At 32.2% G+C, this 288358-nt stretch overlaps 3 protein-coding genes and 2 long non-coding RNA genes across 47 annotated transcripts; 3 read left to right on the top strand and 2 right to left on the bottom strand.

Moving 5' to 3' along the window:
- Nucleotides 1-70563: 70563 nt before the first annotated feature.
- LOC148598484 (uncharacterized) lies at nt 70564-95366 on the bottom strand. 5 transcript variants are annotated; one of them, XM_088561650.1, is made up of 4 exons: nt 95305-95366; nt 75689-77026; nt 73316-73463; nt 70564-72595 (listed from the first exon to the last, which is right to left on the bottom strand). In XM_088561650.1, the coding sequence occupies exons 2-4, from the start codon at nt 76760-76762 to the stop codon at nt 72492-72494; spliced, it is 1326 nt and encodes a 441-aa protein (XP_088417776.1). In that variant the 5' UTR covers nt 76763-77026; nt 95305-95366; the 3' UTR covers nt 70564-72491. The 5 variants fall into 5 exon arrangements, with proteins under 5 accessions (XP_088417776.1, XP_088417774.1, XP_088417777.1 ...); XM_088561648.1 differs by having other exon boundaries at nt 95185-95339; XM_088561651.1 differs by lacking the exon at nt 95305-95366 and adding an exon at nt 77349-77410.
- Nucleotides 95367-98895: 3529 nt separating this feature from the next.
- Nucleotides 98896-228607, bottom strand: LOC148598482 (uncharacterized). 31 transcript variants are annotated; one of them, XM_088561858.1, is made up of 33 exons: nt 227994-228606; nt 207295-207383; nt 205324-205415; nt 191296-191607; nt 176586-177230; nt 147866-148058; nt 144009-144163; nt 136047-136125; nt 135332-135410; nt 134704-134887; nt 133631-133764; nt 133257-133445; nt 132550-132699; nt 131144-131289; nt 130273-130371; nt 128714-128862; nt 127385-127664; nt 126525-126696; nt 124303-124374; nt 121645-121668; nt 120995-121030; nt 120037-120204; nt 118871-119005; nt 118116-118175; nt 117737-117802; nt 116677-116697; nt 113524-113689; nt 111467-111493; nt 109833-109890; nt 108690-108836; nt 107444-107588; nt 103842-104082; nt 98896-101731 (listed from the first exon to the last, which is right to left on the bottom strand). In XM_088561858.1, the coding sequence occupies exons 4-33, from the start codon at nt 191528-191530 to the stop codon at nt 101682-101684; spliced, it is 4305 nt and encodes a 1434-aa protein (XP_088417984.1). In that variant the 5' UTR covers nt 191531-191607; nt 205324-205415; nt 207295-207383; nt 227994-228606; the 3' UTR covers nt 98896-101681. The 31 variants fall into 31 exon arrangements, with proteins under 31 accessions (XP_088417984.1, XP_088418001.1, XP_088417995.1 ...); XM_088561875.1 differs by lacking the exons at nt 103842-104082; nt 111467-111493; nt 113524-113689 and adding exons at nt 104593-104622; nt 106471-106523; nt 112958-113156; XM_088561869.1 differs by lacking the exon at nt 108690-108836.
- LOC148598483 (uncharacterized) lies at nt 186716-201123 on the top strand. The gene is made up of 3 exons (XR_015918664.1): nt 186716-186853; nt 187272-187479; nt 200759-201123. It is a non-coding gene; the product is annotated as an uncharacterized LOC148598483 (long non-coding RNA).
- A 15474-nt stretch (nt 228608-244081) lies between the features above and the next one.
- Nucleotides 244082-245768, top strand: LOC148598481 (uncharacterized). The gene is made up of 3 exons (XR_015918593.1): nt 244082-244215; nt 244799-244876; nt 245543-245768. It is a non-coding gene; the product is annotated as an uncharacterized LOC148598481 (long non-coding RNA).
- Nucleotides 245769-249288: 3520 nt separating this feature from the next.
- LOC148598480 (uncharacterized) lies at nt 249289-267077 on the top strand. 9 transcript variants are annotated; one of them, XM_088560531.1, is made up of 6 exons: nt 249294-249375; nt 252813-252833; nt 254820-255000; nt 257206-259196; nt 261402-262984; nt 265093-267077. In XM_088560531.1, the coding sequence occupies exon 6, from the start codon at nt 265123-265125 to the stop codon at nt 266977-266979; it is 1857 nt and encodes a 618-aa protein (XP_088416657.1). In that variant the 5' UTR covers nt 249294-249375; nt 252813-252833; nt 254820-255000; nt 257206-259196; nt 261402-262984; nt 265093-265122; the 3' UTR covers nt 266980-267077. The 9 variants fall into 9 exon arrangements, with proteins under 9 accessions (XP_088416662.1, XP_088416657.1, XP_088416656.1 ...); XM_088560530.1 differs by having other exon boundaries at nt 254820-259196; nt 262760-262984; XM_088560528.1 differs by having other exon boundaries at nt 254820-259196.
- The last annotated feature ends 21281 nt before the right edge of the window (nt 267078-288358 follow it).

The raw sequence follows: 288358 nt of genomic DNA, 5'->3' as shown, positions 1-288358 counted from the left end.
CCGGCACCTTCTCTCGTAGATAGGATCAGACACTTTTCAATTGTTCAAAACGTCTACTGATCCTACTGAAGAACCACTGCAAAGAACATCTTAAGAAACTAACTACAGAATTTAATCGATTGATAGTCTCATCGAAGAAAGAAGTCTCTAATCATGACTTCATTATTAAGCGTCTTGATGACATCACAAAAACTCAAAATCAGGCACTTCATGACAAACAGAAACGTAAATTCCAACGTGATGGCATGTCACCAATAACATTCTCGCCATGTGAAAAACAACGCAAAAGATGTAACAGACATTTTAAACGAAGAAATAAACCTGACAGTCAACCATCCAACACTGTCATTTATATTTCATCACACCCTAACTGAAGATGAAACATCAGTATTAGGTAAGGGTCTCAATTTCTGCCCAGTTCCAGGTCCTGTAAATGAAACCATTCTGATCCAGGAACTTGACAACTTTGACAAATTTTGAGGATCAAAGAGTACTTTAGATCAAAAAAGAGTGAGGGTCAAAATGAGAGTGATTCAAACGATGAAAACTACTTTATAAAGAAAAGTAAGTGGGTCCCTGAAAAGAGCAAAAATTTAACTTTGGAATCATTTATTGATAATGTAAAATCAGACTTAATAAGAAATGTAAGGGTCCGCATAGAGAGTCACGATAATTTAACAATAGGGGAACGTGCTGCACTTCAAGGTCTAAGGACCTATGACAATATCATAATAAAACCTGCAGACAAAGGCATGGACAAATCCGCCTACATTAATGAGGCCGAGCGTCAACTTAAAGACGACCGTTTTTATATCAAATTAACAACAGACAAAATAAAAACTGAGTTAAACAAAATGTACGAAAATAACCACATTGACATTAAAACTCTTGAATATCTCAAACCTGAAAATCCTAAACCTAGTCGATTCTACCTACTACCCAAAATTCACAAAGTTAACAACCCAGGTAGACATATAGTCTCTGCTAACGGCCATCCAACAGAGAAAATTTCGGAATTCGTGGACTTTCATCTACGCCCACATGTTCAACAACTTCCATCATTTATAAAAGATACGACTGATTACTTACAGAAGATGCAGGCACTGAATCCCCTTCCACCAAACACCACTCTGGTCACTATGGACGTTACATCTCTCTATACCAACATTCCTCATTCTGATGGTATTTTAGGTTGCAGAGAAGTATGGGACTCTCGGGAGGTCAAAGTTCCACCTACTGACTGCCTAGTCACTTTGCTCACAATGGTTTTAAAAAAGAACAATTTTACTTTTAATGGAGACCATTACTTACAAATAAAGGGTACCAAAATGGCGCCGTCTTATGCCAACATTTTCATGGGAAAATTTGAAAAAGAACTTATTGAATCCTCTATAGAAAAACCTCTGTCCTGGTATAGGTTTATTGACGACGTGGATATGAAGTGGACACATGACGAAGAAGAACTAAACAATTTTATCGCTCGTGCCAACAATCAACATCTTCCAATTAAGTTCACTCACGAATCATCTGCTACTAATATCTCATTCCTCGATACCTCCAGCACCTTATCGGGGGGGGGGAGGGTGAGGTCTCCACAGACCTATTTTCAAAACCAACTGACACACATCAATATCTTATGCCTAAGAGCTGTCATCCATCTCACCTGACTAAGAGTATACCATTTAGTCAAGCTCTTAGGCTAAGACACATTTGTTCAAATGACGAATCCTTAAAAAAAAACGTTTAGATCAACTGTCGAACAATTTAAGAAGAAGGGGATATAGATACAAGACCATCAATGAAGGGTTCCAAAAAATTCACAATATCCCAAGAAGTAGTCTGTTACAATACAAGGCAAAGAAAAAATGTTAAAGAACCTCTTGTGTATTGTACATCATTAAGCCTTCTCTTGGTACATTTTCACCTTCAATATATCCACCACAGCTCGAGATAAATAGACAAAAAATGTCATTTCAAAACTAAGATTTATGATGAAAGAGCCGACCTTGATTTATCGATTACGACACTATAGCATGCAACTGCTTTGTAATTACCCCGGTATATTCACGCCGTAATGGAAGGGGGAGAATTGACACCTAAATCTAAATAAATTTAACCAATCATTTCGTTTAAAATGCCTGTAAAAAGTTAGAGGACCACTGTAGTACTAACCACTCCAGTGGTGTAACATCTATTTTGTCAATTTAATTTGAACTTGACTTGATAATAGATCGGATTAGTGTTAGATAATTTTATTGTTACCTTTTTTGGTGGACTACAACATTTTACTCGACTGTCCATTCCTATAAGTGATGTACTCAGTTTATTTTGTTGGTTTGATTGCGGTTACCATTTTTGCATACCACCATTGCTTTTTTTTTTTAATATTTTTCTTTTAAGGATTATTTATTAAATTCAGTGAAATTTTAAAGTTTGTGCTTATTTTTTTCTAGTACAAAGTATTACAGTCAGCACAATTGCAATTTTAATTGCACAGTTTACGGTGTGTATGTCATATATGTCGTCATAAATCTGAGTACATGTATAAACTATGCTTCAAGGATTTGGAAAGGTTTTGATAATTATAATTGTGCATTTCATTTGCAGACATAAATATTGATTTAAATAATTTTCAATATATAGCTAAAATATATATCTAAAATATTTTAAAAATGCAATCTTAACTTAGATGTGATATATTTTTCGTGCACGTACCCTTGGCTAAAAATTAAAAAAAACAACAACTAGTCATCACTTTAAATATGTTTGTAAACACCCCAATACATTTATATTTGGATGGGATAAATTGGTTTTACAACAATGCCAATGAAACAATATCGATAGTGTTCTTGGTATAATCATTTATGTTATATTGATTGTAATATAGAATTTGAATAATAATTTGTATGGGGCAATTTGAAGTAAAAATATCATTGAACAAATAATGAGTGCTGTCATGTGGAATGTTTTAATACAGAATTATATATATTCGCTTATTTTTTATCAAACAATCAGAACAATTATACCCATGTAGAAACCATATATAGTGCATGCCTCTTAACGGGTTTATATAACTACATGCTTTAAACAAAAAGGGAAGTAAGAAAAATACGTTGAAATAATTTCCAGTACCAAATAGGCCCCAAGCATCAGATGAATTTACTTTTGCATTTATTGAAAAAGAAATTTAAAATTGGACAAAGAACGTTGTTTGGTAAAGACAATAACCCAAATAGACAAAAGAGATTAATTTAATGTTTTGTCTTCATGTTTTGGAATACCCTGAAGGTTTGTTTTATGGTTCATTTGATTGAATCATTTCTTGACTCTGTAACAAATTGTACGACGTCATTCCAAAGAATACTCTTGTCAACATTACACAACATTAGCAACACTTCAATCTTAATTGTTTACTAATCAAACCCATCCATTATAAAAATAACATCATTTCCAGCAGATTCAACACTTCCAAGAACGTCAGGCGATATGAATTGAAACATTTTAAGGGCACAAGATTTAGAATCTGCATTATACTCAACGACAGAACATTCGTTGTTTGCAACACTTGCTACAGCACACTCGTTCCTATTTCCTCTTATTTTTTTATATCAATGACGTCAGCATTATACGTTTTTCTGTTCAATGCACATCCATGCTGACTATGTAATCTTCCAGCCAAAGGAAATCCTAAACCTACAAATACAAATGTGTTTTGTTTTACTTCAGTTTAATGAACCTTTCAATATAACTCCTCGTTAGAAAGGCAATGCATACAAGTAAGAACAAACACAAACCCTGAAAATATTATCAAAACGCATTAATTTTTTTGGTCGTAATTCGGTTTTTTAAATGATTACGAAAAAATGACAAGTTTTTGAAAATTGAATAATCATTTACCTAGGGCAAATATGTGGTACTTCATTGAAAATGTTTAAAAACTATACTGTAGACTTTACATGAAATGTATTATAATTTTGCCAAGCTTAGTAGCGTTGTTTTTGTCCGAATGTCTAGTAAAAGAAAAATACATGTGTAGATAATAGCACTACGCACTATATGGTAGCAATGACATCTAATAAGGGTCCAATGCATGACGTGACATTCATTGGTTTATCTACGACATTTTTTATAACTATCGTATATGATATCAGTTTTCCTACACTACCTCACATTATTTCACAAAGGATAAAAGCACCAAGTGCTCCTTTTGTAATTTTAACACAGCGACCTCTACTTCCAATTCCAAGTCTGGTCTAATATAGTAGGAGCATTTCCGGTCATCTGGCTATAACGTATTGTTTCTTTTTTTTTTCTTTTTATCGTGCAGAAGTTGTACATTATCATCTCTACAATCAACTTTCTATAATTGTCAGGTAAGAAAAAATAACTTCTGTGACAAAAATGACATAATTGTTTTGTGTTATTCTAATCAATTGATCCCGTTGGTTTAGGGGTAATTTGTTATCATCTTTACATCGATTCACTATGGACAATCAGTCTTGATTGTTTATAGTTCCTCCCATAAAATACATAGAAAATGCATGGTTAATATCTATCATTTTTAAGAGCTTCTTTCAGTAAATTTTCGTTCAAATGGAAGAAAAAATAGAATTGAAGATGACCGACCAATACAAAAACGACAACTTGTACTAATTGGAAAAATAAACAAAAATTGTAATCAAAGATTGGTAACTTAGATAAGTCATTCATATTCATCGGATTTCGTAGGACATTATATTCGATCCTGTTTACATATTGAGAAAAAAATCAAATCAAATTGGCCTGTATTCGCTGCTGTTCAATAATAAAAAGATAAATACTGGATACACCACATTATATTTGTATGGTTTACCATGAAAATATGGATATCATGTCTTTGTATATATTAACGATATCTCATACTGACTATAAGACAAAAGGTTCAAGCTATAAATGTTTTGATTTGTTCTCAATTCTCTGTGTGACATAGTCCAGATTGAGAAAAACAGATGTTATGAACTTTCCTTTGCATTCAACAATGGTGAACAATAATATTGTATATTTGATAGAACTGCTTATCAACCTGTAACATTGGCATTGATTGTATCTCACTTTACATTATAGATCAATATCACACCAACTATTTTTAAAATTATTTGTGCTGTTACAAAGAAATGTCCTAAATAAAATCAAACAGTTCGCGTCTACTCATATATGTCATAGCATTATAGCTGTAGCCTGTCCAGTGGAGTGAGTGTTTCCTTGTCGTTCATTGGCGACTCGTAAGTTGCCTTGAGTTGACATCTTTCATATCATTGGGATTGTTGATTCTTTTGAAGTATTCATATCCATTTTCGTTATAAATTAATTTGAGATAAATACTGTAACCTGATTGGTAAAAATAATTTTGTTATATCTCAATGGGTGATACAATATTGCCACGCCCCTATTCAGTTAAAATGCACGGTATTTTCGTTATATAAAGTCAGTGAATGCTATAAAGGTACCATATACACAAAACATAATCACATATTCTTGAAAGAGAGCATTCTCCACTCTCCCTATATACATTAGCAGTTTGAATTGAATCCCTAAGCTCTTTTTCACTACACTACAATCTTTTTTTTTTATATTATTCAATATTCAAACTATTGTTCTAATAAACTGTAAAAATATGTTGATAATGGTTTTAATATCTAAAACAGTAATTTCCCTTATATTTTCCATTTAAAAACACTTGTTATTTCTTTTCCCAATCTTCCTACTCTCCGTTCCTAAATTAACTATGAAATTTTTAGCTAAATTTTACCTAGGAAAGGAAAGTGACAACATACCCGGTCAGTCATACACGCGTCATTAAAATATGATTCTGCCCTTAAATATTGTTCGGAAATACATAATGATGTACTTACAGCTGTGTAGTATTATTTTAATTCGTTTTACCAAAGACTTTTCGAAAAATATGTCATTGTTTGACTTAATGTGACATTCCCAAATAATTAGATTTTATTTAATACTTAATGATTATTTTATATGATATGATTTCTTAAGTTACTTTACTCACGACAACAACCATCATTTCTTCCAATTAATACAACTCGAGTAATATCATAAACGTGACCTAAATCGACGGAACGTCAATGGTCAGAATTCCCTGCCGAAGAGTGGGTACACAAGATGTTTTTAAGGATGCGGTTTATCCCATGGTTTATCAAAACATTTTCTATTAAATGTTTTATTGAGTTTCAAAATACTTTTCTTCTTTTTTAACTTTATGTAGTATTTAAAAAAATAATATTAAACACTTACCGACCGACGACCATGAAACGACCATCAACAGAAATAAAACCACACAAAGAGCCCTCATCTGTTTAAACATACAACTTGTAATATGAGGAAACGAGAAAAAAAATAAATTTCCCTCGGTAATCTATTAGGCCATTTCATAAAATTTTACACAATACAAAATGATGTTTAAAATTAAAGTATTTCCGTTTTGATTTGATTTAGCTCGTTCTAGTATTTATGATATAAGACATAGACAAAGAACGTTATTAGTGTTATACTCGAGTTGTTGTTTTTAATGTTAGTCTCGGTAAGAATCAGGCAAAATGGAAAAAAAATCAGAAATAAACATGTCAAAAAGCCATCGATCTAAGAATATCATTCCCTCAAGCGTGCTTTTTTCTATTTGAAAGGACCATTATTTGATCCCTGCATCACTGGATGTGCTCAGAATGTTTTTGATAGAATTTGGGAAAAAAAAGGTTTTCGACAGAATTTACTGCCGTTTAAATATATTCGTTTTCAGTGCATTTCAATGAAATTATAACTCAGTTTATTTAAGTGGTGATATCATTGTATTTCCCCCTGATTTTAATGGTGCAAATAATCAAATTTAACTTTTATAATGCTGAGTTTCACAAACTGCCTGATTATTACAAAGACTGACAGGGTTCACCTTTGTTGTTGCTCCTATCCATTTGATTATTAATGACGTTTCCCATGTTATTTACATTGTTTTCTTGTTATGTTGACAAAGCTTATTGTGATTAAAATTAGAATATATTGTAACTTCATTACTTTCATTTAAAATTAACTTTCTCCATCATTAGTAAGTAAGTTCCTATTCTATAGTGTACATATATATTTTGAAATAGACAAATAATATTTATAGCTTATTAAGTTAGGTGCTTGTTGTTTTGTTTTGTTTTGTTATGTATGTTTAGTTTTCTTTTGTTTGTTTGTAGGTTGTTACCTGTTGGAGACTACGAATCTAACAAAATAAGTTATGTAGCCAAATATAATCTGCTATCACCTGCGCAAATCGAACTTAAATGTAAGCAAAACTGAAAAACAAATATTTGCACGTAGAAACGGATAAATATATTTGTAACATTAGAGTACATTAGAATTACTTTACATTAATTAACAACGAAATGCAAACTTGTTCTCAATTTTGCAATATTGTCACATATGTTACGAAAGTTTGTCCAATACAAGAGCAGCCAAATAAGCACTAAAAGCGCTTGGGGGTGTTTTTTTTCGTTATGTTTTTTTGTTTATTTTTTGTTTGTTATTTCGACGTCTATACCTAAGTTTAGTACAACTTTACTGACGTTGAAGATGCACTAAATACCAAGAAATGTACGGAAATGGTCTAGGTTGATATCAATTTTTAAGGATGGGAAAAAACTTTCCTCTTTTTTTTTTGTCTTTATCTATGTTTTGTTTTTGCCTGTTCCTTGTTTCGCTGTGTTCTTTATTCTTTGTGTTGTTTTTGTTTTCGTTTTGTTTTTTGTTTTGTTTGTTTTGTTTTGTTTTGTTTTTGAGGGGTTGTATGTTTGTTTGGTTTGATTTGTCTTCTTTTGTTTTGATGTTATCTTTCGTTTTTATTTATTCTGATGAATACCAAATTGCTTCGCTTTCATTTTTGCAAAATGTGTTTTAGATTAATTGTGGATGTGTATCGTGATGGCTTCCAAGATATATGTTTATAACTTTTTTCGGAAAGATCTTTTCGGAAAAAAAAACTTAATGTGTATCATGATTAGCGGGTGCAAACTCCATGGAGCAGTCTACGGGGACTTGCATACAAATAAGTATATTAATGAAAGTAATTCATTAGTAACCAAAGGTTTTTTTTTTTTGTTTAGTTATGATTAAATAGTTTTGATCATTGGTTTCTAGGAGTTTGATGGAAGTAAATTCTTATTGCTAGGGTCATATGCTTTATTGTCAATAAATGTTAATGCCCTGTAAAATACAGTTATATTTGATACACAGTACAACATAAATAGTAGCATCTTGCAAATTAACCATGTGTGTGAATGTATATTTTAGTACATTTACCTACCATAGGAAAAATATAACATTTGAGCAAATTTAATTTACGGCTTCATCAATCTGCTTGCATAGCATAAACCAACTAGCTAAATATGTTGTTTGATTCGGGGTTTTTTTCTCCATATCCAAATGTAGCAAATTATAAGAAAAGGATAAATAATCTAATCAAACATATTAAATAGCAAAGCAACAACGTTAGAGCATATGCAAACAATAAGCGTAAAAATAGCAAAGCAAATATATATATGTAACACTTAGCTTACTTCACATATCGTGCAAGAGGCACATTTGTAAATGGTCGCAAGAGTTGTAATAGTCCCCAGTACCACTGTATTGTACCTGAAGAATCAAAAATCATTTATTGTATTTACAATTTAAAATAAATATTTTATGACCACAGTGTGATCGATTAAAAGACCTATACTTTTACTTTCAAGCGGTCCACTCGAATTGTTAATGGATCAATCATTAATCACTATTATTTAAGCATAGTAAAATATCATTACAGATTTATGTGTTTAGGCAAAAGTTTATGAAAGTTACACAATCAATCAATCATTCATACCGGACTTTCATACGAGGTAAAAATATTAATTTATAGACCATTAACATGCACAAATAATCTAGGAATGTTAAAGAAACTAACCTTAGTAATAGCTAAGATTAAATCAGTTGTGTATATAAGTTGAATTGAAGAGAATTCGGAAGAACACAAAAACCAACATGTTTGTTAAGATATTTAGGTAAGAGTGTTCAAATGAAAAAGGAATTAAACCGCGACAATTACCAACCAATAGATGACAAGAAAAGAAGTGCGTACTAATGAAGCATGAAAAAGAATATAGAATTTTACGACTAGATTGCAATACAATCACTAGTTCCCCAAGGCTCGTCTGTCAATCGGTCCAAGTCAAATTGTAAAACATAATACACATTCATACAAGTCAAATAATATTTTAATACACAATACACAAAATATACATATAAAACAACATTGCAGACTATTACATATGTATCTATATATCATGCAGAACACACCTGTTGAAACTATACTTATATTTTAGACAAGATAAAACTTGATAATAGCATTACAATTGTTGTTAATGAAGAGGGCATTTTCAACTGACTTGACAAGAGAAAATGGTTGATAGTGTCTCGGATATTAAGAGGATATTACAATGAAGGCGAAACCACTTCCTGAAAGTAGTCAATTTATCAATAATGCCTCCCTCTTCACAAGCAACTATTGAGTTTTATTTTTCACTGAAGAATCTGCATCCGCATTACAAAACATATGAAGTAAAATTCCCATTACCTGAAATATGGAGGAACGGGGAGAGTGTATAGGGAAGGGGATTTTGAATGGAAAAGATGGGCAAATCAACTTGTAAATTATTTTGTATGTAAAATATATATATATATATATATATATATATATATATATATATATATATATATATATATATATATATATTTAATTTGATTGAAAATAACAGAAAAAAAAACATAAAACACAAGAAAATTAAAATTTAGAGATATAAAAACCAATTTGAAAATATAAATATTTGATAAAAGAAAAATTCAAATTGGATTCAATGAGGGTGGGGATTTTTCTATCAGGTTTGTGGGAAGGGGATTGTTGCTATTGAGAATAGGGGTTAGCAGATGGTGAAAAATATACCATTCAAAGTCCGTATCACGTGGTATTGCTATCTTGACATTTTAACACACAAAATAATGAATACCACGTGGTCATCACGTTATTATTAATAAGATTAGCTAATGTTAATGAACAGAAGAAAATCATCAATTCGTCTGTGAAGACAAGAGAAGTCTTTGCCGCTGATGTGAAAGTATATACTTTAAGTCATCTGAAGAAGTTAGCTTGATTGATCTCCCTCTCTTGCAGAAAATACATTAACATTTCAATGATAAATCAGCCTATTTTGTATGATCCGACAGTTACTTCATAAAAAACAATTACTAAAACGAAAACATTAAAAGGAGTTTAAAGAAAAACCTTAAATAATGATAAAAATACTTCCAGTCGACTGAATCTACAACATTAAATTATGTAGTTTTTGTTTTAATGCTAAGTTACAGGTTTAACAATAAATACCGTTTTATTAAGGTTTTTTCTAATAGTGAGAAAACTGCTAAGCTATCAAAAAGCTATCTGACAAAGGAAACAAGGGAAACAAGATTCAGGCGGAAATGTAAAGTCTCCATGGATAGAGACGAGACAGGGAAAACACACACACACATGCACACAAAAACAAAGAACATGAAATAACCAAAATAACACGTACAAAAACAAGAGCAAATGAGTGACTTGGACTCAAACAAACACTTGGATCATGGACCAGGTGCACCGATAGGGTCAGCATCCTCTGCTTTTCTATAAACACCCGCCGAGTTGCTCATAAGATGTTCGAGATAGACGCAATGGGGATGGAAAATACGATGCGGTGAACAAATCATTTCTTGTGGTGCAGCTGGGTACATACACCGTACCGACCCACGAGTTTATGATGATGACCATAAACTTTTGTGATAACTTCAAACTCGTCATCGTTAACTCGTGGATCGTTATGGTGTATCAATCTGCACCATGAAAACTGAGTTATTCAACGGGTCATAGTTTTGCTTTCCTCGTATGTCGACCCCGGACTTGACTTTTCAGGAGCAACTCGGCAAGTGTTTCTAGAAAAGCTGATGACGCTTACCCTACCGATGCACCTCGTCCATGCTCCCAGTTTTTAGTGCAGTCGCTCATTTGCTTTTGTTACTTTGTTTATATGATTTTTGTTACTTTATGATCTTTGTTGTCTGTTTTCCATGTCTGGTCTTTGTCCCTGGATTCCATTCTTTTGATTACCACTATAACCTTGATTCTCTTGATTAATTTTTCAATTTTTAAACATAACCTTTTTCCAGAAGTGTACGGTATAAAAAATCTGCTTAGTACGACAAGTCTCTTCTACTTTTTATCATTCTTAATTTGATTAAATATTACTTACACAATTTTTATTTGTCTTTGCGGACATATTCGGTAAATATATTTATAAACCTGAACTGTTTTAATGTAAAGTCATAGTTTAATTATTTCCACTTGTTACAAACGTGATGACTTTTCATTCAGAATTGTCAACTTTCCTTTCATCTGTGGCAACATCCATTCAGCACCTGCGTATGGAGTGTTCATATCACAACTCATACGTTATGCCAAAGCTTGCCCAAACTACTCAGACTTTTTGTGTCGCTCTAGAACACTAACAAATAGGCTTCTGGAGCAGGGTAATGTTGCTACAAGATTGAAGTCATTCCTACAGAAGTTTTATGGTCGTCATCATGAACTCGTGGATCGTTATGGTGTATCCATCTGCACCATGAAAACTGATTTATTCAACGGGTCATAGTTTTCCTTTCCTCGTTTGCCTACCCAGGATTTGACTTTTTATGAGCATCTCGGTGGGTGTTTCTAGAAAAACAGAGGACGCTTACCCTACCGTTTCACCTGGTCCATGCTCCCAGTTTTTAAAACTAACTGTTTAACTGTTTAGTAATTTTTGAAGTTCTTTGTGCTTTGTGTTTACACTGTATTGTTGAAAATAATTTAAATTTACGCAAGTAACAAGGACACAAAAAGGAAAACAAAGCAATTTTCTTAGTACAAAAGTGTACCAAAAGTGTTGTATTGTGGTCTCCTTCCTGCGTACAAAGTTTCATGAAATTGCATTTCACACTTTCAGAGAAATGGTGGTTACAAAATGCTTCAAAAGCAAATTTCCTCCTAAGAAATATAAATCCCATGAAATAAAGAAAATGCGTTTTTACATAATGGTTTAGTATTTTATTTGCTTATCCTTATTTTTTTCACATTTAAATGAAAGTATTTGGATTTTGTATGGTCATATGTATAAACGTAACAACATGCAAAAACAGTACCACCATGAATTAAATTTTAAATCGATTTAAAGACATAAAATCAAGGTAAGGATAAATTCTGTGAAGCATTTATCTAAACATCACTAAGTAACCTTTAATGACCATACAGCAGAAAATCGTTGCGTCCGTAACACTGGGACTACATTGGCCATTTGATATCGAACTCATTTTAGGACAACAAAGTCGATCGTTCCTTCAGAATGGAACATAATATTTCTATGAAGTCAAATATATCGCATCAGGAATACCAAGGAATTAAAAGAAAAATATTAAAACACGCTTATCTTGTTCATGTTCGTCAGTTTTTACAAAAAAAATGAGACGACACACCAATTCGCGTTCTACGTCACGCTTTTTTGCGGAAAAACAAAAGTTATATAAGTGTATAGATTTAAAGCCTTTTCCATGTCCTTCGGATTTCTCTATTTGAGAATAACAGCGAGAGTCGCGTTTGTAACTCGATGACCACAATTTTGAACCACGAGAACAGTTCTCGATTTCACTTAAGTGATTTATCTTGGAATCAAGATAAGGTGTTATCTGGAAGATTGAAGTTTTTCAATGATGGATACAATGATGTTGCATAGCCATTTCTCGATGTTCACGGTCAAATTTCTAAAAAATATTCTATACCTCTTCAGGACACCACAAGTTATGTACAAAACATCTATCTTTCGGACACAACACTAATACCAGGTCTTTATCTATCTCACATTTCCATATGTTTTATTAGGATAATATTTATTAAGTCGATTGCACACATTTTTGTCAACCATAGTAATATAACTGCAGGAAAACAGTTTGATTTTCTTGACCAAACCCCAATTTGTCCCCATACTGAATTTTTTCCACAATTTTGCGCTCAACGTTTCCATTTTTACAGTTGCAAACATAATACTATGCAAACCCATCCATTACAAAGATAACATCATTTCCTTTAGCGTTAACAGATCCAAGGACGTCTGGGAAAACAAGTTGATATCTTTTCAGAGCACATGATTTTAATTCACCATTGTATTCGGCGATAGAACATTCATTGTTTTCCAACAGGCAACAACACAATGTTGTCTGCTTCGTCTTACTTTAGTTGTAATGATGTCACCATTATACGTTTTCCCCCGAAGTGAACCACCATGCTGAATACGTAATCTTCCGCTTAAAGATGCTGGTACAATTACAACCGTATGTCAGTGCGTTCTATGTCACCAGAAAGAAAGGCAACACACACAAGCAAAAACAAGCATAATACCACGAAAATAATATCAAGACGCCTGATGCGTTTTTGTTATTCTGTTTTTGCTTTCATTTTTTAATGGTTGATAATATGTGAAACTTTTTCTACCCTGACCATAAAAGGAAAATAAATAAACTGTAACCTATCACGAGGTTCAAATGATTAAAAACCAAGTTATCAATAAATCTTCAGCAAATATTTTACTCAAAACAAAAGGTCGAGTTCATTGGTACGAAATGCTTTATTAAGTACTTACAATACAATTTTGGATACTTCACACAGAGTAAATTATGCAACGTGTTTTAGCGTAATTGTAGCTGAAATATTGAAGTAGCTGTTTCCATGTAAACCGAGTCATGGATTTGTTTTAAGGTGACAAGTATTAATATTGCACAACATGGTACCTGTAAAATTTCCTAATATGAGCCCGTTGCATGAGAATAAATATAATTATGAATACCTTATATAATATTCTATTCTCCTACTTCTATTATCAACTCTATTTCCAAATACCATGATTTCACATAGTGTTAACGCACAAGATGCGGCTTTTGTAATTTTAACAAACCGGCCTCTACTTCCCGGTTGGCATGTCTTGTCTTATACAGTAGAAGCATTTCCGGTCATGTAGCTGTAACATTGTTTTTTGCATCGCGCAGGAGATGTACATTATCACCTCAACTGTCAACTGTCTATACCTTTCAGCTGTAAAAATATAACTTCTGTGAGAATAATGACTTTTGGTTGCTTTCATGCTTATTTATGTGTAATTTTAACCATTTGATCTCGTAGGTTTGGGGGAATATATGTCTTATCTTATATTGACCAAGAACACTCAGTCTTAATTGTGTATACTTCTTCCCACAAAATACTTTACTTTGTATTGTAATTATAGAGTTTCTTTCTGTAAATTTTCGTTCAAATGGAAGTGATAGCCTAAAAAATAACTTTTGTCTGTACATACGTTCTCAGGCTTACAATGTTTACTGTGCGAGACTTATACTGTCTAGTTTTCTGTAGAATTGAAGATGACGAACCAATTGAAACACACAATAGTATACTAAGTAGGAAAAAAAACGTTGTTGTAATCCAAGATTGATTATTTATATTAATCATTCATGGACACTCGTATTCCTGTTTTGTAGCTTCTTTCTGCCCTCGTGGACATTTTGATGTACCTTCTGATTTCTAACTTTGGAACAATAACAAAAAATTCACATGACAACTGTTAAACGATGTTTGAAGTTGTTTTTAAGAACGTACTATTTACAGAAACCAAGTCCCAGAAAGCCCAAATGTAGACAATATTCCCTACAACTTTAGACAATGTCTTTTAAAAAGTTATCATCACAAATGTAGTGAAATGTCGGCATATAGGACAACAATAGTGGATGGTGTCCAAACTAACAATAAACATAAAAGATATATTCTAAATAAAATGTATGACGATTTTATATATTCTTTAACAATAACTTTCATATCGTACGACCTAGAAAGTCTAGACCCATAACATTTCACAATAAAAAATGTTCAAATTTGTATTCGTGCGTTTTCAAGTGTAAGTCCAAATTTTACATCATACGAAAACATATGACGCCATGTTCAAATATAGCTCATAGCTCATTTTCACTTATTTTTTTTTCATACTATTTGATATTTTAAACTATTTTTTATAAAATATAAAAAAAGAAATGACAATGATAGATTTTCCTGATGTTCTCCTTTCAACAATACGAGATATCTCCCCAGTCCCAGTTCCTTGATTAACTATAGAATCGACAGTGTATCTGATACAATGTCCGTACCTACAAAATGGGACTGACGACAAGACGACGTTATAACATGATTTTTCCAACTATTCTATTGCTATTGTACGGAGATCTAAACATATGGGGCACACTTTTGTTGTGATACTATTCGTTTTACTACGACTTTCAAAATATGTCATGGTTTGACATGACGTTACATGCGCAATTACATGCGTTTGATTTTAATTCACGAATGATAGAACTTTAACTTTATATCTCTTGATGTATAATTTATATGATATGATTGTTATAAGTTACTTTACTTACGACAACAACCGTCATTTCTCCCAATCAATGCAACACGTGTAACATGACCTAAACGTGACCTAAATCGACGACAAGCCAAAATTCGACATCATCTGATAAAGAGTGAGCACATAGAAATGTTTTCCCTTGCCAAGTTCCATTGATTCCGTCAACTGCATTACTAGCTTTGCTATGTTCAGGACCGGCTCGTACCACAAACTTGACAGTTGAGTCGGAATGCCGAGAGCAATGTTTGTACTGCAAAAAAAACTGAAAAAAAAACAATGGTTGCGTTTCTTGTTTCGTTAATACCTATAAAAATATCAATTTGTTCCCTTGAAAACATGAAAGTAAAGTTAAATGATTCAGAATGCAAGAAATGATTGATTGCGAAGAAAGTAACAGATATGCAATGCATTTATTGCAGAGTAAAGAGTCAATTCAAAACATTTACAGTTACATATCAAGGAATATGTTGATAAGTCTCATGGAGGTAGTTCTTGAAATCATCTGTCGTTCAGATATATTACAATGACGTAAATACTGTCGTTTAGATCTGCTAACAAAGGCAAATTTTGTTTGCCAGACAAATTTACAACATTTGCCATTCCATTGTGTTTTAGATGCTCCGTTTAGGGTCTTAAATTCCTAACCTCATATTAAGAACCGTTATTAGAACCGAAATTAATTAATATATATATTATATAGATAGCAGTGATTTACCGAATGTCCCAATGTAAAATAAAATCGATCATTCACACTGTGAAATAAAATCGGTAATTTCACTCGCGCACTTTCTCCCGCCAAAACTTCAAAACACGAATATTAATACGCCGTTCACAAAATATAAAATTCATATTGAAAATAACAATGAATAATAGAGGAAATCTATATAATAAATAGGATAATCAATTGGTTATCGCGAATAACCAAAATACGATCACTCGTGCCAAGAACGTATAAAGATTTAACTAGTGCGCGGAAGAACTTCCGCTCACTCGTTAAATCTAGGCGTTCTTCGATATTGTTTTGGTTATTTACTCTTTCCAATTAATTATCCTACTAGCAAACACTTACCGACAGATAACCATGAAACAAAAAACAAAAATGTTAAAACATCCCTCATCTTTTTAAAGATTCAATTCATAATGCGAGAAAACGAAAGACTATATTTCAATAACTCCCCTTGGTAATCTTTCAGCGCATTTCATTACCTTTGATACATTACAAAATACCATGCTTTTCAATTAAACTAAAGTATTTCCCATTTGGTTAGATTTACCTTATTCTGTTATTTGTTAAGACAATGACCAAGAACCTTATAAATGTAATGATCGAGTTGTTGTTTTGAGTGTCACACTTTGTAAGAATCAGGCAAAATGGAGAAAATCAGAAACATGCATGTCAAAACCCCACCGAATGAAAATATAATTTCACTCTATTTTAAATACCAATATTTGATCCCTGCACCACTGGATTTGCTCAAAAATTTCCAAAAATGATAGAAAGGTTTTTGACAGAGTCATCTGACCTTAAAATATACGTTTTCAGTGTATTTCAATGAAATTATAAGCCAATTTACCACGTGGTGATAACCTTTGTTTTCCCATTGATTTTGATGGTGAAATAATCAAATTAAACTTTTAAAATGGTGGATTCATTTTGTTGTCGGTCCTATCCAATTGATTATTCATTGTCAGTCCCTGTAAGAATCAGGCAGTAGATGAAACATGGTTTGAAAAAAAAACATCATTTTGATAGTGTAATTCGACTATTTGCACCATCAAAATCAAGGAAACAGACAAAATTTTCAATATCATGCTGAACCATTGAGTTATAATTTTATTGAAATGCACTGAAAATGAACATTTCAAGGCAGTTAACTGTCAAAAACCCCATTTTTCTAAGATTCTGTTGAAACATTTCTAAGCGAAGCAAGTGATGCAGACATCAGATAATCGTCTTTTCAAATAGAGGAAGTATCCTCGAGTGATATCACATTGTCAGATTGGTGGGTTTTTGACATGCATGTTTCTGATTTTTTCCATTTTGCCTGATTCTTACAAATACATACATGTAATTAAATTTCCCATATTATTCATACTTTTGTAGTTATATTGACAAAGCTTATTGTGTTCAATATTAGATTATTTTGTAACTTCATTTTTTCGTTTACATTTAACTCTTCCCATTATTTATAAGCACGTTTCTGTTTTATCGTGTATACAGATATTTGGAAATAGACAATTAATATTTATAGCTAATTAAGTAAGGTGCTTGTTGTTCTGTTTTATTTTATTTGTTTGCTTAGTTTTCTTTTGTTTGTTGGCAGGAAGTAATGAAACGTGTTTGAGTTCTCATATCTTACCAAAATATAGATCTGTCCCAAATATATGGTGCTATCACCTACACAATTCGATCTTAAATTTATAAGCAAGGTCGAAAATTTTGAATACGTTATTTTTGTAACGTTTTCCAGATATTAACAACGAAAGTCAAACTCGTTCAAAGTTTGGCAATATTACTTAATCACATAAGCCAAGAAACTTTGTCGAGTACAAGAAACAGCAAAATAACACTTACGTTGGGAGGGGGGGTGATTCGTTTTGTGTTTTGTATATTTTTTGTTTGTTGTTCCTGCACCAATACATAAGTTCTATGAAACTTTACAGACGTTGGAGATACAAAAAATGCCCGAAAATTCAAGAATGTTTTTTTTGTTTTTTTTTACATGTTTAGACATTATATATTTTATCTTTGTGCTCTATTCACATTCTGAGACTTTGTATAATATTGATTTGTTGTGACATGCATTATTATTATTATAATCCTCTATCCTACATTATAACACCTAGATGAACTGTCCCGTACTACCATACATCGTGTACTAAGTTACAGCCCTAGATTAATGCTACGAGGAGGAATGACCCGGCCAGAGAAAGCTATATTTTCATATAGCCTAGCTGGCCAAGTGGTCTACGGCGCTGGACTTTGTGCAGGCGGTGTTGCCACGGATGTCACAGCGGTACAAGTTCGAATCCCGCGGAGGGAACGACCAAAAATTGCAAATTCGACAGTTCTAACATGGTTGGGAAATTTTCAGACCTTTATATACGTTTACTTTATCTTCCTTGTATCAATTTGATCCGATTGAGCAGCGTAGCAAATAGAATCGTCACATTCTGAGACGTTGAATATATATGTAATATATATCTTGAAACATCTTCTTGGTTTTCAAATGCTTGTCTATTTACTTTCTTTTCTTCAATTTTTTCAGTTTTGTTTTATTGTTTTTTTACTCCTGATTATATCTTCCTTCCGTTCTTCATTGTAACCTTGCCGTACTATTGTCGTCTTCATGATCAAGCGCATTTGGATTTCTCACGTTCTATTGAGCCATCTAAAGGTTAAAGGTTTGATTTAATTTGACATAATGCTGCCTAGTTTATTTGTATAAACATGTGATGATATTAAACCTAATTCTGGCCCTTTCTTCACTCTACCAGCTTTAAACGTTATCGTGTCAATTGTCCAATGTAACATCGGAAACCTCGGAAATCAAACTAGTTACATACCAGAAGTCAATTATCAAATCTAAATAGGGCTCTTTAATGAAACGGATCCAGACAGTAACGTCTTTGATGTTGATATTACTATTGAATTCTATTGAAGTTGTCTGGGGCGCTAGACTAGTGGATTAGTGCATTAGTCAGTCATGTGGATAAAACAAAGCAGATAACATTGTTTCAAGTCTTTAATCGGCTCTATCTTTTGTTTAAGCGATCGTAGTAATTTTGTTGATTGCATGTATGTACATGTAATTTACATCGTTGTAAAATCTGACATCACCGAGATCGTCAAAGGTTAACAACCAATCACAATGCACGTTAAAGATATATGCTCATTAGGTTAAAATGTTTCAAAGATAATATATCATTTACATAACAGACACTGAAATATAAGGACTGGGCTACCCCTTCCTTTTTTTTTTTTTTTTTTTTTTTTTTTTTTTTTTTTTTTTTTTTTTTTTTTTTTTTGTACAAAAAATATTGCGTCATGCTAATAAACGAAGGGATCGGCTCTAAGTGACCCACAATACGTTTTCATAGATTGTCTTTGGGATTATCTGTCCAGAAAATTGGACAAAAATGTCGACTAGAAAATCAAAAATTGTAATTACATCAGGATCAGAGTACTTTTATATCGGTTGCTATTTTTCTTTCTTTACATTATACTAGGTAAATATCTGTCCGGTTCCCTAATTTGTATATAATAATAGTAAATACGATAAAGATGGACAGACCTTAATTCCTAAAGAAATTGCTAAAGTAAATGTAAAAAAAACCTTTTTTTAATTATGATGACCGAAAACGTATGTCCTTATCTTACTTCAAAAGATGGAGGAAATTGGCCTCGAGCAGTTAATAAAGGCGATTTTTGCATTAAAGTTTATTTATTCTTGTTTACATGAGTATGATTTTTCCAAAGAGCCTAACTTACTGCAAAGGTGGTCTTTCCCTTTAAATTTACATTCAGCCAACATTTTGTATTGATCACATTACTTTTCGATGAAAATGACACCACAATAAAATATAATATTTCTTAATTTTTTTGTTCATATGCCAAACACTTGACGAACTGTTCCATTTACCCTGTATTGGGAAGTCACTCTGAATGATTATAATGAAGCTCTTTGTGGAAACGATAGTCGATTCCGATACACAGTTCCCTTCAGTTATTGGACAAAAAGAGATATTTCTAATACACTAAACATATTTGGGTATTGAAAACTCTAATATATGATGCAGCAATCCCGGAATATCGAAGCAGAAGTAAATGTGACAGTATCCTAAACACTAGGTTATTCAGTTGAATATTTTACTTCGTATAACAAAATGCTTTTAAATGCTAGTTTTGGATATCATATGTTTTTTGTTGTTCGTATTTTTTTGTTAAATAAAATGTTATGATAGATTATTTTCAGAGACGTCTCGACATTATTAATAACTTCACTTCATATTAAATTATAATGTTTTTGTTTTGAGTTTTCAATTAATAGATATTTTGCTGCTAGTTAAAAGCAATACTTTCTCACATTTAAACGGTCTATATACCGTGGTGGTATGATATGAACGTATTAGTAAATCAACTTGATGTATGTCGTTATTTTGCCTTTCAGCACTACAGCAAAAAGAAAAAAAACAATATTTAATAATTTAAAGCTTAAATGGTTTTTGTAGATTCAATGTTATAAGCACAATTCTACAGTACACTTTGAATTGTAACAAATAATTGTAAGAGAATATCTTTTAAGCTGCCTCTGGAAATTTTAAAATAAAATAGTATGATAATGATTTTCATATTTACGTTTAAAGTATATCTTTCATCGGAGTCATTTGCGGTATGTACATTAGTATTTCAATCGACGAAGGTTTGACTTTTTAAAATGACCATTTTGTTATTATATGTGCATCACTGGAGATGTTTTAGAAGTACTAAATGCGGTAAAAATACAAGAAAATCAATAATATCATCATACCTTCCTGATTCTTATGATATAGATATTTGAATTACAATATCAAAGCTGGCTAACTCTCATCCCATTTTTATTTAGTGTGTAGTCGAAATTACAAATGAACAAGCAAGAGCCGTTAATTATTTATCGAGAATGTATGGTCTATCTGCTGCATGAACACTGAAGTTGTTTCACAACGATATGAATAGCAGTCATTCTAAGATATTCTGACAAAAGGTTAATTCAGTTTATGGTTTTTGAAATTTTGGACCATTACAATACCTTCTAATTTCTATTTTCAAATTTTAACTGAACGTAGCATGCAATTAGAGTTTGTGAATGTGATTCATTTTGTTAAAATGTATTACTATAACGAGAACAGATATGGTGAATATGTTAAAGAGAAAACAAACCCACGGGGATGAACATGTCAGCTCAAAGTGTAGTGTTTTATTTATAGTGTTTTAATTTCAATGTAAATACCCTATTGGTATAAGCCAATTAATGCTTATACCAAAAAATACTAACAGTGACATAACTATATCCCTTCTGAATGAGCCTATTTAACGGTTTAATTATTGGATAAAGTATCGATTCTTTGTGTAGAATATTACAATAAAACAAAGGGTGAGAGATTACCACACGTATAAATCCTTTACAAGTACATCTGTGTTTGAAAATGAGTTCCTTGGATTTTCTTTTTAAAAAAATGGGAGTATTGTAACGAGCTTGCGATATCAAAAACCTTGATGTACGAGTAATCAAGGGAACCAAGGTTATAACGGTAATCAAAAGAATGTAATCCAGGGACAAAGACCAGATATGGAAAACAGACAATCACAACAAAGAACATAAAGTAACTAAAATCATACATACAAAGTAACACAAGTAAATGAGCAACTCGGACTCCACTATAAACTGGGAGCATGGACCAGGTGCACCGGTAGGGTAAACGTCCTCTGCTTTTCTAGAAACACCCGCCGAGTTGCTCATAAAAAGTCAAGTCCGGGGTTGACAAACGATGAAAGGAAACCTATGACCCGTTGAATACATCAGTTTTCATGGTGCTGATGGATACACCATAACGATCCACGAGTTCATTATGACATGTAGTATCTTCTCTATTATATAAAGATTCCTTTCGTAAAAATCCGAAACATTGATACAAAAAACGGGCAATTCGAATCCATTTAATATGTAAACACCATATGGTGGTGACAAGAGGACATAAACATCTTAAAACGGATAGTTTACAATACAGCCAAAATATCGCCCAAATATCTAAAGATGTTCTAAACTGTTTCAACGAAATATTGTTTGGAAGGGTTTTTATTTATTCTTAACATAAATTATTATTCGTAACTGTAAAAGAAGAGGTATGGAATAAGTGGTGCATAATTGGTCCCCAGATGAATTCCAATAACTTGACGATCAACGGTTTCGCCAAATCGTACGGACATGTTGTCCAGCAGGAATCAAGTACTGTAAGCATATCAAACGAAGTCCAATTGATGTAGTTTTTACGTTTTTTTTTTTTGTTATTAAAAAATCATCTTAAATAACTGAAACACATATTTTCACATCCCGATTTGTTAATTGAACATTTGATAATATTGTGAATTTTTTATTTTATGTGGAAGTGTAAGGTATATATTTGAAAATTAAAATTAAAACCTTGAAGAGATTAGAAAGATCCCTCATGTGTATGTTATTTATCAAGCACTTCAAGGTAGTTTTAAACACTTCAAAAATAGTTTATTTCACTTTTTTCATAAGCTTTGTTACACAAAATTATAATCAAATTTATATGGCATTAGCATACCAATAAGTGAAAAAAGTATATTTGTAGAGCAATGGCGTGAAGATGAAATAAATCTATATCTATTAGGTGATTTATAAAGTTTTGGAAGCCAGCTGATAGTAGGAGCTTCCATGCTACTAGGCTTAGTTTCTAAAGGGGTAGCGACGAGTTTGTGTTTGTTCACATGTTCGCTGTCTGAAAACATAGTCAGTTGGAATGCTGGTGAATTCTTATTTCTTTTTGCAGAATTGCAATATAAAGTTTACGTCAAATAAAAAGTAATATTATTTTCAGCTTTATCAGCAGGAAAAAAAACAAATTGCTTGCAGAGTTTTGTCCAGTTTGTGTTTGTAAACGTATTGTCGCTGGTATCAATTTTGACGAATTCAAAATGATTGGTGTTATAGAGTGTTAAATATTAGTTTCGTGTGTACTATTTTTTCGCGGTTTTCTCTCTACCGCGAAAATGGTGAAAATTATGTACACCACGATCATTAGTACGTTTTCCGTCACCACAAACAAAAAGCAAAATATGTACTTTTCTGTTAAAATTATTTTGTTGATGTTTTTTTATCAATTATTCATAACGGAAATTTCTTGCACAACAATTAATTGGTCCTACCAAAATTGCAAGCTACGATAACATTCATTAATATAGTAATATAGTAATAATCATATGTCCTGTATATAAGAGTAAATTGAAACAAAAAAATAACCTTAATATACTAACGACGTAATTTGTAATAGATTACTTTAAATTCATTTAGATGCACTACACGATAAGACATTTTAAATAAACCATTACTGTTGATCCCTGTCTCCTTAGGTTGAAATATTTTGCGTTGACATATAATTTGTGAAATACCTTTTCTTTATCTGAATACACCACGTTTGATTCAAAATTGTAATTCAATTAACTAAAATTGAATTACATAATATATTTACCACACCTTTTTTCGCGTTTTTGATGTGAATTTTCAATCTCTCAGATTTCAATAGAATTTTTTTTAAATTCTTGATTTGAATTGGAATCATTTAAATCAATGTCTCCATTTTCCCGATACAGTTTCTTTCCTCAGCAGCATTCGTCATTTCCGTATGAAATAAAATGGAAACTAATGTTAATCTAATACGAATGACAATTTTACCTCAAAATTTACATTTTTGCATCTTGCACCTAATTCACTAAATTATTTTGAACTGAATGAAAACAATAAATTGAATTTTAACATAGAAAGACAATATGCTTTTAAATAATATACCCACACGTCCAAGGAATAAATACCTAATTCGAATACATTATATTGTACCCCAGTTTCCTTTTCCATACATAACATAAGTTTGAAGTTTATATCACGTCATTCTTGTTTGTGTTGAAGTCATTGTGCTAATTAAAGTGTAGTAAACTACAAATAGAATAATTGACATTTCACTTACCTTGGGTTTCAGGACCTTGAAATATAAATATGATTGCTGAAATAATCCACAAACTAATCATAATGGTAAACTAAAGCATTCTTAAAAAGATTCTGAATAGGATTATAATTTGCGTAGGTATTTGTACTCAATATTAATTATGTCTAAACTATTATAAAATATCATGGGAAATTTTAATATAAATCAGGGTATAGTGTTACTTTTGTTATAGAATCAACAAGGCAGCTGCAATGTAGCAATTTATTTTTTTTATTTTTTTATTTTATTATTATTATTTTTTTTTTTGAATTATTTGGTTGCATTTATAGGTAATTACTCTCCACGAATAACCATCTGTGATTTTGTTGTCACGTAAAATGAATTTAAAAGAGGAATGGTTGTGGTCACGCAAAAGAACTTAACTCCGCCGCACTTTATGTGCCTGCCTGTCAAAATGGTAATTAAGGGAACCAAGATTCTAGCTGAAATCAAAAGTATGTGGAGACAAATACCAGATATTGAAAACGGCCAAATACAACAAAGAACATAAAGTAACTAAAATAATACATACAAAGTAACAAAAGTAAATGAGCAACTATGACTCCACTAAAAACTGGGAGCATGGACCAAGTGCCACGGCAGCTTTTCCAGACACACTGCGTAGTTGTTCATAAAAAGTCAAGTCCGGGATAGACGAAAGAGGAGAAAAAAACTATGACATGTTGAATAAATCAGTTTTACTCTGCAGATGGATACACCGCAACATTAAACGAGTTCATATCGCGATATAAAAAATTTGTGCGAGCTCCGGCATAACGTATGGGTTGTAATTCAAAAACTCCATACGCAGAAGCTGAAGGAATGTTGACACATATGACAGTTTCAGCTAATAGTAATTAGTTGCCTCTATATATTCCAGCAGCATAAAAGTAAAATGAAAGTGAGTGAAAACAAAACAAGACATACAGAGACCAGAAATTCTTGAATTTTAAGCAAGACAAGACATACAGAGGCCAGAAATTGTTGAATTTTAAGCGATACAAGACATTCAGAGGCCAGAAATTGTTAAATTTTAAGTGGTACACCTAGATACAGATATGTAGTCTTTGGTAAAGATTCCTTATACTTTGTAAAAAATAATTTCACATCATCTTCCAAATATACAGAAGAAGATGTTTTCAAACGCCTGGCATTTTTGATCGACAACAATTTTCTTCAGTTTGGTGGAGGCGTTTTTCAAAAAAAAAAAAAAAAAAAAAAAAAAAAAAAGGCCGGCTTTCTAATGAGAACTAGCTGTGTTCCTCTACTCACTGACATATTCCTTCACTCTTCTAAGGCTGACTTTATAGCTGATTTGATCCGAATGAAAGAACATCGGTTAGCTAGATCCTTTATTCTCAGTTCCCGCTATATAGATGACGTGTTTTATTTTCGGGGATTTGATTTGTGAAGTCAGCCTCATATCTTGACCTACACGTAGAGATTGATGGTAAAGGAAAACTATAAAACAAACTTTACGACAAACGTGATGACTTTCAAATTTGTCAATTTTCCTTGCATCTGTGGCAACATCTCTTCAGCAACTGCATATGGAGTTTTCATATCATGACGCATACGTTATGTCAGAACTTGTCGTAACTACGCAGACGTTTTGCGTCTTACAGTTAGGCTTCTGGAACAGGGTTATGTTGCTACAAGATTGAAGTCATCACTGCAGAAGTTTTATGGTCATCATGAGGATCGTACCTGTACACCCATCTGCACCATGAAAACTGATTTGTTCAAGATATCATAGTTTTCCTTTCCTCTTTCGTTTACCTTGAACTTGAATTTTTAGGAGCAATTCATGGAGTTACTTTTCAGGTATTATTTTACTTATTTTATGTTCGATCTTGTATGTGTCTAATTTCTATGTCCGTAGATTACATTCTTTTTATTTCCACCAGAATGTTGGTTTCTTTGATAACTCTTATAGAACAGAACCATTATATTAATGATTAGGGGTTAACAAAGTTTCCAAGGTTTACATGCTTAACACGTACACCTCTTGAATTGTAAAAACTTCCTAATGCACCATATACTATCCTTTTATTCCCATTTCCCTATTGTCCCCATCCATATTCCTTATTGAAATGTCCCATTCCCAATTCAAAATCCCCATAATAGAATTCTAATTGTACTTTTCTTGATCAATTATTCAAATTGTAAATTGAATTTTGTATTTTTATATTCCTCATCTTTTATGCTTTTATTTTTATCCAATGTAACTTCAATTGATACTTTAAAAGATTATTTCCCCTATCCCTATACACTACCATCATTCACAATCCTCATCTACCAATTCCACATTCCCTATAACCGACATTCCTAATACAAGTACTGCACATTCATCCAAATTGTTTTGACAATCCCATTGATAATATACACATCACTTTTATATAAAATTTGACTAAAGTTTTACGTTTAAAGATTTATTACGATCAGTTAGTCTCGCAGTGGGACCATTTTTAAAACCCTGTGTTTCTTTCACAGAAACAGGTATTCAAATTATTGTTAATATGCAACTGACATTCAATATATGTTTCAAAGAGATTTAAACATTCAAACGCCAAGAATGTTTAAGGAACGCTGTTAATGGTTTCAGTTTTAATGCTATATGTATTATTTCCTGGAGACAGTAATGATTCGTAATGGTGAAAAAGGTCTCTAAACGGCAATATAGTAACATTAATAATGCACAGGACCAACTAGCTGAACATTCTTGTTAATCGAATTGAAACAATGTGTCATCATGTCTACCAAACAAAGGGACAATTCATTTTTACGTAAGCGATTTCAGCTGATAGTTTTTTTACGATATGTACTAGGTTTACACCTGTTGCAAATTGTATAAAACATAATACCAAATGATTGATCGAAATCTAGTTTTGATTACTACGAAATTGTACACGAGATTATTGTGAAGGTTTTTAAGGCTGCTTACTGGACAATTTGAAATTATATGATATGAATAATTATATGCATATGTTTGCACGAAAAACACTAGTACATGCTAACAATAGTAGAGTCTTGGTTGATATTTTGTCTTTTTCGAAAGTTTTTTATTGATGCATATTTGAGTTTATTTTTATATTTAAGGTGTTGTTCTGACTGTTTCTGGGTCTAGTACTTGTCCCTGGGTCACAAATATCATGTATTGTCGTTCAATCCTGTGTATTTCAAGTTTTGTGCTCTGAGTACCCTTTAGAAATTGAAATTGTGTCTGTTGAGACTATATTGATGCTATTGTTCGTATGCGTTTAATTTAAGTAGAGTTATTTGGTAATTTGCGCTTAAAAAGCAATTGTTTAGTTTGTGATTTATACAACTCACTGGAATTCTTCCTACCGAAAAAAAACACGCACACGATACTCACTGAAAAGATTTTTTTTTTTTTGCATTTCTTTTGATAAAATGAAGAAGACGGTGTCAACGTTAATCAAAAATGATGATTAATTATAAAAATTATTGCATGTCAGAATGAAAAACATAAATTGTGAATACAAATATCAACAATTCGGGGAGAAAAACACATACACAAAAAATAAACAAAGCAAAACGAAACAAATCTAGCTAACAATCAATTACTAACTTTGTCTCAATTAAATGTTGTACCATTTTATAGATGTATGACCATTACATAACAAAAAATGTATTTGAATTGTCTAATTGGCTAGGAGCATACGATATCATGTTTAGTGGAACACTCAACAGAGCCGAAATCGATATCACTTAGTGTTCCATAAAACATGATATGACATGCACTGAACTGACATAATTGTCTATTTACATTTCTCTGTAGAAATTTCGAGAATACCAATTCAGTAAGAGAGTTTTTCTTTCTTTTGTACAAGTATTGAAAACAAATAAATATGTATTTTTTTTTTTTTTACATTTTCTACATTTTATTCACGAAAATAACACAAGGCATGCAATTTCAATTCTCGATACTGTTTTTTTTTTTCGAATGCTACCAAGTTATCAGTATTTGGCCAATCGGGAAACATAATACATAATTGTGATCAGGTGACATGTGTTTCCATAGAATAGCGTCTTTAAGGTCAAAGGGTGAAAAGCGAAACTATAACGACTGTGTCGGAATATATTTTTATTTTTTTATTTTTTCCTTTTGTTGGTGGGAGAAGGGATACAGCAAACAAATAAGCAATACTTATTAAATATTTGAACAATACTATTGACTCTGGTTATTTTACCCCAGTATACAATTTTATCGAAAATGTAAACAGCAGACGTCAGCCGCGCATTGCCACTTGTGATCTAAATGCCAACCGTGAAATATTACAAAATATTAGTGCTTTAGAAGTACACCGTTTGAAAAAAAGCTTATTATATACGAAATGTAATAACATAATTTTTTTACGTCAAATTACATACAAGCTAACACGCTGGAAGAAATAGATTAAATAAAAATGCAATTGTATTCATGTCGTTTATAATTAAACGGAAAGTTAAAAAAAAAGTCTGATCTAACGGCTTTTGCGATTTCATAAGGAAAGTCTTAACGACAACGTTTGTCATATCATACAGTTTACGTTTCTAACGTGTTCAGTGCCTTATGTGTAAAAAACAGAAAAAATGTATCAGTTGGGTTCTTATGTTATAACATGGTCAAATGTTTCTTTATTGATCTTGTAAAACGGTGATCGATTCAGTACATTGAAAATACAGGTACATTTCTTTGTAAATATCAGTTTATATTTAGTAATATCCACTCACTCTTATTTCCATAAAATGTTTTGATAACTTAATTATCCCACTTGCTGGTGAAAATGACAACTCATTTTGATTGGGAACTGCGCTATAAAAAACTTGACGAGTATATCATTTCAACAGATGAAACATTGTAACTTTTTCCATTTTTCTTTTTTGAGCAGACATATAACGCAAACGTTTTCATTCTTTCAGAATGATACTACAAACTCGTCTTAGGGAGAAAGAACGAGAACCCTGATTCACATTATCTTCTGCGGTTGTTTAGTTCATATAATTATTGATTCAGGAGGTTTATGTCAAATGATCCACACAACAATAATACACCTTCAATTTGATAAATCTCTCTCTGATTTTGTTTCTACTAATTACTGAAACAAAAGTTTGTGTGTGCTAGATGTAAGAATGATAACCCTTACAGAAAATACTACGATATTTTTATGCATGTATAGATGAATTTTACATTTGCGCGCAGACCACGAATAACGACAAGTGAACCTTTATTTAACTTTTATCGAAAGTAAGGTGCATCTAAAATAAAAATTAAAAGTTAACGCGCGTTCACGTGCTCGTTAGTTGCTGCGTTCACTTTTGTGTTTACTCTATCGTTTTAATCTCTGCACGTTAATGATCAATTTTATATCACGTTTTTTCCACCCGTTTGTTTTCATATTGAAATTAAAATGATTATTAATTTCAAGTATATGTGTACGATACATCTTTCGTCGACTTCAAAATAAATAAAATACAAGTATACATGCATTCCTTTATTTGGCATGTCCAAGTATATTATAACAATTGGTTTTATATTGAAGTTAATATACATTGTACGTAAAACTGACTGAATTTGTTGAAGCTAAAGTTTATTTCTTTTAATATCACTGTCAAACAATGAAGCAATATATATTATATGCTTCCATTATAATTAAGAAGACTGTCAATTACATTCTGGTAACAGTCTATAGTACCATAATAGTTCGTACATGAACCTCATCTCATAGAATAGGTAAAACAATAACCAAATAAAAATACTAATATTTTCCATATACCCCCCAAAAATACCACACTTTGATGTGCTACCGATTTTTAGTGTAGTACGAGTTGCTCATATGCTTTTGTTACTTTGTATGTATGATTTTAGTTACTTTATGGTCTTTGTTGTGTATTTCTGTTTTCCATGTCTGATTTTGTCCCGGGATTACATTCTTTTGACTACCGCTATAACATTGATTCCCTTGAATACACTTTGAAAAGACACCCAAAGAAATTCCACATTTTAAAATTATACTCCAAGAAAATACCAGATTTAATAACACCCCATAAAAATACTAGGTCGTATCCCCCCAAAAATATGAATAATCATGTTTATGCTTAATATCATGTCACTGTCAGAGGAAAACTTCTGGGCTATTTTGATAATCTAATTGCAATTAATATTTGTGATGATGCTACGTGTTCTCCTTTTTATAGAACACATATACTTAATGTCTCTGAAAACATGTACTTATATTTGACATAAGCATTTTACAAATGTTTCACACACAACGAAAATGTATGATATAATTTTAACCCCCCTCAAAAAACCCTTAGTCCCCTCGTCCCCCAAAAAAATCCTGAATATTCCCAACTCCCAAATCTACATGAAATCAACATGACCCCAACAAAATAGTCCTGGTTTTTTTAACAACAATCTCTGAGTACCCTTTCCCCATCCGATCACCACATACGGTTCACAAACATACATAAATAGAGATATACACATGTACATGTATGGTCAGAAAGAATAAAGAAATTGATCTGTACTGGTACATGTAATCATTAATAGGAAAGAAAAATATTTATGCTTTACGGTATCGTATGTCCCACAAAACCTTTTTGTAATTGTTTTAAATGTGCCAGTGTACCTGTGCAGGTACTTTGCATAATACTTTGCACTATGAATGTATAAAACTTGCATAAAAAGAAATACAGAAACGCCTGTAGTCAGAACAGGTATAACTCGGCTATAGAGAACTTTTCTGTTAAAAAATGAAACAACTACATGCGCACGGTGAGAAGACGTATTACAGCACTTTATTTGAACAATTCATATTTGTGACTATGTTGTTTTGCTTTGTCTGTATATAATTTTACTTTATATATTTTACTGTTTGTTCAATCAGAAATAATAACATGCTTTGTACTGCGAAGCTTGATACGACCGTAGTGGTCGGGTATATACACTGTTATTAGACTTATTCAAAGAGTAATCAAGGAACCCATGGTTATAGCGGTAATCAAAGGAATGTAATCCAGAAACAAAGACCAAACATGGAAAACAGACATACACAACAAAGAACATGAAGTAACTAAAATTATACATACACAGTAACAAAAGCAAATGAACAACTCGGACTCCACTAAAATCTAGGAGCATGGACCAGGTGCACCGCTAAGGTAAGCGTCCTCTGCTTTTCTAGAAACACACGCCGATTTGCTCATAAAAATTCAAGTCCGGGTTAGACAAACGATGAAAGGAAAACTATGACACGTTGAACAAATCAGTTTTCATGGCGCAGATGGATACACCATAACAATCCACGAGTTCATGATGATGACCATAAAACCTTGGTAGTGATGACATCAATTTTGTAGCAACATAACCCTGTTCCAGTAACCAATTTGTAAGAATTCTAGCGCGATTCAAAAATCCGCGTAATTTCGGCAAGCTCTGGCATAACGTATGATTTGTGATATGAACACTCCATACGCAGGTGCTGGAGGAAGCACAGATGAAAGGACAGTTGACAATGCTGAATAAAAAGTCATCACGATTGTCGTAAAATTTGGTCAAAGTTTTCCTTAACCATCGATTTCTAAGTGTAGATAAAGATGAGATTGACTTCACAGTGTATATAGTATCCTTTATCTCAAGTTCTTTTGGGTAGATGTGATGTATCAAATCCCCAAATTAGGATTGTTTAAATACGTCATCTATATAATGGAAACTGAGTTTAAAGGATCTAGCTAAACAATTTTTTTTTTCTTTCGGATCAGCTCAGCTATAAATTCAGCCTCATTACAGTGAAGGAATACGTCAGCAAGTAAAGGAGCACAATTTGTTCCCATTGGAATGCCGACCGTTTGTTGAAAAAGGCGTCCACCACACTGGACAAATATGTTGTCGATTAAAAATTCCAGCATTTTGTAAACATCTTCCTCTGTATATTTGGAAGATGATTTGTAATTATTTCTTACAAAGTATAAGAAAAAAATAACTATACATTTGTATCTAGGTGTACCATCTTTTTGGAAAAACAACGATGTATAATGTTTTTAAGTCTGGATTTAAATGAGTAAAGGAAATAGAAGTATACGGTATTGACAAATTATAGGTTTTAATGCTATTATATTCAGATAATAGTCCTGAACTGATTGTCTCCAAAAGATCTTTCGAATTTTTCAGGATCCACATTGAATTAATACCACTACGGGAGTAACACGTGTTGTGGTAGAACTGCAGAGTCTCTTTGACAGCTGTGAGTATAGAAGTTAAAAGTTTTGAAAGAGGTCTGGAGGTACATTTTGCAGATCCAGCTATGTAACGTTGTTTGTATGGATTCTTATAGAAGTACGGTAAATCACAATCATCGTCCTTGGTAGAAACCAAAAGAGGATAGCACAGATTTATGGTTTTCTTCAATCTCCTCTTTGGTGAGTGTGGTAGCAGTATAGGTCTTATCACTGCTATTATTTTCTACGTCTACTTCTGATAATAAACATTGGATGTAAACGTTTTGCAGACAAAAACAATGTTGTTTTGGGCTTTGTCTGCTGGTACGACAACACATTTGTATTTTATAGTAGACAATGTTTTTGCTGCATTGGGGTCTTTGAAAACTGATGTAGCATTGGCACTCATTGACCAAACTTAAAATTTCCTTCGTATCAAAATTAAAAACTTCACGGCCTTTAACCATTCTGACAGAGAATCAATGTCTTCTTGTTCTCGTTTTATCGATTTACTTGCGTAGTCCCCCACGGCATTTACAAGAACTTTAAAGTTATAATTCCAATTTATGGAGCCTGATTCACGGTACTTAGGACCTTAAGAAAGGATATTACGCAGATATTCGTTTTCGATGATGGACAAATCCCCCGTAACCGGTAGGAAGATGTTTTAATGGAGAGTTCATGCAAGAACAGTCAGGTGATTTAGCCTTGAAGTCCTCAATCTGGAGGTTCTGCAATAGCCTTTCATAATTAAAAATTTTGGATACAATTGGTGAAGTGTAGGAATATGAAATAATTGGTATGTATTTGTCTTTGATATATCTGTGGGAATTTTCTTGATAACGTTTGTGTGATGGAGGATATTAGCCAAATTAATTGCATCTATACCTTTGTTGACAAAAGGTAGTTGACGAAGTGATCGTTTTTCTTCATCTTGACTTTTCACGCAAACTGGTTTAAATCAACTGTGGAAACCAATATCCAAAATTAATTCAAACCCACCGCGACTTCTTCGTAGGGTAGACGACATTTGTGGAAAGAACGGGATATTGTTTGACTTGTCGTATGCACTTGGAAGTTTAATTCTTAATATGGCATAGGTGACTGGAAACCTTTGTGCCGAAGAGTTGAAAAATGAACGCATTTCACTTCACACTGCAGGTTAATTGACAAGTTTTCACTTGCATTAAAAAGGTGCAAATGTAAGAAAACGTCCATAAACAAAACTTGTATTAAATGTAGAAAGTCAAATGTCTCATGCAGTAGAAAATGTCACTCCACCCGTTCTTCTGAAAACATGATTGATGAAATCAATTAATACACGTACGTCCAAATACGCATATGGTTTAGAACATTTACTCGTATTTAACCTTTCTAACCAATAAATCATTATTGCTAATGAAAATTATAAAATTGTTGAAGTGAAATGCATAGATTGGCGCACGGGAAAGAGTGGAAATTCATTTAATCGGTGCAAACGTCAAGTCTGGTTTCGTCCGCTTGAATGAAATAAAAAAGAAAAAAACAATGTACTGATAATATAACGTTGTTCAAAGACATTACATATCAGTCGGTCATATTTATTTTTCATTTATATGTGAATTATATCCCCGGTTTATTTACAGTATTATACATGGATTCTAACGCAAAGAAAATAACGGTAAATTCTGATTATACGGAACAAAAGTTCGAAACCCTAATAGCGGATCCGGAAAAGTAAGGTCGCGGGTTGGACTGAAACAGATGTTTAAAACTATGTGTAAAATGTCTACTTACTCGGGCATTAACGAGCTTAAGATTATCTGATAAACGACAAGCATAGGGAAAGTCCTGGTCGATAAAACTTTAATTCATTAACGCTATACAACTTATTCCACAAAATGTATTGTCCATATTGACATATTGATACAAGTGCTGCACATGTATCCGTTTGTACAAAATGTATTATTTTTCGCAAAAAATCATCAAGACTACGTAAGATAGTAATATTGATTTCAGTTCGAAATCTTAAGACCGTTTAAATATAAAAGATTGTGTTTTTTTCGTTCGGCTCATGTATGAGGTGTTCATTCTTGTTCAAATAACCACCATCGTTTTTTGTTTTCTGTTCAGACTTCGTTGAATCATTTGAGACTGTTTAAAAAATTTTGTGTTAAGATTTTGTAAGATTTCGTCTAGACTTGTAAAGTAATAAGTTGTGAACTTGAATTATCTCTCTTAGATAATAATAAACTGATTTTAGAATTCTTTAAAATAGTATCAAGTGTGGACACAGACTAGTGATGCCTAAGGTAAAGTATGGATCCTGACAAGTATTGCCCGAGAGGTAAGCGTGAATCAGACTGGTATTGTCAGAGGATGATATTAAACTTAAAGTAACTGGTTTGTCTTGAAAACAGCCATCAAAGATTCAATTACTTATAGTCAAGTTAATGTCCCACTTGTTTCTGATCCCTAAATAACCCCCCCCCCCTAGTCAATCTAAGCCTTCCATTTGTGTGAAGGTTGGCAGGATTCTTTATACCTCTTCTCTGCCTTATGTTCACTTGGGACAAGTGTGGACACAACTTTTAGTTCTTGATTGGACAGTGAAAGACATATGAATGGCATCTAGTATCAATCTAAATGTTATCTTCAGTAGTTTAACACCATGCAAAATTAAAATATATATGGTCGTCAGTACATATACATATACCGATAAAGAAAACAAATGTGGTCACCATGTTTAGAGTAATCAAAGCTCATAAAAAGCCCCGGGTAGACGAAAAAGGAAAAAAAAATATAATATAAATTATGATAATAAATCAGTTTTCATGTTGCAGATGGATACGCCGTAACGATCCACGAGATCATGACGATGACCAAAAAACTTCTGTAGTGACGACTTCAATCTTGTACCAACATAACCCTGTTCCAGAAGCCTAACTGTAAGAGGTCTAGCGCGATACAAAAGTCTGTGTAGTTACGGCAAGTTCTGGCATAACGAATGAGTTGTGATATGAAAACTCCATACGCAGGTGCTGAAGGGATGTTGCCACAGATGATGACAATTCTGAATGAAAAGTCATCACGTTTGTCGTAAATATTGGTCAATAGTTTTCCTTTACCATCGATTTCTAAGTGTAGATCAATATATGAGGCTGACTTCATAGTGTTTGTATTATCCTTTATCTCAAGTTCATTTGGGTAGATGCGATGTATCAAATCCCCGAAACTAGCATTGTTCAACGAAAATATATCATCTATGTAGCGAAACTGCGATTAAAAGATCTAGCTAAACGATTTTCTAGATCTGCAATTTAAAACACCAAACACTTACTAACGACCAGTATGATCAGTGATGAAACCAAGAGACAGATTCAATTTGTTTACGGAGTAGATCTACCATTCTAGAATAGTTCTTCGTTCTTGTCATTGATATCCCATCATATAAAAAAAACATGAATAACGAACACTTTTCATGAGAATGAAACCTTCTGTTATTAAATGAACGCAGAGTGATCGCCGTTGTATTTAGGCGAAATTTCTTCAGTTTTAACCATGCATTGCTTTGTTTATTATTTTTCCATTGGATTTCATCCACGATTATAATGGTCATTCTGTATAATGGTACAGAAGCCTTAAGGATTTTGATTGTGGATGTTGTTTTCTCGTTATAGGGTGAGTTTTGTGCTTCTTGTGAATGTGATTGGTACCGTGTACGTGTATTTCAAGTCATAGATGGAACGGTATCGAAATGTACAAAGTTAACCAAACGAAAGTAACAATTAACGGGATATAGCAACGTGAACCAGTTTTGACATCGGAAAATCATATAACAGATAAAACACTTTTTAATGAAAACCAAGGGATCAAGCAAAGTTTCAGAGTTCGGTATAATTCTCTAGTGGTCAATCGCCAAGTAAATATATTTCAATATTTTTACTCATATAAAACTGAATTTTACTTCCAGATGTTGATGTGTATGCGATGTTTGTAATGTGATTCATTCTGTTTTATTCAATTCGTTCTTAGTCCTTATAATTTATAGCCAAATGTTATAGTGTTTGGAATTTTAAGTGAGTGAGTACTGAAAAAAAAAAAACTTCAACACAGATAGTCATTTATTTCATTTATTACAAAATAGTGAAAACATGAAAACAATAATCATACAGCACTCACTTCCTATCCTCAAATTATGTACAAAGTACGTCTAGTATCATTAGTTAGTAGCAGAATCATGTTGATATTGTAATATGTTATACGTCCCAAAAAGGACAACACAATTTAGCTCTATATAATGCAATATATAACTATTCATTTCACTATGACGCGTCTGGTGGATAATTATTCACATTGAAAATCCAAAAGTGAATATTGTATTTCAGTTTTATTTTCAGAGTTATTGGTCTTAATTTTGAATTCTATAGTAAATAGTAATGTGTATGTGTACACATATTTTCTACTTTATTACACAACTTCATTACAATTTGATAAATGTCACAGAACATAATATGAACATTGTGAAAGAAAATGTTTGGAGTGACACGTCATAAATACATACCACAAAGTGAGCTTTGGATAGCAATGTTGAAGATGAATTTAATTCATTTCATCTCACATTTTCAGAAGCTCCATAATTTTTGTTGTTTTTTTTTTTCGGCCATTATGTCCATAAAAAAATTCATAAAAACACGAACTGGTGTCAACAACAACCGCTGCGTGTTCGTGAAAAATGGTTTATTTGACCTTCAGCACAACGAAGTCCAATCATTTGACACTCCAGAATGAAGGTAAATTTCAATAATACATTGTATTTCTTGTCTTCTGTTTTACTACTATATGTAAAGCATGCTTCTATGTAACAGTATTTGATTTTAAAACGATAGAAATATAAGAAACATGTAGGAACACATTTCGGGTGAATTGGAGCCTTCTTCAGTATGCTTTGATACGCACGGATAATGATGGAACGTTTTGTTTTAACGGATATGTATGTTATGTGAACCAATACAATGTTTGACCTCTGCATCAGTGGGTTTTGCTAAAAAGTGTTTCAATATATTGTTAGAAAACCGATGTTTTAGCAGTTATATATCCTTTATCATTTTCAGTGCATTGTAATGAAATTATAACTCAATGATGGTGTAATTAGTCAAATTAAACTGATTCGTACAGAGACGGACACTTAAGGGTAAGCTAAACCTATCCAAGTAGTAGGCAAAAACAATTTATAAGTAATGGAAAAAGGTTTGAGAATATAGTAGCAGTTATTATAAAACTACTTCATAAGTTTCTTTATTTTCTTTTTACCCTTTTCAAAGACCCCGATGTAGCAAAAACATTGTCTACTATACATGACAAGTATGTTGTCGTACCAGTAGACAAAGCCTAAAACAACATTGTTTTTGTCTGCAAAACGTTTTATAGCCAATGTTTATTATCAGAGGTAGACGTAGAACATAATAGCAGTGATAGGACCTACACTGCTACCACTCTCTCCAAAGAAGAGATTGTGGAAAACCATAAATCTGTGCTATCGTATTTTGGTCTTTTTGCCAAGGACGATGATTGTGATTTACCGTCTATGTACTGGATTCCTAAACTTCGCAAGAATCCTTACAAACAACGTTTCATAGCTGGATCTGCAAAATGTACCACCAAACCTCTTTCAATACTTTTAACTTCTATACTCACAACTGTCAAAGAGGGTCTACAGTCCTACCACAACACTTGTTACTCCCGTAGTGGTATTAACTCAATGTAGATCCTGAAAAATTCGAAAGATCTTTTGGAGACAATCAGTTCAAGACTATTATCTGAATATAATACCATAAAACCTATGATTCTTCAACACTGTATACTTATATTCCCCATACTCAGTTAAAATAAATCCCGACTTAAAAACATTATACATCGTTGCTTTTTTCCAAAAAAGATGGTACACCTAGATACAAATATATAGTTCTTGGTAGAGATTCCTCATATTTTGTAAGAAATAATTCCAAATCATTTTTCAAATATACAGAGGAAGATGTTTACAAAATGCTGGAATTTTTAATCGACAACATATTTGTCCAACGTGGTGGACGTGTTTTTCAACAAACGGTCGGCATTCTAATGGGAACAAATTGTGCTCCTTTACTTGCTGACCTATTCCTTCACTCTTATGAGGCTGACTTTACAGCTGATCTGATCAGAAAGAAAGAATATCGTTTGGCTAGATCCTTCAATCTCAGTTTCCGCTATATTGATGACGTATTATCTTTAAACAATCCTAATTTCGGGGATTTGATACATCGCATCTACCCAAAAGAACTTGAGATAAAGGATACTACAGACACTGTGACGTCAGCCTCATATCATGACCTACACTTAGAAATCGATGGTAAAGGAAAACTATTGACCAAACTTTACGACAAACGTGATGACCTTTCATTCAGAATTGTCAACTTTCCTTTCATCTGTGGCAACATCCCTTCGGCTCCTGCGTATGGAGTGTTCATATCACAACTCATACGTTATGCCAGAGCTTGCCGAAACTACGCAGACTTGTTGTATCGCGCTAGAACTCTAACAAATAGGCTTCTGGAACAGGGTTATGTTGCTACAAGATTGAAGTCATCACTACAGAAGTTTTATGGTCGTCATCATGAACTCGTGGATCGTTATGGTGTATCCATCAGCACCATGAAAACTATGTATTCAAGTGACAAAAACCAGACATGGAAAACAGACAACAACAAAGAACACAAAATAACTAAAATATTACATACAAAGTAACAAAAGTAAATGACCAACTCTGACTCCACTAAAATCTGGGAGCATGGACCATGTATTCAGGTATAGTAAGCGTCATCTGCTTTTTGGGAAACAAGATAAATTGAAGAAATATAAGGTGCTTAAACCAGACAGCACGTGCACAGTTCATTCAAACAAAACTTTTTTTAATCAAGCAAACCGATTTGCACTTGCTCACAGAGACAACAGTTCGCAGAAAAGATTTCAACCTAACTCTGACGCATGGTTCTGGACTTGTTCTCACACTCTATGCGTCGTGCCATCCGATAGCACATTATTGAAGTAAATAAATCAATGCAAGCTCTTGAATACTATCAACTACTTTAAATGAAATAAAGATTTGCCACGTGTTAAACATCATACCGTTTTTCAGCTGTTTAGGAACCGTTTATGATTTAAATTGAGGCACATGAAAATAACTCAGACTAGAAAAATTTTGTCTCAGCCAGAGTAATAGTTGGTCCAAACAAAAGTTTGTTGCCGCAGAAAGGATGATTTAGAAATTATAACAAAATAAAAACATGATAATGTAAAATTAGCATTTTCAATTACCACAACTCAGTGAAACACAATCTGATTATTCTGCAATGTTCACTGATACAGGTTTTTTTTTCTCCTGTCTTAGCTTAAACATTTAACCTTTAAAAGATTATAACTACATTTTCAAATGAATAACCAATTATCTGCAAAATAAACGGTAAAAATGTCATAAAAAAAGACAATTGCTCTAATATCAATCACTAGATTAGATAAGACAAGACAGATCTATTCAATTATTCAATATAAAAAGCCTAACTACAACTCTAGTTTCCTTCTTTCTGCTACGATTATTGAAATATAGCCGTAAAATCTCCATTTTCCTTATTTTTTTTTATTTATAACAACGGTCATTTTTCATCCAAATATAGACTGTATATATGACGCAATAAAATCGACAATCCTGCCTTAATAGTCATTGGATAATGTCCAGCAGATTCAGGTGAAAAGTGTGTCCCTATATAGGACAATATGATGTCGTAAAATGAACCAAATCAAGCACTGTATATTTGTTTCATGTGTGTTTTATTTTATTTTTCCTAATAGCTTTGACTAGTTCATACTACTGCCTTTGAAATACACTTAACCACGCAGCTGATGACACCTTTACAGCAAAGCAGTCATCAATATCACAACATTCTGTTGCATGTCTTTGTAAGAATCATGCAAAATCTGAAAAATGTGATACATCCCAAAAAAGGCTACATATTTTTATTTTTGTAATTAAGTTGTTTTATGGGTCTATATTAAGAAATGTGTAATTATTCATTCAAATTTGCCTGCTCTTAGGAGATAATCAACATTGTAAATCCAATAGATTCTATTGTATTTGAGTGTCATTTACAGAGTTATCTCCCTTAATTTTGAAATCTACAGTGCATTATTTATATTTATTTTATCTCCCAAGAACACGGGTTATATGAAAAACTGAATGTTAGTTTCTGTTTACTATGGCAAATCGAACAAAATATCAAAAATAAAAATATGCAGGCTTTTTACCCATGAATCATATTTTGCATCATTCTTAGCTGTAGTTCGACTTAATTACATTACCCATTTTGGCTATGTATTTCTAACTCACCCACATTTTGTAATGTTGCACGTTTGGCGTTTTGATTACAAGTGATATTGCAAGGCTGACATCGACTGTGTCTATTCACTGAAAATAAAATGTCTGTGACAGAATCATCAGAATCAGAGCCAAAACTATTTGTTAAATATATGTTTGAAGATATTTTCCTAAATTTGTTTACATTTAAGAAGACACGTAAAATAAATACATTTTTTAAAAGTACTGGCTAGACTTACTAGACTCGATCACATTAAATCATTTGTGTAAAAATCAAGGTAAAGAGTTACTTACAAACTGAGTGGATGTTATTGCAGCAATTGATCTTCACTACAAATTTAAGGATGATATTCAGGTAACACACTGTACTAAAATGTTTTTATTTTCAAATGTAACTAAATCGTCTATACATAATAACTTTAAGGATTTCACATTGCAAAAACAGTTTGGTACAATGTGCGGTTTTGTAATCCTAAATAATATGATTCTGTGCATGTGGCCAAATTAAACTACACATTGGAAACACCATCAAACACAAAAAAAAACACAAACAAAAAATCAAAAAAGGCACAAATTTATGCCACATTTACATATATACCCTAGCAATCACGGTCTATTGACTTAAAAAATTTAATGTTAAGTTTTCTGATAAATTCATGTCAACATGAACCGCTTATGCTAAGTCAATGTTCTTTGGTGTACAGATGTCTTACCATCATTGCATCACAAATTCATGCCAAATTAACGCATATACCCCGCAATCACGGTCTATTGACTTAGAATATTCAATGTTAAACTTTAATGTTGAGTTTTCTGAAAAGTACATTTATACATTATCCCCTTATGCTAGGTCAATGATATTTGGTGTACATATATGCATTTCTATCGTTGCATGACGAATTCACACCAATTTTACGCGTATACTCCATTATATTGACACCATCGAACAGGCGAGACTTATCTCTGTGATAACAATTTAAATTCACAATTTTGCATTTCATGAGATCATTATTGTAAATGAATTTGGAAAGAAATGCAAGCTTGAAATATTTCAGATAATTCATCATGGATGTATCCATTGTGTATATACATATTTTTTTCAATATTTTAAACAAGAATATATCTCCATCAGCCAGTGAATGCATTGCTCCGACTATTCAAAATGATTAAAATGATTATGCAACATCCTAAAATAAAAATATAACTTCGTTGTTGCCAGTGATGATATTGTCCAACAGATCTATAGACACGAATTTAAGAGTTTTCAGTTCACACCAACCGGTCTTTCTATTATATTCAGTGACAGCGCAATCATTGTTTTCGGCACATGCCAAAGCACATTGTAAAATGCTTTTGCGCATCTTAGTTTCCAATACTGTACTATTGTAAGAGCACTCTTTCAATATACACCCAGAGTGAATATTTTGACCTCTTCCATTCAATGTAGCGCCAGTGTCTAAAAGATATGAAATGACGAACAAATGAGCAGAAACAGGTACATGTTTTATGTGTTTTTTTTAAACATTACCATTCCTGATTACATTTCATGGCAGTTTTAAATAGCCTGATATTTTAGACAACCTTTTATTTTTGACAGAATATTTTGGGAATGTACTCAAAAGTTGTTAAGAGACTGCAGTGCCCTATCTAAAGAGTACTATATAACATTTTTTTTCAAAATAAACCGAAAAAGGTAAATAAAGACAAAAAGACGCATTAATGACTAACATCTCCCAACTATAGACATCGTAGGTGCATGAAATAAAAAAAACAATCGTCTATAATGAGTATATTTTGAGTATGTATGCTTATTAAATAAAGGAAGGCATCATTATTTTTATTTTTTTTTATTTTTTTTTTTTTTTTATTTTTTTTTTTATTTATTTATTTATTTTTTTTTTTGTTAAAATAATGTTTATTATAAGAAATTGCAATCAAATTGGGAAGATGTTCTGATAAGCATTGTTCAATTTATGTTGACAATTTTAATTTAATACAAGGTATAGTGACGTCAACGGTTTTAGCCGGACGTGTGACGTGCTTTACTATATATCGTTTGTAAACAACTCCTATACAGTTAGTCTAATCATGGTCTCATCTTCTCAAATCCTAATGTGTATCAATATGCGTTTAATGATATTGTTCGAAGTGATAGAACTTGTTCACATTACCTGTCTTTTTCTTTTCCTTCTTTGCAATTTGCATATGTCAAAATGTAAACGACTTTGATTTTAACTTTCAGTTGTTCTAAAAACGTAGCAGGGTGTGTATGCTGAAAAACCCTGACAATCTTGTTAAAATATTTTCATTTAAAACATTTAACAAGCCATAATAATTTACATTACGAAATCGTAGTTTTCGGATAGAAAATAATTATAAAATATAGAGTTATTTTATTACCAGAATATATACCTTTGCTATCAAACCTGACTCCAAATACCCTTACTTCGCAAAGTACAAATGGATCAGGACCTCCTTTGGTAATTTTTAAATAGCGACCTCTACTTCCGGGTGCGCAGCTTTGATTTAGAACAGTAGGAGGGTATCCGTCCATGTGCGTATAACAAATTGATGACTTTTTATAGCATGATTGATACAATATTACTTCAACGGTCAATTGTTTAAAGTTGTTAGCTGAAATAAACATTCGAAAAGTCTTGCAGAAAAGGTAAAATTGCATATACATTTATATCTCAATGAGGGCTAAGTACTTTTTTTAATAAGAACATCAAAATAGAGGGCGTACGGAATCTTGATCTTATCGTGCTTTGTGTGCCATCCGATAAAGAATTTCCTAAAATGTTCGACAACATCAAATATCGTGTGTTGTGAATTACGATAAAGCTGATAACGAAAGCTCATTTAAAAAAATCTAAAACACTTGTTGAATAATTACACACAGACATTTATTAAATATCATTTTGGAAAAAAAACAAACAAACAATATCAAAATGTTTGTTACTCACGGCAACAACTGTCATGTCTTCCAGTCAATTCTACGCTAGTGACGTCATATACGTGACCTAAGTCTACAGCAAACCAATGTGGCATGGAAACATTGGAAGTGTGAGAACACAGGAATTCCGTTCCACTCCACATCTGGGTGTTTCCGTCAACTGCATTACTTGCTTTCCCGTATGAAGGATCATTTTTATATCTTAGGCTAGACAGTAGACTGGGCTTTCCCAATGCTAGATTCATAGAAGCTTAAATGCAAACAAGTATATTTTTAAAGCATTGTATGCTTTACAGTTTTCATAGTAATGACATTATCAAATACAAAAACACTTTCTTATTACGTGTGTAGCATTTCTTTACAATAGACGAGATATTGCTTTTGAGAAGAATTTTAAAATAAACAGGCTTTTGAGATAGTAATCTATATTATTATCCAAAGAATAAGACTAGAATGCTTCGTTAATTCTTTGTTGGCTTGGTATTTTCTTGATGCCTATCTATTTGGCAACCATACCAAATCTCCTTTTGCTTATATTCAGGAAAGTCGTTGAAATACTGTTTTCATGTTTACCGAATGCAAGCTATTTTAGATTTTTTTTTCAAAGGGACATACAGGTAACAGCAGAACCACAACAACCTTGTTTGTGGTCTCATTGGGGAAAGGAAATTAGTGAACATCTTTTTACTTGAAATTTAAACTATTAACGCTTCGTTAAGTAGCTAAATGATTTAAAATTAATTTTTTGAAAGTATCCAATTAACTAGAATGGTTATGGTAAATATTTCAAAAAGACAACAACTGCACTGTGATAAAAATACCAGCTCAAGGCAACCCATTGGTCTTCAATAAGTTACGAGGAAACGAACCGTCGCACCACATGGCAGGCTGGTGTTCGGGTTCAAAACATCATTAAATACAGACACAGCGAAAATGTTGCCCTATATACTCAAGTAACAATAACATAAACTAAAAGAGAAAACGAAATAACTTACTGCAAGTGCATTAAGTCAAAAAAATTAAATTTGAAGTCTACCGTTGTCAATTGCTCCAATCGAGGAGACATCCATTATGTCGAGTTAGAGATTACTACTCTTTGCTCAAAATTAAAAATTAAATTTCAAAGCCAAAGACAGGAATATAATAAAGGTATATTGTCCTGAGTGTATATATATAAGACTTTGAATACACCGAATACAAATGAAAACAAAATATCAAGATAAATAAATCGTGCATTATTTATTTGACTTTTGAGAAAAATGTAGTTTTAAACAAAGTTTGTTGTTTTGAAAATGATTCAACCCTGAAAGACAAAGATTTAGCAAAAGTATCAACACGTCTTAAGTAGCAACTCTGTTTTCCTCGTTCCTAAAATAAAACATGAAAACCAGAAATAGAACAACGAACATTATATCAAAAATCTAGGGACAAAGACTAGACCACGATTATAGACCCAAAAAATATAAACTAAAAGTATACACAGAGAGACTAGTGAATATAAAATGAATCCACTAAAATCTAAACATATGAGTCCGATGCCCTAGCGTCGAAGCTTTCTTTCGTTTTTGTAATACAAACTCGTCGAGGTAAAATCAGATTCAAAACCTCGGCACTTCTTATAAATCAGTTTACTGTCAAAGTGGAAATGACCACAGCATAACAACGAGCGATGTTTGAAGTTTTAACTATAGTATTGACAAATGTCACATGATGTTATCATATTTATTATTAGACTATTAGCAAATATTAAAATTTGTCTTTGTCAATAATATTATGACAAGGTACTGACAATAGAATTTCCCGTCTTTGGATTCCTAACTGCAGAGACTGGCCAAAAATATTATAAGAATACACAAATTACCTCTACATTGTGGGAAATGAACAATAATTGTCACGACCACTAACAAAAGTGTGCGCATCTGTACTTTCCTGTTTTCTTTTTTTACCATACTTCTAAGAAAAAAAAGTGATGAAAAGAGATGAAATGTATTCTGATATAGATATAACTAAAATCTATTAAAATTGATTTCTAATCATTATTAAGCTTGAATAAGCTTATAATTTGATACTAGGGTAAAATTGATTCGTACGTAGCTAATATTGTAAACATTGATATTGATTTTACAACAGAAAAACAGCCCTAATGGCGTAAATTTCAAACTTACACCCTATACTTTCTTCATGTTCCATTCCAAATTGTTCCAATACCCATTTTCTATTTTCCCCATCTATGTTCCCTATTAATTCCTTACCAATGATCCTATTGTTTTATTCATATTCCTAAACCTTTCATAGTATTCTTTACCTCGTTCTATTATTGCTTTCATCCAATCCTTTTCACAGAAATAGCTCCATTTCCAGTAAATACCCAACTCACAAATGCATTCGTCTTTATCATATTAATGTATATTAACTTTAATTTTACAATTTCAAAAATGTGCAACGCATAAAGTTTGCTTTTAATTTAACACAACAGAATTTTCGATATCAAATAACTATATTGATACTGATTTTTTGTTCATTTCCCAATTTTAAAATCCCTACACCCCGTATGAAATCAGTCCCAATCGTCCATGCATCGCAGATTGAGTAGTTCCTTAAAAGTATCTTAATGCTTATGGAAACTTACTTTGTTTTATTATTATTATTATTATTATTATTATTATTATTATTCTAGTTATTTCAATATTTTCATACAATATTCCCCTCTTTAATTCAAATCGTTCAAATCTGGTGTTGTTCACATATTCAACATCGATAGATACGTTAAGACATTGCTTAAATTGTGTACATGTATTATTTTGTATTTAGTGATTTTTTCAGGACCTGACTATCCTGACAAAATCTAGTTGGCAATAATTGTCTATTATCCTTTATGTTTCATGTAACCATTCATACGATTGGCATCGAGTAAAGGGATTTTTAAATGCTCTGATTAAATGGCGAAACTTTCTCGTCAGGGAAATAACTTTCATTGTGGTTACATGATTCAATCACCAAAATTGGTCGCTACTTTGAAATACTAAAACCAAGCAAATGGCCCAAAGCGAACAAACATACGACTAACTAAGATGATATTTTGGCTTAGATGCTGGTTTTTATCAGCGTAAACCTAGTTTTTAATCCAAAGTTAATTATCATTTTCACAACGAAGAAAAGTTGAATATCTGAATATCTTAAGTTAAATGATTTGATTTTAACTTCATATCAAACGAACCGCGGCCAATTTCTTATGATGCTGAATTGAATAAAGAGAGTTGATATTTTGTCATACTCCAATTTAACCAGTAAAACAGTGTTTTCAATTATTTCTCTGAAATATTTAGCCGGTTGACGTTTGGCATCTACCACGATGGCAATTTCAGTGACAGTCCAACTATAATGTCAGTTGATGTGAACAATATTAGTAAAGTCACATCGACGCTTCCGACCAATCAGATTTTGTCGACTACGCGTCACAGTCACCCAACAACCAATCACAACGACAAATTACAGTTATCACTACATTATACGCTGTCCAAAAAATAGTTTAAATGACCGAATAATAGGGAATGTACACTATAAGCAAAATTGGTATGTATAAGCTATACTATTACTAATCATTTTAACCTGTGTTCATCAGTAGGCTATTTGTTATTTGTGGTTGACTAGGCGCATTGATTGTAATTCCATATCACTAGATATATATGAAGAATTCTTACTTTACGCAAAATTGAAAAATATTCTTTTATGGAATTTTTGTCGTATGATCGCTGTAGTTTATAACTTCTAATTATGACCATCTGAATTTGGTTTTTGGGTTTGTACCATTATGATTGATTTGCTTTCTCAGTTTGAACATAGTTACTTGCAGGTTAGAAACACTATACAACAACAAATGTTACAATATTGAACTTTAAACTCTCCGATAAAACGATGGAATTGGTTCTTGATTTTTTCACTTTAAGGTGGAAACTGGTATTGTTAAGAAATGAGTATTATAATAGTGATGAAGTTATTCACACACACACACACACACACACACACACATTCAGTTATTTCATTCTCGGACTTTTTTCTGCCAAAACGTCACGCAACGTCAAAACACGAATATCTACCAACCGTTTACAAAATTTAAATATATGTTTACAAATGCATCCAATTTGGTTAATCTAAGCGTTCTGCGGGACTCGTGGTCATATTTTGATTATTCACTCCAACTAATTGTCCTATTATTTTTGTAGCCTTGTCCCTTCATTGTCATCAATTTTGTTGGCTTAAAAAGGGCAATTTCATGCTGTTGAACAGGCTTTTATAAAATTCAACTTTTCTAAGTATCGCTTACGTACAGTACATATTTTTGTGGATTAACCAATCTGTCCTTCGAAAAACGACATATTTGTTCTAGCAAAAATAAGATAAAATATTTTATCCCAAGGGTGTGTATTTTAATTGTTTAATAATTTAATGTGTAAAGAATCTTTTTGTTTCTTCCGAACAAAATTATTTAATTCATCCGCATATACTTTTATCTTACAGAGTTGAACAAGTAAGTTTTTAATCAAACAGCATTGTCCTATGTTAAAATCTTACCTGTAAAAAATTTGTTTTACCTGTTTTGAACTCAAAAAAAACTTTGTTAAAAAAAATAATTTTGCGGATATCTCAAACCTAATTCACCAGGGTAAACTCCTTGAGGAATATAGTGTTTTCATGATTAATAAAGCTGCCAATTTATCCTTGTTTAACGATAAATGTAATACCCAATAGTTCTAGTAGATATGTTTTCATAGTTTTTCTGAAAGTTTGTATAAAATGAACATATTTTAGAATTTTAATGTAAAAACATTGGTCACCCGACTTCAATATGAGATAATTAAGCCTTGATAAAGTCAATTTGTGTATGATTATTTAGAAAATTTGGGTATTTCGCAAAGCTATCAGAAGACTGGTGGGCAACATTTCTTCTACATTGATATAAAGAATACATAACGGACATTCTTTCATATTTAAAAAAAAAATGGGTTCACCGAGCTTTTTTTTCTTCTAATTTAAAAAAAAATAAAATTTAAAATTATAATTCTACAGAAGATTTTTCTACCAATTATCACCCCTTAAAAAGGCTTTATAAATTAATGTTTGTAATTTTACTATACATTTTTATGTCTAAAATCTTTTACAATAATTTAAACATACTTTTTACAGCATTTTAAACATTATCAGTTCATTTAAAATATACATGTCTATTTGGTATTTTAAGATGACAGAAATAGTTGATCAACCTACCTGAACGTAGGCATCTTGTATTTGATAGATTAACCAAGGTAACCAAGGTTCGAGCCGAAATCGAAAGAATATAATCAAAGGATTAAGACCAGACAGTGAAAACAGATACATACAGCAAAGACTGTACGATAACAAAAACACAACGTACAATGAAACAAAAGCAAATGAGCAACTCGAACTCAAATCTGAAGCATGGTCCAGGTGCACCGGAAAGATAAGCATCCTCTGCTTTTCTAGAAAAACCCGTCAAGTTGCTCATAAAATTCAAGTCCGGGGTTGACGGAAAAGGGAATGAAAATAATGACTCTGTGAACAAATCAGCTCTCATGGTCCAGACGTGTTCATGATGACTTCAGTAATACTATGACACGTTGAACGAATCCGTTCTCATGGCGCAGATTGATACTCCGTAACGATCCACGAGTTTGTAATGACGACCATAAAACTTCTGTAGTGATGACTCCTATCTTGTAGCTGCATAGCCCTGTTTCATAAGCATAATTGCAAGAAGTCTGGCGAGGGTAAAAAAATTACTGTGAAAACAATGGTTGAGTTTTTGTTTCGTTATCACCTTGAATATAGAACAAATTTACACAATTTCCATATCAAGGTATACTTTTGGAGGAATTTCTTGAAATCATTTATCGATCAGATATGTTTATGTAAATACCGTTGTTAAGATCAGTTATCAAAGGTGTAACTCGTGCTCATGACAAAGGTACAACACTTGTCATTTCATTGTGTTTTAGATGATCTGAGTAGGGTTTTGCATTTCTTACCTTTACTGTAAAGTGCAGTTAGAATTAAACGTGCTTTGAAATAATTTGTTGTTCTTCAGGACTTTGTAAATATTCTTCACACTAGTTTCTGTGCGAAGCGAATCCCGTATTCCTTTTTAATGAAGAATTAATCCTAATGGTTTATCGAAACATTTTTAATAAATGTTTTATTGAGCTTTAAAAAGACTATTCTATTTTTTTTTAAATTCTGTATCATTTTTGTTTAAGTATATAATAAACACTTACCGACCTGATGACCACGAAACGGTCGTCAGCAAAAAAAAAACCATATAAAGAGCCCTCATCTTTTTAAATATTCAAATCGTTATTTGAAGAAACGAAAAAAACTCCCCTCGGTAATCTTTTAGCCTATTTCATAAAATTTTATACTATACAAAATACGATGTTTCAAATTAAAGTATTTCCCTAGTGATTTGATTTATTAATGATGTAAGACAAAGCCAAAGAACATTACTAGTGTTATGCTCGACTTGTTGTTCTTAGTGTTAGTCTATGTAAGAATCAGGCAAAATTGGAAAGTCATCAGACCCATGCATGTAAATAATCCATCGATCTAAGAATATAATTCCATTAAGGGTGATTGCTCTATGTGAAAAGACCATTATTTGATCCCTGCATCACTGGATTTGCTCAGAAATATTTTGAATAAGTTTTTGACAGATTTATCTGCCGTTGGAATGTTATTGATTTGATATAGCTTATATTATTAATGATATAAGACAAAGGCAAAAAAACTTTACTTCTTAATCACTTTGCATAACTTGAGTATGTACTAATTTATGCCCGAGTTGTTTTAAGTATCAGCCTCTGGTAGAATTGGGATAATGGGAAAAATCAAAAACATGCATGTCAAAAAAATCCCATTGACCTGACAGCATAATTTCACTCAGTGCTTTCTTTTTTCTATTTAATTATTTGATACCTGCATCACTGGATTAGCACAGATATTGTTCATAGAATGTTAGAAAAATGATGTTTATATAGAGTTATGTTATTTGCCCTTGATAAGTTCGTTTTCAGGGATTTCAATGAAAGTATAACTCAATTTACCAACGTGACATGGAAAGTCCTGTCCTTTTTCCTTGATTGTGATAGTGCAAATAGTCAAGTTTAACTCTTAAAATAGTGTGTGTTGTTTTATTAAAGTATGTTTCACCAACTGCCTGGTTCGTAACCTCTCGGTGATGGATTTGGCTTCCTCTTTCGATGTTTTTTCTTTTTGTATTTAAGATCCACTGGGTCGATTTCGCTGCTGTTGGACCTGAGTATTCACCAACCCAGTAGTCCACCCTATTATAACATTTCGCAGTATTCCAAAATTAAAAAATACGCATAATACTGAGGCTTCATTCCATGTATTGCATATGGTAGACCCTCTCGGTGATGGTGATGGCATCCTCTTTCGATGGTTTTGGTTTTGAGTACTTCTTGTATACAACTAATATTTTGATTATGATCTTCCTACATATTTGATTTTAATGCTGCTGATGAGACGTTACTCCTTGAAACACGTGTACAGCAAACAGGTATTTATGTATTTACAGAGACTGACAGTAAATGGTTCACCTTTGTTATCGCTCCTATCCATTTGATTATTAATGACGTGTCCCATGTTATTTACATTGTTTGCTGTTATGTTGACAAAGCTTATTGTGATTAAAATTAGAATATGTTGTAACTTCATTACTTTCATTTAAAATTAATTCTCTCCATCATTAGTAAGTAAGTTATTATTCTATTGTGTATACAAATAGACAATTGGCACTTATAGCTATTTCTGTAAGGTGTTTATGTTTATCGAACTTAAATTTAAGCAAGGCTGAAAAAATATAAATCCATGTACACAAAAATGGAAACATATATTTGTCACGTTTGGGTATATTGGGATTAATTTACAATTATTAACAACGAAATGACAATTTGTTCAAAATTTCGCAATATTTCATAGTCACATATAGAACCATAGTTTGTTGAGTTCAAGAAACATCTAAAATAAGCACTAAAACGTTGGGAGGGGTTGTTTTGTTTTCGTTTTGTTTGTTGTTTCTACACCTATACATAAGTTTAAAGAACTTTACTGACGTTGAAGACACAAAAAAATCCGGGATATATGTTGATATCGATTTAAAATGATGACCCTTTCTTATGCGTTACTTTAATTTGTTTTGTTGTTATTTTTCGTTTCTATTTATTCTCATAAATACCCAATAATGTCGCTTTCATTTTTGACAGGTTTTGTTATTAAGATGGAGTGTGATATTGTCATGATTAGGTGTAAGGAATTAATGTTGTATTTTTGTAATGTTTTCAATCAGTCAAACAGTCTTTACTCTCATTTTTACCCTTCATTCCTGTTTATAACAACGGGACGTCTTTTATAGAAGCATTGCATTAAGTGAGCACAGTGACAACTCAATATGCCAGGATGTCGTTGTGTATTAAATTGGGTGTTATATGAATTTGTTATTGATATTTTAGGAAAGTAGAAAGTTTACAGAGTTCGCCCCTCCGTGTTTGACTCGAGGGTACGTGGTCCTATCCCGCTCTAGTTCTCCGGGGTTTCAACATATGTTCCCATTTTATCGTCATACCTTGTTAGTAGTAGATTGATTTATTATGTCAGTGTTTATATTATGTGAAGATTATGTTAAATTCGGTCCTCGTAGCCACATATTTTGTTCTGCAAAGCATCATTGTATATTCTCTCTGTACCCCTTTTTTACGTTTATTGTACATGTATCGCAGGAAACATATAAATGACTCTGGAACCAAAGGGTGTGTCAATCAATAACCGTATTTGGGGCTCACAATTTCCACAGTATTTGGGTCGTGGGACACCGTATATAAACAACTGCGTCGTCTGCAGACGTAAATAAGACAAAGTAGAGAAATACTGATATACTGGAAAAAATGAATAGAAAGACATTGATCCGTCAAACTGTTTAAGCCACCTGGCCTCGGTTTCACAAAAAGTCGTAAGTGTGAAATAGATCGTAAATCATGACGTCACAATGCTATTTTAGTTTATGACGTCATTACTTCCGATCAATTTTACACTTACGACTTTTTGTGAAACTGACGCCTGAAACCAGGTCTAGCAAAATACACTACCTATAGGTGTGCCCCTTTGTATTTGTTAATGAATTCTTAATAAAGACGTTTTTCCTACGCCTTTGCATAATCTCCCCCAGATGGGTCCAGTAATATTTTAGAGGATTATAACTTTTTGTCACACAGTATCTACATTGATCTAAATAAAGATTATAATTGTATCTATACTTAGTCATGACTCTCATTGTGGAACTTTTCACAATTGATGCATATTCAAACCAGTACCTAGAGCTCAGTTTACACTACCACAGAACACACCTAATATACCAAGGTGTGACAATATCTATCGTGTTGGCTTGCATGATTAAGGTTCATAACTTTTGATCTAGTATCAAAGACATAATAGGAAAAATTAATGATTAATTATTTAGAGACTTGTAAAAAGTAAGCAAATTGATAAAAAGTAAAATATCACGAACTAAAAGTTAATAAAATGTGATAGACATTTGATTTTTTAGATGTGTAAAAAAATTGTTACGTTTGATGACTTTGTTTAACCTTATTTAAAGCTTATTTTCTCATGAAAGCTATTATAACCTAATAAAAGGTATAAATGGTTAAGATTACACTTGAATTTAATTTTATATAATATAATTGCATCATAATAGGCTTTAAATTATGGCTACTCTTACGATTAATGTTCAATGTAAACTGGAAGGATGGGTTTTACCAGAAACTGTATATTCCTAGACGTGATCCGAGTGTATCTGATTGATCTGGTAAACGACCATATCTCAGTTCAGTCGATCTAACATCATTACATTATTGATGTAAAACATTGAAAGTTTATAATTATGTATATATTCACAGATCATTAATTAATCCTCACAAGTACTTACAATATTGCAATTAAAATATTCCACTTAGAAATATTAAACATCGTTTAACTTACTTTAGTTAAAGTTGTTCTTTGGCAAGATAGGTGATACATGTAGCCAATTTAGGGCAGTTTACGTTTATTTAACTAAGAAGCATTTTAGATGTTTCTTTTAAAGTTCATGGTGGAGCGTTTGATGTGAATGACGTCACAGTGCCAAAAAGGCTAACATGTAATAACAATGTATTTCATAAGCAAAACAAATGAGAAATATCGAATACAAATAAGAGGAATCAACACTGCTAGACAAAATTATAACAGTTATAATAATCCAAAGCCATTTTGTGGCTAATACAGACAACACTATTGTCACAATCAATAATTGTGTGTCTTACTCAACACTGTATTTACTTACTTACTTTAAGTAGACATTATTTGTTCGCTTCAGTTATATTTTGACTGTGAATGGTCATCACAGTCATTATTTTAGCCAGCAGTACAAGGGAATCAATATTCTAGCGGAAATCAAAAGTATGCAATCCAGGGACAAAGACCACACATGGAAAACAGACATACACAACAAAGAGCATACAAAGTAACAAAAGTAAATGAGCAACTCGGACTCCACTAAAAACTGGGAGCATGGACCAGGTGCACCGGTAGGGTAAGCGTCCTCTGCGTTTCTAGAAACACCCGCCGAGTTGCTCATAAAAAGTCAAGTCCGGGGTAGACGAACGAGGAAAGGAAAACTATGACGCGTTAAATAAATCAGTTTTCATGGTGCTGATGGATACACCATAACAATCCTCGAGTTCATGATGACGACCATAAAACTTCTGTAGTGATGACTTCAATCTTGTAACAACATAACCCTGTTCCAGAAGCCTATTTGTTAGAGTTCTAGCGCAATACAAAAAGTCTGCGTAGTTTCGGCAAGCTCTTTAAGATGACACTTTTTCAAAACAATACGTAAAACTTTTTTTCTTTCAACTTAGTAAGTTAAATAACAGTACAAAGAATTATTGTTAATTAACACACATCACCTGACTATAGTCATGCATAGTGGCATGAAATTTAAAAAAAAACCATTCGTACATACTACGAATTTCATAAATATTCCTACCTAATAAATAATAGAAGAGTAATCAAGGGAACTAAAGCTATAGAAAACATTAATTACTTCGATTGAAATATTTGTTTTCATACCATAAAAAATTGCAATCCAATAGGGGGATGTTCTGATTTCTGTTGACGATTTTGTATACAAAGTAGATTTTGACGTCGGCGGTTTCAACTTGACGTGTGACGTCAGCTTGCGCTTTATTGTCTATCGTAGCATGGTTTGTAACAAATTGCAATTTCCATTGAACATATCGGCATACTATGTAATAATTGTAAAGAAAAATAAACACAAAGTAATGTTTTATTTATACATCTTAGCAGAATATATTGACAACATTGGTTCAAAAACACGGTTTTATTATCCTGAACTCGAAAACGATTTCCCGAACTTTACAAAGCATTTTTCGTTAACATGGAAGTCCGTAGACTCAAATCTTAATGTGTATCAATATGCGTTTTATTATATTGTTTAAAGTGTGTTTTTTTTTTCCACTAGAATTCTGGTTCCCTTGATTACTCTTGGAAATGGTCTAGAAATGGTCTTTATGGAAAGATAAAGTTGCACATATGTCTCAATGAGGTGAGGGCTAAGCATTTCAAGCATTTTTTCTGATGAAATCTGGAACATCAAAACAAGGGGCGTATGGAATCTTGATCCTATCGATCTTGGTATGTCATAGCTCTGAATATTTTAAAATCCAACAAAGATTTCGCTAAAATGTTCGACAACATTCAATGTTGTATGTTGTAAATTACGATAAGGCTAACATAGGAATTCCACTTAAAATAACCTCATTGGTGGATAATTACACAATGACATTTACTAAATATCATTTAAAAAAAACATTTGTTACTCACGGCAACAACTGTCAAGTCTTCCAGTCAATTCTACACTAGTTGACGTAACATACGTGACATAAGTCTACAGCAAACCAATGTGACATGGAAACATTGGAAGTGTGAGAACACAGGAATTCCGTTCCATCCCACATCTGAGTGTTTCCGTCAACTGCATTACTTTGCTTTCTCGTATGAAGTATCATTTTTATATCTTAGGCTAGACATTTGACATGGCTTACCCAATGTTATATTCGTAGAAGCTTAAATGCAAAATCAATAAATGCAAAAGAATGATTTTTTAGCAATTAAGTCTTTACAGTATTTAAGTAGCTGTTTTTGTAAGAATCATGCAAAATCTGAAAAATGTGATACACCCCAAAAAAGGCTACATATTTTTATTTTTGTAATTAAGTTGTTTTATGGGTCTATACTATGAAGTGTGTAATTATTCATTCAAATCTGCCTGCTCTTAGGAGATAATCAATATTGAAAATCCAGTAGATTATATTGTATTTGAGCGTCATTTACAGAGCAATCTCTGTTTACTATGACATTTCAAACAAAATATCAAAAATAAAAAATATGTAGGCTTTCTACCCATGAATCGCATTTTGCAAGATTCTTAGTTAGAGTGCTACTTAAAATATAGACATCCCCAAATACATTAGCAATACGTTTGTAGCATATTCTCAACACTAGAACAGTTGTTGTATGAGTATTGGGAACTATTGTCCGGAATAGAATTTCATACGAAACGGGATTTTGCGATAATAATCTATATAAATCTCCTAGGAATAAGACTCAAATACTTAAATTAATTGTTCGTTATTTGGCATTAGGTGAATGACTATATCATTGGCATTCATACCACACCTCCTATTGCTAATATTTAGGTTAAAGATATATCGCAGAGATATTCGTTTTCCCATATTAACGAATTGCAAGCCATTTAAGCAAGTTTTTTTAAGGGACGTAAACCACCAACACACGACAACCTGGTTGGTGGTTTCATTGGGGAAAAGAAGAACAGTAAACATTGTCTTTCTTTGAAACCTAACCTATTTAAACTTCCATAAGTAGCTTATTGGTTTGAAATACATTATTTAAAATCACCCAATATAACAAATATGGGTGTTTGTCAAAGAGACAACAACCATTGGTCTTCAATGAACGATGACCCTCACACCACAGGGGCGGTTGCAACTGGGCCCAATACATTATTAAACACAGGTATAGCGAAAAAGTTGACACTGGAAACTAGAGTAACAAAAGGATACACTGAAGTTTAAAACGAAACTACAATAGGTCAAACATTTTCAATTGCTCCAATCGGAGAGTAAATCAGTAATTCGCGATCGGTTGGAGCTCCAGAGTTATTTCCCTTTGCTCATAATTTAAAAAATAAAACGTCGAAGTCAAAGTCAGGAATAAGAAATGGGTCTGCTGTCCTTGGTGTATAACACGAACTTTGAATACACCGAAGAAAAAAATGAGGTGGAATATTTTATTTAATATACAATACATATGCAAAAACATATAATCAAAATATAAATATATCATGCATTTTTTTATTAGAATTTTCAGACAAAATGTATTTTTAAACATAGCTTGTTGTTTTGAAAATAATTCAACCCTGAGAGACAACGATTTAGCAAAAGTTTCAACACGTCTTATGTAGCAACTCTTTTTTTTTATCGTTCATTAAATAAAACATAGAAACCAGAAATAGAACAACGAACATAATATCCACAATCTTGGGACAACGACAAGACCACAAAAACAGACCCATAAAAATAAAATAAAGATATATACACAGAAACTAATGAATAAATAAATGAATCAAGGCGATTAAGCTTCTTTCTTTCAAAACGATACTGTCACAGTGGAGATGACCACATTATAATGACGAACGAGTTCATGGTGAAGATGTTTTGACTAAAGTATTAACGACATATGATACGATGTTATCATATGTATTACTAGACTAAAAGTGTTTAATAACGAAATTAAATTTTGTCTTCGTAAATAATATTATGACGAGGTATTGACAATTCAAATTCCCGTTTTTTGAATTCCTAACTGCAGAGACTGGTTACAAATATGATAAGATTACATAACCTACCTTTACTTTGTGGTAAATACACAATAGTTGTCATGATCACTAACACAAGTGTACACATCTGTACTTATCTTTTTTCCTGTTATTCCTGAACTTGTTTATAAAAGTGATCAAAAGAGATGAATTGTTTTCTGCATAGATATAACTAAAACCTGACTATATTACTTGTTAATTATTATTAAGCTTGAATAAGCTTATAATTTGATACGATGGTGAAAATTGATTCGTAAAAATTGATTGTAAACATTGACATTCATTTATCAACAGAATAATAGCTCAAACTTCAGATTTACAACCTATGCTTTATCCAAGTTTCATTCCAAATTGTTCCAATAACCATTCTTTTATTTTTCTGTGTTCCTCCTATTGATACCATACCCATAATCCTATTGTTACATGACTGACTATTTCCTAATCTTTCCATTATTCGTAGACCCATTCTCTTATTACTCTCATCGCTATTATCCAAATGTTTCTATACCCATTCTTTATTATGCCCAATCCCATTCCACATAGAAATATCTCCATTTCTAAATGAACACCCAAATCTCTAATGCATTTTTCTTTATCATATAAATATAGAATTAACTTTAATTTTCCAATTTCAAAACTATACAATGTTTAAATCTTTGCTTTTAATTGCACATAACAAAATTTTGTATTCAACTATTATGAGACCGATTTTATCATTTCCAAAAAGAAATTCCGTATGAAATAACCGCTCCACAATCCCCATCGTCCATATACCATAAATTTGATAATTTATCCCTTAAAAGTAATAATGTTTACAGTAACTTGCTTTGTTTTCTTTTATTCTACATATTTGAATATTTTCATATAATATTCCCTCTCTTTAATTCACGTCGTTGAAATCTGGTGTAGTCAAAATAAACTACAACGATAGTAAAGTAACGAAATTGCTTACATTTTGTAACGAAAGGCAATGATTATTTCCTGATTTGAGCACGACCTGATTATCCTGATAAATCTTAAAATATGCATTTTATACTGGGAATATTTATCTATTATTGTTTATGTTTCATGTAACCATTAAAAACAATTGGCATCGTGTAAGAGATTTTAAATGCTTTGATTAAATTCGGAACTTTCTCGTCAGGAAAATAACATTCATTATGGTTACATGACTAAGGTACCAAAGTTGGACGCTCCTTTGAAATAGTCAACACCAAGCAAATGGCAGCAAAGCGAACAAACATACGACTGAATAAGATGATAATTTGGCATAGATGCTGGTTGTTATCAATGTAAATCTAGCTTTAAATTCAAATTCAATTATTATTTTCATAAAGAAGGATAGTTGAATGTCGAAATATTTCAACTCAAGTTATTTGATTTCAATATCATATCAAACGAGCAACGGCGAATTTCTTATGTTGCTGAACTTGATTAAACCGAGTTAATATTTTGCAATACCCTAATTTAACCAGTAAAACAGTGTTCTCAATTATTTCCTTGAACTATTTAGCCATTGATATTCACTATACAACAACAATTGTTACAAGATTGAAACTTCAACTTTTCGATAAAGCTAATAGTGTTATAAAGACGCAACTATTTGGCATTTTAATTAACTGTAAGAATAAGTATTTGCTTCCTGTCTACTTCATTTCAAGATAGAAACTGGTATTATAATAGTGATGAAGTTATGCACACACACACACACGCGCGCGCGTGCGCGCGCACACCCCCGCCAACACACATACATTCAGTAATTTCACTAATTCATATTGAAAAATGCAACCAACTTATGGAGAAAATGTATATAGTAAATGGGATAATCACCTGGTTATCGTGCCAAGAATACAAAAAGATTTAATTTGTGCGCAGAACAAATTCATCGCACTTGTTAAATCTAAGCGTTCATCGGCGTTCATGATTATATGTTGGTTGTTCACTCTTTCCAATAAATTATCCTATTATTTTTATAGCCTTGCCATCCTATTTAGAAAGAACAATTTCGTGTTGTTAAGCAATTTTTCAGGCTTTTATGAAATTCAACTCTTCTATGTATCGCTGACGTACTGTACATATTTTTATTAATTAACCAATCTGTCTTTCGAAAAACGTCATATTTGTTCTAAGAAAAATAATCATTATATGTGTAAAGAATCTTTTTTTTTCTTCCGAACAAACTAAGTACTTTATTCATCCGAATATACTTTTATCCTACAGAGTTGAACAAGTAAGTTTTTAATCAAACATCATTGTCCTATGCTCAAATCTTATCTTAATAAAACACTTTCCGGATATCTCAAATAACTTGTTTTTTATGAATAAATTAGACCATACCTAATTCACCAGGGTAAACATCTTGAGGAATATAGTGTTTTCATGATAACAAGGCTGTCAATTATGAAAATTTTACCGTTTAATTATATAATCAATAAATGTAAAGTATGACATTTTGACGTGGTTTTATATGGGCTACGTTTGTGGTAAGACATTTGATTATCGTGTATATTTTCTTTTGGAAACTACATCATGCGATTAAGGAAGATAATACCTAATAGTCCTGGTAGATAATTAAAGTTTGTAATTATACTATACATTTGTTATGTTCAAAATTCTTTGAAAATAATTTAAACATGCTCTTTTTCATTTTTCTCATTCTACGCGAAAACCAGGCAATACAGAAAAATACTGATTTCTTCAGTATTCACATACCCCAAATTGTGATCGATGTTAAAAGAATATGTGCTTTAAAGGATAAAAAACAGTAATTGACATGACGTCATATCGGTTATGGTTCAATTAGCATCAACTTAACCAATTATAAAAGCTTAGACTGGACGCATTATTTTGATTTTTTTTATTTATTTTTTTTTTTTGAAACTTCATAATTTAGGTAAACAAATTTTTCCCCTCTATTTGTGCCAATTGGCATATTTGGGTCGACTGTTGAAATAGCCCTGAATTCACGCTGCAATAAACATGTAGCAAATTATTTTTAATCGAATTACTTGTTTGTAAGGGTCATCTCCGGCCATGAATCTTGGATCTTAAATTGTCCATCTGTTTCACGTGTTAGAGAGAAAAACTAATTTCTACATGCTGGGCAGACACTCTAAAACACCAAAGATGTTGGTTTTTAGATCAGCCGTAAACAAAAACTACTTAAAAGGACAATGTACTATTACCCTTTAAGATGTTTCCCTAGAAATAAGACTAGGGAAGAACTTGTTCAACAACTGGCACATTTTACGAGTTGATTCTGCTAATGTAAATTACAAATACATGTATAATATGAGGCAGATGTAAACTTTAAGAACACGAAGAAGAGTATATTCACATTTTTAAAAATACATGCCTTTTTGCAGTTTTAAATCATCTTCAATTTATTTTTCTTCAAAATTTGATAAGTTTCTAGAACAGCAGAGGATGCTTACATCACCGGTGTACCTGATCCATGCTTCCAGTTGTTAGTGGAGTCCGAGTTGCTCAATTGTTTTTGTTACTTCGTATGTATTATTCTAGTTACTTTGTGTTCTTTGTTGTGTATGTCTGTTTTCCATGTTTCGTGTTTGTCCCTGGATTGCATTCTTTTGATTACCGCTATAATCTTGGTTCCCTTGATTACTCTTACACACAACAAAGAACATGCATTAAAAAAACTCAACGTACAAAGAAACAAAAGCAAATGTGCAACTCGTATTCAAATCTGGGAGCATGGACCGGATGTACCGATAGGTTTAGCGTCCTCAGCTTTTCTAGAACACCCATCGAGACGCTCATAAAATGTCAAGTCCGGGTTGACTAAACAGGAAAGTAAACTATGACTGTGAACGGATTGGGTGTCATGGTACAGACGTGTTCATGATGATGACAAGACATTCAGCACGGTACAAAAAATTACAAGCTCTGGTCGAGTTATTATTTGAAAAATCCATACATAAGTGCTGATGGAATGTTAAAACATATGTAAGGAAAGTTTACAATACTGAATGAGAAGTCATCGCGTCTGACGTATCATGACTTTTCCTTTACTATCGATCTCTCGTCTGGAGTAACAACGATGTATAATGTATTTGAGTGGGGATTTTATCTGGGTTTGGAGAATATTAGTGTACTAGGTAGAAAATCATAGGTTTTGATGCAGTGGGATGTTTGGAATCCAGTTTTGAACGGAAGATCACAATAATCGTATTTAACATAGAGACAAAAAAATGATGGCAGAGATTTATGGTTTGGTTGTACATTTTGCAATTTGGATTCTGTAGATCCAGCTATGTAGCGTTGTTTGTATGAATTCTTGAAGAGTTTAGGAATCCAATGCATAGATCACAATCATCGTCTTTGGTAGAGATACCGAAAAAGGAAAGTTCAGATGTATGGTTTCACAAAATCTCTTCTTTGGAGAGTGTGGTAGCAGTATCGGTCTTATTACTGCTATTATAAACTACATCTTCTTTCCGTTAATAATCGTAGAGTATAATGTGTCTTGCGGACAAAAACTGTTGTTCTGAGTCATTGATCTACTTAAAATTTTCACACGTCACAAAATTAAATACCTCAGAGCTTTTACCCATTCGTTTCCTTGCATAGTTCTCCAAAGCATCCGTGCGAGCGTATTTCACTCTACTTGAGACCTTTAGGAAGGACCTTACGGAGAGAGTCGTTTTATATGATGTTTAAATACCTCATAATGCATGACCAGAAGGACCATATCTGAATGGAGAGTTTTTACAATAAAAGGCATGAGGTCCTCAATCTCTAGGGCCCCGTGCAGGTCCGGGTGTTAAAAGAATAGGCCTGTAGCAGCGCTAAGCTTGTCGTAAAAGGCGACTAAATAGTACTCAGAAACCTAGCCGAGCTAGGCGCTCTGCCCACAGAGAAACTTGGATGTGTGGCCCAGGTGGTGGAATGGGGTACCCCTGGCATGTTACACGCTGGGGTTGTCAGGCTATAATACGGAAAACCTGACCGCAAACCATACTGGTGCCCCGTGTTGGGAAAGATGCCACGTTCTTCGCACGTTGAAGAACCCTGCTGTGGTACTCGATAGGAGTAGGAACCTTTGCGCTCCGCCACAGGAGGCTAAATTGCCCGACCTTATCCATCCCCCTTTTTCCAGTGGCAATCAAAATTTGTCGACCCTATTATCCTTGTGTCCCATCCTTTTTTTTCATTTCATTATCATTTCATGTTCATTTTTAACATCCATTTCATGTTCATCGTCTGAATATAGCTATAATATTACTGCTCGGACGTTAAACCCCATCAATCAATCAATCAATCAATATCTAGGTCCTGTAAGAGTAATCAAGGGAACTAAGGTTATAGCGGTAATCAAAAGAATATAATCCTGGGACAAAGACCAGACATGGAAAACAGACACATACAACAAAGAACATACAGTAACTAAAATCATACATACAAAGTAACAAAAGTAAATGAGCAACTCGGACTCTGGGAGCATGGACCAGGTGCACCGGTAGGGTAAGCGTTGCTCATAAAAAGTCAAGTCTGGGGTAGACAAACGAGGAAAGGAAAACTATGACCCGTTGAATAAATCAGTTTTCATGGTGCTGATGGATACATCATAACGATCCACGAGTTCATGATGACGACCATAAAACTTCTGTAGTGATGACTTCAATCTTGTAGCAACATAACCCTGTTCCAGAAGCCTATTTGTTAGAGTTCTAGCGCGATACAAGCGGCAAGCTCTGGCATAACGTATGAGTTGTGATATGAACACTCCATACGCAGGAGCCGAAGGGATGTTGCTACAGATGAAAGGAAAGTTAACAATTCTGAATGAAAAGTCATCACGTTTGTAATACATGAAAAAAGCATGACTTAGCCGCTAGAGGCTGGTTATGATTATCATTTTAATTGTGATATCTGAACATCTTGGTAAATTTAAAATTGCTAAATATTATCAATGTGGAAAAAAATAATGTTTTCATGTATTAATACTTCATACAAATTATTATTATAATGGTGAAAACAATGAACTGTTTTAGTACACTGACTTTTGTATCCCATTTCCCAATTCATTAGAAGCAAGAATGAGTTTCTGATAACTCTTTTTTCCTTTCCTCGTTTGTCTACCCCAAACTTGACTTTTTATGAGCAACTCGGCGGGTGTTTCTAGAAAAGCATAGGACGCTTACCCTACCGGTGCACCTGGTCCATGCTCCTAGTTTTTAGTGGAGTCCGAGTTGCTCATTTGCTTTTGTTACTTTGTATGTATGATTTTAGTCACTTTATGTTCTTTGTTGTGTGTGTCTGTTTTCCATGTCTGGTCTTTGTCCCTGGATTACATTCTTTTGATTACCGCTATAACCTTGGTTCTCTTGTTTACTCTTTAACCAATTTGAAAATTTCTAATTTTTCTATTTATCAGTATTTATATTTGTTTGTTTGTTTAAGTTTTTTTTATTATTATCACAGGATATTTTATTGAATGAATATGGTTTTGTTATCAAAAAGACAGTAAAGACGTCAATAACATGCACCATGACTAACCTACAATTGCTCAAATATTTCTTCGCCTTTTTCGATTTCGTGTACATTTAGTCCAATCTTTTAAATTACTGTTTTCTGTAAAAATCTTTTACAAATGGCCTCTTTGGTATGCATTCGAAAATGTAAGATGCACTGAATTGTGTTCAATGTCACTACATTTTTTTTTCAAATCTTTATTCATATCCCCTTTTGATAAGGAAGCGTTTTATCTTTTAATTTCCTTAATATCCGTTTTATATTGAATTATCCAAAACAAACAAATTGACACATTTTGCATTTTAACTGCGTTTGGGTCTCGCACGGATAGTCTTTTTTTTTTATTTTTGATTACCTATTGCGCCAGATTATTGCAACTTGATAACGCACAACGGGAGATAACTAGAATATTGAAAAGTATATCTTAATTAAGTGTTGTTTTGAATCAAATTCTAAATATGGTCATAATGCTTGTGGTGCAGACTTTTAATTTAATGTATTGATTTCATTTCAACTATGGCATTGGGGGTTTCATTGAACTTATATTTTTGTATGGCATTGGGAGGTTTTTTTCTTTGCTTCCTATTGTGGTAAGGCAAAATTTTAAATCTAGATATGGCAATAAATAAGTCGATGATTTTTATTGTTTCTGTTTTAACTAGAGACTCAGATACTTTTTCAACTAATCTTTGTTTTGTTTATATTTTTTCCACAGTGATCAGATTTAAAAGACGGATGGTGTGTTCACGCCAAAGTACTTTAACCCAAACGTATTTTTGGCGACTGTCCTAATTTAGGAATATCTGTCATCTGTATGTATTGTTTCGTTTTCACTTTCAGTTTACATTTATGTTGCTGGAGTAGGGGCAATTCTTTCCCTCTGTCGGTACAATGATGGTTGGGGGCCAGCTATAGCCTGTCCTGTTGTATGAGCGTTTCCTCGCGTTCATTGAAGACCCACGGGTGGCCTTGAGCTGACATTATTATCCCTTTGGAGTTGTTTTCTCTCTGACATATTCACCATATCCATTCTCGTAATATTGTAAAAACGTTAAGATCCAGTTACTCGTTCTACTTATTGGGTCCATTGTTTTACTGTTGCTGATGAGATACTATGGATCAGAGAGAGAATATGTGGAACTGTTTACAAAAAAAAAAATATTTAATTCCCCACGAAAAAAGCTTGCACATTGATATGAATATTAGTGTATTTTTTTACTTGGCAACATTTATTCTCTTACAAAAAATGTCAATGGAAATATTGATTTTTATAACCATGATATCAAATTTGATTACATTTCTCCTTTTCGTTCCTCTAATGACAAACTTTACGGTAATTGGTCATTAGATTTATGTTAAAATATGAAAGTTTTTTGTTTGTAATTGGTCGATATAATTCTGATCATGGTGTAGGTCACCTATAACATGAACAGTTTCTGGGGTTGAATGTGGTATCATTTTACCAAGTCTGTTTAAATCTGCTTTCAGTTATTCCAGTGTATTACCAGGTGTTTCATCTTATTCTCAGTGACGCTCAAAATCATGTATTAAGTTAAGATATTGTGTCATTTACTGAATATTACATATCAAAACCTGTATCACATGTCGTTTCAATCCGATATCCCTATATCACCCCCGAGGACATGCCATTTTTATTATATGATAAATCTCAACTATATTTCAAATGTGTTCCTTCCCGGTAGACCTGGAGGTACGATGAAGGGTTTGCTATATAGGGTAAAATATCCCTTTTTATACAAAATAAAATACTTTTTTATGATGTTAGGCCTTAAAGTGTTAGTAATCATAAAAGAAGTCAATTGTTTGATATCCCATGTCAAAGAAAATTTCATATACAAATCATGCCGAGACCAGGTTGTAGCTTTAGGGACTATTGATGTATGTATCTGATAACTAAATTAATGAATCTTCAAAAAGACATAGAAATATTAAACCCCAAAACCTTTATACTGTAACTATTAACTAATTCAAAGGTGTAACAATACAACCAGGGGATGCCGCTGAACAATGAATAGTAAAGTTAACAAGAAAGAGTAATCAAGGGAAGAGTCACGCAGAATTAAAAAAACATAACCATGCAACAACGAAACATAAAATAACCAAATTAATACGTACAAAACAATGGAAGTGAATGAGAAATTTGGGCTCCAATAAAAACTGCGAGCATGGATCAGGTAGGATAAGCGTCCTCTGTATTTATAGAAACACCGAACCGCTCATATAATGTCAAGTCCAAGGTACACGAAAGAGGAAAGGAAAACTATGACACGTTGAAAATGCAACAAAATATAAAATGGTGAAGGTTTGAACGATGAACATTGAGCAAATCGACAGATATATCGCAGGTCAATAAAGGAATTTTTTAAATTAAAATAGATGTGCTGTGCAAAAGGTAGGAATACAAGAATATAATACTGTGAATTTCATATAAAAATACATTTATAATTTAACTAATATTTTACCTTCCACTTATTAGTTTTTTAGAGATGTGATGACGGTAAAGCTATTCGGTGAAAATTAGTAATTAGTACTTAAATAGAGTGATGTCGATATTGTTCCGCCAGAAAAAAAATGATACTAAATACAATAATGTCCTTAATGATACTTTATGAAAAAAGTGGTTGTTAAGTCACCGAAAATTTACCGGGATTGTTGTAACGAATATATGGTTAATCATTTTCTAAGCATGCAGTAGATCAGCTGTTGCATTTTTTAAAAAATGGAAAGACTTATTTGTATTGTACCAGGAAATTAGTCTAATGGTAACGTTTGAACAATACAAAGACTCGTTAAGGAGTTAGACATAGGGTAAGGAATATTACACTTGAAATCAGTGATATGTTTGTATCATATTCAATTTCACCTAAGCCTTTCAAGCTTTCCTTTGAATCAGCATGAAATCAGTCCATGTTACTTTGATGCTTACATGAGATTGATGTAAAAAGATGAATACAAACGTTCCAGTGATTTGTAAGAGTTGTGTCCCTTACCCTAGGTCTACCTCCTTAAATGCGGCCAAATGATGACAGAATACCATATGACGGGTTATATTGGCGAGTGTAAAATTTAGTTTGGCAAATTTTAGACAAAACGTATACAATAAATTTTGGCGTCTCTTATTTTGGTCGATGCTTATAGGTGCACGAAATACTTAAGCCCAGAGTAAATTTTCGCGGAATATGTTATGGCGTTTTCAGAAAGACTAAAGTACGCCAAAATTAGCACCCAGCGAAAATTACTCAATGTACGGTAGTAATGAAGTCAACATACTTATAAGTTATTAAGTACAGATGTGACAATCAAAAACTGCCAATTAAAGCAGTAGAATTTCCAGTAACAATAAAGATGAAAAATATAGTATTTGTGTGGCAAGGAATAACTAAGTGAATTTATTTCATAAATATTTAACTGTATTTTTCTGTCCAAAAAGACATACAGAATGATAACAGAAATATTGTTAGTCTAGAAAAAATATGTAAAAAATTTGGTAAAATTGTTCCGTATTTAATTATTTCTATTTCGAATGTTAAACTTGATGCTTTTTCGTGCATCAATTTGCTTTTGTAATATTTGATGTCCATTTCAGAGCTTACTTAAATTGTTATTACAATTGTTGAAAACCCTTTTGGTGATCTCTGAAAGTTTTTTACTATTTTGGATTTTTAATAAGAATATACTATGGTGTTTATTGCGTTTCACCATATCCGTTCTTCTTTCCATCATGTGAGACCATTAGTGACAAAGAAAGTGTCTAAATGTTTCAACTTTCAGGTTACAGCATGAAACAGGAAATGACTGTCCATGATCTAAATGCGACTCTTTAATTGACACATTTACAAAAAGGTATCACTTGAACTTCTAATGATCCACAACTTCTTATGATCTCAATATGTATATATATACGCACGGCAAAAATTTTAAATCGTTCTAGAACGAAAATCAGTCGCTCTTTTAACATATCTTGCAAAAGAGAAAGAATCCTTATCACGTGACTCTGTTGTTTTTACGAGAATGGGGCCTAGCCTTTCCTTCAAATTCATGTAGATATGCAATTTACATAGTGTAGAGTTCAGCATTAAAAGCCAAACATCTTATTGCCTGAAATTACCGACAAACAAAATTCACACATATCTAGTTTTACAAGATACAAATGTTAAGGAAATCAAAAGAATGTAATCCAGGGACAAAGACCACGCAGTGAAAACACAACAAAGATCTTGAAATAACCAAAATACTATGGACAATGCAACAAAAGAAAATGAGCCATTCAGATTCCACTAAAAACTGGCAGCATGGACCAGGTACACCGGTAGGATAAGCGTCTTCTGTTTTTTTTTTCTAAAAACACTTGCCGAGCTGCTCATAAAAAGTCAAATCCCAGGTAGACGAAAGAGGAAAGAAAAACTTTGACTCGTTGAACAAATCGATTCACATGGTGCAGATGGATACACCGTAACGATCCACAAGTTCATGATGACGACAATAAAACTTCTGTAGTGACGACTTTTAATCTTGTAGCAACATAACCATGTTTCAGAAAAGTAATTGTAAGAAGTCTAGCGAGGTACAAAACGTCTGTGTAGTTACGGCAAGCTCTGGCATAACGCATGCGTTGTGATATGAAAGCTCATTACGCAGGTGCCGACGGGATGTTGTCACAGATGAAAGGAAAGCTGACAATACGGAATGAAAAGTCATCGCGTTTATCGTATAGACTGGTCAAAAGTTTTCTTTTACCATCGACCTCTAAGTGTAGGTCATGATATGAGACTTCACTGTGCTTGTAGTATCCTTTATCTCTTTGGGCTAGATTCGACGTATAAAATCCCCGAAATTAGGATAGTTAAACAATGATGTGTCTTCTATATAGCGCGAACTGAGATCAAAGGATCTGGCTAAACGATATTCCTTCCTTAAAGGCCTCACAGCCTTTATCCAATCTGACAGTGAGTCAATGTCTTCTTGCTCTCGTTTGATACATTTCTTGCAGTCCTCCATGGAATCCATTAGAATTTTATAATATAATATAATATAAATTTTATATTAAGTTATAATTCTACTATGTGGAGCGTGGTGCACGGTACTTTGGACCTTACGGAGAGATTCGTTTTCGATTATGTTTAATTTCCCGTAATGACGTGACCGGAAAGATCATATTTGAATGGAAGGTTTTTGCAAGAACAGGCATGTGGTTTATCCTTGGGGTCCTCAATCTCTAGGTCCTGCAATGGCCTTTTTTATAACAGAAAATTATAGATGCAATATGTGAAGAATAGAAACATGAAATAATCAGTATTAATTTGTCTTTCAAATACGGGGACGGTTTTTTTTTTGTGTTTTTTTTTTTATTTTATTTTATTTTATTTTGTTTTTTTTTTGTGATGGAGGATGTTAGTCAAATCAATTGCATCTATACTTGTTGATAAACGATAGTGGAATAAATAAACAATCAGATGCAGATCGATCTCAGAATTTCAAAACGTTCTACATCGGCAATTTCGGTAAGAAAACTGGAACTCGAACGAGACTTGAAAGCCATGTGCCGTTATCGGGCTAATCAAGTGTACCAGTTAAGAGTGGGATATGGTCTCTCAGTCTTGGATTCATTCCAGGGCTAAACAGTTGTGATTTCGTTTTTAATAATTACGTTGTCTTCTGGGACATGTGGCACGACAAATCGATTACGTTGTACAGTACACAATATTATGGATGGTGGTACATGTTTGACCGCTAAAATTGACATCATATAATATGTTTCTGCATTTTTCTCTTTTTAGATGATATTGTTAGAGATTTATTTTTTACAATTCAAAGCGTACGTATGTACGTGAATGAAGACTATCGTCGCATAATTCCGTAATATCTTATGCAACTATTTGTCAAGCAAACCTTCGTCAAATGGATGAAATAAAGACAATCATTCTATCAATCTATACTGATGTTGCTTTACAAATGTAAAAGAAAATATCACAACTTAACGGGGGAAATATGACCGGTGCCCATCTTCTTTCATTTCAGTATCTTTTTCAAACATTGAATGCACACATGGCAAGGCGTCTTTGAGAACATGTAGCTATATAATCAGAAAGATCATAACAAACAATGGTAATTCGAGCATTTAATAATTTAAGCATTTTGAAAAATAACAATCTTCTGAAAAACTTCTAACAAGCATTCACGATTCACAGTTTTCATGTAGCAAATTGTATGGTAATTTAAATTTCAATTTTCAATCAAAGGAGATATTGAAGCAAGTTGATCTCAATAAAACTGACGAAAATAGAATGACAATAGTTTTAAATCTGGTGTAACTTTATATGCTTATAGCACCACCAGCTTACAATTTTCAGTAAAATATACAGAAGCACTGTTAGGGATGGTTGCAGAAATGTTTCAACGGGAGTGTGCAGTTGGTGTAATCTAAGAACATCTTGTTTCACTCTGAATTTCGACATTTTCTTCTAACATAGAAGGGACTGTCTGATGAAATACGAGGTCCAGGCAACGGCAGATCTTCGTTTCCTCTCTAACTAACCGCTGCACACTAGTCTTTAAAAAAATCGGATATTATTTAAATGAAACGTCGTTTGACAACTTCGGATAACGCCGTGTAAAATTATTCACTTTCTTTCTGTCATTGCAAGATTCTTGTAATTTTTGAGAGGAGAGGGCTGTATTTAGCGTTTAGAATAAGTTTTAAAAGTCAGACGCGGTTCGGGGGCAATGTGCATAAATTAAATCAATGAACTTAAAATAAGAGTCGAAATATTTGATCGGGAAGATATTCCCATTACCCAAAACAATGTTGATTGTATAATTGTGTGAAAACAACAGAAAAAGACGAAAATTCAAAATAATGTTTAGAATGACCATATAGCTCCATAGCAATCCTATGAAATACAAATACATCTTTATATAATGTTACTAATTTTTGATTGTTCATACTTTTATTTTTGGCACTTTTTGGAACTTTTTTACACTTTTTGGAACTCTTTTCTGGAGAATTACTGTTACAAATTACATATGACATAGCTACATCATTAATGATATATAACAGCCTCCACTTATATGGTGTACATTCAATGGAAAGGCCTCGCGCATAAAAGAACGTATTTTATACGCTTGTTTTTAAAGGGATTAATAAATGAACAATACAAATATTCCACAAATTACAGCATCTTCAAAAGCTTAAAATACCATCTCAATTTCACACCTTATATATTATAAAACCTCACAAAAAAATCTTCACAAGCAGCCATGCACACAATGCAGTATTGCACTTCAATATAGGATACCTGAAAAAATTGGCACCTTTTTGCCAATCAACTAAAAATATCAATCTAACCCGAACGATTCAGTCATCATATAACTTTCTCCTGGACTGAATATAATTAAACTGTCAATCAGAACTACTTGACCATTTCCGTTGTAATGAAAAAAAAAACTCTTGATGTAGAAAAAAGAAATGCTTTGTAATAGTATATTGATTGGTGGAAAATGAACGCTCGGCAAAAGGTGGTGCGAAAACTGTGGTTACATAGTACAACTTATTAAAAAGAAAAAAATGCAAAATGTTTTTTGAACCAATGGAGGCACAAAGAAAAGGTCATAATGGTAATGAATTCAAGCAGTCAAGTTGTAACATCAGAACCAGATAAGACAGAAAAAATGCCCAAAGATTCTTCGGTCTACTGCATCAGAGATTTTTATTTCATGCATCTAGAAAGGTTAAGTAGTTTCGACTGTCGAAAATATCAGAATCAGAATAATGTACATGTACCAAGTCAATGGTTTATTACAGGAACCTTGACAAATGAGGCACATCTTTCCAATGGTGAAACTTCAATGTACTCAATATATGGCTTATACAGTTAAGCCTTTAAACATTGCAAGAATAGGGCACACCTTCACAAGAGTACACACATTCACCGATATCCATCACGTGGTCATCAATAAATCTCGATCGTCATTTGACCCAGTTTCAAAATCAGGAAATTGTGTTTTGAAAGGCATGCGTAAATGAAGCTGAATTTATAGTGCCGCCTCAACGTCCTGCTTTGGTTGCGACTTTTTTGCCTTCTTATTGAATAGATCTTCAGCAAGTTCAGGGTTCTCAGCGTAACGCTTCTCGAATTCTGAAAAAATACAATATTTACATTATTTATGGTTTGTCTTTACTTCCTCCATTTTTGAATATCGATACACATATAAACACAAATTCGAGTTTAACAAACCACAAATTATGGTCAGAAGACAAGGAGACACATACTGCATACTTTAGGCAAATTATTGGGTATGTTTCATTATACAGTCTTCTGAACATTATAGATACCAAACTGATCAAAAAGAACGATTTTGTTCTGCAACATGCGTCATGTGACATTCCATAACCGTGGATATATCATTGAGCACATCTGGGTTTGGTACATCCATGTAGATCTCGTTTGTAGTAAAATGTGATAAAAGGTTCTATTCGATGGCGGGCATGACACCTGATGTCACTACCAGATTTTGGTGAACGTTCCTATATTGAAAGTTCTTTATTTTTTTTTTTTTTTTGGTTGTTTGTTTGTTTGTTTGTTTTCTTTTTCTTTTTGGTATGCCGTCTTGTTTTCCTTGACTTAAGTTTTATATATGAAATTGTATTTCATTAGGAAGTCTTCATATACATACATCGTTTCTGTTTCCTGTTTTCACCCTTCAAAAAAATGGGCTTGGGCCGTGTACTTAGATCTGGTGTCATTAAATTATCTAATGTTTACTGATGCTTCGCAAATCGGTACTTTTTTGTTAATATTTAGATTTGTGGAAGAATATCCTAAATAATATATCAAACAGATATTCTATTATTGTACCGGCTATTTCCCAATCCTCCCAGTGACCTTCTTCGTCGTCTTCATCACTTTGAGATTTCTCTGATCTCTGTTTCTTCAAATCTTCTATGGTGTCATGACATTGTTTTAGCTGAGACAGTAACACCTTGTCCTGAGCACGGAGGCCAACCTACAAATGTCAGGGAATATTATAATATGCGGTAAGTAAATGATTGATGGAGAAAAACTTAACATGATGGATGGAAAATTGTTCCATGACCGATACCGAAGAGTCGACCGATTTAAGTGTCTAATCCATCAGTCTCTGACCGCACGGGCTTATAGCAATGAACTTAAAATACTTGTTCTGTTTGAAGGGTATATGGCATTTAAGCCATTATAACGTGACGTGAGATGAAATGTTGAAAGGAAATCCGTTATTGCGTCTAAGTATCTTTCTCCATTAGAGTACATAGTACATGAATTAAACCTTGAATTGGCTTATTAAGTAACTAGTACACTGGTGAACTATACAGTTCTCAACCTATTTTGATGCAGAACAAATTTTACCGAAGGCAGGCGCGGATCCAAGGACGGGCGTTCCGGGCGTAAGCCCCCTAGAATTGAAAACAAACTTTTTTTTTGCATAAAATCTTGATTTTTTCACAAATTTTACCCCAAAAATTTTCTTTAATTCTATTTACACCCCCCCCCCCACACACACACCCTGAAATCCTGTATCCGCCCCTGGAATGTATAACAAATCAAAACAATTTCTGCACCATCTGCATTCTGTATCCATCTGCACCATGAAAACTGATTTATTCAATGGGTCATAGCTTTCTTTTCCCCGTTTGTCTACCCCGGACTTGACTTTTTATGGGCAACTCGGCGGGTGTTTCTAGAAAAGCAGAGGACGCTTACCCTACCGGTGCACCTGGTCCATGCTCCCAGTTTTTAGTGGAGTCCGAGATGCTCATTTGCTTTTGTTACTTTGTATGTATGATTTTAGTTACTTTATGTTCTTTGTTGTGTATGTCCATGTCTGGTCTTTGTCCCTGGATTACATTCCTTTGATTACCGCTATAACCATGGTTCCCTTAATTACTATTTTAAAAGATGCTCGTATTTAAGCAGACAACTTATCAATGAACATGCATTTTAATTTTTAACCAGGCTAGAAAAATCATGATTTGTGTTTATATTGGTAAGTCCTATATCAAGTACACGCCAACCGTATTAAAACCACCGTAAGTCTACTTATGAGAAGCTTATGCCTTAACGACAGATACATGCATTTAAATTCCGAAACAATCGTCTTTTTCACATTATCAGTCTGATCTTTAATTACGACTGATGGCAACGTCGCGCTAATGATCTGAACGTCATCCTATTAATTATGTACTATCCGTAGAGAGCCAGAGTTTCTATCAATCTATGTCAGAAACAGTAAATAATACTTTAGTACGGGTCGTTTTGATGTTACTGAATACAAAATTTGACTACACTGCGGTACAAAGTTTTCTGAAGTCAAAGAAATTGTAATTGTTTACCTAAATTGAAAACCACAGGAGACTATGGGAAAGTTCGAAGTTCCGTCTTTTTTTCTCGGGTAAACCAGTTCGGTTGAAATAGCCAGAAAACACGAGTGAGACCAGGGTGAACCCAAGTCCGTCAGTCAGTATACAAAGAGATCCCGTACATAGATTTTTCTTGAGGTACAGTGACTGCTTGCACAGCGGCGATACCGCAAATGATAATCGAAAGTACTTTACAGTAGCAGGGTTCTTATAATCTTGATGCAAATGATTTACATTGTGGCAATCGTGAAACTTTCGTGTAAATGCACCATCAGTACATATATACATACAAACACATGCTGTTCAATAGTTATCGCACAATCAGACAGATATCTTTAAGAAGCGACTATGTACTGTCTTTGTTTGAGAAACACTTAATTATATAAACTACTGTTCTATCTGTTAAAGTGTTATCTGATAGTTTTCTTTACAGAGGGCATCTGATATGGGCTCTCAAGAGCACTATATAGGCAAAATATCTTTCGTGACACGATCACCGAAGATAATGCGTCCGTGAGTTCACAAAAGTACAATGTATATTATGTTGTTACAAGAACTAGGCGTGTCTTTTTTTTCATTGTACGCGTAGGATATTCTTGTGTTTTTATAATAAATAATCATGAATTTAAATGTACACATGCCTGAAAGCAGTTTTATTAGGTTCTTGAAGACATTCAATTGAACAGCCATTTTTTTTTAATTTACCACAGCAAAAAGCCGCAGAGAATATCGGCTTATATAACCACATATACAGTTTTCAAACTGACATTTATTTAGAAGTTTGTTTTCTCTGATTTTATAAGAGAATACAGGATGTATATAAAACTTTTCTTACCAGTTCTGTTCGAAGCCATTTCAGAGCATCCTCTATTCTCCCTTGTCGCTCCGACCATGTTCCAGGACCTTTGTCCGGCATTGCAATTGGAATCTGTCGAATTTTAGGTCCATTCGGATCACCTTTCAACACATCGGGTAAATTGTTAGTGTCTGTCTTAGAGTCTCTTTCGGAATTCGAATAACTATAATTGCTAGGGTTGGTGCATGTAGATTTGGGACTAGAGGTACGACCATCTTGAAAAATGGAAGACGACCGAGAGGAACCGGATGAAAAACTAGATAGTCTAGACATGAAGCGGTCTAAAGGTTCAGAACACAGGGAGTCTCTCGAACTATTCATACTGGCACCAGGAAAAAATCTCATACTGTCGTCATCACTAAATTCACTGTCATTATTTTTGGCACTATTTACAGGAACGGAATGCGGACGTTCTTCCTGATCACTCGGCGTGAACTGACGCTCAGAGTAAATTTCATGAGGCATAGAATGTCTTTCATTTTTCATGAATTTGTTTTCGAACTTCTTAGATAAGTCTGAATCGTGTCTGGAATTTGAATAAGTCCTAGCCCGTGATGGTGGTTTGCTGAAGTTTCTTAACGGCGTAGAAGCTGACGAACTAGGTGAGTATTTACTTTTTGACGGCGTAGAACAACGACTAGAAAATATCGAGTTAGAAGGCGTATTAGAACGTTCTGAGTCACGGCGTCTGCTATTTATTCCTTCAGATATTGTCTCATTTGAACTAGAAGTTTCATATCCTGATGTAGTAGAATACGATGATTCAGAGCGGCGAAATCTATTCTTGGTGAACGAGAAAACGTCATTTTCGACGTCATCCTCTGCATCTAAAGCCGTCTTGATGGTCGAAGCAAGCGACGGTTCCAACGATGAAAGTAATTTCTCTGTCCTGCTTTTGGATTTTTTCCTACTGAAGAAATTTTCTATGTACTCATCTGCCGGTTGTGAAAATATTCTCATGTCACGCCAATTAAATCCATCCTCGTTAAAATCATCTAACAGACGAAATGTGTCGTTTAAAGTTTCTCTGTCAAGATTTTCAAAATCTACCATGACGAAAAAAAGATCACTTTTGTCAAAATGCGAAGAATACGAAGAAAGAATTCTGATTAATAATTTTTTATCTCGTAGCGAAGCACAACTTGTTAATTATACTCTTTGCACTACACTAAACAAATCCTCAAAGAACAAATGCCAATTATTTCTCCAAAGTCTTAAGTGCGTTTGAAGTTTATCCATTTGCTTCAGCAGACGTTCTTTTCAATAAGCAGTCGATAGCGCGTGTATTACGTCATAGCTGCAACTAATTCGATGAACCTAAAAATGATCGAAAAGAAAATGGCATTAGCATAAGACCCTGTGATAAATGTCATGTAAGATGAAATACAAGACAAAAATGATGGATACATCCCAACCAAGACAATGTAAAAATATATGTGGTTCCGACACCCTTATCCTAATTGGCACATACATCGTATAAACTTTCCAGTTATATTATAGGTACCACCATCTGATGTTAGTAGGTTTTCTTTGAGAATCGAAAACTTCTCAAAATAATTTACTTTTATATCTACTGAACACGACCCACATATATATTACATTTAGCATTCCAAATTAACTACTAGACTTAAAATCATACCACATACATCTAGAACAATACAATGATAATGCTGCTACATGTTTAGCGCCACAAAGAGAAATAATAGCACTATCAGATTTTTGGTACAGTTCCATAGGACAAACATAAAAGCTACATTCGCTATATCTCATTGTCGATCAATGACAAGGCAAATTATAATCTGCCAGAATCCCCCCTTTGTGATTGTGAACAGATAATGTTCATAGAGAACAAAACGGATATCGAGGAAGAAATTTATCATTAAACATATAAAGTTAATATGAGGCACGGAGTTGAATAAATTGACTTTTTTAGAAATGATGTTTAAATTATCAATTAAAAATTCGAAACTAAAAAAAAAGATCCTTGCTTTGTGTTACCCTTGGTATTGCATATTCACTTCCTGTCAACCTGAAATCATGTAGGCTCTCTCTCTCTCTCTCTCTCTCTCTCTCTCTCTTGATGAAATCCTCGACTACATATAATTTGGTATACAAAGTACATGTATACATGAAATTAATGTACAGATACAAGGTGCAAGTAGTGAGATGTACATGTACATATGAGCAATGTACAAGAACGAAATACATGTACAATACACAAGTGATACGAATAGAACGTACAGTAAGTACTGCTATGTACATGTATACATGTACTGTACAGGTAAAATATACATGTATATGTACTGGCACAGTGACTATAAGTGCAGTAATGATTTATAACATGGTTGTTTCTTAATCACTTTCAGATATATGGGATGGATAACAAAGCGAAAGAATGCGTTCTTGGCAAACACAAATCGTAAAAACTAAAATATTATAGACAAGTTTGAAATTCAAGAACATTTATAAGAAGAGCCGATCCTTTGCAAAGTACTGTTACTGTTGATCACTATACAAATAATCTGCAAGCATAAATACGTGGTTAAGTCTATGGAAACATCAACCAATGCAGTCTATGGGGAAAAAATCGTGATTTATTTTAAAAAAAAAACGGAGTAAATAAATCTACAAATTCTTTAAAAATTATGCAAAATTTTGGTCATGAATGTTTTATCACAAATACCGCGATGATTGCATGTGATGACTCAGTAGACAAGTTCGTGATCGGTGCCCGGAAAAAAGGGAAAAAAATAATAGTTAATTTATAATATAAATGATGAAATCAATTACTTCAGAACAATGTCATTGAAAATTAAACCTACATATTAGCTTGCTTGAGCTGAAATGAAACATCTCCAATCAATAACAGCGATAAAAGTAAATTGAAACATTTCCGCTGACAAAAATGACAAGATTCAATTTGTAAGGTCAACGAAAGTCCAATGGTACTATTTTGTTTTAGTCAGTTATTCGGTTAACAATGTTTACCAATTTCGTACTTCTCAATAAAGTGGCTATTATTCTTGTCTAAGATAACATGATTTAACCATCTCGGTGGTCTCGTGCGTTGAGTATGCTTGGCTCGAGTGCATGAGCTCGTGGTTTCGATCCCCGACTTAGGCACACCAAAAATCTTTAAAGCACTGCTTCTCTGCGTTGCACGTGGTATATAGTGGATAGAGTAACGATTGGTTGTAGGTTGTTGATAATATGAGCTAACACAATAAAGATCCGGTTTAGCGTGTCGGACTTACACAAATCAAGGTCTGTTCGATTGGTCAATCGTTCTCGTCATGAAATGCATAAAATATATGTGCCACAGAATGTTAAACTAGAAGTTTTTGTAGCACAAGAAACAGACTATTGCAAGTCGGACAGAAATAGTTCGTTAGGTGAATTGAAGGTCATAAAGACCTATGACATAACATTTGAGAAGTTTACATAATATAAAGCTATACACATGTACATGGAGAGGATCTAATACTGTTGGCAACGTTTCTTCTCTGTGCACGTACAAATGCACATGTTTATGATAGACGAAAACATCTGACATAATCATACAAGTGACACAATTCATTAGAAAACAATTCTCTTTACAGATGATGATGAAGAGATGCACGTGGATGCACGTGCATAGACTTCGTTTGCATATACAAACGAAAGTGTCTATTTAAAGAATCTGTTTCATTAATTGGGTTTGAAATCGATATTGTTTTTAAATATTTATGTTGAAGCGTAAATTGAAGTGTTTATTTTGTTTTTGATAATGTTTGCCAATTATGATTTTTTTGCAACTTAACTCTCTATTGAATTCAGGTCTAGAATTCTGGCAAAAATTGAGGCTAATTAAATATTCAGTGGCATATTTGTATGTTAATCAATGAGAATGGCAAAGGGCAAAACAAACAAAAAATATAATAAATAAAGCAAAATACATCAAAATTAGATCAACCGTGAACAATACTCACTAACTTGATACCCCCACACTCCCCATTTGATAATATACATCTTCTGACCTCAACATTGATTTTGGTCAAAATCTAAGATAGAAAGTGCACAATGTTAATGTAATAAATATGTGAAATTTTCATTAAATCCCAGTCTGTGGTGTACATGTAGAAGTAACAGATAAAAGGTGGGTAACCCTCTGTGTAACGGAAGGAGGGAAGTACATACGGACGGGAGGAAGTGAGGAAGGACAGACAAACACTCATACATTCCATTCAAAGTGTCGTACATACAAATAAAAGCAGATGAAACTTAGAACTTATACAATTATTTCATGCCGTAGCCCACTATTACGACAAAGGGGTTCTGTTAAAAAAATCTAGAAATTCTTAAAAAACAGTGCGCAAATCAATGGCGTTAAAAATCACCTAATTAAAAAACATGATTGCAAATTACTGACGCAACATTGCAACGTACAAAAAAGCCACCATCGTACCAGCTAATTAATCACACTAGTGCACCCTCTTATTAAATTCAACTCATGCGCATCATCACATATTGCAGTAAGTGCACTCTATTATCTTTCAAGACATAAAACACTCAATAAAAATTAATTATGTATACAAGCAAAACATTTTTTTCATGAAATTGCCAGAAAAACGTCAGTGATCGACAGAACAATTTATTAGATCAGGTGGTACAAGCGTTTGTTATGTCAAAGGAATGTTATTTTTTATAGCTTGATATAAGTCATATGTTATAGTTAAACGATGTTAAACAGTCTTATACCTCCGCTCAGTTGGGGTTTATAGTGAACATTGCGTCCTTTCGTCCGTCCACAACTTTTTCGCTACATTTTTCTCTGCAATAATTTATCACAGCCATAAGGTATGCCATATAGCTGAATTTGATTTCAAACTGAAGCAACGCCAACTACCTATTTGTCACTGTTTATATTTAGTCATACGGTTTTAGACGTGCATGGAAGCGGGGCGTCGAACTGCTTTAATCCCACCCCAGAACAAAATGTAGTCAATCACATTCATATACATATAAGTACTGGTCCATGTTAGAATCGGTTAAGATTCTAATGTGATTGTGGTTAGTCAAAACAATATTACGGATGTTGTATTGCTGAAATACATTCAATACAACTCGGAAACAATTTTTGTTTACTTGAATATTAAATATCAAAAGCCAGAGCGATGTATTATTATTATTCCTTTATATTCTAGTAAACAATTTGAAAGAACATGACAGATATCTTTTATTTCATAGAGTGCAATTTGAACAACATATATACAGACAGACAGACAAACGAACATTCCAATTACCGTTAATTTAATTATTAATGGTACTGCTATATACAATAAAACCTGTATAAACCGAATACCTTTTACACTTTTATTTTGGTTCAGTTAAAATGGATTTCCTGTTAACAAGGATAAAAAAATACAGTTGAACTGATATAGAAGGACTTTAAAAAATGTGTGGTTAATACAGGGTTTCGGATTTCACAGAATTCGGTTACGGCAAATTTCACTGTAACTAATAATTCATTTCGATGCTACCTTTGTCGAGTAAGAAACTATGCAGCTACGCCATAAGATATAAGACAAATTAATTAAACTCTTGTTATTTTCATAATCTAATTTTGTTGATGTACAACACTACATAACACATTAGAAACAGCTTATTATCTTAACATCAAACAAGCTACAAAATACGAGCTTGACTTTTTATGTGTTGCCAGAAAAATGTCCCTAATAGACAAAAAAAAGATGTAAAACATATGTACGGTTTCTTTATAACCATTTGTTACAAGACGGATAAAAAATCTGAATTATTGACAGTGCCAAAAGATGCAAACTATTTAAAGCAGTTAGTTGCAGATTTGTATATAGAAAAATAACATGTCACGACTACCATCTGGTTAAGAGTGGTTTATTGATTTAATACAGTAAAACCGAGCTTAACCGTACACCTTATTGACATTTAAATATGTCCGGTTTCAAGAGGTGTAAAGTTTACCAAGGTTAAAATACATTTAGATTGATGTATAGAGATAGTAAGACAGGTCTTCCGTTTATTTCATAGTTCGAATTAGAAATATATTCTTGATCAAAATATAAGACAAGACGGTATCCGGAAACAAACTTCTAAGACTCCATGATATCATGTTCTCAATAATGTCACAGACTAAAATGAACACAGCTGGGACTTAGTACCTCGATGTTTGTTTGAGTGAAACTTTAAGGTTTACAAAAACACTTGTGAATAGATATTTTAACTATCGTTATATCTCTATCGTGTTAAAATGCTAGATGGCACGAGATGGATGGCGAGAGTGTTTATAAGAATGGGTGCGTTCAAAAAATCAGTTACTATCATTGCATTCATGCAAATACCTTTGACAAAACATGATAAAAAATGTCTTTCAAACAAAAGTATCGCCCTTGTAATTCTAGAAAAAAACGTCGTTAATAGCAGCATATGTTACAATCATTAGTTATAAAAAGTGGAGTGAAACTGAAAGATTGATGATACTAAACGATGCATTATATTTGAAGCAAGATAAAATGTTTGTAGATCTAAGGGATAGTTTTTTGTCTATACAAATGGCTTTCTTTGCTCCTCATGTCATGCACACACAGAACGTTAAAGTCGGTGATATAAACAAGTGGAAACACAGAACCGGTAAATCTAACGAATGCATAACTATGGTGATTATTTCAACAGGATGGGTCGTTCTCGGCCATGTAAATGAACAGCATTGGTATGGCGTGAATGCATGTTACATGTACTTTGACAGTACGTCTTAAATATCTGAAACATTCTTTACAATTACATGTACTTGATAAAAATATTGGCGAGGTTTCAAGCAAACTTACAGTGGGGTGCATGTGATATTGTTACGTTTGCACCCAAACCACTTTCAAATTGTATGAATAAAATAAAACTACATCATTTTTCAGATACAGTAAAACCTGCCTAGCCCAAACTTCTTTTGGATTAAGGAGGTAGACCTAGGGTAAAGAACATAATTTTTGAAATCAATGATATATTTGTATAATATTCAATTTCTCCAAAGCCTATCAAGCTTTCATTTGAAACAGAATGAAATCAGTCCAAGTTACTTAGATGCTTACATGAGATTGATGCAAAATGCTGAACACAAACGTTGCAATAATATGCAAGAGTTGTGTCCCTTACCCTAGGTCGACCTCCTTAAGTACTTGGTTCATAGTGGCGGGTCCAGAGGGGGTGTACAGTTGACAAAAAATGGCAAATAATGTCCTAGCACCCCTTTTTTCAGAGGAATCACGGCTGGCACTCCTCATTTTCAAAGTGTCCGGCTCCGGCCCTGAAACAGGTTCACAACATATTGAAACGTATATGTGTGGACTTTGGAAGATGTATGGTTTACACAGGGTGTGGTCGAAATAGGTTTCACAGTAGAAGTATCCCCATAACACCGGCCAAATTGCAACATATGTGTTTCATAATTGAAAACGCCTGGAAACAATATTATTCTATTTTTTTTCATACATTTATATGTTAAGGACTAACATGAAAACGTTTCAAAATGATATGTTGAGGTCTAATTGTCAGTCCCTGTAATAATCAGGCAATGGGAATATATGGTATGAAAAAAATCATTTTGATAGTTTAATTTGACTATTTGTACCATCAAAATCAAGGAAAAAAGACAAGATTTTCCATATCATGCTGCACCATTGAGTTACAATTTCATTGAAATGCACTAAATAAGAACATTTCAAGGGCAGAGACCTCTATCAAAAATACTCATTTTTCTAAGATTCTATTGAAAACTTTTTGAGCAAATTCAATAATTCAGAGATCAAATAATGGTCTTTTCAAAGAGAAAGCATTCTTGAGTGATATTTCATTGCCAGAGGGTTTTGACATGCATGTTTCTGATTTTTCCCATTCTGCCTGATTCTTAAAAACACTCATACTTAATAATAAACTATATTAATAAAATACATGTAAGCAAAATCATTGGCAGTATCATGCTTTTAGTATTACGTCATATATGGAAGGAGTATGGCTTTTCAAGGATTTAAAGATTTTTAAAAATTATACTTGCTTTCATTATTACATTCATAAAAAATGTAATTATTGTTTTTAAACCTATGAAAACAGTTTTTGCAATTTTTCAAGTCAACTACATATATGTATACCTGTGTGGTTAAAAGTATATATATATATATATTATATGTATACAGCTATTATTCATATTTAATTTTTTCCTGAATATAAATGATTTACATATGTAAACACTATTTAAGAATATTTTGTCAAGTCTAAATGAATGCTTCTTCGTGTCGTATTGTAATATTTCTACAGAAAACAAATGTATCGCTTCAAAAATGACGAATCAAATTACACGAAACATTTCATTGATGACAATAAAGTTATAGATTTACATACGTTACATTGTCTTCCTGCAACGTCCATGTTATAAAGGTCCGGGCAGTTACACAATGTACACTGGAGGATATGTATGTGTTTAAAATAACTGTAATCGCCTTTAAGATTGGTTTTTACATATAGGTTAATATCTTAATGTTTAAAACGATCGAATATGTTTACTATACTTTAATCGCATCGTTTGTTTTGTTATACACTACAATGTACCTATATATAGAGTTACTGTACTTCATGTAAGTGATGGATTCAGAAAGGGGTGGTTTCTCGGGGTTTTTGAACACCTCTTCCTTTTTCTGAATTTTTTTTTTGTTAATTTTGTGCACAAAAAAAATGAACAAATCATAACTTCAATCCTCATTTATAAATTCCTGTGTCGGAACTGACAACCCATTCTTCCTAAAAAAATATGGATAATTCTATGTTAAAAGACTTTCGATAGGATTTTGTTAGTTTCATGCAAAATACCGAACGCACCCGACTGGAGACAAACACCTTTGACGTTCTTGTAACCCATGCCTTACATCACAGTCCAAACCAAATCGTGTAATTCGTATACGGAATATCGTAACCGCTGTCCATGTGCGGTTGCATACCAAGCTCTAATACCACAATAAGATATCATTTTACAGATTTTTATTCTTTTCAATTATATAAGGTGCAGAACTGAAATGATTGATGGTATGTTTGTTTAATCTTTAAAACTACTGTATTTGTATAGTGTAATGGGATGTGATGTGGGCGTTAACATCCTTGTTTAACAACGAAGAATTGGAGATTTATGGAAAGATATCAATAAATACTACAATGACCTAGTGAGATGACACTGCAGAATGTATCGGTACAAGAAATTTAATATTGTAGTTTAAAAGAAAAATGGTAATTTCATATCCAATCCACCGTGCAATGTATCACTGGTGTTTTGAGTAACTGGTATTGTCTGTACAGAAAATCTCAACTTTAATTAATGAGTTCACCCTTGTTATAACCTTCGGTTTAACGTAACCTTACAAGTCCGTTCAACACACTGGTTTATCCATTTTCACACAGGTTGGACCCAATGATTTCGGGGGGGGGGGCATAATCCATCGTCCAGCAAAGTCATGGGGATAAACATTGTGACAAATAATAACATTCAGGAAAAGTACATATTTTTTTCCAATTATTGGATGGACAATCCTCCCCTCTGAATCCGTCTCTGTTCTCTGCTTACCACTTGTCAGTTCGTTTAAACGTCGATTTGATTGAATGCTTGACTACAGGAAGAATAAAAGGAAGATTTCACATGGGTGCTAATATGCTTTATAGAACAGGGTTCTCGAAACAATAAGATTCGATTACAGCACGATTTATTCTGTAGTAATACAAAAACAGGGCTAACAACACAGTCCACGAAAGGCGGGAATTTGAGTGCACTATATCTACGATTTCGAATTCCGGTCTAAACTTGGGAAAATGCAAGCATATAATGCGTATATGAATTACAGTCTATTCACATCCCTTTGTTTGCTGTTCAGGTGGAGCTTTGGTAATACTTCATCAGACGAAATAAAACCTTAAATATTTATTATTACATGCAAATTTATTGTGTATATATGAAGATTGTCATAATTAATGTTATAAATATGACACGAAGCCCTCAATAAAGATGAAAATATTTATGACTTTGCGTGATACATGCCATTCTCTAAACACGATGATATCTATAGACTGCAGTTTAAATGCATTAAATGTGACATGTTTATACATAAAATTGCAAAATTTGAGAAAGATGCATACATTATCTGTGCTTCTTTAATCATGCAAGATTCATCAAATTTCCTGTTCATACCGTTTGTACGAAGGTAGAAATATTTTAGAAATGTAATTGGGATCCAAACTGCTAATCTCGCTTAGTGTATCATTTCAAAATCTAACACGGTGTTTCATTCGTCTTGAACGTCTCCCAAAAAGACGGAATATTAAGTAGCACTCTAGCTAACAATCATGCAAAATCTGATTCATGGGTGAATAAACATTTTTATTTTTGATATTTTGTTTGAATTGCCATAGTGAGCATAAATTAACATTCAGTTTTTCATATAACCCGTGTTCTTAGGAGATAAAAATAATACAGAATGCACTGTAGATTTCAAAAATAAGGGAGATCACTCTGTAAATGACCCTCAAATACAATATATTATAATCTATTGGATTTCAATGTTAATGATCTCCTAAGAGCAGGCAGATTTGAATGAATAATTACACATTTCATAACATAGACCCATAAAACAACTTAATTACAAAAATAAAAAATATGAAGCCATTTTTGGGGGTGCATCCCATTTTTTTCGATTTTGTAGTTGCTCAATTCCTTTTGTTACTTTGTATGTATGATTTTAGTTACTTCATGTTCTTTGTTGTATATGTCTGTTTTCCATGTCTGGTCTTTGTCCATGGAATACATTCTTTTGATTACCACTATAACCTTGTTTCCCTTGATTACTCTTACGAAGACAGCTACTTAAAATGTGGACAGCCAATACAGGTGAAATCGTCTTTTTGCGTTTTGTCTAAACATTACAATTTTCCTATAGTGATGCATGAAGAAGAAGTACTAGTATTTGAATTATTCATCGACAAACGTGTCCCTGTTGACTCTGCATAAAATATATAATGTTAAATATTGCTGACCTCTTAAGAACTAGTACATATCCAGTTCGTATTTATAAGTAACGTAGTAAGGTAATCTCATATTGCTAATCTATATATATATAGATATATATATTTATCCCACATGTACATGCATGAATTACTTCATCGTACTGACGCATCCATCATTTTTTTTCTAAAATTTGGGATGGACTTCGAACCGGAATGCGACAAAATGTTTTGATAAATAAAAATGTTTATAATCTTGTATAAATAAATTTTTGAACAGGATTGCAAAAATATGTCTTTAAAAAAATATTTTTTATAAATGTTTCTTTTAATTGTCCCTTTTGAAAATGGTACATTGGAAACTGAAATGTACACCATAGTGGTAAAAGGTACCCCCAGAATACCACAAAACATTACAGGATAGTCATGGTAATTATCGGTGAGACGTGATACTATTTGAATGGAATTTTTTTTTAAAGAAAACTATGAAAAACCGGTGAAATTTTGTCGAATATTTCATCTTTATTTAATCTTCAGTCCTGCGTTTATTTTACAGTAGAAATGTCTCTATTTGTGAGTAAATCATCTGAACTATTATATAAACAAAATTTTCGATTTTTTAAATGCCACAACCGCTTGCCATAATAATCATACAAAACTGGATATCTTGATGAAGTCCGGTGTTTTGGCAAAAAATATCACAAAAAGCGGAATAAAAACATAATCTCACATCAAATAAATTCATATTTTAGTGAATATGAAGGTTTAATGTATATTTTGAGGTATTCTTTGGTATTCTGGGCTATTTTTTTTGTCCGTGTACCATTGGCCGCAAAAACATACAAACGAACAAACACATAAACAAATAATCATACAGCGTACACGCATTGTCATGCAAGGAATTTACTCTAAGTGGTAACCAGATAACATGAGAAATTATATATTCGCACGCGGTAAATTGGAATCTGATCTATATAAACAAGAAATACACAAATATCAAACATACCGTCTTTTAAGAAATATAGGTCCCCATACATGAAATGTTTCACAGTTCACGTAAACTTCAGTTTATATGGAAATGAAATATGAACCACTAAACTATGACCATCTATAACTAACACATTTCTTAGTTTTTATACTTCATTATAAAAAAAGTTATTTATTGAAGTGTAAACTTAAGTCATAAAAGTTATATTTTACAAATCGCTGAACTTGTAAACGGCGTGTGATTTGTAGCTACAAATGATCCACCTTGTTTTAAAATAAGCAGACCATAAAATAAAACAAAATTCTTAAGAAAATTGTCATTTTTGTGTATTTCGGTCATAAAGTGGCTTTCTAAGCAGGTTCATTTGCCATGAAAAGACTGTAGGTACATGGCTCATATATATTTGTCAAGCTTATTTTTGTTGGGTTATTAGAGCCGATACAATGGCGGTTCCATGCTGCAGATGGTCCTAGGAGTTGAACCCCACCTTTTAAAAAAGAAATTGTTAATTTTGTGTAAAAATAGCCTGTAACCCCCTTTTTTCTAAGTCCTTTTCAAAATCTCTAGTTCCCTCCTAGATCATAGTTATGCGACTCTATTCATATTCATCGGACGTGTAGTTTCAACATTAACCTAAATTCTTATACAAACTTAAAGCAGATTCGTGAGACGAAAGAAAATAAATTTGCTCGCTCTTTATAAATGTGAACTTGAGCTCGAACGGACGTTACATTATAAAGTATGAAAACACCGAGTTCCTCTTTGTTCGCAATGCTGGAAGCATTGTAAAATGCTTCACCATTTTTTCGTTGGTTGTAATTACAGACAACTCAATTGAGGAACTTGTTCGGATCTGATAAAGACAAGAAAAAAAATATTGAAAGGTGGAGAGTAATTGCAAGTCCCAGTGCCTCACACTGAGGAAGTAAATTAATGGCTGTTCTTACCCCCAAATAGGTGGTCCTGTTTATGAAATGAAATACGCTCCTCGAATAATAAGCCATCAATATATATACATGCTAAATCTTTTATCTCCAATATTGTTTGTTTTCTCCAATGGTCAAGTCTAATTCCATTCCAGAGCTTATTTAAAATTCATGAAAATCTTGAAACTCGGATCATGTCAACAAGTATTTACTAATATCCTTGGTAAAATAGGTCCATGAAATAAAATTTGTTTGATTAAACGTCTCAGTAAACAAGCACAATTCATTTAAACATATTTTCTATTTTATTACTGACAATTCCTCCTAAGAATGAGGAAGGAGAATCAGTTAAAACGGTAATTTGTATAGCCGGGTCCAAAAGGCACCTGAACATTATGAATGTAAATACTAAGAATGCAATTTAATTTAGTCAAAGAAGTAATTAAGCAGATTCGTTATGAACATTGTATTAAATAATACAAATTAATAAAATGCACACTTTTCCACATTTTTTTTGTGAAAATAGGGGCCGGTGTTTGTTCCCCTCTTTTTTCTGGAATTTCCAGACATATTTGTGATAAGATCATCATTATGTGTCCCAATCCATCTTCGTGGAATATAGTTATAATTCAACCTCAACATGCACATTCAGTTAAAACAGGCTGACAGACACATAGTAAAGAAAAAAAATCTGTTACTGACGTTTTTTTAAACTATGAACTTAAGCGGGGCGGACGAACATAATGGACACACATATACGAGGAAAAATATACACAACACATCTATATGTTAAATTGTCATTTTTTTCTAACTGAGGAATCAAAGAATGGTTGTCCCTACATACAGGACACAACTTTATTGAACTTTAAAAAAAACAAAAAACAAAAAAAAAAAACAAACCAAAAAAAACAAACACATTGTGTGCATGAAATAATCATAGAGTCCATTAAAATTGTGTAAGTACAACGACTACTTGTGAATGACCTTTGTTATAGGACAGGACTAAAGACCAAAGCATGATAGTCCCAACAATACATTATCTTTCGTTGACAATGCATTTTAAAAACTTTAAAATTTCAATAGAAATATTAGTTAGCTAGTATCTTTATCAAGTACAGTTATTACTAAATAAATTCTGAACAAAAAAAAAACAAAAAACAAAAAAAAACATTTCTACTGCCGTCCCTGCACAAATGACATTATTGGTGCTTCAAAACTTTACAAGTAAAATTTCAATTCTTATTCGTTAAAAATGTTAGGAAATCCTTAAAAGAGTATTGCGTATGCATAATACAATCTCCTGTGAAACGTTTAAATTCTTACAGGTCTTAGTGCACATGTTTCTTAAGTGGAGTGATAATTGAAACCGAAATAAATATCACTTCGTATTTTATTTGTAAATTAATTGGTTCACTATTTTTCAATAAAACTGATTTGAATACGGCTTATTATCCTCTCACACTCTACAAAAGATCTACTTTATTTCCTAATAAAAACTTTATCAACACAACGTTTCCCTCTCACAAACGGATTGTATTGAAAGAAAATATTGATAATTGGCGAGAAATCTGATTTGGATATGACTCGACGTTATTTAACTCCATGAAAGTTTTTTTTCCTATATAATTGTAGTTTTTTTTATGCACGGGTGTTAAGATTTTACACATAATGTAGGGTATCTAAATTTTTAGTCGATTTGAGTATATGAAATGTAAAAAAAATATTGTTTCTACTAGTTCACAACGCAAATGTTATCAACTCGCCGGAACATATCTACCTCGGTACCACGTGAAGTCTGTTGACTCTCTACTGTAATCCAAAGAAGCTTCACGAAAGGTATACCTCTTTTGGCTCTCAAAACCCTCAAGTTCCTAGAAACGGATGTCCCTCGCGATACCCCGAGCTCTAGATACGACACATGCATAAACACATGAGAGAACTGTCAACTACCAATATCAAAAATTTAACTGAACAAATAGCAATAAATCCATGATGATACCACCTTGTTCCAACTTCAACGCATATTATATATGGATTATCTGGAATATAAATCTCTAATCGTCTTGCATTTGCTCTGCATCTATCACATCTACATGTACTATGTGTAAGACCTTTCAAATGTTACAAAGGCGGTCCATTTGATTAGTACTCCGGATTCGTACATGTACTATCTAAGAGCAACGTCACTGGTAACTACAGAACCCTGTAGTTCCATGTATACTCGGAACTGAATCATATATTTAGCCACTCCTCGTATTTCATGTGCGTTGGGATACTATCCGTAAAAGTGCAAGGTTTTGTTGACTCGACTAAATTTGATAACATCGCGTTTAGATCTCGCGAGAGTCCAGATGACAAGATAAACGCTATCAAATTACGGCCATTTTTGAAGGTCTAGACAAAAATCTTTAAATCTGCAAATTAGATAAAGGCGGTGAATTGAAAAACAAGACTTCTCAATACACAAATATGGCTAATTTTGTTCCTTTACTGCAATTAAGGTGCTTGTCAATTGTAAAGCTATGAATGCAGCATGTACATTACACGAAACGCACTTTTGTATTAAAATTAAGGCACCACCCTTTATTATGGCGCAGATGAATGCAAGTTAAGTTCATTAAAAATATATTTTCTTTTGATCTTGCTTGAATGCAAGGTATCATGTATTTGATTTGTCTATCATCTTATCCCAATCCCAAGAGAAAGAATGATGTCGTTTACATGTATGGAACGTGTATGTAAGTCAATAGATCCTTTGAGTTTTATGGGGTCTTAAGATAATAGCCTAAAATAAACAGATTAGCGTTAATACTAAAGATGTACCTTAAGTCAATAGATCCTTTGAGTCTGAAATTCGCAAATAATCGCTAAATTGTTTTAATTGGATTTTACACCAATTATTCACAAATTCGATCTTTCATGGAATTGGGTTAATACTGATCCCGCTGAGGTATTTTAATTACTAAACTGAAGATGTAATCTTACATCACAACAGGACATTATATTAGATAATGATCTTCTCTGTCGATAACCTGACCGTTCACCGTAAAGATCGCGTACGAATGTGTTGTTCTTGTTTCAGTTCCGTTGAGTTTCATGGCGATATTTTAATATTCAATTTTAAACTGTAATTGTTTCGCTACTATAGCAGTTTCCAAGTATTTTAATTCAATGCATGTAAGACTATATACTGCAATAAATTCATATCTAAATATTTAAAATTCTAAGATGCAGTTGCACTGTAACCATAAAACGTTTGAAGTCTTGATACTCAATAAATAATAAATATGCAATACAATGCAAACCAATTTATCAATACGAGTTTGTATAAAGCACAATTATACTATGCCGATATATACAGTGCCGGTTTAGCAAAAGATAGCACGGTTGCACAACAGCAGATCCTGAGGGGAGTACATGTAGTTGCCCCCCCTTTTTATTGGAAAAATTGTAACTTTCATGTGTAAAATTGACAAAAATGAGAAATAATGTCCTAGCATTCCCCCTTTTCTCGGGAACCTAAGCTTGCACCCTCCTTTTATAAATATCTGGATCCGGTCCTGCACAGGAGTGGGGAAATAAGACCCGTGTTCAGTTCCTTCACCCGCAGTACCCCCTCCAAATCATTCTTTATTGACAGAATCCTCAATTCGTATATATGAATATTTGTTGGACCTAACATACCAGATATAAATTAGAACAATTTGCATATATAACAGTAAACTGGACATAAATATATATTAAGTACCATTTGAAGGTTAAGAACATACTATATAAAGGAACGCCTACACTTAAAATATTATGGCAAAGAACTACTTATGTTTTATTATACTTAATTTGAAGACGATATCGACATTCTTTCACATTTAATAACAATAAAGATTACATCTTAAATATATACACATTTTTTCCAATTACCATTCCAATTATAATGTAATTCAATGTCCACAAAATAGGTCTTTAAATCTGGAAAAAAAAAACAATAACACGATGGCCCAAACCCCCCCCCCCTTTTTTGAGAAAAAAAAACTTGTATCTCAATTCAACTTAATTCAATATAACCACCTATTTACATCTTTACCCGTAACCATCCGCAGGATTTATTTATATCCTAATATCCCCCCCCCACCGCACCCTCACCCCCTCAAAAAAATAATCTGAATTTATTTTCGAAATACTCTGAAACCAGAAACAATTAAGGGAATAATTTTGAGTAGGAAGGAATTGTGGATTCATAGCTGATGAAACCATACAATGGGAAATAATGTCCTGGCTATCAAAAAACAATAAAATGTCTTGTTAAAGACACGAATTGTTCTTCCAAAATACAGAACCAAAAAATAAATAAAGTAGCAAGTACATGTACATGTATTGTGTCATCTCACCTATTGATTGTTCGGGTACATGTAAGTAAGGAATAGGTTACATGTAACCTTCAACATCTATGACTCCAATAATATCAGATATTTAGCATTTTTTAAAACAATTGTCGATTTTCCTCAACTGGAATGTCGAGATCTGTCGTTACTGCGAGGTTGATGGAGTATTTATGCCAGCTTATGTTTGTTATATAATGAATTAATCGTGTATAAAAATAAACACCTGACTGTTTACATGTTTGAAAAGAAACAAAAATATTAATTAACGTCGACTACTTAGCAATCCCACAAAAAACTCTAGCAAATACTGTAAATATGACGATCTATAAAAGTGAAAATGAAAAAAACAAAACAAAAAACACGTACCTTGATGACAATGTATCTGTATAAAAAATCATGTCAAACACACATAATCATCACAATAACAATTATCGAATTATTGATCCATTATAACATAAAATTCCAATTCCTTCCTTATCAAGAAAATTGTCACATTTACCAATTACGTCTCTTCTCTACTCAAAATTGTCACATTTACAAATTACGTCTCTTCTCTACTCAACGCAAGGCGCGTGTCACATGTATAATTTAAAAAATCTCATGTTTAAAGTAATTTTTTCCCCAATGTTTACATTACAACATGGGCCAGTGCGCACATTCTGAAAACAAATAATTTCGTCATTGTTGCGTAAAACCAGACATACAAAGTGTCACCTCGTCAATTGAGTAAAACAATCCTATCGCACAATCAAACCAGAGAATAATTCTGAAACATTTGTAACACTGAATATAATGGACAGGTGTTTAAAAGACATTGAATATGAAAAAAATCAATAACATTTTACAGTTTGATTGGAATTGGATATTTATCTAAACTTCATTTATCTATCGATTGAATAAACGACATTTTTCTCTGACATTCCAGAGATTTTTGTTTCAATAATAGTCTAAATCAGTAACAATATTGAATTTTCTACAGAACAAGGGCATACGGGATAACATTGTGCTTGATTTTTTTTTTCCATTTGCAAATTAAATCCGCTTGTATTACCGGGAAACATCAAATTTGGAAACCTACAGTGAGTAAATGTACAGATGTAATTAGATCACAACAGTTTCAACCATCCATTGTCATTGAAATAAAATGATCATGGCCATCTGTCTTCACACACAGTGGCAATTTCAATTTGTAATTCAATTAAAAGTAGAAGACAAAAATCCTGTTCATGGGAAGAAAAAAACATGATCAGGGTGTATAAAATGCAAACGGTCATTTATATGTATATACAACGTCCTTAGAAAAACAACTTGCCTGTTGAAGGTTAGAATGCCCTACCTACCCTAGAACATTTTATTTGTATTTTTTTTTTCATGATCTAGTTGAGCACTTTTAAAGTCAAGAAATAAGTGTCCATATAAAAAAAATTAACAATATATATATATATATATATATATATATTAAACTGATTTTACCCACCTAACCTATCTTTCACAAAATGTAACATTAAACAGAATTACATATTTTTCTTGGCCTAATCGCTTTACGATACAATTTAGTGCACATGTATATATATATATATTAAACTGATTTTACCCACCTAACCTATCTTTCACAAAATGTAACATTAAACAGAATTACATATTTTTCTTGGCCTAATCGCTTTACGATACAATTTAGTGCACATGTATTGCAATTGCACACGCCATTCATTCAAGCACAGTTGTAGGAGAACAGTGATTTTTACCCATGGCCGACAGATCCATTATATTAACTAATTGTGACTACTTCGATTTATTATACCAGCTATATAGTATTACGAATCAAATAAGGTATCAAGTTCAAAATTAAAACTCGTTGTACAAAATAATTTTCAGCAGTGGAAAATGTACATCGCAAACTATTATCGATATTTTACGCATTTGGGAACTTTTGTTTCTACCACCAACATCTGAATGTTCATGCATTGAAAATGCAACATACAGTATTTAGTACAAATGTACTATTGCCGGTATTTATGGTGAAAAAAGAGAGAAATAATGAGTATTGGACAATAAGAGAAAGTACACGAAGAACATCAAATAATAAAAATAAGCAATGAAAAGTAAACAAAAAAGACGGCAATAATAAAAAATCCTTCTTACCTCATGAATAGGACGATGTTAGTTCAGCAACTACTCTCTTGGCGAAAGGGGTATTTTAAGCCTTCTGTTAGTGAAACCGACACAGACAAACACAATCTGTATAAATAAACTATTACTTACGTGCATGTAAATGATCTTCACACAATAGATAAACTGCTTCTTTTCTTGATAACTTTCCAATTATCTCATTAGTCAGGCGAGTGCTCTCCCTTGGTGGCGGGAGATAACAGGACCGATAACTCTAGATTGTTGCTTTTACGATGATGTGCGATTCTTCGACGATGTTGATTGTTATGCGCTGTTGATTACATACTGTCAGTTACAGCTAATGATTGATGGATCGAGGAATTGTTCCAAATTATTTCTCTAGATAGATTACCGTTAATCATACTTGAAATCAGACATGAATGCCAAAACAATTGAATTAAGGAACGTATTTTTATTGGTGTTGATACATTGCCCATGTCTTCTTAAACATCGAAATCTTGCTATTCGGCTGTTGATTTTTGTTTTTTTTTTTATATGCAATTAGATTTTTGAACTCCATACTTTGAGAGTGCCAAGTCAATGTTTCGTTCATCGTCAGTATTAAGAAGTTTTTTATTACACTAATCAAACTTTGCTGACATCCTGTTTGAACAAATGAACTATATATCAAAATGAACTATATTACAGCAAGGATTTACAATGAAAATCCTAGCTATTAGCAAAAGTTTAATCATAGTGTGGTTTAGGTAGAATAATGCAAGTTACTTAGCGGTAGTTTATGGTACCTCTTTGATCTACATTGCAATACATGAATACATGGAAATTCAAAAGGGCCTAATATCAACTAAGTCGCAGTCAAAATCGATTTGAATCTGATGAATTCCATCAATTCCAGTCAATCTTCAGTTATCTAGCTATAGCCGTCCGTGCGATTCCCGAAAAGATTGTAAAGGACGATAAACAACCTCCTAGTAAATTCTACAGTACCTTAATTTACGAGTCCACGCAGATAAACTATGTGTAAAATAATTACCGGTGTAATTACAAGGAAAGTCTTAATTACCGACCAGCACAATCGTCAATTGTAGCATTAGACGTCAATTGACAACAGGATAAAATAATTATCCCCCTTAATTAACCACAAACCCCTCAAATACTGTAACAATGGACAATGCTGTTTGAGCTTCCTTAATTTACAAGACAAGCGGATTATGACAAAGGTATATTCAAAATTACAGTAAAAGTTTCACAAAGTCAAGTATTATCGTTTGGATAAATAAAAATAAAATGTGAAAAATGCTGAAAATTAAACCTTTGCCCGCCAACTCGGAGATTTGGAATATTTCCTGGTCTTATTTCTTATTGTTATGTGTATATTCATTCTAAAACTATTTAAATCTTTGTCTGTATTTTAAAACTTCATAATATCTATTGAAAATAACAATTATTATCACAATAGAATTAAAACTGCCACTGGAATTTGGTGTGGGTGTGATTTAATCGAAGACGTAGTGTCATGAAAAAAGAGACACAATCAGAGAGAACGAGCAGGAGTGTGTAATATAAAGTGTTCGAATTGGGTTAGACTGTCCGTCTCACAATCGCTTGAGAAAACAATTTAAAGAAGACAATAAGAAAACATTACATTTAAGGTCCCTGGTTCAAAATTCTTCATGAAAGTTTTTATTTATTATTGGTTACAATATGATATCCGACTACCTCTTCTTTTTTTTCACGAGAAGGAAGGCAATTCAGTATTTCCAAAATGATTGCCTAATGACTATCACCAAAAACCCGACATGCTAGAACATGAAAATGGTCAGTATTTTTCCTTCGAAAAAAAAGGGGTTCCCCATGTCTATCTCGACAAGCACAAATTTGCCTAAAAAAAACCTAGATATAACGACAACCGAAAGCTATACAGGTTTCGTACATGTACATGTAACTACTATTTTATTACATGCCGCTGAGGTTTGGGGGTTAGAAAACAAAGATAACACTGAACATATATTAGTGTTTGTCCTCTCGGACATGCATGTGTCTGAGGTTAAATAAAGTATTTGTCTTTGTCAAATTAAAAAAAAAAAACATGATTCAATTAAGGCAATATATGTACGAGGCAGGCTATGCAATTGCCAGATTGCCAGTTTCAGTTTTGCCCTCAATCGTTGCTGTATGTCTTTTGAATTATTACCACCAAGAACTGGATACTCTAAAGAGCCTGAATCGCCCACCTGGCTTGATTAGTCACATTCACTTTGAATTTATACAACACCCTAGACGCTTAACCATGGCAAAGTAACCGAGGGAGCTTACAAACTCGCATAAGTGATAGCAACCATAAAATTCAAGGCTCCTATTGTCAGGGGAGTTAATACATATAATAATGAAATCTAAAACTATAGATGGAAGATGCTCTTGGTTGTTCTTCTCCGGCATATTAATGTAGGTAACTCAACAAAGCATCCGTATATTGGTATATTCAGGGAGTGTATATAATTATGTAATCATGTCCTGATACCTTGTATAATTTGAAAACGAAATTTCAAATACACGTATTTAAGGCTAATGGGACAAGCAACGACATCCTCGACTATCAAGCGGAAAAAAGATTATGAATATAATGGTAATGCAGATGAATTGATAATGATGGAGATTGAGTAAAAACGAAATACAACAGGACCGACAGACGTGTCTGGTAAAAATGTCTTTTGTCCTGTAAAACATATTGTTATTTTGAGTTGCCTAAATAGAAGAAAAGTTCAAAATACGAGATTCGGTCTGGTAATCACTGGAGATTTGTTCTAAATAACATGTCTATTTTCCCAGAACACGATTGGAATATTTGTAATATACATTCTAGATTGTATTTTTAATAAAGATGCTTGAAATTTCGTCGATTTCTTAGATAAATATTGATATCATTGTCTTCGCATCCAGCCGAGCATGTACATTTTGTACCGTTTTATCTTGCCAAAAGGACTGACAACAAAGGGACCTTCATAGACATAATATTCTACTTTCATAGATCAAGTCAGAATTCACGAGGTGATTTATGACCATGAATGGCAAAACAAGACCAAAGTAAAAACAGGATAAACAAACAAGTCCATGATGCTTTTTCATGTAGAGCCTGTATTACTTCAGGCTGTCCAGCACCTTTTGGCAAAAAAACCCCCCAAAAAAACCTAACACTGAGAACATTTATGATCTTTGTAAATTCCTAACAGAAGTGCGATGAAATAAACATTTGTAGACAATCAGGAGCACTCTTATAATTACAAAACAAGCAGTCATTGAAACAAAAACTGCTAGGATAATTTTCGAAACTCCAAAGACAGTAGTGAAGTAACATGACAATTTAGGAAATCAAATGAAAATAAGGGCTTTTATTAGGAATTCCCTTTGTATTTCCAGTTTTTTTAGAGAATTTTAGCCAAACTGAAAAAAATCGGGATTTTTTTTGCCCAGAATTTTACAGCCACTGGACAGCCTGCTATTAACGTCACAAAGTATTCTGTGTATCTGTATACACTAGATTATGTGTTTCTTATTCTTCTAACATACACCCCAACAAACATCCCTAGAGAACATTTTTCAACATTTCTTTGACCAGGTTACTACTGAACTTACAAGTACTATCTGGTACTAGATAGCAACAACAATGGCAGTATTCAGAGAACAACATTTCCCTGGTCATTTTTATATCAAAATATCAAAAGACAAAAAAGACAATATTCTTAAATAAGCCATAATTCATTATATAGCAATACATATAATACATGTACATTCTTCCAGTCTTATATTTCATATAACCTTATAAAGATTGGCAAGAAAAATCTTGCATCAATTACATTAGTTTTATTCAAAATTAATGGGCCAATATAGCCCATGAAAACTACAATGTAAAATAAACTTATACAATGTAAAATGATTGCACAATGTGGAAACAATACACATACATTATAAACAAAAATATACTTGTATGAAATCTAGAGAACAAAGCATAAACCAAACAGCCTTGGAACATATAATTTTCACATTTGAAAGTACAGTGTCTTTGTACAGAGTATATATTTCCAGGTCCAGACCTTGCCCATATGGACTTCAAACATATTGACTTTCTGGATTGGAAGATTTGGAACCAGAGCTAATATTGAAACTTGTTCCTTTACCAGCTAAAGAAAAAGGAAAATTAATTTTATAGATTTCTATTTTTAGCCTATATGTACATGTACATGTATACAAGACTGTACCGAAGTATTTTTATTTTGAGTACAGATAAAAGTGAGATGGTGAAGAAAGAAAATGATGACCAATATTTCGAATATTTTGCAAAAAAACTGGATCTTGATAATGACATATGAATGTGAACTAATAATGCTAAAAAAAATTAAACATTACCACATACATATACATGTATGTGTAAATGAATTTGTTGGTAAAATATTCTAAAAAGCCTTGAAGCTGTATATTCTGTTAAATCTCTTAACAAATATTCTAGAAGGGATGGAGACTTCTCTATGAATTAAAAAAACAGCATAAAACAATAAAAAAACAGCTCTGCTTGAAAATATGAAAACTTTTTCACTCAAAACATTTACCCCTGTCCTCAAAATATCACAGTAAATACATTTAAATAAATGAAAAATACATAAAAAAAATTGAATCACAGAACTTCTTTGCTGGACAGAGTTAACTGCATGAAAAACAACACTTTTTCACTATCAATTAAAAAAAAGTATTGTAAAATTTAATTTTTGCGAAATTTGAATTTTAAACCTAAATATAATTTTGATATCTGTTATATAAAGAAGAACTGCAGAAAATATGTTTTAATTATTACTCAAGCTACTACCTCCAGTGATTTTTGCTATGAAAGCCAAATGAAGCATCAAAAGTTTGTGAAAAATGAAGATTCCATGCAAACAAAAAATTCCCCCTAATTTTTTTTGTTTTTTTTTTGGGGGGGGTTACCACTGGAATGCCTTTACTTGGATCAGTGGCTGGCAATAATTAAAACATTGTAATAATTTATATAACCCACAGTAACCAGTTTTCAAGGTAAGGTCACAATTGGATGGTATTTTTTAATTAAAAAAGTTCCTTTCACAAATACTAACAGTTGAGGTTTAGCACATAGTAAAACCTAGATTAAACCCACAATTTCGTTTGAAGTGCTGGTACCAAGTCAGGACCATTGCAGTACCAGCTGCTCTATGTGTCCGAATACAAAACCCTTTTGAACTTGACGATAAAGATACCCAATTTTCACAGCAAGTTCCTTATATATGAATTTAATTGAAACCTTTTCAAGTTTAGTAATAAAAAAAAACAAATAGTGGTTTTTACCTTAGGGACAATAGATTACAAGTAAAATGAAATTATTCAATACATAAACTGAAATAAGACAGCTAAAATTGTAACTAAAAATAGCACTAAAGCAAATGCACATAACTTAAATATGATACATGTACATGTATATCAAGGATAAGAATCTACATGTAAAATTTTAAGTGAGACAGTTAATGAAACGATAGCACTAAAATGAACCTAGTTCAATGATAATTAATATTTCAAATAAACATACACAACTCAGATATTCAATGAATGGGTTCAAAATAGCACTGGTCTGAGGTCTAGGGTCCAGTTCCCTCAATATCTGATGCAGGACCATTGAAATTTCATATATCTAGGTCCAGGATCTACAATACTTCACTTGTACTCTTACTGAAGACCTTTCACTTCCTTACTGAGAACTTTGATTTAAGATGCAAAAAGTCTAGGACCTTTTATTCTTGGAAGTAAATTTGAACCCCAGATAAACTACATGCCAATTAATAAAGTACATGTTCTTGTGCTCATGGAAGTTGTTCATCAAAGCAGTCTTGAAATAGCACATAATTAAAATCTGATATGTGTACATGTGAACATGAGTAGTCCAACTATACTGAGTAAAATGTGTTCAGTTCATACTATCATGAGTTCAAACTATTTCCTTGTAGACTATCATGAGGCATTAATGTTCTGCAAAACTTAGAAATACAGCTTGCTATGCATAGGTGATCTGTAATATTCCTACCACCATTTAATGCAATACTGCAGCTACTCAATAAAAAAAACTAATATTATTGTGCCATTTTTGCACACTATCAGACGAAATAGTCCTTTACTATTATTTCCCACATAAGATAAGACTAGTATACCATATTAACTTTCAGATGCAATGGTATTCCATAGTTCTATGAGCTTTCTGTGTTAGAGATGTTAGTGTCATTTCACTTCTAAAGCAAAAGCAGCAATCATCTGTGGACATCCGTACCAAAACTGCCGCAGCTGTGATATTTTCATATCAATGTCAAATTATCATCTAGATAAGGATGAGGAAATATCTCACTACACAAGGCAGAAAGTTACATCAAAAGCATTGGCAGCCGATTTCTATATTGCAACTTGTTATTATTACTTGCTAATGATGGTAACTATTATGGCGAGTTTATTACTAAATCCTAACGTTCAGCCAATGTCATGACTCTGTCTTGACCTTTATCCCTCTTATCTGAAAAAAGAAAATTAAAAGTTTCAAAAATGATATAAAATAGAATTGACTGAGTCATTACAGTGTTACAAAATACTTTTTTAAATGCTGTATTTTAGAAAATTTGTTTAATATAAATTAAAACCCTGTGTAATACAGACATTTTTACATACATCCCATAATTGTATATACTATATACTGGTAAAAATGCAGTAATAAGCATCATACAAGATCACCATGCAATTATTTCATGGGTAAAAAAATTTAATATTTACATTTTTTCATTTATGTGCTAAATAGTACTTTAAACATATAAATATAAAAATAAAAATAAATAAAAAAATAAAAATAAAATAAAATAATAAAAATAAATAAAAATATGAAACTTGCAAAAATAAATTTTCAAAACAAAATCAGACGCCTAAAAAGCTATCTAAAGGTAGATCATAACCCAAAACATCTTTTTTTCCTTGGCATTTATGGGTACATGCAAAAATGGTCAGCAAGTTAGGGTAGAAGGTCTTAATCATTTTCAAGTTTGAAATTAATGTTCCACTTAAGAAATAAAAAAAAACAGATAATAAAGTGTGGATATAGGATCTAGGTACTTATAAATGAAATTTCAAAGGTTATAGGTCAGATATTGAGGGTCCCAAATCTTGAACCACCACTAAAGTTTGAGCCCCATGTAAATTTTCACATATTCTGATAAAAGTTTTAGGACAAGTTTATGAAATAAGAAAAATAAACCAGTACATTGTATTATCTACATATTAAGTACCGGTATGTTAATCCACTATCATTTCTGTGAAATTAGGATATATGACAAACTAAAATTGACAGGTATGATCCACATTAAAAAACATTTCTAACCAACTATGATAGTCATCTCCCTAGAAATTTAAAACAATATGCCTTGTAGCCATATTTCTAAGATACATTAAAACATGCAATGCATATAAAAAGAGAATTTGACTGCCCTCATCCCTTAATACTGAAACATCACTTTTAAAACCAAAATTGAAAATTTAAGAAATAGAATATTTCAATATGACTATAAGTCTTTTAACATTGCATGATCACTTGTAATTTTGGAAATTCATAATTAAAGAGAAAAACCTTTCAATATGACATCCATCTAAATCTACTGGTATTTTGAATTTGTTGGAAAAAAAAAAAAAAAAAAAAAAAAAAAAAAAACCTGAACAAAAACGGTCCTGACCTGCTACCCAATCAAATGTTGGTGGATTTCTTGTAATGAGATGCACATCTTCAATGTGTGTACTAATACAGTGTTAAGTTTTAATAATAATAGTGCAATATTTTAAGAGTTAAAGATTACATCTTGTATACCCAAAAGCATGACTGCCAAATGGAGAGACAAAATTCAGCAGATACTATGCCTGCTTTTACTGTTAGTTGGTGATATGAGTAAAATATGATTTATTCAAGCTAGAATTATTCAACAGATATATATATATGTAAGGCTTTCCTCTTTTTCAAATAAATTGGCATTAAAGTTAACATAAATATCCTATTAAGCTGCACTACATATAAACATTGTGAAATGAATGTGTGTCCGCTGAAAGCTGATATAATAAAAATCTGCAAATTCCCTGTCCCAAAAGCATCTTCAAAGCCTCAGGCACCATTCAAAATTTCACCATTTTTATCTATATCAAATTTATTGTTGCTCTTGTCATAATATCAATTAATTATTTACATGTACATTAATAATCTGAGTTACTTTTCTACTACAGTATCTTGTAAAATCATGCATAAGGATGGACAAAATTGTTTCCCACATTGGGAAGAAATATAAAAAAAAATTGTTCTTCCTGAAAACGACACAAATTTATTTCATGTAATATAAAAATGTACCACATCTCAACCTCGAAAAAAAATCTTGCCGTAAGCATCCAGGTTTATTAAGAATTATCAAAAGGAAGTTGACTTTCATTTAAAAGTTACATCTAAACTAAACAAGTCCTTAGTCAATTTAGAGTTTGTTAAAAGAGGAATCTAATAAAGGTATTTTAGTCCTAAGAGACTATGTCTTCTTCCTCTATCTAATACAATTCTGTTCTACATGACCAACACCAAAAACAAAAAACAAATGGTGTTGGTATACTTTCAGACACATCATTCAGTGCTTGCACTAATTGAACAGATTTAGCTCTCAATTCCCCATTACTACATGAAGCTGGATCGTACAAAACTGTTTTAGCACGCTTCTTTAGCCTATCCAACAAAACATTCATATATTCTCTAGCCATTGCAGCTGATGCCACAGGCGTTTTTTCTCGAACATCCATTTCTTTGACACCATTTTTAGCCATGAGTCGCTCTATGGCTTCCTGGGCGATTCCATTCTGAAGTTCAAGAAGACAAATCCCTTAGTTGAACATATCTGTTTCTAGACTTGTTTTTGTCCATTTCCAAGGTTTAGTGTATGTCTTGTTTTCAGTTCATCCATCAATATAATAGTCAAAGAAATTACCTATCTATGACTTTTTTGAAATATCACAGTTATTATGAGAGAAAAAAACATATTTTGTTACTTTTCAATTTTGAAATAAAAAAGATTACAAAATAAAACAGCTCATTATGTAAAAATAACCTCCTTATCAAAAGACAAATCCAGAGAAAATAAGTTGCTGCCGATTTATCGAGCACAAAATCAATGTACTGAGGTAAGTCAGAAGCAGCAAATTAGCCAAACAAGTCTGCAATTAGTGGAAAACAAAAAGTCAATTATAGCAAGCCATACTTTTAAAAAATGAACAAAAACAATGCTTTACAAGTTGAACTGATGATTGATTATGTTAAGCAAAAGAAATGTAGACTTAAAATACACATGTAATCAGATTTTCTATGTATACCTTAGGGACTGCTTCTTCCCCAAATAAGGCCTGCTGAATAAAGTAAATAGTGAAATAGTGTCTCAATTATTATTATAATATATCTTTTTTTATTGGACAGATATTTAAGGAAAACATGAAGAGAACAGTGCTAAACAGGATAATTAGAAGCATGACACAGATTCCAAGTGAAAAAAAAAGTTGCCAAAAGGGAGGTAACTGGTGAAAATTGTGGAAAAAAGTGTCAGAATTATCATTATCTACCTTTGAAAGGACTGACAATTAAAAGAAAAATGAAAGGATTTGAGTTCGGAACAGGTAAATGAGAAACAAAATATGGATGCTAAATGAAACAAAAAAAATCAAGTTGACCAAAGGGAGGTAATTCACTCGTCTCAATAGCACCCTTTATATCTTTCTCTTGTGAACTAAGAACCATTATGCAAAATACAAGGCATTATCTATCCATTTACTTGAAACCAATCATGGATTAGCTATCAGATTGACCTCCCGTTTCTCTAAACTAATATGGCTTTGATACATAATAGTCATATGAACTCAAGATCAGAAAAAAACCTGCTTTTATACAAAGTAGAGAAATAGAACAAAATTATTTTTCAAAACCTTTTATGAACCAATAATAATAGAATAACGCCTGCATGGAAAAATCATCAAAGTTGGGAAAAATTTTTACCACACAAAAAAGCAAGAGTTTCACTCAAAGTTTATTCCACAAGAGACAATTAAAACACATGAATAGGGAGACAAATTCATGTAGGAGAAAAAAATTTAGTGACTATTTTAAAGTTAAATTTTTTAGGTATTGGAAGGGTAAAAACACTTCTTACTTCTCAATAGTAATTTATTCAGAAATGAGACTCAGATGCAGCCCTTTCAAAAAGGATTCCTGTGAAATTTACATATATATAGGTCAATAACATTTGTATAACATTTCATTGACAACACTATTTACTCAAATACAGTTTATCCATCATCTCATAGACCCAACTTCTAATATCAACCTTTTTTTTATTGATTTAGACACCAAAATTAAATTATAGGGAATAATAGGATAACTAATTGGAAAGAACGCCTAGATTTATTAAGTGTGTGTAACTTGCCATGAGTGATCATATTTTGGTTATTCACGATAACCAATTGATTATCCTATTTATTGTATAGATTTTATCCATTATTTATTGCTATTTTCAAATGAATTTTATATTTTGTGAACGGTGGATTGATATCCGTATTGTGAAGTTTTGGTAGGAGAAAGTGAGAGAGTGAAATTACTGAATTTATTTGACAGTGTGAATTATCAATTTTTTTTAACACTAGGAACATTTGGTAAATCACTGCTATCTATAGAATAATGACTGTTATATTTTTTAAGGACACAACTCTTACAAATCATTGGAACGTTTGTATTCAGCATTTGACATCAATCTTATGTAAGCATCTAATTAACTTGGATTGATTTCATTCTGTTTCAAATAAAAGCTTGATAGGCTTTGGTGAAACTAACATATCACTGATTTCAAGTGTAATGTCCATTACCTTAGGTCTATCTCCTTAAGTCTATGACGACATAAATTTGACTCCAGTGGTGTATCTTGAAAATTGTCTGCTTTGCAGGTTATTTTAATGAGCACCATATTATTTTTTTCATCATTTACATATAAAATACAACAGTCATTCCTTAAGTAATGGTATGTTGAAACTATGGTTTTGTTAAATAAATAAAGTGCAGCATGATAATTCATATTCATAAATCAGTGCTTTGAATGAACAGAAAATAAATTAGATATGTTGCACATCATGAACTCAAAATGCACTCAAAATATTGAACAAAACTTCAAAATGTTGAAAATGAACTTCAAATGCAGCCAAAATACTGACTTCACTAAAGCCAGAAATCCTTGAAGTGTTCTCGTAGATTTCAGTTCTGCAGCCTTCCAAAAATATGTAAAAATATTCAGCATATTTTCTTAATACATTTATAATCAACAAATTAGTACAGGTAAATACAATTATAACTGAACCTGCAGTGGGTACAATTTAGAAATGTTTATGAAGCTTTCAAGTTCATTGGATAGGACGTATTTCCGATAAAACAATTTTTGCTTTATTATTAAAGAAATTTAAGGACAGGGAGAATCTGCAAAATGCATTGATTAGGTTGCATACATCTTTTATTATCATTATTATTTTTTAAAGTTATAAACAATTCATGAATTAGGTTGTACTTAAAACCCACACATCATGAAAGCCAAATCCTAGTACATGTAATATTACTGGTACTAATAAAAATATGAGAATCAAATTAAGTACTCATAGGTGTTATCAATCTTTCAATTTTGGCAGGAGTCTCCATATATTTCATGAAAATTTCAACATTTTCCTGCTTATTTCCCATGTCAAAGCAGAAAATTTAGCCACATTCAAAGACATTTCCCCCCATCCTAATTGAACTTGCAGCTTAAAATTGTACTAAAAAACTTCAATTCTTGTCATCACATGTTGTAATAACATAAACTTGGCAAATCTTCTGTCTTGAGAAAGTTTTGAGAGAAAGATCTCCCACTTAAGAATTTCTGAAGGTTACCACCTGTGAGTACTTCCCTTTAAATTAAATTAAAGGTTCTTTAGGGCATTTTAAAGCACATTCTTCCTTTTTCTCCTGGTACATGGTACTGACATATCAACACATTTTCTTATTTAAAAACAGTTCAAAACAAGAGAGTGTGAGTTCTTCAAATATGTTTAATTACATGCTACTAAAGGGATAATATTTATAGAGTAAATATTTGAAGAGCTGTAATTTTATGTGCTCAAGGGAGGTAAGCCAATTAAAAGGGAGGTTATAACATACCAAGGGTCCAGCATTGGGTGTTATTCTGGGTCTTTTCTCTGTTTTAATCTCATCAGTCATTTGAAACATGTTTGGTGGAGTATTGGTACCAAAGGGCACAGAGGACATGGACTGTCGCCGTGATGATCTAGATACTGGACCACTCCTACAAAAAAAAAAAAACAACAAATATGACAGTTAAGGTGTTAGCCAGCACCTGACGAAAAAACTGTAAAAATCAGCAAAATATTTTATTTTGTGACATTCTGATATCAAACTCAAAGCACCTTAGTGATCAAAAGTTTTGTTCATAAAGCTACTATATGTTCATTGAAATTATCCCATGAAACATGTGGTTAAAATTTCTTGAAAGATATATATTTTGCTTCTTTTATCAAAGAAAAATACTGAATAAAATTTCAAGACATTTAAATGAGCCAAATGAACTTTAGAGAAGATGTAAGGTACCCCCTTAACATCAGCAGCAAATCAAAATTTGGTATTGATACTTAATAAGGGATCCTTCAGACTTGAAACAAAAGAGGCAAGAATATTTTTCCTCATATAATCTTGACTGCCAACTTTGTTCACCCAATTGAAAGTTCTGCAACCTTACGACCAAGAACACAAATCCCCTAAAGTAGGTATAGTAGCATATACTGAGAAGGAACCAAAAAAAGGAAAAAAAAAATTAAAAAGTTTTAATCAAGATTCATAGCCACAATTCTTTTTCAAAAGTGAAAAATAAATGCAAAATAAATATTTTAGAAGCTAGTGCATTCTTGTGTTAATGAAAAACACTATAAAATTCAAAGCACACAATGGTTAGTTTAGATGTAGGTGCATTCTCCTGAAAGCATATTGTAGTTGAAATTGAAAAAAATATGGAGTAGTTCAGTGCTGTCAAGACTCTATCATAGTGATACAGTAAGTGAATGAAAAAAAGTAAGAAAGTGCTCATCCATTTTGAGATTCGCTGTCTTAAACCATATTCTGATTTGGGTGCCCAGTGCGCAATCAAATCAGAAAATAGCTTTGGACACTGAATCTCAATTGGGATTTGAAAAAGTGCATTATCCTTATTTGTGAAACTAGCTGTGTTTGAATTTGGAGTGAGTTATTCAGGTGCATTTGGGATGTGATAATCTAGGTGCGTTTGACTAGGAAGTGTGTCATCCAGGTGCATAAATAATTGGGGCGTGTCAGTTATCCAGGTGTGTTTGGTTAGGACACTACTATTTTAATTGACCTGGGGATGTTTCAATACCTGTGTAATTTTTTTTGAGTTGTGTCTAGAGGGAGCATTTGTAATTGAACTGTATCTTGATGTACATAGGGGTTATTTCTTGCTGCAAGTGACAACGTAGATGGCGTCGTAAAATCTGGCTCACTTAAATCGCTGCCATCATCAGTGCTGGAAATAATTAGGTTAGTTAAATGATCAACATAAATCATGCATAACAAAAAATATATAATGTGAAAGCATTAAGCACAAGTCTCGTTTAGAATCATGCAGAAAAATATAAAAGTCTCTGATGGTGTAATCATTCAATTTATAAGGAATAATACAATCAAAATTTGCTATATCATTTTGCATAATTTAGTCAATTAGAAAAAAAAAAAAAAAAATGAATAATTGATAAGCTATTGAGGGAAATTATGATAATATTTGTTGAAAATTTCCTTCTCATGTAATACAGGAATCTGCAGAGTTTCAAAGCTCTATACCACACAATATCATTATAAAACATTTGTTAGGCCTAAAGGATGAGTACAAGATTTTTTTGCCTGATTCTTAGAAACAATTATACATAAACAAATCAATGTGTAATGGGTAATCATATGATACATGTACTGTTAAAAAGCATGCAGATGTTTGACAATAATCAAATTATACGTAACATGCAAAATTAAATGGAAAACATTACTGAAGACATTTAGAAGCATAAAATTAATTGTTATTGGCTCAAATAGGATATTTACAAGCTTTCATGTTGTGTTAAATTGCTACATTTGCAAATCATGATATACTTTTTCACGAACATTTCCTAATAACAACGTTTACATACATATAATCTAATTTCCCAATTTACAGGGAAAAATATTTATGACTTGATGCTTTTAATCTTAAAAAATATAGTTCATATATTTTTGTTATGGTGAAGTTGTCATATACAAAATAAAGGAACTCACAAATTAAGAGTTAAAAATATGTGTTCCTCTTTTTTACTTCAGTTTATACCAAATCCTCTTGACTACTTCAAAGTAAAAAATACTTTAAAGGAAACAAGAGTTATGAAGGAAAACAAGTTCACAAAAACAAAACAACTTACCCAGTGACAGACAGTTTTTATTACTGAAAATTATTTTGAAATTTGACCTTTACCCTATGACCTAGAAATGTCCATACCTGATATCTCTCGGTTGAGGTAGGTTAGGCATGCCGGTGTTTATGTCTCGGAAAGCATCTGTCAAATAAATAAACAAAAATCATATAAATTATCAATTTTGTCATCATGGAAGTAATTTAGAGGAATATATCAAGAAAACTGATCAAACCAAAGTTGAAAAATATTAGCCAGTGCTACTAACAAATATCATCAAAATCAAGAAATAGAAGTATCATACTTTAATGGGCAAATTAGAGGTAACAATTCCTCAAATTACACTCCTCATACGTATTGTAATATATTACAGCTGCCTCCAGAGACTAAAAAATGATTTAAAGAATTTTGAATTAAAGTTCCTGTAAATAATAAAAGACAATTAATGTTAACGCTATTTTTCCTCACTATATGTCTACCATATAACAGCAAATAACTGTAGCAACAGTCAATGAGGAGAACTGCGTGCATTTTTTAAAGTGACATTCTGAGATTAAGGATCAAGAAATGGGTGGCACATAAGTTTTCTCAATTTAGTTTTTTTTTGCCTAAAATATATACAAAACATTTAAAAAAAAATAACCAAAAAGCTATTTAAATACTTTCTTAAGCATCTGTGATGTGGATATTTTTTGACTGCCTATATAGGGAAAAAGTGTGGGAACATTTTCCCGCCATTTTCCATACAGTGAATTTCAACTACATTTGGCTTCAAAAAGGCAAAGCTTGCAAACACTTTGATCCTTATTTCTGGAGTTGAGGTACACTTTGATCATTATTTCTGGAGGTGAGGTACATTTTGATCATTATGTGCCACCCTCATACACATTTTGCTTGATCCTCAGACAGAGAAGAATTTAAAAGAAACATCAGTTTGGACTCATCTTATACAAGAGTAATATATTATAGAAACTGAGAACATTCATGGATCTTGTAATTACTCTTTGGATTTAAAAAAAGGCTACACCGGTAATGGTAAATCTCTTTTACTGTAAACCCAATTATGTAAAAACTGCTTTAAAGGTACACAGGATTTACAGATTTCATAGTGGTTTAAGTTTGAAAAGTTCTTTGAATATCATTTAGGAACATTTAAACATACAATGAAAGGATAGATATAGGATCATTATATACCCCTGTAGAGTATGGAGAAGGGTATGAAAAAATTGTTAATGAAACGAAACTATATCATGCCTTTAGACTTATAAACTGTTAAATTGGAAAATAATGAAATATTACCGTAAACATGCATTACTAAAAAACATTTATTTGTTTATTTAAAGCTAAAAGAACTATGACAGTCCATGCAGTTAGGTGTTTAAAGCTTCCATCAAATCTTATAAAACTTGGTACATAATACATTTACAGTTATAACAATTAACAAATTTACAAAACCATTAAGAGCTGAGGATAACCATTCATTTGTATTGAAAAAGTAGATAAAAGAAGTAAAAGATAAATTAAAATAAGAAAGAAACTTCACAAGTCAAGTCAGGAAACATTCTAAAGAATAAATACTATTCTAAACTGTGCAGTGAATTTCTATATACTTATACTTGTGAATGGAATATATATTTGAAGCCATGAACAGACATTTATTGGTTAAGACAAATTAGTTTGAAAAAGTTAATAATTCTGAACAAATATTCTAAATAATTACCAATACTAAGAGCTTTCAAATTTTGAACTGAAATAAAATAATGCACACAAAATGTAGAGATATTTCTGATTAATGTTGACAAACATACGGTGAAATGATAAAGACATTTTTGAATGAAACCGGAAAAACTGAGTAAAGCTTACAAAAGTAATCCACACTCCACAATTGGACAAAATATAAACTCAACTAAAGTCATCAAACAGGAAGTCAGGGATAAAAATTAGCAGTCACCCAGTAGTCAATGGCTACTAATTTTTAAGGTAGGCTATTAAACTTTTGGGTAAAATTCAGTTGAACATATGGAAAATAGTAAACAGAAGTATGGTATGGGCTGCCAGCTTATATTTCCTAATTTTTACCCCTGAAGTTGATGTCGCTCGAGTCTGATATGGCTTTTTAGATGACACTTCTCTCAAAATGTTAAATGGTCATGATTATATGATGTGTGTTTTTATACAATACTTCCCTCAACTTTTAAAATGGCAGTGATTAGTAGTTGCAGAAAAAGTAATAAAAAGGTGTGGACATACAGATGAACAGGCACCATGATCACTATATATATTGCCCACTTTTCCAAGCAGGGGGGTATAAATGATGAATGCATTGTAATGTCTTGTAACATCTAAACCATATTACTAATATACCACTATAAATCCAACTACCAACATAAAAAAAAAAATAACCACCACCAAAAAAGAGCTTTCAAGCAAATGCTTTGGCATAAATTCCTACCTGTGTTGTCAAACAGAGGGGCCTGGACTTAAGACACATAGAATGAGCCCAGAAGGTCAGACCAGAAATCAATATCGACTCCAAAATATAGGGGTATTTTACCAACAATTTAAATTTTATGACCCATAATGTTGACCTTTATGGACAAGATATATCTTAATTATAAAATGTGGATTTAATTAATCAACTACATATTTGAGTTGCCTACAACACTGCATGGAGGCCTTTCCAAATGTAACATTAAACATTGCCTAAGTTTTCAAACTTAAAAAAATATAAAATGGCAAAGGCTAGGACAATCTTTTGCCTAAAGATTTAAGACCCCTAAGAATTTTGATTAATGTAGAGTGATATTGAACATTTACAATCATGCAAGTTTTTTGTAAGCTAGTAAACATACTTTAAAAAAATTCATTTACTAAGGTGTTGCACCCATCTTAGTCAGTCTTCATTTTTGTTTAAACCAGTAAACACTTGGGAAGGCAGCTGCCATACTAGCTGAAATAGCCGCCATGGACCCCCTACTAACTCCATTTTTTTAGCTGATACATGTTTGGGAAATTCTGTTTAACCAAAAAATATTTTAGAACAATCGTTTTTCAGGAAAAAAAAAGGTGTCTTGCTACATTCTATAAAGCTAGCACTGATACTCAACACACATATAAAATAATATGTATTCACAATCTGGCCACAAAGTTACTTGCAGGACACACAATTGTTTAGATATCCAAAAACCACAAAAACACTTGACTGACTCACAATTCTCAAAAGGGTCTTTTGGTGGTCTTATTTGTGATAGAGTTTCCTCCAAAGTCGGAACACTTTCACATATAGCAAAAGGGTAGCTCCTCCTAGTTGAAGGAGGAGGAGTTAAGGCCCTTGGTACATTTTGTTGAACTGTGATTATCCGTCTTGGCAGACGAGCTGTGACAGTCTCTGGAAACTCGTTGTCTGAACTCTTTCAAAAAAAAAAAATGAAAGAAAAAGTGCAATAAAGAATTCTGTTTATGTAAACCAATAGTTAATCTATCCCTGTGCTAATAAAGGCTGAGATCAAAGTTCAAAACAAATACATGGAAGGTTATATTCCAACTTTTCTAAAAAAAAAATTGTTTTCTTAACCAAGAAAGCAGAACAATTTTTAAGATTTTAACTGAAAAAATAGATAATAAAGTTTCAAAGAAAGACAATATAATACAGAAATAAAACATAATCCTTATTCCAATTTTGTAATGAAATTTGATTTCAGCCATTTTTTCCAATCATGCATCTATTCTGTTTGTGGGTACAATACTCACAAGTGTTGTCATGACAACCATTCTTACCTGCATGAGTATATGCTGTCCTAACATTTAATCCTACGAGAGTTTGAGCAATGTTTGGTGATCCCTCATGTAGCGCCACCTGTAGACGATGTTTTAAATCATCTTGTGTTAACGATCGTCGTATCGATAAAATAGTTTGTTGTGTATAGCTCTCATCCTCGTTACACTACACAGCGAGTTAGAAAAAAGCAGAAAATAGAAAAATATATAGCCATCTAAAATAGCATATACAATCTAGCAAAAAAAAATCCTGACTCATTGGTCATAAAATACATTATGTACTATTTTTCACTTATTTTTCAAAGATGAGTTTTTTAGTACAATTATCAACATGGTGTTCATTTTAAGTTTGTTTTGAAAAATAAAATATGTAAATTTTTATCAAGGAAAAAGTTAAAAATCATTTAGTATGAAGATAAATTTGAATGCCCAAACAAACAATGACATACTCATTTGGAATAACTGAGTTTTCTATCTTTTTTTTTTACATTCACCATTATCTAGTCCCATGTTCTGATTTAAAAATTCTTTCTAAAAAAAGTTAACTGTTGGTAAGTGTATTTTATGACCACTATGAGATGGACAGATTGATATGAAATTCAGAAATTTTCTCCACATTCTTTACATTCAACATCATTTGTAGAATAAGTTTCTATCAAAAGTAATTTGATCATATGGACAAATTTCTGAATTCTAAATAATATTGTTTCATTTTCTTTCTTGGGACATGCATCTATTTATTTCAATTATAGAAGTCTACCATTAAGCATGCATGAAACAGGATTCATTTTTTGAATAACAAATTTGGCAGATTTATGATTATTTATCTAAGACTAAATAAAATTCATATCTTAGATTTACAAAAAATAGGCAAGATTATGTTAAGTGACTGAATTGGATTGGTAATAATTCATGCTTTCTACAAGAGATCCTTCAACCTTAATTGCAGAGGAGTTAATGAGCATGTTTAACATACACTCCTGTAAAAAATATCATTTTGTACTATCCCAAGCCCTACCTCATGGAAGTATGACCTATGCTCATTGACTACCTACAGTTAACATTGATGGGTCAATAGGGGTCAAATTTCTGGGATACAGTGCTGTAAACGATGGAAACAAATTTGAGTAAATACTTTTTTTAACAACAATTTAATAAAAATAATTAGTAGGTGTAAATGTAACACCAGTTAAATCTCACTCTTTTTACAAATCTATTTCGCCCCAAGAGAACAAAATGAAAGCAATATCTTCACCATAATAAAACATTTATCATTGTACATCTTGCATATATAGAGTTGCATTAACTTCGGTCTCAGCCATCATTGTGAGAGGAATCTTTTGACCTGGTGGATCCAAGATTCTATTAGAGGCATTATAAAAAGAATTACACATATGTGAATCAAGGTAAGAACAATTTTGGGGTAAAATTGCTGACAAATCAAGATTTCAAGCAAAAATTGTTAAAGGGGTTCTAGACCTGGCATGTCTTTGTTTGGATCCACACCTGGTCATACATGTGAGTATTTATCACATTATATTTTAATACTGTTCTTATTATTTCAATAAAAAAAAATTACTGTCAGTTTAAAACAAAAAATCTAAAAAAAACTAAATAAATAAAAAAAAAACTGATAAACAACAATAAATTAAATCAATGGTAATATATATAAAAAAAAATACAAATTTGATAATTTTTTCTTTTTAAAAAATTACGGCAGACATCCATATTATACATTTAACCTCTTATACACGAGCACCACATTTACAGAAATTGTACAATGACATATGTTTATCTATAATAAAATTGTAAATAAATCCATAAATATTTATACATTCAACCCATTTCCTCAGATGATGCAAGAATAATTCAGTCCATTCAAAATTAATCTCATTACATGAATATATTCTGTCCATTCTTTTCTAGGGTCAAAGTTTTCTGCCAAAGAGTACATTATTTTTTTCTCATGAGAAGTCATAAAGTTTCTGTCTAAAATAGACTACAAAACAAAGGAAATTCCACCATCTGAGAAACCTTCAACAGCCATTGTTATAGAAAACAAGAAAATATGAATTAGTGAAAAATGGGCACAAACACTTATGTCCACCTTGTTGCCACTAAAGAAACATGATGTTACATAGCCTAAAAAATGGTAATGGAGGCATGACCCAATACTGCTTCAATGTCTGATTGAAGAGACTAGTGATCCTATCTTTAAAGTCAAAATATTTCTCTAGGCTTTCTTGAGTACAAATTACATGTATACACTAACTGTGGTTAAAATCAATTGAAGAATTTTGATTCCACAGTGTTCAGAAAGAAGGTACAAGAACACAATCAATTCCCCTTGGTTTTCGTTGTATACGAATATAGTTCCAACTTTGGTAGTAGGTACCTTCCACATTTTTTTATATTTTTACTGGAAACTTATTTGCTGAAGTTTTGCCTCTAATTGGTAGAAAATAGGTTAAAATTACATGGGATTTTTTTTCATTAATCAATTCTGACTAAAAGTTGTGATTTGGTTCAGTGGAAGAAGGTTAAAATTTAGGACTTTTAACTCAGTTCATTTGTCATGTTTACCCCATCTCCGAATTATATGTATTAATTTAAAAAAATGATGGTAAAATTTTCTACAATTTATATATAAAATCCTGTTTGTACATATGTTTAGGCCAGAGAAGTTTTATTCAGTTTGCGCCGGTGGAATTTTTTTAATCTGCTCAAATGTGTATATAGAAATGCACTTGAAAATTAATTGCGGTCTCGTGCCAGAATGTAAAAAATTTAAACTCCAACTGTGACCTTGACCTTTGACCTATTATATTATAAATGAATATGTTTCAAAAATTTTATAGAGAATAAATATGAAATAAGTTAGGTCAATATCCTTGAAAGAGTGCTAACAAGGGTGTTATAGACAGACAGACATTCAGTATTGTTATTTGTATTTTTTGGGTGGGACATAAGTCTTCCATCCATTTTTAGCCTATTGGTAATTAGGGCATTTTCCATGACGATTAGTAAATGCCATTTACCCAAAACCTACATACCTTTAATGCTATAACTCTTATTTAACATTATATATGGGACACATCACAAAGACACAACATTAATGCCTATATTAGCACAATACAAAAAAACACTTTTTACCTGTATTCGGGGTTCAGGGGTCTAGAAAAATTAACAAAAAATATCTTAACAAAAACTTTCCTGTATAATTTGACCATTGATAGTCTTAATAAATATAAAAATTGAATTGCAAAAAAGTCAATTATAAAATTATATATACTGTATTTATTTATAACAATTATGTTTTCATTTATAGCACTGCAAACAGCTAAGTTCTAATGTAATTCTAATTTGACTCTTGATTATACATTTCAAACAGTAACTGACTACAATCTATTGGCAGAAATAAATTGCTCTGACAAAGAGGAGCAGTAATAAAAAAAAGAATACTATGACTATAAAGTGGTTATCTCCCTTTTATAAACTCGCGAATAAAATCCTTTCTAAAGCTATTTATGTACTAATTACTAATAAAAATAAAAGATAAATTGAGAAACTAATTTGTTCTGTTTTTACTATTATACATGCATGCACTAATGAGCAAATTAAGACGTGTAAATTGGATGAAAACTTCCCTATTACAGCACAAACAATAATGATGTTCAGTAGACAGATTTGGTCTTCCCTTGATTGGCTGACAATCACCTGATGAACTGTCTTAGATAGTTAACTGGACAATTGATAAGGAGATTTCAACTTTATATTACAGATTTAAATACTCCAGAAAAAAAATCTAGAAACTCATTGTTTTGGCGTATACCCAAAACCCCAAGCCTGGAACAAAGAAAAAGTTGGAAAAATGTGTGTGGTATACAAGAAAGAATATGGTATCTTTTGCATGGTAGAAAGTTTAAATAACCAGTTAACTATCTAGGGATGGTAATCCAGTAATTGTAATTTGAACAAGTAATGACCAACAATGAAGATATCATTGCATGCACTGTAAATATTGAATGGTGTTACAATGAAACCCTCTATACTACATAATTATAATTTTAGATAAACTCTTTGTAACTCATTCAAACTTGTTACAAAACTTAATATGTAGAGTTCTGTGTTATGTGATGACATTATATTTCAATTTTATATGATCCCTACACCATATTGTTAGGAAAATCCAATTCATTTATTTATAACCTACTCTTTTCTCAAATAGAGGTGGGGGAATCCTCTCTCTATTTATAAACTCCATCATTTGGTCATATGACTAGGAAAAAATATTCATGATAAGACAATCATTTTAGTTGTGGAACGAAACAGGAAAAAGAAATACTCCAGAAGTCTTTTTGAAAAGAAAAATTGGAATGGAATGTGAATTGGACGTCAGTTTTAAATTTTTTGGGGGCTCAAGAGGCTTCTTTAATAATGGGTAAAAAAATACACCGTCATAAACAATCAAGTATCTAAATACAAATTGGCCATTAAAATACAATACAAATTGGCCATTAACTTGAGCATTTTTCACTGATTTGGTTGTTTTACATTTTCATTATTTTTTTTAAGACCAAACGTTTACTTACAAAGAAGGCCATTTCTCTCTGTTTGTCTTCCTCCGTTCTTTTCTTCATGTCCTGCATTCTCTATAAATCAAATCGATGGAGGTCAAAGATTGAAGGACAAAGAACATGTGATAAACCTTGTAATTCAGACTGGAAGACCTAGAAATTTTGACCAGGAATTTAGACTTCAAAAAGATGTAAAATAGACAAAAAATGGCAAATAATATCCAAGCACCCCCCTTTTTCTGAGGAACCCCGGCTGGCACTCCTTCTTTTCATAGTGCCCTGATCCGCCCCTCCTTAATCATTTTTATCAAAATATTTACTCAAACTGAGCATCTTAAACCAAACAATTGGGGCATATAAGAACTAACACTATAAGTACATTAATATCAGTTAGGCACAGCCTACAGCTGAACATCATACCAACACATTTTTCTTACATTTGTAAAATCGCTGAAAAAAGGGACGATAGCTGAGGTGACAGAGGATAGGAAAACAGTCGTCCATTTAAAAAAAAAAAGATTTCAGCATACTGGATCTAGATACTGTAAATAATTCATCATCTTTTTTTTCTTTGATTTTGAATCACATATTTTAATTTCAAATCAATGAAAGGCTACTTTCACTTTGAATTCTTCTCCCTAACCCATTTCTGCAGGCCTGTCTGATACCTATTCCAGTTTTACTGAACTTCTACCATTAGCCTTACATGTAATGCTCAGTGTAAGTAAATAGTTGAAACTTATTTAATGTTCTGTTTGCTATGAGTATACCTTCTGTGCCCTTTCAATGCTCCTCTCTTCAGCAAAACATGGGATTCCACCATTTCTACGACCTTCATATTTACTGACAAAATGAGGTTCAGTCTTCTTCTGGGAACGCATAAACTTCTCGAAGTTACTTGTTGTCTGAAATCAGATGTCAACATTTAAACGATGAAAATAAAGAATTGAGTAATTCTGACTCAATAACATTTTTTTTTTTCAATTTTTGAAATTGACTATGAATGAATGTGAAAGGAACGGTTACACACAAATACATTAGTAGTGATTATCATATATGATTCTACATGGATACTGTGATTATCGTGAATCAAAGCACTGTAAATGCTGGTGAAAAGTGGACTTGTACATTTCATTTAAAACAATTACCATGAATAATGACAACTGAAGTACAGCTGCACCTAAGAATCGAGCATATAAAATAAAATGTGATATGTATATACACTCATGTTAAAATTTTGTATCAACTTTTATCTTTTACATAGTCAGATTCATGATAAAAATACCAGTAAATGAGATGTAGCTAAGATTTTAAAAGTATTGAAAGTAATCAAAGCAGTTAAGTTAATTCTAAAAAAAAAAATGCCAGTCACTTTTTTTCACATGTTATTATAAAACCACTAAATGTGTTTTCTCCTCATACTCAGCATTCTTTTTAATTTATTCTCCAATCACTTTTGGAGGGATACTGAATGCAATTACACAATTCGAACTTTGACAAAAACATGGACTTAACAAACTCTGCATGATTCTTAGGTAAACCTGTACCAAACTATCAATAGACATGAACACTACACAGATATGGAATAAACATGTGTTAAAAGTAAAAAGACACCACAACACTACAAAGGTAACATTAGTACACATAACTCAACACATATTTTGGAATGATTTGACATCCAATGATTCAGACTGCAGGTATAATGATCTTATCATATATTTACTTAAAAAATAAACTGCATTTAAAAGGTAAGTTAGTAAAGATAGAAAGTTTCCATGTCCAATTGCTACTAGGGATCTTCACCACTGAAAAAAAATACCGATAGTTTAGCATATACAGCCTAAACCAGTTAAATATTGGTTGGTGTAAGGACACTTCTATATTTAAAGACATAAAAAAAAAGTTATCTAACATTACCCCAACCTAAATGTCTTACTGAATGATTGTCATCCAAAGAAATGAGTTTTGCCGTACATATGGGCAAAGACATTGGTCGCCTTTTTGCTGTACATATGGGCAAAGACATTGGTTGCCTTTTTGCTGTACATATGGGCAAAGACATTGGTTGCCTTTTTGCTACTTTTGCAAGATGATGTTTCAATCCCTATAAAAGGTAGGTTGTCTTTGTTTTTACAAATTACCAACAACATGTCAAAATAATTATACAGTGACTAGTAATAAAATTGTTAGAAACTAAAAAGTATAAAAAAAAAAAACATCAGTTAATATTTTGTATTTAGATTATCAATAATGTTTTTAATCATATTTATTAAAATGAATTTGTGAATAATAATTATTTATTTAGGTTAAGATGGTTTAAAAAATTCAATAGAATCTTCAGTACATTGTTATCTCAATAACAACTGAAGAGATTGAGGTGAATCAATGTTTAGTATGAACATAGTGTATGATAAAAAAATTCAGGTTTCAAATAACCTTTTTTATTATTTATTTTTCAATAAATCTAGACAAAACCCTGAAATTTGATTGAACAAATTTTTGTTACACAATTTTTTTCAAATAATATTTTATAAATATTCTTACCAAGACTTTGACTGTTCAGAATAAACATTTAAACCTTTGTCTCTTTTTTGACAATTTGCTGCATTTTTATGAATATTTGTACAGAAATTAAATTTTTAACTATTTATAAAATATAACTTTTTTAATTTTGCACACTAAGGTGAAATAAAATTTTTGGTTGTAATTTTGGTATAATCCACTCAAATAATTAAAGAGTGTGATAGCCAAAATATATTTTACAATCATTGGAAAAAATAAAACATAAGAACTGTTCCTTTATAAACATGCATTCACTACCACAACATGTGAAAAAAAAGTCATTAAAATCTACAATTATCAGACTACATGCAAACAACGACAACTGTGTTTACCTTCGCCCGTCTTAAAACAAGATCACCGCGATAGTCCTAAAATAAGGAAACTAATTTAGGTTATATCAGTATCATTTGATTAATTCCATTGATTAAATAGTAATTACATTTTCATCAAATATTTGGAATGCAAATGTTTAAAAATGGACTAAAAAATTAAGAAAAAAACTTGCTTAGTTTAATTAGAGAATTACTATTTGTTGAAAGAACCTCAGTACATGTATATAACACTTACCATATTAAACATTTATTGCTTTTTTAGCAATAAAATGATAAGAGTTGTCTCTCTTTTACTACACAAATCATATTGTAGTTGTTTTTAATAAATTTATGGTAAGGAAATTTAAAATAGAAAATATTACACTACAAACAAATTTATTATTATATGTCAATATTCTTTAGTTTTCTACTAAAGCCATTAGACTGGTTCCAAATCAACTCTGTCTTTTGCTTTCACTCTCAATAGATGGAAAATACATTTTCCTTTGCTTGGAAGCTTGTTTTACAGTTCACTAAAGTCTAAAGCCGATTGAACCAGTTAATCCCCCTCACAAATGTGATAAATTCCTACAAAGCCTCCTCCAAAAAACCTCTAAACCCCTCTATCTACCTCATCACAGAAACTAAGCTAAGAAACAAAATATACTTGCATTTCTAAATGGAAATATGCAAGGCTGAAGTGTCATACATAAAAAAAAATGTAATTTATTGTTATATACATTACAAATGGTATCAGTCTGATGCAATAAAGTTTAATCCAATAATCTTGAAAATATATATATCAGATAAATTTGTGTTGCATTTTACAAGAAATGCAACAAATAAGGGCCATATATGTGCAATGTGCTACCTTATTTTTTTTGTGCATTAAATAACACTGATTTCTTTAAATTACAAGGCCTAGTATATTGTTATTTCTAACAACTCCTTAATTGTATATATAAATTCCTGCTAAAAGATATCATAGATAAAGATATCATATATTTAGCTGTTCATGCAGGACTCCTAAGAGTGGTCAGGGATGTTAAAAAAACCTCTTAGTAGTATATCATAGATAATGAATTAAGAAGAGTCTATATCATTCTTTCAAAATAAAACCTTCACATTTAAACAAAACCCTAAAAGTTAATAAACCAAATTACTGGTGTTCAATACTTTAAACGATATCTTTAAGTTCTAGGCCCTCTTGTAGTGCTCAGATATAAACAAGGTACAAAAGCTACATCATTTATACTCAGTTATCATGGAACACCATAAAAACAACAAAACCAACACCACAAATAACATTATATCATCAAAATATGTCAAGGCAAGAGAAAATACATATACTTCATTTACCATAGAAAATAAAAATGAAAAATACTGAAAAAATAATGAGATCAATAGATGATTTATCAACTAAAAAAAAAAAACAAAAACAAAAAAACAAAACAAAACAAAATGAAAAAAAAAAACTAACAAAACAAAACAAAACAAAACAAAAACTAAAACAATAAAAAAAAACAAAACAAAAGAAAGTTAATAAAGGAAAAAAAACAAATACATGTACATTTTGCAAATATGTATTTACATTTACACTACTGTTTAATTGTCTATTTGTCAACTCAAGACTAGAATTAAAAAAAGCTACTGTCAATATTCAATAAAAATTTCTGTGAAAATAAAATTTCATAATAAAACACAATTTATCTAAGTTGGTGCGAAAAATAGTTCACAAATTTTCTGTGTCCCTCAGCAGTGAGATAATGGAAATCTTCAGGAGGTTTTAAAGAACCAGAGTTATTCCCCTTCAACTGTGTATTTCTAAACTGGTTCCTTGCATATAGCCAAGACTTAGAATTAAATTTCCTTGGAGATACAGAAGTTACCATATTATCAATTCTCAAATCTAGTGAAAAAGTTTTAGGTTTCAGATCTTCAATTGCATCACTTTCCTCAAATCTAACTGATGCAGTTTTCACATTGTTAATTTTCCTTTCAAAAGCTTTTTTATTAGGTTCTTCTGAATCAGAAAATGAATCACAAAGTTTAGTAGTTTTTAATTGTAGTTCCTCTTTACAACATTTAGTTGTTATTTCACTCAGGGTATCCCTAGCACTTATTTTTTCCAATTTCACAAAGCCACCAAACCTAGAGGGTGCACGTGACTGGAGAGTTAGATTTAAAGGTGCGCCAGATATGAATGAAGTATCATTACTTCCAAATTTTATACAAGTTGTGGCAGGACTTTGTTTAACCATTGCTAACTGCTTTGTTTCCTTAACTTCAGTTACAAAAGTATCATCTTTTTTGTATTTGATGTAATTTCCAGGCGGTAGTCGATGTGGCCTATGTTCAGTCCCAGAACTACAGACATTTGTACATGACACACTTTTCTTCTGATGAAAAGACATATCTAAAACTCCAGAACTACAAGATTTTACCAGTGTTTTCTACTCATTGGATGCATGTAAAAGAATGTTTGCTTACATATTTAATTACACAAATATCTATATACTTTTCATTGATAAACAATGTTTAATACTTTTTTTTAGATTTTACTTATTCAATCTCAAGAAAAAATTCATATGCTCAATACTAAATATTGAAATAGTGAGAGTTATTGCAACTTTTGCAATAACAAAAACATTGCAATAATGTCCTTAATTAAAAGACATGCCTACTTGGTATAAAACGACATTGCATATTATAGGTTAAATTGTTATATATGAGGTACAGATGTGAATGCATGCATGCAGATTTATATACTAGTACATATGTAAGGTTACAATGAAAGTAAGGTATATGACACATAATGGAAGTGGATGTTATATATAATGGACATTTTGAAAATTTCATGAGGTGATACATTTCTATATTTTAGCATTTTAAACCCTGAAGAAACAAAACACTTGCCCAATCAGGCAAAATTTTTATAGTCTCAAAGATGCTGTTGTTTAAACAGGTCTCACATGATGGGACTTTTCATGATTGTCATTTAAATTTAATACCTTATACAGTTACTATGAATTAGAGAAATATAAATGAATCACTTCAATCTGAGACAAGATTGGAATAAAGCTTCTTACTTTATTTCATTAATGTTAAAGAGGGAAATATTAAAATCTTTTAGAAGTTAACAGCATAAAATTCTAAGAAGTATAAAAAAATTATTATTAAATAGTGTCCAACATCCATCTACATGCCAAAAGTTAGAAAAGATTTTAACTATTGAGAGATATTCCTAAGTGGGATTGAAAGCAGTATAGTCCCTTGGGTGGGGAAAATATAATTTCTTTTCTTAAAAGTTGATTGATGAAAAAACTCACCTGCTTCGGGAGACCTCTCTCCCCTTTTTCCTTCTCACTCAAATCCGAGCATGGAGGTATATTAGGTAGGGCCTGAGGTTAATGGGTCAAAGGTCAATATCCAGAACAGCATGCAAGTTGAAGGGTCAAATGAATATAAAAAGAAGACAGAAAAATAATTAATACAAGCAAAATAAAATAGAAAAAAAGCATAAGCTGTATCAAGTATTTTTTTTCTCAAAACTGAATACTGTAAACAAATTAATTTTTGCGGCTGCTAATTTTCGCAGATTCTGTCATGTATACATATTTGCCGGTATCAATTTTCGTAATTTAAAAATCAATTTTGCGGGTACTGTTTTCCATACTTTTCTGTCCACCGCGAAAATAGTGAAAAATAGTACACAACGAAAACTAACACTTTTACAGTAGTTTTTGAAAACAACAACAACAAAAACAATGTGGTATTTGTATTTTAGTTGTTGGTTTTCATGTGGAATTTCAGTTTTGCAAAGAAAATATACTTGTGGCAGCCTCTCATAACATTAAGTGCCATATTCACAAGGAAAAAAAATTCAATAAAAAAAACTCAGTATTTTCTTTTGTTTTGTTGTAACTCAATTTGTAGATTATCTTTGAGAAGATAAATATACCATTACATTCAAGTTCCTTTACATAAGTAAGAGTTAATTAGTGCAAAATTTCATTTCAGATAATGAAGTAAAAATTGTGGTAAATATGGCACTTTAAAAATACAATGTCAGTTATGCTTGAAATATAATCAGGTCTAAAATTCCTGTCACTGCCAAAATTAAAAGAACCATTACTTGGTTTTTTGTCTATAATTGTTAGTGCCACTAGGTGGATGGAAGTATTTAATCAGCAGGTTGCTACAGTTACATATTTTGTGTAACAGAGATGGCTAAGTAGTTGGGATCTGGTTCAGTCAAATCATGATTAGCCTATTTAATCCAAAAATTAAAGAATCCACAAAGTACTAACATTTAGACAAACCACAATGAAGGATACCCCAAAATTGTAACTTCACAGTTTAATTTATCTGATAATTGTATTGAAGAGGAATTAAGGACCTGTGAGATAGCATGCAAAATAATAAATAAACAAAGTTAGTAATATCATACTAAATGTATCATAAATAGAGAACAAAAAAAATGTTTAAATAAAATTACATTCAATACAGAAACAGAAAATTACATCATTTGTTCACTTATTGAGTATAGGCTTATATATGTATATAGGTATGTTTATCGCATATATATCTAACGGGTGTAAGTCGTCATCTACTCAAGTTAGTATAAAAGGGGAGAGAAAAGACAGAAGTTTTACTTTTATTTTAAATTTCAAATTTTATAAGGTTTTTGGATATTTGATGTCAAGAATACGTAAAGAAATGATAGAAAAATATTAAAATAGACAAATAAGGGTAACTACAATAAAGTAAATGAAGAGATATCTGCCACATAATTACTGGTATATATAGAAGTGGGGGAAACTATTGGAAGATTCAGAAATATATTATAAAACATGTAATAATAACACTCTATAAATCAAAGATATACTCATAATGATAACTGATATTGCTATTTCAAAGATAAAAAATTCTTTAACCAAAAAAAATTATTCCACACCCAACATTAGAAGAAAACAGTCATATAAGATCTGTTATTGAAAGAATAAATACAGTTCTGTAAAAGTCTTTCACCATTAAATCTAGAAAATAAACTACCTGACCCATTGGAAACACTCTCTCAAATCCTGATATTCTAGGAGTTGCAGATTCCTAAATTTTAAATTATCAAAGGGAGATAACTTTCTGGGATCCAAGGGAGACAATTGGCTCTAGTATCTTTTATTTAAAACATTAAGCTTCTATTACATTTCTGAAGTTCCTATAGACAGGTGTTTTAAGATGTTGACTACTGTATGTCTATGAAAAAAATCAGTTTCATTTTCTCACTCCTGTTACATCGATGTACTGGTATTTGAAATAAAACATTTTTTTAAAAACTACCCACCACTCTATGTATTTAGATCTAACCTTTACCGATTAAATCACTACAAAGTAGGACTCAACATGCAATGAAAAGGGAAACACATACCAAAGCTTACAAATAATCTAGCAAAGTACAACATGCAAAAACAAAATCAAAAACATTAATGCCCCCACTATAGAGGCATACTAAAACTTAATATATGTCAAGCTCATAAACATAAAATCTTACCGTCAATGATTTTGATCTTGGCTCATCAGACTTCTTCTCTGAGCTGCCAGACCCATTCTTCCTATCTTGTTGTTCTTTATCTCGTTGTTTCCGTGATTTCCGTTTCTTTTTCTTTGATTTTGGTTCTGATGGCTTCATCTCTGGTTCCGACTCACTATCACTGTCACTTGAGCTATAAATATTTATACCAGCATGGTTATTGATTGTAACAAGGGTAATTCTGGCATATTGTGAAAGTATTTAAATTGTGGATACCAATTTTCGTAGATAAGGGGAAAAACACAAGTTCATAGATTTTTGAATTTGTGGTTATGAGGTTTCCATTATAAACATCAATGAAAATCTCCTTTTCGGTGGGAACCAAATTTCATGGTTTGGTTAAGACAATATAATTTTACATTGGATAGATTTTAATTTGACAGTGATATTTACGACTGATAATGTATTCCAACAGAGATCAATCTCCCAACTCTTCACACAAAGTGGTGATATAATGATGATTTGTATGTAATTACTGTACATTTTTGAGGTATCAGACTAAAAATGTTCATTTAAGGAGGTAGACCTAGGGTTAGGGGTATAACTCATGAAATCATTGATATGTTTGCATCATATTCAATTTCACCAAAGCCTATCAAGCATTAATTTGAAACAGAATAAAATCAATCCAAGTTAATTTGATGCTTATACAAGATTGATGTAAAATGCTTTACACAAACGTTAAGATGATTGGTAAGAGATATGCCCCTTAGCCTAGGTATACCTCGTTCAACATCTTTTCACAAAGCTCTCTTAAGCTATTGGTTTACTTTTGTTCTACCAACATTGCTGCTCATACAGAAAAAAGACCATTTACTCACTCAGATTCCTGCATGACCTCCCTGACATTAAGTTGTGCTAGAATCTTCAAACATCCATCCATTGTCTTCAGTGATGCGTTATCCAGAATATTATCAACTTCCTTTTTGCTAATGTTAGATTGAGACACTTTCTTCGATTTTCTCATCTTTTTGTTCATTTCATCCAATGGTAATGGATTACTTTCATAGTCCATACATGTTAATAATGCCTCGTTGAACACTGGGGTACTGATGTTGGGCTCGGGTGTACGCTTATCATGTCCTGATTCAATACCTGAATCTGAAATGAAAAGTTTTCGATAACAATTTGCATATGATATCAAATGTTAGGTTTATTAGGCAGTGCTTATCTTTTGGATGATCTCCCTTTTAGTTAAGTTCATTTTATTTCATTTCATTTACAGTCAGCTATGTTACAACCTTTTTTATTGAACAGTCAGCTACATTACTAGCTTTTTTATTGAACAGTCAGCTACATTACTAGCTTTTTTATTGAACAGTTAGCTACATTACTAGCTTTTTATTGAACATCAGATGCATTACAAGCCTTTTTATTGAACAATAAGATACATATTTTTGTGATTTCCCAAGAATTCAAGATTTCATTAAGAATATCATTGTAACTCTGTAATACAACTTAGTTCAATAAAAAAAAACCCAAAAAAAACAAGTCAAATCACCATAAAACTAGAAAGGCAAGAATGCCCCCCCCTCGTCTCCTAAATAAAATTAGAATATGGAAAAAGTGAATGAGACACAATACAAATCATTATACTAAAGTGACATCTTATTTGAGATAGTTTACATTAACATACAGTTTTAAGTCAGGCAAATCAGGCAAAATGGGAAAAATCAGAAACATGCATGTCTAAAACCCACTGATCTGACAATGTAATGGCATTCAACAATGCTATCTCTATTTGAAATGACAATGACTATCATTTAACCTCTGAATCACTGGATTTGCTCAGAAATTTTTCAATAGAATGTTAGAAAAATTAGGATTTTGTTGACTTATCTGCCCTTGAAATTTTCAGTGCATTTCAGTGAAATTATAAAGTTATATGGAAAATATTGTCTTTTTTACTTGATTCTGATGGTGTAAATAATTAAATTAAACTATCAAAATGGTGTTTTTTTATACCATGTTTCACATTCTGCCTGATTCTTACTGGGATTAACACTGAAATCTTTAGCTGAACCTTACTTAGAGAGATCTATACATTGTATAAGCAGGAAACAAACTACAGTACAAGTTAATGATCCAAAGCCCTTAAGACCAATTAACCTAATTTTGTAGGTTGAATATGAATAAATAGTAATATTTACCTGAATTATTTGTTATGGTATTTGGTGGTCTATCCCCTCGGGTCAAGGCCTTGAGGTTAGGAACTTTGACCCTATCCAGCATGCCACGCTGTTCTAGAACTTGTTGGGTCACATACTGTGTCAACTCCAGTACCATTTGTGACTGTTTACTGTTGAAAAAAATATATTTTTACACTATAAGGTTAGAACAAAAATAATTAAGGAGAGTAATTTGGGATAAACGATTTGAAATTATGTAGATATACAAGGTATCATTAGAGTTTGGAATTATTTTGGATTAAAAAAAAAAAACAAAAACAAAAAATAATAATAATAATAAAGCTTATCCCTACTTAGTTGGTTATAGTCTTGCCATCATGACTAAATGGTTTAGTCACTTTTCCTTGGCTTTTGTCATTCAACTAACTTTATCTCTTAGCCATGCTGGCATGACTAACCCCCATGGTAAGGGTTAATTTTACAAATTATTTTTTTACTCATTTTCTAAATTCCAAAATAATTCCACATTCAAGTAATACATTGTTAGATGTATAAATTTTCAGGGAATATCATTTCTCATTCTCTACAGGAATGAACCTATTCTAGGATACACTTTTTACCTTCTATCATTAAATGAAGTAACAATTTTAAGTTTACTAAGTTTTTACGAAAATAACATTATCACCATTTTTTGGCAAAAAAAAAAGGAAAAAAATTAAAACACATAAAATTCAATTTACAGTAATTCAAAATTTTTCACTACCTACAATTTCAAAAAAAAATAAACTGTGACAAAACAAAAAAGCAGAAAATGTGAAGAAACTCTGAAATGTATAGAGAGAGATTAGAAAAAAATCAACTTGTTAAATATTCATAAAAGTTTGTGAAGTTAGCTCAACAAATTTGTGAAAAAAAAAACAATATAACAACAGACCATTTTTTCAAAAAGAATGCAAATTATCAATAGGACATTCTTATTAAAAAAAGACATTTCAATGAGTGCGAGGGGATTGACACACAATGTGATAAGGCTTCCTCTTACCGCTTTTTCTTACTAAAACATATGAGTCAATAACGTATTTAATACATGTACTTATGAATAATGTCACAGACAGCTCATACATACAGGATTAGATAATTTGCACACAATTATAAAATCTTTAAAACACAACTCTCAAATATATAAATCATTATCAACGCCTTTTACATATTTAAATTGATTAAAAAATCAGGTTTTTTAAAGTAATTTTCTTAAGAAACTTGAAAGTGGTCCCCTAACCTACTTTTGGGCATCTTAAATTTTTTTTAATTAATGCAGAGAGCATGGGGAATGGAGGTTACATATTTCAGTATGGCATTTTCAAAAATTAAAACCTACAAAATGGCTCTTACATTTAAAAGAAAAGGTTCACATTGTAAAAAAATACAGGTTACTTGCATATTTGACACAGATTCAAGCACAATACACCCAAATGATTGAGGTCATATGATTAACATTGAAATTTGTCTAAAAATAATATGATAGAGCTTATTCAACATCGTATATAATTTTTTACTGAATATAGAATAAGAAATCTTACGCATTGTTCTCTTGAGTTTTCTGATATTCTAACACAGTCTGACACAACACTTTACCCATATCTTGGAAATCGTGGATGTTAAAATGCCGCAATTCATTCCTGCAAAAAAACAATATAAAAATAAAAATAAAAAAAATTAACCATGTAATCATTATTAATGTCAACACCAAATAATATAATATGCTACATGTATAATTAATTTCTATACAATAAAAATAAGCAAAATTTTAATAAAGTCTTTTTGATATGTTTTCTGCTCTAGCACTGAATGTGGGGTTTAGGATGAGATCACGAAGAATGGATACGAGGGACCAAAACAGGGATTTCTATTTCATCAAATAATGTTTTAAAAACAGGGACCATTATGGAAGTAAAGATAGGGGGAAGGTGAAGCTGCAACCCCCCGGTGTCCTACATACAGTTAAGCTATCAGACAGACAGAAAAAAAAAACATCAATTTTCTTTATGACATGAAAGCTAATACAGAATTGTATTTAAGTAACTGTCCTTGTAAGAATCATGCCATAACTGAAAAATGTGATCCACCCCAAAAAGGGCTACATACTTTAATTTTTGTGAATAAATTGCTTTATTGGTCTATATTTACTATGAAATGTGTAATCATCCATTCAAATCTGCCTGCTCTTAGGAGATAATCAACAATGAAACTCCAATAGATTAGGTTGTATTTGAGAGTCATTTACAGAATTATCTCCCTTAATTGTGAAATCTACAGTTCATTCTAAATAAATTTTATCTCCTAAGAACATGGGTTAAATGAAGAGGTCTGGTTTACACAGGCTTGAGAAACTGTCTGTTTAACAAAATAGAAAAGTCATCAATATTACTAACACCATGTCTGTATACTTACTTATTCATTATAGTACCACTAAATGTTGCCTCTAGAGTAAAACTATTGAGTATTTTCATCTGTCGCCACATTACCACACGCCCTGTGGATTCTTTGCACCGTTTTATGTTGAATTTACATGATTTAAAGGCAAACTTGTCAGGTGCCTGTCAAAAATGAAGAAAATAAATATGGGAGAAATGTACTCCACAAAATTTTATGACAATCTTACATGACTTCTTCCCAGATATTTTAAAGTGTATTTCTTACATACTACTGCATATTTAAATAGTTGAATAAATAATAAAGATGTACACCCAGCCCAAACTTCGTGATAATCTGACTGACTTTTGCCCAGATATTTTGAAGTGCATTCTTTTTTTATAATTTAAAGATACAGCAAATCATATCCACATGCGACCAGCCCAGATATCATAAAAAAACTGAAGTGATTTTTGCTATGAAGCATAAAAGTGTTGATGGTTACAATTTATAGTTTCAAAGAAAACAAACTTTTAAGTTCATGTCAGAAAATGACAATCATTACAAAATTCTATGGAAGGGTATAGTAGTTCAGACTAATGTGTAATCTCGTAAGTACTTGAGTTTTTTGTCTGACTAACTAGCCTATTTGATGATAAACTATGCCATAAATAGTTTTTTTTTTATATTAGCAAAGACCACTTTCATGACCTCCAATGCAAAATCAACCATTCTAATGAAGTGCTATCATTCCCTTATATACAAGTTTGAGAGTCTAGAAATCCTATTTATTCAGCAACAGGTCTATTGAAGCAGTAAAAATGAATTACAGTTACAAGTATTGTACTACCATTGTCTGAATATAGCTATTTGTTGTGATGTCACAAATGTTAAATTGTTTTGAAGTTGCCAGAATGTCACTAACTTGGAATCAAATAGTCTTTTTCTGACCATGAAGGTTTTTCTTTTTTCAATTCCGTTTTGCAGTAGTTGTTACTGCATTTCTACATATAAGTTTACCTTGTCAAGTCGGTGTGCTATTATTGTCTATATATGTGAATGACAAATATTAAAACAACATCAAAATAGTCCATATAGTCTACAATTTCTTTGTGGTGTTTATCTGTTTTCTGTGTCTGGTCTTTATCCCTTAATTATGTTTTTTTTTTTTTTATTTCCGCTAGAATCTTCATTCCCTTGATCACTCTGTCAGAGTAGATTTTGTATAAGCAGATATTCATACAGAGAAATGACATTTTGGATGTCGGGAGAGAAAATATCACAGCAGTATTTAAAGTTGTGGATAAACAGCAATACCCGAACTACTTCAAATGTTAATAATGATGAAGAATTTCACTCCAATTTTGATTGATTGATTGATTGTTGGGGTTTAACGCCCGAGCAGCAAGATTTCAGCTATATTCAGGCGATCACTCCAATTTTACCTTTTGAGACATCAGCCATGGGAAAAGCCTCTCATTGAGAAAAGCTTTAGCACCACCCAGTCCATTCACATCCTCTTCCGATGTATTATTGCCATACATAAATACGTTATGTTTCCGACTGTGTCCATGGAGATCACAATATATCAAAATCTGAAATAGTACAATGAAAAAGGTTATGGTTTTCATCTTCCTATGTATTAATTATGGCTAGTATTTTTTTTCCATTTAAAATAAAAAGTAAAAAACAAGAAATCTGTGAGTGATGCCTCACTAATGATACATCCTCTTTCAATCATGATATAAGGAAAATAAACATAGTCATCAGTAAACAGGAAGTTGATGTAGAATATTTTTGAAAAAGGATCTGACACTATAGCATACTTACAAAAAGAAAGATTTTGAAGCCACTGTGATGAGTTGTTGCTGAGAAAACTGTGACAAAAAAAAAGTGTTAAGGAAACAAGGCTATGGGCCAAAAACAGTATACCTCCTCTCATTTGGGGCAGGGGTATAAAAACACATTGTCTAGTTTTAAATATTTAATGAAGACAATATTATTTCAGTACATATTTTGTGCCAATATAAAAAAATGTTATTGAAAATGCAATATTGGATTAAAAAGACCTTAATTCAAGTCAAAATTTTCTACTAAAATAAACCCCAAACTTTCGTGATTTTTTTCTGTAGGTTTATATAAACCACAATACCTCATGCTTCTCCTGTATTTTCTCCATCAATGTTTTGACATGCCACACAGTGGGAAAACTTTCCTTCCGTGGATGACGGTAATTTCTATTCAAATCTCTTGCTGCCAGAGAACATCTGTAATTTCCTACTATCACACCATCTGGATTTAGCATAGGTACAATTTTGAATATAAACCTATTGCGAAGTTCCTGAAAAATAAAAAATGATTCTGTCTCTCATGTGAGGAAATATATTATGTAAGCAGCTCAAAGATGAATGCAGAATTGAATTTATACATTTTCATATAGTTACAGTTAAGTACTATTAAAGAGTTTTAGATATGCCCCACCCTGCCCTGACCAAACTCCAAAAAGTCCCTGATAATTTAAGTTACCTTGGCTACAGGATCACTTGAAGTGATAAATTCTAGAAGTCCTTTCATCATCCAGCTGGCCTGTGTTTCACCAGGATGGACTCGGGCAGTAATCACAACAAACTTCTTTTTGTGCTGCTCCTCTTTACTTACACCTATAAAAATACAAACATAGTAAAATGCCTCCTAAAATATTATATGATAGACAGTGATGTAAGTTTTCATGTTGTGTGTCATGAAAATAAAATCGAGAATATTTCCAATGGATCTATTCCTCATATTGAATGTATTGTGTTGTTCCTAAGTCCTCTAAACTTTGACAATTTAATCAATCTGACTAGCCAATGGAGTAAATTCACTAACTCTTGTTTCAGACCTACTATTTTCCTGAAGTTTCAACTTTCTAATTGCCTTTTTTAAAGCTAAAATATTATCTGAATACTAATATACAGAAAATACAAGCTATTGTGTCATAATTTAGTCACAAGAGGATACAAAATGCTACTTCCACAAAGTTTTCAAGGAATTTTCACAAAAATGAGAGGATTAGGGGGTAGTTTTTTTAATCCAAAAATATAGAGCGCAACAATGAAATCTTTTGTCAGAAGTTGTGATAGTATAGTAGGCTATTTTTGTATAAATATCAAAGAGTTCGACAAATGCGCTCTATATTTTCTACATAGAAATGTCTCATTAAATAAGCTGTTTTAACACAATTTTCGCTTGATTTTCTGATTTTGCTTTATTTTCATCTACAATTTTAGTGAAACACAAGCATTAACAGCAATGAAACTTTGTTTCGAATGAAGGCATATATTCAAAGAGTAAATTATGCAATTATCAAATTTATTTGAAACTCTTTAGTTTTTGGGGCTGATTTTGACATTTTCTGAACATACTACTTTTGAATTGACAAAATATAAGACGAAATCCTTCATGTGAGATTTTTTTTTATGAAAAATGGCACAGCCCCCTTATGTATATGGTAAATTACCTAAGCTATTTTTAAAAGCAGGCAGTGTAAGATTCCATTAGTCCACTATAACTGAAAGTCAGTTTGTCAAATATAAAAAAAAAATGAATAAGGATCTTACCAAAATTTGTGGCAGTAACAAGAAAACAGCTATTTCCTGCTCGTGTTTCACACAGTACTTCTCGTTTCATACATTCCTTTCTGTCCGGGGCATTGATGAGGGAGTCAAGATCTTCTTTCAAATCTGTGAAAGTGTAGGGATAGCAGTGAGCAAGATAACATGTATCTTCCTCATTGGGAAAATCCTGAAATGAAACACAAAATTTTGGAAATGTGTTAAAGACAATTTTCCAGAGATATCACAGTATTGGTTTTAAGATACATGTATTTCATTTGTCAAAGAATAAATACATGGAAGCAAATTTCATTTTTACAAACAAGGAATATAAATCAATTACATTTACACAGTAGCCAGATGCAGCAAAGTTTCTCATTTTACATGGAAGAACTATTATGTGTAGGGTAACAATTTTCATGATTAATTATGTTCGGACAAAATTCATATCCTAATTCCCCCCAAAATGTAAAATTTATGTTTAAAACTTTTAAACTCTACTGAAATCGACAAACTGAAGACTCCTCAAATTATGCAAATTTTGACAACAATGAAAACTGATATCCACAAATAACCTTATCTTATTAATAGGCATAATTAACACCCCCCTTTTTTCATTTACATGTAAACTTACCATTTGCCATTCTAACATGTAGTAAGCGATACCTCTGGTCAGTAGAGGGCAGTGTAAATGCAGAACATTGCGAGAATAACTGGGAAAAAAAAGCAGTGGTACTATCAATGAGTATTTTATTTTACCTCTTGTTTAAAGAACAAATCAAATTTAAGTATGTTGATTTTAAATCTCTTTCGTTTGATGTTGTAAGATAGCTGTTAATGTAGTTACATTGTTTTATCAATGACAAGCAAGAACATCAATGTTGATTTAACATTAAAATTTAATTAACCTCAACCAAATCTCTCCACACATTTTCAATGTTGAGTGTCTGCAGGGTGGTGACTCTTCTAGTAAATGCCTGGTATATTAATATTTGTATTCAAAAGTCCTTTTTCAAAATTCTCTCACACATTTTTTTCATGTCATAGTATCTGAGAGATTTGAAGTAATAAGTAATCTGTTCCAAAGCTTTAGTCTGATATCATGTAGCTCTAAAAGTGCTTCTCTAAACAAGGTGATACTACTCTGTGAAAAGTTAGTTTTCTTTTCAGGCATTGCTTTAACTATAACATGACAGAGATATTAAAACAGAGCATAACCTGTATAGCAACAAACATCAACATGAAGGAATGGTACTAATGGTTTAAAATCCAGATCATATTACTTTATTGTTCTCTTTATTGAAAAAAAAAAAAAAAAACAACTCAATAACAGTAAGGGAGATAACTACCTAACATGATGACCACCTCTCATCCATCCCTTTCCCTGTGTTTTAGCAGACTTTTCCGAGTACACCAATGGTCTCATACCTGAAAAAAAAATATTCTTGAAATAAATTCACAAAAACAAATTAATATAATTTCAAAAGCACTCCCATATAAAATCAATGCTAATGAGATACCAATGAATTTAGATTTTGCAAGCTCCACTCACCGTTTTATGAGAGCTGCATTATATATATAAGTTGAAATGAGACTCCTTAAGAATCTATGGGTAATATTGTGTTTTTATGATGCTTAACCATGGCAACATAACCCATGAAGCTTAGAACCTCTCATTTCATTGGACAAAAGTGATGGTTACTGGGAAATTCAAGGCTCCATTGGGAGCATCAAGTGTCTGAAAAATCACAAATTACAAAGCAATCGGTATTGAGTTCATGTTGATATCACAAGACACCCTAAAAATGTAACCGATGGAGCTTTCATGGTAACTGTGAATTTTGAGGCTCCATTTGGGTAACTTTTTGTCTGGAGAATTTTCAATCAAAAACAGTCTTTGAATTTCTTACATTGAATAATTGTAATAAAGTTAGAACTAATAAATAATTTATAGAAGTGGTCATTGAGATATGAAACAACACAGTAATTACAATGTTTACCAAATAAAATCTAAAATAAAGAATTTTTTTTGTGCCTGTTTCCTAAAAAGGGGTTTCAGTGACAGTTAATGTCTCCGAAATCTCAACCTAAAAAAGTAAAAAATAATATAATTATCTACTGCACAATAAAATTTTATTTTTCAACAAACAGACTGGCAAAGCGAGAAAATGTGCTGACTATCTTTTTTTAAAGATAGTACTTGTTTAAATTGCTAGGATAAATATAAATGATTCTATCAGGCGAAGAGATGATAAAGTCCTCTGGTTTTCATTTTGTCATATTTGAATACCTTCTTCAATAAATCTATTTTTAAAATAAGTTTTCTAATGGTCAAGGAGCTGAAGATATAAACTTTTAAACATTTCACTATTTTCACTCTAATACAACAAACCTTAGAAGTTTGCTATCAACAGAAGAAATCTTATTTACACATACACCCCTCTCATAACTAATATTCACCCTATTAATTACTCAATCAATTTTCACAAGAGCCAATACACAGACCATGATACCCAGTACACATTCAGCAATGTTTATCCAGTAATATGGATTGTTTATCTTAATAGAAAAATAATGACTTTATTTACTCAATAAATTTTAAGCTGTCAAATATCATATTTCATTGTTAGACTAATATTTATCGATAAACCAATTAATTCAATTAATCCTTTCACTTATATGGTTATTTCTTTTGATGACAAGAACTTCAAACTTAAAATCAATTAAGGCTTCAACTTTAAGAAAGTTTGAAAGGTATTTTAGACAGCAAGTGAAAATTTTAACAAGTATACGAAAATTTCTTTTGAAATTCATTCAAAAGTGACTTAAAAGTCTGTCAAGGGGAAAAGTTTCTAAAGAGATGGGACTTATTTTTTAGTGAATTAAAAATCTGTCAAAAATAATAACTCTTGGACAAAGGAGACATTTTTTTTTCTATTTCAGTAAACCCTGATTAAATTAGGGCATTAAATTAAATTATTAAGTCAATATAGAGAGGGTTGATTTTTTACAACTGTTAAAGAATGGAGCGATGTAAGGCAAAAATAGTGGAGGGAAAACCAATTAAGGAGGTAGACATAGGGTAAGGGACACAACTCTTACAAATCATTAGAATGTTTGTATTTAGCATTTTACATCAATCTCATGTATTGTCTGAATATAGCTGAAATATTGCTGCTCGGACGTTAAACCCCAACAAACAAACAAAATCAATCTCATGTAAGCATCAAAGTAACCTGGACTGATTTCATTCTAGTTCAAACGAAAACTTAAAAGGTTTTGGTGGAATTGAATATGATACAAACATATCACTAATTGCAAGAGATTATATGTCCCTATGTCTACCTCCTTAACACACAGCCATTAAAACAGTGATACCAGTCCAAACTGAACCCCTTTTGGACTGTAGAATTTAGATAGGTGTTCCATTTATCAAGGTTAAAATATATCTTAATTGATAAGAGTGGATTATACAACAAGTCTCATGTGTGGATCAAGTTAGAGGCCAGCTCTCACATAAATAATATGGTGAGCAAAGCAAGGCAAAAAAAGTTTTGAAAGTAGAATTTGTGAAAAATCAAGATTTCATGCAAAATGGAAAAATTTCCCAATTTTAGGGGGTGGGTAACCCAACCTGAATCTTTGTCTGAGTCTGGTTTAGTTGGGTTTTTCGATTATACAGGGTAAAGTTTAGACAAGGTTTTGGATTATTCAGGGTTTAAAAATTGATAAAGTAAAGTTTTGTGACTTTTCAGGAGTTTTAATGAGTAAATAATTTGAGTTTTGTCACAACCCAACTAAATATATCCCATCAAATCCATCATTTGCCTACTGGAAATATTTACTGATTTGTACTTGCAGAATTATAGAATGTCAATGCTCAGTTTTATCAAAATTTAGAAGTAGCAATAACATCTTAATATTTGTGAGACTAAATCTATAACCCTTAGTCAAAACAGATATCTACTGGAAGACATATCCTCAACTAGATGAAATTTTCTAGAATGTGATAATAATACCTAAATACAGGACAAGATTTGGTTCATTGTAAATTGTAAGGCCTATCATTTTATCAAAATATTTTAGCTTTAACTCTATTGAACAATACATATCTAGTGCTTATTTCATTTTTCACAGATGTTCAGCATAGTAAGTGTTGTAGACTCTATTATATCAGTGTTAGTGAGATTTTTACCATAATACTTCATAAATTAAGATACCAACTGCAAGACTTATCAAAAAGGAAGAGTTAAGAGACAGTCCTGTAAGAATCAGGCAGTGGGTAAAACATGGTATGACAAAAAACCCCATCATTTTGAAAGTTTAATTTGACTTTTTGCTCCATCAGAATCAAGTTAAACAGACAATATTTTCCATATCATGATGGACCACTGAGTTACAATTTCATTGAAATGCACTGGAAATGAACTTTTCAAGGGCAGATAACTCTGTCAAAAACCTCATTTTTCTAACATTCTATTGGAGATTTTTTTTAGCAAATCCGGTGATGCAGAGATTAAATAGTGTTACTTTCAAATAGAGAAAGCATCCTTCAGTGACATTACAATGTTAGATCGGGGCATTTTTGACTTGCATGTTTCTGATTTTTCCCATTTTGCCTGATTCTTACAAAGACTTACACTTAATACTTGTATTTCAAACATCAGAAGATTTGAATTTTCTACAACATCTGTATTAAAATAGAGAAGTTCAAAGAACAAGAAATTACATAACGTAAGATTTTCTTTGATATATACAGATGCATCAAATGCTCATGGTAGCCCAATATTGTCTTCTGAATCAATGGCATTCGGCTAATCTTCAAAACAGTGAATATTCACTGTAGTAATGTTTTTGATAAGAGAGCCACCAGGCTTTCAATTTCTATAAATGCAAATAAAAGTGCTCTTTGTAGTTTGGTAGTGTTTGCTACGTCAATGCAATCTTTGAAAAGAGAAAAAAAGATGAATTCCAATAAAAGTACTTAATATGGTAGCTCATTACTGCCTTCTCTTTCAATGGTTTCCCTTAACTTAGGGATTGAAATATCAGCTTTTGATAATAGAGAATGAAATTTTTAAATCGTAAAAAAAAATTCAAAGCTGTAACAATGTTCTTGGTAGCTCAATATTGTTTTTTCAGTCAATTCTTCCTTTCAGAAAATGAAGAATATTTCAATCAGAAACTGGTGCAGGCTTGGGAGTGAAGAAATAATTGATATTTTATGTTCAAGATGTCCTTTGAATTAATTTTGAATAATGCATCTCTTTAAATGAGATTTCAATCAAGTACCAGCACACTACTTGAGAATTTTATCTTCTCAATGAGATCTATCTTCAATTTTATAAAGGATGTAGGTTATTTAGACTTAAATTTGGCCCTACAATCACGGTAACAAAAACAGATCTTAAATCATACCTGTTAACTTTTTGAATGCTAAAAGAGGGAGATCTCACTCTTTTCAGCTTTTCTAAGAGAGAGATAATAAATTTGCGTGACAACCTTTTTTGCACACAAAAAAAAAAAATAATAATAATAATAATAATTTTGCTGGAAACCAAGTACAAAGATAAATCAAAGATATAAATTCTGTGATAACCTCGTTAATCTAATAAGGATTTCTAATAAAAAAATGTAGTAATTAGTAACAAAAGGATCAATTATTGGTTGATTATTTCTCATTGATTATTATTTTACATAAACATTGTATTTATATCAATTTGATAAGCCACTTAGAACATAATTTGTGCCATATTTCTGCTTCGAGGGAGATTTTGATGGGAAATTTGTGAAATTTATGAAAAAGGGATATTCCTGTCTCCCACGTGAGAGACTTTCTCAAAGAGGAATGTCCCTCCTAAAAAGGGAGGGTTAAGAGGTATGCTTAGATGCATAAAAACTATCACTTGGTTGGAGAAGACCTTTCCCAAAATAAAGTATGGCATATACATGTATATTGAAACTTCAAATCTACGGTTACTAAAACAGCCGATAAACTATCAAAATTTATATAACAATAGAAATCATTAAAAAACAAACAAGGTCAGTACATACATGTATTTTTTCAAACTCTAATTCTTTCTAAATCAATCACCATATCAAGGTAGAGCAACATTATTGAACATGAGATTCTGGCAAGGCAAAGTTCTTTATCAAAAATTAAAAAGGCATTTTTTTGGCTTGGTGCCTCTACACATTTCATAACCTTGTATAGGTGTACTCCCACAATATTTATTGAAAGTTCAAGCACGTGTCTTTTATATCAATTCCATTATTGCATTTTATCTAAAAAGATTTCCTTACATTATATCCTTGATCGAAATAAAGGGTTATATAAAAGTCTTTAAGTCTTTAAAATAAATCTATGTTATAAATCAGACATAAGTCATTTACTACATGTACCATTGCAAAAAAGAATGGATCTGATGAAACAAAACAAATGCATGTAAATATAACCTAAATACAAAATAATAAAGCAGGAGTAAACAAATGACCTTAAAATCTCCTTTAAATTTGATTGATTGATTGTAAGGGTTTAACACCCGAGCAGCAATATTGCCACTATATTCAGGAGATTCCTTTAAATTTGGAAATTGTTGCATGTCTACTGTAATTTCAGATATTACTGCACACACTTTTCCTAAGAATTTGTTTTTTTTAAGCAAAAAAGCAATTACTATTTTGCATCATCAAATTCCTGATTCAGTAAAGCAAATAATCAATTAAAGGGAAATTTTTAATCAAATCACTTTTTTTTCTTTTTTTTTTTTATTAAAAATGACTTAGTAATAATAGTAATAATAATAATAACAGACTTGGCAAGTTGTACCAAATTAAGAGATTAATACAATTGTTAGTACTGGTAAGTATTCATTTAGTTGAGGGCCTCAGGGAAGATTGGTTCTTGTTAACTATGTTACCCTCTCAAAATCTCAAAATAATCTGCCCTAAGGCCCTAAAACTAAACGAATACTCACTTACCAGTAATACCACATCTATTAATCTTTTAATTTGGTACAAACTTGCCAAGTTAATACACATTTTCAACTTATTTGACTCTTTTATTCTTAAATGTTTATTTTGTAAATGGTCTACAAAATAATGCACATTATATATAAGCTGAAATAGAAGCATTTTGTTACGCTTACCAAGACATGGTCAGGCTGGCAACAAAAAAACAGAACTAGATGGAGAGGTTTTGTTGGTGTTACAAGTGGCAAGACATGGTCAGACTAGCAACAAAAAACAGAATGAGATGGAGGAGTGTTGTTGTTGGCCTATGTACCCCATTGGTACCAAAGGCATAAGCATATAGAACTTTCTTTATTGTACAAAGCTGAATGTATTTAACAGATTGGGGATTAGAAGTTAAATACATGTATGCATGTTCCTTCCTAACACATGTTGTATATAATCAAGGAAGTTTGACCTGCCAGCAAGTTCTTGTTCTATTATCTAAAGTTCTATTAAGTCTCTAAAATCTTTTACAAAGTCTCTGAAATCTGTCTTCATGTAGGGCAAACAGATTCCAAAATCAATCACTTTAAATTTATAAAGAATCCCAAAAAAATTTTGTCAAACAATCAATGGATGGATTAAGTCTCAGTCTCTGTAAGGATCTGGCAGTGGGTGAAACATGGTATAAAAAAACACCATTTTGAAAGCTTAATTCGACTATTTGCACCATCAGAATCAAGGAAAAAAGTTAATATTTTCCATATCATTTTGGAAAAATGAGTTATAATTTCAGTGAAATCCACTGAAAATGAACCTTTCAAGGACAGAAAACTCTGTCAAAAACCTATTTTTCTAACATTCTATTGACAAATTTCTGAACAAATCCACTGATCCGCAGATCATATAAGGGTTTTTTCAAATAAAGAAAGCATCCTTGAGTGATATTACATTGTCAGATCGGTTGGTTGTGATATACATGTTCCTGATTTTTCCCATTATACCTGATTCTTAAAAAAACTTACACTTAATGTCTAAAACTAAAATCAATTTTCAATTTCTATTAAAATCTGCCTTTGACATGATCAGTTGGTACACTAGTATACATATACACACTTACTGGTAAAATCATACTGATATTGAAAGTTCAAGCACGTGTCTTCTAAAATAATTTTATCAAGCTTTTATTGAAAAGATTTCTGTGCAGTTAATCCTCAATCTACTTCAAGTAGTAAAAAGGACTCTTTTAAATTTTAAAAGTTGCACGTTGCAATAGACATTAGGAAAATTGGGATTTGAAGCAAATAAGAAAATCCAAAATGTCACTGCATGCCAGTGTCAAACAATTTACCCCCCAAAAAAAATTAATTATACAGATGAACATAATCTTTCATCCATTTACATCTATCAAGTATGTATCTAATATTAATTTACAGCTCATACAATGATGATGTTTTCATGGTAAAATGACAATCACTTGATGAACTGCCTTTTAAAGTTAACTGAACAATTAAAAGGGAAATTTATAATTTCTATTTTTCAATAGGTACTTAAATCTGTGTCTGATAGAAAGTTAAATGTCAAATTAAGGAGGTAGACCTAGGGCAAGGGACATAACACTTAAAATCAGTGATACGTTTGTATCATATTCAATTTCACCAAAGCCTTTCAAGCTCTCGTTTGAAACAGAATGACTGAAACAGAATGACATCAGTCCAAGTTACTTTGATGCTTACATGGAATTGATATAAAATGGTGAATACAAACGTTTAAATGATTTGTAAGAGTTGTGTCCCCTACCCTAGGTCTACCTCCTAAACTAAGTATCAAAGGCAGTTACTAAGTACTTATCAGGTGATTGTTAAGGAAGGACAAACTCTATCCTCTGAACATTACCATTGTATGTGTTGTAATACAGATTAAAGCATTTACCAAAGTACAATCTACAGATCAGTGATAGATAAAATGCATACACTTTTGACTATTAATTTATTGGAGATAAAGTTGAGTTTTTGACAAACTTAATCCACTTTCAATTTACTTTAGCAAATGCATTACACCTTAATTGAACAATAGTAAGGGTGGGAAGAAAAACTTGACAACCTTGTCAAAATGATAGCCTACATCTCAAAGTTGTAGTAATAGGGACCAGACAAAAATAATTTCAGGTGTCTTTCATCGGGAATGAAATTCTATTAAATTGTGTAATTTGCTCTCTCACAAGACCACAATGCCTTCTTAATACATGTGTATCAGACACACTGTGATATTTTCTTTTCAAGTTCAAAACAGTTAATTTCCTGTATTTATAAGACACTGGTGAACATTTGCCTTTAAAAATGTTTAGCTAAACCTACCATAGTTATAAAGACTGTCTCTTTTTAGAAGATTGACTATTCTGAACTTGTAGACAACACCTGGTACTGTGTTGGACACACGAAAATAGTACCATTGTGTATGTCTGTTCGTATATAAATCTGTTTTGAGCACCAATTCATATTCAAACTGTCCCCTGAAAAATGAGAAAAAAAGAAATTTGGTCAACAAAAATCAGAGGCTACACCAGGTTTACTTCCACAGGTTTTGGTTTGTGGCACATTCACTTCTATTTCACAAAACAAAGTTGTAATTTTGCCAACCTATGATAACTTGGGTATAAGATTGTTACTGTAAATATATTAATTTTCATGGTTGCTAATTTTTACACTTTCTGTCAAGTGAACATATCCGCTGATATCAATTTTTGGGGTTTAAAAAACGAGTAGTGTTATATAGTATTAAATGTCAATTTCGCAGGGAATATTTGTCAAATTTTCTTTTCACCACAAAAATTGGAAACCTTTGTATACAGAAAAAATTAATATGTTTTCTGGGTATGTAAATGTATTGAAGAACAAATGTTCTTACAAGAATGTTTCTCTGTCCTACAAAAATTAAAGGAATACTAAATGTACTAACAAGGGGAAATCTTGTCATTTATTGTGAAAGTACTTTAATTAGTGGATACAAATTTTCATGGATAAGGGAAGAAACACAATTTCATGGATTTTATAATTCATGGTTTTGAGGTTTTTCAGTAAACAAGTTGATGGGATTCTTCTTTTTGTTGGGAACCAAATTTTATGGTTAGGCATACCCACGAAACCATGAAAATTGGTACCCCATGAACAATAGTACTTTCACAGTAAATGCTGGGAAAATCAAGAAGTAAACAGACAAAGGAGCTGAAAGGGCACAAATGAACAGCACAAATCCCCAAAACATGTGAGTTATTTCATATTTGTATTCTATTCATTTTGACTCAAACATGCAAAACAATGTACTGGCTGAGCAATATACTGGCTGAGCAATGTACTGGCCGAGCCATATACTGGCTGAGCAATGTACTGGCCGAGCAATATACTGGCTGAGCAATGTACTGGCCGAGCCATATACTGGCTGAGCAATGTACTGGCTGAGCAATATACTGGCTGAGCAATGTACTGGCCGAGCCATATACTGGCTAAGCAATGTACTGGCCGAGCCATATACTGGCTGAGCAATGTACTGGCTGACCCATATACTGGCTGAGCAATGTACTGGCTGACCCATATACTGGCTGAGCAATGTACTGGCCGAGCCATATACTGGCTGAGCAATGTACTGGCCGAGCCATATACTGGCTGAGCAATGTACTGGCTGACCCATATACTGGCTGAGCAATGTACTGGCTGACCCATATACTGGCTGAGCAATGTACTGGCCGAGACATATACTGGCTGAGCAATGTACTGGCCGAGCCATATACTGGCTGAGCAATGTACTGGCTGACCCATATACTGGCTGAGAAATGTACTGGCCGAGCCATATACTGGCTGAGCAATGTACTGGCCGAGCCATATACTGGCTGAGCAATGTACTGGCTGACCCATATACTGGCTGAGCAATGTACTGGCAGAGACATATACTGGCTGAGCAATGTACTGGCCGAGCCATATACTGGCTGAGCAATGTACTGGCTGACCCATATACTGGCTGAGCAATGTACTGGCCGAGACATATACTGGCTGAGCAATGTACTGGCTGACCCATATACTGGCTGAGCAATATACTAGCTGAGCAATGTACTGGCTGAGCAATATACTGGCTGAGCAATGTACTGGCTGAGCAATATACTGGCTGAGCAATGTACTAATACAAAAAAAGGCTACAAAACAATTTCTTCAGAAGAGTACCATACTTAAATCCATATTCTTTTCCACTCTCAAAGAAACATATAATGAACGGCAGGAATTCTTATTTTAAACAAAAATTTGGGCACAACCATGCCAAAAACTGAACATATCCTTAACACGTACCCAAATAAATTTGAGTATTAATTACACGATTTAATGGCAACTATGGTGTGAAAAATCGATTTGATAAAAAGTTTGATAAGAAAAAATCGTAATCTTTGTAGTTAACCTATTTTCAGTAAGTTACAGGTGCATGTGACCTAAATGTTTTAAAATGTAATAATACATTACTACAGTAGAGAAACTTCATTTACCAGGTTAATAAGATCCTTGATTGATATCATATAAATCATCATTTTTTAATGGACTCACTGAGACATTTCCAAATGCCAACTAATGTGTCCTCTTTAAAATGTCATTTGCATGATTTTTTCTGAATGTGGTATGATTTGAATTTGGATGTACTTTTTAAAATAATACAAGAGTACACTCATAAACCAACAACATCAATCCCAGCCCTTCTTTTGTCATATGGCATCTCGTGGAACAATTATATAGAAATACATATACTTATACTGAAGTAATTGTCCTGATATCAAATGTTTTCAGACAACAATGACACATCACCATGACAACCTCATGCCATTATTCAACATCAGATTTTTTTGGGGTCTTAAGAAGGTAGACCTAAGGTAAGGGACATAACTCTGGAAATAAGTGATATGTTGTATCATGATCAATTTCACTGAAGCCAGTCAAGCGTTCATTAGAAACTAAATGAAATTAGTCCAAGTTTCTTTGATGCTTACATGGGATTGATGCAAACGTTCCAATGATTTGTAAGAGTTGTGTCCCTTACCCTAGGTCTACCTCCTTAAACAACTGAAAGGGATTCTTCTGACAATATTAGAAGATTTACAACACATAGCTACGAGAACAGAAAGACAGGCTACTAACTGCATTCCCCAGACACTCCCTTGCATGGGGTAAAAATAAAATATATCAAACATGATCAGATATTGCAGTACATTGTCTGTGTCAAATTTACTTTTTGATCAAAATTAAAACTTATATTGAAAGGTTTCTATTTTCACACAGGAAAAATATATCCCTTGAAATAATTACCAATTTAAAGTAAAGAGCAACTCAAAAAATGAATGTCACTTAATCTCAACTTATCAAAAATACATTAAAATGTGATTAAAACCTTATTTTGGCTTAATACATTTAGTTAAAGCATGTGTCACTTTATTATTACATTTCAAAACATAGAATCAAATTTCAACAATGGATGTGATTCAGAATATTTGAAAGAAATTTTCATTAAATAAACAAAAAATGTGGACCTCTTCACATCACATTAATATTTAAAATCATTCTGTTTTACCACAAAAGTTTCTCAATTTTTTTTCCAAGTGACTTTGATTAAAATTTAACAATAGTGTTCTTATAAAAAATGTTACTTCAACTAAGCTTCTCCACTTCCATTTAAATTTTCAAAAGAAAAGAATGGCAATTTTACTTGGAGTAACAAAGTGTTTAAAATCCAATATAGTTTTAGGTACATAATACACAATACCAGTAATGTTACACCCAATATAGTTATATAACTTCTGAAATCCAAGGGCACAACAGAATGCAATTTCTATCTTACATTTCTGCATTGTATTTATATATAGCTAACGGTAATGATACATTTTGTACTCATGAGTTGGCTAAGAAAATACGGCAATATAGAACACACTATCAGAAGATGGTACCAAGAATGCACCATAGCTTGTATCTCCAAAAACCTCACCAAAAAAAATAAAAAAGGAATTTGTTATTTAGATACATCTTCAACCAAAAAATTATCAAAAACCTTCAAAATTGGTTTTGATTTTCAGTTGCCATTTGATCACTTATCATGTTAAAAAAAATTTCTGATATAAATATCATATAGACTGAAAAAGATGACACTGGATATTTCAGTAAGTGAACCAATGGAGATTAAAACTTACACTCTCCTGGCTTGCCGTAGATTGCCGCTCTCAAATCGAGATTCAAAGACTAGGTTCGGACAACAGCCATCAGGTACAGGCTGTGGCTGTCGGTCTCGACTACTTCTCTCTGAGTCATATACAATTAGTACCCCTCGCCATTTTGATGTGTATGGTGTGACTTGGTTGTCGTAAGTTTTTGGAAATTGTTGGTCTGAAAATACAGAGTAAAGATAGTAGGAATGAAGAGGTTCCAACCTTTACACAGGTTAAAGATAGAATTTCATAAAACTCTTCGTCTGAGTGAAGGAAGTAAAACATACATTTAGAATGGTTGAGTGGTGGATTAAGACTACTATTGTTAAAATGGCTTAAAATAAATATACAAAAGTACGGAAACTAGAAATTTCACATGAATATACATGTAGTGAATTTAACATGAAGCTCAATTGGCTTGAATTCCATCTAAATTTCTAAACATGACCCCCAAAAAATAGGGCATTAATGGAACATTAAGTGATACCCAGTGCCAGGTATTGGTGACAAAAAGGTAGATGGCAAAATAATCAATCTGGCCTAACTTGAAAACTGAATTTTGCTGAAAATTTAACTTAATCTTTATTTTATGGTACGAAGCAACTGTGCAAAGTTTCTAAAAAAAAAATCATTGAGCTATTCTCAAGTTAACATCTGGAAACTGTTAAGGGATGGAGAAACTCACAAATACCTAGCCACATGATGTAGTGGGATATAAAAAAATATTTAGGTACTATTAAACTTGATTGTACTAGATTCAAACCACATAACCATGTAAGTCCATCTGTCTGTTATGGTTATATTGTGGTATCTAATTACCTTCATATCAAGCAGATATTCATTAAAATAAACTTAAGCCTGTCAAAATTGAAGAACAAGGAATACACGCAAATTAATAATAGATGTAAACTCATAGATGGTTTAATATATAAGTAAACATTGGTCAGATGGTATGTCTACCATGACAGGTGGTTTTGTATTACGGAAATATTACTCCTTGTACATAGTGCTATAGTCTTGGTAAGTAATGGGGCTGCAGCTGCTTTACAAAAAAAAAAGAAAACCCAGCAAAAAATATCAATGGAAACAGGTTACACAAAACAAAAATGAATTTAAACACTGAATAAGGAAATAAATGTTTAAGTATATACATTCTTTGAGTTGTCCTTTAATGGACAGCTATTGAAAAATAGCTGTCATTTACGTTTTTAAATTGGTTCTCATTGCCTGAATACTTAGAGTGACTTATATTAACTTACAAAGATTCTTTAAGAAGTCTTAAGTTTGAAATACATTTTGGAAACCCATTGTGGGATGTGTGGAAATTGTCAGTCAGTTGTGATAATTTAATGATCTGTAGGTTCGTTTCTAAGCAGGGTGGTGATCTGACTAAATTTGTGATGATACAGTAAAGCAAAAAAGCATTAAAAATTAAATTATATAATTTAGCAAAAAGTCTTATGATGCAGACTTCATTTTCATATTTTGTTCATTTCAGTGGGTTTTAAGGAGATGAACCTAACTTTGATATGTCACTGTTATAAATAAAGTAAGTAATACTTGTACATGGAAATCCCTGTCTTGCAGAGTTCACTTACACATTCGTGGTGGTGGATGCAGGGACAGTTAAACCAAAGTTTAATCGACTGTTACACAATATCTGTGTGACGGTTTTTATGTTAAATCAACTGTTTTATACATTTTATTCATTTGAAGTAAATTCTCCAATAAATGCTTCAATTGACTGCTTTATACCAATATTATGTCTCAATAAAAATTTATATAAAAACATGAAAGAATATTTTATACCTGAATTAAATGTAAACTTACTGAAAAATTTAATTTTACTGCATGAATTTCTTAAAGTTATAGTTAATACAACTTAATTTGTGGTAGAAACTTAAACGGTTTGTTTGATATTAAATCATAAAAATTCTATTAAAATATCATATTATCTAATATTCACACAAACGACAGAAAAATATACATGAGTAACCATGGGATTGAATAAACAAGAAAAATAAACAGCTGCTCTGAAACACATAGAACATTTGTGTCAAAAATCTGTATACTCAGAATGAAAAAAAACAAATTCTTCTAATATGATCTGTTGACAGGTGCTTTAAAACATTGATCAATGCAATAGACAGAGATTAGCAGAAAATTTCATTCCCTACTAAAAAATACCAAGAAAAAAACAGTATAATAATAAAACCTGCAAAATTTATCAACCAATAAATATATATACGGCAAATTTTCATATGTTGTAATAATTTTAAGAATAATTTGATTTGTAATAAGCCCTCTGATTGATTATTTCTTTTTTCAGCAAGATCCATTCTTTTCCATAGACAAACTCGTCACCATGACGTCATTAACCTTGATTAGTCCCCTATTGAAATAATTCTGAACTAATTAAAGCTTTGATGAAGGAATAAATCTTAATTTTGACTGGAACTAAACGGAAATCATATTAAAAGTCAAGCTCCATGCAGCGGCAGTCGTCCGTTTCGTCTGTTTCCTCTCTTACTAACCGTTGTAGACAGGCTTTTCAAAATTCTTGGACATTATTCAAATCAAACGTCATTTAACGATTGAATGACATCTCGTAAAATCATTCACTTTTTCCCAACATTGCAAGATTCTTACTTTTTCTAAGAGGGCTGGCTGAAGCATCTAGAGTGAATTTCAAACATAAGACGCTGTTTCGGAACTTTATTAAAAGTATATATTTTAACTTTTGACCAAGTTATGCTTGAATTACCAACTTTGGGACATTTTACCCTGGATGATAAACCACTTTGGTTATTGAAGTGTAAACTGCCCAAAAGTTGGTTTATTTCACATAATTTGGTCAAAAATTATAAACAAATCCTTTTTTATGTTTTTTTTTAATATAAATTATTTGGTGTCATTTACAGCTCTATCTTTCTAGTTAAATTTTTCTATATTCTTTTTCAATGCTTGGAACCTTATAATTATTTATAGTTTAAACATATTTGATTTGCTTCTTTATTATCATTGAGACCATTAACAGTCCTAAAAGATAACAAGATACTGTTTTTGCCCATGGGCCACTTTAAACAGATTATTTTCTCATGCTGTTGGTAGGAAGTGCATAAATATAGAACAAGAGCATTGTCTTTTAATGTTTTAGAAATCAATACAGCATTTAATACATGTATTTATTTTGAAAACAATAGAAAAAAAACATTTATCAGTGTCTATATGAGGGCCAAAAACTATTACCTAACATACCCTTCCTATTTTATAAAAATCTATATTGGGTACTTAAAGACAAATGTGGATCATTAGCAAACTTATACAAACAACATTATATGAAACTATGGTCCAAATTAAAGATGTTTCCCACAAGATAATCAATTTCTAACAATCAGAAAATCAAAAGAATATGATTTTTGAAGCAGCATTATTAAATTTATAACAAGATGTATTTCTATGTTTAGTTCTCCGGGGATGAAATTGATTCTACATGTATTATATTGTGCATACAAAATTCTATGTATCATTTCCAATAACTGGTGCATAGAAATGCATTTAGTTTTCTCAATTTTATATGCCTGGAAAGATAGCTTTACTTTTACTTAAAGCTTTTAAAGTGTTGAAATCTTGAAATTAAAATTTTGAAAAGTGATAAAATTCTATCTGTAATCTTGAAGGGTCAGTCATGCTTTCTGCACTGCTGACTGAAAGACAAATGGATCAGAGGAAATTGGTCCTTGTGGGAACTTCTGTTTAATATATAAATAAAGCTTCATAATATTTCTTAAAAGAAAGACAATTTGCACATTCTAAGTTCAAAAAAGTTTTTCTGATTTATCTAGGAAAGGTCTTGTGACTTCTCTGAATCAGTCATGACTGTGGTGTACTTTGGTAAGAAATACATATAATTAAGATCTCTTCAGGTCATTAGCATTTATTCATATCTTCCAACTAGCAAGTTGTAGCCATATGTCTCCCACCACCGCAAAAAAGTTGAAGTGCCATAACTCCTGAAAATTTGTTGAATTAAAATGGTGGCGCAATAACAATCCTACAAAATATGAACAAAATCCATCAAGCAGATCCTAAGGAATTGCACCCAAAAGTGTGGCTGGACAGAATTTCTATGTCCTCTGCCACAAAGAAGTGGGGGAGGGACAAAAAGACTTAATGGGAGAAAAATATTGTTTTTGGTTCATAGCTTAAAAATTTCATCTGTTTTTAAGTGTATCAGTAAAAGAGTTTTGCCTGGAAACAAAATGTACTTACCTATTTTTAAATCAAATCAAATGAATAGCACATAACTTATCATTTTACTTACCTTACAAACATCATCAAGGGAGACAACTTCATACAAAATAAAATAAGGTAGATAACCACTTACCTTCTTTCAATTTATCAAGAAATCTTTCATGAAAATTTGGTGAAGTCTTTAGAAATCTTGGTGTTTCAAGAATCTCCCTTTCATGATATTTTGGCCAATAAGGTCCGTATGGCCAAAATTTAATATCAGGTGGCCTAGTCTTATATCTGGCTATAAAATCCTCTAATTGTTCAGAATAATTCCAATAGCTAGTCTTTAATAGGTCATTACGGGATTGATACAAATTAATTTTAGTCTTTTCAGTAGCCAAGACTGCCATCTTGAAATTCTATTTGATCAGAAACAATTACTATCTAAATGCTGCATTATAAATGTTCAGTATACAAATGAAGCACTGCTACCATTTTACACTACCCAAGTTCCAATGAAAAAAAAATATCAAGAAACCGAAATGTTTAAACAGAAATAATCTGTAATCTCCTGAATATCGACATTTATTGCACAAAAAGCCTAAAATCACATGATCACTTATTCCCTGGAAGCATGACTTTTATCCGAAGTTGTGGATGGTTTTTCTTCAAACTGTTCACCGATATCCACAGTTGTTGGTCTCCGTCTTAAAGAAGCTGATGAAAGATACAGATGAGCTATTTTCAGTGATTTTCTCCGGAAATTGTTATTAGGGCCCAGATTGTCTATCTTGATACTCTGTTTAGTTTTATGCCCCTTTTCAACATCTCCAGAATCAGTATTCATATTGAGACAATTTTCGTGTCATATCATTCCAATTTTTACGTATTAACAGAAAATTAATGATGTTTAAGTTTTTTACCTATTTAAACTAAAATAGAAGATGACAACACCACACCTAAAAATGTCATTTCATTTTAATTCTATCCCCGATTTCGACATCATAAAATGGTCCATTAATTCTGACATCAATTTAAACTTAGTACACAACCATCATCATCTACTTAAAGGAAGTTGTTTCGTAAAGTTTAATAAAACATATGATTTATCAATAAAAAGTCCGATTCTTATCTTTAAAAGTAGTTAAACAGCGTTGCATTTAGAACTCATCTTGTAACAGCTCCATCATTTAACCGTCATAATTAAGTCCTATAGAGATCTACCATCTCATGAACTGAGAAATCAAACAATTAATTCCTTTTCATGAAACCATCACTTAATAAAGCATTTCCTTTTATATATATTTATATGTATATATATATAAACCAAATAGTTCAAAGAATTAAAACACATCTTTCAAAAATGAATCTACTCCACTGTAATAAACCACAATGCATGTTGAGTGGTACCATGCATGGGAAGAATTTTCCAATAAAACATTAATGCAATGTTTTGCTATCCTCTTAAAACTTTCTAAGCAAACACATGCAGGGAGACTTAAAACGCAGTGGTGAAGAGGTTCAAAGTTGTTTGTACAACTTTCGAACAACTTAATTTAACGTAATTGATTATGCAATGGTGCAAAACTTCAAAAACCAACAGAGATACGACATTAAACGCACAAAATCCAATATTCAAACAGATTTTTTCTGATCAATGTTATGACTCCTTTGAATTGCTTTACCAATGTGTTTACACAAGGTGTCCTTTCTATTTTCAAGAGGTGATTTGTCAAATTGACCGAAAATTGTTTGACGTAGAAGTGTCAAATATAGTCCTGATCTAAAATCGCTGGAGAGCCTGTATTATCACCAATTGCAAGTTTTAAGTGTTTGTAAAAGCCGTCAAGTGCTTGTATTTCGAACACTAATTCAAAGTTGCCCTGGATAAATTTTTGAAGAACAATAGCATGAGATACATGTCATAATGGCTTATTGTCAACATGTTGGTAATCGTCTTCTCAGTGAAAAAAATAACAATGCTCGATTGTCAAAGATCAAAATCACGACCTAATTCATACTATAGCCCAATTTGCTTTTAAATGCTGCTAGAAAATATCAATGTGACATGAAGCTCTTAAGGAGTAATTTCCCTTTGATTGTTTAGGTAATAATTTATTGTCCAATTACAGCTCATCAGAGATGTAACTATCTCTCTCTGTTAGCAATCAATGTTGGTTTCTATGGAAGATAAGATCTAGGAATATTTTCACCCAAATGTCAAGAACTTATTTTCAGTCTATTATATAAATAAAACATCAATCAATGTTCAAATTATGTCATTTGTTTGGATATTAATTTTAAAAATGATTGCATATCAAGACGTTTAATTACACTTTCTTCCTAAAGCTGGTAGGTAAATTGACGGGAAATAATGCACTCTAAAAGGTTACAAAAATACTGTCATTTCAAACCTAGTCCTTGTCATTCAAGGCAATTAATCCACACTTAAGCTCCAAAATCAAATCTCATTAGGAATGTTCATCACTAATAAATGGCTGATAACCATAATACATGTAACTAACACGGTATAATGATTAATATTTGGACCACCACTTCATCCAAAACAAATAGAAGTTAAATCCAGGGCATAAGCAAGAAAATGTCCCCTAAGTGTCCACCTCAGTATACATAAAGAATGTGTCAGGCCTTGATAAGCAATAGTTATCTGAAACAATCAATTACACTGTTATTAAAATTCTGTCATTAAATTTCAATTTCTACAGTACACAAGGGACCATCTATACCACAGTTATAAATTATAACGATCTGTCCATGGGTTTCTATAAATTAGTTTTCAATCTCTTATGGTATATCCCTCGATAAGGCTGTAACATAGCTACGCCAGTCCAACATAAAAATTCTTTTATCGACAGATGATAAATTGTTTACAAATATTCTCTAAAATGAACATTTCTACATGAGATCTGTACAGCTGTTTTTGACTTTGCACCCAATTATTTTAAAAATGTCTTTTCCTTTCATTATTCCATGTTTAAGCAACGAACAACATGTATTTTCACACGGTCAAAATCTTAAAAAATGGCATGAAATTAAATTCCAGATGATGGCACTCAAACAAAAACTTTTTGTTTACCTTTCCGTAAAATTACAGTATTCAACATAACATAGTAGATAAATAACCTATAATTTGTATGATGTTGATGGAAGTTCTATTAGTTCTACACAATTTATAGAAATAATATATAAATGTCATTTTCTGTAATATTTATATAATAATCCTTTCACTAAGACCGTCCTAATCTGAAGAAAACTTTACATAAATCTAGTATCAACCAGGAGATTATTAAAATATGAAAGTCATTACATATTCACAAAAGCTTTTTGTCCATAATATTATGGAACATCACTTCTCTCTACAGGAAGTTTTCAATTTGACGGTCAATTCAATACATATCAGTCCCGCTGATATTTTGATGGTGTGAAATCGTGCTGACAATCTTTCTCCAAAGGCATCATAAGGAGAACTATTCAACTTAACTCACGTACCTAACAAGATTTTTCACACAAAGTTGGCTGTCAACACTTTCATTGCTGATATTGAAAATTTAAACGAATAAATTTACTAGAAGTGCATAAGAGAATTAAAATAGACTTTAATTAAGTTCTTGTGCATATATTTATATTGTAAATTCCATTATGTACCAAAATAGTTAAAATATCCTTTACCTATTCTGATAAATAAGTTAAATATTTAGCTAATATCATTGCAACCTCAAATTTTACTATGCAGAACCATTATATTTTAATTCTATTTTATATATACTAATAAAGTATTTAAAAGGACAGATTATGAATTAATAAGAATTTGTCTAAACAAACATCACCTATTTTATCCAACCTATAAAAATATGGTTTAATAAAGAAGTCATTTTTTCATAATTATATCAAGTTTAAGTTAAAGATTTTCTTCAAGAAAGGGAGGCAATAATATCTTTTCAAATGTAATCAAGGGAACCAAGGTTATAGCGGTAATCAAAAGAATGTAATCCAGGGACAAAGACCAGACATGGAAAACAGACATACACAAAGAACATAAAGTAACTAAAATCATACATACAAAGTAACAAAAGCAAATGAGAAACTCGGACTCCACTAAAAACTGGGAGCATTGACCAGGTGCACCGGTAGGGTAAGCGTCCTCTGCTTTTCTAGAAACACCCGCCAAGTTGCTCATAAAAAGTCAAGTCCGGGGTAGACAAACGAGAAAGGAAAACCATGACCCATTGAATAAATCAGTTTTCATGGTGTAGATGGATACACCATAACGATCTATGAGTTCATGGTGACGACCATAAAACTTCTGTAGTGATGACTTCAATCTTGTAGCAACATAACCCTGTTCCAGAAGCCTATTTGTTAGAGTTCTAGCGCAATACAAAAAGTCTGCATAGTTTTGGCAAGCTCTGGCATAATGTATGAGTTGTGATATGAACACTCCATATGCAGGTGCCAAAGGGATGTTGCCACAGATGAAAGGAAAGTTGACAATTCTGAATGAAAAGTCATTACATTTGTCGTAAAGTTTGGTCAATAGTTTCCTTTACCATCGATTTCTAAATGTAGGTCAAGATGTGAGGTTGACTTCACAGTGTCTGTAGTATCCTTTATCTCAAGTTCTTTTGGGTAGATGCGATGTATCAAATCCCCGAAATTAGGATTGTTTAAAGATAATACGTCATCTATACAGCGGAAACTGAGATTGAAGGATCTAGCCAAATGATATTCTTTCTTTCTGATCAGATCAGCTATAAAGTCAGCCTCATAAGAGTGAAGGAATAGGTCAGCAAGTAAAGGAGCACAATTTGTTCCCATTGGAATGCCGACCGTTTGTTGAAAAACACGTCCACCACACTGGACAAATATGTTGTCGATTAAAAATTCCAGCATCTTGTAAACATCTTCCTCTGTATATTTGGAAGATGATTTGTAATTATTTCTTACAAAGTATGAGGAATCTCTACCAAGAACTATATATTTGTATCTAGGTGTACCATCTTTTTTGGAAAAAAACAACGATGTATAATGTTTTTAAGTCGGGATTTTAACTGAGTATGGGGAATAGAAGTATACAGTGTTGAAAAATCATAGGTTTTAATGCTGTTATATTCAGATAATAGTCTTGAACTGATTGTCTCCAAAAGATCTTTTGAATTTTTCAGGATCCACATTGAATTAATACCACCACGGGAGTAACAAATGCTGTGGTAAGACTGCAGACCCTCTTTGACAGTTGTGAGTATAGAAGTTAAAAGTTTTAAAGAGTAATCAAGGGAACCAAGGTTATAGCGGTAATCAAAAGAATGTAATCCAGGGACAAAGACCAGACAAAATAGGTTTGGTGGTACATTTTGCAGATCCAGCTATAAAACGTTTGTATGGATTGTTGTGGAGTTTAGGAATCCAGTACATAGACGGTGAATCACAATCATCATCCTTGGTAGAGAGACCAAAAGAGGATAGCGCAGATTTATGGTTTTCCACAATCTCTTCTTTGGAGAGAGTGGTAGCAGTATAGGTCTTATCACTTCTATTATTTTCTATGTCTACCTCTGATAAAAAACATTGGATGTAGAACAAAACAAAAACAATGTTGCTTTGGGCTTTGTCAGCTGGTACGACAACATATTTGTCATGTATAGTAGACAATGTTTTTGCTACATCAGGGTTTCTGAAAACTGATGTAGCCTTGGCACTCATTGACATACTTAAAACTTTCATTCGTTTCAAAATTAAAGACCTCACGGCCTTTAACCACTCTGACAGAGAATCAATGTCTTCTTGTTCTCGTTTTATCCATTTTCTTGCATAATCCTCAACAGCATCCAAAAGAACTTTAAAGTTATAATTCCAATTTATGGAGCATGGTTCACGGTACTTGGGACCTTTAGAAAAGATATTATGCAGAGATTCGTTTTCGATAATGGTTAAATCTCCAGTAACGACATGACCAGAAGGACCATATTTGAATTTAGAGGTTTTGCAAGAACAGTCAGGTGGTTTAGCCTTGAAGTCCTCAATCTCGAGGTTCTGCAATAGTCTTTTATAATTGAATAATTCATTAACATTGTAATTTTCTTTCTAAGTTAATGTAATTCAACATTATATAAATAAAATAAGATTGCTGAAAAAAAAAATGAAAATATTTGGGCGTATGTCCAATCAAAACATTTTCAATAAGATGGCCATTACAGTCATTAGTTCTACGTATTTCATTTAACCTTCAAATGGAAATACTTGGCCATTTCCACTGCATTACAGTATAGCCTTTGATGCAAAAATGAAAAAAAATTCTTGTATTTTTCTAGAATTTGAGAGATTCTCAGAGTAAGGATATATATTATCCAATATTACTATATAAATCAAAAACAGAAACTGAGCAAACAATTAAAGTGTGAACAGAGTAGTTAAGACAAAAATATTTAAACCAGTATAGTTATAAAAGAATAAGATTGGGTCAAAAATCTGTAAGCATCCCAACTATAGTACATAGCAGCTTTTGGAAGAAGAAAGACCAAGTCTTTCTGATTGGGTAGCCCTAAGAATATTACATAAAAGCAGTCCATGGATCTGTACCAAGTGCAGCCTGGATATTAGGTTTTCAAGAATGACACACATAAAAATTTAACTGAAAATATTGTATCAATTATTGATTAAGTTTGTAGAATCATTCACTATTTAAGTAGCACTGCACATAAGAATTGTGCAAAATGTGATTCACGGTCAAAAAGCCTACATATTTTTATTTTTGATACTTTGTTTAAAATGCCATAGTAAACAGGAAATAACATGTGGTTTTTCATATAACCTTTGTTCATAAAAGATAAAAATTATATAGAATGTACTGTAGAATTCAAAATTAAGGGAGATAACTGTAATTGAGCCCAAAATACAATAGAAACTATTGGATTTTCCATGTGGATTATCTCTTGAGAGCTGACAGATCGGAATGAATAATTATACATTTCATCATATAGATCTATAAAACAACTTAATAACAAAAATAAAAATATGTAGCCTTTTTTTAGGTGTATCACATTTTACAGAATTTGCATGATTCTTAAAAATACTGCTACTTAAATGGCAATAATTAGAAATGATAGCCAAGATATCAAACACAAATTACAGCAATTTGATTTATGGCAGAATTATATGAAATGATTATCAATAAGAAAATGAAATGATTGCTCCATTGAAGAGGTAATTATATTAATAACACTGGAGTGTTTGTTAAATTACACTTCAAAAGGAAATTAATTTTTTCCTTAGAGCACCTGTTGAAATTCAAACAAGCTATTATATTGATTGAGAATGTGGGTGTGATTTGATAACATGAAATTAATTTAAAAATAAAACATTAATCACTTTGTTCCCTGATTCAGAAATACTTTAATGCATTTTTTTTTAAACTCTATGAATCAGGTTTGAGAAAAGAATGGACGAAATGACAAAAATTTTAATCATCCTAGATTATTATGGTATTCACTTAAAATGATTATGGAAATCACATAACAATGATTCTGGTAATCACATAACAATGATTCTGGTAATCACATAACAATGACTCTGGTAATCACATAACAATGATTCTGGTAATCACATAACAATGACTATGTTTAGTGCTTCATTATGATTATGATATTCACTTGATTGTTACAGAAACATTCTAACACAGAGACCTCTAACCTTTGTTTTGTCTTTTGTCTTTTTTTTTTTTTTTACAATTTTGAGTTTTGTTTTATTCTTTTCTGATAGTGCTCACCTAAATTATCTGAAAAAATCAAACACCATCAACCATACAAATTTACCTATTAAATAGTTTAAAAGAAACCTCTATTTATTACTAGTAATCCTCAGTGTTTTAGCAACAATCAAGCACTACAAACTGTCCATAGTTTGAACTTTATGTGACATACTGACCAAATTACAGAGTAATCTCTCTTTATAAGTCATAACATCTATCACTTCAAAGACGGTTTCATTAGACATTCATATAATAATACAAGCTGTTTACCATTGTTATTAATAATATCATTAAATTTCAATATTAGTTGATAGAGATATGAAACATTTTATTAAGCTTGGATCAAGGTAAGTTATAGTGACAGTATAAATCTTTATGAAAATATAAAATTCCAATTCCTGCTTGGATAAATCGTAAATAAACTTTGATAGACACTGCTGAAGTTATTATACACACCATAAATAATCTTTGATAGACAACGCTGAAGTTATTATTCACAACCTTATTAATAGAAACCTTATTGAGTTGGTGAAAGAGTAATCAAGGGAACCAAGGTTATAGCGGTAATCAAAAGAATGTAATCAAGGGACAAAGACCAGACATGGAAAACAGACATACACAAAGAACAAAAAGTAACTAAAATCATACATACAAAGTAACAAAAGCAAATGAGCAACTCGGACTCCACTAAAAACTGTGAGCATGGACAAGGTGCACTGGTAGGGTAAGCTTTAGATGAAGATCAATTATACATTGTGCGTTTTGTTTTGGCAGGTTAGTCTTTTTGTTAAAAAATTATGGCACAATCATTTCATTGTTGCTAGCTAAGGGTTTAATTACCTTATAATCACACTGAGTTTGATTGATTGTTTGTGGTTTTACATCCTATGGCATGTAGACCCTATAATGTATTTCTAATATGCTTGCTTTATGTACCAGTAGCCTGCAGGTTAGCATGTCATCCAACACAGTCACATTATTCTGACCCAGCCCAAACCAGAGATACTTTTATCTCTATATGCTAATTGCAGTGAGTTTTTGGTGTGACACAGTCAGAGATGGAACCAATAATATCCAATACTCAAGGCAAGCATGCTACAACAGGACCACTAAGGCAGTTCATAATGAAATTGAAAGACTTTTCATCTTCATTTAGTGAAAAAATCGGGGAATTTCTTAAGACAATCCAGAACAAAGTTAAATACGACTATGACAAGATAATTGTATACAAATATGTAGTAAATTTCAATATAAATTGTTCATAAACAATAACAAACAAAGGTCACAGGTGCTCTTATGTTGCACAATTACAATCATTCCCTTCACCTTTGATTTCTTTAATAGGTGACCTTTGACCTGCAGCCTATATATAAGCTATTTTACCAAAGACACAAAACCTATTGTTTGATAATAAGTAAATAAAGTTTCTATAATTATTTGTACTTAGATACTTCTAGAAAGTAAAATTAACTTTATCTGACAGGTCTATTTAAAAAAGACAATGGGATTTGTTACCAAATTCTTCCATGACTAAACATTGCAATGCAATCTTTTACTTACACATGATTAAATATAAATAATTCCATGTAAATATCAACATACTGATCAAACTGAAAAAAGTTCTGTATTGTTTTAATATATGGGACCAGGTTTGAACTAATAACAGGACTATAACACAACAGATCATTTCAATAGACTAATCTAGTCTCACTAAACAACAAATACATTTTCTAAAAATTGGGTAAGGGGAACAACCCTCATCCTGTAGATTTACTTGTATTGAATGAAAAAAAAGGTGAACAAGTAAGAATGTTGAATGGGAGTTCAAGAAAAAATATTACATTTGTAAGAGTAATCAAGGGAACCAAGATTATAGTGGCAATCAAAAAAACACAGACCAGACATGGAAAACAGACATACAAAACAAAGAACATAAAGTAACTAAAATTATACATACAAAGTAACAAAAGCAAATGAGGAACTCAGACTCCACTAAAAACTGGAAGCATGAACCAGGTGCTCCAGTAGGGTAAGCGTCCTCTGCTTTTCTAGAAATACCCGCCGAGTCGCTCATAAAAAAGTCAAGTGTGTGGTAGATGAAAGAGAAAAGGAAAACTATGACACATTGAACAAATCTGTTTTCATGGCAAAGATGGATACACCGTAACTATCCAAGAGTTAAAAAATTTGCTAATATTGTTTTCATGTTAAAGTCATTTGCATGTTTAGCCCTGATTGATTGTTTCGACAAGTAATTTATTAGCAGAAAGAGACTAAATGATCCTAGCTGCGAAACGTAGCTCTAACTATTTTTTTTTGTATTTTCTTAATGATCTAGATCACAAAATCAAAAAAAAAAAAGATCCAGAGCTACGATTTCGCAGCTAAAATGACCCCTGACATTGAAGTTGATTTTAAAAACAAGGAAAATCAATAATCATCAATTTTATTGCAACAAAACATAGTTAAATCCATTCAAGTATTTTTAAGCTGTCGACAGACCAGCAGACACTAACAAATCAGGCAAATAAACATCCTATTACAGAAAAAAACTGAGCAAAAATATTTCAACAAAAAATACTCCATGAACTTGAACTCAAACTAGAGCAAAACAAAGCAATAGAAATGTCAGGCTAGAGTATTTGTTTTTCACTTAAGAACTTAACTCTTTAAATACAGTTTCAATACAAAACAACTGAAAAAACAAAGATGCCATCAACCTCACAACATTTCGTCAAACATACAAGTATTGAGTAGGTAAACAATGCAATATAAGGTTAATTATTGAACTTATTTTAAACGTTTTGAGTTCAGATGAATTACATATGTTTTGAAACTTTCAAAATATTATTAATCATATGAATAAACAAAGCCTTGTCAATGATTGTCGTAGATTTTCTTCGTGTCATTCATGGACGTAAGTCATATTGTAGGTTTGTCTTATGACGTTAGTTCAGCTAATAGATGTCAGCTTGTGGAGCTATGTCTTAATTAAAGGTCAACATAATGTCCTTTCTCAGGCCACTGCCATGATACTTATATGTACATGTATGTATTTTGATTGGCAATTTCCAATGAAATTTGTTAAAAAAATGTAATATGAAACTAAAACTCCATATAAGGTCGCCCTATGGATGAAATAACCTCAGTTTTGAAGAATATTACATTTCAAAACATTTACTGTCAGATTTTAAGGAATATTGTTTCTCCATCAAATAAGTACAAGTATGCATAGAAATTAATACTAATCTTTTTTATTGAAAAAAAAAAATAACCCTATGGCTAAACACACACAAATAGCATAAATTAGTACCCAAAAATGCTGAGTCAGAGCTAATAAAATAATATGAGTCTGCATGGTCTTAGTTTAATTTACTCATTACAGATCAGCTAAATTGCATCTTTTATATCTGTATTTTTCAGAGAACAATTTTCTCCTAAATTTGTTATTTCTAATACCACATATTTGCATGTTAACGTAAATAACGACATTTAATTTACATGAAAACCAAATATTTTTCACATAAAATTACACAAAAAAAAGCAACATGTCTCTAAATCTAAAATATTATGTTTTTTAAAGCACAAAAAAAACTGCCAACAACTATACAAATGGAAGAAGAAATGGGACCTAGAATTATTCATGTTGAGTTTTACCATACTTTCTTATCTCAATGAAATGCAGAAATTTCACATTCGAATGCCATCATAAAATATTATGACTACAAACACCTCCTGCAAAGCTCAATGATATCAAAATCATGTAAATTAGAGAAGTTCAAACGTTAATACAATCTACTAGATTTACTTTTAATCCATGAAAATCCAGTTTTATGAACTTATCCAGTATATAACAATTTTCCAAGATTTATTGGTGTTGGAAGCTGTTGATAATTCTTGTTGGTTTAACAGTTACAGCCAATTTTGCAATACATTTGAAATAATGACATGTAATTCAGTTTATTTATGACTAGACATTGAGTGCCTTTGGGTGAAATGTTGTAGAGAATTTGCTGTAATGTAAACAGATTTGATGGTTTGAAATAATGACACAGCATTTTAAATAGCAGTCTTTATGGATAAAATAGGAGGTGAAACATTTTGCTATTTAATCACTTTCATTGCTAATTTAGAATGTTACAAACCACTTAATCAAATACAGTTTGTCATTTTGTTGTTGTCCTATTGAGATAAAATTATGAAGATATAAACAAGTGATTTGTAAAACTAACCTCTAATAAGAGAGTTACGCCAGCACGGCTAAGGAGTAATGAAAGGTCAGTTGGATAACTTAGATCGAGGAAAACTTTGACTAATCCCCTTAGTCATGACGGCATGATTAACCCTGTTAGTAGGGGTAATTTCATTGACATATTTTATTTTTTTTACTTTTTTTTCTTAAATCCGAAATAGTCCAAATTCAAAGAATACCTCGTCTATATATATAACACTTTGCAAAAGTTATTTTTCTTGAATTTGGTTTATTTAACTGGACGATGTCAATGTACTTTTTTTCTCCAATATACAGATATGTATATAGAAAGGGCTACATAAATATATAGTGTATGGAAATAAAAAAAAAGCATTGTTCATATGGTGTGTTTTTCTGCACACGGTATCACCATTACAATCGACAGTGCCTGCATGAATTTTATATGGATTGGTACCTAAAACCTTAGAAACTTGCAAAGAAAAATTAGGTACTGAATTTCAAGCCATGTTAAACAGATATGGGCTTATAACAAAATCTATTACAAAATAAATTAACAAGTATTTTCTCTTTTCCAAACTAAACAAGAAATTAAAAAGACAAGATCATTTAAATGAAGGATTAATTTTGATCTTTAATGTCAACCCAGAAACCGACCCTCACAAAACAAAACTGGATTATAATGTATTGAAAACTGTTTTCCTGCTTTTGTCAACTAACTGGAACTGACTGGTATATGAATGGTGTATACTGTTCTGATGGGTCCTATCGCGGATACATAATGCATGATTAAACAAATAAAAATGAAAAAATACAAACAATAGATCCTTTTGTGCAACTTGTGAGATAGTCGATGAGCATGCATATGTGTGGGCATGCTCAATATACAGTTCCACAAGGAAAATTCTTTTGTTTTACTTGAGCCCTACCTCACTCAAATGTATATTAAGCATGCTCACCAACTTAACACAAAAAGGGCTTATTTTTGAAGTTTGTACCATAAAAACTGCCTAAATAGAATATGTCATTCTATCAAATTGGTAGATAAATATTGCTTAATAAAACCTACAACTAAAATAAGAGTAACTATGTTCCACATAACATCTTTGCACTCTTAAAATGCCTACATATTTCAAACACCATTGTTAATTAGCCCATTTTTATATTTTTGTGGTTTTTAAGTAAACAATACCTCACCTTTGCCCTCACACCATATTTACTTAGAACATCATTATTTGCAGATTCACAAAGAATGATGCAATTTTGCAAATATTGAATTTACATTAAATGATTTTTAAACACTCTTGGTAAATATCAGGATATTAGGTCAATTTATTCCATGACAAGACTATTGAATTCTACTCACAAATATATACAAATTTTACAGTTTGTTTACTTCCATGTAAATTAAATTTATATGTATTGTTGTAAAATCGACATAAATCCCTGGGCATGTAGACTCAAATGTATTAAAATGCTTAAAAATAGCAACAAATATTGCTTTTAAAAAGGCATTCGCCAATTACCAAGGACAAAATTATTCCCTAATGATAGTGTTGAATATTTCTCTCTACAGAAGAATATATCATTTAAGACAGCATGCTCTCTTGCAAGGCCTTTTGACACTCATGTTTTAAATGGGTTTTGAATAATGACAGTTAAACCCATGTCATTATCTGGGTAAGACATTCTTGTAACCCAGTGCATAGGGCTAGATAATTTAAGTACCAGCCCATATAAAATTCCGACACTGTCTATAGTAGAGGTGATTCATTCAGACACTGTCTATAGTAGAGGTGATTCATTCAGAGACTGTCTATAGTAGAGGTGATTCATTCAGACACTGTCTATAGTAGAGGTGATTCATTCAGACACTGTCTATAGTAGAGGTGATTCATTCAGACACTGTCTATAGTAGAGGTGATTCATTCAGACACTGTCTATAGTTGAGGTGATTAATTCAGACACCATCTATAGTAGAGGTGATTCATTCAGACACCGTCTATATCAAAGGTGAATCATTCAGACACTGTCTATAGTAGAGGTGATTCATTCAGACACTGTCTATACTAAAGGTGATTCATTCAGACACTGTCTATAGTAGAGGTGATTCATTCAGACACTTCTATAGCAGAGGTGATTTATTCAGACACTGTCTATACTAAAGGTGATTCATTCAGACACTGTCTATAATAAAGGTGATTCATTCAGACACTGCCTATAGTAAAGGTGATTCATTCAGACACTGCCTATAGTAAAGGTGATTTATTCAGACACTGTCTATAGTAGAGGTGATTCATGGTGCAGAAACACCAACAATACAAACAATGCTGTTTTGGTCTACAGATGCTATATTTTTACGTAGCAATAATCTTTTCTGCATTTAGATATGCGTTTTTGAGGAAACCATACATTCATTTCCCACTAAAATCAACCAAATCAAAGCAATTCAAGAATGGTAACTCTTCCAAAGTGCATATTTCATATTCAATCTATATAATTTTCATCTGTAAAGTGCAACAACCGTATGACAAACTAAGACTGTTTATTTGGTCTGTAACTGTTTCTAAATTTAACAAACAGAAGAGAACTTGGAGGGTTTTTTGACATGCATGAATATAACAAGAATAGATATGGTGTATATGTCAAAAAGAGACAACAACCCCATCAGGATGAAAATGTCAGCTTAAGGCCACCACTGGTCTTCAATGAATGACGAGGAAACCCTCACACCACAGGGGCAGTCTGATAAGACCACGGGCTTGCCTTTGTTGGCAATAAGCACAAGGGCTTCCAACTTGTCCTAACAATAAGACTAGCATTCATTCCAGTAGTCAATATTAAGTCAGAATCTTATTATACGTAACACTCCATCATAGGGAGACCCTGAAAACCTCAAGTAATTAATCAACAAATCACTTCAACATTCTACCAGAAACTATCTATATGAGTATGACAATACCAACAAAACTGTCTATATGAGTATGACAATGTCAACAAAACTGTCTATATGAATATGACAAAATCAACAAAACTGAGTCAAAATGCATGTCTATTTGTATATATATAACATCCCTGAGATTCCAAAATGACCTGAGAACTAGTGCAGGAGGGTTATTGGGTGGAGGATTTAATTAGAAAAAAGCCATATCATATTCTAAAAAAAAATGTTTTTCAAAATCTAAGCATTTCGCCAACAATCATGTCAACGCAACATTAGGTGTGTGACAACTGATTTTCTCTTGGCCGATATCCATCTTGGACTGATATGGATATCAGCCCTCTAAGATGTTATGGATTCAGCTTATGACAAAATGCTGAAAACATATATCAAAATATGATAAAAGTTGATATCATGGTTCTTTCATAGAAAAAAGACAGAATTTCAACATGAATTTTCCAAATGTATTTGGTACTCCACCCAAATTAATTATCAAAAAACACCCATCAAAATTAAGTAGTACAGGTACTTGACGATAGCCTTATCAATCCTACAGGTCTTTCACTACTATTCCTCAATTTGACACCCATGACATTCTGAAGTCCATATAGGCCTTACGTCATAATGTGTAAAGAAATGATGATAACTCTATTTAAACAAGATATCAAATACAGTAAGCTGTACTTGCCCTTGAATCAAGAAAGGGGAATTTTTAAATTTATGATAGTTCATTTAGTTCTACCTTATACTCTTACATGATTACACTTGCAGTTTTGCAGGTGATCCAATGACTATAGCTAAGATGAGCTGATGGTTAGGACAGCATATATAAAAAAATTGCCCTAACCTCATGAGAATGTGTAAAAACCCCAAAAGTATAGTGTCCTAGAACTTTCATTTCTGGTTCAACCATTTGCAAATGAAATAAAGCCCAGAGAAAATCGCAGTAGTAACACTTTCCTGATGCTTTCCGTTGTGGGAAAGTTAATTTCCATAACAATCTTTCCTCTTGTTCAAAATTCAAGAGCAAATATGCATTTTCAATTTGTCTATTTTATTGTAGATTTTATATCACTGTGCTGTTTGTACTGGCTGAAGACTTCTGGTCCAGTGCAATTTAAATTATGTATTAATATCGAGAATTGAAAAATTAAAGTTAAGAATTTTGATCATTCCATTTAATGTCATAAGCTGATGTTTTTAGTCTTAATCTTTTCAAGTTTGACCTAAATTGTGAACAACTTAATATAGCATATTCCAACTTTTCAAATTTCAAAGCTCATTTACCAATCGGTGATGTTACTGTGAGCATATGAAATAAAATGAAGAAAGCACCTTAGTTGCTCTTAACAACCCCCATCCTGTCCTAAAGTTGCTATTGACAACCTTCATTCTGTCGTAACGCTCCTTTTATACAGTCAGATATCAAGATAGACAATATATGGCAGAGTTATGGGCCTTTATTAGCATTGTTTCAATTAAGTATAAATCACATAATTTTTTTATCATCTTCAATATCAGAAATTTATCTTTCATATCAAATTGAACTGTTTATTCCATTTACATATTTTTTTCTGGAAAATTGAAGAATTTAAAATTTCATTGAAAAAGCAAAAATATTACAAATTGCATGTAAATTCAACAATTTAAACCATAAATCTCAAAAGTTGGAAAATCTGTCCTACCTTGTTTTAACTTTTATACAATTTATCAGTCTAACAATTGTCCAATTACCATAATTTAGCAGTAATATTGTATATAATGTATATATCGTTCTTTACTTATATTCCTCTGAGAAAATATTGATCAGTCCCATTAAATTACAAAAACTTTCACTACAATGTAACACTTTCTTATTTTAAAATTTAAAGTTCAGAGTTCGTCCAACGTGGATCGATTTCAGTTTTCTAATGAACCATATCTAGAGTTACCTATATACCCAATAATGTTTTGATATCCGAAATTAAATCGTCAAAGGGCTTTTGTCACCCCCACAACAGGGGTATGGGCTTCAATACCCCAAAATATTTAATAATGTAGTAACAATATAGTCACCAATCTTCTATAAATAGACAGAAATTTCTACCGTCTTTCTGTTATTGTTTGCAAGGTGTTATCGTAAAAATTCAGTACACCCAAAATTCAATAGATTCTTATCTAACTTTCCTTGTGTTGATTTTCTTAAGCGCTGCTATGTATACCCCACGTTGAAATAAATATTAAGAAATCCAGTTGGCAATATATTGAATAAAAGAGAATCAAACTTTTGAATACAATGGGAAAGTGACTATGTAAATATTGTCACTACTTAACTGAGCAAATAACTGCTATATCAAAATTATAATGGAAATGTAAAAATTTTGAAAATTGCAGGTTAATTTCATTAAGATACTACAAATCAAATTAAAGGCCTCCATTTCATTATGTACTGGGGAAAACAATCTTTCAGAATAAAACAGAGTGAGTTCAATGGGTTGGGGTCCATGTGTGCAGAATCATAAAATTTAAATTTATACAAAAGTTGGAGAACAGTCATCTGTTTGTGATGTCATGAATTCACCAAACACTTCTGAACTTAACATAATTTTAAACAAACTTTGTAGTGGATATAAAATTTGCAGTCAGTATACAAGTTGGTTAAGTTCCAAAATCATATTAGAATATGAATTTGAAGGACCCAAACAATGATAAACTATGTCATTAACACACACTTGATGCACATTTTGCAATACGATACAGGACTGGTAGAATTCTCTTTATATCCAGTAAATTCTAAGAAAATTCATCCACATTAAGCTAAAACAATGTTCCAAATACCATTTATTACACCAAGTCAATGAAAAACGAAGACATTGTAAACAAATATACACATTTTTTCATGCAAAAATAATTAAATAGATTACTCTGAATTCAACAGTATTGCTTGAAACTTAACACTTAAGTAAAAAGTTTATGAATGGCGACATGAATAAAATTAGACCCCTAATTTCAGATACTCAGATTATTTCATATGGCACCTAGGCATGTTAAATCTCAAATACCGTATAGCGAGTTATTTTGGTGGGTGTACAATTTTGTGATTTTTAGGCAACAAAGTATATAAAAAAAAAAATTGGCATTCCTTATTTAGGCGGATGCTGAGTGATGAACAAAGTATTTAAGCCCAGGGTAAATATTTTGCGGAATTTATTTTGGCATTTCAATACAGACTGCTAAAATAAGACAAAACAAGAACCCCACAAAAAATTACCTGTTGTATGGTATTTATATACATTTAATCACCTGGTTCCATTTGAATTTGTAAATTTTTACATTACAAATGCCAAGTTAAAGGTCACAACTCTGTAAACCAAATACCTGTGAAAACCAAAGGTGGTCTTATGAGAGGATGGAAATCTGAATTATATTCTTGGAATCATACAAACCATTACCTAGAAAATGTCACAAAGAAATATAAAAGATATGAATCCTAATGCAGACTCTCCAATGAAACAGTGAAACCATTAAGTACTGAACCCCAATTAAACCAGAAACCAGTATGTATTAAAACCATGAATAAACAATACACCTCTCTAAAGCAGACATCTTCTAATGACCCTTAAAACTGATTTTAAACCATTGTAAACCTGTATAAACCACACACCTGCCTAATCTAAATATAACTTTCAGTCCAAAACAGTTTGGTTTAAACAGGGTTACTGTACAATCATCCAAAATCTCTGTCCACACTGCCAAACAGGGATACTGTACAATCATCCATAATATCTTTCCACACTACCAAACAAGACCTTGAAAAACTTCATAAAACTACATTCAAAACAAATTTATCTTCTCATTTCCTTTAAAAATAAGAACCAAATTTTTACAAAATCCCAAACCAATTCTATAATCCATTTTAACAGAAATGTTATCATTCATGTCAAAAACTCAGCCAAGCAACCTATATGTTTTTAAACAATAAAGTTTATCTTTGAGTGAAATCTTTTTAATAATGAAAGTTTAAAATGAATTAGATAATACCCTAAAACCCTGAGATTAACAGAATAAATAGTCATAATATAAACAAAGTAATCTCTGACAAATAACAACAATAATTTGGGTAATATATAAATCTGAAAGTTCATGGTGCCATTAAGAGATGTAGTAGTAAGGTATTTGTTGTCATCCAAGCCTGAATTCTTTGGGAAATTAGCACACCTATATAAGTGTCAAAATATCAAATGGCTAGTTACAGAGAAAATTGTCACAAAAAGTGAAATAGACAAAAGTAAAACAGTATACAAGTAATATATATCTAAGAGAGTGCAGTTTGTTAACCTGAGAAAATTGTTGTCACCCCAAGGTGTAGCTGAGGGTGACAATGCATTTTCAAGGGGTAACACACTCTCTATCAGCGTCTTAGCTATATCTTATGTATTTTATTATACTGAATGTTACATTGTGAGTCATATGGAACTGTAACCCTCAACTGTGGATCACACCTCTTCATGTGACCTTTACCTAATGTATTGGTGGTGGACCTTTTCTCTGATCACAAATATATATATATTTTTTCTGTTTTGAGTTTTCTTGAATATAGTTATTTAATCCAACTGTTACCATTGGTTTTAACAACGACAAAAAAAGAGAAACAAAACAAAAACAAAAACAAAAAAGGTCAAGAAAGCAGGTATAATGGACATGTAACAATAATGACATACATTCTCATTTGAACACTTTCTTTTCCACTTACAGCCTCAGTTACTTTTTTAACCTCACAATACAATTAGGAAAGTTTGGCTACAGATTCATAGTAGACTTGGCATCATTATTCAAAAAAAATAAATATGTCTACTAATCGAGCTTTTATCAATTATCATATATGATATGGACGAGCATATTAATTCCAATTCAAATACAAAACTGTCTAAGATTGAACTGGTACCTAATTTTTGCTGGAACCAGTTTAGTTTTTCACGAGAGGGTAATAGACAAAAAAACTATCATCCTCTGAGCGATGTGATAGAGCAGAATATTACCCTCCTTTTAAACCCATCAAAATCCAGCAAATTGACATGAAGTGTAATAATATACCATATACTCCTTTGAAGGGGGATAATGGTGTTTCCTGATCTACATTATATGGTAAGATAAAAATTAACAAAATGATATATTTATGACATGATGAATACTCTCATTATAAAAAGAGACTTTAAAAATGACTGACAAGTTATTAAAAATCTTGTCAAACCAGTGCAACAATATCCTGATAGAAAACAATAAGTGTCAGAAACTTTAAATTACAAACAACTTGAGAAATCCAATTTTAATCCCAAATGTTTCAGATCTACTCAGTCATCTTGAGCATTAGGGTTGGCTGGTACAGTGAAAATAAATTATAGATATGTTCCTATATATATGGATCTATTGCTCATTTAAAAGAGTTTCTGTATTTTGCAATAAATAACAAAGATTTCCTATAAGACCATTATATCTACTACCATTGGTATTTTGCTTGTAAAGTACATAATACAATAATACTACAACTGAATCACTGAAATTCTTGTAGAGACAAACAAAATTGAGAACAGATTTCATGCTACAAAAATATTTTCCATTGGAAGGAAATAGTATGTTGGATCCACCCCTATGATTCCATGCCTCTGTCTTGTATATACATGTAGTAGATAATTTGTATACTAGTAAACGTCTTGGAATTTGATTGGCTAGTAGCACATCTCTACTAATCCCATATACCAGGTGTAACTAACGATTTCCCACTGGAAATTAACATGATATTAAGCACGAACACAACATTTCAAATATAAAAGTCTTTGGTCCATAATCCAAAAACATTAATAGCAAAACGTAGACACCATTGTGATGAAATCCACTGTAGGCCTCACTGTAGTAAAAATGTGGTGTACTTCAGCCACCCAAGTCTACAGGGACTTATGGTACTTCAATGTACACAAAAACAAACAACTTGATCTGTATGTATCTATCTGTCTAAATTTAACCCCTGTTGGACTTTATATTTGTTTCTGTTTCAACAGGTGTTAATTTTACAAACGTTCAAAATACATTTAGTACTTTCAAAATTATCTGGTTTAGACAAGATCTTGTTGAGACAGGGTATTGTTTAGACAGGGTTTTGTTAAGACAGATTTCACCATATGTATATACAAAACTAAAATAGACACACCATGCTATAAATCAGATAGAACAATCAAGGCTCAAATTACACTAAAAATATCATGAAAGTCATTGAACTGGAGATAATGAGAATAAAAACAAAAGCTAATGACCTTCACCTTGTCAAACATGAAGTCTATGTACTATCTAGTTACTGGTAGTAATTGATAGGGTGGGAACAATACATCAAAAGGAACATTCACTATTGGAAAAAAACCCTACATATTTGGACAGTAGGTTCCCTTCTATTGTTAGTATAACTTGACCTTCCACAAATACAGTGAAACCTGTCTAAACTGAACCTTGAAAAATAAAAAAAAACTGCCTAAACCAGACACTTTTAAAAGTTCCTTTATATCAATTTTTAAAAGTAAAAGTATTTTGAATCTTAGTAATCACACACTTGTCTAAACCAACACAGTTTCATCACCAAAAAGGGGTTTGGTTAAGACAGGCTTCATTGTACTAATTAAAATATAATGCTGTTCCACATGTAAGGATGTATTCAGCATATCAGAAGTTGGTGGTTTTTATTTGATATCCTTTTCAGTATGTTGACAGAATAAAAAAATACAGAATTTTTGCAATTAGTTAAGTTATAGTTATCTCCCATGCTAGTTTATCTTTACATGACAAAGAAAGATAACTCAATCCATTCAATATAATTAAGACTGCGTTTTTAGACACCAACAAAACAATTTGAATTTCTGTCAACAAATCTGCACAAAATTGCTAAACTAATTCAGCCTTACTTACACATACATACTTTACTGATCTTAATAATTTTTTTTATAATAGCACAGTATAGCACTGAATGTAGAGCAGATCAAAAGATAATATTAGCCTGGGATAAAAACCAAGATCAGGAGTTTGATTGATATTAACTGTTCCAGTAGTCAGACCCATCAACTATTCATTCTTTAATACATGATTGATAATTGATTGTTTTGGTTTGCCTGAATCATTTTCCTCTAATGAACAAGTGATAAAGTATGTGTAAAAAAATTAGAAAAATCAGAAAACCCATCTTCTGACAATATAATTTTATTCAAGGATGATTTCTTTGTTTGAAAAGACCATTATCTGATCCTGTGTCACTCAATTTGTTCAGAATTCCTTCAATAGCATGTTAGAAAAATAAGGTTTTAGAAAGAATTATCTGACCTTGAAATGTTCATTTTCAGTGAATTTCAATGAAATTATAACTCAATTTACCAAAATGAAATCGTGTCTTTTTTTCACAGATTCTGACAATTCTGAATATCGAAATGGTGGTTTGTTTTCCATACCATGTTTCAAACACTGCCTGACTCTTACAGAGACTAACACTTAAAAATGATGATGGAGACATAATATATGGCTACCTAAACAAATGGAACTTTTACTTACATGTATAACCAAGTCTCTAGCTCAAAACTCTTCAATCAAATTAGACATAAACCATTTAACTTGACATATTCAAACTTACTTAACTTTGACAAATTATTCCAATATGCCCAAGAAAATGGTGCCAGTTTGACTGATGTTGGTCTTGTTGCGTGTGCCATATTGAATAGAACTAAACCCTCAATAAAATGATAGCTTTACGCCGAAAGAACTGTTGAAATACTTCAAATTCAATAAATGTCTAATTTTATGAATAATGAATTATATTATTGAAAAATCAATTGTTTTCTGGAATATCAGTATCATATTTCTAAAATGACTTTTAAAAATTCCTGCTTAGAAAAGTATTTGCAATCAATTTAAATGATCTGTCACACATTGTTTTTATCTACTAGCAAAAAAACCTATTTTTATGACAAATATTTTATGGATAGTTCATAGATTAAATGCAATCTTCAAGAAATGTTTTTTAAACAACTTCTTGAGTGTAACCTGTTCAAAAATTAGGAACATTCCGTATAATTTAACTTCTAATGAATGACAGCCCAAATATTAATAACTGATTTGTAATCAAATCATTATTTTGTTTGGAATCATTTGGACGATTCGAAATTTTCAAAAATATCAACTTTTACTACAATTTAGAATACAACATTTTAGCTGAGAGGCAACCTCAATTTTAAACTTTCTTAAACACTGCAAGTTTTTGTATTGAAAGGATTCATTGACAGATATATGTATAATCTGCTCCATCAGTTATAATGTAAAAAATGTGAATTTATAGGACTGTGCAAATTTTCAGTATGAAGTTTCTTTACTTTCAAAATAGAATTTAGGCTTAATATTACATATAAAAATATCATACTTGACTTCTTACCTAAACCTAGTTCACATCAAAGCCTTAAATCAGAGGAACAGAAAACCCAATATCACATTGGAAACTTATTGTATGCATAGAAAATATTTACAGAAGTTCAGTATAATATGAGCACTGATGCAGTACATTTCAAACTCAATGTATACAAAGAAATACAGATGTTCTTCACAATGGAAGGTACCAGCCACATTTTAAACTTACTGTGTACATGGAAAAGCAGGGATTTTACACTTTGGGAGCAATGAGCAACATTCTAGACCTCTGTGTACTTGGGAATACAGAGATTCTGCACAATAGGAGCCATAGGGTACAATCTAAACTTACTGTGCACATGGATGAACAAAGGTTCTACACAAATGGAGCCATGTCAGCCATATTCAAGACTGTATACAAGAATTAACACAGATTCTACCTTATGGGTCCTTTGAGCAACCATTTACACTTACCATTTACATGGACAACAAAGGTTCTACACAACAGAAGCTATGAAACACAATCTAAAAACTCACTGTGTACATGTAAGAACAGGGTTCTAGGCTACGAGTTTTGAGCCATACACTAGATTTACTGTGTACATGGAAGAACAGGGTTCTAGGCTATGAGAGCTTTGAGCCTACGCTAGACTTACTGTGAACATAGAACAACAGGGTTCTAGGCTATGAGAGCTTTGAGCCGTACTCTAGACTTACTGTGAACATGGAACAACAGGGTTCTAGGCTATGAGAGCTTTGAGCCGTACTCTAGACTTACTGTGAACATGGAACAACAGGGTTCTAGGCTATGAGAGCTTTGAGCCGTACTCTAGACTTACTGTGAACATAGAACAACAGGGTTCTAGGCTATGAGAGCTTTGAGCCGTAATCTAGACTTACTGTGAACATGGAACAACAGGGTTCTAGGCTATGAGAGCTTTGAGCCGTACTCTAGACTTACTGTGAACATGGAACAACAGGGTTCTAGGCTATGAGAGCTTTGAGCCGTACTCTAGACTTACTGTGAACATGGAACAACAGGGTTCTAGGCTATGAGAGCTTTGAGCCGTACTCTAGACTTACTGTGAACATGGAACAACAGGGTTCTAGGCTATGAGAGCTTTGAGCCGTACTCTAGACTTACTGTGTACATGGAAGAACAGAGGTTCCTGAGGTAGATCATCAAACCATTGGAATCTAGGGGTAGCAAACAATGGTCCACAATCACTAGGCCAGAATGGTCCATCTTGGTCTCTCTCCACACCATACCGATCCTTATATTTACCATTCTTCTCACTTAAATTATTTCCATGTCCATTCAAATTGGCAAGAAATCCATGTTTAGTGTAAAATTGTCTTTGAATTTGAGTAAGTGAGGGATATTTGTCAAAACTTTGGCGCAAGTCTTTGACACCCTCGGAAAGACTAGTAAGGCCGAAGACATTGGGAAAGTCACCTTGATTAGATCGTGATAACTGATCCTGGAAGACATAATCAACAGGCGGTGTTGGCTGTATGTAATTCATTCTCATTAACCTTTGAACTTGTCTTTTAGCTTGTAAAGCATGCCATTTCCGTGATTTTAAAACATCACGATTAGCTCCTGCCAATCCAAACACAATATGAGAATTAAGTTCGTTCAAAGTTTGACTAGATTTACGATCCTGTCTATTGTTCTCAGCTTTCTTGGCACGCTCAAGGGGTGGAGTCTCTAAAGCTTCCCGCACTCTCTGTTCTAACTCTTGCTCCATCTGTCGTCTTATTGATTCCCTCCATGATGGTGATGGATCTGAAAATAAAACAACAGAATTTCATGCTGCAATGTAGTCTAAAATGTTATATCTATACATAACCATGGACATTGCAATATTATATTTTATTTTATCCATGTAAATTAGGAAATTGCAATGATTATTTCATCACAAACATTGTGACTGGGTTATAATTGCAATAAACCAAATATTGCTACATTGAATATATTGTATAGGGTGCTAATTTTTGCATATTTTAGGGGTCTATCTTAACGGCAAAAATTTCATGAAATATTAACCTCTAGGCTAAAGTATTTTGTTCACCTCTAATCATCCACCAAAATAAGCAACACCAGAATTTTCTTGTATATTTTTTTGCCTAAAAATCTTCAAATTTTACAATTGGTAAAGTAGCCCTTCATACCAAACAACAAAAAATTAGAATGCCACTTTTATTGATATAAGTGACACAATCTCATTGATAAACAGTTCACATGATTTAACTGAGACATTTATACTACCTGTGAAAGAAACCCTTGGAGACATGTACATGACAAAACAAAAATACTGTGAAAGTACTATCATTCATGGGGTACCAATTTAAGTAGTTATCATGGGTAGGCTCAACCACAGAATCAAGTTTCCTATGAAAAGGATATTTCCATTGATGTCTACACCAAAAACCTCACAACCATGAATACAAGAATACACAAAACTTGTGCTTCTTTCCTAATCCATGAAAATTAGTATCCACAAATTGAAGTACAATGTACTTTCATAGTAGTTTATCAGAATTTCCCAAAGTGTCAGACATATTTCAAAATAGTGGTTTTGTTTGACTGGTAGTGTTTTTTTGACTGTCTGAAGTACAAAACATTTTGGTTGCTTGAGAAATTTCACTTTTCTCTCAAAGTTTGGATGATTGCAAAAAATTACAAACTACAAACATAATTTTTGTTAATGTTGGTAGTTTATCTGGTTGAATCACTATCTCTATGAGATTTACTTTACAGTCCTTTTTTTCAATGAAATATTGGTCTTTATGTTTTAGATCGTTTTGATCTCTAAATTTTATATGCTTATTTAATTTCTTTTTCCCTATATGTTTGCATATCAGTTGGATGAAAAAAAAATCAGCAATACGTCAGCATCCTGCTGTATATTTCTGTTGAACCTGTCTAGACTGAACCCCTTCTGGACTGATAGATTTGTTCAGTTTTATATTGTCAGTCTCTGTAAGAATCAGGCAGTGGGTGAAACATGCTATGAAAAACCCACCATTTTAATAGTTTAAAAATCAATATCAAAATCAAGGAAAAGAGACAAGATTTTCCATACCATTTTGGTAAACTGAGTTATAATAACATTGAAATGCACTGAAAAAAAGAACTAGGTCAGATAACTCTGTCAAAAACCTCATTTCTCTAACATTCTATTGAAAAAAAATTCCGAGGAAGATCAAATAATGGTATTTTCAAATAGAGAAAACATCTTTAAGTGAAATGACATCATCAGGTTGGCGGGGTTTTGACATGCATGTTTCTGATATTTCACATTTTGCCCGATTCTTACAAAAACTTACACATTAGGCATATGTTTATTTTACACAATTTCAAAAATTTTAGAAATTGACATGAAGGTACTAGACTTGTATTAAAGAATATATAAAAAAAGTTAATTGATTGCATGTATCCCTCTGATATCAAATCTACTAATTATTACGGGAGAAAAATTACTAGTGGTGTTTATCCGAGAGGTTAATTACATAGAATTTCTGTGCCATATATATATATATATAATAAAGAGGAACAGACAGAATAACTTTACAATAAAGCCCTCATAATTGGGCTGTCCATGCGAGACTCGTACGAGTAGTCAAGGACGTTAAAAACCCACTCAGTTAGTTAGAAATTAGTAGTGGTGTTATCAGTGGTAAATTACATAGAATTTCTGTGTCATATATACATTGTATATAATTGTAGCAAATCTATGAAGGTACTTCATATGATGTTTGTTTTACACAGGTGACTGGTTTATTCATGGTTCTGTGAAAACAGGATTTCCTGTATTACTAATAGACAAAAAAATGGGTCAAGGACAGTCATGACCGAAATTTCATTAAACAGGAAGATGTCTGACTGGTCTGACATCAGATCCCATGATATGGGACCCATACCTGATGCTGGATACTGAATATCAAGAGGCTACAATTAGTAGTTGCTGAGAAAAGTGTAATAAAAGTAATTTCCCACCCGCACGCATACCCAACTGACATTCAACATACTGCAAACCGATTTTCACTATGAAATTCAACCAAAAATGGAAATGGGACAAGCAACATATACCCCAGCATATAACTTATATACCAGTACAAATTGTAAATTTTTTCAGAGATCACCAAAAGGTCAAATAGAGTAAACACACTTTTCAGTAAAAAAATCTATGGTAACAGAACGATGACATTTCTTCAAAATCAAACTTAAATTAATGATCAACTTCTGGTGACAGTAGAAAGGCATACATCTGCAGTGGCTTGTATTGTCCAAGGACATGTAATACTGCATTCATGCCATGACAGTTACAATTATTTTGGATTGAAGTTCATTTTTACAATTGCTTTGTATGTATGATTTTAGTTACTTTATGTTCTTTGTTGTGTATGTCTGGTTTTGTCCCTGGATTACATTCTTTTGATTACCGCTATAACCTTGGTTCCCTTGATTACTCTTTTATAGTTCAGAAAGAACAGAACTTCATCATAAAACAACTCTGCCAAAAACTTTTTCCCCAAATTCAAACGTTTTTAGAAAACAAAAAACAATCTTCTCTTACCTTAAAAACTTTACTTCTAAATCCTTACGTAAATTTAACGACCAACAAAAAAAACTTCAGTAATTTTATCTAAGGACCACACAGATAATTTCTCAATTGAAGAAGATTACATCATTGTAATTGTCAATGCCTTTCCCCAATGTCATCTATCATATAATGTCGATAAATCTATAGGTTTAATAACAATCCACCTAGCAAAAATTACGAAAATTGGAATTAACGATTTTCATATTAACACGTAACAATAAAATGTCAAAACATATTAATGAATGTGATTTAATCTATATTTAATCTTGTTTTACGAAGCCATAGTCTTATTGATTGCTGTAATTATCAAAAGCTACTTAAAAACTTTACCCAGTTAGTGGTCAAGGAGAACTGGGAGGGGAGTTAACTCATGCATTGTGTCAATGGTCATTGTTTAGTCTGAATGATTAATAAATGATTGAATTCATTGATTGAAATTATAACCTTAAACCGATTACTAGTTAATTAAAGTAGTGGTCATGTTCAGTTAGAAATCAGTTGTACAGGTGGACACCGTCATTTTAAGCAATATATTTCTTTTCTAATTTTTCAAACTTTGCTAAAAGTTTTCTAAAAAATCAAATGAGATTTTCTTCCCATATCATTGAATAGAAAAAAAAAATCTTTTTATGCCTTATCAACAGTGTGTTTATCAGACATTAAAGATGCAGAGAAAAGAAAGATAACTCAATTTCAGATCATGTATTTTTTGAAATTTTTCAAATATATGGAAATCTTTACAAAAAAAAAAAAAAAACAACAAACTTTATTTTCTATAAAACTTTAACATAGATATAGTTAGTATATGCATCATACAGCTTTTTTAAATAAAGAGGAAAGAACAATAAAAAGATAATTCATCAATTCCTGAATCATATGATTTCCAATACCAGCATTAAGTGCATTCAATTAACCAAGTATATGCAGCCCTGCTATGTGAATCAAGTACATTTTACATGTGAATAAGGCATAATTAGACCCATCTACATAGTTAGATGTCTACCAATGATCAGACCCCACACAAAATTTTTTTTTAAATTGGATATATATAGGTACTGGTGATAATTTGCCAAATTATTTGCAGACCTATCATTTATAATTACAATTTCCAGTGACTCAGACTTTTTTTAATTGTGAAAACAGAATTTTTTTCCTTTGCCCAAATCTATTTTTCATTTTTTTTGCCTCATTCTCAAATAGCAACTGCACACATTAAGTAGTTTTTCTTACAGTGATGACAGAAATACATGTAGTACAAATTGATAACCTTCCTCAATAAAAAAAGAAGGTACAATTTAAATCCATTCTTTCTAAGCAATGCACCTGCAACACAGCAATGTATATCATGCATGCTTATCATCATACAGCAATGTAACAGCTTCGAGGGTATAATTATCAGTATGTATCCCTTATATCAATAACAAAAATTCTTCCCCGCAAAGAAAGGAATCAAATGTAATTTGTCAATGACAAAATTTTGAGTGTTCTAAAAAAAATACATCAGAGCCTAAGGTTGATTAATAGCAATGAAATCTCACACTTATTGTTAGAAAAGATACCACAATGTAAATTGTGATATAATGCCGGGTGATAAAAAGTGTAAGAGTCTTATAAAATAAAAGAATTCATTTGTGAAGACATAGTATTGTTTACATCGTCTGCCTATGGGTTACATTCCAGAAATAATAAAAGGAACTTGAACAAGTGGTTTTCTGAAGACCATCTGTTTAAAAACTATTTCATATTTATATGTATATAAGTTTTCCATATTATTCACACTGATTCTTCAATTTGGTAGAAGAAGAAATTGGCCAGAGAGTAGATCTCACTGTTTTTAAGACTGAAGCAATTCTCACGAATTACTGCTCACCAGAATTTGAATTACTCCTCAAAGAAAATCGTTGTGTGATAGATCATTTTTGAGTCTATTAATATCAGCATTCTAGCATTGAAACATTATTTCTTAAATTTTGGGCATGAACTTGTTTTAAAGGAGAGGACAAAAAATTGTTTGTCAAGAACTATTTCTTAGCAAAACCTATACTCCGTGACTGGTGTATATTTCAGAACAAAAAAGTTTATTTTATAAACATCTGATGAAGCGATAATTTTTAATACTTCCACATTAATGAAAAAGAACAGTAAATAGTAAATGAAGAGATCCATTGATGCTACATGTACAAATCTATTTTCAGGAATTTTTCAAGAGGAAAGAAAACAAATGACCAATCAAACAGTTTATGGAGGTCACAAATGACCAATCAAACAGTTTACAGAGGTCACAAATTGTCTCAGGTACAAAACAGAGGCAGCATTTAAACCAAGGCCATATAGAGCTTACTTACATTTGTATCTCACGAATTCATTAAACCAAGGCCGTATAGAGCTTACTTACATTTGTATCTCACGAATTCATTAAACCAAGGCCGTATAGAGCTTACTTACATTTGTATCTCACGAATTCATTAAACCAAGGCCGTATAGAGCTTACTTACATTCGCATCTCACGAATTCATTAAACCAGGGCCGTATAGAGCTTACTTACATTCGCATCTCACGAATTCATTAAACCAGGGCCGTATAGAGCTTACTTGCATTCGCATCTCACGAATTCATTAAACCAGGGCCGTATAGAGCTTACTTGCATTCGCATCTCACGAATTCATTAAACCAGGGCCGTATAGAGCTTACTTGCATTCGCATCTCACGAATTCATTAAACCAGGGCCGTATAGAGCTTACTTGCATTCGCATCTCACGAATTCATTAAACCAGGGCCGTATAGAGCTTACTTGCATTCGCATCTCACGAATTCATTAAACCAGGGCCGTATAGAGCTTACTTGCATTCGCATCTCACGAATTCATTAAACCAGGGCCGTATAGAGCTTACTTGCATTCGCATCTCACGAATTCATTAAACCAGGGCCGTATAGAGCTTACTTGCATTCGCATCTCACGAATTCATTAAACCAGGGCCGTATAGAGCTTACTTGCATTCGCATCTCACGAATTCATTAAACCAGGGCCGTATAGAGCTTACTTACATTCGCATCTCACGAATTCATTAAACCAGGGCCGTATAGAGCTTACTTACATTCGCATCTCACGAATTCATTAAACCAGGGCCGTATAGAGCTTACTTACATTCGCATCTCACGAATTCATTAAACCAGGGCCGTATAGAGCTTACTTACATTCGCATCTCACGAATTCATTAAACCAGGGCCGTATAGAGCTTACTTACATTCGCATCTCACGAATTCATTAAACCAGGGCCGTATAGAGCTTACTTACATTCGCATCTCACGAATTCATTAAACCAGGGCCGTATAGAGCTTACTTACATTCGCATCTCACGAATTCATTAAACCAGGGCCGTATAGAGCTTACTTACATTCGCATCTCACGAATTCATTAAACCAGGGCCGTATAGAGCTTACTTACATTCGCATCTCACGAATTCATTAAACCAGGGCCGTATAGAGCTTACTTACATTCGCATCTCACGAATTCATTAAACCAGGGCCGTATAGAGCTTACTTACATTCGCATCTCACGAATTCATTAAACCAGGGCCGTATAGAGCTTACTTACATTCGCATCTCACGAATTCATTAAACCAGGGCCGTATAGAGCTTACTTACATTCGCATCTCACGAATTCATTAAACCAGGGCCGTATAGAGCTTACTTACATTCGCATCTCACGAATTCATTAAACCAGGGCCGTATAGAGCTTACTTACATTCGCATCTCACGAATTCATTAAACCAGGGCCGTATAGAGCTTACTTACATTCGCATCTCACGAATTCATTAAACCAGGGCCGTATAGAGCTTACTTACATTCGCATCTCACGAATTCATTAAACCAGGGCCGTATAGAGCTTACTTACATTTGCATCTCACGAATTCATTAAACCAGGGCCGTATAGAGCTTACTTACATTCGCATCTCACGAATTCATTAAACCAGGGCCGTATAGAGCTTACTTACATTCGCATCTCACGAATTCATTAAACCAGGGCCGTATAGAGCTTACTTACATTCGCATCTCACGAATTCATTAAACCAGGGCCGTATAGAGCTTACTTACATTCGCATCTCACGAATTCATTAAACCAGGGCCGTATAGAGCTTACTTACATTCGCATCTCACGAATTCATTAAACCAGGGCCGTATAGAGCTTACTTACATTCGCATCTCACGAATTCATTAAACCAGGGCCGTATAGAGCTTACTTACATTCGCATCTCACGAATTCATTAAACCAGGGCCGTATAGAGCTTACTTACATGCGTATCTCATGAATTCATTAAACCAGGGCCGTATAGAGCTTACTTACATTTGTATCTCACGAATTCATTAAATAAGCTAAATTCCCAGGCATGAATTAAAATAACAACTTTCTCTAACAATCAAGATCTTGTAATCTGATTACCATAATATCAATCAATTATAATCTTTCTTGCACATTAAACTTACAAAGGTCAGAGAGCACAAACCAGAGACAGAGTGCAGTATACTAAAACTTGTTTATCAAAACATTTCCTAAAAAACAAACAAATAAAAGGCTTATACAAATGTATAATGCCTGGCTTCAAATGTGTGAACTAAGAGTTCATCTTTCCCATTTGAATGACCACCTGCTGTTGCCCGACAATTATTAAACATTGTAAATTCAGAATTTGGGTGCCTAATACATTCTGTAATTTTGTAGTTAATATGTTTGAGCCCTATTCTGCACTGATGTTGCCCTCTATACTCAAAGTTTTAAAAAGGTGATAATGGGGTCAGAAATGATTACAAAGAATAGCAAGGGCAGTTAAACAGACAGCAACCCTGGTTCTTGCTGAACGAACAAAAGAAAAATTATTTCTATTTCAGATTTGCTGTGTCAAAAGCTAAGCAGACTGTAGTCATATATACCTGGTAAATACTGAATAAAAGCATTTGAAATATTACATTCAGCCAAATTTAGGGCAAGATGTTCAAAACAGGTGTTATACAATTAGTTGGTGACATCATAGTCAATTTCAATGGAGATTGCTGATATATTTTACTTGCTGATCATGATGGTACCTTTAAATAAGCCAAAACATTCAATATTTATAAAAAAAAATGGCACACTTACCAAATAAAAAATATTGCTACTCCAGATTGAGAACCCATACTCTTCAAATGGCTGCATTTTTTCAATTAAAATGACTTCAATGCACAAACAATTACAATTAATTTCATGTAAGTAAATAACTTTCATGAAGTGAAATTGACAAAAAAAAATGGGGGACCAGAAAAGGGTACCAAAATTTAAATTCAAATTCATGATGATGAAAACAGGCAACAATTCATGATTGTAAAATTTCCGTTCCGTAGTAACTTTCTGAAAGATTTTTCTCCTGACAATGTAAGAAAATAAGGAACTTCTGATTGTTTTTTCAATCCACAAAGTCAATCCCCTGTCCCTATATATACCTCAGTTCTTACTCTTTTTGAGAAGGTTAAAAATCTTTAAAAATATGAAAGAAATTGAATAAACATAATTAAGTAAGTATCTTTAAAGTCCTTCGATTGAATGATCTTTAGAATATTTATATAAGAGATTGTCAATGATCAATTAAAAGCTCTGATTTATACTGAATAACTTCCCCTTAATTGGGGCAATTTCATAATGTAGGGATCAAAAGTTATTTGATGCTTGCCTTTAGAATTCTACCATGAAATCCATAAAATAATGGCATATTTGATAGTCAATAGAGTCCGTATGAAAGTTTAAATTGGCAAAGCCGATAGTCTAGACATGCCACAGGGAGTCTGAAAGTTAGGGGAGTGAAACTAATAGTAACCGTTGTCCTTTCTGTAAAAAACTGACCATATTTTTAAATGTGTACCATGCGTAAGAATAATTAATGAATATTGTCAAATTAATTTGTCAATATAATATCACATATCACACTTAAATTATATTGCTATACAGTCCCTGGCAGAACAAAACAATGATGTAATTGTCAATCCATGACAATTGAGACTTCAGTTTTTTCAACAGAAGATTATATTATTGAAATCAGCATTGCTACAATACTCCTTTTTTCACCCTACCTGTGCATCTGATCCATGCTGCCAGTTTTAGGTTGTGATTGAGTAGCTTATTAACTCATAGCTTTTTATGTTTTCTAGTAGTTCGTCATTGTCCTATTTTAGTTTCTTGACTATAGGTGCAGATCCAGAGATTCTAAAAAAAGGGGAGGGGGCTTTCAGACAATTTTATGTGATGTTAAGCCCAAAAAATGCAGGACATCAACAAATGGGTAAGTTCCAACTGTAAGAACACCCTCCTTTGTGGATTGGATAATATTTAATTTTGAAATTATCATTTAACTTAAACTGAGGGTATCCTTGATCTCATGGATACAATTAAATGTAATTTAGAAGAATTTTTACATTATGTAATCATGGAAATAGCCTACAAAGTTTCATTTAAATCTGACCTCTCTTTTCATCATGGAATTCTATATATTTATACAAATTATTTTTAAAAAAAATGACAATATCAACAAATCATGACAATGTTACTTATTCAACCACCGTGCCTTTAAATATTTACATCTCCAAAACAGCTTCAAGCCTTTATCACTAAGAATAAACTTCAATTAAAATATTAATTCAAAAAGGATATTAAAAATTTACATTTAAAGTTAAGATGCACCCTGTATGTTTATTCTGCTATTTAGAATTTTAAATATAAAGGGAATTAATGGAATAAATGTTTAATTTCTATAAAATGTAAATACCATTATAACAGGTAAGCCTTTAGTAACTGCATGGAGGGAGTTAATTTAATACAAAGTTTGCATTTTGTGGTTCAAAAAGTAGTGTTTCACATTAAGACATGATACATGTATATAAGTAGTGTTTCACCTGAGAACATGATACATGTATATCTTAAACTATGAAGCTCCTACTATCTACTTTTTTGTTCAAAATTCATTTCCTTGAGCAGATAGTTAAATTGCTCCTCAATCAGGAAAATGAATGAAATTATTGTAATTTTTGATTGGGGAAAACAGGGGTTAAAGAAAAAGAAAGGTAAACTTCGATGCTTCAATATTTAGTTTCAATATTAGATCCGTGTACACAAGTTTTTATACCCCTACTTTATAGACCAAGGTATATAGTGACAACACTGTCCATGATGCATTTGTCTTTTCATATGTCACCAGTTTCCACAGCAACACCTCTGAAGCAGCTGACTGGAAGCTCACTTTCATGCATTCTTTGTGATATGATGCCATTTTGCACCTCCTATTTTGATTTAGATTGGACTTAGTCATTCATCTACGAAAGTGCCGGGGGAGGTCACATCAAACTTCCTGTTTGACAACTTTTTAACATTCTGGCCATATGGATTCTGGGAAGGGACAAGTTAGGGTATGATTTTGTGAATTATGCTCAATTTTTTTGCATTTTATATTGGTACAGGATAAAATAGAGTGCCATCCATTTTGTCACATTTTTAATTATCTGCTGCCTTAATGATGAGAATATTGCAAGATGATTTATGCCACATTAGAAAATAATTTTATGACATTGGTCTATATATAGAATCATAGCAAGGTTGCAAAGCAATGCAAATTTGGTCCCTTACACAGCAGGATTCGAAATCCTTCTCGTCTCGGACATCTATGCCAAAACAGCTAGCACTAAGTCCAACGCTCTAGACCACTTAGCCAACTAAGCTATATTAAAATATAACTTTCATTAACCAAGTGATACTTTCTCGTAAGTAAATTTAGAGCCCGAACTTTGCATGATTTAACTTAATAGAGAAACCTCTGATGGTATCGGTTAAGGCAGTACAGGATCTGCCATGGTATTCAAATACAGCCATATCAAGTACATAACGCATATAGGAAGTCTGTACCATCTTATTTACTATGTAGATAAATAGTATGCACGACAAGGATCAACATGGCATGTTAATACAAGGATGCATATATATATGTATAAATAAGCTAAATCTAAGCTACATCCCATCTCAATATATACAATATGTACAATATATACATATTTGTCAAATATTATAGCTAATTTTATAACTATGCAAAAATTATATAAAAGTATATTATTTTCAAATACATTTTTTCGTCAAAATCATCAAAGAATAATTGTCAAAATGAATTACAAAGTATATCAAAGAGTTTAAAACCAAGTTGCACAATTATTTTTCTAATTTCTTACCTGTCTTTTTCAAAGGTAACTGACTATCTACGATAAGAGCTTGTAACAATTGTAAAGTCCATATATTTTTAAACCTCCCGCAAAATAACAAAGAATTGAAAGAAAATTAACCGTACTCGCATAAATAACACTAAACAAACTTGATAAAGAAATTGGTAGTTTATCTACAAAACTATTCAAACTTAGGAAGATTATTTCTATTTACTGTTATTATAAGCCAGCAATGTACACAGCTGAATCGAACACTCATACTGACTTGTTGGAGATCCCCCCTTAAAGTGTGATTTAAAAAATTGTAGACTGATTTAAACAATAAATTTATGATATGACACTGATGGTTATATATAAAGGTCAAAGTGTTATGACGATTTAAACAGATGGCAATATGATACACTTGAGAAAAATCGCTTGTGTGGAACAAGTTCGTTAATACATGTATAAATCAATTCTACTGAAGCAGACATTACATCTTTAAAAGTGCAATCAAAGGGGGTTAACTAATCTTGGTTACATGCAAAAATTAAAATTTCTTTTTTTTTTTTATGAAAATTCCAAAAATATTCATAGCTTCTCCAATAAAGATTAATGTAGAGAACAATTGATGTTTAGCTATTTTCATTGAAAAAATTTAGAATGATTGTCTTATACATGAAAGGTTTTTTTTTGCGCTTCTTTTTAATTTATAACCTACACTTCATTTATTCAAAGTTTCAAACGAATTCACGAATGCACGTAGATGCATGACAATTTTAAATGTTCTGTGAAAGAAATTATTTCTTTGTTTTTGTATGTAATCATGGTAATTTAGCAGTCAAAACATTGTAACTCCAAATGTTATTTTATCTGGATCCAGTTTTTCCCTTTATTCTCAATGGGTATTTTCAACTGGAGTAGTGGAAAAGAGATCACAAAAATATGAAAAATAATGCAATTTTAATTTCGTTAAATTTCGTTAGATATGAAGTGAAGAAAAACAATAAAAAGTTTTTACTTTTGAAACTGGTAGCTATCATTTTGCACAGCAAGGATCACTGGATTTGATGATTTATTTCTTCTGTTGTAGTACTTACTATACATAAACTGCAGTTTCATAAAGTCTATCATTTGCATAATGTATCACTTTAAAAATCAACAAATAAGATGTTCTATTTCTGAAGTACTTGGTTATTTATTATATTTTTAGTGAGTTGGGTTATAAGAAATAATGGCTTTACAATATAAGGGGTTCCAAACTCTGGAAGCCCACCATTTGTAGGAAATTTTTAATAATTTTTGTGCAAATTTTGGGCCAAAATGAAAAAAAAAACTCCTCTGGGACCCCTATTCTAAGTATCTATATCCACCATTGAAAAGTGGGATGTTTGAATAACCCCAATGATGAAAATTTCATGTAAGTATTTACTATTTTTATGAAGGTATACAATGGTGAATTTGTTGAATTTCACCACATCTGTTCCCTTTTCTACATGATATAATAATCATACAATTAAACTATCATTTCACATTTTTTGCCCCTGTTTACATTTTTGGGGGGAAGGAGGGACAAAAATAAAACACCAATGTGAGGTAAGATACTGATAAATAAAAATGGACTTGTAAATATTAGTCAAACCTGTCTGAAACAAGATTGTTATGCACAGTTTTATAAGCCTGTATTTAAATTAATCCAATTGGCAGTTTTAGGGAGAACCTAGATATAGGCTGCATTTTCCCACATAGTACTTATATCACAATTCAATTTTTTGGTTAAAAAAGTTTAATGAGACATGCAAAGAATACATCAAATTTCTGAACTACACAAATGAATTAGTTCTAAAGAAAGATAACTCCTGTTCAACCCTAACTTAAACAAAGTGACAATGTTTAAGTTGGATTATCTCTCTTAGTAAGTATTTAGATACATATTTGAATTTTTTCCTACACATGAATGAAATAATCTTTTTACTTTCACAATAAAACTATATATATATATTTACAAATGGAGGTAGATTACTGCTATAGTTTGTTTCTGGAATCAATATGCATGGTTTTGTAGGAAAGTTAAAAAAAATCAAAAGTTTCAAAATAATGCAGATGCTGTATTTAAATTCATGTACTGTCCAATTCAAACAAACAAAAAACTACAAGAATTGATTAGCCCAAGTAAAAGACATTCACATTTAAATCTTTTTTTCACATCTGATTTATAATCAAGGTTTTATCATCATCAGAAATAACCAACATATTCAATACATTCAAAATTTATTGCATAGATATATGTTTTTAAACCAAAATAAATTTTAGTTTTTTGCAATCTTTGCATTCCTGAAAATTCCATGATAAAGGAACAAAAGCATCAATTCAATTAAACGAAATATAATTAAAATATGATTGTTAATCATTGCAATTACAACACAAAGTTTTTCATACTTAAAGTAGGTGAATTACACCAAATCGCCAAACTTAAATGTTCCAATTTAAAAATACTGTTTGAAACAGGGAGATAGTCTAAGATACAAAAATATCAGAGAATATGTCATCTTTATGACCAGGGAACAGAAATTGATTCCATTATTTATTTTTGCGTCAGCATGAAAGTATCAAAGAAATTTGAGATAAATATTTACCAAAATATTATACTATAAATCCTCAGATGTATAAATTAAATAGGCTTCTTGAATTTTGTTATAAACTGTACATTAATTTGGCATCATTAAATAGAAATCTTGCTAAATTGCTGTGAAAACAAACCTTTCATCCGTTAAATACTTTATATCTTGATAATGTGTTGTGCATTATTTTTATGTTTTGTAATTATTGTATGTTGTGTGATTTATGCTATACTAGTGTCCTCTTGTACACCTATTGTGTCTGAGGTTGTCAATAATGTTGTCTTGTCTTGTCTTGTCTTAGTGTCCTCTTGTACACCTATTGTGTCTGAGGTTATCAATAAAGTTGTCTTGTCTTGTCTTGTCATAATTATAAAATGGCAACTTAACTGAAATGTCAAAATATGGATAGTTTTACCTGAGGGCCCCTCGTCTACTGTTTGATACTGTTCCTGCCCTTCCTCCCTCTCATCCCGCTCCTCCTTGTCATCCTCTTCTGGTTTACTACTCCCGCCCTGTATGGACTGACTTGTCGTGGAGGAACTCCGACTCGATGGCAATGAGTAGTCTGGAATGGGAGCTGAAGACACGAGCCTTGTTTTCATTTTTTCATCTGAAATATATGTAGTGCTATACAGGTTCAAGTACTTCATTGTCGTTAAATGTTCCCAATAAGTTACGCTGCGTACATAGTGCGTGTACAGTGCATGCTATTTCTTCATGGCTGCATCTGAAAAGATAGGTATTTAGGTATTAATGTATTAGTAAAATTGTGAAACACATCCAGAAATTATATTGTGTATACAATTATATGTAAAAGATTTGTAAATTTAAAAATTGATCACTGAAATCAAGTAGAATTATGTATTTGAAGTTCATTTAAATTAAAAAAAAAATTATATTTGCATAAAACAGAACTGCTAAAAAAAACTGTAAATTTAAGAATAATTATGGAAATTAAGATTTCTATTCCATTAAAAATAATGCTTGAAATATTGCAAAACAGATCTATTTTTAGCAATGCTAATAAATACAAAATAACAGAACAACTTTCTTTAACTTTACTTTGAGATTTATCAAATTAATTATGCTACAAAACACTCTCATCAATTTCAGCATTGATTAATGGAAAAATGAATTCATTTTAAATATTTATAACACAGTTGACCGTTAAATGTGAAAAAAACAAGTATTAGTTTATTGGTGCAAGAAAGTTATGTTAGAAATTTTTAGTTACCTCCCTTTCACCATTCTGAGGAGGGAGTTCATCAGTTGGATTGTACAAAACTATACCATAATTGCATTGTAGAGTTCAGTTGATGCATGTTGAAAATATATAAAGTATTATTTATTTTTCTTGTCTGAATAATAATTTTACTTGAGGTTTTAGGACAACCTTTAATGTCATACCAAGTATTGTTTGAAAATGTAGTGAGTGAGTGGTGCATAAAATTCAAAAGCTAAATATTTATAACAAGAGAATGTGTGCATGGATTACTTCAGATCAGCAAAAATACACCAGAAAAGTTTTAGAATGAACAGTGAATGCTATATATATATATATATACTGTGCTTTATAAATTTAAGGATAAATTTCCATTCCATAATAAAAGCTGACTTATTGATTAAATGAACAAACTATCTGATTTTCAGCTATACAACAAGATGAAGATCAATAAGTGAAACTAATCTCATAAACTACACAGGCAAAATTATTTCACAAGAATTTCACATGATTTTCACCTGAATTGAGCAAATAAATTAAGTCAGTGAGTTCATGTGAAATTCACACGAAATGTTCACACAAAATTTGTGTTCAGTGAATTTCACATGAAAATCATATTAATTTCATGTGAATTTCACTTGAATTTCACCTGAAGCTCGATTAACATGAATTTCTGAATTTCATGCCTGTGTATAAATCAGATAATAACAAATATAGCATAAATATCATTGTGAAGAGAGAAACTAGATCAAGTGAGTCTTATAAAACTTAATACTGTAAAAAGTTCTTATTTCTTTAGAAGAAAAACTCCTTTAAGTCTATAAAGTTTGAAACTATTCTATGTAAATGAGTAAGCGTATGCCTATACAAAACAGCAGAAATATACTGCCATATTGAAAATATTAGAACTTTTTTTATAAACAATGAGAAGAAAATTACATGTGTTATATGATATGATAAAAGTGACCAAAGTTGTGAACCAACTTTGGAGTCACCTGAGTCAACCTAACTCATGAACCAGCTTTGGAGTCACCTGAGTCAACCACACTCATGAAACCAGCTTTGGAGTCACCTGAGTCAACCACACTCATGGAACCAGCTTTGGAGTCACCTGAGTCAACCACACTCATGGAACTAGCTTTGGAGTCACCTGAGTCAACCACACTCATTAAACCAGCTTTGGAGTCACCTGAGTCAACCACACTCATTAAACCCGCTTTGGAGTCACCTGAGTCAACCACACTCATGAAACCAGCTTTGGAGTCACCTGAGTCAACCACACTCATGAAACCAGCTTTGGAGTCACCAGAGTCAACCACACTCATTAAACCAGCTTTGGAGTCACCTGAGTCAACCACACTCATGAACCAGCTTTGGAGTCACCTGAGTCAACCACACTCATTAAACCAGCTTTAGAGTCACCTGAGTCAACCACACTCATTAAACCAGCTTTGGAGTCACCTGAGTCAACCACACTCATTAAACCAGCTTTGGAGTCACCTGAGTCAACCACACTCATTAAACCAGCTTTGGAGTCACCTGAGTCAACCACACTCATTAAACCAGCTTTGGAGTCACCAGAGTCAACCACACTCATTAAACCAACTTTGGAGTCACCTGAGTCAACCTCACTCATGAACCAGCTTTGGAGTCACCTGAGTCAACCACACTCATGAACCAGCTTTGGAGTCACCTGAGTCAACCTAACTCATTAAACCAGCTTTGGAGTCACTTGAGTCAACTTCAGTCATTAATCAGTTTTAGACTCAAGCAAGACAATCTCACTTACAACCCACCCAGAAGTCACCTGAGTCAACCTTACTCTACTTTAACTTAATCCTAGAAATCAGATAACATAGTCTATTTTATCCCCCCTTAGATAAACATTCAGACACCAATGGAATTGGTCAATATCTCATTCCATTTCTATACCTTAACCAGTGGATCAATGTCTCATCAATCATAGCAATGTTTGACATACTTAATGAGACAGATACCTTGTAAGATTCAAAGTCAATTTAACGAGACAGGGTAATGCCGCTTAATGTCGGTTATTTTCAATAACAACTGTGATATTTTATAAGAAAAGTCATATTTTTTTTATTAAATTATTTTCGTAAATAATACAAGCAATGTTCATGATACTGGTTTATCCAAACTTAAATGAGAAGAGAAATATGAAGGAATAGCAACTATTATACATGTACATAGAAAATAGCCTAACTCCGCATATACAAAAATGTACCATTATAGACAAGTTTTAATTTTAAAACATTTTATACTTATCGAGGTTCAGGAATCATAATATTCCATAGGTCTATAACCTTCAAGTCTGTTTATCATATGGACAAGAGGAAAACAAATTGAAAATAGGAGTACTCAAAAGTTTTTGTTCCACACAGATTTTAAAGGGTCATTTCCCTTCTTTTTGTGGGGAGGGGGAGATGCCACATTTTGTGGGGAGGGGGAGGTGCCACATTGATTCATTTTCAGCTCTAATGGGGAACTTGACACATGGGTCCCCTCCAAAATGATCACTGTAGTTGCTTAGTGGGAAACTTTTGTGAGTTTTAATTTTTGCTGTATTTGCAAGATTAGAGATAATCATCATAGATGCGCAAACCATACCAACAAAACGCATGGAGGAGTAAATGATAAAGTCACTTAATTACGCCAGAAATATTGGATTCCTAGGATACGACAGAGAGTGAAAGTTTCGTTGAATATAACACTAATTTCAAGTGCCTTAATTTCTGTGTGCACATTGCTACTAACAACAACCGTGGACAGATGTACGAGTCACAATATCCTTACCATAAAAACTTGCCAAATTTTAGTCAAGATGTTTCACAGCTACATGTTTCATCCAAAGAAACTTACAATGAATGTGAAAAATAAAGACTGAAAAAATTTAATACCATATTCATAGAGCAAATCACTAAATTTGGTTACCACCAAAATTAACAGCTATACAGTATATTGTATCCCACTATGATGTGCTCAATAGGAGAAGATGTGATTCCAATGAATACAATAAATGTTTTCATTGTTGATTAAAAGTATGGCAGAGTAGGAAACTCACTCAAATTCTAGTCGGCCATGAATACAATTTTTCAATATATTTACTATATGGCTATATAGATTTTTGTTAAAATTTTCCAGCCCTGCCAAAAAATAGCCAGTCTTGGGCTGGTGGGCAGGCTACTATTTCTAACTCTGAGTATGGGTGTTTATTTTCCCATTCCCCCCCCCTTTTGTTTCATCCCATGTTATATTATGTCAATTATACGATTGGGAAACATCCATTACCCCCAATCTAAATTCCTCCTTCTCCTCATGGCATATATTTAGGTTACTTATGTTGCATGTAAGGTCAACACTGCTTGTTGTAACTATGTCTGCCTCTGGCATCAAACAGTAACCATAATATTTACTTTCAACAGATTTTAAAATATGGACTAAGAGCATATAATTAAAATTTCCGATATGAAACATGACCGTTACAAAACAACCCATAATTTAACATTGTTCTATTTCAGATTGTGTTATTTTTCTGCCTCAACTATTTTATTTATACTAATAATGATCTTGAAACCGATACATTTTTTGTTTTGATATCATAACTTTTATGTTAATATTTATTCAAGTAATTGTGGGGAAACAATACGTTTATCCAGAGCATATGTTCTCAGTATTGAAATATTTTTATATATCATATCAAAATCTGGTGTCTTCGATAGTTGTTTTAGTATGGTATCAAAATACTTCCTCAGAATATAAATAGTTAAACTTCCTATTAGGCTTAATATTGTTCATTGAACTAGGGAAGTTTAATTTATAGGTCATAATGTTAATAAGATCTTATTTATGATTCTTGTTTTCATATTAAATTTCTAATGCAAAAAGAAAAAAAAACATTTAAAGAAATATCAGAGGGTGTCTTATGCAAATCCATATTACACAAACTAGGTACTCCCTAAACTCTATGACCAGATCGACCTACAGATGGACAGACAGAGTTGGGCAGCCACTAGACCTGCTTTTCCCTTTGGTGTCACAAGTGAAAAGAAAAAAGTTGCAAGCAGATAGACAGAAAAACCATAAAAAAACACTTCTTTGACATTATTCTTTTTTCTTCTCATTGAAAATCAGAAATATATACAGAGCTTGACACATTTAAGCATAGGGATTTACAATTCATTATGGACACAAGTGGTTTGGATACTATATTGAATAAAATTTGAAATCGAAATAATTTTTTTTTTTAAATAAGACCAAAAATAAAAAGTTCATTTTTTTCAGGTGTGCCCCCTTTGACCACTTAAAACTAGAAAACCATAAGAGAAAAATAAAATCTAATTGAAAAATGCAGCAGGAATTTTCATAAGGAATCTAAAAAAAATTTTGAATTCGTACCCAAAATAAAAAAGCAAATTTTTATGGGGTGTAGCCCCTTTGTCCAATTACTGCTCTAAACCATAAGAGATATCTGAAATCTGACGGAATTATGCATGCAGGGATTTACATAAGGAGTCCAATTAAAAATAAACAAGAGGCTCCCAGAGGCCTGAATCGCTCACCTGGTTATATTTTGTATTTCAAGGGCAATAAATTTAACAAGAAGTTGTCCAACAATTTTGACTCAAGAAGACTTTGGTAGGATTTATACCAAGGATCATTTCAGCTATTGTTTTCTGACAAATCAAAAATCCCCACATCAGTTCCATACAGGATACCCCAAGAAATATTCATATTAAGTTCGGTTTCATTAGTCAAGTAGTGTCAGAGGTGAAGATTTTTGAAAGAAATACCATTTAAAACAGCAAAAAAACATTGAAAAAGGGCAATAACTTCAACATGGCTTAACAGATTAAAATGAAAATTTGACCAGAGATCTCATTACGTGAACACTTTTACCCATGTCAGAACTTAGCTGAACCTAACAGTTTTGGAGATATATGCAAAAAACTACTGACTAACCCCTATGCTCTATTTTTAGTAACAGTAGCCATGTTTTTCAACAAATCAAAAATTTTAATACAAATTTTCTGCAAGATACCCTAAGGAACATCTGTGCAAAGTTCCATATAATTCTGCACAGTAGTTTCAGAGGAGAAGATTTTTGAAAAATTGTTAATAAAGATGATCAAAGATGCCAAGTGATTGCAATAGCTCACATGGCCTTAGGCAAGATGAGCTAAAACTTTGGAACCAAACATTTGATAAAACACCTATTTTTCTGATGCAATCGGTATAGTTTCACTTTTTACCCTTTGAACTTGAAGGCGCTCTTCCATGGAAACTCAAGTCACCTGATTGCAGTTCTGTTATCCAATTGGCCAAATACTGATAACTCGGTGGCATTCGAAAAAATTGCATCGAAAATTGAAATACATGTTATTTTCCTGATTGAAACGTTGAAAATTATAAGTAAAAAAGTACAAAATTTTACTGTGTCCGCTATCTTTTTTTAAAAAAGATTTTTAGAGTGATTCCAAAGGATGGAATGACATAAGAAGGGCAAAAGATACAATGGATTCTTTACTAATGAAAATAAAGATGCAGATGTTAGTGAAAAGTAAACAGTCCCTAATAAATACAACAATGTGTTTTCTGCACCATGTATTTTAAGCAACCATATTTTCTGATACTATTATTTAACTATTTATATGAAGTAAACAGATGCAGGAATAAGGATTTAATAATACAACATGGGAGGCAGATTTCCAAAGAGATTACTCTGATCTTCCCATACCTCCTTTGTTCTTAAATTATGGTCTGTAACAGTGTATCATAAAAAAGCTTAATACATATGTACCTTTAAATTCATTACGCAGAATAAAACTTTGTGTACCAGTACATGATACACACTTTGACAAATTATAAAATGATTTACAAACTTATAAGCATTCATTTCAGAATGCCCAAATTGATTTCTCCATGTAAAGGGTCATGAAATTTCATACCATCACTTTTTAAAATTTGAAGGCCCCATATTCTGTGAACCTGGAGGTATTACTGTATGTGGGGGACCAGTTTTATAAGGTATTTTGTACTGCTATTAAAACTTAATCTTCGGCTTCTTTTATAAACTGGAATTATATGGGAAATATCAGAATTTTAAATGCAATCTATAAATTTTCATAAACCATAACATTTTCTATTAACTACAAAAATAGCATATATACTGGTTAACATTGCACCATTAATCATTCAAATCAATCAAAGCAAAGTGTGGACAGTGGCTTTTCCAAGATAGGCATGCTAGGTGTATACCTCCCTCTAAAAAAATGGATGTATGCCTCCTTCCCTAAAAATTGAGTTTTTTTAATACATTAATCTTGATTTTTCACAAATTCTATCCCACAAAAAAGGCCCTAAGGCTTTTAATTCTATTATGGCCCCCCTCCACTTGAAATCCTGGATCTGCCCCTATGATGTACAGAAAGGGATAAATCTAGCTACATCCTCAAAATATGGGCAAATAAAAAACTGTATTATAGCTCTACTTGCTTCTGTTATACACATGTTATCAAAACACATATTTGAAAACCAATAATTGTTGTGATCATAGATATGGACAAATAAATGTTAAACTCCATTAAAATAGTTTTATGGGCATTTTAATGGTGTGAAAACAAATAGGTTTATTATTATGGATCTAAGATATGATCTGTTGTTGACACTACTGGGACTCTTGTAACAGATAGCATTGACCCAAGAAAATGTCGATTTCAATTTGTTTTGAAACCAAAATAGACAATAATGAAATCAAAACATATAAAAAAAATGGGAATTAAATTGTAATTGTGATAAAGCAAAATATAACAGTGCAACATTCAGGGGTTTTAGGGGAATTACAAAAGAACTAGATCTATGGGGGACGCTCAAAATGCCCAACTCCCTTGTTTAATCAAAAAAATACAAAAAACCCCTTAATTTGGATACTGTAATTATACTTATTTTCACGTGATACTTCTTTTCATGAATTTCGCGGTCACGTACTATCCGCAAAAATAACTACCGGTACATGCAAGAGAATTTCTTCCATTATTCTCTGAACAAAAACAACAATTTCGTACTGGCCAATAATCACAAAATCAAGTACCTGCCATAATCAGTACAATTAGTTTTTTCCCCTCTATGCTTAGCATTGGATAATAATTATATTCTTCATGTACATACCCATATGATTACCTTCATGTAAAGTTAAGAAGTATATATAAGGTAGTGCATGCAAACATATAATGTTTTGTGGTGTATTAAGTATTTGTTATTTTCAAATTGGACAAATAATCACAAAAAATAGTACCGACAAAATGGATTTTTACCACTATGTAATATTTATCAGTTTCTCAAAACTGTAAAATTGATACTTTTGTATATCTTTATTAGACAGAACCAGCAAAAATTTGTAGCTGGGAAAAGATAAAGATGGACATAGTGATCACTTTAAAACAGAATATCTTAGTTAAAGAATAAATCAACTATAAAGCATTTTTTTCAAGGTTTTTTTGTTTGAGGGGGTACTTATATTTCCAAATTTTTCAAAAATTGTTTTTCAACCTAAAATTTACCAAAAAATTATCACACCCATATTTCTTTAACAATTAACAGTAATAAAAATTATTCTACAGTACTAATCTCAGCTATGCTTTTTTTAAAAAGTAAAAGAATTGTTCCAGCTTCCCATGGGCATAAAATATCTCTAAAGTAAAATAAGTTAAAAAAACAAACTCACAAACTATTTAAAAAAAATGTGTGATGTTCTCAGCTATACTTCCTTCTTGCAAGACTGCAAGACTTGCAAGACAAAAACACACATACAGTTGCCAATTACTATAGTGCTTGTGACTTACATCTTTTTCTGTTTATCATAGGAAGAAACCATCAACTTAGAGCACTGAAACCAATTAGCAATAAATTATTAATGATTTTAAAAAAAAATATTCAGATGAATTTATTGAGATTGCATGAAGATATGAAGTAATTAATTCTCCAAATGACTCAGCAAATCTAATACAAATAGATCCCATAAAAAAAACAAGACAAAACAGTCTCTTTTGATTTTGTATTCATTATAGGAGTATTTTTTCAAAACAATATCAGTATACAAGGTAACTTTGAAACAACTAGCAGATTAGATCAGATTTTATAGAACTGAGATCATTTTGCACTATCACGGAAGCTTATATTGTCTTTATATCACTACCCAGATATAAAAAAATATGATAACATCCAATGTCTCATCTATAGATCACTTGCTATTCAGATCATGGTGTCATGTAGCAAAAGTACTATCATTAGTTGGGTACCAGTTTTCATGGTTATCATTGGTTCGTCAAACCACAAAATTTGGTTCAAAATGATCAGAGCAATTCAATTGTATGATGGAGTTGTGAAATCCACATATCGCAAATCTATGAAGTGACAAATTTCTGCAAGCCATGAAAAAAGAGGAACATAGACAATAAAAGTATCTTTACAATGTGTGTAGAATCTGGAGAAAATATAGAATAATGGGATGGAGGATATATTAGGAAAAGTTTCTAAGTTACTTGTTGGGTCCTGGGAGCGAAATAAAATGTGACATTTCTGGGGGTTATACTCATAGAAATGACAAGATTTCAAACAAAAACTTCCATTTCTTTTATAGTAAGCCGTGACATGACCTGGGGCCAAGCCTTTGGACTAACCATCAACTTGAATACCAGGTACAAGTGATCTTCATATTTGTTCTCCGAAAAAGGTCAACTACACAGATGAAGTTTTTTAAAGTTAACTAGAAAATTGAGAACTTATTATATTTCACCTTTTGAAGGGTTTGCTAAAATTATATTTGTATTTCCCTATTTTGATTCTGACTAACAAAATCTCATACATGTACAAGATACGTACCACTATCAAAATATTTCAAATCAAGAAACCTGAATATTCTTTTAAAATTCAACAAAGGTGTCTAATCTCAACTGACAAAGTTTACAATACAAATCTCATTTTCATCCCATATATTATGTAAAATATTCTTCTTACAATCCATGATTAAAATATCAAATTTTCACAGATGAGTTTAAACATCCTGTAAAGATTTGACAAAAATAGTTCCTTCCAGTTCACACAAACATCTCCAATTATTCACAATATATATTCAACAAAAAAGCCATAATTTCATTATCTGTGTGTCAACCATTTCATTTGAAAATTACAGATTTTTTTAGATGAGTTCGTGTAAACATTTATAACAATCCCTTCTTGAGAAAGAATGAAAAACATTTTTATAAACTACAGGTCAAAATAAGAAGCAGGCAGGTATAGCGGTAATAGACTCAAAATTATTCAGAATTTGTGAAGTGATGAAATGTATTGGATATAAACCTAATATAACTAACCCCTTGTCATTAAAATTGCTCATCTAGAATGTTACCAAATGATAAAATTATTTTACATTGTTTGCATGCAATTATCTTGGTGGTCTCATGGTAGCATGTTCTCCAAAGCGTGGAGGTGGAGTCATACCAAATACCTCTAAATTGGTAGTCACTTATTCTCCCACAAATGAAGGGTAAAAACAAAATTATTAAACTGAAAAAATCTAGGAAGTGGTCAAAAGGAATAGGCTAAAAGGAAAGTCTGTATAACAAATCCAAGTCTAAACACACAGTATATTGATGACAGAGTGAGGTCTGTATAACAAATCCATCTAAACACACGGCATATTGATGACAGAGTGACAAGTGGTTGACTAAAGAGTCAGAGTAACATATGTAATAGTTGGGGTAACTATCTCAACTGTAGTTACTGCAAGGAGTTACTACATAGAAAGTATAATCAAAAATTAACTACTTTGACAAGTACAAAGCAGGGTATGTTAGATTAATCAAAAGTTTTCTCCCAGAAATGCATGAAATACAATGTATCTGCAATACGATGATTAATCAAAAACAAATCAATCAATCAATCATTGGTTGCAATACCCTGCAATTAATTCACATTAAATATTTAAACCAGTAAGACATTCCTTCACTCCACTAAGATATTTGTTTCATTAGAGCTTTCTTGGGTAGTTAAATGAACCACAGAAAAGAAAAGTTACATTTTTCTTTTAGGTGTATCAATCACCATATGCCTGATTCTTACAAAGACAGCTACTTAAATATTTACCCAATCTATCATTTAAAGCTATTTAACTTTCTTTATCACCTTGTTATATGTTGAACAACTGCAAATCAAACTAATATGGGGTACGACTGGTGCAACTTTTGTCCACGGTAAAGACGTAATTATATACAACTCAATATTTGTCTACATTGTATTATAAACTTGTAAAGGATAAATATATTTGTAAAGTTCTTCCTTGAGTAAGAATTCTCCTGATTTATATGAATGAGATATTGAGGGTAAAAGTCACATTGTGCCTGTGAAAAGCAAATAAAACTTTCTCGCACTTCCTCGAAGTCTTCTGACAAAAGAAAGACATTGTCATCTTGTTGCTAACTGAAACAAAATTTCTGAACAAAAGTGTTAGAAAAAACTAGTATTTTAAATGGCATTATGTGGAACTATCGAAGTCATTTGTCATGAGATTTCTGCTCTTGAGAAAAATTGGGACCTTAGACCTGAATCTAATTCATATTGTGGAGTATAGACGTTTGGATGACATGTTATGAACACAATAACCAAACACTATTGTAATCAAATAAAATACAAAAATATAGCAGTAAAGATGATTCATACCTTACACTATAAAGTGAGTGTTTACTGGACCAAAATAAAATAACCAGTGAGTAAATGGCCTATAAAATGGACCAAATGAGACAAAATAACCAATATTCAATTAAGAAAGATCCATTTAAAATTGTGTTTTACAAAGCCTTTAAGTTTTCTGCATTATTTGCTCTGACCAGTTGTTGATAAGCCCAGTTATCTAGGGAACTAGGATTCCAACTTGTTCAATGACACACTGATATTAACAATACAAAATATTGTTCTTTTTCAGAATACCATCACCTTACATGTACATAAAGACAGAAAAAAATACATAACAAATAAAGAAGATTTCTCATGAAGTTTATTCTAGGCATACCCCCCACTCATAAAGAAAGTTGATGTGACAGAGCAACTAAAATCACTTACAATATATGCCCTATTCATATACAGTTTCAATCAGGCCATCCATTTGGCTCTTAGATTTTTGTAATGAAAATATTCTATATTATTCCATACAGTGAATACATAGTGGCTAATTAAGTCTCATGAAACAGAAAGTCTGTATACGACAGCACCCAAAATGACCTTCCACATATGCCTCATCTATTTGAAGCTATACACACTAAATGTGCAATCAATCCATCCTTTGGAAGCTGTGATTTATGTGACGAAAATATTTTCTAACATTCAATCTAGTGAAAAGCAGCAATATCATATGAAACAGGAAGTTGATATTAGTGGCAGTACCAAAAATGGCTTATAACATATGCTCCATCTACAAGTATATTAACAAACTAAAAATAAATCTGTCCATTGAGAGCAGGGATAGTTATAATGATGGAGAATGATGGAGAGGGGAAAGAATGAGGGACAGGCATGATGAAACCAATATACCAATTTCTTATGTTCCAAATAAGAATAAAAAAATATTTTTAACAGCATAAAATCACAGAACTTAAATTTATCATGGCATAACATTTCAGATCACTTGCAGGAAAGGGTTGCAGTATGCATACAGTTTTAAAACCTTGTTAGTTTTCAGTATAAAGTGCAGTACCTGTAAAATATTGGAATTATTGGTGCAGCAGCAGCCGTATCTGGCTTACTGGCCACAACGCCCTCGCAGCAGAAATTAAAATATAAACAGTGTGTAAGGAACAAAGTATGTTTCATGTTGTGATCACGCTGAATGTCAATTATCCATCACTCTGAGCTATACAAACATTACATAACACTACAAAAAAAGTGTAAAAACATGATTCAATTCAAAAGCATAAAAACTGAGAGACCACAGCAGCGATGTTAATACAATGCATCAATAGGCTCCAAAAGTTATTAAGATTATTCATCCTGATTCCACTGAAAGCAAAAGTATTTGAGTGCAAAGCGATAATTAAATCATTAGTAAGTGATAATAGTGGTTACAATCCTTCAGTTAAATTCTATTTTGTGAAACTAGTACAGCATATACACAATATATATCAATTTCAGGTGTGTAATTATTTCTAAAGGTTAATTACAGTTTAATTAGTTGTCATGTTTTTATCCCAATAATTTCAGGCTGATCTGAAAATATGAGATTATAGTAAACAAAACAATTGCTGGTTGATTGAAGTTTGAAATAACTTGATATATAACATTATGTAATATTTCAGTACTTAGATTTAAGTCTGCATGTCACAAAACAAACGTGTTCAATTCTTTGTAAAAGTACATAGTATTACTGCCATATGAGTATAATCGGATTTTCCTATAATATCCCTTCTTTCCCATAAAACCCATCCTTAGAGAAAAAAATGACATGAAACAGTAAATCCTAAAAGTAATATAGCTAAACTTTTACATCAATTTTAAACATGTTTTAGAGTCCATTGTAAGGTATTTAATGATTTCAAAAAGATAATCAACTAAAACTAAGAAATCTGAATCCCCTCCCACCTCCAAGAAATCTGAATCCCCTCCCACCTCCAAGAAAAAAAAAGCAAAATAAACAATTCTGAAATAACAACTTCACTGACAATGTATCATAGTTTTGTATTTTGGTATTGTCTGTGTCTTTTTTTCAAAATTTAATAATGATTGAGGATGAAACAATGCAAAATAAACACAAAAGTTTGATACATGTAATTTTAATGACATATATCAAAAAAAGAATAAAATAAACACACACTGATATAAAGTACACATGATCCCAATCAACCATTCAACCACATCCACAAACATAATAATTCAAATGCCACCTGATACCACAAATAGAAAAATCACCATACAAACGCACCCTGATACCATATCAATCAATAGACTCTTTTGTGGTAAGTTGATGAGCATGCTGAATATACACTTCCGCAAAATAGGACGTATGTAGAACACAGAAATTTCCTTGCTGAAGCATATATTTGCATGCTCCATGCATACTCATGAACTATCCCAAAATTAGCACAAAAGAGTCTATATACCATATTCTGTGCTTCGTGTTACTATAAACAGCTTCAACAAATGCTACCTGTATCCTACCTATATAGTCATCTGTGTATGTAGCTGGGCCTGTGAAGCCATTAGAACAACTGACTCCATTATCATCTGGTTTCTTTAGAGAAGTAATCTTGCTAGTATATGAAAAAGAAACATGACTATAAATCGTATGTATAATATATAGAAAAAGAATGAGTTTACTCGTACAAAATCAAAACAATGAGTTAAGAATATTCTCAGCCTTAAGAAGTATTTCAAAATTTGTATATGGCTAGATATATATATAACAGCAACTCATAACTTTGTAAAAATGGAAGCAAATTTTGAAATAATCTAAATTAGCTCATAAAGAATGTAAATTATTTCTAAAAGATAGCCAAATTAAGCTAAATACCAACTCCTACAAACTACAGTGCTTCACCAGCATACCATTTATACATAACACAACCCCCTCTCCAATTTACATGTGTATATATACCTCTACCAATCCACCATATGCTACATGATAGACAGAACAGATTGTGCTAATTATTAGTCCCAAGGTTTCCAGACAATACAACTATTAAAGGCAGGATAAACATTTGAATACTCTTACCACTAGATCAAGGGCAGACAACTTAATGAAGAATGTTCACTCCTTACTCCAATAATGTTTCAATGAAAAAGAATACTAAATATTCATTATTATACCTCCAATCATGTTCCTAATGAAAAAATTTTCTGTAATATTGAGAATAACAGATTGTGTTGTGAATGCCAAATAAAACATGAACCTTTTAACAGGTTAATATCTCAAGAATATGGTTTCATTTAACATAATAAATAGAAGGATTTTGAAGTATAATTTATCCATTGACACCATTACAGATAGTCAATCCCAGTCTAAAATGACTCCATCTAAAGTAATAATCAACTTAATCTAGAAGGATTTAAATTATTCATTAAGATTTAATTGCAAATTTAAATTGGGAGTTTAACTTAAATTAAACTGATAAAGAAAACTCCACTTTACTCCATATCAAGCTTAATACCTTTAATTATGACCATTATGTGGAATTGAAATTTATAGCTCACTTAGATCAAAGGTCAAAACGCCTAGGTGTAAATAAGATCAGAAGGTCTCATAATTTAATACAATTTAAGCAATGTGATGTGTTAATTAGATTGTTGTTGCAAGGAACAATTGTTGGTTAATTTATTTTTGGTATCAACCCAAGTTCATTGCCACAGTGGACTGATGTCCTTGCAAAACGTATGTTGGTTAAAGTATATTTCTTTGTATCATCCTAAGTTCATTGCTGCCTTGACTTAATCAACCTTCTAGATGGTTATCTAAAATTTAATACAATAAAACAACCATTTAATCCACGGAACAAATATTTCATCAATTAGAAGCTTGACAATAAATGAGCAGCATGAAGGGTGTTTTATAAGAAGCAGGTACTGATCACCCACAGAGTTCAACCCCCAGTGTTTGCAATAGGGTTCATGCAGTTTCTGTACTATTTGATATATAAAGGTAATCCAATGGTGGTGAGTATGTATCATGGGAAACTTTTGACCTTCACCTCTACAGTTGTGAAATGAATATTAAACGGAACCAATATATTTAATATGAAATGTATAAATTTTAATGAAAGTAAATTTCAAATATATATAAAATCATATTTTTAGGATAAAGCATTTGCAAAGTTTATATTATTTGAACCCTCCCTTTTTTTAGCTTCTGGATCTGCCCCTGATATATCAGTGGTTGATCCAGGGGTTGCAGGAAGTTGGCATCACCCTTTTTATTGGAAAATTTGTCATTTTCATAAGTAAAATTAACAAAAAATGGCAAATAATATCCTTGCACCACCACCTGTTTTTTTCTGAGGAACCCCAGCTAGCACCCCTCCTTTTGAAAGTGTCTGGATCCGTTCCTGTACATTTCATAACAGCTGCATTCCAACAGTACTGAATAATCACCCAAGTACTTCTTCAAATCATTCATTGCAGAGAACACATTCTTACCCTCAAATTCTAATAAATCCCAAAGTTAATCTTTATCTGTACATGTGCTCTTCTAATAAATCCATCTACTTTAATCCAATTCTTTTTATCTACAAATAAAGAAAGGAATTTAACTGTTGTTCATGTTAAATTATGGTACTGTGATGTAATTAAGGGAGACATGCATTTTTGTGCTAACAATGGCAGAGACACTGGAGGTCTGTTCATGTTTGTTTGTTTTTTCTGGTTTATTTGCATTTATTTGACTGCATATTTAGAATGATATAGAAACTGTTAAGTGTGCTCATATTACATGAATGGGCAAGTGCAAGAAACTCAATGTTGATTGCTCTGTAATGGGTCATAAAAAATATGACGAATTAATTTAAACCAGAAACTTGGCAAGACAAGAAAATGTTTCATTCAGGTAGATTTACTAACTTCTTGTTCATTCAAGTTAATTCAGAGTTTATTTTAGACAATTTGAAATAATAAGAGTTTGATTTAGGCAAATTTGAATAAGAATAATCAAGGGAACCAAGGTTATAGCAGTAATCAAAAGAATGTAATCCAGGGACAAAGACCAGATATGGAAAACTATACAACAAAGAACATAAAGTAACTAAAATCATACAAAGTAACATAAGAAAATGAGCAACTCGGACTCCACTAAAAACTGGGAGCATGGACCAGGTGCACGGGTAGGGTAGGCATAATAAGAGTTTGGTGCAGACAAGTTTAAAATTAATCAGTTTGATGCTTTAGCATTTAATTTGGACAAATAGGAGTTTAATAAAACTCTGGTATGGAAAGTTTGAGTTAATTTACATTTTGGTTTAACAAATCTGGGTCAATTTAAAGATCAGTTAAGAAAAGTTTGAATGTTTTAATATGTTGGTTTCAGGATTAATCAGAGGTTGGTCTTAACAAATTTCATATGAAATGAAGAATGTAAACTTGGCACAACTGAACATTTAACTTTCTATTTCCATCCTATGAGTACAATTAATCCTCATTATAATTCAAGCCCATATCTACAGTATAATAGCTATATCATTTATAAGCATTCTAGATAACATTATCCTCTATAGAATCTTCTATGATTTTGTATATAAAACATTAACAACTGAAATGGGAGCCTTGACATTGAAATCATTGGTTCAAAGTCCTTTTAAATAGTGTGTATCAAACTATGATTTATTGTGACTTCTTGTGGTATATTCAATATAAAGCAGAGCTGATAGGTAAGTTATATTCTGGATCTTGATGGGGAATATGAGTTCATATACCCTGTCACATTTTACTGTGAAATTACTATTGTTCATGGGGTACCAATTTTCATGTTTTTCATGGATAGACCAAACAATGAAATTTGGTTTCCAACGAATAAGAGATTCTCATTGATGTGTACACTGAAAACATTCATTAAAAAACACACAAATTTAAGAATCCACGAACTTGTGTTTGTTCACTAATGCACGAAAATTGGTATCCATGCATTAAAGTACTTTCACAGTAATATGTTCCATAAGTAGTAGACAGAGGATTCATAGAATAATAATGGGAAATATAAAAATTAAATGAGTATGATTTGCATGCATTGTCATGTTACCCCACTTGCAGATGACAGGTGTCACTGTAAGTGTCAAGGAAAATCTAAAAAAAAATACTAAAGTACTCAACAAAGAATGATCTTGTATTGAACAAGATATCACCAATTAAAGCTCCTAAAATGATCCTAAATTTGTCTTTGAAGGACCATTTGATGTCAGGTTACAATATATTTCAATTTGTTACATGCTTTATCCTGTGTCAATTGCTTAATGTGGCATGTAATAATACAAGTATAATATTCCTTAATTAAAAAAAATGTACTTTTATGAGATCTTAACAAGACAAAGACTAAAAGGAAGAGGAAAATTTATAATCATTGTGGACATTACAATGCAATAAACTGCTGCACAATAAAACATGTATTATTATCCCCTTTTTGAGAAATCAAGTTCCATAGAATCAGAAAACAATGAAAATAAGTTCTATGAAAGCAAACATTGTATCGTAAATTTATTTCATCTCTAAAAAGATATATTTCATGATAGTAAAAAATACAGCAGTGCATTTCCAAAAGGCTGAACTGATTTAGGCAGCTATTTTTATAGATCAGTCATCAATCCGCCAAATCAAACTGATAAGATTTTTACAAAAGTTTTATCAATATTTCAGTGCTATTCTCTGTAAGAATCAGGCAATGGGTGAATCATGGTGAAGGAAAAAACACATAATATAATGACAATAGGTATGTACTGTATATGTCGAAGAGACAACAACACCACTGGTATGAAAATATCAAGCCATTGGTCTTCAATGAATGACAAGGAAATTCTCATACCACAAAGCAGACAAGTCTTTCCACGAAATCTTATTCAACATGTTATCTATAAAGCAGAAAGCATGCAATCCTTTCTTTTTTAAGTGTCACATTATAAGTAAATATATTACAATTTAATCTTCGAAGGGAGATAACTCACCTTTACCCTACCATTCTATTGTAACTGACTTTTCTGCATCATCTGACAGTTACTAAGATAAATGAACTGTCAATTTGTCTTCAATAGACCAAAAACTATATGGCATTATTGTCAAATGTATGTGATTCATTATTTTTCAGAACAGATTCCAACACTTCAAGTTTTAAGACATTTATGAATGTTTCATTTTTGGTTTTAATTTAGTTTTTGTTCTTTACCAAATAGAGAAAAATAATTGACAGTTTAAATTTTAAGACAAAAGGATACTATAAAAGAATTGGTTTGTTTCACAGAAAAACGGAAAATGTGAATGAATTGGTTATCAGTCTTTAAAAAAAAAACCAAAAAAACTGTGGTCTCCAGTCATCAACATTCATTGGTCCATATCACAGATCAATTAGTTTATGGTCAGTGCTCCATCAAATAGTTGCTGACATTAGTTAATTGGAACTATATGTCATAGTATGTTGATCCTGTCACACAACGAAAAGTGAAAATGAAGACTTGTAAAAGCTCTATGGATTTTGAGATGATCGACTGATATATTTATTCACATTACACATATATTTTCTGGGTTAATAAACCAACACCATATGAATTCAAGTGAACTTGTACTCAAAGTCTCAATTACACAGCAGTTTAAGGAAGAGTTCCAACCAGTTGATTTATGGTCACTTAGTAATATTTTTGTAAAATAGTAAGCTTATCCATACTGTGTTTAGGCATGATGGAAAATACTTGACTGGTTGCCAGTTCACTAGACTCCAAGTACAATGGCGTATTTTGGTCTATGTCTACAGTATGATTTATGTGACTGCAATCTCAAGGTATAAGGAAATTATAGCAGGTTTATTCAAAGACCGAAACAAATAATATGAATGAAATGAACACGATTTTTCAAGTATTGTAATGCTAAGTAGTAATACAGTATACCAGTACCCCCCACTTGCACAGGAAGTTGATATTGGACATCAGACAGCAACTAATATGGCTTATAATAGCGTAAATAGGATCAAAACTGCCATTAAAAAAAAAAACATACAAAAGTGCACCTATACAGGATTAAGCTGTCCAATACAGCTTTTATCCGTTCAATACGACATATTGACCTTGTGAAAACACATACTGGCCTAGACCAACATGACGTACTGGAATAGTTTGTCAATTAATTGTGTAAGGTTTTCCACATTAGCTGAGTTATTTGCTAGCCTTGGACCATCAGAGTGAGGATACACATATATGAATATAGTACATGTGTATATACAACATCTTGAACAAACTGATATTCTTCATTACCACTAAACCTTGCACTTCAGAATAAAGGAGAAAGCAGAAAAAGTCCTCAGACACATGAATTCATATTTTACTTCTTAATGGCTGGCCCCTATAGTATCCCAAAACTATTTTGTAAAGGTAGAAACAGTTTCAGGACAGACTCAAATATGGAGGAATGTTGGAGAAAGTTAAATTTATTTGAAATCTAATACAACTTCAAGTGGTAATTTATGATTTTTGCAATCTCTGGAAACAGTTCTAATACGTTACTGTTTTGGAAACACAAGCTTGTCACACAAACATAACATAAATCAGTGAACAATTAATTGAAGTCTGACGTAATGTGAGCAATGTCAAGTAGCCTGCACTGTCAGTTATACAGAAAAATATTGAAGATCAAAAGTACAGAGAGTAACTGTAGCATTATATTGCAGAGTCAAATCGACAATTGATTGCTAACATGAAACGGAATTCCAATTATAATTCCAATTATCGAAATTCAATCTATAAGTATTTAAATTCACAATAGAAAATGTATCATTTCAGAATAGATTTATCTTGTCTCCAATTAAATGTATGCTCATTAAATTCAAGTTATAGATTTTAAATTTTCAAATATATACATAAAAATTATGACTAGCATTTAAAGTATAGTCAGTGTTTCCAATGAAGCTAAGCTCTGTTTGTTAGTCTACATGTTATATTACAGTATGAAAGATTACATATACTGAAATGTGTATCTAATCTGGACATTCAAATTTACTTTCAAGAGTGGAAGGTCCTTTAGATTATTCAAATATGAAATCAATGGTCCACTTGAGGGAAACATAATGGACATCAAAGGGTTGAAGGTCCAAGACCTGGTAAATGTCAAAAGTCGCAGGGTCCTGGACCTTTATTGATCCATCACTTATTTGAACCTAGCTGCAAATTTCAATGTCAAGGGAATAAAAATAAAGCTTTTAAAACACAGGCAATATAAGAACAGCCAACCACATAAAACACCAAGGCATCAATAAATTATGTATCTATAAAGACACTTCGAGCAGAGGACGCTTACCCTACTGGTGCACCTGGTCCATGCTCCAAGTTTTTAGTGGAGTCCGAGTTGCTCATTTACTTTTGTTACTTTGTACGTATGATTTTAGTTACTTTATGTTCTTTGTTGTGTATGTCTGTTTTCCATGTCTGGTCTTTGTCCCTGGATTACATTCTTTTGATTACCGCTATATATAACCTTGGTTCCCTTGATTACTCTTTCGAACTGTGAGATGTTAAAGTTATATTGTATCTTACATACAACAGTTTCAATCATTTATTAGTAAGGCATTTCATTCCCATATAGTAATCATAGTTGCTTAAAAAGCTATGGTATATTATGACAAACTGACTGACCAAGGTATAGTATTAATATTGCCTGAAATGTTGACAAACTGACTGACCAGGGGACAGTATTAATATTGCCTGAAATGTTGACAAACTGACTGACCAGGGGATAGTATTAATATTGCCTGAAATGTTGATAATGCCTTGAGTTGCAGTTGAAGGCATTATCAAAGATAATATCACTATATAAGGGCAGTTAATGCAGTACCTGAATCGATCTGTGCAACTAAAATTGCGATCAGTAATCGGTTTCCAATCAGTCATCAATCCGTCAAACCAATCTATTAAAACGGTGAACGCATCACATGACCTCTGACAGGTCAAAATATTTTACGGATTCCATTGTTTCGTTTGTCAATTTTTACACATATTTACAAAATGCAATAGATTTAAACATCAATTAATTACTTGTATTTTATATTTGTTTTGTTTTAAATAAAACACAATATGTGGATTTGATATCCATATAAAGTTAGGGTAAATTGAATATGGTAGTAATTTAGATTTGTTCTCGTGGAAATGCTTAAATTTACATGAAATGATCATCCATCATTTTACAAAACAAAACTGCAGTCAAATTGGTCAATGATCATCAGTTATCAATCCATCATCGATTAATCAATCAGCATCATTGATCAGTCAAATAGTTGTGCAGATCGGTTCAGGGATTGTAATTGCAAATGCCCTCTATATATTACTCTGCAATTACTCTGTTTATTTCATTGAGAATTTTTGAGTGTTAATGCCCTGGGCAATATCATATGGTAATACCCTTGCACATTAACAAATACCACATAACCATGTTTTAACCAATTAGAATAGATCATTCTTCTCTGACAGGAAATACAATTTTAAAAAGTCAGAAACAATAAAAATTTAGTTCGAATTCAATTCTATTTTCAAAACTTCAACTTAAAGTCATGATTTAAGATACATTCATACTCCATTCTAATAATCAATAACAAATTTGCTGTCATGTTCCTACAACAATGAACATTCTGATGTTGCTAAGTTCAACCCAACACAATATGGAAACATTAGGCTCACGTTAATTCTGTAGACAAGTTAACACTTCCTTGAAAAGGTCCTTATTTATAATTCTTATCAAAAATCACAACCAAAACACTGATTTATTAAACACAAATGTTGTCAAATATCGAAGACTGTGCATAAAATGGTACTTAAGTGCATTTAATTTGCTACAAATGAACAACTTGAAAAGTTTAAATGAAATTAAATTATCTCCTTCAAAAATCTAAATAGACATGCAGAATTTGTAAATGGGTTTCAATAACTTTAATTCCAATCATAGGCCAAATGAAAGTGATTTGAAACATGGTTGAATGAGACTGACAAAAAAATATCACCAATATCACAGATGGGTGATGGCATTGCTGTTTTTTTTTTTTTTTTTAACCCTTACCATGTGGGAACTGTATATATACAGTCGTGGACTGTTTTCCTATTTTTGGGTTCTGGCAAACTTATTTTTAGCTTAGGAAACCAATATTTGATTTCATAAGCAAGCAGAGTTAATGCGCTTTAAAATCTTCATTTCTCTCATGAGTGACCCCTCTGAAGACCCCTGACCTTCCACTTAAGACTGTAATGAACAATTTTTGGCTTAAATGACCATCAGAGGGAACAAGTTTTGGAAAAATTGCACTTTAGACTGTCTTACCCCTGGTGAGCACCACATCCGGTGAAAATTGACAAAAAAATCACTAAAAATGACCATTATCAGGTAACAGACCCATTTTCCCGCGCATGCCAACCCATCCTTCCACCACCCCTTCACCCAATCCAACCTACCCATGATCACTTACATGTACCTTTAACTTATATAAAAAAATCAGCATCAGCACCATGATACAACTAATTTGCATGTAATTTGCATAAGTTCGTCAAAATATAGAAATCTAGACATTTTTTTCAAACAAATCATCATGGTAAGTGTCAAGACTTTTTATTAACATTTTGCTTGTATTGAGACCAATAAAAGAAAATACTGGTATAATGAAGATTGATCTATGATCAAAGGGGACCAATGTATCCTTATGTTCTAGTACCATTTTCATCATATTTTCAGTAAGTTTGGTGAGAAAACTTAATATAACTACATACAAAAAAATGGAGGCTCTTTATAGCCTGAAACACCAACCTGGCTTATATAAGCTACATTCCATTTTATGTAAAAGTGGCAATGTCACTATTTTCTTAGATAAACATTCCTAACACTCATATCTAAGGTACAATCATATCAACTTTCATTGAATTCAGTCCACTAATAGCATTAAAAATAGCATAAAAACATAGAAAAAGGGCAATAACCCCAATATCGGTTCACAAATTTTCACAGAAATTGGTATACAGGTAGACCTCACCATTCTGAACATTTTAACACCTGACAGAATTTGGCTTAACCTAACAGTTTTAGATATATTTATGAAAACTTACTGTTTGACCCCTTATGTTCTATGTTTAGTAATGGAAACAATGTTTTTACTAGGACAAAAAAATCTAACAACATTGTTTAGGAAGATACCCTTCGGAACATCCGTGCAAAGTTTCATATGATTCTGCTCAGTAGTTTCTGAGGAGAAGATATTTAAATATTATTAACATATGACAACAGACCCACCAAGTGATGGCTAAAAACCTATTTATTTTGGCCTTACTTTCTGGTGTCTTTATAAAAGTTCAAAGACTGTACATGTTTATAATTTGAGTTTCAATTTATGGATTATTAATTCTGTATTTCAATAAAATTAGGCATGTGTCATGGTGCATTAATATAATTTCAATTTAAAGTGCAGATTCACGCTGGCCCAAGGATATCACGATAGTAAACATTAGAGGTGAAAATTCTGAATTTTAATAAAAAAATTTGTAATACTACCGAAATATCATGCTGTTTATCCATATGCTGCTTATTAATCCATGAATTTTATGAATTGTTGTGCTGGCTTTGTTAATACGGTCAATGTACTTCTAGTTAGATTAAATTCATAGAATTCCTTTCATTACAGCATTTAGATTTTACATCACTCATTGTGTAATTTGTCTGCACAATTTTCATGAACTGTCAGTTTTGGATAAGGACATGACTGAGGCATATAACCTCCACTGCACTAGAAAATTTTCATCCTGTAGATGTGAACTTGATTTTTTATATAATTACAAACAAAATATCAAGGACTACAATCCTCTAATATTTAAAGAATTTTCTACTCTCCATGGAAAAGTTTAACATGAACACAATAAAATTCCAAATGAATAACAAAAGTTAAATAACTTACAGATGATATCTATTAATTCAAATCAAAAGATTTCTTCAATCAAATTGCATTAAAATATGAAAGTCAGATGTACATACAGACAGACAGACATTCAAGTACTGAACAATTCTAGATTTTGGTTGCTTTGAGTCAATAGATTCCTTATATCTCAGGTATCAATAACATAGCAGACAGACAGACAGATACTCTGACATAGAGTCTTCTAACTCTAAATAGTTGTACTGGCATAAAGTATGTTATCTGATTTGACCTGTACAAGTCAATAGACTCCTTTTTTATGTAGCACTGACAGAACAGACAGACAGACTGACACTCTGACATAAGGGCTCCTTACTCCAAACAGTTGTAGTGGCATAAAACCACATAAATTGTATGACTTACACAAGTAAATAGACACCTGATATCTAATGTAGCATTGACACATCAGACAGACACACAGACTAACAGACACTCTGACATAAAGGCTCCTGATATCTAATGTAACATTGACAGACAGACATACAGACAGACACTCTCAAATAAAGGCTCCTCACTCTAAACAGTTGTAGTGGCATAACACCATATAAACTTGATTGACCCATAAATTCCTTGTATCTCAAGGTATCACCAACATGTGATTCTATTCTACTGATATTATATCAACTTATTTACCTAAAGGAGAAAAGTCTGAATATACAAAAACAGAAATAAACACCCTTATCAGACAAGTCATTGTTGCATTGTTTATCTAGGGACAAATTAGAATTTAAGTGATTGATCAGGGTTGATAGGTCAACAATTAATTTAATGCAACCCAGGTTTAGGTGATTTAAGGCCTGCTTTTGTATGAAATGGATTGATAACTTGAGCTGTCCAGAATGTGTTAAAGATGACAACATTGTAAACAAGGCAGGAAGGAAAATGTAGACCAAATAGCTTCATGGATGCACTTCAGATTCTTATAAAAATTATTGATGTTCTAAAATAATTTTCAAAAAACTATGAAAATATATTATGTCTTTAAACCTAACCTTCCAAGTATTGAATATAATTCGTCTTAGCCATAACCACTTCTGTGTTAACACAGATGTGGATTTGCCTCCATGATCATCCCCAATAAATATGAAATAAGAATGAGGTTTTTGGCATGTTTAAATCTCGACTTCTCTCACAAATTAAACTCAACCAAAAATATGCAGTTAATTCATTTTGTTTTATATACTATTTTTTAAACTGTTAATTGCAAAAAAATATTAATCACAAATTCAGAAAGTTAGCAGAGCTTGTGATTATAATTTCTAGAAATGGGCAATTTTCTAATATAATAAGAATTTCACTAGGCCTTATATATTCTTAAAAAATATCCATTTCTTTAATGAAAAATTTTCAGCTGGAATGTGATAAAAATGCCCATCCCAAACCCCAGCCCCCTAAATAAAAAATTGTCAGTCTAATCACTGACATTTACAGACCCAAGGTTACTTGTAATTTTTGTGGAAAAGTCATAATACAGTAATATTAAAATTTCTATCTACTGTTTTTTTATCATATGGTTTACAACACAGTCACATTTTCATAATAAAATGAAACTCTCATTTTAAAATTTACAGTATGTGTACCAGTGGGTCTGTCACACCAAGAAAGACAGTTGTAATTTTTGCTGACGGCAATCACACTTTGAAGTTGCCACAATATATTTCTAACTAAACCAAAGACAATGGTCATGTAAAGATTTTAAACTTTACTTATTAAGCCTTTATACCAAGTAATCACTTTTAATAAAACATTTCCCCATGCTTAATTTAACTTATTAATACATGTATAAATCCTTTAAGACGATAATAAAGCCTATACCCCATACAGATATAATATATAGTAACAGACCAAGATATTCTCACCTTTGGTTTTAAGTTCATATATTTATAATATACAATAAGAGGTTGCAAACTATGTCATGTTTAGAATAACCCCACTCAACCTGGGGCAGAGAAACACTGAGGCAATTGGTAAACAGGAAATAGATAAGCCAAAAATTTGAAAAAAGGGAGACACTATGAGAAAGCAATATACCAACCAATATCTAATCATTCCCTCCAGTTAAAAGAGTAATTAAGGGAACCAAGGTTATAGCGGTAATCAAAAGAATGTAATCCAGGGACAAAGACCAGACATGAAAAACAGACATACACAACACAGAACATAAAGTAACTAAAATCATACATACAAAGTAACAAAAATAAATGAGCAACTCGGACTCCACTAAAAACTGGGAGCATGGACCAGGTGCACCAGTAGGGTAAGCGTCCTCTGCTTTTCTAGAAACACCCGCCGAGTTGCTCATAAAAAGTCAAGTCAGCTCAAAAGCTGAGAGATCTGTTAGGAAAATTTCAATTATGCAGCATCTAAAAAACTTCAATGTCAATAAGTAAACAGGAAGTAGATGAGCCACAAACCTGAAATGGGGTCACACTGTACGAGTCATCATGAAAAGCAATATACTAAATATCTCAGCATTCCCTCCAGTTGTAGCTGAGAAATCTGTTATAAAGATGGGTAACAGACGGATGGAAGGAATAAAAAATATTCATGTTTTTTTTAAAGCTATCTGTAGTTTAGTGGGTGAAGAACAGTATGTAATCTAAAACAGACATTGAAGGAACTGATGCCCCATGGATGACTTTCTCATTCATTTCTATTCCAGAAAAGTTCTTCAATTATATCTAGGTCAACTAGGGTCAACAGGTGCAAGATTGGGTGAGATTGCAATTGGAGCCATTAGGTAATAGAAACTTGATTCAATTACTGCCAAGAATTTTTGAATGATACATATATTATAAGAGCATTTCAGATATTTTAATGTTCAGAGACATATTTCCGCAAAACTGTTACATGTACTATTCTTGTAGACTTCGAATCTGATATACTTTCTTTGTCTAGTATAAAAGTATAAACCAATTTCCATCAGATTCGACATAAAAGTCAAATTTTGTTGAATGCTTAATTCAAAATAAAGTATGCACTGCATAAAATTTCATGAAATTCCAACAAACAATAAAAGAGAGACAAAACCATTTCGCACACAAGCACATAGGAAATTGTAAATGGAACAGAAATAATTTGTTATAGCTGCCTGTAAATTTTCAGGTGTCTATAACAAATGATTCATTTATGATACAAGTATGTTTTGAGCTTTAACCCATAACAGGAAGAAAAGATCCTGACCTGATCATTTACTGACAAAAAGAACTCATCAGTGGACTTATATTTATATTTTTAGAAAAAGAAAAACATTTTTAGGTACCCATGTTGGCTCCATTTTCTGAAAATTGGCCACAAAAATTTGGCAGCTTGCAACTTTTCTTGCAACACAATATTGGAACCCAGAGCAGCCCCCTGATGTCACATGAAGTGTGCATATAGATAAAAGTATGGAATCCATTCAAGAACTGCCTTTTAAAAATCATGCTGGGAACAACATTGCATTTTTACAAATATTGGTTCAGAGCATCATACACAGTGCCAATACAATTCATTTCACATGCTGAGCTAGGTTCAGAAAAAGCAATTATGATCAGCTAAAATTAGATTCTATAGCACTCCATATATGAACAAGCAATTATCTATTTATATACAGCTGATAATTCTCACCAAATATAGAAAGTTGGAATAGGAAATAGTTGCTATCAGATTATCAATCTGATACAGTGTATTCTATTTAATGCTGACCTCAAACAGTGAGAGATAGAAACTATGAATGAAAGTCAATACCAGGTATACTTTTCTTTGTCAATTCAAAAGCAACTTCAGATAAAATAATATTCAAATAAAATTGTCTGGTTTATCAGAAGACAAAGATAGAGTAATGAAAACAGAGAAAAACACAGATGCCCCCACCCCCCTTAAAATATTAGTTAGAATTTCCACAAAAATGAACATGAATGAATAAAGTCACATCATCCAACCAATCAGAATAATCCCTAGAAGATAGTATAATCCTATTAACTGTTACTTAATTAGTAACATGATTCTTTATAATCAAGGAAAACTTTTTAGAATAATTACCTCTTCTCAATTTTCCAAAGTGAAGACATTGAAAAAATATTTGTAATCCTGAAAATCAGAATTCACCATTAAATTCTCGAAACCATTCAAATCTAGCAGTTAATATCACATTTGTCTTATATTGTAAACATGAGTAATCCAGACACTTGCTTTAGTCAATTAATATCCTAATTTCTATATATAAGACTGCACAGTTCAGTTATTAGGCTTTTTCAATGCAACAAGCACTTGAAATTTTGAATATATGAAATACATCAGAAACATATTATATTGTACTTCTAGCTGTACAAAAAACTCAAACAAGTCAGACAGACATTTAAGAAAATACCCTTGAAGATGAGAATTTCAAAAGTCAAAACCACCTCTTTACTTAGAATACTTCTTTCTAAGTACAAAATATCATTCCCTAAACATTTAAATTCACAAATATCACAATTAAAATCAATCAAACCATATCACTTAAAAGTGCTTGCCTGAACCTACTCATAAAACGGCATTCAACTCCATTAGTAGTCAAATTAAACCATTTACGAGATAAATAATCCCATGACAGCACCAATGTGTTACCTTTAAACCAGCATCAATGATGTCGATTAACACAACAAAGCATGGTAGCGACAAATTCATTTAAATAATATACGGATGTAAACAACTGTTATGTATTGAGTTGAGAAACAGAGAACCAAAAGATCAAGATCATTTTTGGCCTTAAATTGGTTGTAAACAATAGCAATTTATTTATACTCAAAATTGTTGCATTTATTTGAGCAGTAAATTTGAAAAGAGCAAGTCTATTTAAGCTGCTTTGATAAAATGGGCTATATTTAGTAATTTATTTCATGCTTATTACATAAACATCCTGTGTGGGGAGGATTCAACCCTTTTCTGATAATTAGTTTCCAATACAAAAACTGTTTGTCCTCTGCACTTCATCACTTAAATGTTAAAAATTCCAAATTTATCACAATATCATAATTATACAGATAGGCAGTTTATTTTGCACACCCGAAGAGTCAGTCTTTTTATATTATTTATATACATGGCAACCCTCCAATTTTCAGGGGGAATCAGGAGGACTCATACTAAATCAATTTAGAATCTCCAACATAAACATGTATGATTTGAGGAAGGTTTTTGGTTAAAAGTACTTCATTTTCAGTGAAAGATACTAAATAATTGAATTTGTACACCAAATACTTGCTTTTACGTACAAATCTCCCACATAAGTCAGTGTAAATGAAGAGCATCTCTTGCACAAACTGTTCCAAAGGTTAAAGAGTAATCAAGGGAACCAAGGTTATAGCGGTAATCAAAAGAATGTAATCCAGGGACAAAGACCAGACATGGAAAACAGACATACACAACAAAGAACATAAAGTAACTAAAATCATGCATACAAAGTAACAAAAGCAAATGAGCAACTCTGACTCCACTAAAAACTGGGAGCATGGACCAGGTGCACGAGTAGGGTAAGTATCCTTAAAAGTATGGATCTAGACATTCAAGCTGAAAATTGATATTGAAGAAAAAATTTTCATGAAAATATTCTTCCATCCATTTTTTTATAAAAAATATATAATTACGCTTTATATATTTCTAAGAAAAGAATTTGTTGGTTATATATTAAAATAAGCAAAATATATGCTAAAAAAATATATATATATCCTTACATACTATTGAATACCTTTTCACGTACATTTTAAAGATTCATAATATATCGACAAAATACCTACTAATCAAAACCACTAATCGATAAAACCCCTACTAGGCAAATCCCCTATTAGGCAAAACCCCTACTAGGCAAATTCCCTATTAGGTAAAACACCTACTAAGCAAATCCCCCATTAGGCAAAACCCTACTAGGCAAAAACCTTATTAGGCAAAACCCCTACTATGCAAAAACTCATAAAAACATAACTCCTAATAGGCAAGTGTAAATTACTTAAAAAAGGTGTATGTTGGTACTAATTACATTCCTCACCCATGTGCGTTTCTAATACAATTTGTTGATTGATTGATTAATTGAATGATTGAGTGATTTACTGACTAAACGACTGACTGACTGCACAGATTGACTGATTGATGGATTGCTGGATTGGGCAGTTGGTCGGTCGGTTGGTTGGTTGGAAGGGCAGACCCTAGCTGTTTTGAACAAGTCCTATATTTACATGAAATCTAACAAATAAAAGAATACACAGAGTAAAAGTCCAAAACACGTTATAGCTACCAGCCCATATGTACGTGTATAAACATGTTATAGTTACCAAACTATACATACATGTATAATTGATACAAAAGAAATTAATTCATACCCATAAACATTAATATGCACAGGCCTTTCATTAAGAGGCGGTATCAGGTACTTTTGCCCTTCTAAGCTACTGAAAGGTATCTCCAGAACTTTTAAATTTCATACATTTTTATTAAGCAAAATGATGAAAAGTACCTCCTACAAAACCAAAGGTACCTGCATTGCAAAAAAAAATAATGAAACCCCTGTATGCATGCAGGCATTAATTTAAAAGCTTTTATGAAAACCAAAAGAAAATTTAAGCTCAACAGTATGCATGAATGTTTAATTACTCAGGGGTAAAATGTTTGATATTTGTTAATATCAGTGTGAACAGACATCATCTTGGGTCAGGCAATTGAAAAAAAAACTGTGAAAAGAAAATGTATGGCCTTTTCTCAATGCTGATTAGTTTTGCAAGACGTCCTACATAGTCTGAAACTTTAATTAGCAATCCCAGTAATTGCATTCATGTGCATGCATATAACATGTAATCAGAAGGGCAAAACCTTATTCAGAACTACCATTCAATTATAAAAATCAAAATTTAAATAATTCATGAAAGCCTTTTGTATACACGTACATATTCCTTTTGGGAAACATTCATCTTGGGTCAGACCACTTTGAATTTAGAATGCTAAATGAGGTACATTTCTAAAGAGAGTTAAATCATTTATAGATAATTACAGTTATGTAAGCATGTCCCAATTTCCATACATTTAACACAGGTCGGACAATTATCAATTTAAATTTAGTAACAACATGAATACTAAAATTGTTCATGAGAGCTTATTGATGAAGCCAGTACCCTGTACATGCAAACTAAGATTCTTTTGGGTTGGACCTTTCAGAAACTCTACTCAATAATATGAACAGTTAAATAATTTATGAATCATAATTACTTAAACATGTTCATTGTACACCTTTCAGCCCATTTCAATGCTTCATTTAGATTAAATCATATACCAAAAACCATGTGTCATATTTCATTGCTGAAATTGATTAAATCAAATGTTTGACATCCAAGCAACAATCACTCAATGTCAATGAATGGAACCTACGTGTAATTTTAAGTGTACTGGTACAAGTATAGTACAGAAATACATGTACATGTATTGGCTAAATTCATTTACACTCCCTGCAAAGCAGTCAGATTAGCTTATTAAGATCAAATACCATGATGAAATATCTGAGTATCAACGTATCATACAAGTTGCTGCAAGTGCTTTCAAATGAAACTTTTTTTATTTTTAGAAAATTTAAGGGAACTTCCCTCTTAAGAAACATGCACGTTTCCAAAGTTTCATTTTAAATGGTGCAATCATTTTTGAGTTATAGTACAAAAGCTTGACCCCCCCTCCCCTTTCTGTAACAAATAAATTTCTGTAACCCGAGAATAAAAAATTCCATTTTCAATAAGTTATAGACACCATACCACAATAGATAAAACTTGGGGAAAACTACATTTACCCTTAGTTTCATTTTAGTTGTATGAAATGTATTTGAGTTGTTGAAACTGGAAAACATCTCCCTTTTTATGAATAAATTTCAGTAACTTGAAAACGAAAAAATTGGAATTATTCAAAATATCAAGTGTGTAATTTGCTGAGGAAATTTGTAAAAATGAACACCTCTGCAGTAAGGATGAAACATTATTCATCACAATATCAATGTATTACAATACTTTCAGGTCACAATATGATACAATAAATTTGACTGAAGTTTCAATATGATACAAGTCAAAATACAACCTTTTTCAAACAACTGATGAAATTACTATCCAAATAGCAAAGTAGGATATGTTTTGTGAGGAAAAATCCATCAACCTTTGTTATGATCAATGTTATAGACTCTAAGAATGAAACCTGGCTTCAGCAAAATTCATAATTTTTAAATCTGTCGTTTAGAATATTTTCTATTCCAAATATAAGAAAATATATAGGACAGCATGCTGTAATGTATTGTATCGCAATGTATCGTATCATCACCCTCGTATCGTGACATGTTATCACGATACATATTGTGTCGTAAAGTAGATGTATTGACACAGCTATACTCTGTAGTATACTAAAACAAGCCTGTCAGAACTCAAATGGACTAAATGATAACATGTAAAAACTTTTGCATACTTCTTTAGTGAGAGTTCAAGGTTTGTCAACTTTTCACCTTGAAAGTTTGTTCATGTACTGTGACACCTATGCCCCCATAAATGAAGATGGCTACCCCCATGTAGCATTTCATTTCATCAAAGCCAGCCTTGATTAAGAGAATATAGGCCTGGGTTTCTACATTCCAATTATTTTCTATTTAATTCTAACTGACTTTGAAATTCTGTCAGAAATTATTTTTGTCAAGTAGCAATCAATGGGCAAAAGTCAATGTCGATTGTCAAAATCAAAGCGCTGTCGACCTTGACTCCTCAGGCATGTCTTGACAATTTATTGATCTCTGATTTAACGTTACAGCCTTATTGAGATAACAGGAAATCAGAGATCATCCATTGCATATAAAACAAGTTGTCAGAGTTTCATTACATAATCGCAGAAAAAAGTCAAACTGCGCAATAGGTACTTAAAACGTGGCCTCAACATATGCTTTATTCACTTTATTTAACCACAAGATATAGAAACCACAAGTCAGGTACAATATATTTACAGACTGAATTCTGCCTATATTTCATACATTCCAGATCTTTGGTATACTTTTTATCAGCTTTTATTCTGTTAAAACTTTTACAGACAACATAAATGAAAAGCATTTAAAATATAAGATACAAAATCCCAATTCTAATGTATGAAATACAATAAAACTATAAAATGATAAATCAAAATACAATGAAAACAAAAGTAAAATAGAAATTAAAAATGAAGACCCGAGGTGGAACAAAAAATTCATAAAAGGAGAGAGGGTGCTCCAAGGCAACAGTTTATAAAAGGTGGGTTTCTGGCTTTTATTTGCTTTCTGTACATCAGATAATTTTCATGGGTGCCAAATTTTCTGATTAATTCTATGAAAGAGTATACAATTTTTGCTGTCTCAATTTTACGTTTCCAAAGAAACAGTTTACAGGAGATGACTGTGAAATATTTGGCCTAAAATTTGGCAAGGTCTTATTTCTTTTGATTCCCCTAACCTCGCAAATATAGCGAAAATTAGAATCTTGCGAAAATTTCCCACTATAGGATACTTCAGCTCAAATATTGCAGAAAATGAACAAAGTTTCCAACAAAAGCATTGTTTTAATCTCTGACACCTTCCACCCAAAAATCTGCCAGTGAAGATCTATATGAAAGAAATATATCAATACCATATTTGTTTCCAGTTTCATATGTATATTCATGTATTTAGTCAAAACACCAGCAGGTATGTTTAAATTAACAAGCATGTTTATCATGACTTTGCATAACATCCTTGTTCAGGAAAACTCCAGAAACTCATCAGATATCATATTAAATACTTCAATAGTCCCTAAGAATATATTGAGTAGCTACTTTAACCAGGGGGTTCATAAATTGTCCTACAAGTATGTAGTACCGCCATGACCGTCAAAAACAATAAATCGTTCACCTCGATTAGCATGTAGGTAAACAAATCAACCATTTATTGTCATTTAAAACTTAGAAACGGCATAATTTTCTTTGATAACTCAGTCCTACATTTATCGGGATTGTCAAAATGATGATAAACTGTTATGGCATAGGGCAAATTTTATTTGAGAAACTATAATGTATGCAGAATTAAATGAACCAAATAAAAACGTAATATTCATTGTAAATCCTTATACAAGCATCTGCTAATTTGCATAAACTAACAATAGCCACTAAAATTAAGAGAGATTCAAATTATTGGTGGTCCAAGATCAAGGACCCCAATTTCTGACCTAGGACCTTTGACATTTCATTTACCTGGGTCTAGAAGCTTCAACCCCTTTAATTGACAGTTTCTTTTTGGACTACATGTAACAAAATAGACACAAGGAGATAGATTTTGAATGGTGCATGGCAGATGTGCTTATACCCGGTACAAATTTATCTAATAAGAGGCCTGTAACTGAATTAATGATGAAGACCTACATAGCTGTACTTGCTGCATTAAGGGCAAGTAATTTTCAAAAACACATGTAAATGCAATTAACAGGATAAAAACTGGTCTGTAAAACTTTAATTCATTATCAGTGTCCTTAGTTTTACTTAAGGCCAATATAAAGAATTGCTGTGGTTCTTGTCATACCTGACAGACTCAATTTGATTCAAACAGAAATTAGACTCGGACCTATTTCAGACATAGACCCTTCCTGCTAACTGAAGGGTAGTTCTCAATATACACTTCTATAAGGAAAATTATTTTGTCCGAACCCTAGCCCTACATACAGTGTAGCACATACTAATTACCTTCCTGCACTTAAAATCAAAGATCTATAAAAAAAAGTACTTAACTATATACCTTAGATCAGTGATTGCTAAATGAAAGTTAAAATTCAATTTGCTAGTAGAAATTTAATTTTCCCATGCTACATTCTAATTTTTTTAAGTTCAATACAGAAATAAACCAAGAAACTGAAAATTTATTGCCATACATGCTGAATTATTTCTTAAATTCAATCCCTGTAAATTTGCTTACAATAATTAACTCTTATTAGAAATTTAATTCCTTAATAGATATATGTACAACACAAATATTTTTAATGAAGGCCTAACTTTAACACCATACAGTACCTTTCCTATCATATCTCAACAGATAATTATTCAAATTTATTATCTACACAATGAATAGCAGTATAAAACTATAAACATTTAATGTTCATTTACAGATAAATAATGCTTTTAACTCTTTACATATTCCTTCAATTTAATTACCATTTCAAGGATCTAATGGCCTCATCGTTTTTTACATTAAATATCATATGACATAAAACTGGAAATTAACTTTTCAATGCTTTCCTGTCATGCCTATCAGTTGCTTTTATGCCAATTTTTAGTATCAACTCCGTAACATTTTCATAAAAATGCCTTCACCCATTGAAATATCCTGGTCTTCAGAATATCGATTGAATAGACAGGGGTTGTAGATGAATAGGCTGAATTCAACTCAAAACCAATGATTGATTGATTGATTGATTGATTGTAGTTTTTAATGCTGTTTTGGCAACCAGGGCTATATAATGGTTATATCAATGAAGAAAATGTCTCAATATGACATTTAAGATGAACTTGGTACTGCCTGTGGACAGAACTATGAAAACGTGTACCTGCATGTTCAAGGCCTTAGCTGCTGCCCATTGGGCTTTAATGTTCTGTGGGTTTATATGAAAACCACTTCTCCCTGCATGGTAGCAAAATAGCATTTAAAAAATGCTATGAATTGGTTAAGCCTAATACATTATGGACAATATGTCCAAATTACCCCCATCCCACCAGCCTATTTTGGAACAGTTCATGTGCGAGATTCTCCCCATTGACAATGTCTCATATGGGAAATTTTTACGTAAAAGCAAATTTTGATACTGAAATTAAAATATTATTTCAAACAGAAAATATAGTATTTTAGCCAAAAATCTTGATCTAGCTCCCACAAGTCTTACATTTTTATGTGAGGGATTCTAAATTTTTCATTAGATTTGTGGGAGCCCTCCCCCTAATGTTAATGAGTATGCTATAAGGCCTGACACCACAGGCACCAAAAAGATTGAAAGGTATTCATAACCATTTCTGCTAACCATAACATTTGTAACTCCTTTTCTTAAATAAAGCTACTTTTAACCTGAAGTTAAAACTTATTGTACTAAAATTGTGAACAATAATGCACAAACTGATTCAATATTGTATCAAGATAAATAATTGAGAACAAGCTGAGGAATAAAGCCTTAGCTGAAAACAATTTTTCTACAGAAAAGTAACATACCTTTATCTGTCTTTCAGATATGGCAAAAAAATCCTTCTAGTAATATCAATCTTGTGAGAAAATAATAAAGATCAAATCTTCAGTATCAAAAACACCAAAATATACAGAAAAAAATTCACTAGTCACTTGCTAAATTCCAATCTATATAGGAAATCCTCTATCACTAAACATATGTCTGTATGTGGGAATAATAAGCACACAACACTCCAGGTTAATAATCCTAATCTACAAGAACGAAAAATGAGAGACGAAAAATTAATCCAGAAGTTTTGTTTTAACGATATCAGTAAAATCCAAAATTATAAATAGTGATATTATCAGTCTACGATATCTAAGAGAAAAAATCTGTCAATATTAATCAATACATCGTAAAAATTCAACAAATATTTTCTTTAAAAGTTCCTAGTGACGAGAGATTATCAAATTCGGCTCCTAATCCGTATTATCTCCCAAACGTTAGCAACCTGAGTCTTGGTCAGTCATCTGTGAAGGTGCACATCGGGTTAAAAACAAATGATCTTTATGTCTTAAGCTTCCAATACACAATATATCCAACAATGAAGAACTCTGTTACATGAATAAGCTGAATCATATATTTCTCCATGTGCCTTATCACCAAACAATGTTTCCAAATCAAGTTATTTAAATGGTATAGATGGGAGTAAAATTTATGATAAGAGTCAGGCAGGACAATCATATCCTGGAATTTCATACTTTAATTAAAAAGGGTTAAAATGATATACATGAACAAGCAAATCTGTCTAAAGGGATCTTCAAACAGAAAAAAGTCTTACTTATATAAGAATGGTGGTCTTTATGTACAGTTTAATTTCATGTGAATGCACACACTACCATGGGATAATAGTGCATTGATCAAAGTATTTTTTAAACAGGTTATTACTCATACAATAAAACAGGGTTTGATTAAATGATGCTACCAACCTAAGCAAAAGAAGACAGTCTGGGAGAAGGAGCGGAAGAAAGCTGAGAGGGGGTGGGAGAAAGAAGAAAGTGGCAAGAGAAAAGAGAAAAGGTGTGTAAAGGAGTAAAAATTAGGAAATATAAGCTGGTAGCCCAGATCATACTTTTATTTAATAGTTTCTATATGTTCAACTAAATTTTACCTTACCTTAGGATGCTTACCCTACCGGTGTACCTGGTCCATGCTCCCAGTTTTTAGTGGAGTCCGAGTTGCTCATTTACTTTTGTTACTTTGTATGTATGATTTTAGTTACTTTATGTTCTTTGTTGTGTATGTCTGTTTTCCATGTCTGGTCTTTGTCCCTGGATTACATTCTTTTGATTACCACTATAACCTTGGTTCCCTTGATTACTCTTACCCAAACATTTGGTAGTCCAGCTCAAAATCTAGTAGGCATTGGCTACTGGGCGACTGCAAATTTTTACCACTGTGTTCCTATGTATAATGTTTTTTTGGGCCAGCCGCAGCCTTCCCAGTAAGGTGGGAGAGTTTCCTCTTCATTCATTGAAGACCCAAAGGTGGCCTTTAGCTGGTAACTTTCATCCCAGTGGAGTTTTTGTCTCTTTGACATACTCATCATATTCATTCTCCTTATTTAGTCAATGCTTGAAAATAGCATTCACATTATAAAAAAAAATTGTAAAGCTGCTAAGAAAAACACAAGAGTATATAGTAATATAGGGAAATAATCTGTTGCTCCAAATTTTGAAATTTAACTAAATGCCAAATGTCTTAATTTATTTTCAACTTAAACTATATCATTGATTTTAGATAGATTCTAAAAATTATTTAAACTACAAGTATTTAAATCAATGGGACTTACTTAGTAGAGGTCTCCTGCCAGGTACTTACAAAGGCTGTATTTAAATACATGTAAATGTTTACTATGAGATTATTGGCTATAATCTGATTTGGGATTTGGTCGTTTGTAAAACACTTGAAATCGCTACCTGTTTTATCAAAAGGGATAAATATTTATGTATAACAGGTGATCTTACCTCAAATAGGCCATTCAACTAATAATGATTAGCTTAAAATAGGAAAATTAGTTAATTTAATCCATTACTTGTTAATGAAAGGTTTAAATCTTGAGGCCAGATATTCGCATTGTGTGTTACATGTAATTACATGTATATTAGCTAATCACTTATCATTATGAATTCAAGCAATCATTCGCTTCAAAAGAGGCTTTATGTAATGGTATAATTTATATTTATTTTCTGACAAGTTTGTACTCTAACAATTCAATGTGTCAAATAGTTTTATAAATTCAGTATTTTCACAACACCAAATAATCTAGGTTCTAATTTAAAATTAAAAAAAAAATATGAAGAGTGTGAGTAACTAAACAAATGAGCCAAAAATATACTAAATACGTACACCAACTATCCTACAGCAATGATGGATTCAGGGAGTTCCAGCATTTAGCATCTCTCCCCCTTTTTGTCGGAAATTTTGTTAATATTCTGTATTTAATTCCCAAAATTTAACCAATAATAGTCTGGATCCCTCCTTTGAAAATCTCTTGATAGGTTCCTCTACAGTACAATAAAATCTCTTGATACGTTCCTTTACAACACAATAAAATTTCTTTTAAAAAATTTATACGACCTTGCTTTATTGATGAAAAAATAATATACATATTGCCATAAAAGTTGTTTTTATACTTGTTCCTGTTAAAAAAAACCGAATTTCTCACATACACTGTACAACTTTTGGTATATTGTCTAACAAGAGACCTCATATATGGTCAATAATCCAGGGGTGGATCCAAATACTTTCAAAAGGTGGGGTGCCAGCTGGAGTTTCTTAGAAAAAGGGGGGTGCTAGGACATTCAATTTACCATTTTTTGTCCACTTCACACATGAAAATGACAAACTTTCCAATAAAAAGGAGGGAAGCTCAAGCCTTGATCTCCTAAAATAAACCTTTGTTTAATAAACATACTTAATGAGGATATTAAACTTGATGACGGACAGTTTTTTCCCAATTTTTAGGTAGATTGTAGTTAGGCTCAGAATCAATAGGCGTAGGACTTGGTGTACAGTGTTAATTTCCCACACGCTAAAATTAGGGAAGCATTATTTCATTTTGCATGAAATCTTGATTTTTCACAAATTTCATAAATTCTATTTAAGCATTCCTTTACCTGAAATCCTGGATCTACCCCTGAGTAGCTCAGATTGAAATCAGAGAGGCTCCCTGGTATTTCAAAATTATTACAAATTGTATGAAGTGTATGCAATTACCATAAACATAGTAATTTTTTAATAAAAGTGGTTCAAGGATTTGTTCTTGTTTTTGACACACATACATGATGATGAATTAATACAGGGACTAACACTCCCTGATGCAAGTATTTGGATACAAAATGTACATCTGGTCTCGATTTCACAAAAAGTCGTAAGTGTAAAGTTGATCGTAAGTAATGACATCATAAACTAAAATAGCATTCTGACATCATGATTTACGATCAATTTCACTCTTACGACTTTTTGTGAAACCCACGCCTGGGGTACACGATAAAAATACCCCATTAAACATATTTCAAACATTATATACATGCTGTATAGAATTTAAATGATACAGATTGTGTCAGTGTATTAAAGGGTGGTAACTGAGAATGGTCCAGAAATTTTGGAAAGTAGAGGGTCTAGTAAAAGAGGAGCTGGTTTCACGGATATTTTATACCAATCAATTTTTACAACAAAAAAGCACACAATAAACAAAATATCCTGAGCAAAATATTCATACCAGGGGGTGATTCCAGAGATTCTTAAAAGAGGGCCCCTGACTGCTGACTGGCCTAAGAGGGAGCCCAGCTCTGTCAGGGCTCAGTGACTTCCAATATAATCTCAATTTTTCCAATCATTGGTCCCTACCAGGGATCTACATGTGCATACACATTGTTCCCACCTTCCAATCCACAAATAAATGAAGGCAAATATAATTGTATCAAATAATGTTGAATTGCAAAAAATATGAAGGTAGTGAACCTTAACTCCAGAACCTAGCTTTGATTTGAGGAATGTTTGGTTTGTGAATTTACGCCTGTAGGATAGGGGGAAAGGTTGTCATAACCACAAGACCTGTAGAAGCTAAAAAAATCTGAAAACCAACTTAAAATTAGCTTGGCACTACTTAAATTGAGAAACTTGAATGAAAACTTCAAACCCAATAAAATTCTAGCTATGAGACTCGTCTGATTATACTGATGCAGTACTTGGTATATGTCAACAATTCCAGGCGTTATGCATATTTTTCCGTCTATATAACCAATATGTGCATGTGGAATGACTTTAAAAAATATAATAATGGTTTACCTTAGCAAAAGGAAGAAGAGAATTGAGAAGTTTTTTTTAGATACACTCATTTGGTTTACGCGGGGTTTATGTGAACAAGGGAATGAAACTGTGTTAAATGTAAGGAATGTGTATCGACATCGACCATTTTTATCAAAAGTGTGGGGGGTCTTTTTTTTTTTTAAATATTCAAAGTTTGGATACATTTTTCACTCATCTATTGAAAATGACAGTAAACAATTATTCTATATTTTTCCCATTACATGTACCTATCAACCCAGTATTTTGAGGAATGCCAATCTTTGAATAATATATTGAAGATAGGTTCAATTGTTTTATACCTAACTTCAAATTAATTGTACCTAGGTATAGCCCGTTTGCGCTAGAGATATTTTGTTTTGTTTTGACCACCACCGATGGAGATACTCTTTCTTTATATAAGTTTCTTGATCGGAACTACTACCCCCTTTTGGTAAATAACGTTAAATATCTGAAGATAGCTCTTCCAATTGGCACTCAGCATTGTACTTTTACAATTCTATGAACGATGACTATTTCTAATCTCGAAGGGTTTTTTATTTCTAGCTAAACATCAAATGAGTTACTATGCGTCTAAGAATATTGCATTTGTAGGCAACTTGAATATATCGACATACCGAATATAATATAATGGACGATTGGTTTATTCGGGTAAATGCATAGAAATAAACAGGTACTGGTGAGGTTAGAAGTCAACTATTTTTAATTGGATCGTTGTCAATACAAACCAAATTAATCATCTTATTTAATTAGTTCGCAGTAAAAGTTGTTTATTGGATTTTTTTATTGGCGTAAATATCATAGAATTAAATATAATATATTAGAAATACCAATAAAATGGACCTTATATACTCTCTGCATCTGAACCTAAATGGGGTATGCAAGTGGAACTATTTTCCTGCGGTAGTTTAAGATAACTTCAGATGCTAACAGGCTTTACAATTCTAATGGCTCTGGCGACTGCTACATTAGTTACTCCATTGGCTTGTACATGCAAACATGTCATGTACGGCTACATTGTAAGTGTAAGACGTAAGACTCTCATCTGTGGGACGGTGGACAGGGTAAAGGGAGACAGGGAAAGAAGGGGCGGGAGAAAGCACGGTAAGTCGGGAGAAAGGGGCGGGAGAAGGGAGAGAAAGGTGGTAGAAAGGAGAAAGGTACACCATGTCCACCCCTTATCTATGTGATGGAAGCTGGATGGAAACTGCATATCGACAAGTAGAAATAAAGCTTCTGTAATGATTTTAGCAACATAATTCAGGCGCGTAGCTGAGGCCAAATTGAAGTGTAGGCAAAATTACGGCAGGGGGTCTGGGGGCCGCTTAAGCCCTGGTAGGGGGTCCAGCTGGGCGAAGCCCCCCCCCCCGAAGCTCCGCGGAGATAGCGTTTTAAAGCATCATTTATGCCTCTCCTGGATGTATTTTATTTAAAAATATGGCAAAATTAAGTGCAGGCAAAAGCTTTTTTGCCTAACGGCAGCTACGCGCATTCAAAGACTGAACATACCCTATATGATCCATCGCATTGATCACTAATCACTACTCGTCGGCACAGCGCTAACAGACAATATATATATATATATATATATATATATATATATATATATATATATATATATATCATAAAAGTCATGCACAAGACAGTTGTTAATAAATTTAGATTGTCTTGCCTTGGATCAGCTGTTTAAATTGATCCAGGGATTGGTTCCGTTTTACATATGTAAGTAGCAACGAGTTCAATAAAACTATGGATCGAAGAGAAAACCTGTTTTAGTTGGTTCTGACAGTAATTATTGGTATTGAAATGGTTGGTGTAATGTAAATTTTGAGATGGCTGGGGAGTGCGATAGAGCTGTTGGTCCACTACAATTATATATTATGAGTAATATTTTGTGTTACATTATGACTCTAGTATTATTTCTCCTTTGACCAATGATGTTTCAAGTTCTAGCACTGTAGACCCATAAATGAAACGAAATACGGTCTACAACTTTTACAAGTACAAGATAGCCGACGCATTTTCTCGCTTTGTTCTATATACCAATTTTATCACTGTGCTGTTTCGCATTTCAAATATTTGGTTCAACAAATAAACTTTTTCTTAATATCCGATATATAAAACTGAGAGAAAAGATTAAAGACACCAATGCCCCTAATGTAATCTTGAAATTCATGGCGGCAATTACTTTTCCCAATGAAAAATCGGCAACAATATAATGTAAATGCAATGAAAGCGAGATAACTCTGTTTTTTCTTCGCTGTGGAATGGGGGCATTTAAAGATGACCCGTTAGATCAATGCTATGGCTTGAAGATTAAAGAGAATTTACGGGTTAGTATTCAGACTTGTTTTACCCGCAATTATGTCATTGGTTATTTACCGAAAGTAGTCCCTGTACACCTAGCCCCTAATACCGAGGCTTCATTTCTTGAAATCCAAACGGTATAGTAGTACATCTTGGTACTTGATCGATGTTTATGGATTGTTTTGTTCGTGTGTCTAGTGTACAATTTATTTATGAATGAAGAGCTTTGTATGTATTCAGTGCTTATGCTGTCGATGAGAGAATACACCTTAAAACACGTGTACATCATACGTAAATATGAAATCTGTGCATACGATTGGTATTTTGTGTGTGTGTGTGTGTTTAGGAGACTTAAACTGCTTGGTTTTAGCAAACTTACAGAACTTTGTAAGAATGATAATGCATATATTCTAAAAGGTAAATTTGGAAATGATAAAAGCTGGGGAGTAACTAGCAAAATTTTGAGTGTAAGCAGAAATTCGACCGTTATTGATAATGATATGTACACGAGTTCGCTTTTGAAAATTATACGTAGTTTTGAGGTAAATGGGCTTTTGTGTGATGTATTCACTCACCCATATCTAAGAAAATACGCGTGATTGATGAGCTAATGCCAAATGTTGATAGTAACATAGGTCTGTATTGACAGTAAATCATATTGGTAACTAGACTACACACGTTTTCGGTTCATGAGGAATGTAAAATATCAAGAAGGTATTCGTCTGTATATGGTTCTAATATTTGTCTTTGTTTGTATTATTTTAGTTACTTCATGTTCTTTGTTGTGTTCGTCTGTTTTCCATGTCTGGGCTTTGTCCCCGGATTACATTCTTTTGATTTCCAGTAGAATCTTGGCTTCCTTGATTACATATTAAGCCTGAAGTTTCTAATAAAACAGTATCTAGAAAACTATAGATGAAAATATCACAAAGGTGAGAGAGACAAGAATTTGGAATATTTTCCAAAAAGAGACCGGAACAGCTATGAGAACACTAACATATTATTGATTTTTTATGTGATTTTTAATCAAAGATCTAAACATAAACAATGAAGTTTAAATGCACAAAATAACAATTTTATATACTGTAAATTTCGATATGCTGTACACGTGTTTTAAGGAGTAACCTTTCATCAGTAGCATTAAAATCAAATATACAGGAAGCTCTTAATCAAAATATTAGTTATATGCAAGAAGAACTCAAAACCAAAACTATCGAAAGAGGAAGCCAAATCCATCGCCGAGAGGTTCTATCAAATGCAATACAAGGAATAAAGCTTCAGTGTTTTACCTATTTTAAAATTTGGAATACTGCAAGATTTCATAAATAGGGTAGATAAAATGTAAAAATTAATGTAATGATACAGAATAACAGTAACAATAGTGAAACAGTGAAATTGGTGTAAGACAAGGCGAAAATTTGTCTCATTTATTCAAATTCCCCTCGTTACACTGTCAAAATAAATATCTTTTAAAAGAATGAAATTTCGTAAATGTTTGTTTGACCATTCTGAGCACCATTCCATGATATCAAAGGGACTAAATCTATGATTTATGAGCCTCTGTTATCCAAGTGGCCTGCTCGTTCTTATCAAAGCTTAACGTTGATATGATATCTCCTAATTAGCTGTATTACTCCACATACATGTCCTTAAGTTTATAAAAGATGAAGTTAAATTACATCAGTTGATAACTGTAATATTTCTTTAAGGATACTGCAGACATTATGGAGTCAGCCTCATATCTTGACATACACTTAGAGATCGATGGTAAAGAAAAACTATTGACCAAACTATACGACAAACGTGATGACTTTTCATTCAGTATTGTCAACTTTCCTTTCATCTGTGGCAACACCCCTTCAGCACCTGCGTATGGAGTTTTCATATCACAACTCATACGTTAGGCCAGAGCCTACCGTAACTACGCAGATTTTTTTTTATCGAGCTTGACTTCCTGCATTTAAGCTTCTGATACAGGGTTATGTTGCTACAAGTCATCATTACAGAAGTTTAATGGACGTCATCATGAGCTTGTTACGGTGTATCCATCTGATCCATGAAAACTGATTTGGTTAATGTGTCATAGTTTTCCTTTCCTCTTTCTTGTACCCTTGACTTGACTTTGTATGAGCAACTCGGCGGATGTTTCTAGAAAAGCAGACGACGCTTACCCTACAGGTGCACCTGGTTCATGCTCCCAGTTTTAAGTGGAGTCCGAGTTGCTAAATTACTTTTGTTACTTTGTATGTATTATTTTAGTTATTTTGCATTCCTTGTTGTATTTGTCTGTTTTCCATGTCTGGTCTTAGTCCATTAGATTTTCACTGGAATTTTGGTTCCCTTAATTACTCTGTAAATACTAGTAAATCCTACTTGTCTTTGTATGGTGCATTTCTCTGGAAGTTTAATCGCTTTATTTTTCTTCTTTTTTTTCTCTCTCTCCTCGCTATTGCAAAAGGAAATATACCTGAAATTAATTCTGCATAAATTGATTTAAGCAAATTTTATAAATTAAATATTCAACATAACAAACTTTGAATAATTCAAAAGAAATGACTCTCTTTCGACAATATGTATTTGTTTATTACAAAACGACATTTTGTATCGTAAATCAGTAATAATAGAATGACGTATCTAACTGATCTACCTGGTGGACTTGGAGACGGATTGGATGGATTAGACGGATTATACTATTTGGAAGATTATTTCGATGTCCTGACTGACGATGACTTATCTAATCGCTTTATTTTTCTTCTTTCTTTCCCTTCTCGCTATTGCAAAAGGAAAAAATCCTGAAATTAAGATAAACTGATTAAAGCAAATTTTATAAATTAAATATTCAACATAACAAACTTTAGATAATTCAAAAGAAATGATTCTCTTTCGACAACATGTATTTGTTTATTACGAAACGACATTTTGTATCCTAAAACGATGATAAAATGACATATCTAACAGATCTACCACTAATGTTTAACACTGAACTATGCCAGGGTTGTTTTCCTCTTTGCTTTCAAGTTAGTAACCTGTACAGTCTTGTGACCTAACAGACTAAACAAACTTGAAGGTAAAGAAAGGACTTCTTTGTTAGGGTGGGATGAGGGGGTGGGGTGGGAATCTGGCAGTTGTTTTTAAAAAATCAATTCTGACCATGAAAAAATGTAAAAAATACTCTGGTCTACATCTCCTAGAGAACTGATAAATTTTCTGAAACAGCCCAAATACTTAATACAGTGAAATGGAAATAAATAATCTTGCCCTAGTGTTGTTGAAAATATTTTTTCTGACCCTCAAAATATCAAAACGAGATATTCTGACCCAATAAGGTTTGCTTAGAACTCCTTAAACAAAATGTCGTCCCCAATCGCTAACGGTATGAAAATTAATAAGCAACAGTACATAAAAATAAGAAGATAATGATGAAGAAGGGAAGGAAGAAATCAAGCTAACAAATTGTCTTCGTTAACTGGTGCACTTATGTTGTTATTAAGCGCCCGGATAATTAGATGAACTACACTCCTGTTGTAAACGTAATATTTTTAGCAAATTCTGACATTTTAGAAATATTGTCATTTAACGCTTTGAAATGATATTTTCTTCAATTTATTTGATTGATGTTGAGATTTTATCATAATTAGCATTTAAATGACAAACAAAAGCTAATCGAAACAGTATTACATATTTTTCCTCTGGAGGAAAACTCCTAATCGATGTCCAATTTAATAACGTGTTCTAGTCAGATTAAGACACCTTTCCTAGTCCAGACAGTAACGAAGCTGCATCATGGAGAATAACAAAGTGTCTATTACATTTGCTGATTTTACTATCTTCCGTCGTCTATGGTTTCATTAGTATCTGTAATAAAATTATTACTTTGACTCTCTTTTTACCTGGAATACCTCAGCTTTCGCTTTTTTAAAAAAAGGTTTATATATTAGTATTTTTATACCACAGCTTTTCTGACTTGCCATTTTTATCGAAGTGCAATGCGTTATTGGTTTAAATGCTTACCACCAGAAGAGTCAGAAGATAATTTCATCACTCAAATACAATATCTTGATGTCAATTTTAAGTTTCAACATTTATTGCAGTAAAATTGATGAACAACACTTTTTTATTAGGACCGTAACACCGAAAGTTAAAAATAAGGACAAACATGATTTTAATAAAGTGTAAAATGCCAGCATTTGATATCCAACAGTTGAATTCGTTTTAAAGATGGTGTATGGTTATTTAGACAGTCAGTATATTCTGTTGGCTGTTTCGATAGTCATAGACGGTCATCTGGGAGCTAGAAATATTTTTTTTACGATTTTGCTTATCTATATTTTTACTTGGAAATAAACTAAATCTTCGTATCGAACAATATTTCTTCGATTTTTTTTAATTATTTGCATATATCTGCTTCGATTAGTAGGACGAATGGTTTTATGCAATCACGTACAATATAAATAAACACCATATCTATAATAATCTTAGTAATTTCATACAATTTGGTGGTCAGGCTACGAGAAATAAAGAATATCAAGAGTATTATCCAATGAAAAATCAGGTAGAAGACGAACTACTTCATGGATACAGAGTCAGTACTTCATGGATACAGGGTCAGTACTTCATGGATACAGAGTCAGTACTTCATGGATACAGAGTCAGTACTTACACGAATTACTTCAATATCAAAACACTTATCAAACTAATGTTGTATGTAACACGTGACTTATCATCAACAACATTACAACTTATTAGGAAGATCTAGATTGCACAGTTGTAACGGTTTATAAGAAGTACTAATTATGAAAAAAGTATCGAAATAGATAGCCAAACCCAGAACCGAGAAATTTTACAAGGTTTAACGCAAGAAATGACGCTACAGTGCTAGTGTTCATAGAGTTTTTGAAGTGTGTTTCTTATTACTTCAAATTTGATAAATCATGTATAATTATATTACTCGGACTTGCAAATGAGTTTTATTTATATTGTTCAAAGACAGTTTTTTATTTTGTTGAAACTTGTGAAATTGTGCATCATTTTGTTAAGAATCAAACCTGATTAGAAAGCACCACTAAAACCCGAGCTTTCTCCTAATATTCATATACTGAAATAAAATAGATGATTTGCCAAGGCCCGACTTTCATAAAAATGCAGGATCAGTAGAATTATTTTTGTTTTCTTTTTTTCCCCCGAAAATCAAAACAATGTTGAGTAATTTGACTTCTCTTTTGTTGGATCAAATTACAGCATTAACTTATAGTCTGACAACTGAAGAAAAGTGTATCATGAATTTGGTACCCGGCAGCTCTGTTGCAGAACTAAACCAATATCTGTAACTTAAGGAGGTAGACCTAGGGTAAGGAAGACGACTCTTAAAAATCATTGGAACGTTTGTATTCAGCATTCTACATCAATTTCATGTAAGCATCAAAGTAACTTGGAATGATTTTATTTTGTTTCAAATGAAAGCTTGATAGGCTTTGGGGGAAAATGAATATGATACAAGCATATAACTGATTTCAAGAGTTGTTTCTCTTACCCTAGGTCTACCTCCTTAACTTCATACATTTAAATACATTTATATTTTAATGTGTTACATGTTCATTGAAGCTTTTAACATGAACATGATGAAAAAGAGACAGGTACTAATTATATAATATCTTCATGTACTAAGAACAGTTTCAGAATAGTAAACCGTTACCTTAATATAATACTTAAGAATGAAATGACAAGAAATAATTTGTCAGACGTACAATCTATGTCAGACAAATGATGTTAAATGGAACTAGAAAACATTTTGAATTTATAATGTCATTCCCATAATGGTTGTACATGCTATCGTTGCTGGAAACATGAAACATTATCTAGAGTCTCCATTCACCTAATCACGACAAAGTACATGTTCATATTTTTGTCGGAAATAGCTTTTCTGACATGAACTGACATTCATAATATATACATCACTTGAATATATATTTTTCAGATGAATGAACCGTATGATACACAGTTCGGAAAGATTTAACAAAAGAGAATTGTATACGGGCACAACCCGAACATCACTAGTATTTCAAAAGCAAAGTTTACATAATTTTATCAAAACTGCCTGTTTATTTTGAAATTAACTTAAGATATGGTCAAGTGGACTGGTAGAGAGACATTATGGAATAAGATTAATACTTTGTAGACTTATAGTATTGAAATTTGTGATATTACAACATTAAAGTATTAAAAACATATACAAAATAGTCTTTCAAAATTATATAGATATAATTGTGATTATCAGATATTACTTTTTTCATTCATGCTACAAGTTTAGTCATTTAAGTACCAGTCCGCATAAAACTTAGACAAAGCCAATGGTAAAGTGATTTATGCGAAGAAAAATCCACCGGAAAAACCATGCATTTTCAGTCTACATATGCTATACTTTCACATAACAACAATCTTTTCTGCATTCAGATGTGCACTTTTCAGAAAATCATATATTCATCTCTCACTAAAATCAACCAAATGAAGCCAAATCAAGAACGATAACTTTTCAAAAATGGAAATTTCATGTACAATCTATATATTTTTTATCTCAAAAGCACAACTACCAAATCAAATACTTAAGCTGGTTTTGTAATCAGTAACTATTGCTGAACAAGAAATAAAAACTATTTCGGTGGGATTTGGACATGTGTAAATCACCTTCTGTCTGATTTTTAGAAAGAATAACTACTTATTTACAATGCATGTCTTAATATTTACTCAGTAACACGACTTGTCGTAGACTAATTGGTTAAAGAACAAGACTAAATACATTTATAAATTCAGTCATGTTAAATTGTACACGACTCTTGGCTGACAGGTCAAGTTACACACATAATACACATACAATCATAACTATTTAATTGGCTTACAAACCAAGCTTATGTGTCCCTAATGAATAGAATTCAGATACCAGAAAGTCACGATCCATACATGTGCGTCTTGTAACATATTTTTGTTATTTCCGTTACGTTATCCAACAACCTGTCGAAGCTATAAGGTTTTTTATATACAAAACCCTTTACATATAAGCTATATGTAAGAACAAAGGTGTTACTTTGCCATAAGATTTAAGCGATCTCTTTAAAGGTGTTACGAGAACAGTTTCGTTTACGGTGTCGTGTGTTTTGCTTCTGTCGTTTTATTGCACGATAAAGCACAAAGGAAAGACTATCCAAAGTTTAATAGTATTGCACGTTGACCATATAAATTTGGTTTGTGCAAAACCCAAATGAAAACCAATTGTTTTATATTTCTATGTATATTTCTATGTATTAAACATAAAATATTGAGTTTACTTCATCAAACTTGTATCGTGTTCCACAAAATAGAAGACAACTTTGTTCATGTTGTGTTTTCTTAAATTCAGTACTGAATGGGAACAAATTGTGCTCCTTTACTTGCTGACCTATTCCTTCACTCTTATGAGGCTGACTTTATAGCTGATCTGATCAGAAAGCAAAAATATCGTTTTGCTAGATCCTTCAATCTGAGTTTCCGCTATATAGATGACGTATTATCTTTAAACAATCCTAATTTCGGGGATTTGATATATCGCATCTACCCAAAAGAACTTGAGACAAAGGATACTACAGACACTGTGAAGTCAGCCTCATGTCTTGACCTACACTTAGAAATCGATGGTAAGGGAAAACTATTGACTAAACTTTACGACAAACGTAATCAAAGGAACCAAGGTTATAACAGTAATCAAAAGAATGTAATCCAGAGATAATGGCCAGACATGGAAAACAGACATATACTACAAACAACATAAAGTAACTAAAATCATACATACAAAGTAACAAAAGCAAATGAGCAACTCGGACTCCACTTAAAACTGGGAGCATGGACCAGGTGCCCCGGTAGGATAAGCGTCCTCTGCCTTTCTAGAAACACCCTTAAGTTGCTTATAAAAGGTCAAGTTCAGGGTAGACAAACGAGGAAAGGAAACTATGACCCGTTGAATAAATCAGTTTTCATGGTGTAGATTGATTCACCATAACGATCCACGAATCCATGATGACGACCATAAAACATCTGTAATGATGATTTTAATCTTGTAGCAACATAACCCTGTTCCAGACGCCTATTTGTTAGAGTTCTAGCGCGATACAAAAAGTCTGCGAATTTTCGGAAAGGTCTGGCATAACGTATGAGTTGTGATATGAACACTCCATACTGAAGGGATGTTGCCACAGATGAAAGGAACTTTGACAATTCTGAATGAAAAGTCATCACGTTTGTCGTAAAGTTTGGTCAAGCCTCATAGGAGTGACGGAATAGGTCAGCAAGTAAAGGAGCACAATTTGTTCTCATTGGAATGCCGACCGTTTGTTGAAAAACACGTGCACCACGCTGGACAAATTATTAAAAATTCCAGCATTTTGTAAACGTCTTCCTCTATATATCTGGAAGATGATTTGGAATTATTTTTTACAAACTATGAGGAATTTCTATCAAGAACTAAATATTTGTGTCATCTTTTTTTGGAAAAAATACGATGTATAATGTTTTTAAGTCGGGATTTTAACTGAGTAAGGGGAATAGAGGTATACAGTGTTGAAAAATCATAGGTTTTAATGCTATTATATTCAGATAATAGGCTTGAACTAATTGTCTCCAAAAGAACTTTCGAAATTTTCAGGATCCACATTGAATTATTGCCACTACGGTTGAAACAATTTTTGTGGTAGGACTGCAGACCCTCTTAGACAGTTGGGAGTACAGAAGTTAAAAGTTTTGAAAGAGGTTTGGTGGTACATTTTGCAGATCCAGCTATGAAACTTTGTTTGTATGGATTCTTGTGGAGTTTAGGAATCCAGCACATGGACGGTAAATCACAATCATCGTCCTTGGTAGAGAGACCAAAAGAGGATAGCACAGATATATGGTTTTCCACAATCTCTCCTTTGGAGAGTGTGGTAGCAGTATAGGTCTTATCATTGGTATAATTTTCTACGTTTACCTCTGATAATAAACATTGGATGTGAAACGTTTTGCAGACAAAAACCTATGTTGTTTATGGCTTTGTCTGCTGGTAGAACAACATATTTGTCATGTATAGGATACAATATTTGTGCTACATCGGGGTATACGTTTGTACAGTTTTTTTAATGGTATGACAGGTCTGAGATGACATCATATTGGAATAAAAAGAAGACGAGGAAAGAATGAAAATAAGCAAGTTGACATCGTATGGGTTGACTGGTGTGTATACATGTATCTAGCTATCACGTATCTGGGTAGTTTATGGATCTACACTCCTGTTCTAAACGATGCAAATACTGACATTTTAAGCTTGCAATTGACATTTTCGTCCCTTTTTGAATCCATTTTGAGATCGTATCATAATCCTCAATTTGATGACAAATCTATTATGCATTACATTTTCCCCCAGATGACAGTACCCCTTAAATTAATATCTTATTTAAGAAACGAGTTCTGGCCGAATGAAATCATATTTGTTAGTTCAGACAGTATAGAAACTGCGTCATGAAGGGAAAAAACACGTGTTTTACATTTTATCTACTGTTTGTGCTGTTAACAACTGCCTATGGGTTTCCTAGTGTAAGTATGAATTAGCAGTTTAGTAAGAGAAATTATTTGAAGTCAGTTATTTCTCTCTATATCTGTAAATGAATTAATACATTTAACCTCTTTTGCATCTAAGCTATCTTTGTATTAATATATATATAATCAGGTATAATAATTGATGGTTATTTTGATACCATAGCTTTTCTATCACGTCCTTATTATTAAAGTTTGAGAATTTTAGTTTTATATATATATATATATATATTATTGCATTACCAGTTAAACTGCTTATAACAAATAACGCTGGAAAATATCTCTTTACACAAATAAAATATATGTGCTCTTATTGCGCTATTTAATGTATCAGAATTGATAACAATTAGAATAATTATAAGTAATTTATGGTTGAGATCAAAATATCGAACTATCACGCAAAAAAAAATATAATAAGACAGCATTTGATATCCATTTTAGGGAAACATTTGTTTTAAACGAGAGGTATGAATTATCTTCTCTTACTAGATAATGTTTATTATGCCAGCATCATTTGGTTCAGCCTTATGATGTGAACCATCACTGTAACAAGACACCGTAATTGCATTCCCTTTCTTCTAAGGATATGACAAAAGGAGACAATCCTGAATATTTTCAAGTGGGAAATCAGGTTGGAGGCGAATATAATGATGAATACTTGGTTAGTATCTTCTTCAAACATACACTACTTAGATCACCAATCAAATAAACGGTATTTATTTTAGTATGCTTTACACGACCCGTACAACTATACATGCCGTCGGTCATCAATCATTAACAGTTTCCGATCGGTCATAGATCCGTCAAACAGATCCGCATCATGTGACCACTGGGCGGAATATATATTTTGCGGATTCCGTACTTTTGTTTGTCAATTGTAACGCATATGTACTAAAACCGACAGATTTGAACATCCATTTCACATAACAAAGCTACGATCATCCAATCAGTGGTCATCGATCCTTCTAATATCTGGGCGGATCGATTCAGGGAATGCAGTACTTCATATTAGATAAATAATCTATTGTATTATTTGGGTCAGACACATGAATCTTTCTTTTGTTTTTGTATATGTTTTCAAGGAATGTTTGCAAACTATTTTTTGTCAGTATTTGTTGAAACGAATGAGCAACTCGAACTCCACTACAAACTGGGAGCATGGACCAGGTTTACCGGTAGGGTAAACAGTTGTAATATCATTTACACGTCACGATCAATTTTAGACATTGTGTTTATATATTTTCATTATTACTGAATGGTATCATAATCAAAATATATATATATCAATTATATACATTACTTCAATACCCTTTTTACATTTTTTCAGATGAATGAACCATATGACGCACAGTATTCAAAGAATATACGAAAGAGAATTTTGTTTCTAGGAAACAAGTCGGGGAAACGCTCATATTTCAAATTCAAATCTACATAAATTTACTCAATTTGCCATTATATTTTAGAATTGACTTAATTAAGTAGACATGTAACAGAACTAATAGCATAACACTTTGTAGACTGTTTCTAAGTTAATGAAATAAGCTACATGTATATATTCATTCTCATTTTGAATAGAACGCATGTCCTGATATGTACTCAGTCCCACGACTCGTCATTGAAATAGTCAATTAACAAGATGTGTGACACATACATGTATTATGTACCATAGTCATTTCAAATAGTACTCGACTCTTGACAAAAAAAGCAAATAACAATGTTTGGTACATATACAACTACAGTCATCTAAAATTATACGTGACTGCTGACCTACATATATCAAAATATGGAACACATATGACTACATTCATTTATTATTGTGTACATCTTGCATTGTCATACTATGGGGATTAATTTGATGGATAAACACAAACTGTCACTACCGACCCAATTTCTTTGTTCACTATCTTAACGGAGTTGCCCATTTCCTTTTGTACCTTTGTAAGTGTTTTTTTTTTTCGGTTATTTCATGCTCTCTGTTGTGTGTGTCTGTTTTTCTTGACTAGCTTCTATTCTCTAATATGCTTCAATTTTCCTAACACTTGACCGATGTGGAAAAAAATGTTCTCAACACTAGTGACTTTTTTGTTCTCAGAGTACAATTGGCTTAAAAATTATTGTCTTGGACTCCATCTTGAATCGCCTCGATTGCCATTATAGCTATTTTCAGTTAAATGGGATAATAATGGTGTTTTCTTACCTCAAATAAGAACTATAAAGTGACTCGAGAAAATTTGAAGTGAAAAAACCTTTGAAATCGTCTGGTTTCTTTTGTTTGGAATGTTTGTGTTTGTGTGACATCAATATGTTCCCTACGAATCGGAATCATAACGTTTAGCGCGCTTTTCATTTTTGTGTATTTTTGACGTTTTTATGGCATTAGAGAAACATAATCTACACTCAAGGTTTGTTAATTATGAATTTCGCACATAACGGGACAGTTCATTTAGCTGTTATTGTGTAGGATAGAGACGTTATATAATATTAATTTGTTGTGACATGCATCATTAATTTGATCCTCTATCCTACATAATAAGACCAAGATGAACTGTCCCATACTACCATACATCGTGTACTAAGTTACACCCCTAGAATAATCCTACGAGGAGGAATGACCCGGCCAGCGAAAGCTATTTTTTTATATAGCCTAGCTGACCGAGTGGTCTAGGGCGCTGGACTTGGTGCAGGCGGAGTTGTCATAGATGTTACAGCGGTACGAGTTCGAGTACCGAGGATGGCACGGCCAAAAATTTGTTTCGTAAATTTGACAGTTCTAACGTCGTTGGGAATTTTTCAGACCCTTCTATAAGTTTACGTTATCTTCCCTCTATCAATTTGATCCGATGGAGCAGGGTAGCTAATAGAGTCGTCACATTCTGAGACAGGTTGTATATATTATTTGTTTTTCACAATCACGATTTTACAACACCCCCACCGTTATCATCCGATCACTGTGTATTAGAGTATCTTCATTTACACAGTACAAATAAATACTGCCGATTTAATACCTTTTTGAATACTATACATATATTTCATTGTAACAAAGAAGAGGAAACAAAAAATCAAAACAAAAACAAAATAAACATATAAATGAATAAATGAACAAATAAATATAAAAACAAAATAAAATTTATAATTCAAACAAAATTATTAAGGTTAACCTACACACTTCCAAAATCTTTTACATTCCCTGTATTTAACTTATTTCAACAATTTATCCTTCTAACTATGCAAACTATTTTTTACATCAACACATTATACAAAGGGATAGCCTTCATTTTGTACATGTATATGAAAACATGTGTCTAAAAGGGGTCTGCTCTCTATAAATAACAAATGCTTATTTGTCAATGCAATACAATTTTTTCTAAATCTTGTACATATTAAAACTTTGACATAAGTTCAATAATGTGAGGAAGTTTCTCCCGTATTTTTGCATTGGAAATTGTATTTTAAAAAAAGAGTCTCAGAAAGATATTCCAAAATAACATTGTTCAAATGAAAAAGTGTGAAGTCATTTTTGATATACTATTCTACTATTTTCAAAAAAAAAAAAAATAGAATAAATAAATAAATAAATAAATAAATAATAATAATTGTACAACCAAAGAATAAATGTTCTATTGTTTTTTTATTCTGTACCACAGAAGGTGCAAAGTATCTTTTAATCATACTTCTTGTTATAACTACTTGTTCATGTTCATTGCATGTCTTTTCCAATAGATAAAAAATTTCCACCAGTCTGGAATATCATATCCTAGTTTCGAATTTCTTAGCAGGTGAATGAAACATCCAAACCTTTACTTTTTCATACACAAATGTAGCTTTCCTAACAGCTAACAGAATTTCAGAAAATAATCTTCAGTCAGGAAATTTTGTTACTTTGTTACTTGACATTTTCTACATTGATTCTAATAGAATCTTTTATGAATTAAAGAATTCTAGATATCACAATACAGTATTTTATAAACTTATTACACATAATCTTAATGATTTAGCTTTAAACATACATTCACGTGTAACTTGTGATACAAAGTATTGGGTCAACTTCAATGCATTGTACTCAAGGAATATTGCCTATAAAATTTAGCGTTTTACGGACGAAACTCTCTTCCTTATTAAACACTAGTAAGAGACTTCAAAACAAAAACGACGATCCACTTCTGCTAATAACCAATTCAATAATAATTCAGTACATATGATAGTAAAATAAGAAAACATGGAACAAGCACATGTAGACATTAGAATCAAATACAATTCCTTATGAAGTTAAAAGCTAAGAAAAACAAGATAGATAAAAAAAAACTACAGCACTTGTAAATATAAACATCTAGTTCTCCGGACGTGTGACAGATTCATACAGCACCCTTTATGTTGTAAAATCCAGTAAGTATCAATTTCAATGGATTGTCAATCTAGTAAGACATGAAATGTAACTAGAGATACATGCATCGCATTTGTGAGATCGAAACTTCGTATCGAATTGTGATGACAGTAAAATATGTAGACAGTGAATCTGAACATACCCCTGTCTAAGAAGTGTATTGACAGTATCTTAGCTGTACTAAGTAAGTCAGCATGTTATAGATCACATGCATGTCACTAACGCAAATCTTCTTTAACTTGAGATGATATATTAGTTTTCGTTTTAATTATAAGTTAATTCGAGTGTTTTTTTCGAAATATTGATTATTCAGAGATGAATATATTATCAACCATACGAGAACTTTAAACTTGGAGATAGCATTTTACATCTTTAGTAGTCCTTATAAAACCTTATGAATAATCAAACTACATATAATAACGAACCACCAGTTATTCTCGTTAAAATTAATATCTTGAAAGAATTGTTACCGAACATGTGCGTTTTTTATCGTAAAAATGCAGAATTATAATAATTAATTGAAATATCATATCTTACAAATATGTTTGAATAATATTTCAAAATACTAATTTTAAGGAAAAAACACGACCAACATGTCTTGCCATACTCTTATTTTTTACATGCCCAACAGATTGACGTGTTTACCTTTTTCTTACATCGGTTCTATTTATAGTATTCCTTTATTTTTACTTCCTAGATTTAACAAAAACAGGTTTAAGGTTATGCAGAACCCACTTTATAATCAATAACTGCAGGGAAATCATTCAACAAATTTTAATGTAAGTACAAAAAAAAGATAAATTAATGTGTGTTTTCACTCTGTGCTTTGTAGTATAACCCCAATAAGCTTTGCGAAATAGTTTTAAAGAGTAATCAAGGGAACCAAGGTTATAGCGGTAATCAAAAGAATGTAATCCAGGAACAAAGACCAGACATGGAAATCAGACATACACAACAAAGAACATAAAGTAACTAAAATCATACATACAAAGTAACAAAAGCAAATGAGCAACTCGGACTCCACTAAAAACTGGGAACATAGACCAGGTGCACCGGTAGGGTAAACGTCCTCTGCTTTTCTAGAAAGCCTTACCACAATGGTGTATACTTGTATCATTTCAACTAATTCCGTTCTAATAAAAAATGAAAATAACCTCTTAAAATACTTTATTACTTGTAGTGGAAAACCACGATTTGTTGTATTTTTTTTAAATGTAGTGTAGATTTTACTTAAATAGTTGAGTGAGATCAGAGAAAGTTATCATATGGGTTATTAAATTTAACCTTCAAACAACACATAGAAATGTGAGTAGGTACTGCCACTACAAAGAGGATATATTAAGTAATTATGTAGAATACAAATACATATTATAAATCATACAAAGATCATGCTTTTCTGTTGGATAAGCGTTATGTGATATTTTTGTTTATGTCTTGCAAGCCCCAACACCAAACATTTTAGACTTTTATTCCACATAGGTTACTTGAAGGTGAAAATGTAATTTATTAAACAAATAGACCAGTTTTTGACAGGATAGTAACTTTCGGCCTTATTTTTTCTCTGTATTATCCCGGAAGTAATCTTTTCAAATGGAGAGGATTGGTGATAAAGGATAAAAACATTTAAAGCAAAGGTTAAGGTACATTTAAGGGTATAATGGTCCTCTTACTGTCTTTTGAATTTATCTTTGAATCACAGGAAATTTTTACCTGCTACACCGAAGTGTTTAACTTAAAGTTTAATTGCCTATATTCATAACCTATCAGGAATGCACATTTAAGTCGTAATCACTGGACAAAATAGCGGATTTTCTTTCATTTTACAAAAGCAGGAAGTAATTTACCCATTTCACACGCAAATGCGCGAATGTAGACGCGTGTAATGATTTGATTTTCAGAAGCATTTTTATCCAAATCATTATTCAGAATTTCTGAAGATTTGGTGGTTTCACGTTGGCGCAGGCATGAAACAAACCACGAATGAAAATATAGAGAGAAACATACAATGAAATGAAAGGAAAAACAACATTCAAAGGCTCTTCACGTTCAAACAAAAACAACAAAAAAAACACATCAATAGCAATGTTAACCTTACAATCGTCAAGTATAACCTTTAGACGTTAAATATGTCAAAATATAAACATTAATTATTCAAACTGAATTATAGAAAAAAATATTAAACTTAATTAAATAAAAATAATTAAAGCATTGATAAACATTAATTTCTTAGTGATAAACATTGCATAGCATGTTATAATCTCCTTACCAATGCAATGCATTCATGAAACACAATAATAATCTGTTAAAAATCAATAGCTGAAATCACCAGTAAAATGAGAAGTTTTAAACCTCTGTCTAATCCATGAGACATCTATTCAAATTTAATAACACAATCTATTGTACATCACAAGAAAATTAAATCACACACAAATAATTTACAAAAAAAATAATTAAAAAAGCAATTAAAGAAAATGAAAATGTAAAAATAAAACAAGCCATATAACAAAGAAAGATTACTCTAATAACAATACCCTCCCCCTGTTTTATACATACCTGTTTATAGAACGCCATACTGTATAATGACACTAACTACGACCCTTAATGGGGATACTTATGGAGGTCGTTTCCTCCCTCTCAACCTTTAAAAGCCTCTTTCCTGTAGCACGGGTCCTCATGTTCCCTTTATTGGTCTTGGGTCCCCCATCGAAGTTCAATTCCGGTCATCCTTGGTCTACTTCAGGTCACATCCCAATTCCACTTCCGGTCTACCCACCCTCTTGCAGTCACGTCCGGGTCCATGGCAGTCAGATGTGACTTCATGCGCATGTGCATGGGGCGCTCCCCAGGCTGCCCCTGATAATACTATTTCTAGGACCTTACTACTGATATAAAATAATGTAAATTCTTATCAGACTTGATACATTGCGAACAACACATTTTCATTGGTCTCGAAATATAAAAATATTGAAAGATTTTAAGGCAGGGGTAAAACATACTAAAAGTTTGGTACTAAGATATGTTTGATTTATGCAATACAATTTTATTCCTTTGAATATGAAAATAGTGATTGCTATGTGCAAACATAATTTGTTGTATATGAATCATAGGAAACATTTTCCTTGTTATATGATAATTATAAGGAAAATGAAAATATAAGAATTTCAAAAAGCAATGGTAAAATGTACTCAATTTTGAAGTTATTTAGATATTTAAGCTAATGCGACACCATCTTATTTGTCTGAAACATATTGACATTTCGATATGAAAAGTTTCCAGTTTTATTATACATAATATAATGCGAAAACATTTTCATTGGTACATGTATGGGAGTATGGAACTACTGAAATTTAGTACAGTTGGGATAAGATATAATCAGTTTCTACGTAATAAAGTATTTTTGACTGATGCAAAACTATCTGTTCCCTCTGAAAACTAAAAAAGAGTTTTTTGTTAAAATGTCGATATTTGTTGCACATGGACTATGGGAAACACATTTTCAAGGAAAATAAAAATATAAACCTTCTTCAAAAAGCATTGGTAAAATATACTCAATTTTGAAGTTATGTAACCATTTTAAGTAATGCAATACTACCTTATTTGCCTAAAAAGGTAAATATTGAAGTTTTGTTATGAAAGTAATCAAGGGATCCAAGTTTATAGCGGTAATCAAAAAAATGTTATTCAGGGACAAAGACCAGACATGGAAACCAAACATACACAACAAAGAACATAAAGTAACCCAAATCATACACACAAAGTAACAAAAGCAAATGAGCAACTCGGACTCCATTAAAAACTGGGAGCATGAGCCAGGTGCACCGGTAGGGTAATCGTCCTCTGCTTTTCTAGAAACACCCGACGACTAAATTTTGCTTCGTCAATTTTCTTTTCAATAGATTTATTGTAGCCCTTGTTCATGTACTGCAAATTTCGAACATTGCTACATTTAAATACGTATTCCAATTGTTTTACCTGAATTATCAGAAAACCCAACTGTAATTGAAAGTCTTTTTTTTTATAAAACAATCCAAGTAAATGTTGTAAATATTCATTGTCTATGTAGTATTTCAAATATAATCAAAGGTTTTCGAAACACACTTTGTGTACATTTGTGTAACATCTCATAAAAGGTGTCAATAGTTAATTTTGACACATTTCATGCAGATAAACTATTGCCTTTGAAATGCGTACGTGTATACATTACTTATAATTCCAGCGTGTATCAGATAACCCAACTGTAAGTAAAAATTTTTTTTTCTATACAAAATCCAATTAAATTCGGTAAATACTCTATGCAAATGTATTGTTTCAAATATAATCAAAGGGTATCAGAACACATTATGTATTCTATATAATCATTGGTAAACAGGGTGTCATCATTTATTTTTGACACATTACATATACAAAACTATTGTCTTTGAGGATGCGTACATGCATAACATTACTCTTAATTCCAGCGTGTTTCTTGCGTCTTGATTCGAAATGCAAAACTATAATTAATGATAGAATAAATAGTAAGCTTGTATATATGACTGCAAATTCGTTTAATAATTTATACCATAGAAAAAAAAGCGTTCGAGAAAGCGAATTAATTTTGAACGAAACAAGAATTCTGGTTAGGTAAAGAACAAAATGTTGCAAACAAATTCCATACTCAGGCAAAAATACTTTATGCCAGACACCCCTCTAACTTCCCTCTTATCTAAGTTGAATAAGTTAAGGGAATTAATTAGTGTATTGTGCAGTGTTCATGCACCAATACGTAATATGCTTACAAAACTATATGTCTTACGTATCTTGCACAAAACTACTTTTTCCACTAACATACTTCTAATACATGCCTAACTTTATAAACTCATAGTAAAACGCACTAATTTCTTTATATGGGAAAGTTCGGAAAGTTTAAATTTTATCTGTACTATTTTTTTACTTGATAAATAGTAATCGATTGTTTCAGCCCACTGTATGGTATAACCTTCCCACTTGCCCAATATCTCTTTGCTCCATCCACCATTCCCCATTGCCCCAAGCTCCAATTCCACATTGCCCAATTCCAATTTCTCCATGCGCTTTTGCTCATTAGTCCATTCTCTATATCCTATTCTTCATTCCCTCTGACCACCCTACCCCACCCCATTGCTCAATAACCTATTCCCCTTTCTGACAAGAACGGTAAATTCTTTTTTTATCATAGACATTCGATTCATTACGATTTCTATGTTGTAGCAATAATAAATCAATATGGATTTAAAAATCTCGCAGGCGATTTCAGAAGTTACCGAAATCACGAGATACTAGCATTGTGAATTATTGCCACTTCGAGTTGGAAAAACATTCTTACAAATTTAGATATATGTACGAAATCAATTATGTTTTATTCTAAATAACATACTTAATAATATTTGTGCTTTATTTTATGATATAAAAGGGGAAACACTCATTTCAAAGTATCCCAAAGTGTCTCAATTCCACAAAATAATATACATGTATTTCCGCTGTTATTTTGTCAAATGTCAAATGTTAAAATTGTCCAAATATGTATCAAATTTAGAAATGCAAAACTTTAATTGTAGTTGAAAATAATAAAAATGACATGTTTTAACAAAGTGTATGCGTTAGAACACCGTTAAAAAGTACAAAAATACCAGGTACATAAAGGTATGTCTCTGAGTATATCTATCAGTCTGCAAATAAATGTTCTTTGGTAAATTATATCTGTCATTATTTCCTCCAGAGCCCGAGAGAAAGGAAACTACAAAAACAGCATGTTCTGCATCTTTTTGGGGCCCCCATCTCGAATTTGACAACAGTGATCTTCTCAGCACTAAGATTTATGATAGAAAAGACGACTTTAATTTTGATATCATAAATTTTCCTCACCTGTGCAGCAATATCCCTTCCTCTCCTGCATATAGTGTTTATATTTCACAATTGATTCGCTAGGATAGAGAAAGTACTAACTACTCTGACTTCTTTGAACGTCATATATATCTGCGTAACAGACTCATGAATTACGGATATAAAGAAATGCTTCTTAAAAGTTTCATACCAACCTCTTTTTTTAGATATTAGTCCTTGGTTAAAAAATACTCAGTATCTTCTACAACAATGAGTCATGATTGGTTTTTTTTTTTTTCTTTGTTGTAAAATGTTCTTTGTGCTGATGTGACCACTGATTTACCTATTATGACAATAACATGCTTTTAAATCACCATTTGTATAGTCATGCTGCAATGAAAGAGGGAGGTTTAGCGAGCTGTAACACCTAGATTTAACCCACCATTTCGTTTGAAGTGCCTGTACCAAGTCAGGACTATTGCGGTACAAGCTGCGCCGGTGGTGTAATATATATTTTGGCAGATTTATATTGGATTTGACTTGATTATGGATCGGATTAGTGTTCGGTAATTTTGTTGTTACTCTTATTTAAAACTGCCAGTATAGGCTTGATGTGGATCAATGTGATACAAATATTTCAGACCAATATTCTTCATAAAAGATGTTTTTGGATGGAACAGGGTTATGTTGCTACAAGATTGAAGTCATCACTACAGAAGTTTTATGGTCGTCATCATAAACTCGTGGATCGTTATGGTGTATCCATCAGCGCCATGAAAACTGATTTGTTCAACGGGTCATAGTTTTCCTTTCCTCGTTTGTCTACCCCGGACTTAACTTTTTATGAGCAAGTCGGCGGATGTTTCTAGAAAAGCAGAGGACGCTTACCATACCGGTACACCTGGTCCATGCTCCCATTTTTAGTGGAGTCCGAGTTGCTCATTCACTTTTGTTACTTTGTATGTATGATTTAATTACTTTATGTTCTTTGTTGTGTATGTCTGTTTTCCATGTCCCTGGATTACATTCTATTGATTACCGCTATAACCTTGGTTCCCTTGATTACTCTTTGCACATTACAAATGGAATAAGAGCTAACTCAAAATGCCCTAAATGGTCTGATAGTATTGTTTAAAATGCTTACATTGTTGAAAAAGCTTTATGTGTATTGCTGCGACACATATTTTAGTTGCAATTCTACAAAATAACATATTTCGACAAATTGAAAAAGTTCTTGAAATTAAAATTAAATCCTGCCTTTAAGTTCAAGGAATTATATTTTCACAAATAAAAATTAAAATATTTTTATCATTCTCAGTTGAAAACTGTTGAAGTTCAGTAATATTCCATATTGTCACCAAATTGATAGAAATATCATGAATAAGTAAATTCAACCCTGCTGTTCAAGGTTATGAAGCGCCGAGTTGGGAATTGTCTCTGAAAAGACATTTAAATTCAAATTAGCATATCTTCCATGCAATAAACACTATTAAGTCAAAAAAATTACTGAAACGACCAAAATGCTCTGTACATACACTAAATTTACTGAACAAAATTATGTTCATTGTTATTCGCTGATTCAGTGTAAATTCAATGCGTTTTGCTCAAATTGTGTTCGGTGTTTTCAGTAAAGTGTTCAGCGTGTTCAGTAGTACACTTGAAAGTAGTTTCTGTGTGTTAAGTAGCCGTCCAGTAATTTTCAGTGAATGAAGATTACTCGTGTTAAGTATTAGACAAGAGTTTTTTCATTATTTTTCAGTATACAGAAATATTAATTTAGTTATCCCCCTTTGACCTCCAATATAATTTTATATGCATTATTATAGGGAGTTGTACACTTTGTTAAAGCTGCATTAGCTGTCATTTTCGTAATCTTTTCTTTCTGTAAAAACATGCCTTAACTTTGAATTATTTCTACTAAATTGTACTATATAATTTCATTTGATATCCACAAATGAAATGCATTAAATACATGAAATAGGTTTCTATATATTTATGGTCTTGCAGGACAAAACAATACGACCTAGATAAATTCGTATGCATGTGAGTTCTGGTGACCTTAATCCGCGCATGTGCTGTTAGGTTGCTTCTTTAATAACAAATCTGATTACAAAGCGAAAGTGGTTACTTAACGGCAAGGTCGACCGACGGACTCAAGCCGCAAAATAATAAATTTCGAATATTACCAAGGATCCTTTTAACATTTACGTATTGTGATATAATATGGCACAAATATGGTCATTATTTATTTGAAAACTAATCAAGAAATGAATGAAATTAAATTATAACAAAAAAGGCACGTGCTTACCTGTGTATCATTTATTGTTATTTTTTAAGTATTTTTAACCTAGGTGAATGTCCTGTCGCAAATCTTCGGAGTAATGGCGAAAAATAATTAGATCAGAGCTATGGATCTTCTCTGATTAAACACAAAACGTTTATTTCACAATATTCTATAGGTATTATCGACATTTAATGCTTCAATTACATTACTATAAACTTATTTTATTGAATCAGAAAAATTCAGCAGAATCAAAACTGAACAAATTTGGCAGGTAATGCAGCTTTAAAATTGTTTATGATAAATATGATAAAAATTCCCCTTGCAGTTTAAAAATTTTTTCATGTGTTTATCTAATTCATTTTATCTTATTGGTATCGTATTTTATTCATCTAATTATTCATTTTGTTGTTTTGTTTTGTTTTGTTTTGTTTTGAACCATTAAAAGAAGAAAGTTTTCTTATTCGTTTTTCTTCTGAAATATTTTCAGGGCCGGAACAGGACGTTTTGACAAGGAGGGTTGCCAATCGAGGTTCCTCATAAAAAGGGGTGCTAGGACATTATCTTCCATTTTCGTCAATCGTACAGATCAAAATTACAATTTTCACATAATAATGGGAGTACCAACCCCCTGCAACCCCGTCTAAATCTCCGTTCGTACATTCTCCTGTAGATGTTCGCCGATTTTCAATTAAGACATGTGTATGTATGCTACGTCGTGTCATTTCCTTTTTTTGTATTTTTTGTTTTAATGTGTTAACTCCACATTCTAATAACAATATTTCGGTTTTCGTAACCAGCCTCTGTTCAATCGAATGTGACACCAACAACGTACCGGGTCAGATATGTTAACACACATTAAAGCTGTTGTCAGAGATGATTTGTCTATAGCGAGTCTGTAATCGACACTAACCGTTTGTATATATTCTAGCTATACATGCATGTGTCTAATCATGAATTGGGTATAAAATTTGAAATTGGATTATGATAATACCTAAATCACACTGGCCCCGACATATTATTAGAGGAGATTTTTTCACTTAAATATAGTCGAGTAAAAAACTCGTTCTCTTTGCTCCATCCACCATTCCCCATTGCCCCAAGCTCCAATTCCACATTGCCCAATTCCAATTTCTCCATGCGCTTTTGCTCATTAGTCCATTCTCTATATCCTATTCTTAATTTCCCTCTGACCACCCTACCCCACCCCATTGCTCAATAACCTATTCCCCTTTCTGACAAGAACGGTAAATTCTTTTTTTATCATAGACATTCGATTCATTACGATTTCTATGTTGTAGCAATAATAAATCAATATGGATTTAAAAATCTCGCAGGCGATTTCAGAAGTTACCGAAATCACGAGATACTAGCATTGTGAATTATTGCCACTTCGAGTTGGAAAAACATTCTTACAAATTTAGATATATGTACGAAATCAATTATGTTTTATTCTAAATAACATACTTAATAATATTTGTGCTTTATTTTATGATATAAAAGGGGAAACACTCATTTCAAAGTATCCCAAAGTGTCTCAATTCCACAAAATAATATACATGTATTTCCGCTGTTATTTTGTCAAATGTCAAATGTTAAAATTGTCCAAATATGTATCAAATTTAGAAATGCCAAACTTTAATTGTAGTTGAAAATAATAAAAATGACATGTTTTAACAAAGTGTATGCGTAAGAACACCGTTAAAAAGTACAAAAATACCAGGTACATAAAGGTATGTCTCTGAGTATATCTATCAGTCTGCAAATAAATGTTCTTTGGTAAATTATATCCGTCATTATTTCCTCCAGAGCCCGAGAGAAAGGAAACTACAAAAACAGCATGTTCTGCATCTTTTTGGGGCCCCCATCTCGAATTTGACAACAGTGATCTTCTCAGCACTAAGATTTATGATAAAAAAAGACGACTTTAATTTTGATTTCATAAATTTTCCTTACCTGTGCAGCAATATCCCTTCCTCTCCTGCATATAGTGTTTATATTTCACAATTGATTCGCTAGGATAGAGAAAGTACTAACTACTCTGACTTCTTTGAACGTCATACATATCTGCGTAACAGACTAATGAATTACGGATATAAAGAAATGCTTCTTAAAAGTTTCATACCAACCTCTTTTTTTAGATATTAGTCCTTGGTTAAAAAATACTCAGTATCTTCTACAACAATGAGTCATGATTGGTTTTTTTTTTTTTTCTTTGTTGTAAAATGTTCTTTGTGCTGATGTGACCACTGATTTACCTATTATGACAATAACATGCTTTTAAATCACCATTTGTATAGTCATGCTGCAATGAAAGAGGGAGGTTTAGCGAGCTGTAACACCTAGATTTAACCCACCATTTCGTTTGAAGTGCCTGTACCAAGTCAGGACTATTGCGGTACAAGCTGCGCCGGTGGTGTAATATATATTTTGGCAGATTTATATTGGATTTGACTTGATTATGGATCGGATTAGTGTTCGGTAATTTTGTTGTTACTCTTATTTAAAACTGCCAGTATAGGCTTGATGTGGATCAATGTGATACAAATATTTCAGACCAATATTCTTCATAAAAGATGTTTTTGGATGGAACAGGGTTATGTTGCTACAAGATTGAAGTCATCACTACAGAAGTTTTATGGTCGTCATCATAAACTCGTGGATCGTTATGGTGTATCCATCAGCGCCATGAAAACTGATTTGTTCAACGGGTCATAGTTTTCCTTTCCTCGTTTGTCTACCCCGGACTTAACTTTTTATGAGCAAGTCGGCGGATGTTTCTAGAAAAGCAGAGGACGCTTACCATACCGGTACACCTGGTCCATGCTCCCATTTTTAGTGGAGTCCGAGTTGCTCATTCACTTTTGTTACTTTGTATGTATGATTTAATTACTTTATGTTCTTTGTTGTGTATGTCTGTTTTCCATGTCCCTGGATTACATTCTATTGATTACCGCTATAACCTTGGTTCCCTTGATTACTCTTTGCACATTACAAATGGAATAAGAGCTAACTCAAAATGCCCTAAATGGTCTGATAGTATTGTTTAAAATGCTTACATTGTTGAAAAAGCTTTATGTGTATTGCTGCGACACATATTTTAGTTGCAATTCTACAAAATAACATATTTCGACAAATTGAAAAAGTTCTTGAAATTAAAATTAAATCCTGCCTTTAAGTTCAAGGAATTATATTTTCACAAATAAAAATTAAAATATTTTTATCATTCTCAGTTGAAAACTGTTGAAGTTCAGTAATATTCCATATTGTCACCAAATTGATAGAAATATCATGAATAAGTAAATTCAACCCTGCTGTTCAAGGTTATGAAGCGCCGAGTTGGGAATTGTCTCTGAAAAGACATTTAAATTCAAATTAGCATATCTTCCATGCAATAAACACTATTAAGTCAAAAAAATTACTGAAACGACCAAAATGCTCTGTACATACACTAAATTTACTGAACAAAATTATGTTCATTGTTATTCGCTGATTCAGTGTAAATTCAATGCGTTTTGCTCAAATTGTGTTCGGTGTTTTCAGTAAAGTGTTCAGCGTGTTCAGTAGTACACTTGAAAGTAGTTTCTGTGTGTTAAGTAGCCGTCCAGTAATTTTCAGTGAATGAAGATTACTCGTGTTAAGTATTAGACAAGAGTTTTTTCATTATTTTTCAGTATACAGAAATATTAATTTAGTTATCCCCCTTTGACCTCCAATATAATTTTATATGCATTATTATAGGGAGTTGTACACTTTGTTAAAGCTGCATTAGCTGTCATTTTCGTAATCTTTTCTTTCTGTAAAAACATGCCTTAACTTTGAATTATTTCTACTAAATTGTACTATATAATTTCATTTGATATCCACAAATGAAATGCATTAAATACATGAAATAGGTTTCTATATATTTATGGTCTTGCAGGACAAAACAATACGACCTAGATAAATTCGTATGCATGTGAGTTCTGGTGACCTTAATCCGCGCATGTGCTGTTAGGTTGCTTCTTTAATAACAAATCTGATTACAAAGCGAAAGTGGTTACTTAACGGCAAGGTCGACCGACGGACTCAAGCCGCAAAATAATAAATTTCGAATATTACCAAGGATCCTTTTAACATTTACGTATTGTGATATAATATGGCACAAATATGGTCATTATTTATTTGAAAACTAATCAAGAAATGAATGAAATTAAATTATAACAAAAAAGGCACGTGCTTACCTGTGTATCATTTATTGTTATTTTTTAAGTATTTTTAACCTAGGTGAATGTCCTGTCGCAAATCTTCGGAGTAATGGCGAAAAATAATTAGATCAGAGCTATGGATCTTCTCTGATTAAACACAAAACGTTTATTTCACAATATTCTATAGGTATTATCGACATTTAATGCTTCAATTACATTACTATAAACTTATTTTATTGAATCAGAAAAATTCAGCAGAATCAAAACTGAACAAATTTGGCAGGTAATGCAGCTTTAAAATTGTTTATGATAAATATGATAAAAATTCCCCTTGCAGTTTAAAAATTTTTTCATGTGTTTATCTAATTCATTTTATCTTATTGGTATCGTATTTTATTCATCTAATTATTCATTTTGTTGTTTTGTTTTGTTTTGTTTTGTTTTGAACCATTAAAAGAAGAAAGTTTTCTTATTCGTTTTTCTTCTGAAATATTTTCAGGGCCGGAACAGGACGTTTTGACAAGGAGGGTTGCCAATCGAGGTTCCTCATAAAAAGGGGTGCTAGGACATTATCTGCCATTTTCGTCAATCGTACAGATCAAAATTACAATTTTCACATAATAATGGGAGTACCAACCCCCTGCAACCCCGTCTAAATCTCCGTTCGTACATTCTCCTGTAGATGTTCGCCGATTTTCAATTAAGACATGTGTATGTATGCTACGTCGTGTCATTTCCTTTTTTTGTATTTTTTGTTTTAATGTGTTAACTCCACATTCTAATAACAATATTTCGGTTTTCGTAACCAGCCTCTGTTCAATCGAATGTGACACCAACAACGTACCGGGTCAGATATGTTAACACACATTAAAGCTGTTGTCAGAGATGATTTGTCTATAGCGAGTCTGTAATCGACACTAACCGTTTGTATATATTCTAGCTATACATGCATGTGTCTAATCATGAATTGGGTATAAAATTTGAAATTGGATTATGATAATACCTAAATCACACTGGCCCCGACATATTATTAGAGGAGATTTTTTCACTTAAATATAGTCGAGTAAAAAACTCGTTCTCAGAAAGAAGTTTGTATACCTCCACCAATTGCCGAAAAAAATCTATCCTAACCTTTTTGTTGGTTGGGCATGTATGCTACTTTTATTTCGTTTTTTTTTTTTTAAATATTTGTAATATTATTTATATTTCTGATAATTGATATTTACACGAAATAAAATGACAATTCAATATCATAAAAACGTCTCAGAATGTGACGACTCTATTCGCTACACTGCTCCATCGGATCAAATCGATACAGGGAAGATATGTAAACGTGTAGAAAGGTCTGAAAAATTCCGAACGATGTTAGAACTGTCAAATTTGCGATGCAAATGTTTGGTCGTTCCCTCCGCGGGACTTGAACTTGTACCGCTGTGACACCGCCTGCATAAAGTCCAGCGCCCTAGACCACTCGGCCAGTTAGGCTATGTAAGATATAGCTTTCGCTGGCCTGGTCATTCTTCCACGTAGGATTAATCTAGGCCGTAACTTAGTACATGAAGTATGGTAGTACGTTTACATATCTTCCCTGTATCAATTTGATCCGATGGAGCAGTGTAGCAAATAGAATCGTCACCTTCTGAGACGTTTATATAATATTGATTCGTTGTGACATGCATCATTATTTTGATCCTCTATCCTACATTATAACATCTAAATGAACTGTCCCGTACTACCATACTTCCTGTGACAGTGTCACATAATCTATTACATGTAGGTAATATACATGTAGATACTGTTATTGTTAATTTAAGTGTTTTTACCTCCCTTATGATTGAGAATTAAATCTATTTGAAGCAAACTTAGTACAAAATGGATTTTGGTAGCAAAGAATCATCTCTAAACAAACAAGCTGATACTACATGTTTTTATGGACTTGCAGACATTTTTGGGTCTTTAATTGGCATCCTTAACGAGGATATTAGTTAGTAGATTTTGGCAGAGCAAACCTTCGTGCAGTTTGACCAAAGAACTGTTCATATGTCAAAAGATGACTTGTCCAACTACATGAAGCAGTTACATGTAAGCTACTGTGTTGATTTTCTGACTCAATCTCATACAAATGTACCCCATGTGAGTCTGTGAACATTTCCAAACGCTGCAGTAAGTCAACCGAAGAGTGAAACAAATCTGTATTTGACTCCTCTTTAATTTTATATGGCCATCTCCCTGATTTTGAAATACTTTAAATAAAAAAGGTCAATTACATATGACTAATGTATTAGGTATATGTTTACAACACTTGGAGAAAGGTCGATCGATATTGAACACAAAATATTCTTGATAATAATTATGAAATATTTTGATTCGTTTAGTGGTTAACGTGTACCATGGGATTTTGTTCTTCTTACACTTTTAAATTTAGTTTATAGTACGTGAAATATTCGAATGTTAAGAATTTACAAAGCCGTTGTAATTAAACGCAGTTTATAAATTTGGTAATTGAGAGTTTAATAAACATCTCGTCGCGATAGGGCTTGATTGGTGTGGTAGCAAGCGCGGCTTAATTCTTTTACCTTTGCACGGTGTCGGCTAGCGACTTCCATAATCTGCAAAGTGTTTCGCAGATTGCAATCTTTTGATGACTTAAAAAAACTGCAATTAAAGGGAATAAAGCAAATTTACGACATTATAGAATACGGATATGGTTAATTGCTGTTTACAGAGGCTTTTGATTCTACGGAAATATTCTTTTGGAATTAGGTAAAAAAAATTATGGATATATTTCAATCAGAAATTTAGAATGCACGTTAACTACAAACAGAATTTGTAGATAGTTAAGCACACAGTGGCGCCTGCAAGTTTTTTATTCTACAATTACACGATAAATTAACCATATGTATTCAAAATCATCAGTATAAGAATTTGTTATTTTAAAACTCTGAATATTTTTATCAGTAAATGTAAATAATATTTAGAATCAAAACGACACAAATTATTTTGATATATCTTTTTTAAATACATATAATATTCAGAGTCAAAATGAACTACTGATTACATTTATGAAAAAAATTCTAAAAACAACATACAATGAAAGAATAATATTGTCAAAGGGGGACAATTCATGTTCACAATTTTATGACTTTACAAGTCTAAACACGATCTTATAACATCTTAACACATACTTTTCATACAATCTCCAATGATCCAAAGTATGAACTACTCTGAACAGAAAACAAAAAAGCTGGTCTTGTTTATTTGAATAGTCAGTTTAAGACTGAACACGTCTTACATGTAACAAACTGAAAACAATCTTGTAGTCTTAAACAGTCTTAACATTTGGAACTGAAACCGATCTTACTCTCTTACATAGTATTGACAGTTTGTTGTTAAGATTTTTCAATATATTTTAAGACGGTCTAAGATTGTGTTAAGATCAAAATGGCCGTTCAAGACTTGAAACTCAGTACTAGTGATACAAATATGGGCATTTCAAAAAGCATTGGTAAAATGTACCCAATTTTGAAGTCATTTAGCTATTGTAGTTAATGTGATACCATTTCAATTGCCTAAAAAAAATATTGATTTTTTATATGAAAAGTGTCCATTTTCATTATACGTGGTAGACTGTGATAACCTTTTCATTGGTCTGGTAGTATAAAAAATATTGCAATTCAATGAAGTTGGGGTTTTGATCTATTGAATTTGACAGAGTAGACACATATGAACCCATAATACATATACCTTTGTCTCAAAAAGATTCATATATAATATCACTACTTGTAGAATAATGAAATCAACATCAAGTTATATAGAAAGTTAGGCTCGGTCTGATTTGTGGAATTTCAATATCGTTTTTTTTAGACTATGAAAAACCGGCTGCAGGAAACAGACATATTTTTCGAATATCCAGAAAAAACAAAAATATTCGCTGTTACATTGTAATTATCCAATATAAAAATACAGTATAATCCATTGACATTGCCAAAATGTAAAAATAAGTGACGAATTCGACCCCATAATTAAAAAAAAATACTAAATGAGCATTTAGAACTTTGCCAATGACAGATGACTAAAAGTTATTTACATATTGGCATTGCTATTTCTGCATTTGAACAAAAAAAGGTTTTAGACTAAAGTATTTGATGTGTAAACAATGATTATTCACATACTGTTTATTTCTTTCCTAGGATCTTACTTGATTGGAGAATCATCATAAAATGTCCTGGAATGACATAGACACGTCAGTACGTCTGTACACGTATCTTTGTAACGTCTATGGAACTGAAAATGTCGTAAAATTACGACGAAAACTTTTCTCTGCTTATGAAACTTTATACAAGAATGGTATTTATCAAATAATTCCAAGTGGAAGTAAAGCCGAGGGACTTGCACTTGAAGAAGTTGATTATGATGTCATGGCTCTAGTTAATAATGTCCGTGTGTACGAAGCAACTGCTGATATAAACACCACAAATAATACGTACAATATTATAATGGATACGACAGATACCAAACTCGGATTTACTAGACTTAATTTAATAGGGAACGCAAGTTTATATGATCCACAAGATGCATTATATCAGTATGTGATAAAATATCTTATTAATATAAATGGAAAACAATACCTCTCAAATGCATTTCGTCGGAATGAAAGTTTGTATGTTGGAGTAGTTCATGGACCCTGTTTATTGTTTGAATATGAAGACTTTAAAATAGAAGGTTTATTTTGTTTCCGGTGTAAGGAATGGATATCCCATGTTACGCCTTGGTCAAATAGACTTCGTGGTCTTTGGCCGACTTCTAATCTTATTAACGATATAACACAGTACGGCGTATTGTTTGTGCCAGTGGGTTGTAAAACATCAAAATATGAAGACATAGAATGGAGAATATCATTCTCAATTGCAGAGAAACAACTAATTCATTCGTTTACACATACTCAGTTCTTATGTTATGCAATGATGAAGATAGTTCTCTCAGACATAATAAAGAAATACCACAAGGAACTTTTATGTTCTTATTTTATCAAAACCATTATGTTCTGGCTGTCTGAGGAGAATGACCCCAATTTTTGGAGACCAGATAATCTAATACATTGTTATATGACATGTTTACAACGATTAATATACTGTGTACAGTATCGGGTTTGTCTTCACTATTTTATACCAGATATAAACTTTTTTGAAGACAGGTTCAACGACACTGAACATGAAGCTCTGCTGAACAGTTTGAATTGGGTATATCGTCTGGGTTGGAGAGCTTTGTCACGTACAAAAACCATTATAAACTTCACCGCTATTTGTCAACTCAACCCTAATGTCATTTCAACTTCATCCGTATTACAACCGATAATCTGTGTAGACGATGTTTGGCTTGACACCGAAATTGAATGTTTTAAAGCTTTTATACGTGTATCTGGATATTTGAAGTCAACTACCAATAGCGTAGTGTTGTATGTAATTTCGCTATCTTGTAGGCATTATTTAGTAACCAAATCATTATTACGGGAGACTGGAAACAAGCTTACATATTATCGATACAAATCAGTTATGCCTTTAATAATAATAAGCACAAGAACGGATTGTGTCAGTGGTTGGTGTTACTTGGCTTCGCTGTTATACAAGCTTAAACAGTACAGTAAGTGTAAACGCATCATTGATGACTGTCTCAGTAAATGTACACCAGACAAGATTTTGTTCCGATCATCACCTCACGTCAGTTTCCCTCAATACATTACGAATCTGCTTTCGAATAATCGGTATTTTACCACTGTGATGAAACATTTTGTCTTGTTTCCAATAGATTTTAATTCACCCTCCTTATTACCGAGTGAACTTTTAAAAATTTTGAAGAATACAAAAGATAAATATATATCTATATCTACAGTTGTATATTTACATTTTCTGGACTTCCTTTGTGTTCATCATCAAAAAGAATATAGAGCAAAGAAGCAGGCTTTCAGAAATCTTCAATGTACAGTGCGAGAAAAATACTTAATGGTCAATACAAAAAATCAAATTGATTTTGCTGAGAAAATTTTGGAAGTCGTTTACAAAATGTTGTATACAACTTAAATAATATATGTTGTATGTATGTTTTTTCATGTTCATTATAAGAAATTGTTAGCACTATTGTTCACTGAAACTCTAATTAATATCAGCGGAATATTTCAGCTCTCTTGTTTTACTTCTTCCTCTTTTATAACACAAGACATTAAAACTACTTACATTGGACTTTTATATCAATATTTATTTATCAAGTTAATCAGCACAAAATGCTAACTCAATCATTATCTAATTACAAACTACTCAATCGAAGCACCAGCTCTATTGTGCTCGACTGGATCTTTATTTCTAGAATGAGTTCGTTACACATAGAAAACAGAACCATTTAAACGATACAAAAACAAAATTAAAGACCCATAGCTAACAACATTGCTTATTTGAATCTTCCGATAAGTGTTTTCGCAATAGATAGGTGTGACTATATTTGATGATAAATGGCTTTTACAGTCAAAATTTATCAGAAATTGCTCAAAAAGGAATTGTTTGATCTTCCATGAAAGACGACACAAATTCAAGATACTGAAAAATAAAAATATTTGAAATATGATCGACATTCGATCGACAATGCACTTCCCAACAAAATAAAACCATGAAAAAGTTATCATACTATAACTTATATTGTAGGCATTTAGAATCAAGATAACAATGTATTCATCAAAGATGCTTCACATGGACACGTTTTTCTCTGTTTGATGTTAAGATTGGTTCATAGTATAGAAAATGAGGTTTTCTTTTTTTTCTTCCTTTGCTGTAAATTTTGTAGACACAAAAAAAAAAATGAATAATTACTAAAATTAATCTAAGATATTCTAATATTTAGCTGATAACGACTCTTTATTCTTTAACTTTAACTATAAATACAGTTTTTTTAATTATCATTTAGTAGCCATTTTATATCGTCCTCTGAAACCATCGGGTAGATATCAAGATCTTACGCTGATATCAAATACGAAATTTAGATACCCATTTGCTAATCTATGATTTTTAGGAATGTGTACCCATTCTAGAGGTGATACTACAATCCACATGAGACATTCGAATATTCAATACCTTAATGACCTTACAAATGGTGCCAGCAGTTTTTAAGAGTTCAAAGCTAGGCCGATCTTGAATTTTCTGTTGTTAAAGGGTAATGACCTCTAAAGTAACTGTATGCTTTGAACGGAAAGTTATTTCCTTTCTTTTTTTCCATTTTTTGTTGGCTTTGTATGCTTACTAGACTTTTTTGTTCTTCCTCAGATGTGAACATTATATAACTAAGGTTATTTAAATTTAAACCAATGACCCGTGTACTAATTTCACTCAAGTCGGGAAATCGTCTTCAGCAAATAGTGCGTATACTACTATTAAAATGCACATCGTTCAAACGAAATTTTTAAAAAATAAAGCGATGATCGTGATTCTGTATTGAGATAAAACTTTATTTCGAAGGTGGCCCCATGCAGGTCCGGGTGGCTAGGCGCTCTGCCCACAGAGCAACTGGGATGTGTACCTCAGGTGGTGGAATGGGGTACCCCTAGCGTGTTACACGCTGGGGTTGTCAGGCTATAATACGGAAAACCTGACCGCAAACTATAGTGGTGCACCGTGTTCATATCATAATATTGTGCTTCACTGGCACCACATATGTTAGCCCTATCGCCACAGGAGGCTAAATTGCCCGACCCTACCCAATCCCCCTTTTTCTAGTGGCAAACAAAATTTGTTGACCCAATTGTCCTTGTGTCCCATCCCTTGTTTCATTTCATCATCATTCATGTTCATTTTATCATCCATTTCATGTTCATCGCCTGAATATAGCTGAAATATTGCTGCTCGGGCGTTAAACCCCAATAATCAATCAATCAATTTATTTCGAAGGTTATGATTTCATATCATAATATTGTGCTTCACTGGCACTTACGAATAGCAGTAGTACACACATTTTGTAAAGAATAAAAATGTTTTTATCAGAATCATAGGAACGTTCCGTTATGTGAATCTTTTTAACAGATATTTCTTTATTGATTTATTGAAGGTCACAGTCCATGTGAAAATCATGCGAAATAATTAATACATGCATAAAAAAGGTATAATGTTATTTTTATTCTCAAAATGTTTATTGTGGTCCTTAATCATATCCTACAGTGATAAAAGCTTTAATTGCTCTGAAACAGTGTTTGATGTTCGAAACTTACTCTAGATGCTATAGTCAGACATCTAAAAAAATGCCAAGTCGGGAAAAATTGAATGATTTAACGCAAATTTATCCCATTGTCAAACGACGTATGATTTGGGGTATTTTTTAGCATTTCGAAAGGCCCGTCTGCAGTGGTTAATAAGAGAAGAATGGAACGTTTGTTTATTGATATGTTTCTCTCCGTCGCGTGGGAGTGTATTCCAACAAAAGATGTAACATTTCGGAAAAATGATAAACCCTGATTAACGGCAACTTTAGAAGAACAATACGTATATAAGATTTTTGTTCTGTTTCGAAATTGGAGGACGAAAACATTCGTTGCCAGACTTTATCGGCAGAATATATAATACATTTTTGTAATCAAAATTTAAGGGCAAGAAATCATCCAAATTCTAAAACCGAGTAAAGCTTCGGGCTCCAAAATTATTAGACACAGAATCCGAAAATTAAGTCAGGAGCAAATGTAATCCACTTAAATTCATTTTCGAAAAAAATATTGGAGCTCAGCAAATTTCCACCTAGCTGGAAGACGGCTAATATAATATTGGAAAGGGTGATTCCTTGTTACCGTCTGACTACATGCATATTTCATTTATTAGCTGTGATGGCAAAATAATGGAAAGGATTGTGTTTAAACATGTTTATGACCATCTTCATGAAAACAAGTTCATTTAGAGCTATCATTCTTGGTTTATATCAAAACATTTCACTGTTCAACATATGTTAGAAATATAAGACTGCATTATTATTTCTTTAGAAATTATTTTAACTATTTGTTTTCCGTGATTTTCCAAAAGCTTTGATTAAAGTATGCCATAACGGATAAATGTATAAACTAAAGTCGTATGGATATTGAAAAAAAATATTCTGAAATGGTTACAAAGCTTTCTGAATGATAGGAAACAAAAGTTCGTTCTAAATTATCATCCTCGTCAGAAAGCCATCTTTCACCAGGTGTGCCTCAAAGTTCAGTACTTGGAACTATCTTATTTGTTGTTTTCATTAGCTGATAATACTAGCACTTTATGAAGATTTCTAGCAGATAACGCATCATTTAACTTTTCTGATCGCAGTAGTGAGTAAATAACAACGGTCATTAGTCTTGGATAAATGGGCAAAACTTTTGCACATGACTAAAAAAAAATAGAAAGAAAAACTAAAATTATGTTATTCTGTAATATTGAAACACCGATGTTTATTTTTCTCTTAATGGAGTTGTAAATAAAAAATCATCAGATACACCTATGTATTACAGACACTAGTGAAGCAAAGTGGTCCATACATATTGAAAACATAATAGCTAGTGCAAAAAGCATCTAAATGTATTACGAAAATTGACATTCCAATTGAATCGTAACATTTACTGTATTTATCTTATAATCAACCATTTTTAGATTATAACACTGAAGTAATGGACAACTGCAATGCTTTATTCACTGGGAAATTAGAGCAGATCCAAGCAGAGGCGGCGTTATCGGTGTTTACAAAAAATGAATATAAAGTAATTTGGGAGGCCCTAGAAGAACGTCGAAAATGAAGAAAATTACAAAAGCTCTATCATATCGAACAAAAGCATGCCCATGAATACTTGTGTAATCTTGTTCACCTAAGGTATAATCTATTACCAACAATCCATTGTGAAACGAGGAGGACATCATATTGCTGTATTGTAAATAGTCTGTTACAAGGGAATCTTTCGTTCCAGCTACTATTACGGAATGGAACAATCTCGACTTTATAATAAGAAAGATTTATTCAGTATACAAATTTAATTCGTTTTACTAGGAATTAAGATCGATCCATTGTACAAAAAGATGTTTACGAAATGCTGGAATTTTTAACCGACAACATATTTGCCCAGTGTGGTGGACGTGTTTTTCAACAAACGGTCGGCATCCCAATGGGAACAAATTGTGCTCCTTAACTTGCTGACCTATTCATTCTTCTTTATAGCTGATCTGATCAAAAAGAAAGAATTTTGTTTGGCTAGATCCTTCAATCTCCGTTTCTGCTATATAGATGACGTATTATCGTTAAACAATCCTAATTTCGGGGATTTGATACATCGCATCTACCAAAAAGAATTTGAGATAAAGGATACTACAGACCCTATGAAGTCAGCCTCATATCTTGACCTACACTTAGAAATCGATGGTAAAGGAAAACTAGTGACCAAACTTTACGACAAACGTGATGACTTTTCATTCAGAATTGTCAACTTTCTTTCCATCTATGGCAACATCCCTTCAGCATCTGCGTATGGAGTGTTCATATCACAACTCATATGTTATGCCGAAACTACGCAGACTTTTTGTATCGCGCTAGAACTCTAACAAATAGGCTTCTGGAACAGGGGTATGTTTGCTACAAGATTGAAGTCATCACTACAGAAGTTTTATGGTCGTCATCATGAACTCGTGGATCGTTATGGTGTATCCATCTGCACCATGAAAACTAATTTATTCAACGGGTCATAGTTTTCCTTTCCTCATTTGTCTACCCCGAACTTGACTTTTTATGAGCAACTCGGCGGGTGTTTCTAGAAAAGCAAAGGACGCTTACCCTACCGGTGCACCTGGTCCATGCTCCCAGTTTTTAGTGGAGTCCGAGTTGTTCATTCGCTTTCGTTTCTCTGTATGTATGATTTTAGTTACTTTATGTTCTTTGTTATGTATGTCTGTTTTCCATGTCTGGTCTTTGTCCCTGGATTACATTCTTTTGATTACCTCTATTACCTTAGTTCCCTTGATTACTCTTTCATACGGCCCTCGAAAGCTAAATACACTGATAACCCAGCTAAGATATTCTTTATCTTTTCTAAATTATGGCCTACACCGAGTAAATATCATCACAGATCTGTTATGTAGATGTGGTATTAATATTGAATATGTCGCCGACTACCTGTTTCAATGTTCTTTAATTGTAGTCAAAAGACGAGCTTTGTTAAGCCGGCTCTGTGATACTTTTACAATTTTACTATTTGGAAGCCCAGAATTAACATATGAAAAAAAAACATTTGTGTCTTACAGCAGATTCTTTCAAAATATAAGAGGGTTAGAAATATTTCTTGTTGTATGATTTGCAAAGGAAGCTGGTCTTTTTTGTTGCTTTTTGTGTGCTTCAGATCGTCACCACCACACCAACTTCCCCAAACTGTTTTTCTCTTCAGTTGACTTTTAGTTGCATTTATTATTGTACTGTATATTTCATATATTGTTGACGCAGGCTCTTTTATTCTGTATGTGCATTTATATGTTGTATTCATGATAGGACTAGATAACTATGATTAACTTTTGTCCATTTCATTTTGGTTTGAGAAAATACAATGTATTTTAACTACTGTTGAATTTAGTACGGATATTGGTTGTGTTTTTGTAATTTAAGTACTAAATATCAAATTAATATACATAGCAATCATTTCTAAACCTTCTTAAATTCTGTGAGAATCTGTAACAATAATTGTTCTATGACAGTCGATAAAACATTAATCCTGATAGATCCTGACAGGGACCGACAGAGGCTGCTCTGGGTCAAGACACACTTTGTCCAATTCCCTGATAGATCCTGACAGGGACCGACAGAGGCTGCTCTGGGTCAAGACACACTTTGTCCAATTCCCTGATAGATCCTGACAGGGACCGACAGAGGCTGCTCTGGGTCACGACACACTTTGTCCAATTCCCTGATAGATCCTGACAGAACTGTCCTCATTCATGACAATGGAAGTCGTTAAGCTATTCTAAACTGTCATACCCCTGGACAGTTTCTGACACTAATGCAATCTATTTAGAACAGGAAGTCTTATTATTAAATAATTGAAACTCTTCTAAATAGTATTTTTTTCTTATTTGGACCATTTATAAAAATTAAATGTGCAGAAAAGAACTAAAATTTTACAATATAGGACTCATCGCTCAAATTTCAATGATAATTACTACAAAGTTACTCGTGGTTTTTTTCCAACAATCGACGCTTATATGGTTCAATCAATCAATCATTGTTCAAAATCATTGTTATATGCGTAAGTTTGTACATTCTGTCATAGACCTGAAATAATTGAAATTATAAAATTAGATTTATTCCATTACAAATCCACTCTATGATTCTGTTAAAAGTGGAAAAAAAACTTCAAAAAGCTTGAATTTGTAAGGTATCACAAAGTTCAAGAATGAAGTAATTTCTGAGTGCAAGTAATTAATTTTACATCAAGGTTTAAAATCATCGCATACAATGTTATAATTTTCAATAATAGTTTCATACTGGTAACTGTGAAATATACAGTTGCGTGCAGACCAAGCATGACCATAACGCTCAGCTTATTTTTACTCGACGCAAAGTGCACCTTAAAAGCAATCTACAAGTTAACGCGCGTTCACTCTCAAAGTGAAAGTGTTTATTGTCTGCGTTCACTTTTTCGTTAATTGACGCGGTCACTCTCGCGACTACTCTGCGTTTACAGTCGCGTTTACTTTTGAGTCAACTCCGTGTTCAATTTTGCGTCTATTCCGCGTTTACTTTCGCGTTTACTCCGCGTCCACTACCGCGTTGACTTTTCCAATCTGCGAACACTTCCGCGTAAACGCTACCCTTTTACGACAAATTGCATATTACGAATTTTCACTTCTGTTCATTCTAAGATTAAAATTAAAAATGATGTTAAATTTCAATTATATTGGTAAGATAATCTTTTGTCGGCTTGAAATCAAACGAAGAGTTAGTGTTTCTTTTATAAAGATTAATTAAGCCGTAATAAAGGTTCTCTATTAGAAGTTAGTCAAGTATATGCAGGTTACAATCTGGAGTTGAATAGTAAGATGTACTGTGGAGATCCAAATAAAAAAAAAATATGGAGTGATATTAGTGACGAGAGGTAGAGAAGTACATTAGTAGATGCATACACTATACTGCAAAGGTGCCAAATGATTTTCTTGTTGTTGAATATATGAGCCAATATCATATGTGGATAGTAACATAGGTATCAATCTATAAGATCGAGTATGAAATTGAAATAGTGAGAAGAAAAACAACTTTAAAGAACACTTAGAAAGACATCGAAGAATCTCAAAAATAGCATTTTAAATTATGGTTATCTCCCTTACTACAAGTTTTGTGATTGTAATAGTAAGAGTAATCAAGGGAACCAAGGTTATAGCGGTAATCAAAAGAATGTAATCCAGGGACAAAGACCAGACATGGAAAACAGACATACACAACAAAGAACATAAAGTAACTAAAATCATACATACAAAGTAACAAAAGTAAATGAGCAACTCGGACTCCACTAAAAACTGGGAGCATGGACCAGGTGCACCGGTAGGGTAAGCGTCCTACGCTTTTCAAAAGCTTTTCTAAAGATTCAAATAAGGAAAATAAACAATTTATTGTTTACCACTGTTTATCAAACGGGAATTCTCTGCGTATTTTACTCGTTTTACTTAAATACAGTATATTTAAGTTTTAATAGACAAAGTTGAGAATAATGATGTACCACTCATTGGCTGATTCTTACATAGAATGTTACTAAAGCATTTGTTTAGCGATGTCAAGGTCGCAGTAAGTTCATTTCGGTCCAACTAGATTTATCCTTGTCAAGTGATTGCTGAGCAGTAAATAGTGATATATTCGATTTCATTTTTAAAACAGGAGTTAAATTAAGGGATCTGGGAACATCCTCCTGTAGGTTATATACTAGTGAGGCTGCTTATTTGATAGTTGGAGGAAGCCCTAGTGGTGCTGCATATTTGATAGTGGGAGTAAGTCCCTGTAGTTGTCGAAAACTGTACATGTATACCAAGTGATATTTAAATCTAATTTTACTCCCTACTATACGTTCGCTCTTTTCTTTTTTATTGTATACAGTGTATGTCAGTTATGATTGTAAACTGTATGGCAAGTCAAAGTGGATACAAATGGGTGTTTTCAAATCAAAACCGGCCTCGACTGGGACAACAGGAAATGGCTGGTTTATAGGGGTGGCCGGTTTTATGAAAAATATCAATTCCTTCCAAGAGTTGTTTCAATTAATGCGTTCTATTACGCTTCACGTTGTCATTTTACTGATTGAGGCATATTTAATGGCAACTCAAAACTTCTGGCTTTTTATTGCATTTCAAATCTTGCATCATTTGTAAATGATTTGATTTTACAAACGGGACTGCCGAAAAAAAATGTTTAAGCTTTTGAAAGAAGGTATATTAAAGATCAAAGGGCTATTGGTGGTAATAAATCATTAGTATTGCTCTAGTAAAATACGTACCAAAAAATTCTAATAATTTTACATCTTTATTGTTTTAGCTTGGGTACAGATCACATTAATTAATCTATTAAATAACCCCCATTGCCTGATGAGTGTACACACCAATTACCACCCAGCCAGTGATGTCTTGATTAATTTGTTGTTTAAACTACTGTCCCCTTCAATTTTGATCTGTCCACTGATGAAATGCAAACCGGTCAGTGAATGAATTATTAATTACGTAATATTTAGTCATTTACAGTTTTGTTGACACATTTATTACAGGTGAACAATAAGCGGGCGGCCGGAATTGAGAGGTTGTTTTTACTAATATGTAACTAAAACAGTAAAAATTCGGTCGATGTACGGTTTTAGGGAATGGCCGGTCTATTGAAAACAAAACACACAGGTTTTAAGGTATATCGACCGGGTTTTCTGGAAACGGTATGTTTGAAGGGAAGACCGGTCTTCTAAAGGTCCCGTTTGGCTTAACTGTATCAAAAACAAATTTGATATTACAAATTCATTTTCTAAAATTACAAATAAGATTTCGTATAACACAAAACACTTTTTAATATTAAAAAGCATTTTTTCATATCAAAAATTATATTTCCTGTCTAGCGAAGTAAAGGTAGCAGTAGTTTTACTTTCGGTCCAAGCGACTGAAGAAATTGATTCAGATTTTTGAAACATTTTTAACCACCTAAAAACATCTCTGAACACCATGAGGCGGTAACGAATATACCCCCTCCTTTTACAGTTCTATTGGCTTTAAAAACTGTTATGATTTGTTTCGTCAATGGAAATGAGCTTAATTGCAGCGTCATAGGGAATGGTACAGTGTGCCAATTAAATTAGTTTTGTCCGCATTAATTTGTTTTTCATAATTGTAAGTTATTTTTACTTTTGGTATATTGATGGCGCATGTCACATTATCACTTCAGTACTAACTACTACGTACAAATTGCAAACACCCTCAAACCAATGTATGCTGTAACTTCGTTATTAACTTTTTGAATAAATACCAATTTCTAATGCTATTGAATATTCAGTATGATTTTAATGGAATACATTAGAAAAGAGAGGCATCAATCAGATGAGAGACCTAAATCATTGTTTTTATGCCCCTGCGACAGATAGTCGTGGGGCATATTTAATTACCAATGTCCGTCCGTCCGTCAGTATTACACAAGATCATGGCTTGTCCGGCTATCTCCTTGTACAGTTTTTGAACAACATCTAGATATTTTACAGGATACCTCTACACATGATGAAGGTGTGCTGGGCCAAAGGATTTTGATTTTCGTGAAATATGACCGAAATTTGTGATAGTTACACTTAGTCATTTTACTCAGAAGTATATGAATCATGGCTTGTCCGGCTATCTCCTCGTACAATTTTTGAACTGCATCTAAAATATTTCACAGGATATTTCTATACATGATGAAGGTGTACAGGGACAAAGGATTTGAATTTTTATAAACTATTTTGAAAAATATGAGATAGTTAGACAATCCTGTTCATCCTTTTCCAGTTCTTTTCATTAGAAATAGTACTATATGGCTTGTCCGGCTATCTCCTCCTGTAGTTTTGAACTCCCTCAAAAATATTTTTTGCAGGATTTTTCTACACATAATGATGGTGTGCAAGGTCATAGGATGTTGATTTTTGTGGAATATTACGGAACTGGGTGATAGTTGGACTTTGTAATTTTGGTAAAAAAATATACCTCAAGCAACAAAGTAAGGGATTTGTTATTGATGATATTGACAATTTTTATATATCCATCGGTCCGTCCATCAGTCTTCTTTTTCTCATCGCAAGTATTTTTGCGGTGCATATCCTAATATACTAAATATTTACTACAATAGTACATAACCTTTCTAAATCTGTAAACCATATCTTCTTGGTTTCCAGTTTTTATTAAACCCTCCCCATCCCTCTCTAATTAAGGTATACATTTACAATTTGACCAATTTCTTTTAAAATCAATCCCAACCCTAACTACTGCAAATCATTCGTACAGTTTGTAGGAAAGTAATTAGAAATGAAGGCAGTATAAAAGCATAAATACTTGGTGTTTCTTTTTATTTACGCTTCCCCCTACTGAAAAAACTGTTTCCCGTAAAGATTTCTGAGAAACATCTAACTCATTTAAGATTTCACTCCTTCTAATCATTCACCAAAGTTTGAACCCTAACATTGCATGCAAATCACATACCATTCGTGTGTTTTGCACTGTACTCGGCATTTACGCATTTGAAGAAACTAACGAAAGGGGAATAAATCGAATGTAAATTTGGGACTTAGTTGCGTCAAGAAGGTTCGTATCCAGATATAAAACTTATCTATTGTAGGACATTTCTGTAAGAAGAAAGATAACTGGAATGTATTTTTATTACATTTCACATTGCGTCCGTTCTTTAAGTTAGTTATCCGATTATCTCTAATAAGTATCTAAAAGTAAAACCCTCAGAGATAAACCTTGTTGTTTTCAAGCAAACAAGATTGATTATTTATTATATATATAGCAGTTTTTTATCGAATGTTCCGAGTGTAATACATTTTGATAATTCACAGTGTGAAATAAATTCGGTGATTTCACTCTCAGACTTTCTCCCACCAAAACGTCACATATTTGATATCTAGGCGTTCTTCGGTCTTGTGACCTATCAAACTGAACAAACTCTAAGGTTAAGAAAGGACTTCTTTATTGGGGGTGGGATGAGGGGGTGGGGTGGGAATCTGGCAGTTGTTTTGTTTTAAATCAATTCTGACCACCAGTCTTGTGACCTATCAGACTGAACAAACTTTAAGGTAAAGGAAGGAGTTCTTTGTTAGGGTTGGATGAGGGGGTGGGGTGGAAATCTGGCAGTTGTTTTTACAAAATCAATGCTGACCATGAAAAACAAATGTAAAAAATACTCTGGTCTACATCTCCTAGAAAATTGATAAATTTTCCGAAACAGCCCAAATACTAAATACAGTAAAATGGAAATAAATAACCTTGCCCTGGTGTGGTTGAAAAGATTTTTTCTGACCCTCAAAATATCAGAAACAGATATTCTGACCCAATAGTGTTTGCTAAGAACTTAAACAAAATGTCGTCCCCAATCGCTAACGGTATGAAAATTATTAAGCAACAGTACATAAAAATAGGAAGATGATGATGAAGAAGGGAAGGAAGAAATCAAGCTAACATAATGTATTCGTTGATTGGTGCACTTATGTTGTTATTAAGCGCCCGGATAATTAGATGAACTACACTCCTGTTGTAAACGTAATATTTTTAGCAAATTCTGACATTTTAGAAATATTGTCATTTAACGCTTTGAAATGATATTTTCTTCCATTTATTTGATTGATGTTGAGATTTTATCATAATTAGCATTTAAATGACAAACAAAAGCTAATCGAAACAGTATTACATATTTTTCCTCTGGAGGAAAACTCCCAATCGATGTCCAATTTAATAACGTGTTCTAGTCAATATAAGACACCTTTCCTAGTCCAGACAGTAACGAAGCTGCATCATGGAGGATAACAAAGTGTCTATTACATTTACTCTGCTGATTTTACTATCTTCCGTCGTCTATGGTTTTTCTAACACGTATTATTCTTGTTAGAGAATTTAATTGAAGCAAAAGGTTTTCATTAGTATCGGTAATAAAATTATTACTTTGACTCTCTTTTTACCTGGAATACCTCAGCTTTCGCTTGTTTAAAAAAAGGTTTACATATTAGTATTTTTATACCACAGCTTTTCTGACTTGCCATTTTTATCGAAGTGCAATGCGTTATTGGCTTAAATGCTTACCACCAGAAGAGTCAGAAGATAATCTCATCACTCAAATACAATATCGTGATGTCAATTCTGTTTCAATATTTATTGCAGTAAAAATGCACTTTTTTATTAGGATCCAAATACCGAAAGTTAAAAATAGGACAAAAATGATTTTAATAAAGTGTAAAATGCCAGCATTTGATATCTAACAGTTGTATTCGTTTTAAAAATGGTGTATGGTTATTTAGACAGTCAGTATATTCTGTTGGCTGTTTCGATAGTTATAGACGGTCATCTTGGAGCTAGAAAATTTGTTTTACGATTGTGCTTGTCTATATTTATACTGGGAAATAAACTAAATCTTCGTACCGAACTTCTTCGATTTTTTAAAATTATTTGTATATATCTGCTTCGATTATTGGGACGAATGGTTTTATGCAATCACGTACAATATCGTACAATATAAATAAACACTTATCAAACTAATGTTGTATGCTGAACACGTATTTCATAGAGTGACTTCTCATCAACAGCATTACAACTTATTAGGAAGATCTTGAACAGTTGTAACGGTATATAAGAAGTACTAATTATAAAAAAAATATCGAAATAGATAGCCAAATCCAGAACCGAGAAATTCTAAAAGGTTTAACGCAAGAAATGACGCATAGATCCGTCAAACAGATCCGCATCACTAGCCCACTGAGTGGAAAATGTATTTTGCGGATTCCATACTTTTGTTTGTCAATCTTAACGCATATGTATTAAAACCAATAGATTTGAACATCAATTTACTCTCTCATTTTCTGTTACTTCTATTTTTAACATTTCACATAACAAAGCTACGAACATTCAATCAGTGGTCATCGATTCTTCTAATATCTGGGCGGATCGATTCAGGGACTGCAGTACTTCATATTTGGTAAATAATCTATTGTATTATTTGGGTCAGACAAACGAATCTTCTTTTGTATATGTTGAAAGGAATGGTTGCAAACTATTTGTAATCAATAATTGTTGAAAAATTGAACATTAGTTCGTTCGGGATCATTGCAAAACCCCATTATACACCAGGCGGTCCCTACGTATGTCTGAAATAAGTGTCTGGTACCTTACTAAAGAGATGGGGCACAAAGGGTTCTAATTGGCTGAAAATAAAGTTGAAAATTAGACTGCAATTGTTGAAAGAGTACTCAAGGGAACCAAGGTTTAAGCAGTTAAGCAGTAACCAAAATAATGTAATCCAGTACAAAGTCACAGACATACAAAACAAAGAGCAAAAATCATTTACACGTAACGATCATTTTTAGACATTGTGTTTATATATTTTCATTATTACAGAAACGTATCGTAATCAAAAGAAATGTATAATTAAAGGTAGTATATATATATATATTCTTGTATTAAACACAGGGTCATAAAAATGTTTTACACTCAGGTAGAACTTACAGGTGCCGATTTTGTTCTCCTTTTCGGTAATTATAGGTTTTAGGACTTCTAACCTACTTTAAATGAGCAACTCGGCGGGTGTTTCTAGAAAAGCAGACGACGCTTACCCTACCGGTGAATCTGGTCCATGCTTCCAGTTTTTAGTGGAGTCCGAGTTGCTCATTTACTTTTGCTACTTTGTATGTATGATTTTAGTTACTTTATGTTCTTTGTTGTGTATGTCTGTTTTCCATTTCTGGTCTTTGTCCCTGGATTGCATTCTTTTGATTACCGCTATAACCTTGGTTCCCTTGACTACTCTTTCTTGTATACCACTTAACATTAAACAGTGAACTTCCTTAGTATTTTGTTCTAATGCTGCTGATTACCCTGAAAACCGAATACAGCATATTTCATGGTTCAATATCTATATAAATGGTATTTTTGTAATGCAAAAGTAGTGTTTAAACGTAGCAAAAGGTGTGTAAATATCTAGATGTTTATTATTTAAGTAGCTAAAATTAAGTATTTCATTCATTATGCAGGGTGGATTTCTTATCGGTTATGGTCTATGACCACCTACACATTATCTATCGTCGGGTTTTGATCTTATTATAATCGTAGTACTGATTGCCAAAATAAGGTATAAACATTTAAAATATTTATATTAGGAAGAAATCAGAAAAATGACCATTTTCCACTTTCTGTCATAAATTAATAGATACTTTTTTTTAATTGTGACATGATATTTATAACAACATTGCTTGTTTGCTTCTATCAATAATTAAAATCATAGAAAATGTTGTTTCTCTGAATGTTGTTTTTTAAGGGGCAAGGGTATCATTTATAATATGGACTTGATAAAATTAAAAATCACTTAATGTTCCTTTAAAGTTAAATGTGAGCAAAAAATGGGTCCAAAACTGCATAACAATATCATATGTCTCTAAAACAATAAGCGGATTTGTGTAAGGATTAACGAAGCACGCCTACCAAACGCTGCATAAAGGTGAGTTAATTGATTTTAGGAAGTGAAATGTATCATTACAGCTGATTGTAAGCAGCATAGGTTATCATTCCTGCTGATTTGAAGTAGCATAATGTATCATATCTTCTTATTTCAAGTCGTCTGAATATGGCTGAAATATTGCTGCTCGGACGTTAAACCCCAACAAACAAACAAACTTATTTTAAGCGTGTAGTGTATCATTACAACTGATTTTCAGCAGCGTAGTGTATCATACCTGCTAATATTAAACAGTGTAATGTATCATGTCGGCTGATTGTAAGCAGTGTAGTGTATCATTAAAGTTGTTTTTTAATTAATTGAGTGTATCATTACAGCTGACTGTAAGCAGCGTAGTGTATCATTATACCGCTTATTGTAAGAAGTGTAGTGTATCATTACAGCTATTCGTAAACTGCGTAGTGTATTACTATACTGCTGATTGTAAGCAGCATAGCGTATCATTACAGCTGATTATAAGCAGCGTAGTGTTTCATAACTGCTGATTTTAAGCAGTTAAATGTATCATTATACCGGTGATTGTAAGAAGTGTAGTGTATCATTACAGCTGATTGTAAGCAGCATAGTGTATCAAATCTGCTTATTTTAAAGCATCATAGTGTATCATTTGTGCTGATTTTAAGCAGTGTAGTGTATCATTATACCGCTGATTGTAGGAAGTGTAGTATATCATGACTGCTGATGGTAAGAAGTGTAGTGTATCATTACAGCTGATTATAAGCAGCGTAGTGTATCATTTCTACTATTTAAAGAAGCATAGTGTATCATATTTGTTATACTTTTGTTCAGTTTTGTTTAAAAATTAAATAACTTAAATGTCGCGGAGCACAATCCACAGTAATTAAAGGGAAATTAGTAAAATCTTTTTGAACAAATCAGATTGAACAAATAATAAGTAAAGGTACGACGTAGATAAATATTCTAGCACTGAAAATGTATAAAATAAATATTCTGTCCTACGATCTTACGAATCAAATGGTATTTCCCCTACACTTGGATATCGGGATAAGGTGAATGATTTTGTTGTTTTGATGCTAATACTGACATTTTAAGCTTGCAATTGATATTTTCTTCCCTTTTTGAATCCATTTTGAGATCGTATCATAATCGGCAATTTGATGACAAAGCTATTATACATTACATTTTTCCCTTGATGACAGTACCCCATAAATTAATATCCTATTTAAGAAACGTGTTCTGGCCAGATGAAATCATATTTGTTAGTTCAGACAGTATAGAGGCTGCATCATGAAGAGAAACAACACGTGTTTTACATTTTATCTACTGTTTGTGCTGTTAACAATGCCTATGGGTTTCCTAGGGTAAGTATGAATTAGCAGTTTAGTAAGAGAAATTATTTGAAGTCAGTTATTTCTCTCGATATCTGTAAATGAATTAATACATTCAACCTCTTTTGTATCTAAGCTATCTTTGTATTAACATATATGATCAGATGTATTAATAGATGGTTATTTTGGTACTATAACTTTTCTATCACGTCCTTATTATTAAAGTTTGAGAATTTCAGTTTTTTTTTATATATTTTATTGCATTACTTGTTATACTGCTTATCACAAATATCTCTTTACACAAATAAATTATTTATACTCTTATTGCGCTATTTAATGTATCAGAATTGATAACAATTAAAAGAATGATAAGTAATTTATGGTTCAGATAAAAATATCGAATTATTACGCAAAAATAATAATAATAATAATAAGACGGCATTTGATATTCATTTTAGAGAAACATTTGTTTTAAACGAGAGATGTGAATTATCTTCTCTTACTAGAAAATATTTATTATGCCAGCATCATTTGGTTCAGCCTTATTATGTGAATCATCACCGTAACAAGACAGTGTAATTTCATTCCATTTTTTTCTAAGGATATGACAAATGAAGATTATCCTGAATATTTTCAAGTGGGAAATCAGGTTGGAGGCGAATATAATGATGTATACTTGGTTAGTATCTTCTTCGTACATACACTACTTAGATCACCAATCAAATAAACGGTATTTATTTTAGTATGCTTTACACGACCCGTACAACTATACATGCCGTCGGTCATCAATCATTAACAGTTTCCGATCGGTCATAGATCCGTCAAACCGATCCGTTTAACAAGTGATCTGATCTCATCGCCTGACCACTGAGAGTGGGAAATATATTTTGCGGTTTCCTTAGTTTTGTTTGTCAATTTTAACGTATATTTACTAAAACCAATTGATTTAAACCTCAATTTACTCTCTCATTTTATGTTACTTTTATTTTTAACATTTCACATAACAAAGCTACGATCATTCGATCAGTGGTCATCGACCCTTCTAATATCTGGGCGGATCGATTCAGGGACTGCAGTACTTCATATTTGGTAAATAATCTATTGTAATATTTGGGTCAGACAAACGAATCTTCTTTTGTATATGTTGAAAGAATGTTATGTTTGCAAACTATTTTTAATCAATAATTGTTGAAACTTGTAAAATTGAACATTAGTTTGTAAAGCCCCATTAAACACCAGGCGGTCCCTACGTATGTCTGAAATGAGTGTCTGGTACCTTACTAAGGAGAAGGGGCACAAGTCACAGACATGGAAAACAGACATACACAACAAAGAGCAAAAATCATTTACAGGTAACGATCATTTGTAGTCATTGTGTTTATATATTTTCATTATTACAGAAACGTATCGTAATCAAAAGAAATGTATAATTAAAGGTAGTATATATATATATATATATTCTTGTATTAAACACAGGTTCATAAAAATGTTTTACACTCAGGTAGAACTTACAGGTGCCGATTTTGTTCTCCTTTTCTGTAATTATAGGTTTTAGGACTTCTAACCTACTTTAAATAATCAAACGAAATGTATAATTAAAGGTAGGTATATATATATTTTATTTTATGTTTATTTTGAAATTAACTTAAGGTATGGTCAAGTGGACTGATACAGAGACAATATGGAATAAGCATAATACTTTGTAGACTTATTGTATTGAAATTTGTGATATTACAACATTAAAGTATTAAACACATATACAAAATAGTCTTTCAACATTATATAGATATCATTGTGAGTATCAGATATTACTGTTTTCATTCATGCCACAGGTTTAGTCATTTAATACCATTTAAGTATTCTTAGCATACAATTTAGATAATGCTAATGGTAAAGTGATATATGTGAAGAAAAATCTACCGGAAAAATCATGTATTTTCAGTCTACATATGCTATACTTTCACATAACAACAATCTTTTCTGCATTCAGATCTGCACTTTTCAGAAAATCATACATTCATCTCTCACTAACCACCAACCAAAATGAAGCCAAATCAAGAACGACATCTTTTCAAAAGTGGAAATTTCATGTACAATCTATATAATTTTTATCTCAAAAGCACAACAACCAAATGAAAAACTTAGACTGGTTTTGTAATCAGTAACTATTGCTGAACAAGAAATAGAAACTATTTCGGTGGGTTTGTGACTTGTATAAATCACCTTCCGTCTGATTTTTAGAAAGAATTACTACTTATTTAGAACGCTTGTCTTTTTATTTACGCAGTAACACGACTTGTCGTAGACTAATTGGTAAAACAAAACAAGACTAAATACATTTATAAATTCAGTCATGTTAAATTGTACACGACTCTTGACTGACAGCTCAAGTAACACACATTATACACATACAATCATAATCATTTAATTGGCTTACAAATGCAGCTTCTGCAATATGTCCCTAATGAATATAATTCAGAAAGTCATCTCGATCCATATATGTACGTCTTGTAACATATTTTTGTTATTTCCGTTACGTTATCCAACAAACCTGTCGAAGCTTTAAGGGTCTCTTTTATACACAACCCTTTACACATAAGCTGTATGTAAGAACAGAGGTATTATTTTGCCATATGATTTAATCGACCTCTTTAAAGGTGTCACGAGAAAAGTTTCATATACAGTGTCGTGTGATTTGCTTCTGTCGTTTTATTGCATTATAAAGCACAAAAAAAGACTATCCAAAGTTTAATAGTATTGCATCACGTTGACCGAATAAATTTGATTTGTGCAAAACCCCAATGAAAACCAATTGTTTTGTATTTCTATGTATTAAAAAAAAACTATACTTCATCAAACTTGTATCGTCTTCCACAAAATAGAAGAAAACTTTGTTCATGTTGTGTTTTCTTAAAATCATTACTGAACATATATATTTACAGTTTTACTTCCAAGTCTATATAATTTATCAAATACTTGTCATATGTGTCACAAAATTGCACTTACCTGGTGTGATCACGCTAACACTATGTTTAAAAACTTTCTCCACTCAAATTAAAACAAAAGACGTTCTGAACTACCAATTTTTATTATTCTGCCATCATTATGGCCAATTAGGGTATTCACGAACTATGTAGTCAAACATTTCTGAAAACAAACTAGTATATGTATATATCATAAATTATTTTCGAAATTTGCCGTAGCAAAATCTGAAACATTACGTCTTTAATCCTTGTATTAAACACAGGGTCATAAAAATGTTTTACACTCAGGCAGAACTTACCGGTGCCGATTTTGTGCTCCTTTTCTGTAATTATAGGTTTTAGGCCTTCTACCCTACTTTTTATGAGCAAGTCGGCGGGTGTTTCTAGAAAAGCAGACGACGCTTACCCTACCGGTGCACCTGGTCCATGCTCCCAGTTTTTAGTGGAGTCCGAGTTGCTCATTTACTTTTGTTACTTTGTATGTATGATTTTAGTTACTTTATGTTCTTTGTTGTGTATGTCTGTTTTCCATTTCTGGTATTTGTCCCTGGATTGCATTCTTTTGATTACCGCTATAACCTTGGTTCCCTTGATTACTCTTTCTTGTATACCACTTAACATTAAATAGTGAACTTCCTTAGTATTTTGTTCTAATGCTGCTGAATACCCTGAAAACCGAATACAGCATATTTCATGGTTCAATATCTATATAAATGGCATTATTTTAATGCAAAAGCAGTGTTTAAACCTAGCAAAAAGTGTGTAAATATCTAGATGTTTGTTATTTAAGTAGTTAAAATTAAGTATTTCATTCATTATGCTGGGTGCAATTTGGCTTTCTTCTGAGTTTTAAAGTAATTTTCTGATGTTAATCATCAATTCCATTTTAAAATGCGTTCAAATCATAAACATACAATGGCGCCATATTTAATTGACACAACTCGAATTAAGATGTTTTAATTGGTTTGTTTCTTTTATAACGTAATATACTGATCAGTATATCCATTACAGATGATACATTCGTCTCCTTATAATTTCCGAAGCATATGTATAGTATTTTTGATGGAAAAAAAAATAATTTTCAATAAGTTTAAATGTCCAGACCCTCGTGCACTGTATAGATCAGGCTCGGGCTCAGACCCTTGCGCACTGTATAGATCAGGCTCGGGCTCAGACCCTCGTGCACTGTATAGATCAGGCTCGGGCTCAGACCCTCGTGCATTGTATAGATCAGGCTCGGGCTGTCATATTTTCGATATTTTAATGGAAAACGATTTCATTTGAATTCATTACTATTCGGAATTTACTTTTTTAATTTTGCTATCAGAAATAATTTTTTCTTAGTCAAAAGTGAAATAGTAGTGTCTTCTTTTTTCAACTCTGAGTAGGTATTATGAACAATTAAATTATGACCTCAAATGTTTTTTTTTAATATCTTGTTAAATCATAAGTAAACTACTGATGTTGTATGAGAAATTTTCATTCAGATATTTCAAAAGTTACTGTTCGTACTGTGTCTTCTATGTGTATTCCAATTGTCTCAGTGAATTGTCATTTTGACACATTTGAGCAACATTACATATCTATCATACCGCCTGGGATTATTTATAATGTTAGTGATTTAAACTCATAAATGGCAGACAAAACAATGCAACGCCAAACTGGACAATGTTTAACTAAAATAAATTTATCTAATGTTAACCAACATTTCGATTCCAACATGATATCAAATCTCCTTATTAGGGCTTTAAGTTGTATTGTATTTACAATGAAATTTCTATTTCTACTTCGTATCAGATTTCTTTTAGTTCAGTGATTTTTAGTGTTCAAAATTGTATAGGAATATTTCGTTCTTAACGTACGATTGATTGTTTGAAATATCATTAGTGTTATTTAACCAGCTTCTGAAAAAGTGTTTGAATTGGTGCTACGTATGCACTTTAAGTTTTCTTCTAATTGTTAAGATTTTGGTAGGTAAAAAATTAATTCCAATTTAACATAGATATCGAATGTAAAGTACCAGATGCTATTGTGCTTTCGAAATCAGAACCTTACATACAATTCAACGATTGATTCAATCTTTAACGCCTTTTTATACCTGTTGTTAGTTAAACAAAGAAACAAATTGTCCCTGCTAGGAAAATGAAAATTTCTTTACTGGATGTTTTTTTCCTAAATGATTGAAAGCGACGGAATGTGTTTCCATTCTTCACCCATGATAAGTGGTATCCATTTTTAGTTTGATATATGAAAGGTGTCTAATGTAATTCTTGCCTTAAAATGGAATGAATGCTGTACACTCTCTCATTCACACTTCGGTAGTATTACATTTATTAAAGGTATTCATTATGAAAAGGTACGAAAAAAATTAATTACACAAGCATTATATTCATAGTTCATGGTTGTCAAAATTCAAAACTACCATTCATACCACTATTGCAAATTACATTAAAGACAAATAA

This window comes from Perna viridis, chromosome 14 (genome assembly GCF_037379345.1).
Source record: "Perna viridis isolate PV_CMFRI_1.1 ecotype Kerala chromosome 14, ASM3737934v1, whole genome shotgun sequence".
NCBI lineage: Eukaryota > Metazoa > Mollusca > Bivalvia > Mytilida > Mytilidae > Perna > Perna viridis.
The sequence above is the reverse complement of the archived record's forward strand: the minus strand, read 5'-3'. Positions and strand labels throughout refer to the sequence as shown.

Excerpts from the sequence above, each read along its gene's own strand:
- LOC148598480 (XM_088560536.1), top strand. The coding sequence starts at position 265,123 with ATGTCCTGGAATGACATAGACACGTCAGTACGTCTGTACACGTATCTT.
- LOC148598482 (XM_088561856.1), bottom strand. The coding sequence starts at position 191,530 with ATGAAGTACTTGAACCTGTATAGCACTACATATATTTCAGATGAAAAA. Across the intron at positions 134,888-135,331 it reads ACATGTTAGAATGGCAAATG|GATTTTCCCAATGAGGAAGA; the intron begins GTAAGTTTACAT and ends GTTTCATTTCAG. Across the intron at positions 130,372-131,143 it reads AGTGGTACTATAATGAATAA|GAATGAATTGCGGCATTTTA; the intron begins GTAAGTATACAG and ends GTTTTTTTGCAG.
- LOC148598484 (XM_088561650.1), bottom strand. The coding sequence starts at position 76,762 with ATGGTAGATTTTGAAAATCTTGACAGAGAAACTTTAAACGACACATTT. Across the intron at positions 73,464-75,688 it reads AATGGCTTCGAACAGAACTG|GTTGGCCTCCGTGCTCAGGA; the intron begins GTAAGAAAAGTT and ends TGACATTTGTAG. Across the intron at positions 72,596-73,315 it reads GGAGGATTGGGAAATAGCCG|AATTCGAGAAGCGTTACGCT; the intron begins GTACAATAATAG and ends GTATTTTTTCAG.